Consider the following 228,396-nt stretch of genomic DNA (forward strand, 5'->3'; position numbering starts at 1 on the left):
TAGATTGGTTGTTACCATAGGCTGGGAAGGAGAAGGGCAAGTAGGGGGATAAATGGAAAAAATGATATAAATGTATTTATTACCACTGAACTGGACACTTAAAATGGTAAAGATGATAAATTATTTACATATTATTCCCCTTAATAGAGATGAAGAAAGAAAAAAAAAATTAGCCATTGGCAGAAATTCAGCATCTTGTATTGTCTGAAGTGATGAAAGAGGGCCAAGTGCAGAGACCCAAGAAGAAATGACTTTACATGCTATAGAAAGATTAAGGGGTTTGAATTCATGGGACTGAGTTCAAATCCTGGCTTGAATTCTTGCTACGAGATAGTAGGTGAGTTATCTGGCCTCTCTAAATCTGCTTCCTCCTTGTATAAAGGAGATAAGCAAAAGAACTAAAACAAGGGTGGACCATAAGTCCTCAGGGACTGTTTCCTTCCTATTTCCTCTTATAGCCATGAAAAAAGAGACACATTACTGAAGTTGAGGTCTTTGCATAGGGGTGATGGGGTCACCAAGAGGCCAATCATGGGTGCTGTATTCTTGAAGCATGAATCCAAGATGTGAGGGTGTGCAAACCTAATGTAAGGCTCCCACCTACTTGCCTTAGCCTAGGGTCCCCCAAAAGCTGAGCCAGAGAGTAAGGCTTGTGCATAGGTAGCTGGTTTGCAAATGTGATTTTGGGGAGCAGAAATGCAGGACAGGAGGAGTGAAACAGAGCAAGCTAAATAACAACACAAGGATGCATTATTTCACTGGCTGTTTGATCCCACTGGGACCTGTAAGCTGGGTTATGAAGCATCTCAAAACTGTTCATCAGGGGATAAGATGGGGATGCATTTATCCATTGACTCATTGGTCAAGAGTAGACCCCATCGCACTAACTCCCCATCACAGCTGGGTTGTGCTTGAGTGCAGAGTGGATGCCTAGGACTATTAAGCTGAAGAATAGAGATGGATAGGGCAGGAAGCAAGGGATCCAGTACAAGGGACAAGGTGAGGTCACTGTCCAGGTGCATCTGTGCAAAGCTGCTCAAAGCATGCAGGGAAACAATTCCCTACAGTTGTGGCTGAAATAAGAGGAGAAACAGAGAATATTGAAGTGGTGTACAAGAGGAGTCCAATATCTTTCATGGGGATGCCTTATCTTTCTGCCTAGAAAGAAGGTGGTAAAATAAATTTCCTGGGGTGTCTTTGGTCTTTCAAGTCTGTGATTCATGCAGATGGAACCAAAACTTGCTAAAAATCTACTGAGTAGTAAAATGTGAGTGGACACACACACACACACACACACGACCATCTCAATTGATGCAGAAAAAGAAAAACTTGAAAAAATTCAATGTCCTTTCACAATTACAGCCAATAAATTATGAGTAGAAGGACTCTACATCAACATACTGGGAGGCTAAGACAGGCAGATCACTTGAGATCAGGAGTTTGACACCAGCCTGGACAACCTGATGAAACCCTGTCTCTACTAAAAATACAAAAATTAGCCAGATGTGGTGGTGTATGCCTGTAATCCCAGCTCCTGGGGAAGCTGAGGCAGGAAAATCACTTATACCCAGGAGATGGAGGTTGTAGTGAGCTGAGATCATGCCACCACACTTCAGCCTAGGCAACACAGCAAGACTCCATCTCAAAAAAAAAGGTTGTATGTAAAAAGCCCACAGCTAACGATATACTCAATGGTGAAACACTGCAAGTTTTCTCTAAGATCAGGGACACGATCTTGGTGCCTGCTATCACTCTTCCTATTAAACGTAGTACTGGATGTTCTAACCAGAGCAATTAAGCAAGAAAAAGAAAACTCCCTTTCCCATTTAACTGAGAAAGGAAGAAGTAAAATTATCTGTTTACAGACAGCATGATCTTATATGTAAAAACACAAGAGATCTTTTATATGTAAAAACACAGATACAAAATATTAGAATTAAGAAATGAATTCAGCAAAGTTGCAAGATACAAAATTAACACTCAAAAATCCGTTGTATTTCAAAGTTTACTATAGAGCTACAGTAATCAAAACAGTGTGGTACTGGCATAAAGACAGACATATAGATCAATGGAGTACAATAGAGAGCCCAGAAATAAATGCTTGCATGTATAGTCAAATGATTATTGACAAGGATGTTAAGACAATTGGACAATTAGGTGAGAAAAGAACAGTTTTTTCAACAAATACTGCTGGGAAAACTTCATATGCTCATGTAAAAAAAAAAAAAAAGAAGAAGAAGAAGGTATATCTTTACCTTACGCTGTATATAAAAATTGCTTGAAATGCATAAGGCCCAGCACTTTGGAAGGCTGAAGCAAAAGGATCACTTGAGCCCAGAAATTCGAGATCTGCCTGGGCAACATAAAGAGAGCTCATCTGTACAAAAAATTTAAAAATTAGCAGGCTGTGGCAGCACTCACCTGTAGCCCCAGCTGCTCAGGAGTCTGAAGCAGGAGGATCACTTGAGCCCAGAGATTCAGGGATCTAATAAGCTATCATGGTGCCACTGCACACCAGCCTGGGTAGCAGAATGAGACCCTGTTTCAGAAAAAGTAAAAATATAAAAGATGTAAGGGCTAAAGCTATAAAACTCTTAGAAGAAAGTAAGGGAGGAAAGCTTTGTGACATATATTTGGCAATGATTTCTTGGATATGACACCATAAGCAAAGATAACAAAAGCAAAATGGAACTACATCAAATTATAAAACTTTTGTGGACACTATAAAGAGAGTAAAATGAGGCCGGGCGCGGTGGCTCACACCTGTAATCCCAGCACTTTGGGAGGCCAACGCGGGTGGATCCCAAGGTCAAGAGATCAAGACCATCCTGGTCAACATGGTGAAACCCTGTCTCTACTAAAAATACAAAAAATTAGCTGGGCATGGTGGTGCATGCCTGTAATCCCAGTTACTCAGAAGGCTGAGGCAGGAGAATTGCCTGAACCCAGGAGGTGGAGGTTGCGGTGAGCCGAGATCGCGCCATTGCACTCCAGCCTGGGTAACGAGAGCGAAACTCCATCTCAAAAAAAAAAAAAAAAAGAGAGAGAGAGAGAGAGTAAAATGGAAATTGACAGAATGGGACAAAACATTTTCAAATCATGTATCTGAAAATTGGTTAATATCCAGAATATTTAAAGAAATTCTATAACTCAACAAAAAACCCCAATAACACGTAATCCTAAAATTAATATGAAACCAGGAAAGACTTCAAGTACTCAAAGCAATCTTAAGCAAAAATAACAAAGCAAGAGGTATTACACTACCTAACTTCAAAATATACTACAAAGCCATAATAACCAAAAGAACATGTTACTGGCATATGTGAAAGGAAAATAAAACTTGGAGCCCCCAAAATCACGAAGTTAAAGGGAAAAGTCAAGCTGGGAACGGCTTAAGGCAAACCTGCCTTCCATTCTATCCAAAATTATCCCTCTGCTCATTGACATAAATGCATATGTGATTGCCTCCTTTGGAAAGGCTAATCAGAAACTCAAAAGAATGTAACTGTTTGTCTCTCATCTAGCTGTGACCTGGAAGCTCCCTCCCTGCTTGAGTTGTCTTGACTTTCTGGACAAAACCAATGTACATGTTACATATATTGATTGACGTCTCATATCTCCCTAAAATGCATAAAACCAAGCTGTCCCCTGACCACCTTGGCACAAGTCGTCAGGACCTCCTGATGATACAGGATATAAAAGGAAATTATTTAAGCAGATAGTGATGGCAAAGGAGTCCTTGGCAAAACTTCCCTTCTAACAAAAAGCAGCCATAGAAATAACTTCTTTTCTAACAAAGAGCAGCCTGAAAGATCGGGCTGCAAATATAGACAAGGAAGCAGGAAGCTTGCACAGGGGGAGGCCTAGAGCTACACCAATAAAAAAGGGCTACCTGGGGGCCAGGCATGTCCACCATGGGTCTCCACCTTCTTTTTTGTTAGCATATGTAGAAAGAAATAGGCAACATAGAGCAGCTCAGGCAGAGAACCCCCCTGCATAATAAAAAATTGGGGCGGAGGCTGCCAGAGACTCACACCCTATGCAGATGGCACACCTGGTCCTAACTGGTTTTTCACACCCTATGTAGATCAGACACTGCCTCCCCACTAGTTCATCTATTAAAAACCCTGCATTTCACCACCGATCAGCAACCCATTTTTCCAGGACCCCTCTCTGTAGCAGAGAGCTATTCTCTTTCACCTATTAAATTTCTGCTTTTAAAGTTACTCTTTGTGTGTCTGCATCCTTGATCTCCATGGCTGTGAGACAACAAACTTCAAGTGTCACCCCAGACAATGAGGCCACTTTATTGAGGCTGTGTCACAGGCATGCTTCCTCAATCAAGGAAGAGGTGGGCGTGTGAGATTCTATGGGCCGATTTTGAGAGAGAAAATAATTCAGTTTCTCTATAAATTAACCTTTAATGTCAAAGGCACACAAATGCAAGACCAGCATATGGGCCCCTGTGTCAGATTAACAAGGTTTTCTTGAAGCATTAACTGACTCCCTAATAAAGATTATAAACATTATAAAAGGCTTATAGAAGTTATATCTATGGTTAACATTAAAATTTTATAGTTTATAAAATTTTGAAAAACAAATTTAATTGGCTTCATGCTGTTTCTATCAGGGCTTATTATTTGGAAAATTAAGTCTCCTCTCTGAAAGAATGAAGGTTTTCACCCGTTTTTGAAATCCTTAAGTTATCACTTCAGTTAAATGAATGATGTATTTTACAATGACCTGTAATCCTATTTTGTAAAAGGGCAGTTTCCCAAACTGAACTATCATAAGTAAAGAATGTCACTTTCTAACAGGCTCAGGGCGCCAAGTTATCCCAAACTGCCCTTTTACAAAATAGGATTACAGGTCATTGTGAAATATGTCATTCATTTAACTGAAGTGATTATAAATTATAAATTAAGTCTTTTTCTGACCTAATTAATCCTTTAAGGTATAAAGTTCCTTAAAGTCCAAAAATGACTTGTTTGGGTTTTTTTTTTTTTTTTGGTATAGAAATTATACAGGAATCATTGTCAAATACGAAATGCTGTTTGGTTTTCCTTGGGCTGTATTTGTATAAATATATTATTGATATGTGTTCCAAAAGCATTAAAAACTCCTATAATTTTGATATGACTTAGTGTGTGCTATCAGCAATAATTATAATTATTATGTTAAATTATTGCATGCCACAGAGGAAACAAGTTTCTTTGTCAATTGTGTCTGACTATGGCTGCCCTAAAACTTTCTGTTACCCATGGACAACTGTTGTTTCAGTCCTCTTTAGAAGGTAGTTTTATAATCAGCTATAAAATTCTTAATGGGTGCTCCTGAATGCACGTTTCTGATAACTTTGGAGGCTGTGACATCAGAATAGAGGAAAAACTTTCAGGACTCAATGAGGGTTGAAATATTCATGAATATCAAGCAGACTGAAGTAATATTTTTGACTTTTTATTTAAAACGTTGCTGATCCTGTAAAAGTTGTGAAACTATTTCCAAGGGAAAATTCCTAGCAGTGGGAATGATTGTTCAAGGGATAGATTATGCCAAATTATTCTCAAAGGAGGCTGCACCAATTTACATTCCCTCCACCAATACATAAGGGCCTGTTTTCCTATATGGTCACCAGCTCTGACCATTAAACGTTAAACTTTTGCTTATCCCATAGATGTAGATGGTATCTTCTTACGGTTTGAATTTGCATTTCTTAAAATGCGAGCGTGATTCACCATCTTTCCAGTATTAATTGGCTGTATTTAGTTTTCTATCCTCTGACAAAGCTAACTCTTAAGAACCAGGGAAGATACAATTTTGAGTCACCAGCATATACATACAGATGATAGTTAAAGTCATAAACATGAATGAGATCCCCAAAACAGTGAGTATAATTAAGCAGCCCTGGGGCACTCCAATATCAGAAAGTCAGGGAAATGGGAGGAACCAGAAAAGAGATTATGAAGAGTCGTCAGTGAGCCAAGAAGAAAATGAAGAAAGTGTAGTGCCCCAAAAGCCACGTAAAGAAAGTTTATCAGTTGGGCACAGTGGCTCACATCTGTAATTCCAGCTTCTTGGGAGGCTGAGGCAAGAGAATCGCTTGGACCTGGGAGGCAGAGGTTACAGTGAGCCAGGATCTCACCACTGCACTCCAGTCTGAGCAACAGGCAATAGAGCAAGACTCCATTTCAAAAAGAAAAACAGAAACAAAGGAAAAAAAAAGTTCATCGAGGAGAAAACAATGACTGGCTGGTTCAAATGCTACTGATAGGACAAGCAAGAAGAGGCCAGGGAATGGCGATTGGAGAGCAAGGGGAAGGTCACTGGTGACCTGAAAAAAGTAGTTTCGGTGGAGTGGTGTCAGTGAAATGTTAAGTGGAGTGGATTCAATTGGTGGGAGAGCTTTGAAGATGCAAATCTGAGGAGGAAAGAATTGCTGAAAGATACTCCTCAGAAAGTGTGGGATCCAGCGAAAAACAGAAAGGAGGGCTGGTGGTAGCTGGGTAGATGTGGGAGCCTGGGATTCTCCTCTGGTTGCTTCTGTTTCATCCCCATCAACCTGGCACTGCCCTAATCTGAGAAAACTTTAAATCAGAAGGCACACCTTGCTCTTGAAACTGTTCAGTTGTAATGAACTTGCACAGGGGAGGTGGGTGGGAAGGGCCATGGGAGACTTCCCCTAAGGCAGGAGAGGACAGGCTCAATGCTGGGCATCAGCATCTGCGAAACAATGGAGCCATTCTGCAGAGGGAAGAATGCAGAAGCATCACTACAGTTCTATTTCCATTTCTTCCTAGAGCAAGTCTCACAGTCACGAATTTTTTTTTTTTTTTTTTTTTTTTTAAGAAACAGGGTCTCACTGTCGCCAAGGCTAAACTGCAGAGGCAGGACCACTGCTCACTGTAGCCTCAATCTCCGGAGCCCAAGCTATTCTCCAACCTCAACCTCCCGAACAGATGGGACCACAGGTACACACCCCTACATCTAGCTAATTTTCAGATTTTTCTGTAAAGACGGGGTCTCACCATGTTGCCAAGGCTGGTCTCAAAATCCTGGCCCAAAGCAATGTGACTGCCTCAGCCTCCCAAAGTGCTCAGATTACAGGCACGAGCCACTGAGAACAGCGACTTACAAATCTTCTACTCAGACCTTGCTTCTTGCAAATTTGAAGACTTTCTCTAACTACTAGTGTTAATCTATCAGAATGGCCAGTTTAAGTACTGTGCTTAACAAACTGGCCGGGCACGGTGGCTCAAGCCTATAATCCCAGCACTTTGGGAGGCTGAGGTGGGTGGATCACGAGGTCAAGAGATCAAGACCATCCTGGTCAACATGGTGAAACCCCGTCTCTACTAAAAATACAAAAATTAGCTGGGCATGGTGGCGTGTGCCTGTAGTCCCAGCTACTCGGGAGGCTGAGGCAGAATTGCTTGAACTCAGGAGGCAGAGGCTGCGGTGAGCCAAGATCGTGCCATTGCACTCCAGCCTGGGTAACAAGAGTGAAACTCCATCTCAAAAAAATAAATAAATAAGAAAAAAAAAAAAAACTGATGTCCATCTGTAATGAGTCTGTATATCTGACCACCTTAAAATGCTACAGAAGACTCATTCATCCACGAATATTAATTGTTAACATCCTGAAGTTTTCAGACATTTAATCTAGAAGGAATTAAAGCTGTCGGGCAAGGTGTGGTGGCTCACGCCTGTAATCCCAGCACTTTGGGAGGCTGAGTCTGGGGGATTGAGCCTGTGAGTTTGAGACCAGCCTGGGAAATACAGGGAGACCACCTGTCTAAAAAAAACAAAAACACCTTTTTTTTCTTCAAAAAAAAAAAAAAATTAGGTAGAAGGTAACCTTTTTTTTTCTTAAAAAAACAAAAACAAACAAACAAAAAAAACGTAAAAAAAAAAATTAGCCAAGCTGGTAAAAGGACCACTTGAGTCCAGGAGGCAGAGGCTGCAGGGAGCCAAGTTTGCACCACTGACCTCCAGCCTGGGCGACAGAGCAAGACCCTGTCTCGAACATTATTTAAAAAATTAAGCTGGCCAGGTGTGGTAGTTCACACCTGTAATCCCAACACTTTGGGAGGCTGAGGTGGGCGGATCACCTGAGGTTAGGAGTCTGAGACCAGGCTAACCAATAAGGCAAAACCCCGCCTCTACTAAAAATATAAAATTAGCTAGTCATAGTGGTGCATGCCTGTAGTCCCAGCTACTTCGGAGGCTGAGGCAGGAGAATCACCTGAACCCAGGAGGTGGAAGTTTCAGTGAGCCGAGATCACACCACTGCATTCCAGCTTGGGTGACAACAGTGAAACTCTTTCTCAAAAACAGTTACTAATAAAATAATAAAGCTGTCAGGTTTTACCGCATCTAGCCGTTATTCAACTAGCAAAGTTGGACAGGTCATGGAATGCCATTAGATGATTTGTCAAAAAAGGAAATTTGTTAAACAACTTATCTCCTTAAAAGGGTTACACAGACTGCTATGCCTCATCTAAGGTTAGATTTGTGCTTAAATTAACAAATTCTGTATGCAAGTCAGAAAAAAAAAAAACTGCTCCAATCCTGTAAGTTTCCTGTGCCTATAGCAGTTTTATGCTAAACTGATTCTGACATTTCAGGCAATTAAAAATAACTCCAATTAATGCACTCATAATTTTGGCTGATTGCTAATCTAAGTGACCACAATTGATAGACTAGCCCTGTACATCAATGAGGTAACCACAGAAAGGAGTCATGGTTTTGAGGAATGAATGCATATGGGTTTATTCTCCACAGGAGCAATGAGATGTCAACTGTGATTGTGCTCCATACAATATAGAAACTGTAGGCAGTCTAACACTGCAGAAGAAACTCCTATTAATATAAGGATAAACCAATTAATCTAACCTACCGAACTTCAGCGGCCTGTTAAGGAGTTCCACCAGTGAGGCTAGAGGGTGGCAATTTTTTTCTCTAGAGTGCTAAATAATGAATATTTTAGGGTTTCCAGCCACGTGGTCTCACTTGGAATTACTCAACTCTGCTTCTGTATGGCAAAAGCAGGCATAGATGATACAGAAACGAATGAGTGTGCCATGTTTAACGAAACTATGGGCACTAAAATTTGAATTTCATGATTTTCATGTGTAACAAAATACTGTTCTTTTGATTTTCAAAATCTATTTACATATGTAAAAATCACTCTTGGCCGGACGCGGTGGCTCACGCCTGTAATCCCAGCACTTTGGGAGGCCGAGGCTGGCGGATCACGAGGTCAAGAGATCGAGACCATCCTGGCCAACACAGTGAGACCCCCATCTCTACTAAACATACAAAAATTAGCTGGGCATGGTGGCGCGCGCCTGTAGTCCACGCTACTTGGGAGGCTGAGGCAGGAGAATCGCTGCAACCCAGGAGGCAGAGGTTACAGTGGGCCGAGATCCCGCCACTGCACTCCAGCCTGGCAACAGAGAGAGACTGTCTCAAAAATACAAACAAAAATCACTCTTGGTAAGGCACGGTGGCTCACGCCTGTAATCCCAACACTTTAGGAGGCCAAAGCCAGCGGATCACAAGGTCAGGAGTTCGAGACCAGCCTGGCCAACCTGGTGAAACTGTCTCTACTAAAAATATAAAAATTAGCCAGGCGTGGTGGCGTGCACCTGTAATCCCAGCTACTCAGGAGGCTGAGGCAGGAGAACTGCTTGAACCTGGGAGGCGGAGGTTGCAGTGAGCTGAGATCGCGCGACTGCACTCCAGCCTGGGCGACAGAGCAAGACTGCCTCAAAAATAAAAATAAATTTAAAAATGAAAAACCACTCTTAGCTCACTGTCTAAACAAAATCAGGTAATTGGCCCGTAGCCCTGTAGTACCTGACAGTCAATTTCTGGTCACTAATGATGACTACGTATCCAAATTACAGTAAAGTTACCCAAGAGAGACAAAGATTAGAGATGAGTGTCACGATCCCCGTTCTGCCTGCACTAGGAGACAAAGAGTTGCTACAGCTCTTCCGCGAATTTAACAGGCGGTGGACGTCCTTCAGCCTCCTGCTATGTCTGAAAACAACCGAGTGAAAGGCATTCGAAGACCTGAGAATGCAAGGTTTCAGGAAAGCAACCAGGGACCGCAAAACATGGGGCAGCCACTACACAGCCCCTCCGTCTTCCGGCACAGCTGCCAAACAAGGGTTTTAAAAGACCCAAGTCACATCCTTCCAAAACGTGCTGGCGCGGGCCCAGGCGACAGGGATTCCACCCCGCTAAGGCCGCAAACTGCGGGCTACGGGCGTGGAGCACAGCGCGCAGGCGGCGAGGCCGGAAGGCGCAGGCTCCACCTCCCGCCGACCCCGGCGCTCGCAAGGCGACAGTGACCTGAGCGCACTGGCAGGCTTGGACTGCGGGCGCTCACTGCCGACACGGGGCCTGCCATAGCTGGCGTCTCCGCGCCGCCTGACCGCCCACCTAGAGGGCCCGCTCCCCGGCGCCTGGCAGCGCGGACAACCTCCCTCGGGGCAGTGATGACGGTCCCTCGCGCCGGAGAGGGCTCAGTGAGGAAAGAGATAAGCTGGTGGCCACCGGGGAAGAGCACTGTACTTCCGACCAACCCCAGACACCACCGCTGACTGAAAAGTCGCGGCACCCAGCGGCGCAGACGCACGACTTCCCCGCTCTTGAGAGACCAGATCCGCGCAGTCTCGCGGGATCTTGCCGTTCTCAGCGGTGCAGTGAATGAGACCGATCGAGGGGGTTCCACCAACGCCGGGAGAGGGTCTGGTGACCTCGCAGCTCCTCCCACGTTTCCCGGGCAGCCCGCCTTGCGCATGCGCAGGTGGCGACGGCAAGGCTACGGGTCGCGCGCGCGGCCGGCGCTATGGGGTTGAGCCGCGTAAGGGCCGTTTTCTTTGACTTGGACAACACGCTTATCGACACGGCCGGGGCGAGCAGGAGAGGCATGTTGGAGGTAACGTCCTCTCCCGTGGCGCTCCTCTCGGCGGGGTCAGTGCGCCCCGCTTCGTCCTGCGCGCTCACGTCCCCTTGACCCCACTTTCACCCCGGGGCCGCTCTTGCTTGTTGAGACTCGGAGTGTCCGAGTGCGGGGTGGCTGGAGGCGTGCGGGCCCCGCGAGGCTCTTTCCCTGGCCTGGCTGCCGCTTGCCACCCAGTCTTGGACCCCGGAGCGGCTGCTCGCAGGTGCCTCGGTGCTCGGGACGCGGAAGGGCGCCGTGACGGCTGCCACGGTGGCGGAGACGCCCGTGGGCGCGGGAGGCGGCAGCAAAGCCGCGAGATCAGGTGCTGGGTCCGCCCAGGGTCCGGCTGTCGGTGTGGAGCTCGACGGAGGGTCGCGTCCCCCGCGCGGCCTTCAGGGGTGCTGGGAGGAGACTTGGTAGAGTTAGCTCCAGTGTTGACCCGAGGAGTAACGCGGCTGTCAGTGGCAAGCCTGGACTTAAGCCCTGCTGTAGAGAATTGTCCCCGCAGAACTCCCTCTGGCCTCCCCGGAGGGGCTGTGGTCCCCGTGGCTTTCCGAGGTGACCGCAAAAGCCCGTACTGCGAGAGCATGCCCTTCCCTAGGCGCGGCTCCGCGGCACCCGCTCCTCTACGCGGGTGCAGGCGGTTTCTGATTTTCCCATGCTCCAGCCCCAGTCCACCCGGCTTCCCTTTCTCTGCCTTCAGCTTTAAGGGGAAAGCAAAGGATTTATCAGATGTAGAAAAACCCGCATTCAAAAGCTAATTCGTCCAAACCTGAGCGCCCCGTCCTCTTCATGCTTCAGTTAGTTTTTGTGTCCCTGGATCTTCCACTGCCTCATCCGTTTTCTTTTTAGGTGCATTCCACTCCTGCCTCATACTCATGTTTGCCATAGGTTTTTTTTTTTTTTTTTTTTTTTTTTTAATGTAAAAAGGACGCCTCCCTTTGGGCTGTTCTTCCTGCTGTAGATGTTACCTGTCTCTCTTGACAGCCATGTTTTCCTGGAGAAATCTATACCCGTTATCTCCTTGTCTCTAGCTTCTATTTATTACTAAATCCATCGTAGTGTCACTTCATCTTCACCACTAGACTGAAAAAGATTTGCTGGATCACTAGGCAGTCCCAAATTGCCAGAATCCGTGGACGTTTTTAAGTCTGTCTTCATGACTTTACTGAGACATTCCACATTATATTACTATATAACGTTGGCCTCCACCTCAGCGATGCCACCGTTTGCCATACTGCCTCTAGTATTTCTTGCTGTGGACATTGCATATTTACCTGTATGTTATTAGCGAGCTAAGCCCTATGCGTTTCAATTAAATTATTGCTTTAGGCCAATTCTTGCTATAGGCCAACAGGTTCGGCTTTAAAATCAGACATTTGAATATGAATCCTCCCAAAGCCTAGCTCAAAGTGCCTTAACGAGTTAACCACTCGGAACCTTATATCTTCCTAAAATGTGAATTATATTAGTCCTCAATAACCCTATAATGCTTGGGAAGCCCATGGGTGCAGTGTCCACTCTGCGAATTACAGCACCTTTCACCCTCGTTCCTCAGCCTGTCCACCACTGCACATTCCCCATGCCATGTCTCAGTTACACAGCTCATTTCTCACCTAGACTGTTGTTGTGGGCTTGCCTTTAGGTTTACCACATCCAGTGTGTCCTCCACATTCTTGCCACAGCAACATTTTTAAAACAAAGATTAAATGGTATGCTTCCCTAGTCTTCACACTCTCACTTATACTAGTGCTGTATTTTGTTCAGATATTTGTTTCTTTCTTTCTTTTTTTTTTTTTTTTTTGAGACGGAGTTTCGCTGATGTTACCCAGACTGGAGTGTAATGGCGCGATCTCGGCTCACCGCAACCTCCTCCTCCTGGGTTCAGGCAATTCTCCCGCCTCAGCCTCCCGAGTAGCTGGGACTACAGGCGCGCACCACCATGCCCAGCTAATTTTTGTATTTTTAGTAGAGATGGGGTTTTACCTTGTTGACCGGGATGGTCTCGATCTCTTGACCTCGTGATCCACCCACCTCGGCCTCCCAAAGTGCTGGGATTACAGGCGTCAGATATTTGTTTCTTTTCTGTTTTTTAATTTGAGACAAAGTCTCGGTCTGTTGCCCAGGCTGGAGTGCAATGGAGCAATCTCGGCTCACTGCAACCTCCGCCTCCTGGGTTTAAGCAATTCTCCTGCCTCAGTCTCTCGAGCAGCTGAGACTACAGGCACCCGCCACTATGCCCGGCTCATTTTTGTATTTTTAGTAGAGATGGCGTTTCACTATGTTGGCCAGGCTGGTCTTGAACTCCTGACCTTGTGATCTGCCCGCCTTAGCCTCCCAAAGTGTTGGGATTACAGATGTGAGCCGCGTCACCCGGCCATGTTCAGATATTTCTTAATGCACCTGTCAAAGGATATTACAGTTAATTTTGCAACTCAGGTGGGTACAGCTAAATATTGAGCTTCTTGGGAGGGAACAGCTGTCTTATTTATCCTCGTTTGACACACGGCAAATGTTGAATAAATGCTGGATGGTTGGATACAGATTTTTACTTTGAGACTTGGTTCTGTTACTGCCTCCTTTATAATTAGTCTGTAATAATAAATGAGCAGGAAAAGAAATGAGCCTAATAAATTAGCAGAATCGAACTGTGTGCTCTTGGTTATACAAGGAATACTTCATCACGTAAGGAAACAATAGCATTCATGGATGTTGAGCTATTCAAAAGTAACATGCCAGCTTTCATAAATCATTGTAAATAATATATGAATGGAGGAAGAGGGAAAGGTCCAGCCATTTATTGCCTCGGGTTGGGGAGAAGGGGTCATATACTGACTGTATGTATCAACTTCAACTTTTTCTAATCACCTAGGGAAGTTATTTTTTTTCCTCCCTCTTTAGACTTGTTTTTCATGGTAAGTACCCAAGAGGAACTTTTCTACAGAAACTTGACAAAGCAGAAGAGATTTCTGCATTTGTGAATTTACTTCTTAATGGGTATGGCAAGGAACGTAATAAGTATTTATAGTTGTGGTAGAAAAAGTGGAGAGGGTAACAAATCAACATTTTTTTTTTTTTTTTGAGATGGAGTCTAGCTCTGTTGCCCATGCTGGAGTGCAGTGGAACGATCTCAGCTCACTGCAACCTCCATCTCCCGGGTTGAAGCAATTCTCCCGTCTCAGGCTCCTCAGTAGCTGGGATTACAGGCGCCTGCCACCACGCCCAGCCAATTTTTGTATTTTTAGTAGTGATGGCGTTTCACTGTGTTGGCCAGACTGGTCTCAAACTCCTGACCTCAGGTGATCCGCCTGCCTCGGCCTCCCAAAGTGCTGGGATTACAAACGTGAGCCACCGCACCTGGCACAAATCAACATTTTAAACAGACTGGTCAGATTTGGCCTCATCGAGTAAGTGATGTTTGAGCACAGACTTGAAATAAAAATAACAGAAGGGCTGCTTGAATTGCTAGGCTGTGTGCAGGCAGTCTTCACTTTGTGAGTGTGTTTTTAAATTATTAAGTTTTATTTGGAATTCATCCCCTTCTGTTGTGCCGGATCCCTATTGATTTCAGTAGGGATAGCACCATGTTCAAGAGGCTAAAGAAGAGACCTGGAGCCAGCAAACGAGAACGGGTTTTTGAGGGAACTTATATACTGGACGTCCGGTGGGGGTGGCTGGACAGAACTGCAGCCATTTGTAGAAGGAATGCAGTTTATGTAGCATTTTCCCTTAACACCCTAACCGCAGCAACCTCCTCCTGGCTACCTTCCTTTTATGGAAAACAAAGGGCCTCAATCTCCTCTGCAGCCTGAGTTCTGCAGGATGGGACGGGCCAGGGTTCAGATCTTCCTCATAGATAAAGAGTAACTCTCTGGATTGGTCACTCTTGGACTCATTATGTCAGAACCCAGATACATATTCCTCATAGACCACAGGGTCATTCTCAGGGTATGCATAAGTTAATGCTCTCAGGTGCACCTGCCATATATTTCACATCCAAATGATTAGTATTCAGAATACACTTTTCTTAAAGTGTTGTAAAGTATTAGATGGTTCCCAAACTAAACCCTCGAAAAGTCTTTTAAAATCAGTTAGCTAAACTAAAGTATTGATGATATTAACTTTAGTTCTGGGTCTAGGAAGGAGATAGTAGAAGAATAGAGTTTCCTTTTAGTATATGTTCAGAGAGAGCCTTAAGATAGAGTTTTGAAGTGGATGAAGTTTGAGTTTATTAATCTATTGTTAGCCCCTCTGTCAGAGCAGGACCCCTTTCTTCAGACCAGCGAGCACCTGGTGGGCTCTTTATACCAAAATCTTTTTCAGGCTTGCCTTACCAATCACACACAAAGTATCATCATGCTTCCAAGTTAGAGAGCTGTAATAGGTGAATGCTGATAACCTTTTTTCCTAAAAATGTTAATATTGTTAAAATGCTACTTATTGTCCCAGACCAATCTGTAATTAGTTGCTGTGTGACAATCTATAATTAGTTGCTGTGTGACAAAATGGGGAAGTTAATTGAAGGGATAGAATAGGAAAAGATTTTGAAACTTGGGAGTGGCATACCATGCCTTTACAAACATCTCCCTTTTAAGGTGAGCAAATCCTGCTTTTTCAGAGCCTCAAGAATGTATTTAATGAAGTGCCATTTGCAGTAACAGGAAATTGGGTCTGTATTGGAAGCTCTGTGTTTACTGGTATGACCCAGCCCCTATTTGAGCTCAAGCTCTGCGGAGCCCTAGAGGCATGTGTCCTTTCGCAGCTTTAGGGTTGCTGAAATTTTTTTTTTTGAGATGGAGTTTCGCTCTTGTTACCCAGGCTGGAGTGCAATGGCGCGATCTCGGCTCACCGCAACCTCTGCCTCCTGGGTTCAGGCAATTCTCCTACCTCAGCCTCCTGAGTAGTTGGGATTACAGGCATGCGCCACTATGCCCAGCTAATTTTTTGTATTTTTAGTAGAGACGGAGTTTCACCTTGTTGACCAGGATGGCCTTGATCTCTTGACCTCGTGATCCACCCGCCTTGGCCTCCCAAAGTGCTGGGATTACAGGCTTGAGCCACAGCGCCCGGTGGGTTGCTGAAATTTTAGAGCTCATGTCAGTCATAGTTTACGGGTCATTCAATTGATATTGCTAGCAAAGATGGTGAGATAAACATGGAGATTGGAAAAGCTTTATTTGTTAATAGAAATTTATAAAGCAAAAATTTGCGATGTTTTGCCTCTACCTAAAATTCCTAGGGCTAGTATGTTTTTCTTGGGCAGATAAGATTTTTTTTAATGATTATATTTTCTTTTCTTTTTTCTTTTTTTAAATATTTCTTTTTCTGATATGGATAAGTCTTCTGATACATTTTCCAATTAGCACAAATACGTCAAAAATTTTCCTTTCAGCCAGGCACAGTGGCTTACACCAGTAATCCCAGCACTTGGAAGACCAAGGCAGGAGCATTGCTTGAGGCCAGGAGTTAAAGACAATCCTGGACGATACAGCAAGACCCTGTCTCTAACAACAACAACAACAACAAAATTATTAGCTAGGTATGGTGGTGTGCGCTTGTAGTCCTAGCTACTCAGGGGGCTGAAGGGAGATGAGCCTAGGAGTTTGAGGCCGCAGTGAACTATCATCGTTCCTCTCCTGCACTGCATCTGAGTGACAGTGAGACCCTGTTTCCAAAAAAAAAAAAAAAAAAAAAATACTTTTTCCTTTGTTGTGATTTTTTAACTCTGAGGGAAGAAAAACATGTGCGTTTCTTTCTCAATAGGTGAGTTGAGTTTTTGGTGTGAGTAGCATACTGCTTATTCCCTAGTTCCGTTACCACAGATATACTTTAGCCCTAGCTGGGTACGTTGCAAAGATGCAGCATTGCCCGGCATGGTTGACTTTCCTCAGATGCTCCCTGAACACAGGGACTTCCAGTGCAGGCAGTTCATGAGGTGATCCCAAGACACACATTAAAGGGTCAAGTGCATACAGTTCATGAGGTGATCCCGGGACACACATTAAAGGGTCGGGGAGACAGGAAGGGGAAGGAGTTCCGTACAGGTTAGAGCAGCTTAATGAGCAGGTTACTGCTGTGAGCAGCTGGAGGAGCTGTTCACAGAACAGCTCTAGGAGACCGTACACAGAACAGGGTTCAGTTGTGCTCCCCAAGGGGCAAGGAAGCTGTGATATTTATTCGCCAATTTCTACCCAACACTGGTTGAGGGCTGCTCCCAGGGCAACAATTTTTAGCCCCATCCTGTGTGTATAGATGCCCTTGTGTGTGACCAAATAAAGCCCACAATTCGAGAGGCCCATACTCGGAGTGGGAAGCCACTGACCAGTGTGTATAGTGTGTTCTAAGGGGATTTCTTCAGCGCCTGCTACAGCATGGGTTTCAAGACTCTTCACAAACGCAAACAGGCCCCCCAGCTCCATCTCTTGGCAGCCTCCCTCACGTGCCTCCATTTGGGCTCAACTCAGCTACTTGTTTTTCCCACAAAATTTTAAACTTTTGGCCTTTATTCATGCTGTTCCTTTGTCTGGAATGATTTTCTTCTCTTCCCATACCCACTTTTTCTGCTCGTTTATTCCTTGATCTCAATGTGACTTTCTCTGCCAGTTACCCTGTGGAATGACTTCCATATTTTTCCCACAGCTTGTTTAAACTACTCTCATGGCACCCCGCCATGTCCCATCATTTGTAGTGGTTGTATATTATATTCCCCACCAGATAATGCCCCAAGGACAAGGGCCAGTCTCCAGAGCCTAAGACATAGTGCAGAGGCAAGCATGTGGCTTTGGAAGTACGCAGGTGTGTAGATGCAAGTTAGATGGGCAAGTTATGAAGTTCTACACTTCCCTGCCTCATCTCGAACAGGGAGCTGTCTTGCAGGATTGTGGAAAACATTAGAAATAATGTACTAAGTATATGGTACAATGCTTGCCACGTTAGGGCTTTTAGGAAAAGTTAGAAGACAGGCCAAATGGATTAGTATTATAAAAGCACACATAAAGAGCCTTGGGAACATGAGAGAGGGAGTACTTAACTCAAAGTACAGAACTGGAGCTAGGCACAGTGGCTCATGCCTATAATAACAGCACTTTGGGAGACCAAGGTAGGACGATCACTTGAGGTCAAGAGTTCTAGCCAGCCTAGCCAACATGGGGAAACCCACCTCTACTTAAAATACAAAAATTAGCCAGGCATGGTGGCGGGCACCTATAGTCCCAGTTATTGAGGAGGCTGAGGCAGGAGAATCACTTGAACCCAGGAGACAGAGGTTGCAGTGAGCCGAGATCGCACCACTGCACTCCAGCCTGGGTGACAGAGCGATACTCTGTATCCAAAAAAAAAAAATACAGAATTGGGCACGCACGGTGGCTCTCATGCCTGTAATCCCAGCACTTTGGAGGCCGAGGCAAGCAGATCACCTGAGGTCAGGAGTTTGAGACCACCCTGGCCAACATGATGAAACCGTGTCTCTACTAAAAATACAAAAATTAACCAGGCGTGGTGGCAGGCGCCTGTAATCCTAGCTACTCCGGAGGCTGAGGGAGGAGAATCCCTTGAGCCTGGGAGGTGGAGGTTGCAGTGAGCCAAGATGGTACCACTGCACTCCAGCCTAAGCTACAGAATGAGACTGTCTAAAAAAATAAAAGTACAGAATTGGATCCCATTCTAGATGTTAGTCCATTTAGGTCTTCAAAATGTGAAGTGGATGTAGATGAGAAAAGATTATATGAACTAAATGTTATTTTTTCTGAGAATAGTCTAACTAGTGGTTGTCAGAAATTTTAAATGTTTTACCAAAAATAAGTACAAAGGTTTTTTTGTTTTTTTGAGATGGGGTCTTGCTATGTTGCCCAGGCTGGTCCTGAACCCCCTAAGCTCAAGTGATCCTGCCACCTCAGCCTTCCGAAGTACGGGGATTACAGGCATGAGCCATCATGCCCAGCCCAATAAGCACAAGTTTTATTTTCATGTCTTTGTGGCCAGAGTGAAAGATGTTGAACTCTAAACTGCCAAACAAAGGATTGTTATTAGCTATATATGAAGAAATTGGTTTTTAAAAATAAGTGAGTTCTGCAGAGGTTGGGAGAGCTTTCACCTTTTCTCTAAAAATAAGGCCGATTCCCACCAGAAATGGTGTGGTTAATACCTGCTTTAAAGTAGAGGAGTGGGCCAGGTGCAGTGGCTCACGTCTGTAATCCCAGCACTTTGGGAGGCCGAGGCAGGTGGATCATGAGGTCAGGAGTTTGAGACCAGCCTGGCCAATATGGTGAAACCCCGTCTCTACTAAAAATCCAAAAAATTAGCTGAGCGTAGTGGTATGCACCTGTAGTCCCAGCTGCTCAGAAGGCTGAAGCAGGAGAATTGCTTGAACCCGGGAGGCAGAGGCTGCAGTGAGCCGAGATTATGCCACTGAATTCCAGCCTGGGTGATGGAGCAAGACTTCATCTCGAAAAAAAAAAAAAACAAAAAGCAGAGGAGTGGAGTTGTAATCTCTCAGCCACTTGTAGGATCACAGCTTCCTAGGGCATGACTATTAAAGGCATGCAGTGTGTTAATGGAGTTGTTTTCCATTATTTAGGTGATAAAGCTCTTACAATCAAAATACCATTATAAAGAAGAGGCTGAGATCATCTGTGATAAAGTTCAAGTTAAACTCAGCAAGGAATGTTTTCATCCTTATAATACATGCGTTACTGATCTAAGGACTTCACATTGGGAAGAAGCAATCCAGGAAACAAAAGGTGGTGCAGCCAATAGAAAATTGGCTGAAGAATGTTACTTCCTTTGGAAATCTACCCGTTTACAGCATATGACACTAGCAGAAGATGTCAAAGCCATGCTCACTGAACTTCGAAAGGAGGTCCGCCTACTTCTATTAACAAATGGGGACAAACAGACCCAGAGGGAGAAGATTGAGGCTTGTGCCTGTCAGTCCTATTTTGACGCTGTTGTTGTAGGTGGAGAGCAGAGAGAGGAGAAACCAGCACCGTCCATATTTTATTACTGCTGCAATCTTCTCGGAGTACAACCTGGGGACTGTGTGATGGTCGGTGACACATTAGAAACCGACATCCAAGGAGGCCTCAATGCAGGATTGAAAGCAACAGTCTGGATCAATAAAAATGGAGTAGTGCCACTGAAGTCCTCCCCAGTTCCGCATTACATTGTTTCTTCTGTGCTAGAGTTACCTGCTCTCCTACAAAGTATAGACTGCAAAGTCAGTATGTCCGCTTAAAGCACATAAAAGGGCATGATTATGAATGTTAGTCAATTTGCAGAGTATGAACTAAGAAAAGTTAGGGTACTCCACTTACAATAATCCAGCTCTAAGAATAATTTTACTTATGATTTAATGGCCAATATTTTGAAGGTCTTCCCAATCTTACTGCTTTTAAATTGTAACAATCAACCATTGACTGATACTTACATCTGAAAATTCAGATTGCATTAATACAAGTCAGTGGTATAGCCTAGAAAATTTGAGAAAATATATGTTCTGTAACTGGAGCTTTTTAAAATTATGTTATTAATCTTTTAGTATCTCGGCTCCATAATGCCAGGCAGGATTACTTTACACATGGATGCACAAATGTAAGGTTTGTCTTCTGGCTTAAAAATATTTTTTAAAAACAGATTTTTCTAAAATACACAGATTTATCAAAGCAACTAAATCTGGTTAATATAAAATAAGTACTAAGTCACATGCAAATCAGGGTATTTTATAGTGAAATTATTTGGCATATTTTGAAAACAAACAGTTATGAAAACATAAGCAGTATTTTTTGCCTACTTTGGATGTATACTTTCTATCATGAATCTGATTTTTCTTACGACTTTTTTTTTGGAGGGTAGGGGGACAGTTTTTCTGTGGTTTGTGACAGAACAGTTAGAAAAAGCTGTTAAAATCAACACGTGGTGCTCCTTTACCATGACGTTTTCACCTCTCAAGGAAACGTTTTCACTGTCTTTTCCCGGACACACAGTGGGGTTGAGGGAGCTAGACTCTTGCTAGAGACAATTGCAAGGCACATGGCTCTAAAAGTCATTTTTCTTCTGTGGATCCATAAGAGGAACATTTCCTCAATGTAGCCTAACCATGCAGCCCCCATCTCTTCCTTTTTTTTTTTTTTTTTTTTTATCTTGAAATGGGATCTCTGTCACCCAGGCCGGAATGCAGTGGCACCATCTCGGTTCACTGCAACCTCTCCCTCCTGAGCTCAAATGATCCTCCCACCTCCTTGTGCCTCCCAAGTAGCTGGAACTGCAGGCACATACCACCACACCTGGCTAATGTTTGTTTGTTTTTGTGTGTTTTGTTTTGTAGAAACAGTGTTTTGCCATGTTACCCAGGCTGATCTCAAATTCCTGGACCCAAGTGATCCGCCCACCTCAGCCTCCCAAAGTGCTGGCCTCCTCAACTGATAGAAAATTAGATTTTACTATGAGCCATTTCCAGAGTGCCAATATAATACTCGTGTGGCTCTTCTTAGAGTTACCATCTGCCTTAAATCTCCTCTGTTTTTCACATTCTTGGAAATACATCATTGTTTTGCATATTTCTATATCTAATTCAGGGTTTACTAGGAGCTTAATAATTAATGGCTACATAGCAAGGCATCATCTTGGAACCAGAGAATTTTCTCTAGACTATTAGGCTAGATAGTCTCATGATTACACTAACCAAACCTGGAATAAAGTGGTTGATAAAGAATAAAGGGCTTATTAAAGTGGTTAATAAATATGATTTGGGTTGGGTTTTGTTAGGTTTTTCTCCCAACTGTTTAAGAAACTACTAATGTAAAATAGTAGGCTGTGTTTTGGGATGTGTATAGCTATGTCTCCAAGACTAATACTCAGAGAATCAAATTGTAGATTTGTACCTATCTGTGAGCCTATTTCTTTAGCCAGTTTTCTGTCTGCTGCCAAGAAACAGGATTCTCTGCCTCATGCAAATGCCCTTTTGTGTTTATTTCTTGCTCTGATTTTTAAAAATGTGATTGTGTCCTTGACTGTCCCAAGATGCTGTTGCTGTAACAGTGAACATTTATGAACAGAGGATGTTTGTAGTTCCAAGTGCAGTTCCTATATGATCTTGATCATATTTTAGCTATTTAAAAATTAACTTGGAGGGTTTTGGCAGAATAGACATGTGCATGCTTGCTCTGATAGATTGGTTGGCGTGTGCTGCTGAGGGCTTGTCTTTTTAGCTGTCCCACAGGATGGATGTAGGCAGTGCCACATTCATTATGTTGTGGGTAAAGGTTCATCACTCCTACAATGGGGATAGCAAATCTCAACGAGATAGCTTCTAGGATGTTAAGTGAGCAGTTCTCCAGCAGAAACAATGCAGGAGGAAAAAACTGAACAATTAAATTTCCTTGTCTTCACAGTTTGTGTTCTACAGTATTCTGTAGAATAATATATACAGTAACATACTACATTCCATTTGCACCCTTCCTTAGGGAAGAACTTTGTGGTTATCTACCTTCTGAGTGGAATGTTACAGAAAATATTTTAAAATACTGGAATAAACCTATGATTTTATTAATAATTTTAGAAAATATTCCTTAAAATTAAAAAATGGTATAACAGTGATGTTTTGTCATCTTTATTTTGTTCGAAGTTTCCCTATAGCGGTCTTCTGACACAAAGCCAGAGGCCCTCCCTAACAGTTTACAGTGGCGGGCCTAGAGCAGACATGAGTGGACACTGCACCTGGAATACCAGCACCAGGTGGGGCTGTTTGGTTCCATGTGCACCTCTGCATACAAGGGCACAGACATCTCAGATCTGGGATTGCCCAGGACCCAGTGGATGCTCAATATTGTAGGAAAGCAGGTCTCTACCAAAGTACTTGGTTTATTGCTTTCAAATTTATTTGCAACCTTCAATAAGAAACGTTTTCTATCATAACCTCTTTAACACATAGTGGACATATTAATATGTGTATTAAATCTAGTTTTATATGTTTACGTTTTATAAAATATCCTTGTTATGTATGATGATCAGATATTTTTCATTCCATTCTTGTTTGAATTAGGGAATATATTCATTGTTGAACAAGTACTATTTGCAGTACACAAGTCAAAAAAATAAAAGGGTGAATGGTGAAAAGTCATTCTCCTCATCTCTTTCCTAGGGGCCCACAACCTACCTGCCCTAAAGGCCAGTACTGTTTGGTTTGTGTTTTATTTTTAAAAATAGAGACAAGGTCTCACTATGTTGCCCAAGCCGGTCTCAAACTCCTGAGCTCAAGCAGTCCACCTGCCTTGGCCTCCGAAAGTGCTAGGGTTACAGGTATGAGCCATGGCACCCAGCCAAGGCCACTGCTATTACCAGCTTCATGTGCATCTGCATATAGAAATGTACAGGACTATATAGAATCTGTGGAATTCAGGCAGATTTTTAATTTCTGTATTTCAGTTTAGGAAACAAAGCTCTTACTCAGATAATCAAAGAGTCACGTAGCTTGTGTTTAAGCCATTTGTGTTAAGAACATAATACCTACATAGTCTCAGCCATGTGGGAGATCTCTGTGGTTCCAGTGACTTTTGCATACCACCACCCTGGTGATTCCCTTTGCCTCTTATGTTAAATTTCCTATTTTCTGTGTTCTGTGTATTCCTTTTTTGACTTATTCCCTCTTTTTGGTGGCATGCATCCTTGAGTAGCTTCCCTGTGTAAGAGAGAAAATAGAGGTCTGAAATGTCTGAAAATGGCTTTATTCTCTTTTCCCATCATTGATAGTTTTAACAGCATGTGTTTAGATAACATTTTTGTTTGAAATTTTGAAGGCATTGGTCTGTGGTCTAGCAGACATTCGTATGTGACCACTTTCTTTCTTGTAACTCTTAGAACCTTATTTTCCTCTGGCCCATGATCATGTGCCTTGGAGTGGGTGTTTCCATCCTCTGTGCTTGGTACACTGAACCCTTTTCACCAAAATCATATTTTCTAAATCCTGAGGAATGTAATGACTTCATTGATAATTGCCTCCCTTTTTTTTTTCTGATTTCTCTTTCTGATTTCTGGTTTTTTGCTGGTTTCTCTTATCCCTGTCATTCAGATGTTAGAACTCCTTTACTGACCTTCCATTTTATCTCTTCACTCCTATTTTTCCATCTCTGTTACTCTGTTTCTTCAATTTTACCTTCCAATCCTTCTATGATATTTTTCCTCCACCATCATACCTTCTAATTTCCAAGAGCCTGATTTTTTTTTTTTTTAAGACAGGGTCTTAGTCACCCACGGAGGAGTGCAGTGACACAGTCATGGCTCACTGCAGCCTTGAATTTTTGGGTTCAAGCGATCCTCCTACCTCAGCCTCCAGAGTGGCTGAGACTACAGGTACATGCCATGATACCCAGCTAAGTTTTTGTAGAGACAGGGTTTCACCATGTTGCCCAGGCTGGTCTCGAACTCCTGGCCTCAAGCAATTCACTCACCTGGGCCTCCCAAAAGTGCTAAAATTGCAGGCATGAGCCACTGCGCCCGGCCCCAGTGCATTTTTTAATTACTTGAGGTCAGGCGTTCAAGACCAGCCTGGCCAACACAGTGAAACCCCGTCTACTAAAAATACAAAAATTAGCTGGGCATGGTGCTGTGCGCCTGCAAGTCGCAGCTATTCGGGAGGCTAGGACAGAAGAATCACTTGAACCCAGGAGGCGCAGGTTGCAGTGAGCGAAGATCGCACCACTGCACTCCAGCCTAGGTGACAGTGAGACTCCATCTAAAAAAAAAAAAGTCTTGGCCGGGCGCGGTGGCTCAAGCCTGTAATCCCAGCACTTTGGGAGGCCGAGGCGGGTGGATCACGAGGTCAAGAGATCGAGACCATCCTGGTCGACATGGTGAAACCCCGTCTCTACTAATACAAAAAAAATTAGCTGGGCACGGTGGCGTGTGCCTGTAATCCCAGCTACTCAGGAGGCTGAGGCAGGAGAATTGCCTGAACCCAGGAGGCGGAGGTTGCGGTGAGCCGAGATGGCGCCATTGCACTCCAGCCTGGGTATCAAGAGCGAAACTCCGTCTCAAAAAAAAAAAAAAAAAAAGTCTTTATTTTTACTTAAATAAAAAGAATATATAATTAGATGTAATATAACTAAAGAATATATATATAATTAGATGTCTATAATTATATATAATGTATATAATTAGATGTCTATAAATGTATAGATAATTAGATGCCACGAAGTAGGTGGCAAGGCCTTAAACATGTATGTTGTGAGGCCCAAGGACCTCCCAAGAGCTTTTTAAAAACATTTCTAAATAACATTCTGGGTTTTTTGGTTTTGTTTTGTTTTTGAGTAGAGTATCATCTCTAAAAAAAAAAATTAAGTTTTAAAAGAATCCACAGCATGTACCATTCTAAGTTCCTCTAATCTGTTTATTCGGGTCTGTTCGTTCATACTAGAGGTTTTTCTCAAGTGCCCATTAACCCTTGATTATTTATGATAAAGAGAAGAGAGTTGGAAATGCTGATTAGAAGTTCCACACAAGTGGATGGGCCTTCTCAAATCAGAGGTTCTTTTACTGTGGGGTATCTGGATGGGCTGTTAGTTGAGGAATCCCTGAGGTCAGTGTGTTAAAGTATTTTCTCTTGGTTGGTCTGCTTTCCTAGAGAAGAATATTCCAAACTGGAGAGTAGAGGCCAGATGTCAGCATTGGTAGCTGAGTGGAAAGGGTGTGTGTGCACATAGTCACATACTCTGTTTCTAGTTGTACCTGAGTCCAGCTATGCCTGATATTTCCCAGGTTAGAGAGCCCTCTGTCTTACCCTCTCCAGGGAAGCATCCCAATGTCTGCTGAGAGAGAACAGATTCGAGTGGGGACAGGGATCTAGGGGTTCATTTGTACCTTGAGCACCTTTTACCCCAGCTCCTTAATTCAGCTGTGCCTTCCCTCTCCCTCAGGACCACAGCATCTGGGGATGTCAGTGCCCAAGTCTTTGGAGGAGTCTACTGCGCATCTCATTATTTCTCACCCTTCCCCGCTGCTGGTCTGGACTCGCTTTCTTTAGTCTATTAGATCCTTTGCCACTTGTCCACATGCTTTGCAGCTTCCAAACTTGTGGTTGTACCTGTCTTCCTGGTCCGTGTGTGTGTGTGTGTGTGTGTGTGCGCGCGCATGAGCGTGCACACGTCTGCGTTTGAATTCCTTTGCTGTAGTTTTAGCTGAGTTGTAGTTTTATGCAGCATTCTAAACAGCTCACTACAGCCTCAACCACCTGGATTCAAGCAATCTTCCTACCTCAGGCTCCTGTGTAGCTGGGACCACAGGCACATGTCACCGTGTCTGGCTAATTTCTTAGGGGTACAAGCTATCAGATGTGTATTTCCATCCACCATCTTATATATGGAAGTTCTTTTTCTACTTTGTGTTCAATGTTTGTCAAGACCCACGAAACTGACCCCATGCCCAATAGTGGCTACTCACAGGTCAGAAATGCTCATTTGAGGTGGAGATTTACAGCATGCCTGCAGCTTTTTTCTTCTTTTTAGTTTATTGTTTTGAATTATCTAGTTTCCTTTTTCTCTGTGTCTTTGTATGTGACACTCTTTGACATAACCCTCATTGCGATGGGGGTCTCCTTCTTGTCCTGAGTTTGTGAATTTTCTCCAATGCTTGGACATAGATGTTTATTGAAATGCTTGCGCAGCCTGACTGGGTCTTTGGCCAGCATCAGCACCTGTATTCCCAAATCACTTCTAAGAGAGTGTAACTGTCTTAAGACAGTTACACTGTCTTATTTTTTTTGTTTTTTTGAGATGGAGTCTTGCTCTGTCGCCAGGCTGGAGTGCAGTGGCACAATCTTGGCTCACTGCAACCTCTGCCTCCTGGGTTCAAGCGATTCTTCCACCTCAGCCTCCTGAGTAGCTGGGACCACAAGCGCGTGCCACCACGCCCGACTAATTTTTTTTGTATTTTTAGTAGAGATGGGGTTTCCACCTCGGCCTCCCAAAGTGCTGGGATTACAGGCGTGAGCCACCACACCCAGCCCACTCTCTTAGATTTCTTTAAAATTAAAATCCTTCTTACTGGTATACATTAGATTTACACTTTTTTTTTCTTAGATTTATACTTTTAAAAAATTAACTTACTCCTAGTAATAGGACTAAAATTTAGTCAGATAAAACCACAAATTTTTTAAACCACTCTTTATTCATATATTACGTATTTGATAATACAGTTACTTCCACTGGATTTCTTAGACGATATCATTGCGATTCTTTCTGGGAAATCAGTCTGACCTTCAGATAAAATCTTCAGGCTGGGCGCAGTGGCTCATGCCTGTGATCTCAGCACTTTGGGAAGCCAAGGTGGGAATATTGCTTGAGCCCAGGAGTTCAAGACCAGCCTAGGCAACAAAGAGAGACACTGTGTCTACACAAAATAAAAAATTAGCCAGACATGGTGACATGTGCCTGTGGTCCCAGCTACACAGGAGCCTGAGGCAGGAAGATTGCTTGAATCCAGGTGGTTGAGGCTGTAGTGAGCTATTTCCACTGCTGCATACTGTGTTTCTGCCACTATCTGCCTGGGTGACAGAACAAGACTCTTTAAAAAAAAAAAAAAGATTTTCAATACTCAGTTTTTTTTTTTTTAGACAGAGTCTCACTCTGTTGCCCAAGCTGGAGGGCAGTGGTGCAATCTTGGCTCACTGCAACCTCCGCCTCCCTGGTTCAAGCGAGTCTCCTCCCCCAGCCTCCCAAGTAGCTGGGATTATAGGTTCCTGCCACCATGCTTGGCTAATTTTTGTATTTTTAGTAAAGATGGGGTTTCCCCATTTTGGCCAGGCTGGTCTCGAACTCCTGACCTCAAGTGATCCACCTGCCTTGGCCTCCCAAAATGCTGGGATTACAGGTGTGAGCCACCACGCCTGGCCAATACTCAAATTTTAAAAGTCACAGAAGATAGTCAGGCGTGGTGGCTCATGCCTGTAATCCCAGCACTTTGATGGGAGGAGTGCATGAACCCAGGAGTTCAAGACCAACCTGGGCAACATAGCAAGACCACATCTCTATTTTTTTTTAAATTAATGAAAATTTTTAAAAAGTCACAGAAGATAAAATGGTTTGAACCACCAGACAACTAAAGAAATAAAAATAGTTCCTGTTTAAAATCATATTTTGTAATTCTTAAAGGAATTATATTAACCATTTTATTGATTATTATATTGACCATTTTATTGAAGCTTAGAGGTTAAGCAAATCAGCCATTTTAGACTCTCTCTCTCTCTTTATTTTATTTTATTTATTTATTTATCTTTTTAAAGACGGGGTTTCACCATGTTGGTCAGGCTGGTCTCAAACTCCTGACTTCAGGTGATCCGCCCTCCTCGGCCTCCCAAAGTGCTGGGATTACAGGCGTGAGGCACCGCACCCGGCCTAGACTCTCATATATGTGCCCTCAGCCCGCTCGGCATCTCTCTGTAGATGTCTAATAGACGTTACCAAAATAACTCCTCTCCAACCAAACTCCTGGATTTCTCTCACAAATCTGCTCTTCCTGCTGTCTTCCACATCTCAGTGATGTGGCCAGTTTTTTTCAGGATATGGCTACATCTTGCACTTAGGAATATGCCTGGTCCATGGTAGGTACTCAGTGAATATCTGTTGAAAGAAGGAGTTGTTATTGGCTATTTCTATGAAAATTAATTGAAATTAAATAAATGTCTTACTTTCCCTCAACAAAGGGCAACTCATCAACTTGGTTTTTGTTAAATTTTACTTTTCCTTCGTTTCACATGCGGAATTGTCCTTTGCCCCGCGGTAAAGCAGAATGGAAATCCTGTGTTGAGGACTGCAGTGATGATGCTAGTTCACTTCCTGTAATCTGCCTGTTTCCAAGCAATAGCTAATAACCTGCACCACACTGTTGAGCTGATACGGAAATGGCAGTTGATGGAATAGTCAGAAATCTCCATTTATTTGACATATGTATTTAATGAAGAAAATCTTTCTTGAGTACATTTACAAACTCTAGCAGTTACTGTCGTTATGATGGAAAATATTCATGTTCTGTTCCTGAGTTTTTTCGTTGTTTTTTTGTTTTTTTTTTTGAGACAAGGTCTCACTTTGTCACGCTCGGGTGAAGTGATATGAAGATGGTTCACTGCAGCCTCACCTCCCAGGCTCAAGCGATCCTCCTACCTCAGCTTCTCGAGTAACTGGGACTACAGGTGAGCACCACCATTCCCGGCTAATTTTTGTATTTTTTGTAGAGACGACGTTTTGCCATGTTGACCAGGCTGGTCTCAAAGTCCTGAGCTCAAGTGATCTGCCCACCTTGCCCTCCCAAAGTGCTGGGATTACAGGTGTGAGCCACCATGCCCTGCTAGAAAATATTCTTCATACGGTTTGAAATATACCTTTATTTGGAAGGGCTTTTTTTAAAAAAAGGATGCTACAGTCTATTTATCAACTACAGTGCTGAAAGCATCTATCACACAAGGGGTGAAAATGGCAGAAGTGGCTGAAGTCAGTAGAAGAGAGACTAGAAGAGAGCAATAGAAAATCAGTTACTTATTGGGCCAGGCATGGTGGCTTATGCCTGTAATCCCAGCACTTCCGGAGGCTGAGATGGGAGGATCACTTGAGGACAGGAGTTTGAGACCAGTCTGGTCAACATAGCAAGACCTCATCTCTTTAAAAAAAAAAAAAAGAAAAAGAAAAAGAAAAAATCAATTATTTATTGTTTCACTACTCTATTGCTGAAAAAAATACACCCCAAAAGTTAGTGAATTGAAACAAAAAAATCACTTATTGTGGCAGCACCTGGGGTACTGGGTTGTCTGAACTATCTAAAATGACCTCACTCACGTGGCCAGCAGTTCATTCTGGCTGTTGACATGGGTCAACATGGATGCCTGCACAGGATGGCTGGAACAACTGGATCTCTCTCCATGTGGTCCCAGAGCCTCTCCGTGGGACTAGCTTAGGCTTCCTCTCAACATGGAGGCTGGGCTCCAATAAGGAGCATTCCAAGTAGGCAACCCCCCGTGTCTAAATACTTAGAAGCCTTAGTTTGCATCGTACTTGCTAACATCTCTTAGCAAGAGCTACTCAAATAAAATACACTATTACACTTGTGAATGAGGTAGGTACTGCTTTGGTTACATAACTGGGCAGGGAGCAGTCCTAAGAGAGACAAGAGGTGAGGTAAGATAAGAAGGGAAATGTTCCGTCAAAGTGAACAAGCAAGAGGCATTCTGGCATATCCTGAAATAGCCCTTTATTATTTATGTTTCCATTGATATTTATGATAATGAAATGAACCACTGAGCTCATTTTCATGTCTAAAAGAACAGCTGCTACATTTGATGTACTCAATCACTAGCTCTACAGTTCGGTTACTTTTTTTTTTTTTTTTTGAGATGGAGTCTCACGCTATCACCCAGGCTGGAGTGCAGTGGTGTGAACATGGGTCCATGCAGCCTGGACCTCCCTGGCTCAAGCGTCCTCCCACCTCAACCTCCCAAGTAGCTGGGACTACAGGTGTGCACCACTGCTTCTGGCTGAGTTTTGTATTTTTTTGTAGAGACAGGGTTTTGCCATGTTGTCCAGGCTGGTCTCAAATCCCTGGCTTCAAACGATCTTCCTGCCTCAGCATCCCAAAGTTTTGGGATTACAAGTGTGAGCCACTGAACCTGGCCTCGTTACTTCATTTTATACCAGTGATTTTTATTTGAGTCATGGCCAAATCGAGAAATCTAGAAAAAGTTATGGACCTTCTGCCCAGAATTAATCTATTCGCATACTCAGACATTTACATATTATTTCAGGGGTTCACCAAAAATGCCTTAGCCCCTCACAAGTCCATCCATAGATACCTCTATGAAATACAACCCTAGTTTATTCCTTGGTGTATACCACCCTTGTTATACTGTATTGCCAAATTCTTTTTTTTTATTTTTATTTTTTGAGACAGAGTCTCAATCCGTCGCCCAGACTAGAGTGCAATGGCATGATCTCGGCTCACTGCAACCTCTGCTTCCTGTGTTCAAGTGATTCTCCTGCCTCAGCCTCCTGAGTAGCTGGGACTATAGGCGCCTACCACCATGCCTAACTAGTTTCTTGTATTTTACTACAGATGGGGTTCACTATGTTGGCCAGGCTGGTCTTTAACTTCTGACCTCAGGTGATCCTCCTGCCTTGGCCTCCCAAAGTGCTGGGATTACACCACCGCGCCCGGCCAAGTTCTTAATAATTAGGGATATCTATGTCATCTTTTTGTACAGCTCCCAAGCTTGAAATCTGTGCTTGAAAGCGTAATAAATAAAATAAGTTAATAAAATACACTTTGAAAACCACACAGACAGTGCTTTACTTAGAGTGTCCAACAGATACTAGTGGAATACGATATTGATGCTGCTCCTCCAGAAACAGCTCTTGTTTCTGGCAGTCCCTAGGTAAGCCCCTCCCTCTGGGAAGGATGAGCACAGCTCAGATGCTTAGTGCATACTGAGTGCATACTGAGGCCAGCATCCATCCAGGGTGTGTGTGTGTGTGTGTGTGTGTGTGTGTGTGTGTGTATGTGTGGTGTTTGTTTGTTTTTGTTTGTTTGTTTGAGACACAATGTTGTTCTGTAACCCAGGCTAGGGTGCAGTGGTGCTATCTCTACTCACTACAACCTCTACCTCCTGGGTTCCAGCGATTCTCCTGCCTCGTCCTCCCAAGTAGAGTAGCTGGTATTATGTCACCATGCCCAGCTAATTTTTATATTTTTAATAGAGACGGTGTTTCACCACATTTTCCAGGCTGGTCTCGAACTCCTGACCTCAAGTGATCTACCTGCCTTGGCTTCCCAAAGTGCCCGGATTACAGGTGTGAGCCACTGCACCCGACTGGGTTTTTTTGACTAAAAATGTTAGTGTCCTGGGATTACAGGTGTGAGCCACTGCACCCAGCTAGGTTTTTTTTTTACTAAAAATGCTAGTGTCCACAGTGTTTTTAACAGTTTTCTAAAACCTTCACTGTGCAATGAGGAAAGCAAAGCCCGGACTGGTGAAACGACTGGCACACGTTCCCGCCATGGTGGATTGGCGCCGCCGGCCCTGCTCCCTCCTGGTCTGCTAAATGCTATGCTTGCCCCCGTCCATGGGAACTCCCCAGACAGCATTAGACACTACGGCAGGTTTTTAAAATTTGAGGGTCACATTTGGAACACCAGATAGAAAAACTAGAGAACAATATACTAGGAACAGGAGTGTCAGCAGTGTGCTGAACAGGGATGCCATGAGGCGCGGCGGTTCACGCCTGTAATCCCAGCACTTTGGGAGGCACTTTGGCAGGCGGATCACCGGACATCAGGAGTTAGAGACCAGCCTGGCCAACATTGTGAAACCCCATCTCTACCAAAAATACAAAATTATAGGTGTGGTGGCACAAAGAAATCCTGTAAATTCCCTTCCTCTTTCATTGCACTTTCTCCACTGCGATATTCTTGACGTGGGTAAGGGAGTTCAAAAGTCAGGAAACAAGTTCCTGACTGATTAATCTGACGACAACTCCAGCAAGTGTCACTAACTTTGGTGCCTGATGTCTACTAGCTTAGGTCAAAGTTTCCATTCTGAGACTGCACCTGTGATCCACCAGAGCACATGTGTCCTGAATTGCAATTCCTTGCCATTCCTGAATCAACTCTTTGTTTTGGGGGAGAAACAGTTCCAATTTTGATACCCTCATACATAAGCAAGAAGGAATATGGCACAACATAGTTGACACCTCCTGAAAGAAAGTCTCATAAGGGGGCCACTGTGCAGTGGCTTGACTGAGGATGTGAATTGAAGCTAGGGATTGAAAGAAATGAAACATTTAATTGGGACAAATAAATGAGAGAGTCTTTCCAGGGAGAGAATTAATTCAGTTCAACACAAATGTAGAGGGCCCCTCCTGAGTGCCAGGTGCTGAGTACCAAGCAGCCAGGAGTTTACCATCTCCACAGAGGGATCTGAGTAGCGGGGTGAGAAGTGAAATTTGGACAGGTAGGATGTACTGTCAAAAGTGGGCTGTGGACATAGGCCTGGAGTCAGAGAGCACTGCCCTCTGCATTTTAGGAAGGTAGAGAAGCCTGTGTGCGTGTGTCTGCCAATCTGTGTGTAACGGGATGTGCAGTGTGGAGGTCTGTGAATAGTGAAGGCAGAGGAGGGTGTGTGGAGTGTGTGTGTGAGATGGCTGTGTGTGTGTATGTAGTTGTGTGGAGAGTGTGTGTGAGATGGTTTTGTGCATGTATGTAGGTGTGTGAAGAGGTGTGTGTGAGACAGCTGTGTGCTTATATGTAGTTGTGTGGAGACTGTGAGATGGTTCTGTGTGTATAAATGCATGGAGAGGTGTGTGTGACACGGTTGTGTGCATGTATGTAGAAGTGGCTCATATGTATGTACATCAGGAGGCCTGTGTGTGGAGTGTGTGTGAGTGGCAGGTTTAGAGTACGGGTATGTGTGTGAGGAGTACAGGTGTGTGCGTGCGTGTATGTGGGTAGTGGGAGGTGTGTTTAGTAGCATTGAATGTGTGTGTGTGTGTCATGCTGTGTTTGTATAGCCCAGCCATGTGTAGTAGAGTTGTATTAATGTATAGGGGACTGTGGTTGTGTGGGACTGTGTGTGTGTGAGTAGTCTGTGTGTTGAGTGATGCAGTATATGTGTGAAGTGTGTACAGTGGGTGCTTATTAATGGGATGTGTGTGATTAATGAGTGCTGTGAGTAGAATTGTGCATGTAGTTGCAGGCATTTAGTGGAATTATGTGTGAGTGGTGGGGTGGGTCGTATGTGTGTGGGGGTGTATAGTAGTATGTTTTTAGTAACATGTATTTGTAAGAAGTGAGTAGTATGTGGGGTGTCTGTATAGTGGGATTGTGCGTAATGGGGTGTGCATGTCACATTGGGTGTGTGTAGAGGAGTTGTGTGTATGTGCTCAGTGGGTGTAAGTAGTGAAGTTGTGAATATGAGTTAAGTTGTATTTGTGTACATTGTGTGTGTGAGAGTGGTATGTGTAGCACTGTTGTGTTAGGGATGTGTGTGTGTGTGTAGTGGTTACTGAATAAGAACTATTCGAAGGACAGATTTTTTTTTTTCTGAGACAGAGTCTTGCTTTGTCACCTAGGCTGGAGTGAAGTGGCAGGATTTCGGCTCATTTCAACCTCCACTTCCCAAGTTCAAGCTATTATTTTGCCTCAGCCTTTCAAGTAGCTGGGATTACAGGCATGCGCCACCATGCCTGGCTAATTTTTTTGTATTTTTAGTAGAGATGGGGTTTCACCATGTTGACCAGGCTGGTCTCAAACTCCTGACATCGTGATCTGCCCGCCTTGGCCTCCCAAAGTGCTGGGATTACAGGCTTGAACCACCGCACGCAGCCCAGATGTTTTCTTTATTGAGTTAAAACATGCCTGGGTGAGAGAGAGACAGAGGCAGAGACAGAGTCAGACAGGGAAAGACAGAGACAGACAGGGAAAGATAGAGACAGTGACAGAGGCAGACAGAGATAGAGAGACAGTGGCAGACAGGCAGACAGAGTCAGAGACAGAGAAGCAGAGAGAGATGGAGAGAGACAGAGAGGCCTGGAATTGCCTGTGTGATGCCAGCCAGGGTTGTTTCTCCTCCAGTCAATTCCTCTAAACCCCCAGACTCCTTCTTAGAGAACCTATCCTTGGCCTCTTCTCAGACTGAACTTCAGTGAGTGGGCTGGCCCCTGCCAACTGAGCCCAACTGTGCAGGGCAGATCTTCCAGGAATTTGGCACTTGTAGGCTCTGGTTTGGGAGTGCCGCTCATGAATGTCCACAGGGGCCAGGCCAGCCTCTAGGTGAGCCACGTAGGCTGGGGGAGGGCGCAGAAGTGGTGTGGGCTGTGGCAGACCCACAAGGGGATGACCCAAAGGAAGCCTGGGCACCAGGCCAAGCCAATCAGGTCTGCAGGCAATACCGCGGGGCTCCTGGTCTGTGTGCTCAGCACATTCCTCCTCTGTTGCACAAACTCTTGAAAGGGCGAGCGAGGTAAAGCCATGATCATGAAGAACGGGAGTCTGTGGAGAGAGAAGAGTGAGTCTACAGGGCAAGCGAGAGGGAGGAACCTGTGGGTCAGGAGAGGTACGGTGGACTGGACTGTGTCCTTCCAAAACTCATGCGCTGAAGCCCCAATCCCTAATGTCACTGTATCTGGACATAGAGTCTTTAAAGAGATAATTAAAGATAAATGAGGTCCTAAGGGTGGAGCCCAATCCAATAGGAATGTTTTCTTTATAGGAAGAGGAAGAGATGCCAGGGATGGGCGTGCACAGAGAAAGGACCAAGTGGAGAAAGGATGAGAAGTCAGCTGTTGGCAAGCCAAAGCAAGAGGCTCAGGGAAACCTTGATCTTGAACTCCCAGCCTCCAGCATTGTGAGAAATACATTCTTGTTATTTAAGTCACCCAGTCTGTGTATTTTGTCCTGGCAGCCCAAACAGACTCATTCAAGAAGTAATGGTTGTGATGTCTTTGCAGGCCCTGGTTCAGTTTTACCATTCAGTCAAACATTTGAGCAGCATTGAGTGCTGTAGGGTGTCCTAGGCACTGAGCCTATAGCAGGGAAACAAAGGGGCCCAGACTTGCTCCCATGGAGCTCACAGGCTCAAAGGATGTAGCCACCTCATGGGACCTTTCAGTAGATTCCCTGTGCTATTAAAGCTTCCGTGTGTGCATGTGATTCAGGCTCCCATGATTCCTGGCCTAGACAACAGCACAGAGGCCCTGGACCACCTCTGGATGTTCTGTACAGCAGGCCCTTGCAGCCTGGTCTTTCACCTACTGGGGTGCAATATAAACCTTCTTCAGATGCCAGAACCAAATGAGGGTTCTGGGCGCTCAAGAGCTTGACCACAGGCAATGCTTTTTTTTTCTTTTTTTTAAGACAGAGTCTCTCACTGTCGCCCAAGCTGGAGTGCAGCGGCACCATCTTGGTTCACTGCAACCTCCGCCTCCCAAATTCAAGCAATTCTCATGCCTCAGCTTGCCGAGTAGCTGGGACTATGGGCATGTGCCACCACACCCAGCTAATTGTTGTAGTTTTAGAAAAGAGAGTTTCACCATGTTGGCCAGGCTGGTCTTGAACTCCTGGCCTCAAATGATTCACCCGCCTCAGCCTCCCAAAGTGCTAGAATTACAGGTGCAAGCCACTGTGCCCACTCCATACCTACTTTTAAAGGGGAATTTTATTCTCCTTTAAAATTCCAGAAAATTTTAAAAGTCAGAAAATTCCAGTGTAGAAGAAAAAGTCCCATAGCAAGAGCATTATATTTCCCTTTATTTCTCAATTACCTCTTCTACCATTTTCTCTATGAAAGATCCTTAGATTAATTTTCAAAATGAACTTTCTTCTGTCAACAGCATTTTGACTGAAGATGGTAATAAGGATGACCTCTATTTTGACTTACAGTAAAAACCCTCAACCAACCTCTGTTAGCTAGCTGACTGTTAATACCTAATATTTTCACCAAAAAAAGGCTACCCTCAAAAAGAAAATAGACTCTATTGTAAAATAAATCAAATGAAATAAAGTGACGCCATCAAATGCTGACAAGGATGCAGAGGACAGAAACTTACTTGTTGCTGGTGGGGAATACAAAACGGTGTAGCCACTTTGGGAAACCATTTGGCATTGTCTTCTTCAGTTAAACAGACAGAGACTTCCCCTATAGCCCAGAGATGCCAATGACCCCTCATACTAGCATTCACTTTTCTATTCAAAGTGAATAGAAAACTTACTTTCAGGGCCGGGCACGGTGGCTCACGCCTGTAATCCCAGCACTTTGGGAGGCCGAGGCGGGTGGATCACGAGGTCAAGAGATCGAGACCATCCTGGTCAACATGGTGAAACCCCGTCTCTACTAAAAATACAAAAAATTAGCTGGGCATGGTGGCGCGTGCCTGTAATCCCAGCTACTCGGGAGGCTGAGGCAGGAGAATTGCCTGAACCCAGGAGGCGGAGGTTGCGGTGAGCCGAGATCACGCCATTGCACTCCAGCCTGGGTAACAAGAGCAAAAAAACTCCGTCTCAAAAAAAAAAAAAAAAAAAGAAAACTTACTTTCAAATGAACAAAAACCTGTATGGAAATGTTTCTTGGAGCTCTAACAAATAGAGACAGAGTGACAAGGTCTCACTCTGTCACCCAGGCTGGAGTAAAGTGGTTGCAGCTTTGTAGCTCACTGCAGCCGTGACCTCCTGGGCTCAAGCCATCCTCCCGCTTCAACCTCCTGAGTAGAGTAGCTGGCACCTCAAGTATGTGCCACTATGCTTGGCTAATTTTTTACTTTTTATTGTAGAGATAAGGTCTTGCTGTGTTGCCCAGACTGGTCTCAAACACCTTGTCTTGAGCAATACCTGTAATCCCAGCTTCCCAAAGTGCTGGGATTACGGTATGAGCTGCCACTCCCAGTCTAGTAGTTCTGTTCATAATTACCAAAAGGAATGAGCTACTGATACACACGACAACATGGATGAATCTTAGACTCACTTTGCTAAGTGAAAGAAGCCAAACCCCAGGCTGAAGTGGTGGTTTATGCCTGTAATCCCAGCACTTTGGGAAGCCAAGGTGGGCAGATCACGAGGTCAGGAGATCGAGACCATCCTGGCCAAAATGGTGAAACCGCATCTCCACTAAAAGTACAAAAATTAGCTGGGCGTGGTGACACATGCTTGTAGTCCCAGCTACTCGGGAGGCTGAGGCAGGAGAAACGCTTGAATCCAGGAGGCGGAGGTTGCAGTGAGCCGAGATCACACCACTGCACTCCAGCCTGGCGACAGAGCAAAACTATGTCTCAAAAAAAAGGAAAAAAATGAAAGAAGCCAAACCCCAAAGTCTGCATATGGTAAAAGTCATCCATATGACCTTTTAGAAAAGGCAAAACTGCAAGGACAGAAGATACAACAATGGTCGCCAGGGACTTGGGGGAGGGGAGCAGTTAATTTCACAGGGACACACAGGACAACTGTGTCCATTTTCACACTGCTAATGAAGACATACCCAAGACTGGGAAGAAAAAGAAGTTTAATTGGATGTACAGTTCCACACAGCTGGGGAGGCCTCAGAATCATGGCAGGAGGTGAAAGGCATTTCGGTTTTTTGTTTGTTTGTTTTTGAGACGGAGTCTTGCTCTGTCACCTGGTTGGAGTACAGTTGTGCAATCTCGGCTCACTGCAACTTCCGCATCCGAGGTTCAAGTGATTATCTTGCCTCAGCCTCCTGAGTAGCTGGGATTACAGGTGCGCACCACCACACCCAGCTAATTTTTGTATTTTTGGTAGAGATGGGGTTTCACCACGTTGGCCAGGATGGTCTCAATCTCTTCACCTTGTGATCTGCCCACCTCAGCCTCCCAAAGTGCTGGGATTATAGGCATGAGCCACCTCACTCAGCCAAAAGGCACTTTATACATAGCGGCAGCAAGAGAAAATGAGGAAGATGTAAAAGCAGAAACCCCTGATAAAACCATCAGATCTCATGAGACTTATTCACGATTACGAGAACAGTATAGGGGAAACCACCCCCATGATTCAAATTATCTCCCACCGGCCCCCTCCCACAATACATGGGAATTATGGGAGTACAAATTCAACATGAGATTTCGGTGGGGACACAGCCAAACCGTACCAGTGACTTTCACAGTAATGGAACTTTACCCATGGTACTGGGTAGTGGATATATGGTGATCTACACAATTGTCAATTTTATACTTTATTTTTTCGTACTGCATGAACTTTATTGCATGCATATTAAAAAATAATCAACCAGCATATTAAAAACCTAATATGGAAAACAGACTGTGATAAATGAATCTAACCTTATTCTAAATGTATGATTATAACCTCACTGAGGGGCTGAGGGAAAAGGAGCTGACCTAAGTAATTTTGAAAGCTTGTATTTGAAAGCCTTACAGAAACTGTAAGGCTAAAAAACTGTATTAAACACTGTACTGTAGTTTATAAATTTGTTTCTCACAGGCTATGGGTTAAAAGTTCTGAAAGTAGGCCAGGTGCAGTGGCTCACGCCTGTAATCCCAGTACTTTGGGAGGCTGAGGCGGGTGGATCACCTGAAGTAGGGAGTTCGAGACCAGCCTGACCAACATGGAAAAACCCCATCTCTACTAAAAATACAAAATTAGCCAGGCATGGTGGCACATGCCTATAATCCCAGCTACTTGGGAGTCTGAGACAGCAGAATCATTTGAACCTGGGAGGTGGAGGTTATGGTGAGCCGAGAACCTGCCACTGGACTCCAGCCTGGGCAACAAGAGGGGAACTCTGCCTCAAAAAAAAAAAAAAATTCTGAAAGTAGACTGGGCACAGTGACTCACACCTGTAATCCCGGCACTTTGGGAGGCTGAGGTGGGTGGATTGCTTGAGCCCAGGAGTTGGAGACCAGCTTGGGCAACATGTGGGATCCCATCTCTACAAAAAATATAAAAATAAGCTGGGTGTGGTGGCGCATGCATGTGGTCCCAGCTACTCAGGAGGCTAAGGTGGGAGGATCGCTTGAGCCTGAGGAGGTTGAGGCTGCAGTGAGCCAAGATTGTGTGACTGCACTCCACCGTGGGTGATAGGGTAAAGCCCTGTCTCAAAAATAGGAAAAACAAATTCTGAAAGTATTACAAAGAAGTAAGGGGGGAATGCTGGTATGAAGCCTAGGGTATTGGATTTGTTTTGGAGACATCAGCATGAACTCAGGTTTAGTTTAATTGGTAGATAGGTAGGTTGGTAGATAGATGGTAGATGGCAGATAAATAGAGGATAGACAGATAAACAAGTAGGTAGGGAGTAGACATTTATAAATATGTGTGTATACATGAGTCAACAAATCTGTATATTTCCTGAGTCTGTGCACTGACAGGGCCGAGAAACAATGACACCTCCAATAGCAATGAACACACGCTCACACAGATCTTGGTTTCTAAATACAATTTACCAACAAAAAGAAGCAGGGCTTCTTGGAGACCTGGCTTGATACTAGGGCTGGGGCTGGAAAAACATGAGAGAAGCCTGGAACATGGTATGGTGCTCACAACTATGGAAGTACTCCAAAAGCAAAATACTCAGGCACGCTGAGGGGCACAGGAGCTGAGCAGAAAGAGCCACCAATAGCCAACGCTGGAACAATGGGAGCAATGAAATAACATAGCATTAGATTATAACTCAGAGTAGGAAAGAAAAACATAGGAGTCCATACTGATATAAATAAATGATTTGATCGAATCAATAAAGACGAGGTAAGAGACAGATCCTCCTGATAAATAATTCTAAATAATATGTGTAGATACTTTCCCCACAGGAGGTGGAATTTAATCCTCCTCTTCTTGACTGTGGGCTGGAATGGACTTAGTAACTTGCTCCTAAAGAACAGAGTATGGGCCGGGTGCGGTGGCTCATGCCTATAATCCCAGCACTTTGGGAGGCCAAAGCGGGTAGATCACTTGAGGCCAGAAGTTTGACTCCAGCCTGGGTAACGTGGCAAAACCCCATCTCTACAAAAAATACAAAAGTTAGCTGGGCATGATGGCGACTCCCTGTAGTCCCAGCTACCTGGGAGGCCGAGGTGGGAGGATCACCTGAGCTTGCGAAGTCAAAGCTTCGGTGAGCCGAGATTGCATCACTGCACTCCAGCCTGGGTGATAGAGGAGACTCCGTCAAAAAAAAACAAACAGATAAACAAAAAAGCAAAACAGAACAAAAAACTCAGAATATGAAGAGAAAAATTTGAAACTGCAGTGAGGAAACCTGTCAGACAACACCTGAACCAAGTGATCAAGATTAGCATCACGTGGATGTCAGGTACCCCTTACGTGTTGGGATGACAAGGGCACTTCACTTCTGTGTGTTCTTCCCAAAAGTCCCTAAAACCAGTCTAATCATGAGAAAACGTCAGACAAACGCAAAGTAAGGGACATCCTGGCCGGGCGCGGTGGCTCATACCTGTAATCCCAGCACTTTTGGAGGCCGAGGCGGGTGGATCACGAGGTCAAGAGATCGAGGCCATCCTGGCCAACGTGGTGAAACCCCGTCTCTATTGAAAATACAAAACTTAGCTGGGCATGGTGGTGCATGCCTAGTAACCCAACTACTTCAGAGGCTGAGGCAGGAGAATTGCTTGAACCCAGGAGGTAGAGGTTGCAGTGAGCCGAGATCGCGCCATTGCACTCCAGCCTGGGTAACAAGAGTGAAACTCCATCTCAAAAAAAAAGAAAGAAAAAAAAAAGGGACATCCTAAGAAATGCCTGACCAATGCTCCTCACTACTGTTAAGGTCGTGAAAAAGGAAGAGTTGAAACTGTCACAGAGCGGAGGAAACTAAGGAGACACACTGAGTAAATGCCACATGGGATCCAGGAACGCTGGTGAAATCCAGCCGAAGTCTGGAGCTTAGCTGATAGGTGTGTCATTAGTGGTTAATTCCCTGGTTCTGGTCATTGTACTGTTGTTATGTAGGATTTTAGCATTAAGGGAGAGTGGATGGGGGTACATGGAGCTCTCTGTACTATTTTGGCACCTAGCCTATGCATCTAAAAATGTTCCAAATAAAACTGATTACAAGGAAAATAACATGGAATTTACTGAAAGAATCAGATATACTCAGCTAGGCGCCATGGCCTACACCTGTAATCCCAGCACTTTGGGAGGCCAAGGTGGGCGGATCACCTGAGGTCAAGAGTTTGAGACCAGCCTGGCCAACATGGCGAAACCCCGTCTCTACTAAAAATACAAAAATTACCTGGGCCTGGTGGCACGTGCCTGTAGTCCCAGCTACTCAGGAGGCTAAGGCACAAGAATTGCTTGAATCTGGGAGGCAGAGGTTGTGCTGAGCCAAGATTGTGCCACTGTACTCCGGCCTGAGCAACCGAGTGAGACTCTGTCTCTCTTTTTTTTTTTGGTTTGAGACTCTTGTCTCAAAAAAAAAAGGAATCAGATATACTCAGAATGAGTTAAACTGGGTATATCTGAGTTATCAAAGCTTTTTAAAGACTAATGAAGCAACAATATCCACAAATGAATATGTTTTCCAAATGTTCTGAAATGAGCACTTAGCAATGACTCCTAAGGAAGCTCTAAGTACTTGAATGTGGCAAATCTTCTCTAAAGGCTGACGTTCTCTGTTGTCACCTGATTGCTGTTATTTTAATTGAACTATGGGAGATGAATGTGAACTAACAACACTATAAAACAAATGCAAGATCTTGTGGCCACTTGTTAAAACACAGCCATCTGCAGGCTACTGGCATTTCTCAACTCCCAGCATCACACTGGAATTCACAGATGCCAATTTCATGATGGGTTATTTACGAAAAATTAAGATGTCTGTATCATAGAGGAAAAGTTACACCCCCATTAATTGAAACCATTGCCAGAAACATAAAATCAACACTAGCATTCAATAAAATAAGGAACCCTTACTCTTTATCAGGCTTTCTATAATACTAGGTGTTGTAGGGGATGTAAAGATATAAAACTCATCATTCCTGACTGTGGCAGTTTACGATCTCATTGGTACTCAAACAAGTAGGACCTACCAGTGGAACCATACCTAGTGTCATAAGACTTAACAGACCAGAATGAATGGTCCAAGGCAGAACAGGACCCCTTATTCAATAGATGGGGTAAACTGAAGTTGCTCTGGGGGTCTTCTCAGAAGAGGACGGATTTGAGCACAACCCTGATGAATTAACAGATTCAAGTCGATGGAAAGGAGGCATGGTGTATTTAAAACACCAAGGCAGGAGTGCCAGGGGCTCTCCCCAGAGTCAGCAAGCCCCTGGTTTTGCTCGAGGCAGGGCTCATGGGATATTATGGGAGAAGTTGGGAAGGTAGGGGCTGAGATTTCAGTGAAGAAGGCTGGATGAGGGTTAGTGAATCTGGATTTCTCCGTCTAGTTAGTGTGGAGTCACCAAAGGCCTTGGGGAAAGGAGGAGTGATCAAAGCAGGTTTTCAGAAAGATGAAGCTCATTTTATCACAGCAGATAGAAAGACTAGAGGAGAAACATTTGGGAGGCAGCAAGACACAGCACTCCTGTTGCTCAGGCTGGAGTGCAGTGGTGCGGTCTCGGCTTACTGAAGCTTTGACTTCCCAGGCTCAGGTGATCCTCCCACCTCAGCCTCCCAAGTAGTTGGGACTACAGGTGGTCACCACCATGCCCAGCTAATTTTTGTATTTTTTTGTAGTAATGGGGGTTTTGCCACGTTACCCAGGCTGGACTCAAACTCCTGGCCTCAAGTGATTTGTCCGCCTCGACCTCCCAAAGTGCTGGAATTACAGGCATATGCCACTGTGCCCAGCCCTTGGGAGGCATTTCTGATTTTCATTTTCTTTACCTCTTACTTCACTATTTAGTTTGTAGCTAAATTCCACTACGTCCTTTTACATGCCAGCCGTATGTGCTCTGTGGGTCACTTTTCCCACTAGCTCTGGTCCCTTCCTGCCTGTTTTTCCAGCTGAGTTTCCTACAGGCATCTTAGCCTGCCATTGCCTTCTTCTGTCTTCATTATTTGATGTGTCTGTCCCCAGCCACACAGCGCTGGGTTTTCCCACTTCTCTCCGGCTGCCAAGACCTTCTGAAGCGTTTAGAGCAATGCCCCACATCTGGAAAGCAAACAGTACTGGCTCTCACGTTCAGGGAGGAGGCTCAGTTTTGCAGGCAGAGAACTGGGCAGGTGCCCCAGGACAGCAGCAGGCAAGGAACAAGATGGGCCTCCTTGGCAGCCTGCTTTAAACCACCTGAGAAAAAGGCGTTTATTACTATGAGGTTTAAAATAAAATAAGAGACAGGCCGGGCGCGGTGGCTCACACCTGTAATCCCAGCACTTTGGGAGGCCGAGGCGGGTGGATCACGAGGTCAAGAGATTGAGACCATCCTGGTCAACACGGTGAAACCCCGTCTCTACTAAAAATACAAAAAATAGCCGGGCATGGTGGCACATGCCTGTGGTCCCAGCTACTCAGGAGGCTGAGGCGGAAGAATCGCTTGAATCCAGGAGGCGGAGGTTTCAGTGAGCCGAGATTGCGCCATTGCACTCCAGTCTGGGGATAGAGCAAGACTCCGTCTCAAAAAAAATAAATAAATAAGAGACAGAGCATTCTTTTTTTTTCTCTTTTTTTGAGACAAGGTCTTGTTCTGTCACCCAGGCTGGAGTGCAGTGGCATGATCATAGCTCACTGCAGCCTCAGACTCCTGGGCTGAAGTGATTCTCCAACCTTACCCTCCCAAAGTGCTGGGATTATAGGTGTCAGCCACTGTACCTGGCCTACAATATCTTAAGATTAAAATATTAGTTTGCGAACAGGAGCTCCAAGAAAAACAATAAAATAGCATGGGATGAAAGGAAAGCAGTGGACCTGAGGAAAGAAACTGAAGACCAAAGCTAGATTATTACAAGAGGAGTCAGTAATTAAAAACTGCAACGCTTAAATTGAAAGTGGAGAGGCAAAACTAGAAGCAAGAGGATGGCCAGGAGACTGTTACACAGACTAAAGGTGGAGGTGAGTGGCTTGGAATGGCCGTGGTGGGATGCTGGAAGGATCTGGCACGGATAAGAAACGGGAAGGGTAGCATTAGTGGGAAAACTGGTAAAATCTGACTAAGGTCTTTAGTTAATAGTAATGTACTGATGTTAAATTCCTGGTTCTGATAACTACATCATTACACCATTATCAAAAACATGGCTATGTACGATGCTGATATTTACAGGAACCTGAGTGAGAAGTATATGAAACTTCTCTTTTCTACTTTTCCAAGTTTTCTGTAAAGATAATATTAATTCAAAAGAAAAAGTTGTTTTTTTTTTTTGAGACGGAGTTTCACTCTTGTTACCCAGGCTGGAGTGCAATGGCGCAATCCCAGCTCACTGCAACCACCGCCTCCTGGGTTCAGGCAATTCTCCTGCCTCAGCCTCCTGAGTAGCTGGGATTACAGGCATGCGCCACCATGCCCAGCTAATTTTTTGTATTTTTAGTAGAGATGGGGTTTCACCATGTTGACCAGGATGGTCTCGATCTCTTGACCTCGTGATCCACCCGCCATGGCCTCCCAAAGTGTTGGGATTACGGGAGTGAGCCACCATGCTCAGCCCTCTCTGACATTTTGTATATTTATGTGTTTTTGTTTTTTAAGGAAGGGGAGGGGAGGGGCATATTTATGTTTGTGTTTTTCTTTTTTTGGAAACAGTTTTGCTCTGTTCCCCACGCTGGAGTCTAGTGGCGTGATCTCAGCTCCCTGCAACCTCTGACTCCCAAATTCATGCAATTCTCGTGCCTCAGCCTCCCAAGTTGCTGGGAGTACAGGCACGCACCACCACAGCTGGCTATTTTTTTTGTATTTCAGTAGATACTGGGTTTCACCATGTTGGCCAGGCTGGTCTCAAACTCCTGACCTCAGGCAATCTGCCCATGGCAGCCTCCCAAAGTGCTGGGATTACAGGTGTGAGCCACAGCGTCTGGCTGTATTTACATTTTGTTTGTTTGTTTGTTTGCTGAGATGGAGTTTCGCTCTTGTTGCCCAGGCTGGAGTGCAATGGAGCAATCTCAGCTCACCGCAACCTCCGGGTTCAAGCAATTCTCCTGCCTCAGCCTCCGAAGTAGCTGGGTTACTAGGCATGCACCACCATGCCCAGCTAATCTTGTATTCTTAGTAGAGACGGTTTCTCCATGTTGGTCAGGCTAGTCTCAAACTCCCAACCTCAGGTGATCCACCTGCCTTGTCTTCCCAAAGTTCTGGGATTACAGGCGTGAGCCACTGTGCCCGGCTGAGGATTTACGTTTTTAAATTGTCTCCCATGTAAACTCCATAAGGGGCAGGGATTTTTTGCCCCCCTGTTGGCAGCCCCTAGGACAATGCCTGGCCCTAGTTGGTACTCAATAAATATATACAGGTTGAATATCCCGAGATGCTTGGCAGCAGAAGCATTTAGGAATATTTACATTATACAAATTGAGCATCCCTAATCTGAAAATCCAAAATTAGAAATGCTCCAATGAGGCCAGGCGCGGGTGGCTCATGCCTGTAATCCCAGCACTATGGGAGGCCAAGGTGGGAGGATTACTGGAGGCCAGAAATTCCAGACTAGCCTGGGCAACATGGCGAAACCTCCTCTCTACAAAAAAATACAAAAATTAGCCAGAGGCTGGGCCTGGTGGCTCATGCCTGCAATCCCAGCACTTTGGGAGGCTGAGGCAGGTGGATTCCTTGAGCCCAGGAGTTCGAGTCCAGCCTGGGCAACACAGTGAGGCTCTGTCTATATTAAACATACAAAAATTAGCAGACATGGTGGCAGGTGCCTGCAGTCCCAGCTACTGGGGGTTGGGGGGCTGCGGCGGGACGAGCGCCATAGCTGAGAAAGTTGAGGCTGTAGTGAGCAGTAACCACACCACTGCATCAGGGCAACAGGAGTGACAGCCCTTAAAAGAAAAGAAAAGAAAAAGAAGAAGAAAGAAGTGCTCCCATGAGCATTTCTTTTGAGCGTCATGTCACCGCTCAAAACTTTCAGACTTTGAGGCATTTCGGATTTCAGATGTTTGGATTAGGGATGCTCAACCTATATGGATTTACTATGTAGTGGAAAGGTGAGGACCTAGGTTTTAAGTCGCGGTTTCCTCAGTGCTGGGTTTGGGGTATTACCCCTGCCTGGCCGGCCTCCAGGCTTGTTTCCAGAAGATGCTACCCCGAGAGCTGCCAACCGCCAAGCCCCGCACTACGTACAGCCTCGCTAGGGACCCGCGAGGTCAGCTCCGGGGGTTACCCCAGACTCCAAACTGGCCCGAGCCGCCCTGAGAGCTGCGGACGCGGCCTTGTCACCGCCCCGCCCCGCCATCCCGGGGCCCGACCCCGCCCCGCCCCCGCCCCGCCCCGCCCCCGCCCCGCCCCCGCTCCTGTTCGCTCGCCCCGCCCCGCCCCGCCATCCCGGGGCCCGGCCCGGCCCCGCCCCGCCCCGCCCCGCCCCGCCCCGCCCCCGCTCCTGTTCGCTCGCCCCGCCCCCCACTCGCTCGCGGCGCCCGGACACCGAGCGGGGCGGCGCCTGGGGGCCGGGAGGAGCGCGGCTTAGCGGCCTCCAGACACAAAGAGCGGCCGGCGTGACCGAGTGAGCCGCGCCCTGGCTCCGCGTGGGCGGACGGCGGAGGGCCTTCCCAGGTGAGCCGGGCTCGGGCGTCCAGCGTGACCGTTCGGGCGGCGGGCGGGGTCGAGAGTCCGCGGGCCTCCCCTGCCTCGCGGCCCGTGCCTCGGTTTCCAGAGCCGACTCCGGAAGCGCGGCCCCGGCGGCTCCTCGCGGTGCGGGGCGCAGGCTCGGCGCGTCTGCCTAGGTGCCCGCTTTTCCGGTTGCCCTCGAGGGCGGGGCGGGGGTCACGCCCTAAAATACCTCACCCGCGGGGCCGAGGGCTTGAAAACCCGGTTTCCCGACGGCGGCGGCGGCGCAGGGCGCGGTGGGAACGAGGGCCGGGGTCCTGCACGGCCAGTAGGCTCGGCTGGGGACGCGCGGCCGTGGCCAGGGCCCACGCGGGGCTGAGCTCCGCCGTCTGCCCGGCGCGGGCTGTGTTCTCCTGTCCCGTCGAGGCCCGGGATTCCCTCCCGTCGTTGTGGCTGCGGCTCCCCACGGAGCGTGTCCCGCATTTGTGGCCCTTGGGACAGTTGATTGAAAGGTTGGAGAAGTCTGTTGCGAGTTTTATCCCTGGTACTCGTTTTGCAGAATCGTCCCTTTCCTCCCGCCTGTGCGTGCCGTCACACACCCCACGTGGGAGTCTGACCGCGTTGGATGTTTCACACTTAGATCATCTTGGGTATTGATGCTCCACTGTTAGGAGCTCTGTGTAGGGCTGTATGTTTGCACAGGACTCAAGTGAGGAAGGGTGGCCACGTTTCTTTCTGCCCTTTGAGATTTAGGTCAAGCCCTCGAACTAGGGAGGAAGTTCAGGAAGAGACCCACGAAGATGAAGTGATTTCCAAGGTCAGTAGTAAGAGGGGTCATGATTGATGGTAAGTTTCTTCTTAGAGGCCTTTGCTGACTTCCAGGTTTTTCACACTGGGTTTAAAATACTTTTAAAAGCAGAGGGGTTTTTTTTGTTTGTTTTTGAGACCAAGTTTCGCTTTTGTTGCCCAGGCTGGAGTGCAATGGCGCGACCTCGGCTCACTGCAATCTCCGCCTTGCAGGTTCAAGTAATTCTCCTGCCTCAGCCTTCCAAGTAGCTGGGACTACAGGCACGCACCATCCTGGCCGGCTAATTTTTGTGTTTTTTAGAAGAGATGGGGATTTCACCATGTTGGCCAGGCTGGTCTCAAACTCCTGACCTTCAGGTGATCCCCCCTCTTTGGCCTCCCAAAGTGCTGGAATTACAACCGTGAGCCACCATGCCCGGCCAAGTTTTTTTCTTTTCTTTTAAATTTTATTTTACTTCAAGTTCTGGGATACATGTGCAGAATGTTCAAGGTTGTTACATAGGTATACATTTGCCATGATGGTCTGCTGTAAAACCCATCATCTAGGTTTTAAGCCCCACATGCATTAGGTACTTGTTCTAATGCTCTCCCTTCCCTTCTCCTTCCCCAACAGGTCCCAGTGTGTGAGGTATGTGATGTTCCTCTCCCTGTGTCCATATGTTCTCATTGTTCAACTCCCACTTGTGAGTGAGAACATGAGGTGTTTGGTTTTCTGTTCCTATTTTTGTTTGCTGAGAATGATGGCTTCCAGCTTTATCCATGTCCCTGCAAAGGACATGAACTCATTCTTTTTTATGGCTACACAGTATTCCATGGTGTATATGTGCCGCATTTTCTTTATCCAGTCTTATCATTGATGGGCATTTCGATGGGTTCCAAGTCTTTGCTATTGTAAAATAGTGTTGCAGTAAACACACGTGTACATGTTTCTTTATGGTAGAATGATTTATAATCCTTTGGGTATACCCCCAGTAATGCGATTGCTGGGTCAAATGGTATTTCTGGTTCTAGATCCTTGAGGAATCGCCACACTGTCTTCCACAATGGTTGAACGAATTTACACTCCCACCAACGGTGTAAAAGCGTTCCTGTTTCTCCACATCCTCTCCAGCATCCGTTGTTTCCTGACTTTTTAATAATTGCCATTCTAACTGGCACAAGATGTTATCTCATTATGGTTTTGATTTGCATTTTTCTAATGACCAGTGGTGATGAGCTTTTTTTTTCATATTTGTTGGCTGCATAAATGTCTTTTGAGAAGCATCTGTTCATATCCTTTGCCCACTTTTTGATGGGTTTCACCACATTGGTGAGGATGATCTCGATCTCTTGACCTCGTGATCCACATGCCTCAGCCTCCTAATCTTTTTAACATTTTTGTAAGATGGCACATGTGGCATTTGAGACTTAGGGCATGTGACCAAGGCCCTGTGAACACATTCTTTCCACAGTGGACATTTACCTGTGGATCTTGTGTGTGTGTGTGTGCACGCGTGTGTGTGTGTGTGTGAGAGAGAGAGACGGAATCTTGCTCTGTCACCCAGGTTGGACTGCAGTGGCATGATCTTGCCTCACTGAAACCTCTGCTTCCTGAGTTCAAGTGTTTCTTCTGCCTCAGCCTCCTGAGTAGCTGGGATTACAGGTGGCCGCCACCACACCCAGCTAATTTTTGTGTTTTTAGTAGAGATGGAGTTTCACCATGTTGGCCAGGCTGGTCTCCAATTCTTGACCTCAAATGATCCACCTGCCTTGGCCTCCCAAAGTGATGGGATTACAGGCGTGAGCCACTGTGCCTAGCCTACCTTTGGATCTTGCCCCGAGCAGGTAGCTGCTAGATAGCTTTCCTCTTTTCTGGTAGAAGACAGCTTTGGAAGCAGGAAGCAAAAACAGGAGCAGTTTCTTGGCCTCACACCTGAACTGGAACGAGGCATGGCTTCCTGGCTGCATTTAATAGCGCCCTCCATCCTGGAAGGCATTTCCAGTGCTGTGGCCACTTGGCTGTTCCATTTTTTTTTGTTGTTGTTGTTATTCTGTAAGTAGTTGAGCGGCAGTTGCTGTAACTGGAGTCTAGGTTTGAGTTTAGCTTAGTTCTTGGCTTCAAGTGCAGATTAGGAATTCAGACTCAAGGTCAAGAGATTTGGTTACTCACAAGCAGGAGGCCAAAAGTTTGGGTCAGACTCTACCTGGAGCTATTTGGAAGGAGGCTTTCCTTCTCCCACCCTTGGGGTAACCTTGAGCCTCCTCGATTCTGATTGTTGTTGTTTGTGAATTGACAGAGAATTTTCTGGGACAGAGGAGTCTTTTGGAGCATGGCTTGTATTTTCATCGTTTTTTGACCTAGGTTCAAGCATACATCTGGCGCTGCCTGGTTGTACTCCCCTCTCTGAACCCAGATTGTCTTTCCTGGGATTTGTGAAAGATTGTAGAGCCTTCCGTCATCTTCCAAGTGAGGCGACCTGTTTCTCCCAAGACTGTTGTCTAGTAGTCTCCCTGGAGTCAAAGTCATTCGTTAGTTTCTGAAACTGCAGAGCTCTCTAGGTACCTCTGATGCAATCAAGTTTGAGAAGCTCTAGGCTATACCAGTTTTTGTGCATTGATTGTTACTTTGTATCATAAGGGGTAATCTGCACAATTTTTGTGATGTGACACACATCCTCTTATAACCTTATTTTTGGATCTACTTTGTTAATTAATGATTTGGGTTTGTTGGAGTTTCTGAGTGGTCAGAGAGGGCAGTTGTTCTTCAAAATCTCTCAGTTTTTAAGCCTCTGGTAAAGAATTTTACATTTGTAGAGTATATCAGTTAGGATATCTTAGCTACTAATGATGGAAAACTCAACTCAGTCTGGCTGAAACACAGGGAGGTCACAGAAGACCTCAGGGTGGGCTGCTCCATGGCTGAAGTGGCCCTGAGAGACCCGATTGGCTCCTCTTACGCACATAGCCTCTCACATCGTGGGGAGAGGGAGCTTGGCTTCCTTGGCTTCTGTGCCTCTGAAGAATGAGGAGTGACACCTGGTGCCCTCAGCCAGGGTAGTGGAGTCTGGGGCCATTTGAACCAGTCACCAGGAGGCCTCCCACAGGCTGTCTCCCGAGGCATGGTGGTGTCGGGGGGTGGGAAGGGCAGGCTTTCGTTGCCCGGTCCATGGGGGCTGTGTGAGCCTCACCATACAGGTAGTGTGTCACTTCTGCCCAGTCCCCGTGCGTGACTTGTACACTGGTTGTGGCTGCCAGAAATGGAACTCAGGTCTCTTGGTGGTTTTTTTTTTTTTTTATTTTGAATGAGCATTCAGTAGGTGCCGGGCACGCTTCTGTGTTTTCGGTAAATTCTTTCACGGAGTGCTCACAGCAGGCGGGCTGGGGCTTGCTGTTGTCCCCATCTCACACGCAGGGAGTGTGAGGGTCAGAGAGTTTAATAACATGCTCAAGGTCACGTGGAGATCAGGGGTGCTGGGGTCTGGACAGGCTCTGCAAATTCCACATCCCCCACTGTGCCGAGTTGCCTCCCAACACAATGGGGTTTCCAGCATCCCTTACTGCCTCCAAGGGACTAGATCATTTCTTTACCTTAACAAGAAAATGATGTGTTTAAAGTGCTAGAGAAAAGCTGTGACTTATGTGATGCTTTCTACACATGCCAATTGAGAATCAGTATGAGGATTGTTAACTCAAAGTCCATTTTTGTTTTTATTATGTTTTAGAGACAGGGTTCCAATGTGTTGCCTGGCTTGACTTGAACTCCTGGGTTCAAGCATTTCACACCTCACCCTCCCAAGTAGCTGGTACTACAGGCATGTGCATGACTCCATTTTTATTTTATTTTATTTTACTTGAGCTTTACTGCTTGATCAAATTCCATTTTTAAGCAAGGGTATTGAAGACTTAATGAATTGTACTTTGCCAGGCCGGGCTCAGTGGTCACATCTGTAATCCCAGCACTTTGGGAGGCCGAGGTGGGCGGATCACCTGAGGTCAGGAGTTCGAGAGCAGCCTGGCCAACATGATCAAACCCTGTCTCCAAAAAAATAAATAAATAAATAAAATAAAAAAAAAGAATTGTACTTTGCCTTTTGTGAGCTTTGTGTGCATGTGTGCACCCATGGAAATAACATTTCAGGGCTGGACAAAGTGGCTCACATCTGTAATCCCACCACTTTGGCAGGCCAAGGTGAGCAGAGCATTTGAGGTCAGGAATTTAAGACCAGCCTGGCACCGTAGTGAAACCCCATCTCTACCAAAAATACAAAAATTAGCTGGGCATGGCGAGGCATGCCTGTAATCCCAGCTACTCCAGAGGCGTAGGTTGCAGTGAGCTGAGATCACACCACTGCACTCCAGCCTGGGTGACAGAGCGAGACTCTGTCTCAAAAAACAAAACAAAACAAAACAAAAATCACACCTGTAATCCCAGTACTTTGGGAGGTTGTGGTGGGTGGATCACCTGAGGTTGGGAGTTCAAGACCAGCCTGATCAACATGGAGAAACTCCCTCTCTACTAAAAATACAAAATTAGCAGGGCCTGGGGCACATGCCTGTAATCCCAGCTACTCGGGAAGCTGAGGCAGGAGAATTGCTTGAACTTGGGAGGCAGAGGTTGCAGTGAGCCAAGATTGCGCCACTGCACTTCCATCCAGCCTGGGCAACAAGCGAAACGCCATCTCAGGAAAAAAGAAAAGGAAAAGAAAATATTTCAGAAAAATGAATCTGTTGCTGGGATTGGGACAATAACAAGCCTGAGCCTCTGCTGGCCCCACACAAAGAGGGGTAGTGGGCTCCCCCTGCCAGGATGAACCTCACAGGAGCTCCATTCACACAGAGGGCCTCAGGGTTCCCCTTTGGGTCACAGGTGGTGTCAGACCCTAAATGTGAGAACCAGCGTCAGTAATATAATGAAACATTCACTGTTCACTGACTTGGAGTTTTATTAGTTTCAAGGGCATAGGAATGTAGTAAACAGCTATCAGTTATTTAAAAATCAACAGGGACAGTCTGTTCAATGCAGATTTTGAGCAGGTTGTCCCAAACCCAGAGGGGGAGCTCCTTGTATCTGGAAGGTCTCTCCCTGTCCTGTACTCAGGGGACCTGAGGAGGGACATGTTGGACTGTCTGGCCACCGGGCCTTGGGGCTTCCAGCTGTGCTTGGGAGAAGGTCAAAACCAGGCATCCAGAAGCGGGCAGCATGCCAGGTCTGCAACGCAGAAGAGGGGGCAGGGCCTTGAACAGACTTGGGGACGAGTGTCTCCATGTGGACCAGTGAGTAAAACTGAGCACCCAGTGTCCTGGGATGACCACCAGGGATTCCGGAGGGAGGGCTGCATCCTGGCCAGTTAGCTCCCTGCTTTAGTTGACGGTGTCACTGCTCTCCAAGGCCCCAAATGAAGGCAAGTGACAGACTGAGATTTTCCTTGACTCCAGGCAGGGACAGAAACATGGATGCCCAATTTCGGAACCTCACAGTCTGTGTTAATGGCCTGTACTGATTTCTGATAGGTTTCCTCAGGAAACTGGGTCAAGCAGAATGTTTGCAGGGCAGGTCTGAAGTGGACACAGTCCACAGCCTACATAGTTCAACACCAGCTGGGCCTTGCTCTGTGTCAAAAGTTTTAAATGTAGTTTTTGTTGTTGTTGTTGTTGTTTGAGACAGTCTCATTGTCACCCAGGCTGGAGTGCAGTGGTGCAATCTCAGCTCACTGCAACCTCTGCCTCCCAGGTTCAAAGTAATTCTCCTGCCTCAGTCTCCTGAGTAGCTGGAATTTCAGGTGCCCACCACCACGCCTGGCTAATTTTTTGTATTTTTAGCAGAGACAACATTTCACCATCATAGCCAGACTGGTCTTGAACTCCTGACCTCGTGATCCACCTGCCTCAGCCTCCCAAAATGCTGGGATTACAGGCGTGAGCCACTGCGCCTGGCCAGTTAAACATAGTTAATAGTGTATACTGTTGCACAGCTTTAAAACTAAGCAATTCTTCATACATTTTAAATTCTTACTGAATTTTTATTATTTCCAACTGTACACATAAAATAAGACTCTTATAATTGTATATTTTTACCACTTAAAATTCTCAGGTTGGGCATGGTGACTCATGCTTGTAATCCCAGAACTTTGGGAGGCTGAGGTGGGAATTGAGCTCAGGAGTTCAAGACCAACCTGGGCAATGTACTGAAACCTCATCTCTACCAAAAAAAAAAAAAAAAAAAAAAAAAAATTGAAAAATTAGCTAGGCGTGGTGTCATGTACCTATCGTCCCAGCTACTTGAGAAGCAGGAGGATCACTTGAACACGAGAAGTAGAGGCTGCAGTGAGTAGCGATGCATCACTGTACTCCAGCCTGGGTAACAGATCAAGATCCTGTCTGAAGAAAATAAAATAGGCCGGGCGCAGTGGCTCACGCCTATAATCCCAGCACTTTGGGAGGCCGAGGCAGGTGGATCACGAGGTCAAGAGATCGAGACCATCCTGGTCAACATGGTGAAACCCTGTCTCTACTAAAAATATAAAAAATTAGCTGGGCATGGTGGCACACGCCTGTAGTCCCAGCTACTCGGGAGGCTGAGGCAGGAGAATTGCTTGAACCCAGGAGGTGGAGGTTGTGGTGAGCCAAGATCGCGCCATTGCACTCCAGCCTGGGTAACAAGAGTGATTGTCTCAAAAAAAAAAAAGAAAGTAAAATAAAATAAAAATGAATAGACTTCTCATAATTCAAACTCACATAAAGGTGACTACCCTGCTGTAGTAGTCACCATGCTAACCAGGCGATCATAGTTACGGTCACCAGTAATGAGACATCTGTGCCCCCCATGAGATGTGCCAAGGACAACACCTGACCCAGATGTTGCTGCCACCCCTGAATCTAATCATGCAGACACCAGACAGACTCTGTGGGACATTTTACAAAATGCCCTGCCTGTGTGTACTCTTCAAAAATTTCAAGGTTAATAAACAGAAACTGAGAAAATGGTCTGGTCTAGAGGGGACCAAAGAGACAGGACGACTATGTACAGGGCTTGACTCTGAATTCGAACCTGGACTGGGGTGAACAAGATAGCTGTAAAGGACATTGTTGGCACTATGGACAGAATTTGAATTTGAATGGTAGATTAGACGATGGCATTATAAAAATGTCAAATTTCCCTAGTTTGATCATTGTACTGTGACTATCTCCTTGAGCTTAGTGAATACATTTTGAAATATTTAGGAGAGATCCAAGATGGCTGATCACTAGCAGCTCAGGATTGTAGTTCCCAGAGAAAACGCACAGAACGAGAGGACGCCACACTTTGAGACGAATTTTTGTTACCCACGGACCGGAAGATTCCCAGCGGAGGAGCCCCACGGGTCGCCAGGGTGACTCTTGTGGCCGGCGTCACAGTTTTGCCGGCGCCCCAGCATGGCGGTTCTTGGTGCAGAGTAAATGGGACTGATCGGTGTTTGGAGCTCTGGGAAGGCAGAGTCGCCCATTTACCTGATTGAAGAAGGGACTCAAGAGGGAAGCCAGACTGGAGATTCCTGCGCAGAAAAGCACCACGAATCTTGATGCCGCCGTTTTAGCCGGCGCAGTGGGTTGCTCAGATTTCGGCGCTGGGAATCAACAAGTTGGACGTCCACTCAGAGACCTAATTTGAAAGTAGGCAATTGCAAAGATGACAGGTGGATGAACTCACAATGAAGGGAAGAAACCAGAGTAAAAAGGCTGAGAATGCCCAAGATCAGAATGACTCTCCTTCTACAGGTGATCACAGTTCCTCATCAACAAGAGAACAAGGCCTGATGGAGAACAAGTGCGTTCCATTAACAGATTTAGGCTTCAGAAAGTGGATAATAAGGAACTTTAGTGAGCTAAAAGAACATGTTCTAGCCCAATGTAAAGAAACTAAGAACCTTGAAACAAGGTTTGACGAAATCCTAACGAGAATAGACAATTTAGAGAGGTATATAAGTGAATTAATGGAACTGAAGAATACAATACGAGAACTCCGCGAAGTATGCACAGGTTTTAACAGTTGAATTGATCTGGCAGAAGAAAGGATATCAGAGATCGAAGACCAACTTAATGAAATGAAATGAGAAGACAAGATTAGAGAAGAAAGAGTAAAAAGGAATGAGCGAAGTCTCCAAGAAATATGGGACTATGTGAAAAGACCTAATTTATGATTGATAGGTATACCTGAATGTCATGAAGAGAATGAATCCAAGTTGGAAAATATTCTTCAGGATATTATTCAGGAAAACTTTCCTAATCTAGTAAGGCAGGACAATACTCAACTCTAGCTAATCCAGAGAACACCACAAAGATATTTTTCAAGTAGAGCAACTCCAAGACACGTTAATTGCTAGATTCACTAGGGTTGAAAAAAAGGAGAAAATTCTAAGGGCAGCTAGAGAGAAAGGTCATGTTACCCATAAAGGGAAGCCTATCAGACTCACAGCAGACCTCTCACCAGAAACCCTACAATCTACAAGAGAGTGGGGGTCAATATTCAATATCCTCAAAGAAAAGAATTTTCAACCCAGAATCTCATATCCCGCCAAACTAAGCTTTATAAGCTAAGGAAAAAGAAAATTTTTCGCGAACAAGCAAGCACTCAGAGATTTCATCACCACCAGGTCTGCTTTACAAGAGCTTCTGAAAGAAGCACTACAAACAGAAAGGAACAACCAGTATCAGTCATCCCAAAAACTCACCAAAACATAAAGAGTATCTCTATAATGAAGAATCTACATCAACTAATGGGCAAAATAGCCAGATAGCATTAAATGACAATATTGAACTCACAAATATTAATATTAATTCTAAATTTAAATGGATTAAATGCCCCAATCAAAGACACAGGTAAATTGAATAAAAAGTCAAAACCCATCGGTACGCTGTATCCAGATCTGTTTCACAAGCAACGACATACAAAGACTCAAAACAAAGGGGTGGAGGAAGATTCACCAATTAAATGGAGAGCAAAAAAAAAAGAAAAAACAAAACAAAACAGGAGTTGTAACTTTCATCTCTCACAAAATAGACTTTAATAGTAACAAAGACTAAAAGAAACGAAGAAGGACATTACATAATGGTAAAAGGATCAATGCAACAACAGGAGTTAATGATGATAAATATATATGCACCCAATACAGGAGCACCCAGATACATAAGACAAGTTCTTAATGACTTATAAAGAGACCTGGACTCCCGCACAGTAATAGCGGGAGATTTTGACAGCAAATTGTTAAATTTTGACAGATCAACGACATAGAAAATTAATAGGGACATCTATGATTTGAACTTAGACCTGGAATAAGTAAACTTAGTGATTATTTATAGAATTCTCCACCCCAGGTCCACAGAACATACATTTTTCTCAGTAACACATTACACCTATTTTGAAAGTGACCACATAATTGGAAGTAAATCACTCTTCAGCATTTGCATAGCATTTCACAGACTTAAATGAAATATTGGTTGGCTGTTTGTTATTTTCTTCCCTTATTCCTTCCTGTCTCCATTGTTAAGCACACAATTATCAGCATAAAAGAGGTTTTTAATACCTATTTTTAGATTGCATTCCAGCCCGGGCAATAGAGCAAGACTCCTGTTCTCTCTCCCCCTTTTTCTTTCTCTTTCTTTCTCTCATTAAAAAAAAAAAAAATTATCATGTCACTCATAAATAAAAAAAAAAGAAAAAATTAAATGACATGTTAAAAAATTAAAAAAACATATATTAAAGACTATTTTAAAAAGTTTCATTTTTTCTCAGTAACCAAAGAATATATTCATTGTCAAAAATTTTCTATTTTCAATATTACTATTTAATAGAAAATTTCCAACAATCTGGAGAAAATACATGAAACACATTTGACATAAAGAGAGTCTTCCCAATTTTCTTTGTTCAGTTAAGTTTTTATTGAGTGTCTATATTGTACTATGCACTATGTCTGACACTGGCAACGTATTTGAGTAAATAAAGAAGAAAAATTCAAGTCCACATGGAAAAATAAACTAAGGACATGAAAAAGTATAAGTCATCAATACACTTTTAATAAAGTTAATAATCAAAGAAAAAAAATATTTAGGGATACAGGGGCACAAAATCTGATACACAATTTCAAATGGGGAGGGAGGGGAGTGGGGGTAGATGGATATGGAGGGAAGGAAGGAGGGAGAGAAAATGACAAAATGGTCATGATAAAGGGGGAAAAGTGCAAACAGGAGGTAAAGCCAGCTGGGTAAGGGAGTATTGGAGAATTTTTTGTACTATTCTTGTAAGTGTTCTATACATTTGAAATTTTATCAGAATAACAAAAAGTCAGTCCTGTATTCACTGCTATCTAAAGACCTCTTACCAATAAAAAGCATCCTGTATTTTATCTATTCTAAGATAAACTTTTTTTTCTTCACATGATAACATTTTTGATTTGGGGGTACATTTAAAAGCTGATGGCATCTTAGCATTGGGTCACATTTTGACAGCAGTTTTTCTTCATCATTTGTCTTAGAATCAGTGGGATCTCAAATTTGATGAAATACTGTATTTTTCTCTGGCTCTGTTATGTGAAGAGGTGGGAAAAAAGAAGACTCCTAGGAACTTTGCATGTGACATTTTTTCAGACCCTCATGCTCACATCTACACTCCAAGATTCTCTCCCCAGGATTCTCTCTCCTCATCATATTCGAGACTGATTTCTGTCTGCACCTCCATCTACCATGCCAATCTGTGCTTCCTCTGTTTCCTCCCTCAAGAAACAGAAACCAGACTTTTAGCCATCGATGGCCTCAGAATGCCTAACAGGAGGAGCTCAGGGACCTGTCCAGGACGGGAGATGAGGACACTTCCTGTAAAGCAGGGCGTGCATGAGGAGGAGGTGGCCGAGATCCTTCCTTTTCTGGGTTAAGGGTGGAAGTGGTGTGGATTCTTTACTTAGTGTGTTCTGATAGCCATGTGTCACTATATACGTGTTCTTTGTGTCTTCACATCTCCTCCTGTTGCATTTTAAGGCATTTTCATAGCATTTTTATGCCTAATAAAGCATTCTCATAGCAAAAAAGCAAAAACAAAAAATGGTGGCAGGCACGAGGCCCTTGCCCAGCCATGCCATGGCACACACACTAGCTTTGCTTCTTGAAATGACTTTGGGATCCAGATGTCTGTGCCTCATTTTCTCCATCTTCAAGTGATAATAATTGTTTTCCCCGGGACAAGGCAATTTAAGGTGCCATAAAGCTCTAAAGTTCTGTCATTTAAAATCGGGGAACTTTTGAAAAAGTCATTTATACTAGACTCATTCAAATAATGGATACGCTTCTAGGCAAACAGCTCTGAGTGCAGATGGCAGTGTAGGGCAGGTGTGTAGCTGGTTTTTCTGCTTCCTGACTCCCCGCACTCCCTCCAGGTTTCTTTCTCCTACTGGTTCCAGTTTTTGGGTGATTTTTACACTGGATGCTCGCAGGGAATTCATTCCCGACCACCAGGAGCAGGTGTGCTGTATGGAAAACGCTGTGGCCTGATGCTGCAGGCTCCTGTCCGTTCCAGGGTCCCTATTCTCCACCGTGTTGAATCTTTTCAGGTCTCCTCAGACCTTGAATTCTATGTATGTCAGACTTAGAAATGGTTCTATGCAAAGTCTTTTTAGTTGACTCAGGGGAAACTTTGCATCAGCCCAGGATTGTAACATTTTATTTTAGTTTATTTTGTTTGGCATGGACTTCAAGTAGTTGCAATAGCAAAATACGGTGATTTTCCCTTCACTGGGCTCCTCAGACTGCTGTGTATTATTTACATTTAGGGTGATGGGCTCTTGGCAATTCTGAATCCTCTCTTAGGGCCTTTGAATTGTTGGTGTTGACACTGACCTTCACAGCAGGTTCATTCTTTAGAAATACAAACCCTAAATATTCAGGCCTCTGTCAGACTCTGTGCACTTTTGAATATGTGTAGAGAGCACAGAAGAGCAGCAGTGTTGTGTCTTATGCCTCTAGGCTCCTAATCACATGGCTGGAATCTGATATGAAAGTTGGAATAATCATGAGAAGTGGGGTAGATGGTTCTTAGAATTTTTCAACATAGATTTTATAGGCTGTATTATTTTATTCTTTAATTTTTTTTTTTTTTTGAGATGGAGTTTCACTTTTGTCACCCAGGCTGGAGTGCAATGATGCAATCTCGGCTCACTGCAACCTCCGCTTCCCAGGTTCAAGCAATTCTCTTGCCTCAGCCTCCCAAGTAGCTGGTACTACAGGTGCATACCACCACATCCGGCTAATTTTTGTATTTTTAGCAGAGACGAGGTTTCACCATGTTGGTCAGGCTGGTCTTGAACTCTGATCTCAGGTGATCCGCCTGCCTCAGCCTCCCAAAGTGCTGGGGTTACAGGCGTGAGCCACTCACTGAGCCTGGCCTATTCTTTTATTTCTTTATAGCCAACATGAAACTAGAAAGGTTACACCCAGGTTCTGGGGAAGAGAAGGTGCCTCAGTTTTATAACAGATGGATAGAATGGACCAGGACATGGAATACTTGGTTTAAGTATTGCTTTTTTGTTTTGGAGAGGAAGCAAGTTATTCTTTCCTTATAATTCGGTTTACAAATGTAGATTCTTATGTGACACTAGGACTTTTCAGGTTGGTTTAGAGCTGGAAGAGGCATTTTTCCACATATTTTGGGTATCAAATTCCTGCACTTATTTCATGGAAAAACTTTTAGAAAACGATTCCAAACTACCTTATATGCTTGTGTGCTGTTAGTAGGCATGGGGCAGTATGTTTGTGTTCCAACTCCGGAGTTAGAATTCACTGTGAGTTCACTTATCAGCTCTGTGACCTTGGGCAAAGTACTTAGCCTCTTCTTCACCTGTAAAATGGGTAATAGTAGTGCCTCCTTTACAAAGATGAATTCCAGAGTGCTTAGGAATGTGTCCTAAGCATGATGAACACTCAAGAAATACAAGTTTTGTATTATCAAAAGATAATTAGAAAAAGCCTAGTGAGGAGTCAGTGGTAGAGACACCTCTCCAGCTGCTCTGACAGTCCCAGGACTGCACTCCCAGGGAGAGAGTGTTAAGAAAATCTCCTGGCCCTTTTTTTCTCCTCCAACCTTTAAGGTCACTTGACTGAAACAAAAATAAATTACAACAATTGTCTCATAAAAAGAAACTACTCAGAATGGCAAAATGTGCAAACATTTCATAAAAGTGCAAACTTGGGCAACTTAAAGGAACAGACCATATTGAGCAAGACCCTGTGGTGACCCTGCAGGTTCTGCCCTCACGTCCTCTGGTGTCTGCACATGTGTCCTGCAGAGCTGAAACCTGTGTGTGCTAGGCTTCTGCTGAGTTCTTCTGGTTAATGTTTTTATAGACAGGTGTTTGAGTGTTGACACAGTACACGGCATGTTAGCTTCAGTGCTGTTGAAAATATATACCACAATGTGCTGTTTCCCTTTTGTTAGGATTTTGATTTTTTGCTGACCTAAAGCAACTTTTTTTTTTTGAGACAGGGTCTTACTCTGTTGCCCAGGCTGGAGTGCAGTGTTGTGATCTTGGCTCACTGCAACCTCCGCCTCCCAGGGTTCAAGCGATTCTTCTGCCTTGGTCTCCTGAGTAACTGGGATTATAGACGTGTGCCACCATGCCCAGCTAATTTTGTATTTTTGGTAGAGACAGGGTTTCACCATGCTGGCCAGCTGGTCGGTCTCAAACTCCTGACCTCAAGTGATCCACCCGCCTCAGCCTCCCAAAGTGCTGGGATTACAGGTGTGAGCCACCGTGTGCGGCCAAAAGCAACTTAAAGTAGCATTCAAAGTAGCTTTCCATGAAGAGTTTCCAAGTCTTTCTGTTTTCCTTCTGTTTGGACTGAAATGTCTCTACCTTCCTTCCTCCCTGCAGCCCTGTCACTGTGTACTCAGGCTGCTGCTGGGGCAGGTGTGCCCTGAGTTCTCTTACCAGAACCTCCCTGAAGGCTCCTTTGAGGAGTGCTGGAGGGTCTGGGCTGGCCTGGCTCAGACAGGCCCACTCCTTGACTGCATCGTGCCAGATGCATGGAGTCATCTTATCTTACCCCTGGTGAAATAGGGAGAGAAACCCTTTCTTAAGTTGTTTAATTTTTGTTTCTTTAATGATGAGCAGTACTGTGCCTATGAAACATGCTTATTATAATGAAAAGCAAGATTATTCCCTTACGTGATCAGCCTTCCTTTTTCTAGATATTTTGAGATGGTTCTTGTAGGAGTGAAGAAATCAGAGTTGTAGCAAGCTGTGGCATCCTCACCTGGCCAGCTGTCCGGGCTTACTCATTAATGAGTGAGACCGGGGAGCGTTTATGGTGACAACACCTAGTTAGAGAGCAGTCATCAGTTTTTTCAGAGTAGTAACATCTACTTGCCCAGGATTTGGCTGGGCATGGTGACTCATGCCTGTAATCCCAGCACTTTGGGAGGCTGAGGTGGCTGTATCGCCTGAGGCCAGGAATTCAAGACCAACCTGGTCAACCCTGTCTTTACAAAAAAATACAAAAATTAGCTGGGCGTGGTGGCACATGCCTGTAGTCCCAGCTACTTGGGAAGCTGAGGCAGGAGAATTGCTTGAGCCTGGGAAGCAGAGGTTTCAGTGAGCTGAGATCGCGCCACTGTCTCAACCCCACTAGTAGCTGGAATTACAGGCATGTGCACTCCAGCCTGGGTGACTGAGTGAGACTCCTTCTCAAAAAGAAACAAACAAACAAAATCTACTTGCCCAGGATCTCTGACATTTTGGAAAAGGAAAAAAAAAGTGTTCATGTTATTCTGTTCTTGTGCTACTATAAAGAAATACCCAAAACTAGGTAATTGATAAAGAAGAAAGGTTTAATTGGCTCAGAGTTCTGCAAGCTGTACAGGAAGCATAGCAGCTTCTGGTTCTGGGGAGGCCTCAGGGAGCTTCCAATCATGGCGGAAGGGGAAGGGGGAGCGAGGAGGCTCATACAGTGGGAGCAGGAGCATGAGAGAGCAAGCAAGGAGGTGCTACGCACATTTAAACAACCAAATCTCATGAGAGCTCACTATCCTGACGACAGCACCAGGGGGATGGTGCTCACCCATGAGAAACTGCCCGCACGATCCAGTCGCCTCCCACCAGGCGCCACCTCTGGCATTGAGGATTACAGTTGAACATGAGATGTGGGCAAGAACACAGATCCAAACCGTATCAGTGTCTATATCAATTCTCCTCTGCAATTCACAGCTTTTGTTTCATTTTGTTTTGAGACAGAGTCTCACTCTGTCACCCAGGCTGGAGTGCAGTGGCCAGATCTCAGCTCACTGCAACCTTCACCTCCTGCATTAAAGCAATTCTCCTGCCTCAGCCACCCAGGTACCTGGAACTACAGGCGCCCAGCACACCCAGCTAATTTTGGTATTTTTTTTTTTTTTAGTGGAGACAGGGTTGCCATGTTGGCCAGGCTGGCCTCCATCTCCTGAGTGATTCTCCTACCTTAGCCTCCCAAAGTGCTGGGATTATAGGCGTGAGCTACTGCACTGGGCATCATTCTCTAGCTTTGTTAAAGAATCAGATGTTATAGCAAGGCTCCTGAGAAAGCTCTGGGTGGTTCTGTGGCAGTCGTGACATTTCCACAGAGACAGGGGTAGTGGGGCTCAGTTGTGGCCCAGCTGCATTCAGGAGGGACTGCTCTTCCTGTGGCTGCTTCCCCCGCCTCCATGCTTGCTCCGCACCAGGCTGTACCTTCTGCCTCAAAGAGGGAATCTGGGTTACCAGTCCTCGGCCTCTCGGGTGTCGCTCAGAACATATCTGCACCCTCATCTCTCCTGACTCCTGCAGGGCCTCCCAGGAGGAGGTGGCCTGCCCACTTCCATTCATTGCTGTCCTGCCCGCCAGGCTCTGAGATGTGGGCCGCTTGCTGGCTGCTGTGGAAGAGCCACAGGCACACAGTGACTTCTGCACCAGCATCCCACTCCGCTGGTGCTCCAGCCCAGCACTGTGGAGCTCCCTTGGGAAGCATTATCATAGACCCTCCCAGGTAAATGTAAATTATCTCATTTGATAAAAACAGGTATAAACTTCCTAGCATGTATACACCTTTAGCAGGATAAGTTATTCAAATTTGTTATTTTTCAAGTATATGGTTATTTTCCTATTGTACCTTTCTAATACTAATTTATATAATTTATTTCTAATTTAATTTTTTTTTCTTTTTTTAAGACAGTTTCACTCTGTCTTCCAGGCTGGAGTGTAGTAGCACCATCTGGGGTCACTGCAACCTCCACCTCCCGGGTTCAAGTGATTCTCCTGTCTCAACCCCTCTAGCAGCTGGGATTACAGGTGTGTGCCATGATGCCCGGCTAATATATTTTTGGTAGAAACGGGGTTTCACCATGTTGGCCAGGCTGGTCTCGAGCTCCTAACTTCATGTGATCTGCCTGCCTGGGCCTTCCAAAGTGCTGGGATTACAGGCATGAGCCACCACACTCAACCCAATTCAGTTTCTTTCTTCAATTTCAGGGCTGCTGTTCAGATTATCTGTTTCATCTTGGGAAAGTTCTGATTGTGGTTTTTAAGAAATTGGTGGTCAAGTGGGATGGCTTACTCCTGTAATCCTAGAACTTTGGGAGGCTGAGGCAGCAGGATGACTTGAGCACAGTTTGAGACCAGTCTGGGAAACATAGCGAGATACTGTCTCTACAAAAAATTTAAAAAATAGTCCAGGCATGGTGGGGCGTGCCTGTAGTGTAGTGCCTGAGTGCCTGTAGTTACTCAGGAGGCTGATATAGGAGGATCGCTTGAGCTGAGGAGGTTGAGGCTGCTGTGAGCCGTGATCTTGCCACACTACTCTTCCAGACTGGGTGACAGAGTGAGACCCTGTCATAAAAAAAAGAAAGAAAGAGAGAGAGGGAGGGACGGAGGGAGGGAGGAAGGAAGGAAAGAAAAAAGAAAGCGGTCCATTTAATCTAAACTATTGAGTTTATGTGTGTGGAGTGTATAGTAATCTTTTATCATTTTATGTCTACAGAATCTGTAAAGATTCTCTTTTTTATTCCCAGTAAAGGCAGTTTGTCTTCTTCTTCTTTTTTTTTTTTGAGATCTGACAAATGAAAATTTATGTCTTCTTTCTCTCTTTTTCTCCCTTTGTTAGTTTTGCTAGAGGTTTATCAATTTTATCAAACTTCAGAAATCAGCTTTGAGTTTTATTGATTTTTTTTCTATTACTTTTCTGCATTCAGTTTTATTGATTTCCCATCTGTTAATTTTCATTCTTCTGCTTACTTCAGTTTATTTTGCTCTTTTTTTCCAGTTACTTGAGCTAGAAGCTGAGATTATTGATTTGAGACCTTCTTTTCTAATATCAGCATTTAATTATAATTTTCCTCTGATAACTGCTTTAGCTGCATCCCACCGATTTTTGTATGTTGCATTTTCATTTCATTCAATATAATATATTAAAATGTTTTTCTTGATACCCTCTTTGGCCAATGGATTGAGAAATGTGTTGTTTAATTTTCAAGTGTACGGAGATTTTTGGTTGTAAATCTGTTACTGAATTCTAATTTAATTTTATTATGGCCTGATAGCATATTTTATATTATTTCTGTTCTTTTAAATGTATTGATGTATGTTTTATGGCCCAGAATATAGAATACATTTTTCTTGGCTTCACGGTATCTGAGAAGTCTGATGTAATGCTTAACTTTGCTCCTAAGGGTTTTTCTTCTTCTGGCTTCTTTCAGAATTTCTCTTTGTTTTGGGTTCCTCCAGTTTGAGTATGATAGGCCTAAGTCATTGTTTTGATTTTCTGCAGTTTCAATATGATAGGCCTCATGTGGATTTTTTTGGTGTTATCCTGTGTGGTACTTCTAAGCTTCCTGAATCTGTGGTTTGGGAAAATTTTCAGGCATTATTACATTTCTTCTGCTTCTCCCTTTTTTTCTACTTCTGGTATTTCCATTGTGCACGTGTTACACCTTTGATAATTGTCTCATAGTTGTTGAAGATTCTGTTCTTCCCCCACCCCACCACCCCTTTTCTTTGTTCTCTTTGCTTTCAGTTTAGGACGTTTCTATTGAAACATTTTCAAGCTCGTTGATTTTTTCCTTTACCCTAAGCAGTCTACTGATGAGTCCATCAAAGGTATTCTTTTTAAAAAAAATTTTTTTTTGAGGCAAGGTCTCAATCTGCTGCCCAAGTTGGAGTATAGTGGTGAGATCATAGTTCACTGCAGCCTCAAACTCCTTGGATTATAAATATGCACCACCATGCCTGGCTAATATTTTTTTGTCTCAACAAAAATCTAAAAAATTTAGATTCTGTTGCCCAGGTTGGTCTTAAACTCCTGGCCTCAAGTGATTCTCTTGCCTCAACCTCCCAAAGTGGTAGGATTACAGGTGTGAGCCACTGCACCCAGCCAGCATTCTTCGTTTCTGTTACAATGGTGTTTTATTTTTTTCATTTTTGTTTTTGTTTTTTTTTAGAGATGGGTCTTGCTCTGTCACCTAGGTTGGAGTGCAGTGGTGTGATCATAGTTTACTGCAGCCTCAAACTCCTGGGCTCAAGCAAGCTTCCTGCCTTGGCATCCCAAACAAAGCACTAGGATTACAGGCGTGAGCTACCATGCCCGGCCTGTTACAGTGTTTTTGATCTCTAGCACTTTCTTCTGATTCTTTCTCAGAGATTGCGTATTTCTATGAACCTTACTCATCTTTTTGTATGTTGTCCACTTTGTCCCATTACAGCCCCTAGCACATTAATCACAGGTATCTAAAAATCTCTGTCTGATAATCTTTGTCATATCTCAGGTGGGTTCTGATGCTTGCTTTGTGTGTTCAGACTGTGTTTTTTTTTTTCTTGACTTTAATAATCTTATAATTGTTTGTTGAAAGCCAGATGTGATGTATTGATTGGCCTATAGGAACTTAACTGAATGGATCTTTAGTGTGAGGTTTTGTGTTTCTCTGCCTGGCAGGTAGGCTGTGTTTAATGTTTGCTGTAGCTGTTGATGGCAGAGGCTTCACATTCCTCCCATGTCCCGTTTTGTTTCCCAACTGTCTTTGGGTTTTTCTAGAAACTCCTTCTTAAGTGCTGTATGAGGTTTCTCCAGAGAGACCAACAGGGTATCTGTGTGTCTATGGATATACGTATGTGAGAGGGGATGTGTTAGGAGAACTAGCTCTTGTGACTGTGGAGGCTGAGAAGTCCGGTGCCTGGCCAGCTGCCAGTTGAAGGTCCCAGGATGCTAATAGCATGGCTGAGGCCAGGTCTGAAGGCCTCAGAGCCAGGGAAACCAATGGTGTAACTCTCAGTTCGAAGCCAACGCTCGGAGATTGTGAGGGGCCTGCCACTGTAAGTCCTGGAGTCCAAAGGCTGGGAGTCTGGAGTTGTCCCAGGAGCGGAGAGGAAGAGTGCATGGCAACTCAGCAGATAGATTTGCCTTTTCTCTATTTTTGTTCTCTCCAGGCCCCCAGCAGATTAGATGGTGCCTGCCCACACTGAGGGTAAATCTTCCCTGCCTAGTCCACTCATACTCCCATGCTAATCTGCCCTGGGAACACCTTCACAGACACACCCAAAAATAATGCTCTACCGGGTTTCTAGGTATTTCTTAATTCAGCCAAGTTGACACCTACAATTAACCACCGCAAGTGGAGTCTTTATCTTGCTCCTCCGTTGTAATCCGCTGCGGTTATACTAGAGCCCTGTTGATGTGATGGTAAGGTATTAGGGATGGAAAATGTCCTGTAATCCTTTGATTCAGTCTCAGTTTTTTAGGTAGTCTGCGTACCTGGACTGTGAATTTCAGAGATTTCTTTGCCTGCCTGTCTTGCTCCCCACCTCCCTGCCTCTCTTCCCTCTCCCTCCTCCTTCTCTTCCCTACTTTCTTTCTCTCTTCCTCCCCGACCCACCCACCCTATTAACTTGGAAACTGGAGGCTTTAGTTTTCAAGTTTTCCTTTCCCTAGGCCAGATAAATTTCTTTTTTTTTTTTTTAAGGCCAGATAAAGTTCTGATAAAGTAGTGTTACTTGACGGAAGGCCTTTGTTATGGAGAACAGAATGTTCCAGGCATTTTTCAAAATGGTTACTTTTCTCTGAGTGCATTTCAAAAAGGTTATTTTTTTTTCTGTCCCCCTGTCCATAGCCTGGGGGATTTATTTTTTTCTCCAGTCTTCATCCTGAGAACCTGGTGAGGCTCTTGTAGATACAACAAAACTTACGAAAGTATGTCTGTTCTCTACAAGACTGGGCCTCAGGAATTTTAAACTCTCATGCTTGTCTATAATCAGCTTCCAGCAATCATCAATTGCTATGTTTTTACCAGATTGGCTTACTTGGCTTTTGCCTCAGTAAAGATGTGATCTCTGTATTTGCCTGCTGTCTCTCCAGTTTTTAGGTAGTGGTTTGCCTTGTGACCTCATTCTCTGGTGGATTTAAGAAAAGTTTTAATTTAGGCTGGGTGTCATGGCTCACACCTGTAATCCTAGCACTTTGGGAGGTCAAGGTGGGCGGATCATGAGGTCGGGAGTTCAAGACTAGCCTGACCAACATGGTGAAACCCTGTCTCTACTAAAAATACAAAAAAATCAGCTGGGCATGGTGGCATGCGCCTGTAATCCCAGCTACTCAGGATGCTGAGGCAGGTGAATTGCTTGAGCCCGGGAGGTGGAGGTTGCAGTGAGCCAAGATCGCGCCATTGCACTCCAGCCTGCTAGACAGAGCGAGACTCCGTCTCAAAAAAAAAAAAGAGAGAGAGAGAAAAGTTTTTATTTGTTCAGCCTTTTTTTTTTTTTTTTTTTAATATTATGGGGAGGATTAAATGGCACCTTTCAATCTCTTCACGTTAGAACAGAAATGGGGTGGTAGATCACTTGAGGTTAGGAGTTTGAGACCAGCCTGGCCAACATGGTGAAACCCCATCTCTACTAAAAATACAACAATTAGCCGGGCATGGTGGCATTGACTTGTAATCTCAGCTACTTGGGAGGCTAAGGCAGGAGAATCACATGAACCTGGGAAGCGGAGGTTACAGTGAGCTGTTATTGTACTACTGCACTCCACAGAGCAAGACTCCATCTCAAAAAAAAAAAAGCCACCTTAGCCTCCCAAGTAGCTGGGACCACAGTTGTACACCACCAGCTATCATGCCAGGGTGATAATTTGATTTTTTTGTAGAGATGAGGTCTTCCTATGTTGCCCGGGTTGGTCTCCTAGGCTCAAGCAATCCTCCTGCCTTGGTCTCCCGAAGTGCTGGAATACTGGCATGAACCACCTTGCCCAGCCAGTTCTATTTTTGCTTCATGTATTTTGTTGGTCAAATGATTTGTTTCTTCTTCTTTTTTTCATTTCCTGACACTAAGGGCAAGTATACATTTAGGATTTCTGTGTCTTCTTGGTGAATGTACTTATAAAAATCATTATTTAATGTTTTGCTTTATCTCTGGCAATTTTCTTTATTCCATAGTCTCTCTCTTCATAATAATATGGCTAGCTCACATTAAAAAATATTATTTTTGGCGGGGCGTGGTGGCTCATGCCTGTAATCCCAGCACTTTGGGAGACTGAGGCAAGCAGATTATGAGGTCAGGAGTTCAAGACCAGCCTGACCAATCTAGTGAAACCCCATCTCTATTAAAAATACAAAAATTAGCCTGGCATGGTGATGTGCACCTGTAGTCCCAGCTACTAAGAAGGCTGAGGCAGGAGAATTGCTTGAATTCAGGAAGTGGAGGTTGCAGTGAGCCAAGATTGCCCTACTGCACTCCAGCCTGATGATAAAGCAAGACTTGTCAAAAAAAAAAAAAAAATTGCATGGTATATTTCCCCTATCCTTCTACTTATATTTGAAGAAAATTTCTTGTAGTAGCATATATTTGGGTCTGTTTTAAAGAACATTCAGTCTGGACGGGGAGTGGTGGCTCACACCTGTAATCCCAGCACTTTGGGAGGCCAAGGCGGGTGGATCACGAGGTCAAGAGATCAAGACCATCCTGGCCAACATGGTGAAACCCCATCTCTACTAGAAAATACAAAAATTAGCTGGACGTGGTGGTGCATGCCTATAGTCCCAGCTATTGGGGAGGCTGAAGCAGGAGAATCACTTGAACCCAGGAAGTGGAGGTTGCAGTGAGCCAAGATCACACCACTGCACTCCAGCGTAGCAATAGAGGGAGACTCCATCTCAAAAAGAAAAGAAAAGAGAAAAAAGAACATTCAGTCCAATAGTCCTTGTCTTTAATTGGTATGTTTAGACCATTTACACTTAATGTAACTGTTAATATGTTTGGACATAGATTTATCATTTTTTTGTTTTCTTTTTGTTCCTTAGGTTTTATTTCTCCCTCTTTCTGGGGTTTCTTGAATATTTCTCAGCATTCCATTTAATCGGTTTATTGAGGCTTAGACTATATATCTTCGTATAGGTATTTTAGTGGTTACTGCAGGGATTATAGTATTCATATTTAACTTTGTTTACTTAGAAATAATATTGTGCCACTTCAAGTGGAATGCTGTAGATTATGCTGTCATCTGTGTTTGTTGAAATCTATGTATGCTGTAGATCTGTGTATGTTGAAAATTGCTTCAGACAGTGTTATAAATTTTGCCTTCAGCTATCATAAAAACAGAAAAGTAGTCTATTTATATAGCTCTTTGTCATTTCTGTTGCTTTTCCTTTATCCCTGAAATTCCAGTTTTTCCTCTGGTATTACCTCCCGTCTGTCTAAAGAACTTTGTTTAGTGTTTCTTTTAGAGCAGGTCTGTTGGTGGCAAATTTTCTTAGTTTTTCTTCATCTGAGAATATCTTTCTTTCACCTTAATTTGTGGAAGATATTTTTACTATCTTTTTTTTTTTTTTTTTTTTTGCTATTATTTACTTCTCAGAGCTCTCAGATCCTGCTCCCTTCCTTGTCTTTTGTTTTAGGCTCCTTTGAGGGGTCATCTTTTTTTTTTTTTTTTGAGACGGAGTTTCGCTTTTGTTACCCAGACTGGAGTGCAATGGCGCGATCTCGGCTCACCGCAACCTCCTGGGTTCAAGCAATTCTCCTGCCTCAGCCTCCTGAGTAGCTGGCGCGCCACCATGCCCAGCTAATTTTTGTATTTTTAGTAGAGACGGGGTTTCACCTTGTTGACCAGGATGGTCTCGATCTCTTGACCTCGTGATCTACCCGCCTCGGCCTCCCAAAGTGCTGGGATTACAGGCGTGAGCCACTGCTCCCGGCCGAGCGGTCATCTTTAGAGAGAGAAGACAGTGAATACCTTGCAAGGGGACATCAAACTCCATGAGACAGATCCCCCCAAACCAGCAATGGTACAAGGGGCTGTAGATTCCTGGAGAAAAAGAGATCTTCAGCCCACTCCTTGAAGATCAGGGGGAAGTGACAGAAACCCGAGTAAGGAAGTTATCGGCTGACGCAGCACTCAGGGGTGCTGGGCTCTAGGCCTCGGCTCAGTCAGGATGCCTGTGCCCATCGCAGCACAGATATATTAGGGTCACCTGACTTCCAGGATAATGAGTGCCTACTGACCTCAGCCAGTTTGATCATTCACAAATTTTAGCTTCCTTTTGCTAGAGGAGATTAGCCACATAGGAAGTTGGAAATGGATTGAGGGGTAGTTACTCCCCTGCATTATAACCTTGCTCTCTGGTTATGATGAAAGGAAGTCTCAGACCAATTTCTGTCAATTATACACGTAGGAATTAAACAGTATTTAATAGGCCAGGTACGGTGGCTTATACCTGTAATCCCAGCACTTTGGGAGGTTAAGGTGAAGAATTGCCTGAGGCCAGGAGTTGGAGACCAACCTGGGCAACGAGGCGAGACCCTGTCTATAAAAATTTTAAAAATTAGCTGAGTGTTGTGACACATGCCTGTAGTCCCAGCTATTTGGGAGTCTCAAGTGGAAGATCACATGAGCCCAGGAGGTTGAGGCTGTGGTGAATCATGTTCACGCCACTACACTCCAGCCTGGGTGACAGAGCAAGACCCTGTCTCAAAAAATAAATAAATAAAAGTAAACCATAGGCATCAAAGCACCATGCAAGGCCGGGCATGCTATCTCACGCCTGTAATCCCAGCACTTTGGGAGGCTGATGGGGGAGGATTGCCTAAGGCCAGGAGTTTGAGACCAGCATGGGCAACACAGTAAGATCCCATCTTTGCATACACGAAATGAGAAAAAATTAGTCAGGTGTGGTGGTGTGTGCCTGTTGTCATAGCTACTTGGGAGGCTGCGTTAGGAGGATGGCTTGAGTCCAGGAGTTTGAGACTGCAGTTAGCGATGATCGGGCCACTGCACTTCAGCCTGGTGACAGACTTAAGATTCTGTCTCAAAACCAAACAAAACACCTTGCAAGAGAGAGAATGGATTGGTGGCAACCAAGCTGACAGAAGATGAAAAAGGCCTTCCTAAGCCGGGCGTGGTGGCTCACGCCTATAATCCAAGCACTTTGGAGGCCAAGGTGGGTGGATCACCTGAGGTCGGGAGTTCGAGACCAGCCTGACCAACATGGTGCAACCCTGTCTTTAAGAAAAAAAAAAAAAAAAAAAAAAAGGCCTTCCTTTGCTCCACCAGCTGAGCACATTGCCTCAACCCACCTGGTGCTGGACAGAGCTCCTGACTTGGCTTCATTCACAGGAAAGAGGCACTCTGGGTGAGCAGATACCTTACCTTGCATAACCTTATTTTTAGGCTCTGTGCAGGTCATCACGTGGTGATTGCTTAGGTTGAGCAAGATTGTACACGTCTCTTGAGACTGAAGATCACAGGTAATTGCTGAAAAGTAAAAGTGTTACAAAACATGTGAAACCCTGGAGAATATCACAAGATCTTGGAAGCAAAGCAACCTGGCTGGGAAAAGCAGAAGGTGCACGCCTGTGTCTCGCTTCTGCAGCTCGAAGTTGGGAAATGAACAGTTGACTCTGCAAGTGTCTGTTGCTGTGGATATGAAATGTGTGGGACAGGCTGTCTCTGCTTTTTACTGCTCTGTGTTTACAGCTCTCAGAATTCACCTATTCTCAGATACTCCCTGCCTCTGCCTGCCTACTTGCTGTTGGCCTAAACAATCTGAAGGGAACCAGGACCTCCTCTCTGTTGGTGCTGGGGAGTAAGAAGTTTAAAATGTAAGAGCAAAGAACAACCTGACGGCATGTTGAGGACAATGGAATATATTTGAATGAGTCTTTGTACTCAAAAAGTTGGTCAAGAAGGAAAAAGGCATCATTGCAAATTACCTTGGTCAGCTTCTTTGGGAAGACATGACCATTTAAAAATATCATTGTAAGTTCCAAGGAGATAAAATAAATTATTATTAAATGAAGGCTTGGGTTGGGCGTGATGGCTCACACCAGTACTTTGGGAGGCCATGGTGGGTGGATCACATAAGGTCAGGAGTTCGAGACCAGCCTGACCAACATAGCAAAACCCCATCTCTACTAAAAATACAAAAAATTAGCCAGGTGTGGTTGTGGGCATCTGTAATCCCAGCTACTTGGGAGTCTGAGGCAGGAGAATCGCTTGGACCTGGCAGACGCAGGTTGCAGTGAGCTGAGATTGCGCCATTGCACTCCAACCTGGGTGACAGAGCGAGATTCCATCTCAAAATAATAAATGAATAGGAAAATAAATAAACAAAGGCTTAATTATTGCCTATTCTACTCAGCATATTTATGGTTTTGTTTTGTTTTGTTTTTCTTTTTGTTTTTGTTTTTTGAGATGGAGTCTTGCTCTTTCACCCAGGCTAGAGTGCACTGGCACGATCTCGGCTCACTGCAACTTCTGCCTCCTGGGTTCCAGCGATTCTCGTGCTTCAGCCTCCTGAGTAGCTGTGATTACAGGTGCATACCACCATGTCCGGCTTGTGTGTGTGTATGTGTGTATTTTTAGTAGAGACAGAGTTTTACCATGTTGGCCAGCCTGGTCTCAAACTCTTGGCCTCAAGTGATCCACTTGCCTCTGCCTCCCAAAGAGTTGGGATTACAGACATGAGCCACCGCACCTGGCCAGCATATTTATCTTTGAACAAAGTGGATAATGTTGTTTAGATCATCTACCTCTAGTTCTATCAATTGCCAAGAAGTTAGAGTTTAAATTTCCAAATATGCTTGCGGAATTGTCTCTCTCTTATTCTGTTTAGTTTCACTTTATTTTGAGGCTTTATTGTTAGATGCTTATACATTTATGATATATCTTTGTGCTGAGTTATCACTATGAGAGGTCCTTCTGTCTTTGTTAATTAATATCGTACCCCCTTTTTTTTTAGTTTGAGATGGAGTTTCACTCTGTTGCCCAGGCTGGAGTGCAGTGGCATGATCTCGGCTCACTGCAGCCTCTGCCTCCTGGGTTCAAGCAATTCACCTGCCTAAGCTTCCCAAGTAGCTGGGATTACAAGCATGCACCACCACTCCCGGCTAATTTTTGTATTTTTAGTAGAAACAGGGTTTTGCCATGTTGGCCAGGCTGGTCTCATTCTTGATCTCAAGTGATCCAACCTCCTCAGCCTCCCGAAGTGCAGGGATTATAGGTGTGAGTCACCGCATCTGGCCAGTACTGTACCTGTTGAAGTCTATTAATATGACCTCTCCAGCATTCTTGTTACAGCCACTTACTTTTCAAAAATAATGGCTTTAACTGAGATATAATTCAAATACCATATAATTCACCTGTTTAAAGTGTTCAGTTCAGTATACAATAAAATACATGCACAGAGTTGTGCAACACAGTTTCATCACACCCAAAAGAAACCCTGTACCAGTTAGCAGTCACTCCCCATTTCCTTCCAGGTGGGGGTAGCAGCTGTGGAGGTGAGAAACTTCCCCGGTGTCTGTAGCTCCCTTCCAGAATCCTCCTGTTTCTGATTGCTCTCAGGTATCTGCCCTCAGTAGTTGTGTTCTGTATTCTATCCAGAGTTTATCATTTTTATATGGGGAAAGGTCAGTTTGGTAGGATTATTGGCCCTTATGTATGTATGTATGTATGAGACAGAGTCTTGCCATCACTCAGGCTGGAGTGTAATCTCAGCTCCCTGCAGCCTCGATCTCCTGGGCCCAAGTGATCCTCCCACATCAGCCTCCTGAGTAGCTGGGATCATGGACACCATGATACCTGGCTAATTTTGTTTATTTAATTACTAATTAATTTATTTAGAGATAGAGTCTCACTCTGTCACCTCGGCTGGAGTACAGTGAGTGGCATGATCATGGCTCACTGCAAACTTGACCTCCCAGACTCAAGTGGTCCTCCCACCTCAGTCTTTCTAGTAGCTGGGAATAGAGTTATATACAACCATGCCCAGCTAATTTTTATATTTTTCTGTAGAGACAGAGTTTCATTATGTTGCCCAGGCTGTTATCCAACTCCTAGGCTCAATTGATCCTCCCACCTTGGCTTCACAAAATCTTCGGATTATAAGCATGAACCACTTTTTTTTTCGAGACAGGGTCTTGCTCTATCATCCAGGCTGCAGTGCAGTGGCACAATCATGGCTCATTGCAGCCTTGACCTACTGGGCTCAAGCAGTCCTCCCACCTCAGCCTCCTGAATATCTGGGACCACAAGCATCTGTCACCTCGCTTAGCTAATTTTTTGATTTTTTGTAGAAATGAAGTCTTGCTGTGTTTCCCCAGAGTGGTCTTGAACTTCTGGGCTCAAGCGATCCTCCTGTCTTGGCCTCCCAAAGTGTTGGGATTATAGGCATGACCCACCATGTCTGGCCTGTTTTTTTTTTTTTAATTGGAAATAGAGATGGAGGCCTCACTGTGTTCCCCAGGCTGGTCTCAAACTCCTGGACTCAAGCGATCCTCCTACCTTGGCCTCACAAAGTGCTGGGATTATAGGCATGAGCCACCACATCTTGCCTGATGTGTCTTTCTTCTTCTGAATGATAGTTACATGAGTGTGTTTTTTGTAAATATTCCTTGAGCCATATGCTCATGATTTGTATACATTTACCTTTGAATATATCTTCTTCAGTACAAATTTTACTTAGAATAAATGTGTTCAAATTCTCATGTACCTACCTGGAATGTATCCATGGTATATTGTGTATAGATACAGCCTCTATGGAGAGCAATTTGGCTATATCCGTCAAAATTGTGTGTAGGAGGATGAGGATGTAGGAGCATCTGCAGGTGTCTGTGGCCTGGGCTGCTTTGTTGTAGGGCCTGTCTGTACATTCTGGAAGAAGTGGCTAAGGGGCACATCCGACAGTGTCACAGGGTTAGGTGGACACAAGTTGATGTCCAGGCCCCACCGATGTAGACATCTGATAGACTGTCTGCATTTTGGGTCAGGACCATGAGAAAGGTTATTCCCTAGGAACAGGAGTGAACTGGAAGCAAATTGGCCTTCTCAGAAACCAAACCCCGTTTGTATTCATCTCAGCCTGTGATCTCGACTCAGGCTGTTACTGGGGTGCTGATGCCCATTTCTCTGTAGATGAAAAAAAAAAATCACCCAGGGCACATATTTTTTTCTAGTTTTAAGTATATTGACACACAATCAAGATATTCAGGCCCATGGAGCTATGATAATATGAATGAAAGACCTGAGTGGCTCATACTACCGAAGTGGGCTCCCCGGGGTCCCTGATGCGGCAGTTACCAGACACAGGTTTTTGGTTGTTTTTGTTTTTGTTTTTTTTGGGACAGTTTTGCTTTGTCACCCAAGCTGGACTGCAGGGTTGCGACCACAGCTTACTGCAGCCTTGACCTCCTGGGCCCAAGCAATCCTCCTGCCTCAGCCTCCTGAATAGCTGGGACTATGGACCCCTGTCACCACACCTGGCTAATTTTTTTTTTTTTTTTTGGGTGAAGAACGCGGGTCTCATTATGTTGCTCAGACTGGTCTTGAACTCCTGGTCTCAAGCGATCCACCCAACCCCCAACCTCCCAAAGTGCTGAGATTACAGGCATGAGCCACCGTGCCTGGCTAGACCCATAGGTTTTGTATAAATTGTGATCCTTAATCTCCAGTATGCAGAGTGTCATTCTGTTGTCTGAGTTGCACCGTGGTCTCCTCCATGACCTCACACCCTTTCAGGTGGCAGAAAGTTCATTTTTATCCATTCAGAGGTCACCCGGGGCTATGTCTCTACCTGGCAGGGGTTTCGTGTTCTGTCCACTCTGGCACTCACTGGGCTTCTGTCAGTCTTTGGGCCTTGGTTCCCACAGGTCCTCCGCACACAGACCTTTCTGCCAACCCCGTGCTCCGCAGAGCACAGCACTCCCCCTGTGTGGCTCCTTGTTTAGTTTCTGCTCCTTGCTGCCTGGACACACCTTGCTGGCCTTCCTCAGCTGGGCTCCTGCCCCTTCATGAATATTGCCTGAAAGAATTCACTCTCATTTCCCCAAAACCTGCCTGCAGAGGGCTCATCCTTCTGTTCCAACCCGTGCCCTGCCTGCCAGGCCCAGCTGTAGCTGCCTGGAGGGCTTTTATGTTTATTATTTGCAGCTGTTGGTTGTTGTCCAAGGACTGAGTATCTGAACCTCAGACACCAAGAGCTCCCAGTTTGTGTTCTGCTCTGTCTCCTTCCTGGAGGCAGCAAGTGTAGAACATCCTCCTGCTGCCTGAGTAGGGCAGAGTGAACAGGGAGCAAGAAACAGGGTCACCTCCTTGGGCTGCCGTCTCAGAACCTCTTCCCATCATGTGTGCTGAACTGAGATGCTTTTTCCTTCCTCTTTGTCTTCCCTGGCGAGAGAGAAATGTGAAGGACACTCTTTTTTGACCCAGGTTCACATAATTGTGTGCATGTCTGCATTTTTATTTAAAGAAATGAAATTCTATTTGGGCTTTACTTGTGACACGTGTTCATGCTAACCTAGCTATATTTATTTTAACCGAATATGCATCTGTGTTACATGTTGGAGGATAATATCTTTGCCATGGGAATAATAATTATTTTTCTTAAAATTGTTTTTAATGTTAAAGGAAATCAAGAAGTGCCTTTCCCAATGTAGCCCACAAGCCGTTAGTTAGAGACCAGATGCACAGAGAAGTGGAGACACGGAGGCCAGTACTGTGTGTGTGTCCTCAGCACTGGGACCAGTGAGTGGCTCTGTTTAAAATGCCAGTTCCTCAACCTTTGTTTTGTTTTTGTTTTTGTTTTTTGAGAGAGGGTCTCATTCTGTCACCCAGGCTGGAGTCTCAGCTCACTGCAGCCCATACAGACCTTCTGGGCTCAAGCGATTCATCCTCCTCATCCCCATGAGTGACTGGAGCCACAGGCATGTGCCACCACACCTGGCTAATGTTTTTTGTATTTTTGGTAGAGACGGGGTTTCACTATGTCGTTGAGGCTGGTCTCAAACTCCTGAGCTCAAGCAATCTGCCCGTGTTCACGTCCCAAAGTGCTATGATTACAGGCATGAGCCACCGAGCTTCCCAACCTTTGCCTTAGATCACACATTTCTTTTTAAACAGTGTGTCTGAGCCCAGTTACGATTCCAGTAAGCTGCACATGGTGGAGGGTACCTGTAGTCCCACCAACCTGGGAGGCTGAGGTGGGAGGATCACTTGAGCCCAGGAGTGTGAGGCTGCATTGAGCTGTGATTATACCTGTAATTAGTAGCCTGGGCCACATAGCAAGATCCCCATCTCCAAAAAAAAAAAAAAAAAGAACAAAACCCAACAAGGGTGAGAAATACTTCCAGACATACTGGGGTCTGGAGTGGAGGGCCACTGTGACCAAGCCCCTGCACCAGTGCCCTGGTGTGTGGAAGTGAAAGGTGAGCTGAGACCCTCACTCCATGAGCACCTCACCTGCACTGGCGCTTTCCCTGGGTATTTCAGCTCAGCCTTTCTTTGACTCTAGCCAGACTCTGATTCTCCAGGAAGGCCTGAGTAACCTGGTGTGTTTACTAACCTTTGAGATAGGCTCGGCTCTTTTCAAACTTGTCCTCCAAGCTATAAGAGCCACCTGGAGCTAGTCTGAATTGCTTTCTATGTCTCCTTTCTATTTCCATCCCTGCTCAGCACCTCTGTTTCTCTCTCCTGGATGTAGCCTGGGGTGTATGTCTTTCCAGGCCCTCTCAGCCTCGCAAGGGGGTATCTCTAGACCTGGCTGCGTTGACTTCAAATTTGAGGGCCTGACCAGATAGATGCTGGAGGCTTGTGGCCACTCTGTGATTCAGACAGAAGGACAGGCAAGCATGCATCTATCTGTATAGTGCCAGCGTGGCTTGGAATAAAAGCTCTGGAATCCACTTCACTGCTTAATAGGATAAACATGCAATTGGCCTTACAAATCCAGAGGATCATGTTACTTTTTTTTTTTTTGGTAGATTTATTTTATGTTTCCTTTTACAACTCTTCTAGAAAAGTGATTTAACCAATTTATATGGTTAGTTTATTGGGGGTCTTTTTGAGGTGAGGGAAGGTCTGGCTATGTTGCTCAGGCTAGTCTTGAACTCCTGGGCTCAAGTAATCCTCCCACCTTAGCTTCCGAGGTAGCTGGTATTACAGGCACACACCACCATGCCCAGCTCATTTAGTCGATTTTTAACTTGAGTTGGAAGAAAGAAAATGATAAAAGGCTTGAGGGAAATAGCTTCTGTAAAAGAAAATGAAATTTTGGTGCCTACCCAATCCCTACCCCGCCAACTAGTTATGCCAAAGGGAGAGTTAAGCCTGTGAACTGAGGCTTGCAGCTGCTGTTCTTTTTCCCAAGAGAGCTGTAACTTCACAATCCCAAGTCACAGTGTTAGATGTAAGCCAGGTCCCCAGGATGGCAAAAGGCCATATACCTCATATACCTCCTGATGGCTTCCCTCACAAACTGCTCACAAGGACATTCCTTGCTAACCCCTAAACCTTTCAGGATACGTATCTCCTATAAAACCAGCACATGCCAATTGTAACCTTGGGCCTGCAAGCCAAGTTTAACTCCTAAAACTGAGTTCTGTTAAATCTCACACTGACAATGTTGATGACAAGCTTACTTTCCTAGGTGCAGAACACACACAAGACAGGATCAGTCCCCCTTCCCGCTTGACTCTCCATTACTTCCTCTTTTCAAACATTTACCTTATCTGATGTAAAACACAGAGGTACTGAGCAGTAATTAGAGCCTCATAAGAATGTAACCATTGGCCGGACGAGGTGGCTTATGCCTGTAATCCCAGCACTTGGAGAAGCTAAGGCAGGTGGATCACCTGAGGTCGGGAGTTGAAGACCAGCCTGATGAACATGGAGAAACCCTGTCTCTACTAAAAATACAAAATTAGCCAGGCGTGGTGGCACATGCCTGTAATCCTAGCTACTTGGGAGGCTGAGGCAGGAGAATTGTTTGAACCTGAGAGTTGGAGGTTGCAGTGAGCCGAAATCGCGCCATTGTACCAGCCTGAGCAATAAGAGCAAAACTTAAAAAAAAAAAAAAGAATGTTTGAGTTTCACACATATTGGAAAAATAAAAAATAAATTAATTAAAAAAAAGGAATGTAATTTGCCTTCCTGCCCCCACCCCACCCTTGTTTTCCTCTCACCTGCCCTCATCCCGCACGTACCATACTGAGTTCCCAGCACCCTCTTTTGGAAAAGCACAGTTTACAGATGCTTCTGTGCCTTGTAAGTTTTTCCTGGGTATGTCCTCAGACTTGGCTCGGTAAACTTGTGCTGATCAAGACACTTGCCTCAGTTTCATTTTTGTTGAAAACTTCCTATCTTCTTTTCTCCACGTCTGTTGGGGCAGGTTTATTTGTTTATTTTTTTCATTTGAGACGGAGTCTCATTGCCCAGGCTGGAATGCAGTGATGCAGTCACGGGTCATCACAGCCTTAACCTTTCATGCTCAAGTGGTCCTCCCACCTTAGCCTCTCAAGTAGGTGGGGCTACAGGCACACACCACCACACCTGACTAATTTTTCAGTTTTCTAGACAGGGTCTCACTGTGTTGCTCAGGCTGATCTCGAACTCCTGGCCTCAATTGCTTCTCCTACTGCAGCCTCCCAAAGTCCTGGGATTACATGCATGAGCCACTGTATCCACTCCCTTTTTCCTTTAAGTTAACATGATGTGAACCAAAGTGTTTGGAAAAGAGAGACTAATACCGTTTGATACATAGACGCCAAGTATTTCGTGTGTTCTTTCCACTGTCCGACCAGTGTTGAATTCACTTCTGATCCACTTTATTTCATTCTTTTGGCTCTAAAAGTTTTCCTCTTTTAGAAGCATACTTGCAGGCATGTGTATGGCAAGCTTAGCTAGAACCTTGTCAATATTATAGCTAGAGTTCTGAAATTTTCCTGACTTTAGACTTTCCCTGTGTGAAAACATTTTTTAAAAACATGTCAGGGACATTGTTGAGTTGGTTAGAAAGAGCAGCCCAATCCGGGCTGAATGGGCATGTCTGGGGCTCTGAGGTCCCAGTGGGCTGTCCCTGTTGACAGTGCTCAGCCAAGCACATTGTGCTGCATGACCTCAGGCCACGAAATTGATCTGCTTCCACTCCTGCATGATGAACTGCCAGCCTTTGTTTTGTATGTAAAAGAAAAACTCCCATTGCCTTTTTCCTACCACAGAGCAGGAGAGGGAGAGAGGAAGAGAGACTCAGCAGACATTGATGGAGGGTCCATTAAGAGCCAGGCCCATGCTGAGCAATGGCCAGAGAGACAGTGTCTGGGGCAAACCTGGATTCTGGATGAGGCTGGGGGTGGGAGCTGTGACCGTGGGTGCCTGGGGTCAGCCCTGGGTGAGGCTGGGTATGGGAGCTGTGGCCGTGGGTGCCAGGGTCAGCCCTGGGTGAGGCTGGGTATGGGAGCTGTGGCCGTGGGTGCCAGGGTCAGCCCTGGGTGAGGCTGGGTATGGGAGCTGTGGCTGTGGGTACTTGGGGTCAACCTTGAGTGAGGCTTGGTGTGGGAGGTGTAGCCGTTTAATTTGTGTATTTTTAGTAGAGATGGGGTTTCACCATATTGGCCAGGCTGGTCTCGAACTCCTGACCTCATGATCGTCCCGCCTTGGCCTCCAAAGTACTGGGATTACAGGCATGAGCCACTACGCCCGCCTGACTTACACTGTTGAGCATCTTTCTGTGCACTTGTTGTCCATTAATGAATCTGCTTTTGTGAAATGCACGTTAAACTTTTGATGCTGACAAGTTGCTGTTCATAGAGGCTCCCCCAATTTACTTCCCATCAGCATATATGAGGCCTGCTTTCCCAGGGCTTTATCAGCATCAGCAGTGTGCTGGTCTGCCGTGGGCTGAGTTGTGTTCCTCAGAATTCAGATGTTGAAGCCCTAACCTCCAGTATCTCAGAATGTGATTGTATTTGGAGACAGGTTTTTTAAAGAGGTAATCAAGTGAAAATGGAAACATGGTTTCTCTACTCAACAGAACACTTCTAACACCAAAAGTGATCTTTCCACACCAAGCAGTTCTCCAGTTATCTTCAGACACCACTGGATGTCCTAGAATTTAACCCAATTCTATACTACCTCGAGTTAGTGCAGATCGCACAGGTCCCATTTGGCTTCCCCCACTTCAGAAGCCAATCACAAGTCCCAGGTTGTGACCTGTGCATCTGAATGACTGACTTTAATGCAGGTGTCCCCAAGACTACCTTTGTGGATTGATCATCTACTAGGGTAGCTCGCAAAGCTCAGGAAAGCATTTACATACACGTTTATTATGAAGCTGTGACCAAGGATGTGGATGAACAGCAAATGAAGAGGTGGATGGGGCTCAGCTGCAGCTCCGCCCTCCCTGGAGGTTCCCACTCCTAATCCCAGGGTTGGTTCCTCTGATAACCAGCCCCTTTCCTCCTAGAGTCTCTTCAGTAGCATAAATGCTGGTGTAGTTGAAAGGGGCTTATTATGAATAACAGAAGATGCTCCTTTCACTCTTATTACTCAGGAAATCCAAGAGTTTCGGGAGCTCTATTTCAGGAACCTAGGACCAAGACTAAACAGACACTTGTCACTACACCGCAGTATCACATGAGGCCATAAGGGTGGGCCTGGCTCAGTACAACTGGTGTCCTTACGAGAAGAGATGAGGACACAGTCACATGCAGGGGAGAGATATCTGGAAGCCGCGGAGAGGCCGAAGAAGAAGCTACACCTGCTTTTTGATGAGACGCCTCATCTGGGAGTTCTAGGCTCCGGAACAGAGGGAAGTACATTCTGTTTCAGCCACCCGGCCTCGGTGCCTTGTCATAGCAGCGCAGCCGACCAAGGCGCAGTCAGACAAGCAAAAAGTCCTCTCTCTCAGTGGGCTTTGTATCTCTCCCGATGAGCACAGTGGAGCCTCTCTCCACATGTTCAAGAGCCATTTGTAGTTCCGTCTTGGTAATCTAGATTCTTTGCTTTTGGAGGGTGAGGGCAGGGTAAGTTGTTTGAGTACTGATTTTAGGAGCTCTTTATTAAGGGAATTGACCTTTGGTCTGTGATTTACATTGAAATTATCTTCTTGTTTGCTATTTATTTTCTGATTTTATTCTTTCTTATTTAGAAATTTTGACATTTATGATCTCCGTTTAACATTAATGCTGATCAGTTGTGTCTAAACTCCAAAAGGAGCAGAATATAATGAGGCGTGTCCGACTTTCTTTCCTGTCGTGACTGGGAATTCAGTTTTTAAGTTTTTTCTGGGGTCCCCTTGGTTCACTCGGCGGGGTGCTTAAGATTTTATTCTTAGTTTTTAAAGGACAATTAGAGATCTCAGGACTCCAAAACTTCTTATGCAAAAGGGAAGGTTAAGCCCAGAGGCTGAGTCATGCGAGGCATTTCTTCCAAATGAACAACTGTTATTAAGGAAAGGTCAAGGGCCTCAGGCATCTGTAAAGGGCTGCCCCCATGGATTTTTCATTGGTCAATTCTTTGCTGGTCTCTGTTGATAAAAAGAGTCAAACTCTGAAAAATATTTGAAGAGATTTATTCTGGGCCAAATATGAGTGACCAAGCCCTGTGATGCAGCCTTCAGAACATGTTGCCAAGGTGGTCAGGTGAAAGATTGGTTTTATAAATTTTAGGGCGACATAAAACATCAATCAATGTATATAAAATGTACATTGGTTCGTCCAGAAAGGTGGGACAATGCAAAGGGGTAAGGTCGGGGCTTCTAGGTCATAGGTAGATTCAAAGATTTTCTGATTGGCAGTTGGTTGAAGGAATTAAGTTATTGTCTAAAGACAGAGAATCAATGGAAGGGAATGTCTGGGTTAAGATAAGGGGTTGTGAGGCCAGGTGCAGCGGCTCACTCCTGTAATCCCAACACTTTGGGAGGCCAAGGTGGCAGATCACCTGAGGCCAGGAGTTTGAGACCAGCTTGGCCAACATGGTGAAACCCTGTCTCTACTAAGAATACAAAAAAATTAGCCAGGCAGGATGGTGCATACCTGTAGTCCCAGCTGCTCAGTATGCTGAGGCAGGAGAACTGCTTGAACCTGGGAGGCAGAGGTTGCTGTGAGCCGAGGTTGCACCAGTGCGCTCCAGTCTGGGCAACAGAGTGATACTCTGTCTCAAAAATCAAAGAAAGAAAGAAGGAGTTGTGGAGACCACGGTTCCCATTACACTTAGGGAGCCTGAAGGTAAATGTGTCTTATCAGAGCTGATTCTCTCCTGGGTCAGGAAGAAGGCTTGGAAAAGGAAGGAAATTCTCTTCAGAATGTACATTTTCCCCACAAGAGACAGCTTTGCAGGACTACTTCAAGATACGGCAAAGAAATGTAATTTTTAGTAAAATACTTCCAAGGCTTGCTATCTGTCTTGTGATGCTGTGCTAGAGTCAAGCTGGTATCTCGTATCTTATTGCTACAAGAGTCTGCTTTGTCAGTCTTGAGATCTGTTTTCTGGTCAGTTGTGCCTGAATTCCAAAAGGGGGGAGGGTATAATGGGGCAGTCCAACCCCTCGTCCCATCATGGCCTGAATTAGTTTTTCAGGCTAACTTTGGAATGCCCTTGGCTGAAAGGAGGGGAGCATTCAGATGATTGGGGGGCTTAGAATTTTATTTTTGGTTTACACCTCCCATATGTGAGGACATGACAATTTAGGTCTATAATCTAAGTCTGGCTCCTGAAACTCTACACTGATAATGTTGATTACAAGCTTATTTTCTCAGGTCCAGAACAAAGACAAGACTCCCTTCTGTACCTAACCAGAGATGTCTGCGGAACTGACTCCTCCTTTAGTCCCTTCTCCTCTTCAGACATTCACCTTACCTTATGTAAAATGTAGATTTGCTAGGCACCAGCTCAAGGCCCATGGGAATAGAAACATTTGCCATGCCGCCTACCTGTCCCTCTTCCTACATGCCTTCCCCACTTTAAAGGAATGTGTAAACACTAAACCTCCAGAAAACCTCTTCAGAAAAACAGCCACAGATGTAGCTGTCGCTCCAGGTTTCCAGATACTCCACAAAGCTGCTTAATCAGCCCTGAAGGTTGAGACTTCTGCCTCAGTCCCTCATCTTAGTAGCTGGTCTCTGTTGATAAAAAAAGCAGCTTGTCGTTACTTACTGAGATAAAGAGCTCTGTTCCTCCTCAGCTCAGTTAAATCTTCATCTGCTATTTTAACAAATGCAGCTTGAAGACAGATTTGTTTATTTAAAAATTCATCCTGTCAAGGGAAATTGCCCAGCAATGATTAGACCAAGTAAAAGTTGTTTTGGGGTGCTCAAGAACAAGAAGTCTGTTTTAGCAAATGTCTTTTCCGTGCACCCAGCTTGGTTCCTGCCAGAGGAAAAACCTTTTTGTGGCTGCTTATTTCATGCCAATGCCATGAGCTTTTGGATAGAAGTGGAGAGAGTTGAGTTTAGGAATCATAATGTGAAAAATACAGACTCCAGTGTTGTGGGATTCAGAACAGCCAGACTTCTCACAAGGACCCCTGCATCTGAAACAAAGACTTGGCCCCTGGGACTGAACGTGACTTCTGATGTTTCCAAATATTCCACTTCCCATTTTCCTAAGCACCTCAAATACTATATGCCAGAGTGGCCCTTCAGCATAGTCAGGTCCTGTGTGAATCTGTTTTTTAATCTGTCTGAATCCTGCTCATTCCTTGAAAGCAATTCATTACTTTTACTATAAGTTGAGAAATAGGAGATGCAGAGTAGAACTAATGAAAGATCCCTTCCTGTGCCTCCATTGTCTTTGGTGTAGAGATAGATGGTTCTGTGGGCGCATCAGCCCCATGCACCTCCTTTATCCTGTTATGTGGATCCTGGTGAGGCCAGAGCCCGTAGTTGCCTAGGGCCACTTAGCATCACTGTTTTCCCATCCAGATTCTACACATCAAATTGTGGGCTGCGAACAGAGGTGAGAATACGTGTGAGTGAGGCCAGATGAGTGTGGGTTTGTCACCGCTGCTGGACAAGGTTTCTCTTATACCTTCCACTCTAGCACTTGCCTGTCGTGGCTGTCTGGAACCAAATTATGGTTCTAGGCTGAGCAAGAGCAACAGCGTCGTGAAGGCCCAGCATGGAATGCAGCCCCACACCCAGTGTCAGCATGGAATGCAAGCCCCGCGCCCAGTTGTCACACCCTGCTGGCCAACGTGGGTTTATTTGTACAGAATCCACATTTAAAATGAGTTTAACTATTTTCTCTTCAATATAGAATTTAAAAACTGGAAGGGATCTTGGGATTCACCTGATTTCATGCCCTGATTTTACATAAGTGGAAACTGAGGCCTAGCAGGTGTTGATGGAGATAGCCGGAGGTGCTTACTGCCGCATCCCGTCCCCCTTTTGACCAGACATGCCGCTTCATGTTCCTAACTGGTGTCGTGTGGTATTCCATCAGTCACACCTGACTTCAGGCTTGTGAGCTGAGAACATTTCTTTTATATGTTTTGTATTCCACCAGATTATCTAAGCTTTACATAGAGCAGACATTGAGTAATTGCCTATTCCTTCAAAAAGCTGTCAATGAAACCTATAGGAAGATGTGATTTTATTTTTAACCTATTAGATTGTAAAAAATATCTGAAAGTTTGATAATGTGTTGTGTTACCAAGAAGTGGAGACACGGCCTCATCTGTTGCTAGTGGGACTGTCCATTGGTGTAACTTCTGTGGAAGACATTGTAGCAATATCTGTCCATATGGAAAAGGTGCACACTCCTGACCTAGGGGCTCCACGTCTAGGAATTTATCCCTCAGAGGTTACTTATGACAGCATTGTTTATATTAGCAAAAGATTGTGTGTTAGGCTGTTCTTGCATTGCTCTAAAGAAATGTCTGAGACTGGGTAATTTATAAAGAAAAGAGGTTTAATTGGCTCTCGGGTTTGCAGGCTGTATAAGCATGGTACAGGCATCTGCTCTGCTTCTGATGAGGCCTCAGGAAGCTTCCAATCATTGTGGAAGGTGAAGCGGGTGCAGGTACTGAGAACAGGAGCGAGAGAGGCAGGGAGATGCTACACATTTTTAAACAACCAGATGGCTCATGAACTCAGAACAAGAGCTCAGTCATGAGGACAGCATCAAGCCATTCATGCAGGATTTGCCCCAGGACCTAAACACCTCCCATCAGGCCTCACCTCCAACACGGGATCACATTTCAACATGAGATTTGGAGGGGACGAACATCCAAACCATAGCAGATTGGAAGCAACCTAAATGTCTATTGATAGGAGACTGGTTATACTGTCATACACTCATAGCTGGGGTCATATGTGTGCCCACGGGGCATGGTGTGGCAGGATCAGGGCTGATCTAGGCTGGGATCTCACAGATGTGGCGGCAAAGGGACCAGATGACTCAACTGTGAGAGCAGGAGAACAATCATTAGACTGATTCCAGACGATGGATTTCTTGTGTTGACAGAGCCCTGCATGGCAGCCCAGCCATGGGGAAGATGACAGGCTTCCGAGTCAAGCTGACTTGGGCTTCATGTCAGCTACAGTATGCCCTTTGTGACTTTAGGCCTATGACCGAACTTCTCTGTTACTCAGCTTCTTTTTCTGCACATGGTAACACTTCCATGGCATTATTGATATGATGTATGTTGTGTCTAAGGCACAGAACAGGTGGTCAGTAAAAAATAATTTTTCTGAGCCAATAGTGGTAGCTTACCCCTATAATCCCAGAGCTTTTGAAGGCCAAGGCAGGAGGATGGCTTGAGGCCAGGAGTTTAAGAGCAGCTTGGGGCAACAGAGTAAGACTCTGTCTCTACAAAAATATAAAAACATAGCTGGGCATGGTGGTGCGTGCCTGTGGTCCTAGCTACTTGGGAAGTTGAGGGAGGAGGATCACCTGAGGCCAGGAATTCGAGGCTTTAGTGAGCTATGATTGTGCCTCCTGCCTTAGCCTCCAAAGTTGCTGGGACTACAATGGCATGCCACCATGCCTAGCTAATTCTATTTATTTATTTATTTATTTTTATGGCAGCCTTGCTTTGTTGGCTAGACTGGTCTCAAACTCCTGGCCTCAAGTGAATCTCCCCACTCGGCCTCCCAAAGCTCTGAGATTATAGGTGTGAACCACTGTGCCCAACTGAGATTCTGTTTTCTGATGTCTGCATCTGAGGTCTCCAGTTCCCAAACATTATAACAAAAGACTAACAAGGACTATGGGAGTAATGAGCCAAGAGCTGTGGATGAAACCTATGTATATATATATATATGTATATCTCATAATGTCACAATAGTATGCAAAACCTCTCCTTCTAGATAGCTCTGTTCCTCCCCCTTTACGCTGTTATTATCACAAATTACATCCTTACACATTTTGTACCCATCAACATAGATATATAGTTACTGTATTGTGCAAATTGTGTATTATTGGTCCTTTATACCAAATGAAGAAGAATGAAGTTAAATACAGAAACTTGATTAACATTGACTTTTCTGGTTATCATTACTGGTACTTTTTCTTTCTTCACGTAGATTTTAGTCTAGCATCCTTTTGTGTTAGCCTGAAGGACTGTTTTTAGTGTTTCTTGTTGGTTAGGACTGCTACTGAAGAACTCTGCCAGTTTTTATTTATTTGAAAATGTCTCAATTTTCCCTTCACTTGAAAAAAAAAATAGACTTTATTTTTTAGAGCTGGTTTAGGTTCACGGCAATATTGAGCAGGGTGGAAGAGAGGTCCTACATGCCCTCCGCTTCTGCCATGCACAGCCCCCTTCGCCGTCAGTGTCCCGCCCCAGCCTGGTCCTTTCATTACACTTGATGGACCCACGTCGACGCATCATCCCCCTCCAGAGACCAGGGTTGATATTAGGGTTCATTCTTGGTGTTGTACATTCTGTGGGTTTTAACAAATTTAAAATGACATGCCTCCACTATTACAGTATACAGAGTAGTTCCGCTAACCTAAAATTCCTCTGTGCTCCCCCTGTTCATTCCTCCCTTCCCTCCACCTCTGGCAACCACTGATCTTTTTACCATCTCCACGGTTTTAGCATTTACAAAGTCATATAGTTGGAATCGTATAGTCTGTAGCCTTTCAAATTGCTTTCTGTCACTTAGCAATATGCATTTAAGTTTCCTCCATGTATTTTCATGCCTTCAGAGCTTATTTTTTCTTTCCTCTTTTTATGTCAGATGAGTAATGCGCCAACATCATAACAAGGTTTCAGGCTAGCACATCTCACACATGCATGTCAACACCCAGCTATCCCACTTATGAACTACAAGAGTATCACTCATTTCTTCTTAGTGCTGAATAATAGCCCATTATCTGATGTACCACACTTTATCTGTTCAGCTACTGAAAGACATCTTAGTTGCACCCAAGTTTTGGCAGTTCTGAATAAAGCTGCTATAAACATCCAGGTATGGTTTTTGTGTGGACATAAAATATCAACTTATTTAAGTAAATACCAAGAAGTACAATTGTTGGATTGCATTGTAAGAATATGTTTGGTTTTGTAAGAAACTGCCAAACTCTTCCAAAGAGGCTGTCTCATTTACATTCCCAGCAGCAGTGAATATGAGTTTCGGTTGCTCCTGATTCTTGTATTTGTTGGTATCGGTGTTTTGTATTTTTGCCATGCTAATGGGTGTGTCCTTGTTTTGTTCGTGTTTCCCTGGAGGCATATAATGTTGAGCATCTTCATATGCATATTTGCCATTTGTATATGTTCTTAGGTGAGGTGTTCATAGCTTCTGCCCATTGTTTAATTGAGGTTTTTTTCTTATTGTGGAGTTGTTTTTTGTGTGTGTGTGTTTTTGTTGTTGTTTCTTGAGACCGTGTCTTGCTCTGTTGCCCAGGCTGGAGTGCATTGGCGCGATCTCGGCTCACTGCAACCTCCGCCTCCTGGGTTTAAGCGATTCTCCTGCCTCAGCCTCCTGAGTAGCTGGGATTATAGGCACATGCAACCACAACCAGCTAATTTTTGTATTTTTAGTAGAGACGGGGTTTCACCATGTTGGCCAGGCTGAGGTTGATCCTGACTTCAAGTGATCTGCCTGCCCAGGCCTTCCACAGTGCTGGAATTACAGGCATGAGCACCTGGCCCAAAGAACTCTTAAAACTCAACAAGGCTAGGCGTGGTGGCTCTGAAGGCATATAATAAAGGAATAAAATAAGCTCTGAAGGCATGAAAATACATGGAGGAACCTTAAATGCATGTTGCTAAGTGACAGAAAGCAATCCACCAAGGTGGGCAGATCACCTGAGGTGAGGCGTTCAAGACCAGCCTGGCCAACATGGTGAAACCCCGTCTCTAATAAAAACACAAAAAATGAGCCAGGCATGGTGGCACGCACCTATTATCCCAGCTACTCTGGAGGCTGAGGCAGGATAATCGCTTGAATCCAGGAGGTGGAGGTGTGGTGAGCAGAGATCACGCCATTGCGCTCCAGCCTGGGCGACAGAGCAAGACTCCATCTCAAAAAGAAAGAAAGAAAGAAAAAAAATCAATGGACTGTAAATGCAAAGGTTTGTTTCTGGACTCTCAATGCTATTCCATTTGTCTGTGTATCTGTCTTTATGCCAGTACCATACTGCACTGTATCTTTGTAGTAAGTTTTGTAATTGAGTGGGAATATCCAACTATTTTCTTCTTTTCCAGGATTGTTTTGGTGATTCTTGGCCCCTTGAATTTCCATATGAATTTTAAGGTCAACTTGTTAATTTCTCTAAAAAAGCCAGCTGAGCTTTTGGTAGAGATTGCATCGACTCTGTGGGGTGAGGGAGTGCAGCCGCCTTAACAACGTTGAGATACAGGATGTTGTATTCGTTCCTAGGGCTGCTGTACCAAACTAACACAAATTGGGTTAGGGTTAAACAACAGAAATCTATCCTGTGACAGTCGGGAGGCCAGAAGTCTAAACACAAGGTGTTGGCAGGGCCACTTGCTCTCTCTAGATTCCAGGGAAGAATTCCTGCCCTGGCTTGTTCAGCTTCTGGGGGCTGCAGGCATTCCTTGGCTTATGGTTGCATCACTCCAGCCTTTTTGCCTCTGGTCACATTGCCTTCTCCTCTTCTCTCTCAAAATGCTTTCTGCCTTTTTTTTTTTTTTAAATAAAAATGATTTTTATTTAGTTTTTTGAAAATATAAATAACAAAATTGGCAAAAATCCAAAACAGAACCAAAAAAATGATGTTTATATGAGTGATCATCTCCAAGCACAACAGCATTTATTAATGAATATAAAAAATAAGTTTTATTATTTTTATTTGCTTTTCCCCCAGATTTGACTACATGGATAGTTTTAGAAGCTTGAGTTCCTAAGGGAATTCCATAGCTACACTGGCTCCTACAATGTGACGTAGTGAGATTAAAGTCCCACTCCCATCAGGGAAATATCCTTGGTGATTCTGAACTAGACCCTTAGAAACGTTAACAGGTGCTTTCATTAGGATGGAAAAAATACGGCCATCGTCCATTAAAACACAATCCAATTTGGGTACTCTTAAGGTTTTCTAAGTTCTCCACATGAAAATAAAACTAGGCCACCATCTTTTCTGGCAACTCAGCCTATAGCCATTGCCATCTCCTAACTAGCAGCCTCCCAAGCTGCACACAAACTGGGATTAACAAAACTGAAGATAACATGTTTTTGACCTTTCTTCCCAGAAGTCAAAGGGCTCTTCAGGTAGAAAAGGTCAGGAGGTTTTGCATCAAGCTTGCCTTCACACTCACTATTAGTGGAAGGGTTGTGCAATCTACCCATCACACACCTGTATTGAGTGTTCGAGTGTACTTACCTATCACCACACAAGGAAGTTAGAGTAAATTAACAAGTCACTCTGGACCAAGCCCCTCAAAACAGAGGCAAATCTGGTGAACCAAGGTCATTCACTGCCTGTGGTAATAACCTCAGTTCACCTAAGTCCCTTCCCGAAGAAACACATTAATCTCCTGATTCAAGAGGCACCTCTGAATCAGCACAGAGCACAGAAGAAAAACATAACTTCAGGGTAGGGAAACGCCAGATGGAATTGAGAAGTTGCAGTTTAATCTACAGCAAAAGATGGCATCATCACTAATATTTAGAGCTGGAAAGAGCGTTGGCTGGACCACACTCCTGGAGCATCTTTACTAATGCAGCTTAACAGCAGTTGCCCAGATGTCGTTGCTGGGGAGCGGGGGAAGGGCCCATCCTTGGGGAATGAAGTTGCCTTTGGGATGATCGGATGGCACCAGGTACTGATCCCAATCATGCCTGATCTGGATGAGCGCTGGCAGGGAGTGCTCAGCTTGGAGGTAATACTGTCGGAAAGGCTCCAAGAGATGAGCAAGTGGGAACTCGTCTGGATCCCCAAACAACTTGGACTCAATTTCACGTTTCTGAAGTAAAATTTTCTTTTTCTTTTCTTTCTTTTCTAATTCTCTTTTCCTCTCTTCCTCGGGTTCTCCTTCCAGCATAACACTGAGGGCTCTGTCTTCAGCATCACACAGTTCAGAGCGCTTTTTAATGAGTTTTCTCAGTCGCTGAAGATGATGCTCAAAAGTCTCATCTGCTGAGATGGAGGACAGACCCCTTTCCTTGCTGCAGCCTCTTTCCTCAGTTTCCTCAACTTCTCCAAAGCCCGAAGAATGTCCACCATTCTTTTAGTATCTGCTTGTTTTTTCCTCACTTCAGATAGTGCGCCATCAGCGGCTGCTTTGAGTTCCTGTTCCCGCTTCTTCTCCACCTCCTGCACACACTGGACCCTCCAGCGGTCAATCTCCTGCTCGCGTTCCACCGCTCGCGTGGCCTCTGCCTCCCGCTCGGCCTCGCGTTCCCGGGCCCTCTCGCGAAGCGGCAGCCGGCGGCGCCGGACCCTCTCCAGAGTCCTCCGCGCCTCGCCCACACAGGCAGCCTGGGTCAATGGCTGTAGCTGGTCGGCCAGTTCCGCGCGCAGTGGCGCGGCCTGGGCATGCAGCAGGGCCCAGGCGGCGCCGTTGGCTTCGGCCTCACGCAAGGCCTGGCTGAGGCCGCGCAGAAGCCGAACCAGGCGCAGAGCCCCGCGCAATCGCGCGCGCACTCCGCCAAGGCTGGGCCCGGCATGCGTGCGCTGGGGAACCGGACAGCCCGCCCGCCGCGGGGTCCCGCTCTTTCTGCCGTTTATGAGCCTATATGTAATTGCATCAGGTCCCACCTGGATAATCTTGGATAAACTCCTCCTCCCAAGTTCCTTAATCTACTTAACGTTTTTTGCTGTTAATATATAAAATAATATTCACAGGTTGCAGACATTAGGAAGTGAATATATCTTTGAGGAACTACCACAGATGTGTCTCCATTTATTTGGTTACTTTTAAACTTTTTTTTTTTTTGAGACATAGTCTTGTTCTGTTGCCCAGGGTCCAGGCTGGAGTGCAGTGGTGCAACCTTGGCTCACTGCAACCTCAACCTCTCAGGCTGAAGAGATCCTCCAAGTTCAACCTCCCAAGTAGCTGGGACTGCAGGTGCATGTTACCATGCCCAGCTGATTTTGTTCATTTTTTGTAAAGATGAGGTCTCACCATGTTGCCCAGGCTGGTCTCAGACCCCTAAGCTAAAGCAGTCTGCCTGCCTTGGCCTCCCAAAGTGCTAGGATTACAGATGTGAGCCACCACACCTGGTTTAAGTTTCTTTCAACTATGTTTGTTTCCAGAGAATAGGTTTTATGTTTTTAAATTAAATGTATACCTATTTTATTCTTTTTGATGCTCTAGTAGGATTGTTCATTGCATGTATATAGAAATATAATTTTTTTTTTTTTTTTTTGAGACATCTCTCTGTCACCCAGGCTGGAGTGCAGTGGCATGATCTTGGCTCGCTGCAACCTCTGCCTCCTGGGTTCAAGTGCTTCTCATGCCTCAGCCTCTGAGTAGCTGGGATTACAGGCATGCACCATCACACCTGACTAATTTTTTTGGATTAGTAGAGATGAGATTTCACCATGTTGGCCAGGCTGGTCTTGAACTCATGGCCTCAAGTGATCCACCCACCTCAGCCTCCCAGAGTGCTGTGATTATAGGCATGAACCACGCCTGTCTTACAGTTGATTTTTTTATATCAGCTTTTTTCTTTTTTTTTCAGACAGAGCTCAGTCACCCAGGCTGGACTGCATGGACAATCTTGATCACTACAGCCTCTGTCTTCTGGGTTCAAGTGATTCTTCTGTCTCACCCTCCCGAGTAGCTGAGATTACAGGTGCCCACCACCAAACCACGCCTGGCTAATTTTTGTTTTTTTTTTTTCAGTAGAGATGGGGTTTCATCATGTTGGCCAGGCTGGTTTCAAACTCCTGACCTCAAGTGATCCGCCCGCCTTGGCCTCCCAAAGTGCTGGGACCACAGGAGTGAGCTACCACACCCCTTTGCTCATTTTTGAACTGTGTTTTTGTTGTTGAGTTGTAGAGATTTTTATTCTGGATATTCTTTATCAGGTATTATCTATTGCATGGATTCTCTCTCTGTCTCTCTTCTTAAAAGACAAGGCCTTGCTATGTTGCTTGGGCTGGACTTGAAACACCTGGGCTCAAGCAGTCCTCCTGCCTCAGCCTCCCAAGTAGCTGGGACTACAGGCACGTACCACTGTGTCCACCTGTGTTTGTATCTCTTAATAGTGTCTTTAAAAAGTGTTTTTTTGGCCAGGCGCCGTGGCTCAGGCCTGTAATCCCAACACTTTGGGAGGCCAAGGCAGGTGGATCTCTTGAGGTCAGGAGTTAGAGACCAGCCTGACCAATATGGTGAAACCCTGTCTCTCCTAAAAAAATACAAAATTAGCCAGGTTTCATGGTGCATGCCTGTAGTCTCAGCGACTTGGGAAGCTGAGGCAGGAGAATCACTTGAACCTGGTAGGCGGAGGTTGCGGTGAGCTGAGATTGCACCATTGCACTCCAGCCTGGGCAACAAGAGTGAAACTGTCTCAAAAAAAAAAAAAAAACACACACAAAACTTTTTGTGGCTGGGCATGGTGGCTCATGCCTGTAATCCCAGCACTTTGAGAGGCCAAGGCAAGAGGATTGCTTGAGCCCAGGAGTTCAAGACCAACCTAGGCAATATAATGAGACGTCCATGTTTACAAAAAAAATAAAATAAAAAAGTAGCCAGAGAGGTGGTGTACACCTGTGGTCCCAGCTACTCAGAAACCTGAGGTGGAAGGATCGGTTGAGCCCTGGAGGGTGAAGATAGAGTGAAACATGATTGTGCCACTACACACCAGCCTGGGCCATAGAGCAAGATTCTGTCTCAAAAAACAAAAGTATTTTTAATTATTGCAGATATATAATAGTTGTACGTATTTATGAGGTACATGTGATGTTTTGATATAGGCATATGATGTATAATAATCAAATTAGGGTAATTGGGGTATCTATTCTCTTGATAGTGTCTTTTCATGCACAGAATTTTTAATTTTGATGAAGTCTAATTTATCTGATTTTATTTTTCCTGTTATTACTTGTGCTTTTGGTGCCATCCAGAAATCCTTGCCAAATCCAGTGTCCTGAATCTTTTCGCCTATGTTTTCTTTTAAGAGTTTTATAGTTTTAGTCTTTACCTTTTTGTCTAACCCATTTTGAGTTAGGTTTCATATATAATGTAAGGTAAGAGTCCAGCCTAATTCTTTCCATTACCGTACTGTTTTGATTACTCTGTGGCCTTGTAGTGAGTTTCAAAATGGTGAAGTTTGAGTGCTCCAACTTGGTTCTTCTTTTTCAAGATTGTTTGGCTGTTAGAGGTCACTCAAGATTTTATATGAATTCTAGGATGGGCTTTTTCATTTCTCCAAAATGTGACTTTGGGATTTTGATGGGAATTACGTTGAATTTGTACATTGCCTTGGATAGTTTTGTCATCGTAACAATATTGAGTCTTTCAGTCCTTGAATATGAGATGTCTTTTCATTCATTTATATCTTTTTTTCATTTCTATTTGCAGTGTTTTATAGTTTTCACTGTACAAATTTTTTGCATCCTTGTTTACATTTATTCTGAAGTATTTTATTTCTTTTGATGCTATTATAGATGGTATTGTTTTCCTAATTTCCTTTTCAGATTGTTCATTGCTGGTATATAGAATTGCAACTAAATTTTTTTTTTTTTTTTTTTTTTTTGAGACACGGTCTCACTCTGTTGCTCAGGCTGGAGTTCAGGGGGTCTTGACTGCAAGTTGTCTAGGTTCTTGGCATTTTGAACAAAGAATTGAACAAAACATGCAGCAAAGCAAAGCAAGAATGAAACAACAAAAGAACGAAAGCAAGGATTTATTGAAAACAAAAGTACACTCCACAGTGTGGTGGGAGCAGGCTGAGCAACGCCTCAAGGGCCTGCATACAGAATCTTCTCCTGTCCAGAAACCTCCAGCTAGAGGTTTCACATTGGCCACTTCATGCCCACCTCATGTAAATCAAGTGGTGGCCCCCAGTTCATTGCTTTTGGGAACCAATCAGAGGCTGAAGTGGAGTTACAAATGTACACTCTTGTGCAACATCTGATTGGTTGCTTTTTGTAGCCAATCAGAGGCTAAGGTAAAGTTACAAACATTGCAAAGGAGGATTCCACCTGCAATCAGTCTGATTGGTTGCAGACAGCCAATTTCCCATCTGCCACGCAGAAAAGGTGGGAGGTTTGCAAAGGGAGTAGCCTGAGTAGCCTCTGGTCGTTTTGTTATTTAGGCTTGGAAAGTTAGGGTTTTCCTTTCAATTTAGTTGAGCATGAAACAGCCATAGGATCCCTGCCTCCAGATCCTATTATCCTGCCTCACTCCTACCTCAGTCTTCTGAGTAGCTGGGACTGTAGGCACAGAGCACCACACTAAGTTTTCTATTTTTTGTAGAAACAGGGTTTCGCCATGTTGCACTGGCTAGTCTGGACCTCCAGAGCTCAGGCTGTCTCCCTGCCTTAGCCTCCCAAAGTGTTGGGATTATAGGCATGAGCCACCACACTGGCCACAACTGACTTTTAAGTGTTGAATTCACTTATTCCTAACAGATGGGTGGTGTTTGTGTGTGTGAGTGTGTGTATGTGTAATCTTTAGGATTTTCTACACAGATTATATATCATCTACAAACAGATCATTTTACTTTTTTTCTTTCCTATTAATAAGCCATATTTTTTTTTTCTTGAAGACAGAGTCTACCTCTGTCGCCCAGTCTGGAGTGCAGTGGCGCAGTCTTGGCTCACTGCAACCTTTGCCTCCTGGGTTCAAGCAATTTTCCTGCCTCAGCCTCCCAGGTAGCTGGGATTACAGGCGCCCGACACTACACCCGGCTAATTTTTGTATATTTAGTACAGAGAGGGTTTTACCATGTTGGCCAGGCTGGTCTCAAACTCCTGACCTCAAGTGATCTGCCTGCCTTGACCTCCTAAAATGCTGGGATTAAAGATGTGAGCCACCACACCCGGCCCCTTTTTTTTTTTTTTTTAAGTGAAAGTAAGTTTATTAGAGAAGTGAACAAATAAATAAATGGCTACTTCACAGAGCAGCTCCGAGGGCTGCTTTCACAATTCTCTATTTGCCTTTAGGATTTGACTATATGGCTATAATGAGTCTCAGTGTAGATCTCTTTAAGAATATTCTTTTTGGACTCATTACCTTTTGGATCTGAATATGCGTGTCTTTCATCGGATTTGAGAAGTTTTTGGCCATTTTTTCTGTGAATGTTTTCTCTGCCCCATTCTTCTTGGTCTCCTCTGATTGTACACTTGATCTTTAGACTCTGTTCACTTTTCTTCGTCTTTTTCTTCATTCTTCAAATTGTGTAATCTTTGTTGTGTGTAGTGACTGAAGTTTCTGTTCTTCACAGTCAGCCAGTGACCTGTCAAAACTCCCCCTTCCCGAAAGGTATTCTCATCCCTTTATATCTTCTGGTAGATACTTTTGAGGGAAGCTTCTGTAGCCCAGGAAAGCTGAAAGCAAGGCAAGGTCTGCTTTAGTCCCTAAAGGAACCACTAGACCAGCCAAAACCCTGAACCCCATGCTTTGGAGGACAGGGTTCCCACTGCCCACCATAGCACCAGCCAGATACCCCGGGAGTGCAGTCTTCTGTCCTCCAGCTCCAGGAAAGCAGGAGCAGTGTCTGAGAAACATGAATGGTAGGTAGCAGGCCTATAATGATCTGAAATGATTCCAGAGTTTTGAAATAGTTGATTGCAGTTGCTCAGTAGTTTCTGTGGGAGCATCTGACCCCTAGAGCTTCCTGCTCCACTGTTGTGCACGATGTCACCCCTCCCAGCGTTTTTGATCATACACAGATGATTCTTGTTTTATTACAGCTATTACCGTGGTGGGTGCAAATTTGCTTATCTAGTTCTTTCATTTCTTCTATTTCTGTTATTGGCTATTTCCAGCAAAAAAGAGGAACTATTGCTTTCTTGCAGATTTATGCTAGAAGTTGATATTGATGCTGAGAATAAAGTTTCCTATTTTTGTAATGATATATATAGAGAGAGCTCATTTTATATACATACAAGTGTATGTGGATAATCTCGTGTCTATAACTAATTGTACGGATATTTTGTAATTATGATTAGACACAAATTTTGCATCTATAGTCCCAGCATGAATATAAGTATGTATGGATAAAAAGTCTTTACATGTATTGACATACAGTAGGAACTTGCAAGATTATCTGTATATGATTATTTATCTTGGAAGCTATAAATGCCCACCTAGCGTGAAGATGGTTAGAGACATGTGTACAGTCCCAGACACATTTGCCTGTGTAATAGGAGGCATGCTAACATTTATTCAGTACTTGCCATCGACCAGGCACTGGTCTCAGTATCTAACATGCTTAGCATTAGCGCTTTTTTTATTCTTTTTGAGATGGCGTCTCACACTGTCACCCCGGCTAGAGCGCAGTGGCGCGATCTCAGTTCATTGCAACCTCTGCCTCCCGGGTTCAAGTAACTCTCCTGTCTCAGCCTCCCAAGTAGCTGGGATTACAGGCACCCACCACCATGCCAGGCTAATTTTTGTATTTTTAGCAGAGACGGGGTTTCACTGTGTTGGCCAGGCTGGTCTCAGACTCCTGACCTCATGATCTACCTGCCTTGGCCTCCCAAAGTGCTGGGATTACAGGCATGAGCCACTGCACCCGACCAGTAGTAGCTCTTTTAATGCTCATAATGTCCTAATCAGGTTGTTCAGATCAGGAAACTGAGGCTCAGGGAGGTGAAGTAACTGGTCCAAGGCCACAGAGCTAGAAAGTGGCAGAGCCCACGTTAAAACCGGAGACTTTGACAGCAGAGTCTGCCATTGATAGGTACCAACATGTCTTTTTAAGGAGACCACAGAAAAATAGGTGTTCTAGAACAGTTTTAACATTTGGTATCTTTGTAGCTTTTAGTCTAAAAATCTACTTTCTAGGGAAAATATGTATTGTACTAGTTAACACTTAAATGAGGTATAAGCTTATTTTTATATTTTTGGGACTGGAACAATAAAAAACTTCTTAAACCTTACTTGATAAAAAAGGGATAGCTTTTCAGACCTGATTGTTGAGATATTTGGGGCCTGCAAAATAAATAAATAGCAAAAATTGTGAAAAATAAGCAAAAGCCATGAAAACAGTTAAAACAGAAGTGATTCCTAATCTCTCAGAACTACTAGAGTGTGAAAGTTGATTCCTACTGGCAAGGTCATTTGAAGTAGTGCTGAGGTCTGCTCTGCTGGAAGCTAGACACTGGCTTCATTGTTTTATTGGGATTATAACATCTTTCCAGATAAAAAAAAGAGTGCCCTCCAACGGCTGCCTCAGCCCTGTTCTTTCTAGGTGAGTGGGATTTACAGAGAGCCTTATTGGGAATAGCTTCCTGTTACGGACACTCTGGTTCCCTAGGTGATCGGCACACCTAGGCTGCCTTCGAATGGTCATGAATCCCTTCTCTGCCTTCAATGCCCAGTGGATTCTGGGGTGGCATAGATTAAATTCCCTCGTCACTGTGCATAAATTAACGAAATTAAATGCAAACCACCACCTTGCTCCTCGAGCCTCCAGAGGGCTGCACTGTCCTGCAGAGCAATGACACCATCATCTATCTCTGGGGCAGTGTCCAGTTTGTTTGGGGACAGGCTTTTCCCCTCTGGATGAAAACAGAATTTTCTTTCATTTAGTGGCAAAGTTGATGTTTGTATTTTAAATTAAGCTTTATAGCATTAGGATTATTGAAAGCCTACTCATTCCAATTTCCAAAAATGAAACTAAGAGAAACTGTGTTTCTTTTGATCTGTAATATTGCCCCTAATTTTGTAGTCAACTGCTGAATGCCTGCCACGTTTTCTGGTGATATTGATGAGCAAACATTTTATGTACATGTGGAATACCGAGAAGTATTAAATAATTCAATTTGAATGAAGAAGAAACTGAAGAGGCCTCTGAACTGCCCAGGTAAAGAGTATGTATTATTTATAGTGAGCTGCTTGTTGTGAGTCTGCACTGAGGCACCTGTGCAGGCCTAGGAGCCCCTGAGAGCCCCAAGGAACCTGTGGGGGTGTGTAGCCGCAGTGCCGGACGAGTATCTTGGTCCTAAGAGTTCAGGGAAATCTCCCCATTTCTTTCCTCCTCCCCGTGGGTCTGTGGAAGGGTGATAGAGAAGGGGTGTCCTTGCCTCCACCCTCAGGTAGAGGCTTTGGGGAGTCTAAACAGAGGGCTGTGGGTGGGCAGTTCACGTGCCGTGGGCTCCCTGGGGAGAATTAAGGCAACTGTCTTTCTGCCCTCAGTGTTTTGTCATTTGCATTGGTTGCATTTCCAAGTAGGGAGAGAAAGGGAGGCCAATTTGCAGTGAGGAATCTCTGGAAATAGGGTTTGAGCAGCATGAGGCTCGGATTCTGGGTACCCGTACGTACATGGGATGGTAGTTCTGGTGTCCTTGGTGGCAGTGTTGCGGTGCATAATGAGTAAGCAGCAGTCTTTGTATGGAGCACGTGGTGTTTTCAGTTATCGCGCCCTCAGCAGCAGGTGTTTTAGTCCACTCTGTCAAACATGAGGCTGCGAATGGCAGGAGCTGGGACTTGTCCAGAGCTGAGCTGCCTGCCTTGGCCACACAGGGTCCCTGCAGCCTCACAGTGCTCCCCAGGTTGCTGGTTCTCTGTGGCTGTGGAGTCAGCATTGCCAGCCTCTATTTATCTCGGATTGCCTTTCCTTGGGTCAGGGAGATCCTGCTGCTGTGAACTCTGGCATCTGACCTTGGCCTCTCTCCATTGATCATGGCAGCAGGAGCATGGCTGTTCCCTGACTCCTTACCCCTGCCATCCTAGCTGATGCCCTGAGTGTGCACACAGCTATGCTGCAGGGAAGTCAGACACTGGATGCTGGGCCTCAGCACTCCTGCCAGTGAGGTGACCCCAGCTTTGCCCATGTTAGTGTACGTTTTGGTAACATTTATCAAGTGCCCGCCAGTCACTGAAGGGCAGCACTTGTGTAATTTGATCAAACACTGTAGGTCAGTTGGCAGGGTCCGTAGCAGCTGACAGCCCAGAAGCCCCGGCTAGCAAGCATCTTCTGCTGCCACCCTTGGTCAGAGCCTGAAGCCCAGCTCTGTGCTCCCCAGCTCTGTGCTGCTCAGCTCTGTGCTCTCCGGCCCTGTGCTCCCTGGCCCTGTGCTCCCCAGCCCTGTGCTCCCTGGTCCTGCGTTCCCCGTCTGTGCTCCCCAGCTCTGTGCTGCTCAGCTCTGTGCTCTCCGGCCCTGTGCTCCCTGGCCCTGTGCTCCCCGGCCCTGTGCTCCCTGGTCCTGTGTTCCCCGTCTGTGCTCCCCAGCCCTGTGCTCCCCGGCCCTGTGTTCCCTGCCTGTGCTCCCCAGTTATGTGCTCCCCAGCCTTGTGCTCCCCAGCCCTGTGCTCCCCAGGTCTATACTCCCCGGCCCTGTGCTCCCCAGTTCTGTGCTTCCTGGCCCTGTGCTCCCCAGTTCTGTGCTTCCTGGCCCTGTGCTCCCCAGTTCTGTGCTTCCCGGCCCTGTGCTCCCCAGCCCTGTGCTTCCCAGTTCTATCCTCCCCAGCCTTGTGCTCCCCAGTTCTATGCTCCCTGGCCTTGTGCTCCCCAGTTCTGTACTCCTCAGCCCTGTGCTCCCCAGTTCTGTGCTCCCCAGCCCTTCCCCGCACTGTGACCCTGGGCCAGGCCATGTCCATGCCTGGGAGCAGAATCCATGCCAATCCATGGTTGGCCAGCCACACATGGCATCCTGGGACCATGTCTGTCCTGGCTGTGCCCTTGAGGGCTGCCCACCATCTATACCATGTCCAGGTCGTCAAAGGATTTCTTACTCAGTGGAAGCTGGGGTGAGCTGAGAGAACTCTGGAAAGCAAATGTGGGTTTGATTAATGTTATGGGGGAAGAAATAAAATATGCCATGTAGTATTTTTACAGGCCTAGCAGACTCCACCCTTCTAGGGTGGTCCACTGTCTAGGAACAAGGCCTTTGCACTGGGCCATGGAGCCCACCCCTCTGAGACGTGGCAGAGCCCACCCCTCTCAGCCGCTGCTTTCAGGGGAAGAAGCTGGACGGAAATAGAACCCCCCACACCTGGTGACCACAGGAATCCCCTCTCAGGACGGTGCCCGAGGTACAGAGGCCATGGCCACCCTCCCTGCCCTTCACTTGGCGACACATGTTCATTTTCCAGTGGCACTGCAGGGTTGGGATGGGCTGGGGTGTCCTCCAGCATTTCACACCGGGGCATCTGTCACCCAGATAAGCCGACCTCTAACCCTAGGGGAGCCCCCAGCCCGGCCAGGGCAACATGTTTGTTTCTTAGACGCCACTGTGGTGAGTAGAGGCTGGATCCCTGAGAAAGGGGGAGAGAGACCAAGCAGCAAGAATGCGAGTGTAGATGTCCGTTTCAACTCCTGTCCGGAGCCCCATTAATAGTGGCCTGTGATGCCACTGTGGGTCTGAAGGAGACAGTGTTCTGAGGTAGCTGCGCCCCCTGCAGTGGGACGGCGAAGGTACGGAGCTCGTTTCCAGGTTCTGCCTCCCCGAAACCACCCTCCACCTGCAGCAGCCCAGGACTGTCCCTCCAGGGGGCCTCCCTGTAATGCATCCCCGTCACCCACAGAGGGTGGCACTGCTTGACGGCCACACCACTGTGCACGTGGGGTGCTGCATCTGTGAAGTTCAGTGTTTATTCCGGTATTCTGTACTGTGTTTTAATGTTGTGTATGGGAAGGACTGGCTCCATAATGAACCTCACACCTCCCTAGGAGCACTGCCGTGTTGCATATGTGGAGCCAGCAGGTGTACGGCTCATTGACCCATTGGTTTTACATCAGTTTTTGTTTTGTCAAATAACATACTCACATGGCTCAAAAATCAAAACATTTGGGCCAGATGTGGTGGCTCACACCTGTAATCCCAGCCCTTTGGGAGGCCAAGGTGAGGATCACTTGAGCCCAGGAATTTGAGACCAGCCTGGGCAATATAGGGAGACCTCATCGCTACAAAAAAGTTTAAAAGTAGCTGGGTGGGGTGCTGCACACCTGTAGTCCCAGCTACTTGGGGGCTGAGGTGGGAGGATTGCTTGAGCCCAGGAGCTTGAACGCCACTGCACCCCAGCCAACAAGACGGAAACCCTGTTTCAAAAAAAAAAAAGTTTACAAAAGTGTGTGTTGACATCAGCAGTCACCTCTGTTGCCTTCACCTTCCCGTCTCGTTCCTTAGAGGGAGCCACGTTTCAGTCTTAGATATTTCTCCTAATGTTTGTGTCCGTACCCTAATTGTACTATTTTATAGCATACAGAGTATGAGCAAGGTCATTAAACCTCATTCTGCTGTTATTTCTTATATTCTCCAGGCTCCTCAGTGGCCACTGTGTGTTTTCACTATTGTCACTGTGTAACATTGTCCACTGCAGAACCCACAGGTTGGCCACAATTACACTTCTACTCTTTTGCCAGGTGTGGCTTTATAGAGGCTGATGTTGTCTGGGCTTTTACTGGCTCACCTTTTTTTTTTTTTTTGAGACAGTCTCACTCTATCACCCAGGCTAGAGTGCAGTGGCGCGATCTTAGCTCACTGCAACATCCGCACCCCCAGGCTCAAATGATTCTCTCACCACAGCCCCCTGAGTAGCCGGGATTACAGGCATCTGTCACCATGCCCAGCTAATTTTTGTATTTTTAGTAGATACAGGGTTTCACCATGTTGGCCAGGATGGTCTTGAACTCCTGACCTCAAGTGATCAGTGAGGCTGGACCTCCCAGAGTGCTGGGATTACAGGCATGAGCCACTGCCCTGGCTTACATTTAACTCACTCTTATTTTTCCCAAATGCTCCATCAGCCCTGTCAAAAGCCTACCCTATTTTTCCCAAATGCTCAGCAGGCAGTACATAGCAGTCTGTTTAGGGTGGGTCACCCCATATCCCTGGCCCGGCTGAGCTTCTACACCAAAGCCTCCCTGCTTGGATGGAGCCCAGATCCTGAGACTGTGTCTTCATCTTTCTTGGTTCACCCCTCATTATGCTGAGCTGTGTGTTCAGCATGGGTTATATAGCTTCCTGGGCAGGCAGAAAGTCCTCTATCCTGAACACATGGAAGGCCCTGGGTTGGCTGTGAACTTTCAGCCTTGCTGCTGTGGGCACAGTGCTGTTCTGACCCCTGCTGCTGTGATGTGGGGCTGCTGTTTCTCTCTGGACATGTGTAGTTGGGGCTCAGTCATTAGTTTGCTCTGAAGTTTGCGAGGATGTTCTTGGTGCAGGTGCTTTTCATTTGTTGCCCCAAGTGGGAGGACTTTTCCATTTCTGCTTGGAAAAGTCTTGTATTTTTCCAGTCATTTCCCCTTTCCCTTCCCTTGGCTCCCTTTTCTGGGCTTTTCGAGGATGTGTAGAGCTTTGGGATTGATTATTTTGCAGGAGAGGGAGGCAAGGAGAAAATCCAAATAAAAGTGCTATAGGAGAACAGAATCAGACAGTTTCAGAAAGCAGCCCACCATATTTTGAACATTTTTCTTTCTTTCTTTTTTAAAAAAATATATTTTACTTAAAAAAATTTAGTGGTGGTAAAAAACACATAACATGAAATTTACCCTCTTAACCATTGTTAAGTGTACAGTTCTGTAATGTTAACTATATTCACTTAGTTGTGTAATAGATCTCTAGAACTTCTCCCCCACCCGTCTATGAAGGTATAATTGACAAATAAAAATGGCATATATTTATGGTATAAGAAGTGATGTTTTTAATATGTATGCATTATAAAATTGTTAAATTTAGCTAATTAACGTATCTGTCCCATCACATACTTAATACTTTTTGTGGTGACATTTAAGATCTCTCGTAGCAATTTTCTCATATACAATACGTTATTAGTAACTATAGTCACCATGTTGTACAGTAGATTGCCAGAACTTATTCACATCTTACCCAAACCTTTGCACCCTTAACCAGCATCTCCACATCCCCCAACACCACCCCCTGGTCACTCCCGCTCCACTCTCAGATTCTCTGCGTCAGCTGCTCTGGTGTCCACATCTCAGTGAGGTCTGCAGCGTTTGTCTCTCTGTGCCAGCCTTATTTCACTTAGCATTAATGTCCTCCAGGCGCATCCATGTTGCTGCAAATTACAAGATTTTCCTCCTTTTTGAGGTGTGATAATATTCCATTGTACACAGGAGTACAGTGAGCCTTTTGTATCTGTGAGTTCCACATCTGTGGATTTAACTAACCATGGATCAGAAATGTAGTTAGGCCTGTGATGGTTGTCTCTGTACTGAACATGTAGAGGCTTTTTGTTTTCTTGTCATTATTCCCTAAACAATATGGTATAACAACTACTTACACAGCATTTACCTTGTGTTAGGTATTATCCGTAATCTAGAGGTGATTTAAAGTATACAGGAGGCTATGCATAGGTTATAGGCTAATACTACACCATTTTATAGAGGGAGCTGAGCATCTGTGATTTTGGTGTCCATAAGGGGTCCTGGAACCACTCGTATGGATAGAAGGATGACTATATATAATCATGCATGACATAACAATGTTTCAGTCAGTGATGGACTGCATATACCATGATGGTGCCGTAAGATTATAATGCTGTAGTTCTGTACCTTTTCTATGTTTGGATACGTTTGGATTACCATTGTGTTGCAACTGCCACCAGTATTCAGTACATGAACCTGCTTGTAGCTTAGGAGCAATAGGCTAGACCATGTAGCCTAGGTTTGTAGTAGGCTGTGCCATCTTGGTTTGTGCAAGCACACTCTGTGATGTTTGCACAACAATGAAATCACCTAACACGTTCTCAGAACTTATCACCATGGTTAAGTGATACATGACTGTGTCTTTGAGATGCTGTTTTGAATTCTTATCGTCACAGGTGAGCGGTGACTGTCTGAGGCTGTTGGCGCAGGGGTAAGAAGAATTTACCAAGCAAAGCAGAGAAAAAGTAGAAAATTACATTGTAGGTAGGTAAGGAAAGGCAGAGAGAAAGTAGAAAAATGTGTTGCAAGGGTGCAACAGACAGAGCAGGAAGAGAGAAGCTGACTGCAAACAGACAGAGCTTTGCTGGGGATTTTATAGAATCGTGTTTATGCTGCATGCTGAAGAAGGCTTTGTGCAGTACTGATAAGGCCAAGGCTGCAGTGAGCTAATGTGCAGGTGTCTGGTGAGAAGCTGGGCACAGGCGGACTGTGTGTCCTGGAGCTTGCCTGCTTCTCTTTTGGCTTTCCCTTCTCCTGCCAGCCTGGCTCCTTTTCCCTCATTAGGGCCCCACAGTGCCTTCCTGTACAGAAGTTTTCAAGTTTGATGAAGTTCCCTTTGTGTATCTTTGCTTTTGTTGCCTGTGCTCTTAGTGACATATCTAAAAAATCACTGCCAAATCCAGCATCAAGAAGCTTTTTCTCTGTGTATAAAACTATAAAAAAAAAACTAGTTAAAACTGTAAAATGTTTTATAGTTTCAGGTCTTACATTTAGGTCTTTGATCCATTTTTGGTAAATTACACAAAATTTAATTTTTTTTTAATTTAAAAAATTTTATTAACTTCTTTAAATTTTAAATTTAATTTTATAAAATTTTTTTAAAAAGACTGGGTTTCACCATGTTGGTCAGGCTGGTCTTGAACTCCTGACTTCAGGTGACCCGCCCGCCTTGGCCTCCAAAGTGCTTGGATTACAGGCATGAGCCACTATGCCCAGCAATATTTAATTTTTATATCTGAAAGAAGGGAAGGGTTAAACTGAATTATTTTGCTTGTGGATATCTATAGCGTTCCCTGCAGCATTTATTGCAGAGACTGTCTTTTTCCTGTTTGTGCTCATAACACCCCCATTTGAAGATCGTTTGACCATATACATGGGGGTTGATTTCTGGTGTCTGTATTCTGTCCCATGGGCCCATGTCTGTCTGTGCTGGGACCACACTGATTTGACTACTGTATGGGATTGATTTTTAATTTCCCTTTTTTTCTCTCTCGTTTTTTATCTTTATTGTTTAGATATCCTTTATAGGAGTTTTCCTTGTCTTCTGATCCTGCCGTTGACGTTTGTTTTGCCACCGTAACGTGTCAGTGTCCAGGAAACCTCCCTTGGCCTCGGATCGTTCTTTTTGCCCAGCAGTCTGTTTCGTTTCCTGGCTGAAATGGCTTTCCTCTCACCCTCTATGGGTAGTGCAGTTTTTCTGTGTGCGTGTATGTGTCTTGGGCTCAGCCCCATCATTACTCTCCTCTCCTACATCTGTCTGGCATCACCCGCTCCAGACTCCAGGGAGTGGAGTGTGTGTGAACATCAGAATTCTGAGCCCCACCTTCAGGCTGCTCCGCTGCTTCTGAGACCCTCCACAGTTCCTCGAGGTTCATGGTTTGTCTGCTGTCTTGTTGCCTGGGCTGTGTTCTGGGGCTCTTGGATCCCTGGGCAGCCACTTGAAGCAGCCAGCCTGTCTGCAGCAGGGTTCCTGTGTGGCTGAGTCAGGCCGCTTTCCAGGTGAATGCAGTCTTCTGTGAAGCCTTGGGGTTTTTCTAAGCCTTCCTGGCCAGGGTTTCCAGCTCCCTCATTTGCTAAGGTTGGTCATGGGGTATTTGAGAGGCTACACAAAGACACTTTGTCCCCCTTCCTGGGATGAGGGGAGGACAGGTTCTATTGGGTGTACGTAAATAGAGACAGTAGTTCCTTGTTTCCATTATTTTGAAAATGTGGCTGGATATTGTCTTGGATGGGGAATTGTCACAGAAAAGTCTTTGACTGACTTGTAGACCTGCTGTGTCTGACTCACCTCTTGCCTGCACCTGACTCAGCAGTAGGGGTGAAGCACCTGCTCTCTCTCTGGGCAGAGTCCGAGATGCAGGAGCGAAGGAGAGGAGAGCAGCAGCTCTGAACGCCCAGTAATTCAGCCATGGGCTTGAGAAGGCTCGGTGCAGCCTTGAGAAGTGTCAGGGGCTGCCTGTGCTGCCCTGCTCACATGGGGACAGTGGGGCAGAGCTGCAGGTCTCCTTAGGGACTGGCTGGTCAGATGGGTGGGCTCGCCCTACTGCCTGTGCCATGAGCCCTCGAAGGCAGGGCCAGAGGGGGCCGCTCTTTACCAAACTCCAGCCCTGCTGGCCAGCTTTCCTGTGAATGGGAACTGTCTTATGGGAACTGAAGCTCCTTCCCTCTTCTTGAAATCCCAGCCCAGCCTCGAAAGCATAAATCTGTGGCTCTGGGAAAAAGGGAAGTGGCATGGCTGGGGCCTCCTGAGATCCCCAAGTATGGAGGGGCACAGCGGGCCAAGCTGCTGTGGGTGGCAATGCAGGAGCTCATTCTCCAGCCTTGCTGCCCCTGCAGTCCCAGCCATGGTGGGATCTTTCCTTCTTTGTGCCTCTCCTGGCTCCACAGAGGGTTTGCAGTGTTGTGGGCCAGGCCTGGCCACACGCAAAGCTGTCCTTCTAGGGGCAACCAGGGCTCTGGAGGTTCCAGTTTGAGACTTTCCCTCTCTTGTTTAGAAAGGGAAATATGCCTATGAGAAAGAACTTTGAGTCCCCATTTAGTGCCTTCCCTGGTGTAGTAAAAATAGCTGTAGTGTAGGGAAAGCTGAGAGCCAAGGCCAAGCACCCCCAGCTGGCTGAGGTGCAGGACCTGCCCACAGCCAGGAGATGAAGAGGTCCCTTTTTTACCCTCTGATGTTGGAAAAACAGCCTAGCCGTGTGTTTCCTCCAAGCCCAGCTGCCCGGGGAGCACTCCTGGACCTTCCCAGAGCCACAGCTTATGGGGCATGATCCGGAGGAAACAGTGGTTGGTTCACGCTTTTGAGGGCTCATGAAGAGGAAGGAGCAGGGGTGTTCAGTGCAGGAGGTTTTGTCTTCTCCCCTGCCCTCGAGATTACATATGCCCATGCAAGCAGGAGGTGATGTAAGAGAAAACCCTGTCTCTCTGTGACAATACTAATAGTTCATGATGTTACAGCCCTACACACAGGAGCACATTGTCATTTTTTAAAATGAGGAAGGCAGGGAAAGATCTCTCAGTGCAAGTTTAAAAACAAGTTGGAAAATAATGTGTTCAGTGTTATACTTGTTATACTTATGTGGAAATACATGTGTGTCTGTGTTATGTACGTGTGTGTGCCTCGCCACCCATCTATTCCAGAGACTTAGAAATGATCTCAAAGCCTGTGCCCCAAGCAGTGATTTCTTCTGGGAAGCTGGGAGGGTAGAGGGACAGGCTTATTTTGTTTGCTTATTTTGTATACTCTAAATGGTTGAATTGGTTACAACTAAAGATAAAACAGAAAAAAGTGGATGAATTTTTCAAAACAGATTTTTTCATGATTATTGGAGACACGGGAAAGGGCTGGAAATCGGGCACTGGTGATATCCTGCTCACCTTTGCCTGGGATACTTCCCCCAGCCACTCTGCCCTCTCTGTCCCATTCCCTGCCTTTTACATTCTGAATTTCGCCACTTGTCTTTCTCTCTCTCCTTCCTTCCCTCCTTCCCTCCTTCCCTCCTTCCCTCCTTCCCTCCTTCCTTCCCTCCTTCCTTCCCTCCCTCCCTCTTTTCTCTCTTTTCTCTTCTTGTCTGGCCCTGTTGCTGAGGCTGGAGTGCAGTGGCGCTATCACAGCTCATTGCAGCCTCAACCTCCTGGCCTCTAGGTGATCCTCCCACCTAAGCCTTCCGAGTAGCTGGGACTACAGGTGTGCACCACCACGCCTATTTCTATTTTTTGTTGAGAGAGGGTCTCACCACCACTTTGCCCAGGCTTAGTTTGCTTTCTGATTTATTGTTTATGGTTTTCTGTCCATTTTCATTCTAAATGCTTTTTGTAGTTACCATCTCAAAACAGTCTGAAAGAGGGGACAGATGTTCACAGGTCACTCCTCTTCACTCTGTCTGAACTTCTGTGTACTCCTGTCTAAGAAAGGATGAGTAATTTGATTAGCAAATAGGGCAGGCCCATGCAGATGCTGAGTAGATTATTATTTTCACCTGCATGCAATCTGCGACATGAACCAGTTTGTTCATTCTCAGTGTGGATACTGCCTGTTTTTACAGCTTATCAACAGGTGTTTAATTAAAAGTTCAGTTGTGTTCACCTTCTGCAATCACAGTGAAATGTCATGGTGAAGATTCTACTTAATGTTAATTTTTTTTTTTTTTTTTTTTTTTAAGACAGGATCCTGCTCTGTCACCCAGGCTAGAGTGCAGTGGTGTGATCACAGCTCACTGTAGCCTTGAATCCAGGGCTCAAGTGATCCTCCCACCTCAGCTTCCTGAGAAGCTGGGACTACAGGCTCACACCACTGTACCTGGCTAATGTTAATTTTTATATCATTGATTATATTATTTTCCCGAGTAAAATGAGGAGCCTACAGATTTTCCACTGGGGAGTTGATCTGAACAGATTTCAACTCCTCATACCTTCTCCTGACTCTGACCTCCCTACCCCGTGTGGATGATGGCAAGTAAACGCCACCCGCCACATTAAAGCGACATCTATATAGAACTGGCATTTACTGTGCTATGCCTTGCTGGAAAGAGATGTTGCTTCCTTGTTTCATGTTTACAGATTGATTATGAATGAGCTTGATTGACTTTTCATGTTGTCGCTTCCTTATATTTTCTCTTTTTTAGAATTGTTCCTTAGTTCTTGTGCTTACCTCATAGGCTGAACCAGATGAAATTGCCATTTTTGTGGGTCAGAACGATGGCCTAATATTGGTGGTTTTATGTGGTTTATCTGAATATCTTTAGGGCATTAATGTTTTTTATGTTTTAGTAACATTTTCTAGTTACACAAGTGTTCTACTTGTTCTAAAATTTTTTTTTTTTTTTTGAGACGGAGTTCCGCTCTTGTTACCCAGGCTGGAGTGCAATGGCGCGATCTCGGCTCACCGCAACCTCCGCCTCCTGGGTTCAGGCAATTCTCCTGCCTCAGCCTCCTGAGTAGCTGGGATTACAGGCACGCGCCACCATGCCCAGCTAATTTTTTGTATTAGTAGAGACGGGGTTTCACCATGTTGACCGGGATGGTCTCGATCTCTTGACTTCGTGATCCACCCGCCTCGGCCTCCCAAAGTGCTGGGATTACAGGCTTGAGCCACCGTGCCCGGCCTTGTTCTAAAATTTTTGAGATAATATAAACATATGTAAAATAGGAAATACAAATGTGTAATACCATGAAAGCATCTCTTACCATTTCGGTGTATTTGTTTCTTTTTTTCCCCTTTTTAAAAATATGTTTTCCCCCAGAAAGTTGCAGAAGCTTCTTGGTAGAAGTGTTATAAGGCATAAATGAATTATTATCTGTAAACTGACCAGTAGGTATATTAGTTATTATTATTATTAGTATAAACAGTTTTTATTCTGCTACTGCCTATGCTATTAAATATTTTTCAGAAATGTGATTTTTGGCTGGGTGCAATGGCTTACACCTTGTAATCCTGGCACTTTGGGAGGCCAAGGCAGGAGATCATTTGAGTCCAGGAGTTTGAGACCAGACTGGGCAACATAGTGAGACCCCCATCTCAGTAAAAAAATTTTAAATAAATTAGCTGGGCACAGTGGTGTGCATCCATAGTCCCAGCTACTTGAGAGGCTGAGGCGAGGGTATCTATCCCTTAAGCCCAGGAGTTCAAGGTTACAGTGAGCTATGGTTGTGCCACTGCACTCCAGGCTGGGTGACAGAGTGAGACCCTGTCTCTAAAGAAACAAAAATAAATAAATGTGATTTTCAAGACTATTTAATATTCTGTCATATAAATACACAATAACTTGACAAACTATTCTCTTGTTGGATATTTTAGGTTATTTTGTTCCTTTCTTTATATAAATAGTATTCTGATGAACTCATATCTTTGTCTATAGCTCTATTTTCTTAAATATAAGGAATTTCATGTAAGTGAGATAACAAGGCCAGTTAATATTTTTAGTATTCTTGATATGCAGACGAAGTATTCCCCAGAAATGTTTGCTAGTTCCTTCCTCCAGCAGTGGGTAAGATCCCCTGCTTATGACAGGCATCCAGCGTTTTTAGTCTTGATAATTTGACAGTTACAAATAGCATATTTTGGTTTTAATTTCAGCATTTTTGGATGGTTATTAATTATATATTTATTTTGTGATTTATTAATATCCTCTGTATTTTTATTGGAGTTTCCTTTTTTCTTATTGTAAGCACTTTTATTTAGTACAATTTAGTAAAACTTTTACTCATCATTTGTAAAAAAATAATAATAAACCTTATAAGAAAAAAACTAAATTTGTATATGTATATAGAAAAATTAATCTGGGCCAGGTGTGGTGGCTCACACCTGTAATCCCAGCACTTTAGGAGGCCAAGGCAGGCAGATCACTTGAGGTCAGGAGTTCCAAGACCAGCCTGACCAAAACATGGTGAAACCTCATCTCTACTAAAAATACAAAAATTAGCCGGGTGTGATGGCATACACCTGTAATCTCAGCTACTTGTGAGGCTGTGGCAGGAGAATCACTTGAACCCAGGAGGCGGAGGTTGCAGTGGGCTGAGATCTCGCCAGCCTAGGCAATAGAGAAAGACGCTGCCCCCCCCTCAAAAAAAAATTGACTGTATGCTGGCCAAAATATTAATAATAGTGTTTTTAGATGGTAGTGGAATTTTTGATGGTTTTAGTTTTCTTTATACTACGTATCTCTATTTTCTAATTATTCTATAATAGTTTCTTTTTTTTTTCTTTTTTTTTGAGATAGGGTTTCACTCTGCTGCCCAGGAAAACAGTGGCATTATCATGGCCCACTGCACCCTTGAACTCCTGGGTTCAAGCAGTTTTCCTGCCTTTGTCTCCCAAAGTGTTAGGATTACAGGCGTGAGTCACCATACCTGACCTAATGGATTTTTCTAATACAACAAAGAAATTCTGGTTCTTGTGACTGATGACTGAGGGCCTGTTTATCCTCATTCCCTATTAACCTGCTCTGGCCTCTCCTGCAAAGGTAGAGCTAAATCCTCCCACTGCTTGGCCCTGTGAGGCTCCCTGGTGCCTTCCCCACATGCCTGCTCCTGCCCCCACCTAGACCACATAGCTCAGCACTCACCTTTAGTGTGGGAACGGGAGGGGAGGCAGGACAGTGTCCTGATGTTTTCTTTTTCCCTTGCACACTGCCAGTCTGCTATGGGATGGATGAAGAAGAGAATCACTATGTCTCACAGCTCAGGGAGGTCTACAGCAGCTGCGACACTACAGGGACCGGCTTTCTGGACCGTGAGGAACTGACCCAGCTCTGCCTTAAGCTTCACCTGGAGCAGCAGGTGCCTGTTCTCCTGCAGACACTTCTCGGAAACAATCACTTCGGCAGGGTGAGTGTTGGACTTGTCGTGAAGAAAAGCACAGGGGTCTATAATTGGCTCTTAAGGGCATTTGATAAATATCAGCTGAATAAGGATACAAGTGTCAAAGGAAAGTTATTAGAAAATGGAACAGTGTCCTAGTTTTTCCCTCTATGGAAATTCTGCATTGTAGAAAGTGGTTTCTTAAGATTACTTGTTTTTAATGTAACTTCCAGAGGTTTTGTTTTTCCAGAAAGATATTTTAGTGGTTTGTCACAGGGGCAGGATGGGGAGGGAGTTTCGTATGGGCCAGTGGTATGTGGTTCACAAAAACCACATGGGCTGGACCTGTGAGCAGCTCACGCTGGTAATCAGAGAAAGCATCACAGTCCCTTGAAGGCAGATTGTCTGATACAGTTTCACAGTTTGAAATCCATCTAGGAGCTGGACAAAACAATTGCAAGCTACAGTTGCAAGAACAAAGGATAGCCATGTCCAGATAGCCATGTCCAGTTTCATCTAGGCCAGATAGAAAATGTGAAATTGGAGGGTTCTTTTCAGTCAGAAGGTCAAGATAATCTAGAATGGGGATCTAGGTCCTAGACTACAACCTGCTTTCATGATCAAAACACTAAAAAGCACCTCCCCATTTCTGCTGCTTTTTATTTTTAAGTTCTGGGGTACATGTAGGGATCGTGCAGGATTGTTACATGGGTATACATAGGCCATGGTGGTTTTCTGCATCCATCCCCCGCTCATCTACGTTAGGTATTTCTCCTAATGTTATCCCTCCCCAATCCCCCCGCCCCCTGCTGTCTCTCCACTAGCCCCCCCACCCCACCTCCCGACAGGCCCCCATGTGTGATGTTCTCCTCCCTGTGTCTATATTTTCTCATTGTTCAACACCCACTTATGAGTGAGAACATGCAGCGTTTGATTTTATGTTCTTGTGTTAGTTTGCTGAGAATGGTGGTTTCCAGCTTCATGTCCCTGTAAAGGACATGAACTCATCCTTTTTTATGGCTGCATAATATTCCTTTGTGTATATGTGCCACATTTTCTTTATCCAGTCTATCATTGATGGGCATTTGGGTTGGTTCCAAGTCTTTGCTATTGTAAACATGCTGCAGTGAACATATATGTGCATGTGTCTTTATAGTAGAATAATTTATAATCCTTTAGGTATATACCCAGTAATGGGATTGCTGGGTTAAATGGTATTTCTATTTCTAGATCCTTGAGGAATCGCCATGATGTCTTCCACAATAGTCGAACTTATTTACCCTCCCACCAATAGTGTAAAAGTGTTCCTATTTCTCCACATCCTCTCCAGTATCTTTTGTCTCCAGATATTTTAATGATTGCCATTCTAACTGGTGTGAGATGGTATCTCATTGTGGTTTTGATTTGCATTTCTCTAATGACCAGTGATGAGCTTTTTTTTCACATGCTTGTTGGCTGCATAAATTCGTCTTTTGAAAAGTGTCTGTTCATATCCTTCACCCACTTTTTCATGGGGTTGTTTTTTTCTCATAAATTTGTTTAAGTTCTTTGTAGATTCTGGATGTTAGCCTTTTGTCAGATGGGTAGGTTGTAAAAATTTTTTTCTCATTCTGTGTTCCTACTTCTTAAAATGTTCCCGGATGTTAGTGCTAAAAGCAGTGCCTTATCTTGCTGGTCATCTTAACTTTGAAGGAAGAACTTCTTTTTCACAAGACTCAGTATTTTCTTTTTATTTGTTTTTTGAGACAGGGTGTCACTTTGTCATCCAGGCTGGAGTGTAGTGGAGTGATCTTGGCCCACTGCAACCTCTACCTCCCAGGCTCAAGCGATCCTCCCGCCTCAGCCCCACAAGTAGCTGGGATTACAGGCCTGCGCCACCACACCTGCCTAATTTTTGTATTTTTTATAGAGACGGGGTTTTGCCATGTTACCCAAGCTGTTCTCAAACTCCTAAGCTCAAGCAATCCACCTGCCTTGGCCTCCCAGAGTGCTGTGAATACAAGTGTGAGCCACTGCACCCACCAGTATTTTTATTTTGAATAAGGGGAAAAAAACCCAGCCAGTAAATTTTCCTGAATTGGCCCTTGGGCCAAAACAAATGAAGAAAAGAACAACTCACTGCTGGCCTAGTAGAGTCCAGGTGAATCAGACCTCTTGTTAGTTCCTCAAAGAAGCCTCCCCTGCCCCGTCAGCAGAGCACTGTGCCTCCCTCGTAAGGAACTCTTCTCAGGCAAACTCATGCCCTTTCTCTGACTTTGTTTTCTATTCCTGCCTTTTAAAATGGGCTTAAGAAGGCAAATGTATTATTGATAGATAATGATCTAGCCTCTGTTGATATCACCTGGAATTGTGTTTGGGACCTAGATGAACAAAAGTCACATTTGTGAAAAATTGAGTCTGTATCTTGCTGAATTGATTTTTTTTTTTTTTTTAAAGATGGGGTTTCTCCGTGATGGCCAGACTGGTCTTGAACTCCTGACCTCAGGTGATCCACCCACCTCGGCCTCCCAAAGTGCTAGGATTACAGGCGTGAGCCACCGCGTCCGGCCGATATTTTTAAAAAATTGAGAATTTAGAAATTAAACTTTGGAAAATTCCAAAACAAAAGAGTAACTTTTAGGTCCACGTTCAGATTGCAGGCTCTGGTGATTGATAAGCCATGTCATTCCCAAGGTTTTCTTCACTTTACACTTTGTATTTACAGGAATGATACAAGACAGAAGCATTCAATTGTGACAGCATAACCATGATTAGTATTAGAACATTAACAAGGAGAAAAAATCCGCTTGGGTTACATGAGCTTTCTGACTTGAAACCTGTCCACGCATCCTGAAAAGCGGCTCATTGGAGACAGAATTTCCTTCCAGGGGGCCTGAGGCTTCTCATATGTGTATGGGGAGGGTGTGAGAAGAAAGATGGGTACCACAAGCGGTTGCAGGAGCCAGGCCCTTTCTGACTCAGCTCCCCCAGGAACAGCCATGAATGTCTAGCCATCATCCTTCTGTCTGTCCCAGCTCCATTCTCTCCTATAGCCATGATTTTCTGTTCCCAGAAAGCAAGTCAGATGTTAGATAAACTAAGAAGTAACTTTGTTTGCACTAGTGCCCTTGACTCTACTCTGAGATTATCCTTTCTCTTCTCTCTGTAACATTTCGAGAGCACCCTGCCGCCGCTGCAGGTGCCCAGTGTTCACCTCTCTCTCACTTGATCCTGTCTCCTCTGAGATGGTTGGTCATGGTGGATGATTTTTCTGTTCTGTCTCTGCTTGCTTCCCTGCTTCGTCCCACAGACAGGGCAGAGCTCCCACAGCCCCTATAGGTGGAACATCATACAGAGATTTAGGGGAAGCAGGTATCAAGCCAGAAATATCCATATAGGTGTCCCTGTTTTTCTACAACAAACCAAATGGTAGAGATTTCAGTGAGTCTTCAAGAAAACCAAGATAAACCCTTTATCCAGGAGAATGAATTGGCTTTTTGATTCAAATACTACATATCTAGGCCAGGCATGGTGGCTCACTCCTGTAATCCCAGGACTTTGAGAGATGGAGGTAGGCAGATCACCTGAGATCAGGAGTTCGAGAGCAGCCTGGTCAACATAGTGAAATCCTGTGTCTACTAAAAATACAAAACAGGCACCTATGACTGCTACTCAGGAGGCTACTCAGCTACTCAGGGGATTGAGGTGGGAGAATTGCTTGAATACAGGCGATGGAGGTTGCAGTGAGCTGAGATTCACACTACTGCGCTCCAGCCTGGGCAACAGAATGACCCTCCATCTCAAAAAAAACCCATAAAAGCGGTTCTGAGGTCAGGAGTTCGAGACAAGACTGACCAACATGGTGAAACCTCGTCTCTACTAAAAATACATAAATTAGCCAGATGTAGTGCCATGCACCTGTAATCCCAGCCACTTGGGAGGCTGAGGCAGGAGAATTGCTTGAACCTGGGAGGCAGAGGTTTCAGTGAGCCAAGAATGCACCATTGCACTCCAGCCTGGGCAACAGAGCGAGACTCCATCTCAAACAAAACAAAACAAAACAAAAAACCCAGAAAAAACGAATACTACATATCTAGTCCTTGTTGTAACTAACATATGTGATATTATATAAATGTTAGTTATTGATACAGAAATCTCATTATAAAAATGAAACAGTCCAGGTGTGGTGGCTCACATGCGTAATCCCAGCACTTTCGGAGGCCAACCTGAGAGGATTGCTTAAGCCTAATTCAAGATTAGCCTGGGCAACAGAGTGAGACCTTGTCTCTACAAAAAAATTTTAAAGGTAGCTGGGTGTGGAGGCACATACCTATAATTCTAGCTACTTGTGAGGCTGAGGTGGGAGGATTGCTTGAGCCCAGGAGTTTGTGGCTATAGTAAGCTATGATTGTGCCACTGTACTCCAGCCTGAGCAATAGAGTGAGACCCTGTCTCTAATATATATACACAAAAAAACACATATACATATGTGTGTGTTATATATATGTTATATTGTCTTATATATATATATTCAGAAGAAAATGGATGGTCACATCTGTATTGAACAGGTACAGCCTTTTTTCTTCCATTTACATTGTATTGGCTATTATAAGTAATCTAGAGCTAATTTAAAATATACAGGAGGTTATGTGTAGGTTATATGCAAATACTACATTTTATACAAGGGACTTGAGCATCTCTGGATTTTGGTATCTGCCAGGGGTCCTGGAACCAATCCCCTGGGCATACGGTGGGACAGTTGTAATTTGAAGTTGAAAGTACCTCTAGATCACACACACCAGCCCCTTTACTTTGTGATGAGTGAGTCTGAGATCATGCAGAGTTGGGATGGTGTATCCTATTGGTGAAATACCTGAATATGTGGGGCTGCCATTCACCTTTTGTGAGCTTTAGAGAAAGACACAGGAAAACAGACAAGCATGGTCAAGGTGGTATCAGACTAAAATGGCACCAAACTGGGCCATCAGATCCCACTGCTCTTTGATGGATGGCAGAAAGTCAGCTGGTAATTATTATCAAAGAAACAAAAGGATCTGTGATTAAAACGAGTAAAATTCTAATTTTATTATTCATCTAGTATTTGACAACTATCTTTTGGAAACTTACTGTGTGCTGGGCAACACCAGATGCTAGGGATGCAAGGAGGAAAGACTCACAGTTTCTATCTTTATGTGAAAAGACATGCATTCAAGGTATACATTCTAGCGTTGATTCAGACAGGAAAAGTTTGGAAACAGCTTTTTCCAATATGGAATTGGTTAAATAATCCTGGTAGCTCCATTTGTTGAAATCTTTTGCAGCCCTAAAAAAAAGGAAGAAGTAGTTCAGATGTTCTAATAGTGGCAAGTGAGCTAACTCAGGCCGAGCTTTCAAGGAGGACTACTAGAAAAACTGAACAAAATAATAAAAATATTTTGAAAACAATAAAGAACAAATAAATCAGTGAGAAATTGCCAGTCAAAAAAAATCTGTGATAGGCTAGGCGTGGTGGCTCAGGTCTGAATCCCAATACTTTGTGAGGCTGAGGCAGGACAGTCGCTGGAGTTCAGGAGTTCAAGAGTTCAAGACCAGTCTGGGCAACATAGCAAGACCTTGTCTCTACTAGAAATAAAAAACAATTAGCTGAGGGTGGTGATGCACACCTGCAGACCCAGCTACTCAGGAGGCCAAGGTGGAGGAGGACCACTTGAGCCTGGGAGACAAAGGCTGTAGTGAGCTATAATCACACCATTGCTCTCTAGCCTGGGTGATAAAGTGAGATCTTGTGTCAAAAACAAAATTGTAGTAAATTAAGTATGTAGAGAGATAAGCTTAGCACATAAAAGCCCATTTTCTCTGAGATGTGATTTTAAGTAAGCAACTGAGACCTTGGGGTCCTCAAAGGGCCCCAGAAACATATGTCAAAATCGAGATTCAAGGTAGGTAGAAACCCAGGGTTGTCAAACCAACCCCAAATTTAAAGAACAATTCTGAAGGATAAGACCTGTAGGGTAAAGATGAATTGCAGTCAGTCATTATACTGCTTTGTGGTCCGGTCTTACATCCCTCAGTATACTACACAACCTCAAACCCTGCACTTAGATTATTGGCACTGCCTGGATAGGCATCTAGCCAAAGCAAACAAATGTCTTCTCCTGATAAAAGGGCCATCATTCCAAATCTAATATTATTCCTAAATAATAGCCAAATACAATGACCAGCATATGATAAAGATAACTGGGCAAACAAACAAAATAGGACGAGCAAGAACCAGCAGAAACAACTGGCAATGGAAGCAGACCCACAAAGATGTGAGATATTAGAATTGTTGGACATAAAATATAAAATAACTATGGTTACTATATTAGAGATTTTTTTAAAGCTTAAAAAATATCTACAAGAGAGAACTCTAAAAAGTGATGTAACATATCTGAACAATGAACCAAATAAAATGTAGAACTGATAAGTATGATCACCAAAATTTAAAACTAAATAGAAACATTTAGCAGCAGATTAGACACAGCTGAAGAGAGCATTCATTAACTGGAGTCATCTAGAATGCAGCATGAAGATATAAAAAGAGGTGGTACAGATGGAGCCAGAAAGTCTAGCCAGCATCCCTTTAACAGGAGTCCCGGGCGGAAAGAAGTGAATGAGGAAGGGACATTATGTGAAGAGATAATAGCTATAACATTTTCAGATGAAACATACTTCTTGGGATTCCAAAAGCCTATGAAATTCCAAGCAGGATAAAGAGACATCTATACCCGGCATATTACGTGAAACTGAAGGAAAACAAAGACAGGGAGAATATCTTAAAAATAGCTAGACGTGGGTCCACAGGATCTCTTTGCATTTTTCTTACAACTACATATGGATCTTTAATGATCTCAAAGTGAAAAGTTTAATAATTTTAAAAAAGAAGTGAGAGAAGAGACATATCCTAAAAGTGAGCCATAGTTAAGTTGACCACTGCTTTCTCTAATGCAATAGTAGAAGCCAGAAGACAATGGAAAGATATCTCCAATGTGCTAGAAGAAAATAACTGCCAACCTGATTTTCATACAGAGCAAAAATATCCTTCAAGAATAAAGGTGAAAGAATGTCTCTGTGAGAAGGAGAGTTCTGCTTAGCAGTGAAAGGATATAGAGGCAAAGACACCCAATAAATATTTATTGAGTCTCTACTATATGCCAACAGTGAGCTCACATTTTAACTGGGGGACAGAAAATAAGCAAATACATGTATAATCTAATGTGAGATAGTAATACATATGTGTCCCAGGCAGAGGTGTCTGCAAAGAAACAGCCACCTTTTGCACTCAATGGCAGCAACAGAGACGTGCTCATGTAAATTCTTGGCCAGATTTTGGAAGCATGCTTGGACCTATGTCCCAAACCTTCTTCCACCACACTTACTTGGTGATATTTTGACCCACCTAATAGCCCTTCTATTGATTTCTTTCTGTGTGACTTTCATTGAAGCATACCTAGAGAAGAGCATGTATCCAAGTGTATAGCTCAGTGAATATTCCAAACCGAGTGCACTTGCGTAACTGTCACACCCTTATCCCTCATCCTGTCTCTTTTTGATTCCTCTACTACCAATGGGTTAACTACTGTCCTGACACCAACACCATAGATTTGTTTTGTCCGTTTCTGAATTTTATATAAATTATGATTTTATCTTGAGATGGAGTCTTGCTCTGTCGCCCAGACTGGAGTATGATGGCGTGATCTCGGCTCACTGCACCTTTGCCTCCCAGGTTCAAACAATTCTCTGCCTCAGCCTCCTGGGTAGCTGGGATTATAGGTGCTTGCCACCATGCCAGGCGAATTTTGTATTTTTAGTAGAGACGGGGTTTCACCATCTTGGTCAGGCTGGTCTTGAACTCCTGAGCTTGTGATCCACCCTCCTCAGCCTCCCAAAGTGCAGAGATTACAGGCGTGAGCCACCATGACCAGTCTATAAATTATGGATTTTTTTTTTTTTGAGAAGGAGTTTCACTCGTGTTGCCCAGGCTGGAGTGCAATGGCACTATCTCGGTTCACTGCAGTCTCCGCATCCCAGGTTCAAGCGATTCTCCTGCTTCAGCCTTCTGAGCAGCTGGGATTATAGGCATACACCACCATGCCCAGCTAATTTTTGTATTTTTAGGAGAGACGGGGTTTCATCATGTTGGCCAGGCTGGTCTTGAACTCTCAGTCTCAGGTGATCTGCCCACCTCAGCCTCCCAAAGTGCTGGGATTATAGGCGTGAGCCACTGTGCCAGGCCAAATTATGAATTTTATATACAGCACATACTCAGTACATACTCTCTGACTTTTTTTTCTTTGATACGAGGTCTCACTTTGTCACCCAGGCTGGAGTGCAGTGGCACGATCTTGGCTTATTGTTAGCCTTGACCTCCTAGGCTCAAGCAGTCCTCCTGCCTCATCCCCAAGTAGCTGGGTCTACAGGAGCATGCCCACCATGCCCGGCTAATTATTATATTTTTTTGTAGAGATGAGGTTTGCTCAGACTGGTCTCCAACTCCTGAGCTCAAGCAGTCAGCCTGCCTTGGCCTCCCAAAGTTCTGGAATTACAGGCATGAGCCATCGCACCTGGTCATTCTCTGGCTTATTTAATCCATAGTATATCTCTGAGATACATTCATGTTACTGTGTCTATCAATGGTTTGTTCTTTTTCATTGTCATGTATTTCATTGTATGAGTATACGTGTATCAGTTTGTTTATCCATTCTGTTTAAATGGACAGCAGAGTCATTTGCAGTATTCTAAAAGGATCATTTATAAGTTATAAATGATTTCTCTGGTTAAAACAAATAAATGTAAAATAAAGACATGTTAGACAAAAAATTTGGGACTGGCATATTCAAGAAAAACAAAGTTCTAAAGAATGTGTTTTAAATAGTTGGAAAATTATTCCAGATGGAAAGTCAGAAATGCAGGAAGAAATGAAAAACAGAATAAATATTTGGATAATTCTAAATGAAGATTATATAAAACCAAAAATAGTATTTTGTGAGGCTTTAAACCTATAGAAATAAAATACATGATAACAAAGGCATCGAAATCAGGAGTGCAGTAACTGGAGCTAATGCATTTCAAGGGCTATGTATTATAATAGAAGGAGGTAAAAGTTTTGATTAATAGTCAACTTTGGTAAACTAAGAATGGATGTTGTAATTTCAGGGTAATCGATAAGAAAATGGAAATAGACTGCATAACTTCTTTTTTTTTTTTTGAGACAGAGTCTTGCTCTTTCACCCAGGCTGGAGTGCAATGGTGCTATCTCGGCTCACTGCAACCTCTGCCTCCTGGGTTCAGGTGATTCTTCTGCTTCAGCCTCCCAAGTAGCTGAGATTACAGGTATGCACCAGTGTGCCCAGCTAATTTTTGTATTTTTAGTAGCGATGGGATTTCACCATATTGGCCAGGCTGGTCTTGAACTCCTGACCTCAAGTGATCCACCTACTTTGGCCTTCCAAAGTGCTAGGATTACAGGCATGAGCCACTGTGCCCAGCCATGACATCTGAATTAATAAGAGAAAAGTGAAATCCTAAAATAGTGAATCCAAAGGCGGCGGAGGGCAGGGGAGAGAAAAAGCAAGCAAGTCAAAAATGGTCAATTTAAATCCTGTAAATCAGTAATCACATTAATGTAATTAGACTACATAGTTAAGTTAAAGACAAAAGTTGTCAGATTGGAAAAAATCCAGCTATTACTGTTTATAGGAGACACATCTAAAACATAAGGATATAAACAATTGGAATTAAAAGTTTAATAAAAAGACAATATCATGTAAGTACTGACCAAAAGAAAGCTGGAGTAGTTTCTTGATATAAGAGAAACTGGACTTTAAGATGAAAAGCTTTACTGAATTAAAGAGTGTGAGCATTTTTGCCGGGCGTGGTGGCTCAGACCTGTAATCCTAGCACTTTGGGAGGCTGAGGTGGTCGGATCACCTGAGGTCAAGAGTTCAAGACCAGCCTGACCAACATGGAGAAACCCTGTCTCTGCTAAAAATACAAAATTAGCTAAGCCTGGTGGTGCATGCCTGTAATCCCAGCTACTCAGGAGGCTGAGGCAGGAGAATCGCTTGAACCTGGGAGGTGGAGGTTGCAGTGAGCTGAGATCGTGCCATTGCACTCCAGCCTGGGCAACAAGAGCGAAACTCCGTCTCAAAAAAAAAAAAAGAGTGTGAGCATTTTATAATAATAAAAGGTTCAGTTCACCAAGGGATATCAATGTGCATGTTCTATGGTCCAGCAATCCCCTCCTCAGGCAGCTATTATAGCAAAACTTCTGAGGACACAGAGAAGCCAAATGAAACTAAGCTTTAGGCATGCATGCAAATGAGGTCTAGAAAAGTGAGGAAGATGTCACCATAAAAGTCAGGAGATGTGTGGGGAAGAGTTCGTGGTGGAGGGGCCTTCTGCAATGCTGGTGGCGTTGGGGATGCCGTGGGCGTTCACCTTATGTATAATGTTTCATGGCCATGAGATCCCTCTTTCCTGTGCTTTGTTTTCTAATTATGTTGTTTGATTTGCAAAATTGTTTAGTGTTTATTTGGAGGTGGGATTATCATCCACTTTTACTTTCTTATCATGCTCTTCTATTTTTAAAAATCTAAAGTAAATATTTGAAAACATGAATGTTCTCATTTTAAAAGGCAATAATAATACATTTCTATCTGAAAGAAATCCCAAAAGATTCGCTCATGAAATGTGTGATCTGTTGAAAGTGACGTTGTCCTCTCTCACCTTCAATTCACCCAGGTTAACTTTGAGGAATTTAAGGAAGGTTTTGTGACTGTGTTGTCATTAAATGCTGGTGTTCGCCCCTCAGATGAAGACAGTAGTTCTTTGGAATCAGGTAAGAGGATTTCCTCCTGTTCACTGTAGTTTCTTTTCGTTGTTTGTTTACTTTTGAAGTGTAAAGAATCCAGCAATTCTGAAAACTCTACCTTACTTTCTGTCACCTCTAAGCTATATGGACTTGGAAAAAATACTTGGTGTTTTTTCTTCCTTTGTTTATTTGTGAAGTGGTGTCATATAATAACGCACGCTGTGCCTGCCATGAATGATGACACTGCACTGTTCTAATGTGACTGATCAGAATCCTGTTATAGGGACAGGGCTGCTGGGACACAGGCTGTGTCCCTAAATGGAAGTGGCATCCTTGGGGAAAGGCACCTGGCCTTGGTTCCAGCCTCAAGTGCCGGGATGGTAACAGGTGGGTGAGGTTGGAGGGAGGGCTACCCAGGCATGGAGTGGTGAGGTGGTGGCAGCCTGCTTCTTGGTTGCAGATGGCCCCATGTCAGGAGGGTATGAAATGGGGGTGGCTCTTTCCCTCTTGCAGGAGTGTCTTGTTGGTGGTATTGATTAGCATGTTACAGAGGGAGCACTCCCTCATGTCTCACAGCAGGGTGTCCTGGTCAGGAGGAGTGCAGTAGATAAGTCATGGGGCTGGGGGCAGAGGATGGTAAAGCACAAGGGACCAGGCTCACATAGCGGTCTTCTGAGTGAGCACATGGCATTGAACTTTGTGTACATTTACAGAGAGTCCATTTAACCCTCATAGAAATCCTGTGGCATTACTTAAAATACCTGTTATTTCGATGAGGAAACAGGCCCCAGGTGAAGATTCATTCACCATTCCACAGTTAATAAGCAGTGGCCAGGATTTGAGTCCTGGTTTTCCAGCTTGAAGACCAGGGCCCTTGTGCGGGCATTGTTGCTGGACCCTGCTCTTTCTGCTATGTGCTGGTGGTCGCCCCTTCCCGCTTCCTCTTGCTGGTTGCAGAGTTGCTGGTAAGGAGCCTTGGAGTGGGAAGAGAAGCCCTGGGTTCATAGCCCCCGCACCGGCCATGTGCATACCTGGGTGAAGTATGAGTTGCTCCAATTCACTCTTTCCTTCTTTAAGATGTGAAAGGGCTCCCTACTCCTTACTATCCCTAAGGCACAGGACCTTGGAGGATGATCAAAGATACCAAAGCATCTTGAAGAGGTGACAACCTGGTCCCCTTATCTTGTGTTTTCCCATCTGTGGTGGAACACGGAAGGTGGCTGCATCTAAGCTTAAAACTGTCTCAACCTGTGGGTCATGTTGACAGTACTTACAAAGAAACACCAAGCTGTTTTTTAGAACTTGTGCTTTTTGTCACCTGTTTCAATTTTGTTTTGCTCTTTCTTTCTTTTCCAATTAGAATTTAAAAGCTTTCCTCAACTAAATGGTCCTATTCTCTATTAATACTTTGGTATTAGTTCGTTCTCACATTGCTGTAAGGAACTACCTGAGACTGGGTAGTTTATGAAAAAAAGAGGTTTAATTGACTCACAATTATACAGGCTGTAAGCATGGCTGGAGAGGCCTCAGGAACAATCATGGTGGAAGGCAAAGGGGAAGCAGGCATGTCTTCATGTAGCAGAGCAGGAGGAATACAGTGAAGAGAGAGGTGCTACATACCTTTAAACCACCAGGTCTCATGAGAACTCACGTCTACCCCATGATCAAATCACTGGCCACCAGGCCCTTCCTCCAACATTGGGAATTACAATTAAACATGAGATTTGGGTGGGGACACACAGCCAAACCATATCATTCCACCCTGGCCCCTCCCAAATCTCATGCATGTCCTTATCACATTTCAAAATATAATCATGCCTTCTCAAAAGTCTCCCAGTCTTAACTCATTCTAGCATTAACTCAAAAGTCCAAATCCAAAGTCTCCTCTGAGACAAGGCAAGTTCCTTCTGCCTATAAGCCTGTAAAATAAAAAATGAGATAGATACTTCCAAGATACAATGGGGATACAGGCATTGGGTAAATGCTCCTTTTCCAAAGGGAGAAATTGGCCAAAACAAAGGGGCTACAGGCCTCATGCAAGTCCAAAACCCAGCAGGGCAGTCATTACATCTTAAAGGTCTAAAATAATCTCCTTTGACACCACGTCTCACATCCAGGCCACACTGATGCAAAGGGTGGGTTCCCAACCTGTGTCTCTGCAGGGTATAGGCCCTGTGGTTGCTTTCATGGGCTAGTGTTGAGTGCCTGTGGCTTTTCCAGGTGCACAGTGTAAGCTGTCAGTGGATCTACCATTCTAGAGTCTGGAGGATGGTGACCCTCTTCTCACAGCTCCACTAGGCAGTGCCCAGTGGGGACTCTTTGTGGGCTCCAACCCCACATTTTCCCTCGGTACTGCCCTGATAGAGGTTCTCCATGAGGGCTCCACCCATGCAACAGACTTCTGCCTGGACATCAGGTGTCTCCACACATCCTCTGAAATCTAGGTGGTAGCTCCCAAGCCTCAACTCTTGCCCTCCATCTATCTGCAGGCTTAACGCCACATGGAAACAACCAAAGCTTGTGGCTTGCACCCTCTGGAATAGCAGCCTGAGATGTTTTTGGCCCCTTTTAGCCATGGCTGAAGCTGTAACACTTGGGACATAGGGAGCAGTGTCCCAAGGCGGAGCCCTATGCCCAGCCCATAAAAAAATTCTTCCCTCCTCAGCCTCAGAGCTTATGATGGGAGGGGCTGTCATGAAGCTCTCTGAAATGCCTGCCAGGCATTTCTCCCATTGTCTTAGATATTAACGTTTGGCTCCTCTTTACTTTTACAAATTTCTTCAGCTGACTTGAGTTCCTTCCTCCCCTGAATATTGATTTTTTTTTCTACCACATGGTCAGGCTGTAAATTTTCCAAACGTTCACACTTTGCTTCCCTTTTAAATACAAGTTTCAGCTTCACATCATCTCTTTGCTCATGAATAAAGCATATGATGTTAGAAGCAGCCAGGGCATATCTTGAATGCCTTGCTGCTGAGAAATTTCTTCCACTAGATACTCTAAATCATTTCTCTCAAGTTCAAAATTTCACATATCTCTAGGGCAGGGGCAAAATGCCACCAGTCTTTTTGCTAAAGCATAGCAAGAGTTACCTCTTTGCAGTTCCCATATGTTCCTCGTCTTCACCTGAGACCACCACAGTCTGGAGTTCATTGTCCATATCACCATTAGCATTTGGTCACATCAAGTTAACAAGTCTCTAGAAGGTTACAGACTTTCCCACATCTGTCTTCTTCAGAGCCCTCCAAACTGTTCCAACCTCTGCCAGTTACCCAATTCCAAAGCTGCTTCCACATTTTCATGTGTCTTTATAGCAGTACTCCACTCCTGGTGCCACTTTTCTGTATTAGTCTGTTCTTGCGGTGCTATAAGGAACAACCTGAGACTGGGTAATTTATTTTTAAAAAAGAGGTTTAATTGACTCACAGTTGCTCAGACTGTACAGGAGGCATGACTGGGGATGCCTCAGGAAACTCACAATCATGGCAGAAGACGAAGGGCCAGGAGGCATGTCTTACGTGACTGGAGAAGGAGGAAGAGAGCATGAGGAGGTGCTACATGCTTTTAAACAACTGGATCTCGTGAGAACTCACTGTCTTGAGAACAGCAATTGAGAAATCCACCCCCATGATCCCATCACCTCCCACCAGGCCCCTCCTCCAACATTGAAGATTACAATTTGACATGAGATTTGGGTGGGGACACAAACCATATTAACTTCCCATAAGCTCTGACCCTTCTTGTGAGAGTGTGCTGGGCCACTCCTTGATGGTGCCAGTTGTCTTGGAGTGATTGTTAATAAGGCCCGTGATGACTCTGTCCCAGTGGGATGAGAGATAATCTGGTCACCTTGCATTATTGTCAGCTGTCTGGAAGTCACCTTACATTTAGCACGTTCACTCAGGACACAGAGTCAGGTGATCGTCAGCTATATGTTCTTGGATTATTGGAGGTTTTATTGTTCCTTTGCATGGATAGCTAGGTTTTTTGTTAGTGTTTAATTACATAAAAGCGAAATATGCTTGAAAAAGTTTTAATAGCCTGTAGAGTTTAGGGGAAAGTCCTCCTGTCCCCACATTCACTTTCTCAGTCTCCCTTTCAAGGTCATAGGATTGTCATTGTTCACTGTTGCTCGTGTCTTTCCAGATGCTTCTGTGTGCAAAGCAGTGCCTGTCTGGGAGGCACGCTCGGTGCTAAGTGTGCATCTTCTCAGAGGGCACCTGCTGGCCTGCATGGGCCAGGAACTGCTCTAAAGGACCCCCACCAAATTTCCTGTTTTCTTCCCAGCTGCCTCCTGTGCCATCCCACCAAAGTATGTGAGTGGTTCTAAGTGGTACGGCCGTCGAAGCCAGCCCGAGCTGTGTGATGCTGCCACAGAAGCCAGACACGTGCCCGAGCAGCAAACCCAGACCAGCCTGAAAAGTCAGCTCCGGCGCTTAGCGTCTCTGGAGAGTGTGGAGGTGGGTCAGGCCCCTCTCCCACCCCAGCTGCCCAGTGTTGGGAATAACGAATGCTTCCCTTCATCCCTGTTCATAGCACATGATCACGAGATATGGGGAGGGCAGCGGCACTCCCAGGCACCCTGAATCACCAGAAGCTTGGTCACTTTGGGGAATGCCATTTCATTTAAATTGGGTCTGGTTGTCTTTAGGACAGTCCTGGCCACGGGATTCTCTCCTTCTGAATTGGTGCGATAGAGAATTTGTGCATAAATCCTTTGTTTCTCTTTTTCCCTGATACCACCACCAGCAATGTTTATGGCTTCATAGGAATGAAGGGTCAGTAAAAGGGAAGATGCCTTTTTGAAACAGCCTAGAGGTCAGGAGTGTGGGTGTGTCAAACCCCAGTCCCACCTGTCTTAAACACTTAGATATACTGAGGCCCAGCACTTAGAACTGACCTGTATGAGCCAATGCATCCTGGGGCCTTGGGAGTTGCCACTCTATCCCCAGGTTCCCTGGGTCATTTGCTGTAGGTGCCTAGGATACGAGGATCACCCAGAAAGAGGGGGTTGGGCCCAGGAGATGGCTGCCAGAGTCTCGTGGGGCTTCATTGAAAGAAATATGTCCATGGGGCAGGTCCACAGCTTGTGAGTTAATCATGGACTAGGTCAAACCATTTTAAAGGATTCCAGAAGGTTCCTGGTTCCTGTTCTCTGTGCTGTTAGCTTCTGCCAGGTGGGGCTTGATCAGGAGCACATCTTTCTTAGACAGGTCAGGGGCCCCAGGTGAATTTGTTTACCATTTGTTTTCAACGTTTGTGGAGGCAAAAAGGAAAAACAACCAAAATATATTTAAATCTTAGAGTCTCTTTTCTCGGGGGCATGTGACACCTAGGCAATGCCTATAAATCCAGAACATTCCTTTTTTGTTCTTTTTTGTTGTTGTTTTGAGACAGAATCTCTCTCTGTTGGGCAGGCTGGTCTCAATCTCCTGACCTCATGATCTGCCTGCCTCATCCCCCAAAGTGCTGAGATTACAGGCGTGAGCCACCGCACCCAACTCCTTTTTTCTTCTTTTTTAAAAAATTTGGACCTCAGGGATGGAGTGATAATGAATCTACTCCTTGTGGTGCATCTTTGCTGGTGCCATTCTGCTTCTTAAATCATCTTTGATTCACAAAACCTGAACACAGGGAAAGCTGCCTTTAGGGTTGTCAGTGGAATTGAACGCATTAGAAAATGGGGTTGAGTATTTATCACCAGCTCGCAGATTCTCCCCCATCAGAGCCAGTGCCAGCGTTGAAGCATATGGAATCTTGGTCACCAGCGTCCATTCCACAGTCAGTTGTGGGGATACACAACACCTAGACAAAAGCAAACTTTTGATTCTGGTTGGCTGATGTAGTCACTGCAGCACGAGGTTTTTACTAAGTCACGTGTTTCTTGATGGCGCCCGCTCCTGTCTTGGGTGCAGGTTTGCAAAGGCTGCTGGGATGTGAGGCGATTACTAAGTGCTGTGCTATCCCAGAGCCCTTGAAGGGACACAGAAACCTGCTCTCACCTTGCAACTGTTTGCTAAACTGATGTGGATGGCGAAGGAGGGGTGCAGAGAGGCGGTCATGTTGCAAGTCTTGTATGGAGAGTGTGTCCCGAGACTGAATGATTGGCTGCAGGGCTTTCTTCTCTCAAGTCCTGGCTCTGAAGCTATCACTATATGGAGGGGGGCGAGCTTCTCTGCTGCCAGGACAAGAGGGTTTGATTGTATTTTCAGTGTCAACTGCTGATAACTGGGTTTATGTTGAGAAGCCCCAAGTGTGTGGAACCAAGATGTGTCCCCTCTCTCCCCAGCCCAGCCCCTCGCTGCTGCTTGGCAGGGCCCACCCCACACAGGGCTCACCTGGGGCTTCCAGCTGGCATGCAGGGTGGCCCCAAGGCAGGAGTGGGCTTTTCTTCTGAGGAGTTGATTCCATCCTCAGCCGTCCCCCACTTCGCCAAACATCCTGCTCTGTTTTTCCCTAGTGCTCTGTCCCCAGCAGCACCCGCTGGAACTCACAGCCTTCTCTCTGCATCTTTCTGCAGAGTCTCAAGTCAGATGAAGAGGCCGAGAGTGCTAAAGAAGCTCAGAATGAATTATTTGAAGCACAAGGTAAAGCCACAGGCTCGCGTTCGGTGCTTTCTGCCTTTTCCCAGAGATTTGAAAGCTGAAGAGCCAGGTCACTGGGCATTGCATAGCCACAAGTGTAATTTCCTGGGCAATACGTGGGTTGGGTGGTGTCCCGCTGGATTCCTCCTTCTCCAGAAGTGATCAGAATGTCATCATCATAGCAGTGAGGCTGTCACTCGGTCTTCATCCTCCCAAGGTAAGACCCCAGGGCAGAGGCCTGTGGCCGAGGGAGCATGTGTTTCATCACACTTCATAATCTGCAAATACCGATGTGATCTCAGCTGGCAGGTGTGCCCTGTGGTTTCAGGCAGGAGGACCTTGCTTGGCCCCGTCACCTCAAGCTGCCCTTGCACCTCCTTCCTGGCATGCTGAGCTGGATGCAGCCTCTCCCCTGCTGTGCAGGGGCAGCCTCAGCACCCACCAGGGTCTCATCTGTTCTGCAGATGGAGAATAAGATCTGGTCCTGGAGCTCAGAGCCTTGGCGAGCAGCTGGTACACATAAGCAAATCACAGCACACAGCCTCACAGCGCTGTGCAGTGCCCAAGGAGGGCTTACCGTCTGTGCTGTTGTGGTGCCCTCGGCAAGATCTTGGTCCTGTGAAGCTACATACAGGGGCATGATCAAGACTTCAGCTCCCTCACCACCTTTCTGGAGTGATATGCATTACATGTGTCGTTGGGGCAGAAAGCTAGGCAGAAAACTTCCCGGGGGATTCCCCTGGGGAGAGGAGCAAAGGCTTTGGAGGAGAAGGACTTCTTTTTCATTTTAATTATCTTGTCTTTGCCTGTAATACTTCCTTGACATTAAAAAGCAAACAGAAACATTAATTATGAACCCTAGAGTGTTTTGGGTAGAAAAGACCAATACCTACGCAAACAATGCAAAACAGAAGACTCCGTAAAAGTAACTTCTGACTTAAATGATGCCTGCGAGAGTGAAGAAAGGAGCCCCACAGGGAGGTGAGCATGAGAGGATCAGCATGGTAGCCAGACGCCGGGCTCTGAGGAACCACCAGGTGTGACGCCGGGGGCCTGGCTAACCCTTGCAGCAGGCTTGGCATAATCCGAGCATCCCTCCTCAAAGCAGCTTGGGGCTCAGGGGCGAGATCTTGCTAAGCTTGGGAACAAGAGCTGAGGTTCACACCAGGCCCTTATGAACACAGCACAAGTTTTTACGTCGCTGCTGCAGTGCTCAAAAAAGGATTGGAGAAGGTGAGAGACTTAGGATAGACTCCATCACAGACAGGGCCTCTGTTGGGACACTTGAAGTCTGGGTCTGAAATCACATGAAGCGTCACTGATGTGTCTGGGCGGAGGAGTTCAGCTGAGGACAGCCTCAGAGGAGTTGCAGCACGCCTTGGCGTGCCGGGCTTCCTTACAGCATAGGGGCTCGGGGTAGTCAACTGTCTCAGGACACATGGCCCCAAAAACAGGGCTGAGATTTCCTCATTGAGTTCAGGTCAGCCTGAAAGACACAAAGCATCCCTTCTGCCACGTTCTGTTGATCAAAGCTGTCAAAAGGCTACCAGATTCAAGGAGAAAGGACACAGAACTGAAGGGAAGAGTGTCAAGTTTGAAGCCACTTTTCCAAACTTCCTCACATGGACAGGCTGAAAGGAGGAGGGAAGGCAAAGAGGGGAGAAGTTAGAACGGGGGGTGTCGTGTGCTTCAGGAAACAGGAAGGCCGGAGGCATTAATGAATGTGTAGGGAGCAAACTGCTGGGTCCTTAGCAGCCAGGCGTGTAAGGTGCAGTTATAGGAGAGTGCAGGAGGCTGCCATGGCCTTTAAGAAGGCAGTGATGAGAGGAGTTAATGCTTTGGAGTGCAGAGCTGCAGGTAACTGGGGAGGAGAGGCTGGAGCCAGACTGAATGCTGAGAGCGCTCTTCAGACCAGCAACCCTTGGCTCCCCCTGTTGCAGAAGGACCAGGGTGGCAGCGTTGGATGTCCCCTTGCAGGAGGCAGGAGGCCTGAGGCTGCCCCAGGAAGGCTTCAGGCTGCAGGCTGCACTGGATCGCACTGGTGAGGCATGGGTAGGGTCAGTGGCTCCCAGTCAGTGCTGTGGGGGTACCCAGGAACCCCAACCACAGACGGGGTGCCCTACCATTCCCTTGTCCTGGGCTGGGCTGCAGGCCAGGCAGGCCTCTGACCATGCAGGGCAGGGAATAGCACTGGTCTGTGTTCCTTGGTCCTGTGAGCAGTTTCACTGTCTTGCCAGGCTTTTCCGTGTGAGTCAATGGATGCCCTCATGAGACCTCCCCACACAGGCGATCACATGGGCTGGCTGCAGAAACATGGTTTGGATAGAGGGTACTGCCCTGGGATTTCTGCCGAAGTAAATAGTTAGCACCCCCTGGACCACAGTCTTTGAATGTCAGGGCCATTTTTTGTTCAACATTTGTCTCAGTAAATGTCAGGGGGCCTGAGCTTCTGGCTGTGGTGCTGGACAAAGCAGTCAGACTCCTGTGTGCTGAGAAAAGTCAGCGAAGCCGCTGTGTTTTACATCCTTGAACTTGGTGTCTAGATCTAGGGCAGTGAAGGGAAGGGCTCACAGGCGGAGGCTGTTTTTTACCTTTTCAGTGCTCTCTGCCTGGAGACCAGGTTGGGGTTCTTCCCAGCAGTTTATGGAAACCTTTGCACAGGGTCAGAGCTGACAGACAGTAGTGCACACACACTCATGTCAAGCTTAGAGGACTTGCCCGACCCCTTCTGCCAGCCTGGGAAATAACTCCCAGTATCAGGATTGCTTTCACATTTTTCCTTGGAGATTTCAGGTATCTTAGCCTGGAAGGGACCTTGGAAGTGGCCTTTCCTTGCCTGTCCCTTTCCTCTTGTTTTCCTCAACCCAACTAACAGTGTCATTTGTGAGCGCATAGTCTGGCTTCCTTTGGGGGATGGTGGCTTTCACGTTACCAGCAGGGTAATCAGTAATTCATGCCCACATGGCTCATCTACCTGAAGGATCCAGACCGCTGAAGCAGAACTGGGTGGAAGCAGCCATCTCCCTCCTCTGGGCTGGGCGGTGTGAACAAGGCATGGAGGAACATGTCTGGCTGGACACGTAGCTCACCATAGGAACACATCTGGGGGGACATATAGCTCACCATAGACACTTTCTCCTGGACACCCAGTGTCTGTCTGTGTTCTCAAGCTGTTTCCACACCTTCAGACACATCAGGAAGACAAGCGGCTGAAGACAAAGGTTAGCAAAAGTGGCCATCCACCACTCGAGCCCACTGATGAGTCCTAAAGACACCAGTGCCTCCTGAGTGAAACGCACAGAGGACACAGTGACACCTGCAAAGCATTTATGGCAAAAAAAAAAAAAAAAGAGTTGAGCCTACAGCCAAATTAGGCTTTGATGCTAACTCAGGTTTTCAGGAAATGTTAAGGATGGAGGAGCCCATTAGACCAGACCACAAGGAAGCAAGCAGATAGATCCAGATGTGGAACATTCCACAAAACAGTGGGTCTCATTTCTTTAAAAAGGCATGAGCTGTGGCGAGTTGGAAGAGGTGCTTGTGGCTGAAAGATGTGAGAGGAATAACAGCCAAGGACAGCCTGAGGAGTTTGGATGCTGGTTCAAACAAATCAACTGTAACAAGATATTTTTGAGACACTTGGGAAAATCCTGTTGATTTTCTTTTTTTTTGAGACGGAGTTTCGCTCTTGTTACCCAGGCTGGAGTGCAATGGCGCGATCTCGACTCACCGCAACCTCCGCCTCCTGGGTTCAGGCAATTCTCCTGCCTCAGCCTCCTGAGTAGCTGGGATTACAGTCATGCACCACCGTGCCCAGCTAATTTTTTGTATTTTTAGTAGAGACGGGGTTTCACCATGTTGACCAGGATGGTCTCGATCTCCTGACCTCGTGATCCACCCGCCTCGGCCTCCCAAAGTGCTGGGATTACAGGCGTGAGCCATCGCGCCCGGCTCTGTTGATTTTCTTAGGTGTGCTAGTGACATTATGGTGATGTAAGAATATATGTATTTTTTTCTAGAGATATGGATTAAATATGTAGGGGGAGAAGTAACATGAGATCTGTGATTGCAAATACCTCAGATGGGCCCCGACTCATGTTTCGACTCAACGATTTTTCAACTTCGTGATGGTGTGAGGTCGATGTGCGTTCAGTAAAAGCCATCCTTTAGCACCCATGCGACCATTCTGATCTTCACTTTCAGTACAGTGCTCAGTAAATTACATGAGACATTGAACACTTTAGTATAAATAGGCTATGTGTTAGAGGATTTTGCCCCACTGTCAGCTAATGTGTTCAGCTTACTATGGGGTTGTTGGGCTGTAGCTCCATCATAAGTTGGGGACCATCTGTACTTCTAAACACTTTAGCAAAGCAGGTAGAGAAGAAGCCATTGTGGTAGGGTGCCGTCATAGTGGAACCTGAGAGCAGGTGATCTGGGCTTCACTTTACTCTTGGCTCTGTGTAAGTTAGAAAAGTTTCTAAAAATTAAGCTATTAAAAGACTGGTTTTTTAATTGTAAACACAAATAATAGAGCCCTCTGCCTCTTTTAAGTGCTTGCATGGCTGACCTTAGAAGTTTCTCTTGAGAAAGAATTTTCCCCATTAGAGGCAGATATTTTCCCCCAACATTTATTTTGAAAATTTGTTAACAGAGTGAAATGCAAAGAACTGTAGCATGAACACCCATGTACCAACCACCTAATTCCACGTTTGGTGCTTTGCAGCTCCAATGTGTCTGTCCGTCCATCCCTGTATCTGTCCATCCATCCATCCCTCTGTCCATTGGTCCGTCTGATTTCAGAGTCACTGACCAGCATTGCTGTGCTTCCCCCAAATGCTTCAGCCTAGAGCACAAAACTTAACTGTTGTGGGTTTTTCTCCCAGCCTTATTGAGGTGTGATTGACAGATAATAATTGTATGTATTTAAGTTGTACAGCGTGATGATCTGAGACATGGACATTGTGAAATGATGACCACAATCCAGCCAGTTAGCACGTCCATCTCACCTAGTTATGTGTGTGTGCTGAGACACTTGAGATAGACTCTCTTAGCAAACTTCAAGGAGCAATTCGACCTTACTAGCTGTTAGTCACCATGCTATACATTAGGGCTTCAGAACTTGCTCATCTTGCAACTGAAAGTGACCCCCCCTCACCAGCATCTCACCCACCACCCAGCCCTGTCACCATCCTTCTACGCCCTGCTCCTGTGAGTTCCCCTTTTGTTAGATCCCACACATGAGAGAGATCGCCTGGTGTTTGTTTTTCTGTGTCTGCTAATTTTACGTACTGTAATGTCCTCCATATTCATCCACGGTGTCGCAAAGGGCAGAATGTCCTTCTTTCTAAGGCTGAATCGTGCTCCATTGTGTATGTGTCAGGACCTAACTCTCACTTCCCCCTTACTTCAGGACAGCTGCAGACCTGGGATTCCGAGGACTTTGGGAGCCCCCAGAAGTCCTGCAGCCCCTCCTTTGACACCCCAGAAGGCCAGATCCGGGGCATGTGGGAAGAGCTGGGGGTGGGCAGCAGCGGGCACCTGAACGAACAGGAGCTGGCTGTGGTCTGCCAGAGCGTCGGGCTCCGGGGACTCAAGAAAGAGGTGAGGGGCACAGCAGGCCACCCAGCCATGTTTTCCTGGCCCTGGTCATGGTTTAGTATTGGGTCTGGAAACCCCTCTACCCTTCAGCCACTCATTTAGGTGCATCACTTTCTAATCTAAAATTTTTTGGTGGCAACTGGCATTTCTGTCAAAATCTAAAAACTCCAGACACCTTTGAAAGTCCATCTCCGATGGAGTTGCCCAGCCTTACCGACTCCCTGCCATGCTCAGGTGTGCCAGGTACTTCTTGTTCCTTCACTCACATCCTTCCTCCTACTGGATGCCTTTCCTCCTTCTCTGTGTGGCCGGGTTCCACGGCACAGCTGAGAGGAGGCCCATGAGCCTGCCCGCACTCCCCAGTGGCTGTGTTCCCTCCTCCTGGGTGGGAGTCCGGCCCACCTTGCTGGAGTTCTTCTCAGCCCTGTGTCCTTGCTGGGCCTCACTCTGCAGGGGCTGGCCTTGCTCAGCATCCCACAGGCTCCCGCCCTGGCAGATACTGAATAAGCATTTGTAGAACTGGAAAGTTCAGGTGACGCCCACTTACAGTGGGATGGAAACCAACAAGGCCTGTGGGTTTCACAAGATAGAGGGAGGGGGCACCTTGGGAAAACACAGATTGTGTGGTCTACACAGTTTTAAGTCTGAATAAGACAAAAACGGCCCTTCTTGGGTACTTGGAACCAAAAGGAGGTGGAAGGGAGGGAGGCCCCAGTGAGGGCGGCTGGTCGGAGCTCTTGTGGGTGGGCCTGAGGTATGATGGCTTTTGTTTAGGAACTTGAAGACCTGTTTAACAAACTAGATCAAGACGGAGATGGCAGAGTGAGTCTTGAGGAATTCCAGCTTGGCCTCTTCAGTCATGAGCCCGCGCTACTTCTGGAATCTTGCACTCAGGTTAAACCGAGCAGGCCTTGGTCTCATTACCAGGTAAAATGCAACAGTTATATCCTAAACCCAGCAATCACTACTATCACTCTCTGGTAACTAAAACTGCTGACGCCCTCCCTGCCTGTGTCACCACACAGTGAGCTGTCCAGGAACTGAACAGGGCCGTGCACACACACATGCATGTGGGAAGCCATGAGACATAGATTCTGGAACCACGTAGATTTGGGGTGGGTCCAGTGTTGCTTTTTCCTGGCTCTGTGTCACTAGGGGAGTTACCTTCTCCAAGGCTGAGGCTCCCTGGCCGTGTGTCACTAGGGGAGTTACCTTCTCCGAGCCTCAGGCTCACGCGTGATGGGGGTGGTTAGGGTGCCCACCTCCTGGGGTTACAGGAGGCAATGCTCAGGTGGGAACATGGCTGCTCAGGTGCTCACCTCCTGGGGTTACAGGAGGCAATGCTCAGGTGCGGAACATGGCTGCTCAGGTGCCCACCTCCTGGGGTTACAGGAGGCAATGCTCAGATGAGGAACGTGCTGCTCAGGTGCTCACCTCCCGGGGCTACAGAAGGCAGTGCTCAGGTGAGAAAGATGGCAGCTCCACAGCCGTGTTGTGTGATATGCCCCAGCAAGAAAACTCCCTCCCATCCTCCCCATCGTGGACTGGTGAGGGCAGTGTTTTTCTGTTAGTCCATTCTCACACTGGTAAAGGAATACTTAAGACTGGGCAATTCATAAAGAAAAGAGGTTTAATTAGCTCACCCTTCTGCAGGCTGTGCAGGAAGCATGGGGCCAGTGTCTGCTCAGCTGCTTCTGGGGAGGCCTCAGGAAGCTTACAATTGTGGCAGAAGGTGAAGGGTGCAGACAGGTCACGTGGCCAGAGCAGGAGCAAGAGAGCAAGGGGAGAGGTGCCACATACTTTCAAACAACCAGGTCTCACGAGAACTCACTATCACGAGGACAGTACCAAGAGGGATGGTGGTAAAATATCCACCACCAATATCCTGTCACCTCCCACCAGGCCCCACCTTCAACATCGGGGATTACATTTTAATAGGAGATTTGAGTGAGAACACAGCTCTAAGCCATATCAGTTGCTGAAGGATCCATCGAATCTGTCTAGGATTAGTCCTGAAAGTGTTCCTTAACCCATGCTCTATCTCTTGCACAAATACCGGGTCTCTCTGCAGTTTGAGGAGACCAGGGCATGGCCGCTTGGGGGTTGGATGCCGCTTTGCTGCTACAGTTGGTCCGAATTTGGTGAGTGGTGTTGTAGGACAAGTAGCACTGTTCTGTACCAGCGGTAGGTACACCTGAGAATCTAGGTTTCTGACTCTAAAATCAATGAGGGCTGGCTGTGGTGGCTCACACCCGTAATCCCAGCACTTTGGGAGGCGGAGGCAGGTGGATCATTTGAAGTTAGGAGTTTGAGACCAGCTTGGCTAGCATGGCAAAACCCTGTCTCTAGTAAAAATACAAAAATTAGCCGGGTGTGGCGGCGCACATCTGTAATCCCAGCTACTCAGGAGGCTAAGGCAAGAGAATCGCTAGAACCTAGGAGGTGGAGGGTGCAGTGAACCAAGATCGTGCCACTGCACTCCAGCATGGACAACAGAGTGAGACTCCATCTCAAATAAATTAGGTTAAAAAGAAAACCTAGATAATTTAGTAACCTGGGGAAAAAAATCAATGAGGACTGGGCACAGTGGCTCATGCCTATAGTCCCAGCAGTCTGGGAGACCAAGGCAGGCAGATCACTTGAGCCCAGGAGTTTGAGAGAAGGTGAGGCAACATAGACCCCATCTTTACAAAAGATTTAAAAATGATCTGGGTGTGATGGCACATGCCTGTGGTCCCAGCTACTTGGGAGGCTGAGCAGGAGGATTGCTTGAGCCCGGGAGGTCAAGGCTGCAGTGAGGCTAACATCAGTGAGAACGACAAAGAAGAAACTCAGGAGCCAGCACTGCAGAAAGGGGTCGGGTAGCCGTGTAAGGCCAGAAGACCAACATGAGGTCCCACAGGTCATGCTCAGTGTGGGTTGGGGAAATGCCTCCTGAGCTGGCTTGCCTTCATTGTCGAACCCCAAGTCTGCTTGGCCATGAGCCGCTCATGCTGCATTCTGAGGGGCTAGGGGCGTGTGTGCCTTGCCTGGACCAGCACACTTCTGCTTTTCACAGCTGAGACTTTCCTGGTGCCAGCATGGACTCTCTGGGCCCCTGCCTCTGTGCGGCCAGGCGCCCACCTCTGTGAATTTAAGGGTGGAACGTTAAAACCACTTTGTCGTCCCTCTCCAAGTGATGATGGGCGTGCTGACTGGGGCTGGCCTGTTGGGCCACGTGGGGGCAAGGCCTCAGAGTCCTGGGTGTCGGGGGCCTTGGTTGCACATCCCAGCTTTGTCACCTGTAGAGTCATGTGACCTTGGACAGGTCATGTGATGGGGCTGCACCTCTGACCCTCTGGGAGCTGAGGATGATCTCGTGAGCTGTTCCCGTGAGGTCTCTGAGCACAAGCTGGTGAGGGCTGAGAGCACATCAACAGTGCACAGGTGTGAGGCTTTGGATGCTGGGCACTATGGGGGTCTTCCTGACATGCAGGTCCCAGAGGAGACCGGCTGCCACACCACCACGACCTCATCCCTCGTCTCCCTGTGCTCCAGCCTGCGCCTCTTCTCCAGCATTGATGATGGCTCCGGCTTCGCTTTTCCTGAGCAGGTCCTGGCTGTGTGGACCCAGGAAGGGATTCAGAATGGCGGGAAGATCTTGCAGGTTTGGAACTGGGTGATGCCTGAGCTGGGCAGGGGACCTGGGGAACCATCTGCTACAGAGGATGATGGATGGAGCACCCCAAGCCAGGGACCCAGCAGGGGTGTGTGCTCTGTGCAGAGAATCCCATGCAGGGAAGTCCAGGTAGAGACATTTCTTTTTTAATTTTTGCTACTAAAATATAGGACATTTTAATTTAAAAGGATAAGAAATAAAATACAAAGATAGTGTGAAAAAAAAATCCATTTGAAGGTAGACTTTAGTGGCTTAGACATTCCCCCTGAGTGTTGGGCCAAGGAGGTTAGATGAATGGAAGGACACTCCCTGGTTGTGATGACACTGTCTGTTGGGCACCACTGTCGCAGCAATTACTGATGAGCTCAGAGTGAGCACGAACTCTCCCAGAGCCCCTGCCTGGCAGATTGAGCTGTTCTACTCTATAGCACCAACTCACCCCAGACCCTTCCCGCCGTGGGCCGGGTGTCAGGAGGCGCACCCCTTCCTCCGTGTTCTGCTGCGGCTGCCTGGGAGGGAAGATGTGGTCCTTGCACTGGCCACAGCTCCTCATGGGCTTAGGCTTCCCAGAGGGACTCAGGCTAGCCCTGAGGATTTGGAAGGAGCTCTGCCTTGGGCACAATTTGGCGATAACTGCCGGGGCAGAGTTGTGCAGTGGCCCAGCGTGGGTGAGAGAAGACAGCCTCACGGGGCGCGGGCGAGGGAAGACAGCCTCATGAGGTGCGGTGAACTAGACTTATATTTTCATTTCCAAATTTCACTTTCCATTGTTAAAAAGAATGTCAACTGTACAAAAACCTATTAAATAAGAAAGCAAGCTTACCTGCCTGCCTCCCCCTATTCCCTGTAGTGGGTGTCTTGCAGAGCTTTACCCTGGCACATGAAAGATTCATATATTTATACATTCTGGCTAAAAAAAAAGTTTTTTTGCAAAATTAGTATTATACCATGTATCTTGCTAATTTGTGCGACCCTTTGCTTTTCCTATTACAAATCTGAGCGTTTATAGGGCGTTGATGTTCTCGTGCTGCTGTGCCAGCATTTCTGTGAGGCTGGACTCCTGAAGTCACACCCTGTAACTCTCAGAGGCTTTGTCATATTCCTTCAGAAAATCTCCTGTTAGCACAGACAATACAGGAAGGAGCCCAGACAGCCCTGGAAACTCTCCACCCGACTCCACGGACCAAGTCCCTCATGGGCCTAACCTCAGCCGTTACCGAGTCCCCACAGAGGGCAAAGCCAGACCTCCACAGCTGGCCTTGCGGTTGTCCTGAAAGCCAGAGGCAGAGGCAGGATCACCAAAATTCGCTCGTAGGAAGGGCAGAGAGCATCAACCTCGTGGTTCCGAGAGGCCCTGCACCCGACTCCACGGCTCTGGGGGGGTCCTGGCTGCTGCTGCGCTCTGGCTCTGATGAGTGCGTCTTGCCTCTGCCCTTTCAGAACTTACTTGCTTTCCCATTTGTGCTAGAGCTGCTGGTGCTGCTCTGCGAAGACACCGTGGGTGGCTTCTCCCTCGCTCTATCACAGATCGTTGCCAAAATCTGCCTTGCAACACAGTCAACATTTCCAACCTCAGGCTGCTGTGGCGGTTCTGTCCCTCCGTGCTGTCCAGTGGCATGGCAGGGAGCGTTCGCTTGTGTAGGGACAGCTTTCCAGCTGGCTCCCCAGCCTCTCCCAAGATGCCAATGCTCTTCAGGAGCTGCTAGGGAGTGGGCAGCATGGAAAGTCAGCCTCCGCTTTACAGGAGACTCTGGGCCAGGCACATCCTGGCACCTGCTTCAGCCATTCTGCCATGGTGCCTGCTACTGGCCTGAGTAGGGCGTTTGTAGCCGCAGGTGGGAAGCAGGAGCCAGGAATACTCAGGCAGAAAAAGCAAATGCGATAGAACATTAGCTGTCGCTCCCCTGAGCCGAGGGGCTTAGTTAGGATGTGGGTGGTTCTGTTTTTGTTGTTTCAGTAAAATGCTGGCTGTTTTGAATTTATGAGGCGTATTCATCACAGTTCTGAGGGGAGGAATGCCCAGCTCTGGAAAGCTTTTTGGCTCTAAGCCTGAGGACTGCTGTGGGAACCCTCTCCATCTCTGCATGCTCTTCTTGGTGGCATGAGCTGTGGGTCAGGCCTCATTGCGGGGGCCCCCAAGGCTCACATTCTTAAAACAGATGAGTTCAGAGGGAAAAGGGCCTTGTGCCTCAGCCTCCACATCAGTCCCCATGAAGTGCCTGCAGGGACTTGCCCCTGCCTGTGTCTGACACTTTGTCCAGGGAGAGGAGCTCTGTCTAGCCTGGGCCTACACACCCCCGAGGCAGAGGCAGGAGGACCAGGGCATTGACAGCCCATCAGAGTTGCCTGGGATGGAGGAGGAACCTCAAGACACAGAGACCTTGTCACACAGGAGGGACAGATGTTGCCTGGGACAGCTGTCCTGGTCTAGGCCCTGGGCCAGGGAGGGAGCAGGAAAGTGTATCCTTGGAGAAGTCCCTCAGCCTCTCCTGCTTACCAGGCTTGCTGCTTCCAGAGCCTGGACTTCAGCGTGGATGAGAAGGTGAACCTTTTGGAGCTGACCTGGGCCCTTGACAACGAGCTCATGACAGTGGACAATGCCATCCAGCAGGCAGCCCTGGCCTGCTACCGCCAGGAGCTGAGCTACCAACAGTAAGAGGCCGCAGGGTACTGGGGAGCATGGTAGTGTGTGGCTGGTCAGGCGGGCCTGGAGGGGGATCTGAGACACACAGGACACCAGTCGGCCCTCATCCATGCCATATAGCCAGTCCTGGGTCAGGCTCTGCATACTGCCTGTCCCGTGCTCTCTGGTCCCACGCTTACTGAGGGACAAGAACAGAGCTGAGCCAGACCATGGACCAGGCAAGTGGCGGCCACTCATCTGTGTGTCTGGACTGGGTGGGGCCTGTGGACCTGGGGTGTCTGCATCCACACAATTTAAGGCTCACTGACTTTCCTCCCCCTTGGTGAGGTGCTTGGGATCTATATGTTGGGGGCCTCTGCTGAGCCCTCTTTATCGAGGTTTCTAAGGGACTGACCTGAGCCCTGTCTCATCCTGCTGGTGCAGGTACTTGCCAGCACCAGGTGGGGCCCTGCAGCTGCCTCCAGCGCCAGGGGGCTCCCAGGCTGGGCTGTCGGCAGGAGGAAGAAGAGGAGCTTTTCAAATATCACAAAGTGCCCCGTGACATTGGGCAGAGAACCCATTCCCTTTAATCAGGTCTGTTTGGTTTGGCTGACCATTGAGTCTGTCTGCTAAGCAGATTTGCAAAAAGATTGTTTTTGTGGTTTTGTCAATGTTCTGAAGCTGCAGAAAAGATTGGCAGAAAACAAAATCTCGATCCTGAAGACTGCATCTGTCCAGGTGCTGACAGTGAAGCCTCTGGCCTCAGGCAGCTCTGCAGATAGAACCAGAGAAAAGCTTCCCCAGGTCCCTCCCTTGGCCTTGGGACAGGGAGGGAGAAAAGCCCCTCTGTGGGAAAATAGTCACCAGAATAGCAGCTGCCACCAGTGATTTACACAGAACCTCAGTCAGGTCTGGGTGGCCAGAGCCAAGATGTGCTCATGAGGGTGCTGAGATACCCATGCAGGGCTAACATGTGGCCGGCCTCCTGCCTGCCACCTGCTGGTTACTGGATTAGGTACTTGTGATCTGGATTAGGTACATGTGATCCAAGCCCAGCTGTTGATGAGGGCTCACAGACCAACTCCTACACACCCTGGGGCTGCTTAAGGGATGTGGTATGCTGTGGAGCTCCAGACTCAGTTGTCCTGGGTTAGAAACCTTCTAGAAACCTTCCTTGCCAAGTCATGTGGTCCCTTTCGGTGTACACATCTGTAAAATGGGCATAGCAATTGTAGAAACTGCCTTAGGAGCCAGCTGGTGGAGCAGCGCCTGCTGTACAGTTAGTGTGCTGGTTTCTATCATTGACGAAGATACAGGGTCCAGAGCTGCCTGGCATGGTGGGTCAGGTCCCGTTTGACCCTGTCTCCTTCCTGTGACAGGGGGCAGGTGGAGCAGCTGGTGAGGGAGCGCGACAAGGCGAGGCAGGACCTGGAGATGGCCGAGAAGAGGAACCTGGAGTTTGTGAAAGAGATGGATGACTGCCACTCCGCCCTGGAACAGCTCACGGAGAAGAAAATCAAGTGAGTTCTGGGCCCAGGTAGTGGATTCTTATCTGGCCTCCACAGCCCCTTTGAGGGCAGGGCTGTGAGTGTGGCTGAGTAGAGACCCCCCCTATTTCACCTGAGCCAGGGGGAGTCCAGGGGACACAACCTTGAGAAGGTGGACTCCTGCTCTTCCTGGCCTTGGTGCAGTGCCTGCTCCTGGCTGGGTGCCCGAGGGCCAAGGAGGTGCTGCCTCCTGCCCTCGCTTCGCTGGGGTCTTTCTCACACAGGCCAAGCCCTTCTGCCCCCAGCTGTGTACCTGTGATGCAGGAGTCAGGTGGCTGTGTGGCGAGGGCTGGCTGTGGCTTCCTTTTGGCCCAGCAGGTAGAAGGAGCCCAGAGAAGGAACCCAACCCCAGGTATCATGGCTGTAGTGACCCCAGTGTGGAGACAGTTGTGTGGAACAGTGGCTGGACAGACCAGAGAAAAGGATTTCTGGCTTGTTTTTGTTTTTTGAGATGGAGTCTGGCTGAAACCCTGGCTGTAATGCAATGGTGCTATCTTGGCTCACTGCAACCTCGCGGTTTCAAGCAATTCTCCCGCCTCAGCTTCCCGAGTAGCTGGGATTACAGGTGTCCGCCACCATGCCCGGCTAATTTTTGTATTTTTAGTAGAGACGCAGTTTCACCCTGTTGACCAGACTGGTCTTGAACTCCTGACCCCAAGTGATCCACCTGCCTTGGCCTCCCAAAGTGCTGGGATTACAGGCGTGAGCCACTGCACCTGGCCTTAGATTTGTGATTTGTTTTTATTTATTTATTTATTTATTTATTTTATTGCATTTTAGGTTTTGGGGTACATATGAAGAACATGCAAGATTGTTGCATAGGTGCATACGTGGCAGTGTGATTTGCTGCCTTCCTCCCCTTCACCTATATGTGGCATTTCTCCCCATGCTATCTCTCCCCAACTCCCCACCTCCCGCTGTCCCTCCCCTATTTCCCCCCCAACAGACCCCAGTGTATAGTGCTCCTCTCCCTGTGTCCATGTGTTCTCATTGTTCAACACCCGCCTATGAGTGAGAACATGTGGTGTTTGATTTTGTGTTCTTGTGTCAGTTTGCTGAGAATGATGGTTTCTAGGTTGATCCATGTCCCTACAAAGGACGCGAACTCACCTTTTTTGATGGCTGCATAATATTCTATGGTGTATATGTGCCACATTTTCCCTGTCCAGTCTATCATCGATGGGCATTTGGGTTGGTTCCAGGTCTTTGCTATTGTAAACTGTGCTGCAATGAACATTCGTGTGCATGTGTCCTTATAGTAGAACGATTTATACTCCTTTGGATATATGCCCAGTAATGGGATTGCTGGGTCAAATGGAATTTCTATTTCTAGGTCCTTGAGGAATCGCCACACTGTCTTCCACTGTGATTTGTTTTTAAGGACACAACCACCATACTGGTTCATGAACAGAATATCTGAGGAAATCATGCTCAAGAGGGTATCCCAGGCTCAGGCAGGGAGAGGGACTTCTCCATTTCACTGTGGGGCACATCTCTGCCAGGGCTCAACTGCTGTCCAACTGAAGCTTGCACATGCCTGGGGGGTCCTCCAGGGGTAGCTCAGGACAGGCTGGCTCCAAGTCACAGCTCTTGGGCAGGGGCAGCAAGACATGGCTGGCCTCCCTGCCATTCTTCCTTATCAGTGGGTCTACTGGGGGCTTGGGAGGCCTGCCTGAGGCTGCAGTCCTGGCCCTGTGGTCCCCACGGCCTTTGGTTATTGGTCTGCAGGTCAGCCCACCCTCTGTAGTGCACAACACAGACAGCACTCGCTGCCATGGCCCTGGTGGTGGTGGCTCAGCTGAGTGTGGATCACAGAGAAGAGCTTTGTGCAGTGGAGTTTCATGGTGTGTCCCCTCTGTGGACTGCACCCTCCAGGGATGTGGGTGGTTTGCCTGGGGTGCCGCAGGGTCCCCAGGGTGGGTCTGCAGATGGGAGCCCAACCCTTGGCCACATCGCCTGTTGGCATTGTGCCAGCTGCACCGTGGGCTGAAGCCTGAGGCCACTCCTCCTTCACCAAAGAAGCCCTGGGCATCTTTGTCGTACACTTGGGGGACCAGGGGTTGAGGGGCTACTGATGGGTCCATGGCCTCCGGGGAAGCGATTTTGGCTGGGGAGATGGCTGTGGTGTGTGGAGCTCCTCTGTGTACCAGGGGTCACTTCACTTAACAGCTACTGGGACCAAATAGGCCATTTATCCCCATTGTTCAGCCAAAGAAACTGAGTCCTGGAGCAGCTCAGTAACAGTCCCGCGGCAGTGAGTGTGGGTGTATGAAGCTGACACCCAGGCCTCCCTGTACACAGTTTCTTGGACAGCCGAAGGCCACTGGCCAGCTTTTTTGGGGAGCAAAGGCCTCAGGTGGGAGAAGCACAAGGGCAGAGCCTGGCCACTCTCCTTCAGGCCTCCCAGAGCCAGGCACGGTCCGGGGTCAGCTCTAAGACCAGTGGCCCCCCATCTCCATAATCCACGTCCTTGGGGTTTCCATGGATCTGTGCTGGGCAGAAGCGAATCCCCGCTGCCCCTCTTGCAGCCGCCACCTCCATGTGGTTCAGTCTACAGGGGGCGCTGGGACAGGGCAGGGCCTCACCCCTTCCTCTGTCCGCCTGCACCTCCCAAGTCCCTTTTCCTTCCAGGGCTGGCTGGGGATGGCCGGACACAGCAGGTCCGGATCCACATGCACCTCTGTGTGGTGTGGGGAATGTGTGTGAATGCTTGGGGCCTGTGGGGGTGCAAGGTCATGTGGGATGCAATGAGGGTGATGTGAGGGTATGTGGGGTGCAGCGGTGGTGGAGTGTGTGTGTATGGGGTCCAGGGGGGGTGCTGTGAGCATGCATGGGACACAGTGGGTGCTGTATGTGTGCATGGGGCCCATGGGGTGCAGTGGGGGTGCTGTGAGCCTGCATGGGACACAATGGGTGCTGTGTGTGTACATGGCACCTATGGGGTGCTGTGAGTGTGCATGGGGCCCATCGGGTGCCATGTGGGTGCTATGAGCGTGTGTGGGGCCCTTGTGGTGCCATGTGAATGCTTTGAACATGCTTGGGGCCTGTGGGGTGCAGTGGGGGTGCTTGTGAGTATGCTGGGGCTAGAGAGGTGCAGTGGAGGGTGCTGTGTACATGCATGGTACCTGTGGGGTACAGTGGGGGTGCTGTGTGCCTGGAGCCCATGGGGTGCAGTGGGGGTGCTGTGTGCATGCACGGGGCCTGTGCAGCCTGTGGCCCTGTGAAATGCACATTCTTGGTGCCACTGGCTCCTGTGGCTGTGGTGGTGGGACACCCCTATAGGACAGTGGTCATTTTCAGGGAAACTAAAAGTTAAGTCTCCTTTTACCAAACATGAGGAGGTGTCTGCCAAGGTGAGAAGCCAGGTGCAGGGACGGGTGCAGGCAGTGGTTGGGGCCCTTGCCCTCTACATGGGGGAGCTGGGCCAGGCTGCAGGGCCCAAATCCCCTGCCCTGAGCACAGAAGGCATTTCGTTAGGAAGCCGTGCCCCTGCTCTCATGGGCAGGGAGGGTCTCTGTGGTCTCCATCAGCTGAGCTATCCTGGGCCAGCCTTGGAGCATCATCCTTCCCACCTGGCTGGGGAATTCCTAGAGGAGGGAGCAGGAGATGCCCCCTGGTTCCCAGGAGAGATGGCCTTGGCTTTGTTGCCTAACATGTTCTCATAGCTCACTGCCTTTGGGGGCGACATGAAGCCAGCTTGGGTCTCCACAGAGGAGACGATCGCTAATTTTAAGGAGCTGAAACTATGTCAGGGAGACCCTCAGGGAGCTCCATGAACTCATTTCCTCTTCCTGGACGCCCCCTCCCTTCTCCTGATGGATCTGTTGTAAGCTCGGTTCGTCTGCCTCTCACTTTCATCCTGAGTGTTGGGATCCACCTGTCCCTGTTGGTGCCACTGGGGTCTTGGTGCTGCCTCTCAGGACCTGGGGGTTTCCAGGGCTGCTAGACAAGGGCACTCCTTGTGAGACACTTGTGTTCAAAGCTGGAAGTAAGTTGACTTTCATGCTCAATTTGAGTAACTGAGAACTGATTTGCTTCCATCCACACATGTAGGGTTTGATTCTCTCCCAACCATCTGGAGAGACTTTTGTGAATGTCTTTCCTGGGGTTAGAGGATTAGAAACTCTAAGGCAGCACCTCTGTCCTTGAACCTGGTGGAGGGATGCATTAGAGGTGCTAAGCTGCAGCCTCAACCCACGCGGCCCTGAGAGCTTGGGTTTTGTCCCATGAGCAATGGAAGTTACAAGTAGGTTTCTGTAAGTAGCTTCTATGATTGTATTAGGTTTTCCTTATTATAAACATAATGAATGATAGTGTTTATTACACACATTTTAGAAAATACAATTTTAAAATGTTACAGAATATCCAGAAGACCGGAGAGACCACTGGGTGAAACAGGAGGATTTTATTAAGGTGGCCACTGGCTCAGCGGATTAGCATCCCAAGTCTGAGCCCTGAAGAAAGAAAATGGGGTACTTTTGTACATCCAGGATGACGTTGCAGCTAACAGATTTACAGAAGCCAGAACAGAACAAAGAACAGTTAATTAATCTGTCACGTGTCTGGTGATAAATGTTACATTTGAAAAATAGCACTTTGAGAAACGCATTGTACATTCTTTGGGAGTTATCTTGCCCTGTGACCTTGCAGCTGGTTAGCAAAAAAAACAGGAGTCTTGACATGCCTGGGAACTTTGCTGAGGAGTGGGGAGAATAGATAAGGTAGGTTTTACAGGGAGTTAGTTACTTTTAAGCAGAGCTGGGGGGTTAGATTTTATGTTAAACAGCACACAACACAGCAAAATTTATTATATAGCAACACAAATTATAAGGTTTTGATTTTACTATTATTGCTATTATTTAATTCCCTTCTTTAAAAGGCAAAATAAAACCAGAAATCTGACTTTGCTGGGGGTATCACTCTTTACATTTTCTATATGTCTTACACCTCTTTTTTCTATCCACACAATTCTTAGGAAATGATACCATGTTGTATATGCTTTTGTGACGGCCCCAGAGCATCTCATCACTTGGCTCTTTGTGTGCTGCCGTAATTTGTTTAACCACTTCCCTATTTTTGTATATTTCAAAAGTTTTTAAAGAGTAGGCTGATAGGAAATATGTACCTTTAACACAACCCCAAAAGATTTGTGGATTATTAAATTGTCAGATTACTGTACTTCCTTCATCCTCTTCTCTTTTGAGTGTTGTTTCTTTTTTTTTTTTTTTGAGACACTGTTTCACTCTGGTTGCCTAGGCTGGAGTGCAGTGGCGCGATCTCAGCTCACCTCACCTCTGCCTTCTGGGTTCAAGCAATTCTCCTGCCTCAGCCTCCTAAGTAGTTGGGATTACAGGCACCTGCCACCATGCCCAGCTAATTTTGTATTTTTAGTAGAGACAGGGCTTCTCCATGTTGGTCAGGTTGGTCTCGAACTCCCAACCTCAGGTGATCCACCCACCTCGACCTCCCAAAGTGCTAGGATTACGGGTGGGAGGCACCACGCCTGGCCAAGTGTTGTTTTGTTAAAGTTTTGAGCCAAGATTAAAAGCCTGGGCTCTGGGACCCAGGCGTCTTGGACTTGGTTATAGTGTCACCAGGCTTCTGCAGAAGTTGGAGCCTCGCTGGTCTTCAGTCTGAGTAGACATGGTTTGAGAATTCCTGTGAAGCTGCTGTTTCAGAGATGAAACTGAGCGTTGAACACTTTTTTCCTGCTGATGGAAGTGGTTATTGCAAAAGATGAATGTGGCATCTGAGAAAAAATGCCTCCCACCTCTTCCTTGGATTACTTTGGGAATTCACTGTCCATGGGTTTCATGCTGTCTCCTTCCTGGAGAGAGGGGCAACTTCTGTGTGCGTTTGGTATTAAAAGTATTCATTAAAGGGCTGCTGCCTGCCATGCACACCAGGTGGAGGGGCCACCTTGGGACTCACCACAGGGAGCTGTTTTCCTCGCTGTGAAGGTGCAGCTGTTATTTGCCATGTGACCCACCACATCCTCTTGTCTGGGGTTACCTCTACCAGCCTGTGAGGGAGGAGCACCCACCCTTAGGTTTGCCTCCCAGCATGGGCAGCTCAGCCAAGGCAGGGCGGCCTGGCATATGCTCAGGACAGGGCGTTTCTGAGAGGGAGGTGGCTGGGAAGGGGAGACGTGGGCCTGGGTGGCCCCGGCGTGACATGTCTGATGTGTGATGTGTGACACGTTACAGGCACCTGGAGCAGGGGTACCGGGAAAGGCTGAGCCTCCTGCGGTCTGAGGTGGAGGCGGAGCAAGAGCTGTTCTGGGAGCAGGCCCACAAGCAGAGGGCTGTGCTGGAGCGGGACATGGGGCGCCTGCAGGCCGAGGAGGCTGGCCTCCGTGAGAAGCTGACCCTAGCCCTGAAGGTAGGGGCATCCCCAGGGCACCCAGGAAGTTGAGGGGAGCCTGAGCATCTCCCACACCCACGTCCTCCTTGTTGAGGATCCAGATCCACACCTGCCAGTGGCCTCAAGCTTATGTTTCAGGATGAGCTGAGGCAGCACCTGCCACAGTGAGGAGGTGTCCCGCTCGCCGCAGAGCAGAAGGGGTCCTGGCTTGTGAGCAGGACATTGCCCCTCCCTCCCCCCACTTCCACTCTCTGCTCTGGGCCAGGTGGGCCTGAGGTTAGGGAGGGCCAGCACCCACAGCCGGCACTGCCGCAGCCCCAGAAACCAGGAACACCCACAGGGGCAGCAAAAAGACCAGAACCTAAAGCCCAGCCTGCCCAAGGCCGGGTTTGTGGCCCGGAGCTTTTGGGGTTTGTTAGAGTTTGTCGGGCTTTGGTGAATGTCTCACACCTGCTCCCCGACATTGGCTCCAGTGAGGCATTGCAGCGGGACAGAGGTGCTGGCCCTTGCTGTGCTGGTCCCTGCTCTGCTCCCGCCTTCATCCTCCTCTCCTAACTCCCCACACCTGCCCCACCTCTTGGGAGGAGGGGCTGGGCAGTCCCTGACCCCCCAACAGCCTTGCTCTCCGCCCTTCTCACCATGGTCCCCACCATCTGCAGATACTGCCTCCTCCCCCGGCAGCCGTCTGAGCTGTCCTGATGCAGTGTCAGATCCCTCGTTTAGGAATGGCTCTGGAAGGATGCCCTTTTTGTAATACTGTTGCAATGCTTTTGCATTCCCTGCCCTTTCTTGTGTGACTCTTGGCCTTTCTGAGCACAGGGTAAGGGAGGGGACAAGAGACATGAAGATGCACCTCGCCTGTGAGGGGGTTTCTTCCCTGATGCCCAGTGCCATGGGGAGCAAGCCTCTCATCTCCATCCTGCACACATCCCCTCCATCCCGCAGGAGCCTGATGAGCCACTGGCCTGTGTCTCCTAGGAAAACAGTCGCCTGCAGAAGGAGATTGTGGAAGTGGTGGAAAAGCTTTCAGATTCGGAGAGGATATCCCTGAAGCTGCAGAAGGACCTGGAGTTTGTCCTGAAGGACAAGGCTAGTCCCTTTGCTGACAGTGCACCTCCAGAGGGAGGACCTGCTGGGCACAGAGTGGGGGTGACAGGGAAGAGACTGGCAGGTGACAGAGTTTGGTATTCTCCTAAAATCTTGAATGAAGAGAAAGTCAGTGCGAGGCTTTCCCTCTTCTTCCTCTGCATGACAGTATGGGGCGCCTTCTGCCCTCATAGTACCAGTGGTCACTAGTGACAGCTTCAGTGGTGGGGAGCGTGGAGGGAGGGCAGGCCCCTGCCTGTCACCTTGGGAGGAGGACGGGGAGAGGGGCTGCCCAGGGCCAGGGTCTGGGCTCCAGGGATGAGTGCGGCCACCTTAGATAAATCTGGAAAATCCTTCTGCCCTGTGACCTTCTAGACCAGGGAGTAGGGAAGAGAAGGGATGGCGACTGTATCTGGAAATGCAGCGCCTGGTGTAGGGGGAAGCTGGGCAGGTTCTTGGAGCACAGGAGCTGGAGGAGTGGGTCCCCCTGACCCGAGGCCCACTTATCACTTCTGCGTGTCTGACTTTCAGCTGGAGCCGCAGAGTGCAGAGCTCCTGGCCCAAGAGGAGCGGTTCACAGCAGTCCTGAAGGAATACGAACTCAAGTGCCGGGTATGCACCCTGTTCCTTCTGCCTTGTAGTCCGGCGTCTAGGCTCTGGGTCTCCATATCTAGGTAGTCCACAGGCACGAAGGGGTGTCTGCTCCAGGCAGAGCCTCTGCTTGTGGCCGTGCTTGACCATGGCCTTGCCACATTCCTAGACTTAGGGTTTCCTGGCTCTCGTTGCCACCTGTCCTGAAGGCCACTCCTGTGTGTCCAGGCACCGTGCAGGGTGTTGTCATCTTCCGTTGGTCATGTTTAGCTTTCCTGGGCCAAGCCTGCAATGCGTGTCCGTCTATCAGTTGGAGACACAGGAGTGCAGGGTGCAGTGGATGTGGTGAATGAAACTTAAATCCCGGAGGACTCCTGTACACCGTTAACATTCTCAAGGACCCCAAAGAGCTTTTGTTGATGTCGGTTATGTGGATTAAATTTAATATTTACCATGGTAAAAATTAAAGTGGAAATCCTTTTAATTTATTTATTTATTTAAGAAAAATATTGTAATAGGCCAGGCATGATGGCTTACACCTGTAATCCCAGCACTTTGGGTGGCTGAGGCGGGTGGATCATGAGGTCAGGAGTTCGAGACCAGCCAAGTCCACATAGTGAAACCCTGCCTCTACTAAAAATACAAAAATTAGCCAGGCATGGTGGTACGTACCTGTAGTCTCAGCTACTCGAGAGGCTGAGACAGGAGAATGGCTTGAACCCAGGAGGTGGAGGTTGTGGTGAGCCAAGGTCATGCCACTGTACTCCAGCCTGGGAACAGAGCAGGACTCTGTCTCAAAAAATAATAATAATAATAATAATATTGTAATAACAGGTTAACATAAATAGCCTATTTTGGGGAACATAGTTGTTTTCCAGAGGAAAGAAAACTAGCGAGGCGTGTGCCGTGGTGTTGCATTCTCACCAGCCTCCTCACTGGCCATCCCAGCAGAGGATGGGGTACTCATACCTGCTGCTGCGTCGGTCACTCACGATATCACATGACGCAGAGCATCTGATCTGCCACATGCCCCAAAAGATAATGAGCACAAGGAAGCCACCTCACACCTTGGCGTGCCACACATCCCCCTGCCCTGCTGGGCCACGTGTGGGCTGCCGAGAGGCCTGGATGCCCACCTTCACAGCCTGTGTTTCTGGTTCTGTAGGATACAGAATGACCGACTGTTCAGGTTCACAGCCTGGGGTTGGGTCCAACCCTCCTTGGCACATTTTAAGTGCTAGGTTCTGGGGTATTCTGAAGCTTCCCGTCCTTCCCCTCCCTGCTTACCTGAGCACACAGAGACCATGGAATGTTTCAAAGCTCAAGTGTTTCCCTAGATCTGCAAGAGTGGTCTGCGAGGAAAGCCAGTTCCAGCACCTTGAAGGCCACTTTGCAGTTGAGCTGATGGCTGGCCCAGCCAGCTCCCCATGGGTCTCACCCCACCCTGCTCTGGCCCGCAGGACCAATCCTCTTGAAGAAAATTCCGCATAGAAAAAAACAAACTGGAGTTGAGTTTGGTTGATTATTAACAATACAGAAAAGTTATTTTCTCTATAAAGTCATTCACCACGTGGTTCCTTCATAGGCAGCTCCTGGTTAGGTTTTAATTTACCAAAAGTTAATTTATGCAAAACTCATACAGAAACATTTTTTTTCCACTATCAAAAACCCCAGTCCTTGACCCACCTGCCCCTCTTACTTCCTGGCATACAGAGGGTTAGGTCCAAACAAGTTATAACAGTAGACACTGGACCCAGCCGAGCGCTCAAAATCAGGAACGGCTGGGCATGTTGTGACTGTTTTTCTAACAGAACCTTGTATACCATTGAAAACAACATGGAAGTGGATGACTTTAGACATGGAATTCTCTCCAGGCAGCATTGCCAGGTGAACAGAGATAAGTCACATGCATCCACAAGTAACAGCCATTTAAGACCCTGTATAATCCTCCCACCCAGCAAAAATGAGAAAAATAATCTAAAGCTATCAGTAGAGCTTGTTTACTGTTCACTCATTCATTTCTCCTGCAAGTTAGCTTTGATAATAATTTTAATAAAAATTTTCAAGTTGGGCGACCGTAGTTTATAACTGTGTGAATGTGTGATGATCTGAAACTGACTTAATTTCACCCGCTGGATAATCTTTAGTTACCTTGGGTGGTGATGCCACAGCCCAACTGGTTTTAGTTACAGCTCGTTCTTTCCGTGTGTGAGTCGCCTTAGGACACGTTACCTCGTGTGGAAAATCCATGATTGTTTCTGGGGATACTGTGATGGTCATTGTTAAGTGACCAATCAGTGTGAAGTAACTTCACATGATTTGAAAGTTGAGCAGGTATTATGGGGAGAATAGCTGTCAATGAAGCTGGTAATTAATTCTTGGGCTTCCCTATAGCCAGAGAACCAGATAAAGCATTATTGTTCGATTTTAAGGATCTATTCTCAATTCACTCTGAATGATTTCCCTCCCATGTAAAGTGACACTGACTTAGTCCCTGCCGCACATTTCTTTGCAATCCCAGAGGATTGAGGTGAGCCCAAGCTTGCGTTCTCAGGGCTGTGCTTCTGAACCCTTCTTGTCGTGGTTTGCCTCCATCTGGGCACCCTCCTGTCGTTCCCTGCACATCTCATTCTTTTGCGAATCCTGTGTGTGGTGAGGGGTGCCGCCTTCCTTCTGACTTGACTGCTGTGTGTGGGGTTGGTGGGGCCTGCCGTGTGGGTGGGGTCCAGACAGTGCACTGCCGAGACTACAGCTGCATGTGGACTGCTGAATTCCTCCTCTTGTAGCTGCTGGAGCAGGCTCAGAACCTAGAGACAACCTTCCATTAATAGGTTCCTCTAGTGCCCTGGATTTTTCAAATTTAAATTCCTTCTTTCTTTAATATGATTCCGTTACTGAAAGACATGCTATTTTCATCTGGGGTTCTTTCAATTTTATTTTTTGAAACAGCAGAGATAGTTTTTGTTTAAGTCCTAACCTATTTATTATTTCCCCTTTCCTTTTCTTGGATATTTGTTGTCTGTTTCAAACTAACATCTAGAGCATTTAAGAAACTTTTTATATGAAAACAATTTCAAGCTTTCATAGTTGCAAAGTAGTGCACAGAACACCTGTCTGTGTACCCTTTACCCATGTGCACCTGTTCACACTTCACCCCATTGGCTCTGTCTTCATGTACCTGTTCACTGGTGTGTGTTGATGTAGATGTGAATGTGTAGACATTGTTATTTCTGAACCATAGTTTCAAGTAATTAAAAGGAAACATCAGCAAACCACAACATGAGACCATTTCTATGAAAAATGGGCAGGAAGAACACTGTTCTTCAAAATTATCAAGGTCATAAAAGACAAAGAAAGGCTGTGGGAATGTCTCAGAGTCAGGGACATTAAAGGAACAGGACAACTACAGGCAACACCTGGCCCTGGACCTGAGCCTGCCCTGGAGGGCAGAGATTCCCCACAGAATACTGGAGAATCCACTGAGAAAAGGAGAGAACACTGTGATCTTCATGAAGTCCAGGTTTTATTTACTATACCTTCTAAAGCCTGGTTCATAATAGATTTTTCCAAAAATAACATTTGATTTAATAAAAATTAAGACCCACTGATCAAAAGACACAAATGGGAGTAAATGTTTGTGAATTATGTGTTTCTCTGATAAAAGACTTGGATCCAGAATATATAAAAACTCTCCAAATATGAAATTACATAACCTAATAAGAAAAAGATGGGTAAGTACCCATAAAGTTGCTAGACATCATGATTTTTAGATAGCACATCTGTCTAGAGAGATGTGGGTTAGATAAGCACATCCTGACCCTTCACGGCCCAGCGCTTGTGTGCATGTCCTAAGAAACGCTTCCTCCGGTTCCGCTGGCAGTGCTGTGCAGCTTCCTGCTCCCTCAGGTGATCATGCAGTGTTCAAGGATTTTGTAGGTTGCTTATTAAGCCTTTGGTGGGCTTCAGATTGACACAGACTTTAAACCACAGAAATCTGCAGAAGCCACAAACAAGAGCTTTTATTTCCTGGAGAGTAAGTTCCCCAACACCCAACTGAAGAAGAAGATTTTCTCCATGGCTGAGGCACGCTTGTTAGCTTCACGAACTGCCATCGAAGCAACATGTTACCTGCTGGCTGAGTTGCTTTCCGCAACCTGGCATCCACCCAGGGCCTGGTTGTTTCTTTAATGTCCTTTACTCTGACTCATTTCCTTTCTTTGTCTTTATGACATTGGTGTTTTTGAGGAATGCTGTCCTCCTCGCTTTTTCATAGCAACAGTCTTGTTTTGTGTGTTTCTGATGTTTTCTGTTCACAGCACTGAGGCTGCGTGTCCTCAGCTGGTACAGCATGTGGGCGATGTATCCGGCTCATTGATGTTGCTTCTGATCTCCCGGCCAAGGTGTCACTGGTTTCACTGCTCTGTAATCACCATTTTTTCTCCCTTGCAACTATTAATAATACACAGTCAGTGGAGAAACACTTTGAGACCATGCAAATATCCTGCCTTCATCAGAATTTTCCCTGGATTTGGCATCACTGGATTTAGCATCTTGCCCAATTCCGTCTTTATTATGACGGTTGGAAAATGATTTTCCTGCTTAGCAGCCCCTCCACACCTGTCCATGCTGTTGGCATTCTATTCAGGCTGGAGAGGTCCTGTTTGTTCAGATCTAGTCATACATGTACCTATCACTGGTATGGACTCATGAATTCCCATTTCCCCCCAATGGTTTTTAATTATTTTGGTGCCCAAACTGTGCAAGATTTAGCAAGGGAGAGTCCTCGGCTGCCTGCTGTGCTGTGGCTCTGCCTTGCTTTGTTGAATGTTTCCACACTTGCTGGCATAATGAGATGCCCCAGGCTCATCTCGCACTTTGCCTGCACCTGCCCTGGAATCTGCCATTTGTTCAAGGAGTCCTGGTTCCTTTCCTGAGGGAATGGTTTTAGAGACAGGATCTAGGTGCCTGGCATGGTCCTTGCTCCTGCGTCTTGGCTGAGGACATCATTCTGGCCAGTCTGAATTCCAGAAGGATCACCCTGAGCCCTGCCCACTGTGTGTCACCTCATCTCTGCAAGCTCACTACTGGGGTTTCTTTGTATTTTGTAACAAGGATATTGGTGTCTTTTAAAACATTTTTTTCTTTCAACTGTTATTTTAGATTTGGGGGTACATGTGCACGTCTGTTACCTGGGTATGTTGCATGATGTGCCGTGTGGGCTGGGGCCTCCCTTCTCCATCTGGGCCTCTCCGGGTGGCCTCTGCAGGGCTACTTTGGGATTCCTCACAGCGTGCTGCTGGCAGCTGCTCCAGAGCAAATGTTCCAGCAGAAGAGGGTGGATGTCATGTTCCTGAAGGTCCCATGGCATCACTTCTGCTGCCCCCTAGGTCAGAGCAGTCACAAGTGCCACTCAAGTTGCAGGGCTGGTCGCCCAGGCACCAGCCACGTGTGAATGGGGCAGCATGCACAGCCCGGTTTGTGTCTACTTCCTGAAGGTCCACAGGACCCTGGGAAGTGTCTAAGAAAGTGGGCTAGAAACTCTGCCTTTCCTATCCCTTTAAAGAGCAAGTGATTGAGCATACGGTTAGGACGTAGTTCATTAAAGTGGGAGCAGAATTCAGCTGGCCACAAATGCGGATGCCTCCTCTGAAGCTTCCACCCCCACCCTACTACAGGTGTCCTGGCCTTCCTGTCAGCCACGCGGCCTCTACCTGCTCCAGTATCTGCTTACCATCATCATCCTTTCTTTCTGACATGTTCTCTGCTTTGCGGCATATGATCTGAAGCACATGGTTTCTTCTTTGGTAGTTAAAGCTGCAGAACCCTTTGCAAATTCAGCAGCAGCTGAGGAAGGAATCCTTACCCAGGCCTGACACGCACACTGCAACACCACTTAGGTTCCAACAAAGACCTGTAGCTTCTGATGGTGACAGTACTCTGCATTCTTTTTTTTTTTTCTTGAGATGGGAGTTTCACTCTTGTTGCCCATGCTGGAGTGCAATGGCGTGATCTTGGCTCACTACAATCTCTGCCTCCTGGGTCCAAGTGATTCTCCTGCCTCAGCCTCCCAAGTAGCTGAGATTACAGGTGTGTGCCACCACACCCAGCTGATTCTTGTATTTTTAGTAGAGACAGGGTTTCACCATGTTGGCTAGGCTGGCCTCAAACTCCTGACCTCAGGTGATCAGCCCATCTCAGCCTCTCAGAATGCTGGGATTATGGGATTACAGGCATGAACCACCGTGCCCAGCCGTACTCTGCATTTTCTACATTTCTCCTTAGTAGCCGCCCCACTTTTTTCTTTGAGCACCTCCCATATCTCCAGTGATAGAAAGTGATGTAGGGGCTAGGCATGGTGGCTCACGCCTGTAATTCCAGCACTTTGGGAGACTGAGGCGGGCAGATCACTTGAGGCCAGGAGTTTGAGACCAGCCTGGCCAACATGGTAAAACCTCATCTCTATGAAAAATACAAAAATAAATAAATAAGTTAGCCAGGTGTAGTGATGCACACCTGTAACCCCAGCTACTTGGGAGGCTGAGGCAAGAGAATCACTTGAACCTGGGAGGAGGAGGCTGCAGTGAGCTGAGATTGCACCACTGCACTCCACCCTGGGCAACAGAGCAAGACTGTCTCTAAATAAATAAACACAGTAAAAATAAAAAAATTTTAAAGTGATGTAGGGCATGAGAAAGTCAAGAAAGGACCCTTGTTGTTTGCTTAGCTCACAATGTAGTTAGGGACTTTAAATCCAGATGGTTTCCTCCTGGGAGCTGGGAAGCAGCAGGCTCCCACCTCACAGTGCACCTCACCTGTAGGGGACCCTCCTGGAGGCCAGCTCAACTGTCTCACTTGGCTGAATGGCTGCAGCTGCTAGAGGAGGTGTCTGGCTCTTTCCCCACAGGACCTGCAGGACCGCAATGATGAACTGCAAGCTGAGCTGGAAGGCCTGCGGACGCGGCTGCCTGAGAGCCGGCACAGCCCCTCATGGGGCCCAGGTGGGCGTGGACGGCAGCTCTCTGGACTCAGCCCAGCAGGTAGGAGCCTGTCCCTGGGAGGGAGCTGACCCAAGGCCTGCTATTGACACCAAGGCCCAGAGCCAGGAGAGGAGGGTGGAGATGGTGAAGTTGATGATGGTGCTGTGACCTGAAGAGAGGTGGTCTGCTCTGCAGGGACTTTGAAAGGAGGATACAGTGATGCCATAGGGCAACCCTGTAATACGGAAGGTCACCTGAAGAGGGAGGAGGAAGGGAGGCTGAGGGTGGGCAGCCCCAGGTCTGGCCCAGGCTGTTCCCACATCTGAGAGCTGGTCTCAGTGGCACAGTACTTGCTGAGACTCAGAAGAACCAAGTCCTGGCGAATGCGCTGGGGCCTCCCAGTACTCAGGCCTGTTCGGACAGAAGCCGGTGAATTTGCCCTTGCTGCATCAGGGTGATGTGGTAGCTGGCACCCTGCAAGTCTGAAAGAGGCAGGGAGGCACCAGGCACCCAGGGAGTGGTCCTGCCTGGCCAAGTGCCCCTGCGCTCCCAGCTGATGGGGTTGGGACAAGCTCCGAGCACCCAGAGGCCCCAGAACCCATATTGAAGTGTCTCTGGCTCCTCTGGAGAGAGAATGGGGATCCAGGTGCTGCAGCCACCCTTGAGGTCTGCAGTGCTCCTTTTGGAGGATGGGGTGGTCTCCACGCCCAACAGCAGCATACGATGCACATGGCTCTGTGTCCATTGCTGTGACAGGCCCATGGGAACCCAGCAGCCCCACTGTCGCCCCTCACTCCCCCGTCATGCCAACCTCAGCCTCTCAGAGATTTTGCTGCCATCTGTAACCCTGGGAGAACCTCAGAGTTCTCCTGTTGCCCTGAAACTGTTTACTCAATAGAACAGAAAAAAAATGTGTACCCAAAAGAGCCAATATGAGAACCTCCTAGGGGAGCCTAGTGGGGCTTTGGTGCATGTGGGGCCAACCTCCTGGGACCCCAAAGGCAGCCCCTCCCCTGCTGGTTCCTGGATTGGAGTCAGGCTCCCAAGCCACAGCCCCGACGGCTCACAGGCTCTCGGGAAGCTGCAGGAAGGAACAAGACCCTGTCGGCCACACATCTGGGAAACACACATGTCCCTGCACCCAGGGTGGTGCCTGTGGGTCTGTAGCCCCATTGAAGTCCCACCTGGACATCGCTGGCCATCACACTTCCCTGCCTGTCAGCCTCAGAGCCCTAATTCCAGCAAGGGTTAGTGGGTCAGACTTGCCTCGGAATCCAGCATCGTTTGTGTAATGCGATGATGAATAACGTAGGACCACCAAGAAAAGGCGGAAGCTGCAATGCATAGAATGGATAGATCACCTTCGTGCACATAGCTGTGGTCATCTGCACATCATCTAAAGCTCTGCACTGCTGGGGATCTGCTGTGCCGCAGGCCACCCTGTCCTCCCGTTTCCTCTGTGTCCCTGGCATCTTCAGGGAACAGGATTTAGGGTGCGGTAAATGTACTATGGCACAAAACTTTTAGGGAATAAAGGGGCCCCTGAGAAGCTTGTGGGGAGCCACCTCATCTCATCTCTGAGTGTTCTGGTAAATAATGGAGTGCTGACTTTCAGAATGCAGCAGCATCCTCACAGCCAGCTCTGCCTGCCCCTCACAGATGCCACCCAGATATCAGATTGGGGGGTTTGGAAGGGGCCCCCGTGGCACCCTCAGTGCGACAAACGGAAGTATCCTCTTGTTTGCATGCGTTTCGTTCCTGGGTAATTCTGCTCCAGTGAGTATAGAAACAGAGCTGATGGTGGAGCAAGTGAAAGAGCATTACCAAGACCTCAGGACCCAGCTGGAGACCAAGGTGAGGAGAGCATGGGGCTGTGGGGCCCCGGGGGAGCAGCTGCCGTATGTCAGGCAGCTTTACTCGACCACACTGACATTTCCACGGGTGTCTGCCCTGGAATCCTCTGTCTCATTGTGAGCCCTTTTGGTGAGGAAAGTTTGTAGGGAAATGCAAATAAAACTGACATGCTGCCCAAACCCTCTTTGGAAGGACGTAGGACATAGGCTGACTGATGGGGAGAGAATGGTGTGATGATCTGGGGTGTCACAAGGGAACACCTGAGGCAGTGCCGTGGCCAGCTTTCCTTGCCAGTCTGCAGGTGGGAATCAGTTACTGGCTGTGCTCCAAGCCTGAGCGACCTGGCATTTGCCCTCTGGTTAGCTCAGTGGCTTTGTGGCCAGGATCACTCTGGATAAAGCTGTCAGGATGAACTTAGCCCTGTTCTGTTCTTAGACTGTGGTGGTTTTTGAGGAACAGCGTCCACACTACTCCTCCATCTGAGTAGCGGCTAGATGGAGCTGCCTCTGTCCTGTGGCCATGCCCTGAAGGTCCCCAAAGAATTAACCAGAAGCTCTATTAAGCCCTGCCCACCCATGGTTGGATGGTATTCCTTCCACCGAGGGACCCCAGGCCATTCAGAGCCACCCCAAAGTCCTGTAAAGGTTCTATCCTCTGCATCCCTTCAGTGCTTGGCCAGATGCCCCAGTGAGCCCCGAGCTTCCTGTCCCCGCCTGCTACCCTGCCTCAGGGGGAATAGGTGACTCACGCCACACTGGGCCCTGGGGAGCACCAGTGGCGTTCATATCACTGTCCCATTCCACACGCCCTGACACCTTGGCGGGCCAGGACTCCGGTTTTTGCACATTGTACAAAGCTTTGTGTTTCTGTGTTGTGTCAGCAGCTAGGTCATTTTTCACAGCCTCCTGGTCCATGCTGCTTATGTTTCTCATTTTAGGTAAATTACTATGAAAGGGAAATTGCGGCACTGAAAAGGAACTTTGAGAAGGAGAGGAAGGACATGGAGCAGGCTTGCAGGCACGAGGTCAGCGTGCTGGAGGGTCAGAAGGCCGACCTGGAGGAGCTCAACGAGAAGTCTCAGGAGGTCATCCAGGGCCTGCAGGAGCAGCTGCAGGACGCAGCCCGTAGCCCCAAGCTTGAGTGGATGGGGCTGGCACCCTGCTGCACACAGGCACTGTGTGACCTGGCCCTGCGGCATCAGAGCCACCTGCGGCAGATCAGGTGTGGCCGGCTTCTTTCTGGATTTCAAGTCTGGGGTTTCTTGCCAAGAACCAAAATTTGAAATTAGACTTAGGAAACAACTCAGAATTGCCATGCCTCCTGACTGGGTGATTATCCTCTGGGCAGATGGGCGAGTCCCAAAAGAATAGGTCCTAGCATGAGGATTCCACCTCTAAATTTAAAGTACGCATTGGAGCATGGTCCGTGAAGCTGTTGGCTGTGTAGAAACAGCCTAGTGCTCTGTACCCTCTGCCTCTGCCGTGCCTGGCAACAGCATCGCCTCCCTCGCTCAGAACTGCCCACTTCTCCAGGGCCAGCCAGGGTATCATGCGCGGAGACAGGGAAAGGCCAGAAACCCTGAACAATGGGAAAGATTGCCAGGGGCGTTGGGGAGATTCCCAAAAAGGCTCTAGTGCAAGCAAGAGATAAGGCTTACAGAAAGCCCATGCTGGTGTTTCGTGTGTTCTGGTGTGAGCTACATGCGAAGTGACCATGTATGTTCTTGTTGGGGGCATCTGAGGTGGGAGAGGAAGTGCCTGGTCATTGCAGACAGGCTGCTCCTCAGCCGGCACCCCCTGTCCTATGGAGAGCATTGGCCCCAGCTTAGAAGAGGATGGGCTCTCCTGCCTTTCTGGCCAGGTGCAGTGGCTCATGTGTGTAATCCTAGCACTTTGGGAGGCCGAGGTGGGTGGACTGCTTGAGTTCAGAAGTTCAAGACCAGCCTGGCCAACATGGCAAAACCCTGTCTCTACTAAAAATACAAAAAATTAGCTGGGCGTGGTAGCAGGCGCCTGTAATCCCAGCTACTCGGGAGGCTGAGGCAGGAGAATTGCTTGAATCCTAGAGGTGGAGGTTGCAGTGAGCCAAGATTATGCCATTGCACTCCAGCCTGGGTCACAGAGTGAGACTCTGTCTCAAAAAAAAGTCATCTGGCCAAGTGCGGTGGCTCACGCCTATAATCCCAGCACTTTGGGAGGCCGAGGCGGGCGGATCATGAGGTCAAAAGATTGAGACCATCCTGGCCAACGTGGTGAAACCCCGTCTCTACTAAAAATACAAAAAAAAATAGCTGGGTGTGGTGGCACGCGCCTGTAATACCAGCTACTCGGGAGGCCGAGACAGGAGAATTACTTGAACCCAGGAGGCGGAGGCTGCAGTGAGCCAAGGTCATGCCACTGCACTCCAGCGTGGCGCCTGGTGACGGAGTGAGACTCTGTCTCAAAAAAAGTAAATAAATAAAACACGTCATCTTTCCATCCTGTGCCTCCCCGGGCTTTCAGCTGTTTCCCCTTTAAACCAAGAGCATGCATGGTAAGGTACTGGATCAGAGTCCCTGCAGACCCCACTGGGGACAGAGGGGCAGGCACAGGCAGCGCCCCTTCTCTCAGCATCCAGGCCATTGTGCACCTGATCCCCACCCGGAGCTGTCGGCTGGGAGGTCTCTGGCAGCTTGCTTCTGGGGAGCTGCTGTCCCTGCTCTGCCCGGCTCCCGATCTGCCAACTCGTGGAGGTGGAGCCCCCTCTGACCACTTCCTTGCTCCCCCTGCCCTGGCCAGGCATGGACCATATTCCTCCCTTCGGGGGTTGTGCTGTTGCCCGCCCTCACCTCACTTCCGCTGGACTCTCCCGTGAACCACCAGAGGTCCCAAGGCCCACAGCTTTAGGGATTTAGGGGGCAGTTTTGGCTCTGGGTGTCCAGCGTGATCCAGCAGCACCCACTGCAGTGTGGGCCACGTCCTGTGTCTGCCCTGTGCAGTTGGGTGCCTGCTAAGGACTTAGAACATAGCCTGCACTGCCAAGGGGCTGCTCCTAGGTCCTGCTCGGTGGCAGACATCTTCCATATGAGCAGTCCACAGGGAATGGGCTTGCACTTGGGCTTCCATGTGCAGAACCTCGCCCTGTGGTGCGGATCCTCTCTGGACTCCAAGGAGGGCCCCGGGTATGGAATGAAGCTGGGGCTGAGGGAGGCGAGGAGGGATAAAGAAAGCCAGCCAAGAAAGGAGGTCACGGCCATTGCAGCAGCCAGGCAGACTTTTCTAACCCGAGAGGGGCTGGGGTTGGCAGGGCTATGGAGTGTGACAGTTCTATTTTCTGCAGGAGAGAGGCCGAGGCAGAGATGAGTGGAGAGCCATCGGGGCTGGGAGCCCTGCCTGCCTGCGAGGACCTGACCCTGGGGCTGGAGGAACCACCGCAGGGATTCCTGTCACGCGGGAGCCGGAGGCCGGAGCAGCTGGAGCTGAAGAGGCCCCAGTGGGCGGAGTGGGGACCACCAAAGCCGCAGTCCCGTGTAAGCAGAGAGCACGCCCAGATGTGTGCATCGTTGGCCCTCGAGGAGGACGGGTGGGAGCTCGCCCGCGTGAAGCGAGTGGACAGGCTCCCCCGAGAAGCAGAGATGCTGCGGGCCCTGCCGAAAGATGGGCTGGTGGCAGAAAGTGGCCGGGAGGGCACACATGGACCTCTGCCATTGTGTCCAGGCTGCGGGGAGCGGCTACTGGCCTGGCCGGCCGCAGGCAATGGCGGAGAGTCCGGCGAGGCGGCAGGACCTGGGCCTGGCCGCAGGCAAGTCCAGGACAAAGACGCTGTGCAGAGTCCGGCCCCCGCCCCCGCTCCGGCATCCCACAGGCCCTCAGAGAAGTCTCGCGTGCAGCCCCTTGAAGTGGATGGGGGGACTGACTCAGAGGAGCCCGAGACTTTCTGCACCGGCACAGCGGGCCTGGAGCAGCCTGGAGCCCAGGAGCTGCCTCTGCTGGGAACGGAGGGAAATGCCTTGCCTGCCCAGCCAGGGATGTGGGAGCCACCCCTGAACTTGGCTACCTTGCGCAGGGGACAGGCTGAGAGCCCACAGGCCGTTCAGGAAGAGCCTGCGCAGAGCTGGAGCAGGGTGCGCCCAGTGGGGAGCCAGGGGCAGGCCTCGGAGGGGCAGGCCAGGGCTGAGGGCGCCCTGGAGCCTAGGTGCCACCAGCACAGCGTTGAGGTCACCAGAAGGTCTTCGCCGTCCCCCTTCCAGCTCTCAGACCCACGGGGCGCCGGACAGGAGCACCTTGCTGTCCTGGGAGAGAAGGAAGCCGAAATAGTGCTGGAGAGAGAGAAGGATGACATGGAAACCAAACTTCTACACCTGGAGGACGTCGTCCGGGCTCTGGAGAAACACGTAGATTTGAGAGAGAACGACAGGTTTGGTTTCTACTCATTCTTAAAACACAGAATTAACCCACTGACCACTGTTGTTAATGTCTGCCTGGCCCTTCCTGCCAACAAGCTCTCACCCCTGATGGGGTTGGCTGTGTAGCCCTCCAGCCTAGGTAGGGGTCGTTAGCCCAGCCCTGTCCCGGAATCCCACGGTCACCAGGTGCTCTGTGAGTGGGCAGAGGGAGGCAGGATGGCCTTGGCCTTTCAGGGCAGCCCAGCCGGCCCTGTGTCCCCGCCTTTTGGTCTTAGAAAGTTCTTGCTGCTTTTTTTTCTTTTCTTTTTTTAAAGAGTCTTGCACTGTTGCCCCTGCTGGAGTACAGTGGTGCAATCTCAGCTCACTGCAACCTCTGCCTCCCCAGTTCAAGAGATTCTTGCACCTCAGCCTCTCAAGTAGCTGGGATTACAGGCGCCTGTCACCACGGCTGGCTAACTTTTGTACTTTTAGTAGAGATGAGGGTTCACCATGTTAGCCAGGCTGGTCTTGATCTCCTGACCTCATGATACGCCTGCCTCACCTCCCAAAGTGCTCGGATTACAGGTGTGAGCCACTGTGCCCAGCGCTTGCTTCCAAAACTTTTTCATTGTTGTTCCCAGCAGAAGCTGTATACCCATTAAACAGTAACTTGCTAGTATTTTGTTGAGGATTTCAGCATCAGTTTTTGCATCATGAGGGACTGGTCTGCAGTTTCCTTTGTTGATCTGCAGTGTCCTTGTTTGGCTTTGGTATCAAGTAATGCTGACCTCCTAGAATGAGTTTGGAAGTGTTCCCTCCTCTTCAGTTCTTGGGGAAGAGAAGAGGTGGTGGAAGTTTTTATTTAAGTGTTTGGTAGAATTCACCTGTGAAGCCATCAGCTCCTGGGCTTTGCTATGAGGTTTTTGGGTTTTTGTTTTTTTTTCTTTTCTTTTTTTTCTTTTGCCTTTGACCCAGGCTGGAGCGCAGTGGCACTATCTCGGCTCACTGCAACCTCTGCCTCCAAGTTTCAAGCGATTCTCCTGTCTCAGCCTTCCAAGTAGCTGGATTACAGGCGTGCACTACCACACCTGGCTAATTTTCGTATTTTTTGTAGAGACGGGGTTTTGCCATGTTGGCCAGGCTGGTCTCGAACTCCTGACCTCAGGTGATTTGCCTGCCTCTGCCTCCCAAAGTGCTGGGATTATAGGAGTGAACCACCGTGCTTGGCTGTTAATGAGGTTTTTAAATTCCTGATTCAATCTCCTGAGTCAGGTCTGTTCAGATCTTCTGATTCTCCTGAGTCAGTTTTGGAAGATTGTGTTTAGGTATTTGGACACTGACATTTTTGAAGAATCAAGACCATCTTGGAGACTGTCCGCAGTCTCTGTGCCTGCCTTTCCTCGTGATGGGGTCCAGGTGAGGCTTCTCAGGTGGGCCACGTGGTGCTGCCTCCCTCTCAGCCCATTTCCTCTGGAGGCTCAGTGTTTCCTGTTGGATCTCTTGCCTTCCCTAGGGGATTTCTTCTAACCTTTAGTGACCTCTAGAAGTTCCTTTATGGCCAGGTATGGTGGCTCACACCTGCAATCCCAGAACTTCGGGAGGCTGACGCAGGCGGATCACTTGGGTTCCAGAGTTGGAGACCAGCCTGGCCAACATGGTGAAATCCCATCTCTATTTTTAAAAATACAAAAATTAGGCAGGCATGGTGGCATGTGCCTGTAGTACCAGTTACTTGGGAGGCTGAGGCAGGAGAATCGCTTGAACCCGGGAGGCGGAGGTTGCAGTGAGCCCAGATAGTGCCACTGCACTCCAGTCTAAAAAAAAAAAATCCATTAGTGAACTGTATTTAGAGTAAATTTCCTGTTTTTGCTTATCTGAAAGATGTCTTAAATCTTTCTTCATTTTTGTAAGGCAGTATTCCTGGGAACACAAATCTAGAGGGCTGCCCATCGGCCCTTGAAATGTCTCGTTTCTGTGTCTGGGACTCGGTTGCTGATGCTGCATGGTCAGCCTTCAGTCTGACTGCCCATACTTTATGTGTGTTTCCATGGACTCGGTGGCTTAAGACGGCACAAATGTGCACTCTTATGGTTTTGGAGGTTGGAAGAGTGAAGGGTCTCCTTGGGCCAGGAGTGAGGTGCTGTCAGGGCTGCGGGGCCATCCGGAGGCCCCGAGGGGAGCTCCCTGCCCTGCCTTCTCCAGCGGCCTTGACTTGCGGCATCCTTCCATCCCGGAAGCCAGCCCTGGGTGGCCGAGTCCTCCTCACATCACCTCACTGCAACACTGACTCTTCTGCCTCTGCTTTCCACTTCTAAGGACACTTGTGATTACGCTGGGTTCCTCTGGAGAATCCAGAATAATCTGCGGTCAGAGAATGAGCAGCCTTCATTCCCCCTGCTGTGTAATGTCACATAGTCTCTGTTAGGGGCCAGTATTGTGCCATCCACAGTAGGTATCTGACTTTTGTGCTCTGGCTGCTTCTGAGACCTCTGTCTTTTGTGGTTTTTCTTTGGTGTGCATTTCTTTCTTTTTAACTTTTTATTTTTATTTATTTATTTATTTATTTTTGAGACAGAGTCTTGCTCTGTTTTCCAGGCTGGAGTGCAGTGGCTCGATCTCAGCTCACTGCAACCTCCGCCTCCTGAGTTCAAGCAGTTCTTCTCCCTCAGCCTCCCAAGTAGCTGGGATTACACGTGCCTGCCACCATGCCCAGCTGGGGTGTGTGTGTGTGTGTGTGTGTGTGTGTGTGTGTGTGTGTGTGTGTGTTTAGTAGACATGGGATTTCCCCACGTTGGCCAGGCTGGTCTTGAACTCCCGGCCTTAAGTGATCCACCTGTTTCAGCCTCCCAAAGTGCTGGGATTACAGGCCTGAGACACCTTGCCTAGCCACTTTTTATTTATTTTATTTTATTTATTTATTTATTTGTAGAGATGGAGTCTCACTATTTTGCCCAGGCTGGTCTCAAACTCCTGGCCTCAAGTGATCCTCCTGCCTCAGCCTCCCAAAGCAGATCTTCTTTGAGATTACAGGTGTGAGTCACCATGCCTGGCCTCTTTTTAACTTTTTATTAAAGTGTGATATACATAAGAAAATGCATTTATATGTACAATTAGGAGAATTGTCAACAAATTGAGCACATCTTTGTTACCACCACCCAGAACAAGAGATAGAATTGACTGAAGTCCCCAGGGGTAACCACTTCTCACAGCGTAGATTCATTTTGCTTTTCCTTGTGCTTTAGGGAAAGGAATCATGCAATGTGTGCTCTTCTTGTCCGGCTTTCTTGGCTCAGCCTGTTTGTGCAGTTCACCCGTGTTGTTGCTGTGGTTCATGCATTTGCATTGCTGTGTGATATTCTGTTGTGTGAACATATCACAGTTTATTCTTGCTCCTGTTGATGGGTATTTGGGTAGTTCCTAGGTTTGGCTCTTAACAAAAGGAGCTGCACTGAACATTGCTGCCTGTGTCTTTTGGAGCATTATGTTGGACTGTACCTAGAAATGGGATTGTTGTGTTGTGGGCATAGGTGTAGTTTTCTTTTTGTTTATCCTACTTAGAAAACATTGTTCCAGCCAGGCACGGTGGCTCACACCTGTAATCCCAGCACTTTGGGAGCCCAGGAGTTCAAGATTAGTCTAGACAACATAAGGAGACTGTTTTTACAAAACTTAAGAAAAATTAGTCATGGTGCATGCACCTGTGGTCCCAGCTATTTGGGAGGCTGAGATGGAAGGATCACCTGAGCCTGGGAGGTTGAGGCTGCAGTGAGCTGAGATCATACCACTGTGCTCCAGCCTGGGTGGCAGAACAAAAAAAAAAGAAAATAAGAAAGATTTTCCCTGTTGTATGTATGGATTGCATTAGTGTCTTATGAAAACCTCTCAGCCATTACTATTAAAATATTGCCTCTCCTCCCACTGTTTTCTTCAATTAGATGCATGATATTAGATCTTTTTGCTTTCTCAACCTCTCTTTTATATTTTCCATCTTCTCTCTGTATCACATTTGGGGTATTTTTTTCCATACTTCTGTGTTCCAGGTCACTATCTCTTTCATTCAGCTCTGTGTAATCTGCTTTTTAACCCGTTCTATGAGTTTTTATTTTGACATTGACTTTTTGTTCATTTCTAAAAATTCTGTTTGGTCCTGTCTGATCATTGTCAATAGTTTCTTGTTTGTTCATTGTTTCTTTCTGTCTTGTATTTATGCAAACATTTCATAACACTTAGTTTGTATCTAACGGTTCAATACCTGCAGTTTCTAGGGGATTGAATTCTGGCTTCTGGCTTCCACTGTCCTTTATGCATGGCTTTGCTCCATGTATGTTCTGGTGATCTTTGATTGTGAGCTCATATTTGCTTGATGTTAACCTCTGAGAACGTACGGAACCTTATGTAGGATGCTGTTGCTTTTGCAGAGAAGTGGGAGGCTACTAAGCTGGGACCATCTGAACCTCCTTCAAGGGCCCTGGCTGGTGCAGGTGTCCACAGTGCAGCTTCTCCATTCTGCTGATAGCAGTGCTGACATAGGCATTGGTTGCAGGGTCCCCCCCAGCTTTGTATTGCATAATGCTCACAACTTTGGTTTCAGCTTCCCGGATTTTGTTTTGTTTGGAGACTCTTGGAGGTTTCCTTTTCTTTCCGTGAGGGCAGTCACGGAGCTTAAAATCAGCTTTGTGCAGGATCTAGTTGTTGGGCAGTTGTGCGGCGGATCGCGGGAGCAACCCTCAGCTTATCGGCCTTGCATCAACTTGTTCCCATTCTGGAGTCAGAGCGATAGTTTCAAAACACAGAACTCTCCTGTTTCACTCTCCTGCTTGAAACCCTTTGCTGCACTTAATTCCGATGGCTTCTATTTTTCTCTTTAGTTCTTCATGAGATAAAATGAAGGCATATGAAGAAGATGCTTATGTTTACTATTATAAGCGTAATACATAAAGTAGACTGGACACGGTGGCTCATATCTGTGATCCCAGCACTTTGGGAGGTCTTGGTGAGAGGATCACCAGGAGTTCAAGACCAGCCTGGGCAACATGTCCACACCCCATCTTAACCACAACAAAAATTAGCCTGGCATGGTGGCGCATAACTATTGTAGTCCCAGCTTTTGTGCCCAGGAGTTCAGGGCTGTAGTGAGCCATGATTGTGCCACTGCACTCCAGCCTGGGTTATAGAACGAGACTCCATCTCAAAGAAAAAATAATACGTAAAGTGAATATGGTGAGATCATGTGGCTTTCAGTATTTTCAGAAAATACTGAAGCTAGTGCCATGTAGAGGCATATTGTGGAAATACACATTAGTCTTACCAGTCAGTATTAAGAATCCATCCTCTGGGTAGCAAGTGTGGGTTTTAAGCTGCCTCACTAGTGATTTTTTTTTTTTGAGACAGAGTCTCACTGTGTCGCCAGGCTGGAGTGCAGTGGCGCAATCTCAGCTCACTGCAACATCCTCCTCCCGATTCAACCGATTCTCCTGCCTCAGCTTCCCAAGTAGCTGGAATTACAGGCACATGCCACCACACCCAGCTATTGCATTTTTAGTAGAGACAGGGTTTCACCATGTTAGCCAGAATGGTCTCCATCTCCTGAGCTCGTGATTTGACCGCCTCAACCTTACAAAGTGCTGGGATTACAGGCGTGCGCCACTGCGTCCGGCCAGTGACTTTTTTTTTTTTTTTTTATAAAGACAGGGTCTCACTGTGTTGCTCAGGAGGGTCTGAAACTCCTAGGCGCAAGCAGTCCTCCTGCCTCGGCCTCTCCAGTAGCTGGGATTACAGATGGATGCTGCCACACCTGGCTCCCATTAGTGATCTTCATTGATAAATTGCTCATCTGTCAAATCAGTGGCATTACCCAAGCAGAGACTCTCTGAGTTGTAAGAGAACAAAGATGGCCCCAGGCAGATTTGGTTCACATGGTGGCTGTTTATCCCTGCCTTTTCCCACTTTGGGATTCACCTAGCAAAGGTTTCTCTCCATGCATTGATGTGGGCATCTTCTTAAATTTCTCCTAGGGCTGGTGTCAGAGTGGAGAATAATGGGTGGGACACTTGTCTAAGAGGGAAATCTGTCCCATGTATCTTGGCCTTCTGATTCCTGTGTTTCTTAGCCCACGCTGAGTACACTGCCGGGGGATGAGTACCCTGCAGTACCTGAGGACTCACGCTCAGCACTGGCACCCAGGACACACACGTGTTTGGCGAGAGGCCACAGATGCAGGAGCAGATCAGCTGTAAACTCAGTGTAAGCAAAACCCAAGGTGCTGAGTGCATTTGTGACTTGATGGTGTGGCAGTTTAGAAGCTAAGATAGCTTCGTTTTCTGTGGCTTGGCTCTTGGAGATGCAAGATGTTAACACCTGGTGCAGGAGGAGGGAAAGAAGGGGCTTCCAGCGCCACCTCCAGGTAGGGGCAGATGGGGGTGCACAGTTCTCAGGACTCCCAGCTGCAGAGCCAGGCTCTGTGACCACATGTGGCTCCCCAAATGCACACCAGTCTTTTCTAAATTTTTATGCAGACTCGAGTTTCATAGACTTACCGAAGAAAACACTTTGTTGAAAAACAACCTGGGAAGGGTTCGGCAAGAGCTTGAAGCTGCAGAAAGCACTCACGATGCACAGAGGTAAGGGCCACGCCCCACCCAGACCTTCTGGCGGTGTGTTTTGCCCTCTGCGGAGTGACCTTAGGCAGTCTCCATAAAGACAGTGGAAAGTGTTCTCAGATTAGCCCCGCATTTCAGAAAACCCTAAGCCGTGAGCCTTGTTAACTTCCGAAAGATCGGCAGATATGGGAGGCTCTGGGATCCTTCCTCACGTGGGCGGTGCCTGAACGCCTTGGTGCGGGAAGTGGGACAAAGCACCCTCTGCATAGTCAGGACTGAGAGTGGAGCCCCAGCACAGGTGCTGTTCACCCCACAGAGATGCCCTATGTTGCACTTAGGGGAGGCCATAGCAGTGTCCGTAGGGGTCAGAGGTGCTCCTAGGGTCCTCTCCTGATAACAGTTTCAGCTCTGTCTTCCTCAGAGGGTTATTGCTGGTTTATCAGTTTCAGTGAACGAGAGCTGGGGGAGGGGATAGGCACGAAGAGGGCCAGGAACCTGAGCATTGAGGCAAGAGAGGTCTTCGGGGGGAGCACCAGTGAGAGTCATGTGGGACAAGACAGGGGTGTGCCCACCAGTGAGACTTAGAGAACAGGGCAGGCGGGCGCCCACCAGTGAGAGTCAGGAGACTGAGCAGAGGGTACCCATCAGTGAGAGTCTGGGGGGACTGAGCAGTGGGGGTACCCATCAGTGAGAGTTGAGGGATGGGGCAGGAGTGTCCCCTCAGTGCAAGCCAGGGTAGGGCTGGGACTGAGGAAGGGAGAGTTTGTGTTGTGGGGAGGGTGGCTTTCTGCTGTCACTACCGTAGCCATATCCAAGGACACTTGTTTGGCCTTTTTTTCCCAAGTGTGCATCTCCAGGTGAGCTTAGCTCTCATAGACAGTGGTTCTGAAATGATGGAATTGCTGTGATGATTAAAGTAGCGAGTCCCAAGCAGTACCCAGGGATTGTCCTTCCATGACAGCAATTTTGAAATCTTTGAGATTTCCTTCAGAAACCACTTTTTTCTCTGGATTTCCTGCATCTGTCAGGACCCCGCTGATAGCAGGCCTCTGGCGATGCCGGGCTGTTTCTATTTACTCTGAGTGAAGTGTTACATGTTTTACAAAAGAAATATTCATGTATTTGATTGAGGAATGTCATGCAGGGTGTGCGTTCTTACAATGCTGGCATGTGTCAGCTCTCTAGTAATCCGACAGTTTCACATTCCTAAAGGCTTCGTGGTTTGGGATTAGGACGGGATTGTCATCATCATTAGCAGCAGGGACCGAGAGGGGCTGGAGAATGCCAGGGGCAGGTGTGAGCGTCTGCGCTGTGGCTGCAAACCCGCCTGCTGCTCTTACCCTGGGTGCTGACCAGTGAAGAAAGCACTGGTTGGTCACAAGTGGTATCACTGTTAATTTTGCTTCTTCGACAGGAAAGAAATTGAGGTTTTAAAGAAAGACAATGAAAAGGCCTGCTCTGAGATGGAGGCACTCAGCAGACAGGTGACGTATCAATGCCTGGCACAGAGCTCATGCCACCCTTCCTTTTTTTATATTATTTTGAAATTCTTTTAAACTTACAAAAGGAAATAGAGAATGTTCTTCTAAAAGAGTTGAGAGTGAGTTGCTGACCAGCTCCCAGGCCCCATCAAAGTCAGGAAATGAATGTGGCTGTGACCGCAGTCAGGTCTGCTGGTGGTCCCAAGGATGTTGAGAATTGTGTGGCACACAGTAGTCGGAACCACAGGCATCCCCTGCAGGGTCGCTTTGGTGTTGGTCTAGAAGCTGCTCACAGCTTCTCACAAATGCTGGCAGGCAGGCGGTGCCGTGGCTTCCACACTGGGAGTTCCTCTGCGTGGTGAGTGCCTGAGAGTCTGCATTGTCCTGAGGCCCGGCTGCTTGTGGAGATGACCCGTCTGGAGCTTTCCTGGGCCCGGAGTAGCTGCCCACCCAACACTTTCCAGCCTCTCTGTGGCACCTTTGTAAATAGACTGTAGCTATTCATTTGTTCTCTTTCTCCCCATTTTTTTTTTTTTTGGAACAAAATCTGCCTCTGTCAACCAGGCTGGAGTGCAGTGGTGGGATCAGGGCTCACTGCAGCCTCAATCTCCCAGGCTCAAGCAATCCTCCCACCTCAGCCCCACAAGTAGTTGGGACCACAGGTGCACTGAGGCATGCTCAGCTCATCTTTTGTATTTTTAGTAGAGAGAGGGTCTCACTATGTTGCCAAGGTTGCTCTCGAACTCCTGGCCTCAAGCAATCCTCCAGCTTCAGCTTCCCAAAGTGCTGGGATTATAGGCATCAAACACTATGCCTGGCCATCCCCCAGATTTTGGGGGTTTTTTTTGAAACATATTTTTATTCTTTCACCCAGGCTGGAGTGCAGTGATGCGATCTCGGCTCACTGAAACCTCCACCTCCCGAGTTCAAGCAATTCTTCTGCCTCAGCCTCCCTTGTAGCTGGGATTACAGGCATGTACCACCACACTGGCTAATTTTTGCATTATTAGTTAGAGACGAGGTTTCACCTTTTTGGTCAATCTGGTCTTGACCGCAAGTTGTCTCCCTGCCTCAGCCTCCCAAAGTGCTGGGAGTATGGGTGTGAGCCACTGTGCCCTGCTTACCCCAAAAATTTTGTTATGAAAAACTTTAAACAAAGGAAAGTTGAAACAATATAGAGTTATTAGCCACATACCACAACATTAATGCAGCTATTATTGACATTGCCTGTGTGCTTTAGTTCTGTTCATATCTGTATATTTCACAGGTACGTGTGTGTGTTTGTGTGTGTGTGTGTGTGTGTGTGTGTGTGTGTATGTGTATGTATGCTGAACCATTTGAAGGTAAGTTACAGACTGGGCGCGGTGCCTCATGCCTGTAATATCTGCATTTTGGGAGGCCAGGGTGGGCGGATCACTTGAGCCCAGGAGTTGAAGACCAGCCTGGGCTACATGACGAAACCCCATCTCTACAAAAGAAAGAGACATTAGCTGAGTGCCTGTAGTGCCAGCTACTCGGGAGGCTGAGATGGGAAGAAGGCTTGAGCTTGGGAGGTTGAGGCTACAGTGAGCGACGATCACACCCCTGTACTCCAGCCTGAGTGACAGAGTGAGAACTTTGTCTCTAATGATAATAATAATAAAATAAGTTTCAGATGTCATGATACTCCACTCCTAAATATTTTAACAGGCATCTCTTAAAAGGAAGTGCATATCTCCTGTCTCACTACACTGAAGGAATGCTGTCACACTTAAGAAACTTAGCAGTCGGGCCGGCGTGGTGGCTCACGCCTGTAATCCCAGCACTTTGGGAGGCCAAGGCAGGTAGATCACGAGGTCAAGAGTTTGAGACCAGCCTGACCAACATGGTGAAACCTCATCTCTACTAAAAATAGAAAGCTTAGCTGGGTGTGGTGGTGGGTGCCTGTAGTCCTAGCTACTCGGGAAGCTGAGGCAGAGAATTGCTTGAACCTGGGAGGCAGAGGTTGCAGTGAGCTGAGATCGTGTCATTGCACTCCAGCCTGGCAACAGAGCAAGACTCAGTCTACAAAAAAAAGCAACTTAGCAGTAGCTACCTCATATCCAGTATTCATACCATATTCTCATTTCTCCAGCTGTTGAAAAGTGTCCTGCACAGTAAGTTTTCTGGCAATAGGACACAGCTGGGGGTGCTACATTGTGTGTAACTATCACTCTGTTCAGTTGTGTTTAGCTATCAGGTCAACTTGCTGGCATAAACCAGCCACTTGATTGCACTCATGCACCTGTGGGTCAGACATTCAGACAGGCATAGCCTGGATAGCCGTCCCTGCTCTGTAACACTGGGGCCTCAGCTGGGAAGGCTGGACAGCTGGGGTGACCTAATGGCCAGGGCTGGAGTGGTCTGGGGACCCCTTCTGCTCATGTCTGTCTTGGGCCTCTCCTCATGGGGCTGGGCCTGGAGGGAGTGTCGTGAGGGGGTGTCAGGGAGCGAGTGTTCCAGGGCAGCTGGTGGGAGGTGTGTGGCTCCCAAGCCCTCCTCGGAAGTCACTCCACATTATTCCCATTGAGTCCCTGGAGCTGTGGGGAGGCTTCTCTGATGGGCAGGTGTCCACGTCACGTTGCAGAAGAGGATGTGGGATGGAAGAGAAGAGGCTGCTGGAGTCTTCTTTGGACGTGTCCCCTGCAGGGTCCCTTCGGTGCTTTGATCTGGAACACTTGTTTGCTTTAACACGTGCCCAGGATACACCTGTTGACATCTCTTGTTGGCTTCTGAGTGAAAGCCAGATGAGTGCAAGTTTGAAATTAAAGAGGTGGCCAATGTGAACGCCACCAGGGGCAGGTGACATATCTGCCTCCTGATGCAGCTCCCCGTGCAGTGTCTGCCCAGGAACGCATCACCTGAGTCACAAGGAAGCACCAGACAAACCCCAAATGGGAGAGGGTGGAATTGTATTTGTCAGAAAATGTCAAAGTCATGACAGAGGCTGAGGAGACGTTCCACATTTGAGGAGGCTAAAACAACAGGACAGGGCCCGGCCCAGCTGATTCTGTGCCAGGAAGGATGCTGCCAGGCCCGTTTACAAAGCTCAGTGTGGGGACATCGAGCTACTGTCCTGAAGCAGTAGCTGCACGGCAGTCATGTGAGAGCTGCTGTCCCTGGGAGGCAGGTGGCTGTGGAGGAAGGAAGACATCGTGTGCACACCTGTGTGTGTTGGGGGCAAAGCAGATGGGAGGGGTGCTGTCGGCTAGGAGCTGGGATTGAAGGCAGGTGGGTTTCCTTGGTCATGTTCTAGTCTTGCAACTGTTCTGTAAGTCTGAAATTATTTCCAAATGAAGAGAGGTGTGTGTGTGTGTGTCTGTGTGTGTCTGTGTGTGTCTGTGTGTGTGTGTTTGTTTTGAGACAGAGTCTTGCTCTGTTGCCCCAGCTGGAGTGCAGTGGCATGATCTCAGCTCACTGCATCCTCTGCCTCCCGAGTTCAAGCAATTCTCCTGTCTTAGCTTCTGAGTAGCTGGGATTACAGGCATGCAACACCACGCCCAGCTGATTTTTGTATTTATAGTAGAGACGGGATTTGGCCGCACTGGCCAGGCTGGTTTCAAACTCCTGACCTCAGGTGATCCTTCCACCTCGGCCTCCCAAAGCTCTGGGATTATAGGCATGAGCCACAGCACCCAGTCACCAAATGAAGAGTTTAAATGTTAAAGATGAATAAAAGAAAATCTATTGTGTTTATCTCAAAAACCGAAGGAAGATTCCATTTCTACTCATGAAATCAAGGCTGTCTTTAGAGGACAAGGTGAATATGTGTCAATATTAAAACAATTCTGATTTTCACAATAAAGTGTAATAAAACGAGCTCTATACCAGACATAACTGCCACACGCATATGTCACAGGGGAAGCTTCTCTTAACCTCAGGCCCGAGGTTCTAGGGAAGGGATGAGGTAAGGTTAATTTGCAAGGAATCGTCATGAGAAAAATGGACTTGCTAATCTTGAGTAAATCCAAATGGAAACAACATCTCAGTTTCCTTACGTGCCTGAAAAACCTATAAAAGCAAAGGCAGTGGTTGTTGGCATCACTCTGGGAAGGTGGCATGTGTGTGGCTGATTGTGCTGAGAGTGGGTCAGAGGACGTCGCTCCAAACCCCCGAGAGCGGCAGTGGGTGAAGGCAAGTGAGCAGAAATGTGATTGCATGAACATGTCCTGACCGGTGACTGTGGACAGCAGAGCCTCCACGCTGCAGACCACGTGGTTGCTTTCCCACCGCTGTTTCCCTGCACGGCGCTCTCACAGGTTCACCCGGTGAACATTTGCTGAAATCCACTATCTGTGGGGGGTGCTATTGAGAGAAAGCAAAATATACAATTTGATAAATCCATGTGCCCTGCCGAGAGCTACACTTGTGTGTTCAATGACGGAGATCAGAGGAGACTTGGAAGAGATTAATATACCTCAAGTTTAAATAGGTTGCTTTTCTCATTAAAATTGCTGTCTATTTTTAAATATATTAAAATAATCGTGGAGGAAATGAGAAAAATATGAAGGGTCTTCTGAACAGTGTTTTGGACGCTAATGGCATATTCTCCCCTCTGGTGGCCTAGATGTGTGTGTTTCTCCTAGGGGCTGGAGCAGGGCTTCCTGTCCTCGGCAGTGGTGATGTTTGGGTCCAGATCATCTGCATCGTAGCGTGTCAAGTGCCCCCATGCAGTTGGTGCCAGCAGCTTCCCGTGTCTCCAGCTGTGATCACCAAAAACACCCGGAGACATGGCCAGACATTTCCTCAGGAGCAAAGCTGTACCTGGTTGAGAGCAATTACAATGATATGAATTGAGCTGCTGGCTTAAAAGTATTTTAGGGGGCAAGGCAGGGCTGGGCTCAGTGGCTCACCCCTGTAATCCTGGCACTTTGGAAGGCTGAGGTGGGATGTTCCCTTGAGGCTAGGAGTTCAAGACCAGTCTGGGCAACACAAAGAGACCCTGTCTCTACTAAAAAACCAAAACAACAACAAAAAAAAACCATGTGGGTGTGGTGGCTCATGCCTGTGGTCCCTCCCTGGGAGGCTGAGGCAGGAGGATCGCTTGAGCCCAGCAAGTGAAGGCTGCAGTGAACCATGAACGTGCCATTGCACTGCAGCCTTGGCAACAGAGCAAGAGCCTCTCTTGAAAAACAAAACAAAAAACAACTTAATCAAAAGATAGCCAATGATGGGCAAATATATATGTATAATAAAAATTTAAAACTTTTTTTCATATGTATTTAAAAACTTTTTTCCCCTAGAATCAGAACTACAAGGATCAATTATCCCAGCTCAATGACAGGGTTCTTCAACTGGGACAGGAGGCTTCTACCCACCAGACCCAAAACGAGGAGCATCGTGTGACCATTCAGCTGTTAACACAGAGCCTGGAGGAGGTGGCATGCAGCTGGCAGCAGCAGGTGGGCGGCCCCAGCCGCAGGTGGCTCCACCCAGGCTCCACGGGAGGCTGGGAGCTGCAGGGTGGGGAGGCGGCTGCACACAGGTCAGGACACACGCTGAGGACCGTGAAGGGAGGTGCCACCCAGCAGCAGAGTGAGGGACTTCCCAAGCATGCGCTGGAGAAATAAGTGGACTGAGCTGTGTTGGCAAATCCCAGTATATAAAGAAAATAGCAGAGGCCAGGTGCGGTGGCTCACACCTGTAATCCCAGCACTTTAGGAGGCCGAGGCGGGCGGATCACAAGGTCAGGAATTCGAGACCAGCCTGACCAACATGCTGAAACCCCATCACTACTAAAAATACAAAAAATTAGCTGGGCGTGGTAGCAGGCACCTGTAATCACAGCTACGTGGGAGGCTGAGGCAGGAGAATCGCTTGAACCAGGAGGCAGACGTCGCAGTGAGCCAATATCTTACCATTGCACTCCAGCCTGGGCAACAGAGCAAGACTCTGTCTCAAAAACAAACAAAAAAATAGAATAGCTTTGCATGCTGCTGACAGAGGAATGAATTGGTACAAAGTTCCCAGAGGGCAGTTTGGCAAAATATACACTTAGAGGTTGAAGAAAGTCCGCACACTTTGACTTCGTGGTTCCGACGGGGATGTTTCTGAGAGCCTTGTGCAAAGATTCAGCTGCAGCATTTTCCTTGCTGTGCTGTTTATAATAGCAAAGCAGAACAGAAATCAGCTGAGTCACCAGCAGAAGCTGAGGGAGTCTGGATCACAGCACAGCCATTGAAAACCATGTTTTCAAATCATAATTAATGCCCTGGGAAATGCCCCTGCTGTGGTGAGGAGGAGACGCTTCCTGCAGTGCGTGGTGCACCCGACACTGTCTCACCAGGGAGATGCGTGTGTGCAGAGGAGGGGCCCGGGAGTGACTGCGGGATGCCGGCCTGGCCTTGGCTGGTGGGTTCATGGGGATTTAAATTTTGTAATTTTTATTCTTTTCTGAAGTTTCTGCACAAATTATGTACCAGACTGCTAAGATACTTCTTGACTTTTGCGATTGATTTTTTAAAAATAGAGTGACCAAATCCAAAAACTTGAAGTTGAACTTGAACGCCTGAATCAGGAATGTCAGAGCATGCGACTGTCACAGGCAGAGCTGACACAGACCCTTGAGGAAAGTCAAAGCCAGGTGGGTATGAGTGATGGCTGGAGGCACTGGGTCCAGTCCCACCCGGGAGCAGCCTCACTGCAGTGCCGATGCCAGGCTTCCTCCAGCCCAGAGAGGTTGTTAAGCTGGCCTGGACACAGCTGGTCAGGTGCTTACCGGGCCCAGGACCAAAGCTGCTCCCAGTGCAGGGTTGGTTTGACTGTGAGCAAGCTCCGTGGAGAGGGGTGACGCAGTTTACTCACTAGGGAAGGAATGTGGTCACCATGCCTTTGGGTGAGCCCTCCACAGAATGGAGAAGCCAGAGGCAAGCCCAGGGACTCTGTCATCAGAACCAAGGCAGCCGGCCCCAACCCTTCGGGCGGGGTGACACGTACACTCATGGGCATGCGTGACACTGGCCTCTGCCCCTGCCTCCAGGTGCCACACCTGCTGGCTCCACAGGTGAGAGGCGGGGAAGGTGCAGGCACAGGAGGCTGGGCTGTGGTGGCAGGGGCTCGTGGTCTGGGACAGACGGGCATGCTCAGGGGGAGCTGAGCAGGGGCCTCAGGGAGGGGAGCCGGCTCTTTCAGGGGACACTTGTGGAGGGGATGGCTCAAGTGGGAGGGGAAGAGCAGATGTGTGATGGCCAAAGGTGCCTGGAGAGCGAGTGCCCAGTGTGGACACAGGTGCGGGGCACACTTGGAAGCTTAGGAGCTATGGAGAGGAAAGGGGGCTGTGGGAAAGGGTCTCTCCCCGCTTGCCTGTGACGCTTGGCTGAGTCCCCCAGTGCTGGCCCTGGCGCCCTGTGCAGAGGCACCCCCTAGACATCCTGAGGCACAGAGGGGTCAGCTGGGCACGGACCCCAGGGCATTCTGAGGTGCTTCTGGGGCTCCTGTAGGCTCTTGGCCTTGTAGCTACAGGCGGTCAGTTTCCTAGAGGCACTGCTGTGTATTTGGGACACGCTTCTCTGCTTTTGAGTCTGAAAGGAACTCTGGAAAATTGCCTGGGCCATTCAAAGTTCGAGTCCTTTGAAGCTGAAGAGTAAGTCTCACCTGAAAAGGCAAGAGAGCTCCACACCCCTGGGGCCATGCCCGCCACCAGCTCTGTCAGTCGGAAAGCACCTTACTGAGTCTGTCCTGGCCTTGTGGGTTGCACCCCTTTTCCTCTTGATTAGAGGAAGACACCCTCCACCAAAGCACATGGCTGCCAGTATCAGGAAGGTGGAGGCTTACAGGGTAGCTCAGGAAACTGGAAAAGGCAGATGGGGCTCCCTGAGAGTGGCCACGAGAGGCTAGGCCTGAAGCTGATGTGGTCACCGTTTCCCTGTGGGAGGGAAGCCAAGGCAGTCACTGTCATGCCTGTGTGTGGCTCAGAGGAGGAAGGCCCCAGAGGCCAGAGCAGACAGGAAGGATGGCGCCTCACAGGGGAGCTCAGAGAGCGGAGGGACGGGGACTCACAGGGCCCCCTCCATGGGAAGGTGGGAAGGGTGGCTGCACTCAGGGTGGGAGATGATGCCCCATCTAAGGCTCTGCCTCACCCCAGCACCCAGAACACAAATGTCCTTGTTTCTGGTGCTCCCCTGGGGACGTCTTTCCCTGTCCCTGTGACTGTCAGGCAAGGTCTGTAGATGTGGCCCATCTCGCGTTGCCAAGGAAGGAGATGAAGAGCACTGGACATCTCTCTGTTCATAGATGACCATAGGCAGAGACCCCCCCGCCTTGGGCTGGACCCTGGCCTCGTTATGGAGGGGCTTAGTTGGCTCTGTTGGGGGTGGTGCAGTCTGAGGACCCATGAGCATCAGAGCCCAGGGAGTTGGGGCACAGGGCCAGAACCTTCTTGGGTGAGTACAAGTGCTCGATGCCTGGGAGTCCAGCGGGCCTGGGGATGGCAGCCAGAGTGTCTGCAATGAGCCTTTGGAAGAAGGCTGCGTTTGGTGGAGATGTTCCTTTCTATCACAACCATAAGCTGCCCTCCAGGGCCTGGAAAATGTGGGATGCATCTCTCTGGGGTGACCCCTGCCTTAAAGAAAGGTGGGCTTTACCTGGCCCCCTGAGATGGCCCCCAGCTCAGCTGAGTCAGTGCAGGGACTGCTGAAGGGAAGCTGGGCCTGGCAGTGTGGACACAGAGCAGGGCCTTCCCTCTCTCTCCACCATGTGGTGACCCCGGATGGAACGTGACTCCCACTCCTGTCTGTGGGGTCTCAGGTGAGTAAGGTGGTGTGGCCATTATAGGGTGCCGAGGAAATCCCAGTGAAGCCTTCAGTCGGCTGGATGTAAATTGTATTTGGATCTTGCCTCGAGCTGCTTAATGAAGGGGCTGGCATAGTGGTGCACAGTTCACTGTAATGACTTCGCCCAACTCCAGCGGACGATGCTGTCTGGGAAACCAGGTGCTGCCATGAATTCCAGCCCCGGCCCCACCTTCCCTTTAGTGGTCTCTGCTGTCTGAGTAGAGTCTGTGGCCGGTGTAGCCATGTGTCAGAGTGTGAGCTCTCCGCTGAAAGGAGAACTGGCGTGGGTCACTGTTTGAAAAGAATCAGGCCCCAGCAAGGTTTGCTGAAAGCTAACACTGGACGAAGCAGCGGGTCTGTGGGTCTTACAGGAAGTCAGTGTCGCTGTTTTCAGGATGGTGGACACGTTTTCTGCACTCTAGCACTGTGTGGAAGTGCTGGCTGACAGCAGCCTGGCTGTCCAAATTCCAAAGAATGGGCTCTTCTAAATTCCCAGGTGCTGCCACATACTCAGGAGCACATGCCTTCCTTCCCCGTGGGGGTGGGGGTGTCCTTGGATGGAGAGGGCACCCTACCCACTGCCACGTCTCAGCAGCCTCACTAGAGCTGTGTCTTCTCCCGTGCAGGTGCAGGGAGCTCACCTGAGGCTGAGGCAGGCCCAGGCCCAGCACTCACAGGAGGTCCGGCAGCTGCAGGAGCAGATGGGTCAGCTGGTGCCCCGGGACCATGTGGCTGAGCTGCAGCACCTGCTCCGACTCCAGGGAGAGCGGGCCGGGAGACGCCTGGACGCGCAGCGGGTGAGTGGGGATGCAGCGAGAGCTAGCTGATGAGGAGGAGGGTGAGGCGGGCCCACTGGTTCTCAAGTTACCCAGAAGCTGCCCAAGTGTAAATACCCGAGTCACGTATGTAGCATGTCAGATGGTGAGGAAGGCTGTAAAGAGAGGGTCAGTGCAGTTTTAAACAGGGCAGCCAGACAAGGCCTCACAGGTGGCCCCTGAGGTCATGAGACCTAAAGGAGGTGGTGAAGGAGTGGGCAGAGTGCAGCAGGGAAGCAGCAGGTGCAGAGGCCCCGGGGTAGGGGATACTTGGCGTGTTCCAGGGGAGCAGGGACCAGAGGCCGAGGGCAGAGAGCAGAGGGTGACAGACTGGGCCTGGCAGCTGCCACGGGCCATGCAGGTGGTGGGAGACGGGAGACAGTGGCTCGGAGCATGGACTGTGGAGGCTGGGATCCTGCCTACTCGCTCCCAGCTGAGTGACCTTGGGCAAGCGAACCTCTCTGTGCCTCAGTTTTCTCATCTGTTAAGTCCTGCTACCTGTGGTGTTCCCTAAAAGGCTTATTGGGAGGCATCAGTGAGTTGTCACTTTTAAAGCACTTGAAGGGTCCTGGCATAGCCGTGCCCTATGCAAGAGTTTAATTCAAAAGGCTGAGAGAATAACTGACTCCTGAAATTCCCAACATCGTTCCTGACTCATCAGGGACAGACTTCAGGGGGGATCAGGAGCCAGAGGGCAGAAGAAGGAATTGGCACACGACCTGAAAAGTGGTAACATCTGATGTTTGTAAAGTGTAAATTCTAATGAAGAACAACCTTGCAACATTACACAAAGCGGTCAAGCTAAAGTTAAGTGACGCTACATTATTGACAAAACAAAGTTAATGAGAATCCCCCAGGAAAAGACACTGACGTGGCGAGGGAAGCGCACTTTGGAGTTATTTGTGGTTAAAATCCTAGGACCAGTTCTCTGAGGACAAATGGGTCTGCTGATTCCCGCTGGACTACAAAGAGAAAGGAAAGCTGTGTGGTTTGGCCAGAACATTTTTAAACTATTGTTCTGTACGGATGAAAGGTTACCCACAGACACTGTCAGATGTGTACATTTGCACTGATTTCCATTTTATTTATTTATTTTTGAGACAGAGTCTCACTCTGTCACCCAGGTTGGAGTGCAGTAGTGCAGTCTCGGCTCACTGCAACCTCCACCTCCTGGGTTCAAGCGATTCTCCTGCCTCAGCCTCCTGAGTAGCTGGGATTACAGGTACCCACCACCACGCCTGGCTAATTTTTTGTATTTTAGTAGAGATGGATTTCACTGTGTTGCCTCAGCTGGTCTCAGACGCCTGAGCTCAGGCAGTTTGCCTGCGTTGGCCTCCCAGGGTGCTAGGATTACAGGTGTGAGCCACTGCGCTGGCCTCTTTTTTTTGTTTTTTTGAGATGGAGTCTCACTCTGTTGCCAGGCTGGAGTACAGTGGCACAATCTCAGATTACTTCAGCCTTCGCCTTCTGGGTTCAAGTGATTCTCCTGCCTCAGCCTCCTGAGTAGCTGGTACTACAGGCGCCTGCCACCATGCCCGGCTAATTTTTGTATTTTTAGTAGACATGAGGTTTCATCATGTTGGCCAGGATTATCTCGATCTCCTGACCTCGTGATCCGCCCACCTTGGCCTCCCAAAGTGCCAGAATTACAGGTGTGAGCCACCCTACCTGGCTGCCTGTAACCTTCTTTTATGGCAGGAAGAACATGAGAAACAGCTGAAAGCCGCAGAAGAGCGAGCAGAAGAGGCGGAGATGATTCTGAAAAATATGGAAATGCTGCTCCAGGAGAAAGTGGAAGAGCTGAAGGAGCAGGTGAGTGATGGGCACTGCTGCTTCCGTGTCCACGTCCTCTTCTGAACGTTCTCCACTTCTGTGGGTGTGCACACAGCTCATATAGGGAGAGGCTGTCTTGTCACAGAATTCCAGGGAACTAAATGCAATACCCTGCACTGCAGGTGCACATTGCCTTTATTTTCTTTTGGGAATGGTTTTAAGATCTGGCCTTTGGGTGTTCACATATACTGAGAAAGGACCTCATCCTTCATCCGCACGCGTCCTTGACCACCTCTGGTAAAGCCTTCCTAGGTAGACCTGAGATGAGCAGGGCTGAGCCTGCATCCCGGACCGGACCCTCTGGAGACAGAGGCAGATGCTCCCATAGAGCATAAATGACCTTGCGCCACAGTAGTGCTCTGAAAAGGAGAGAATAGGGCGCGGTGGAACATGAGGTCAGGAGTTCGAGACCAGCCTGGCCAACATGGTGAAACCCGGTCTTACTAAAAATACAAAAAGTAGCTGGGTGTGGTGGCGGGCACCTGTAATCGCAGCTCCTTGGGAGGCTGAGGCAGGAGAATCACTTGAAACTGGAAGGCGGAGGTTGCAGTGAGCTGAGACTGCGCCACTGTACTCCAGCCTGGGCAAAAGAGCGAAACTCCGTCTCAAAAAAAAAAGAGAGAGAGAGGGAGAATAGAGGTGGAGGGATCTGGTGGAGTGGTCAAGGCCACTTTGAAGAGCCAGTTTTGGGCAGATGCCCACTGACCAGCACAGGAAGGTCCAGCTGTGTCCTCAGCAGAGGCCAGGTGGCATTTGGAAGCCTTACTGGGTGGGAGATGCACACATCTCCTTGTGTGCTGGGGGACCCCGAGAAGGGCGCATTCCAGGCAGGGGACAGCCGTGGAGGAGGCCACCATGGCTGGTGTGAACTGGTAGGGCTCAGGTAGGCAGTGCCCATCATGCATGTCCTGGAAGCCAAGATGAGGGGTTTGGGTTTTATCATAATGGCAGTTAGAAGGCATTGGGAGATTTTAAGTAAAAGCATGACAAGATTTTTTTTTTTTTTGAGACAGAGTCTCACTCTGTCGCCCAGGCTAGAGTGCGGTGGCGCGATCTTGGCTCACTGCAATCTCCACCTCCCAGGTTCAAGCAATTATCCTGCCTCAGCCTCCCGAGTAGCTGGGATTACAAGCATGCGCCCCCATGCCTGTCTAATTTTTGTATTTTTAGTAGAGACAGGGTTTCACCATGTTGACCAGGCTGGTCTTGAACCCCTGACCTTGTGATCCGCCCACCTCAGCCTCCCAAAGTGCTGGGATTACATGCATGAGCCACCGTGCTTGGCTAGGATCTATCTTTTAAAAGAAACCACAATGGGGGAAAAAGTCACTTGGGCTACTATAAGGAGCAAAGACCGAAAATGAGGCGCCACAGCTCATGTGGTCTGTAGACGTTCACAGTCTAACTCAGCAGGTGGGAACTGACGTGCAGCGGTGCTGCGCCCCGAGGGCTGATGGTGCAGGGTGTGGGTGGGCCCCGCAGGTGCGGGGTGCACACGCAGAAGAAGCCTGGCCATGGACCACATTCAGTGCTAGGAGACATTAGGAAAAATGTGCAAACCTGGAGAAGTATTTTTGCTCCATCGTGATCCAGTATGGATTGGTCTACATGATGGATCCGAGCTCAGCCCAAACTAGACGAGGCATTTGTGGAAGTGCCCAGTCCCTCTCTGGGGCCACCCGTCCCTGCCCAGCTCTATCCCTTGCTGGCGCCTCCAGTCCCTCTCACCCTTTGTCCCTCGCACACATCCACAGTACTCAGTCGCCTGTCTCGCCAGCAACACCCGACTTCTGGTTAAATCCTGTGGCTCCTGCGTACCTGCCCTGGCCCAGGGCCTCAGTGCTGCCTGTCCTGCACCTGTCCCCTCCCCTGCTTGCTGGCACTGTTCTCTGCAGTGGACTCACCTCCTCCCCACTGTGGGGTACCCATCCCTCCCGCCCCTGCAGGGGATCCATCCCTTCCCTCCTCTCTGACCCTCTAGCTCCCTCATCTCTCAGCTGTGTTTGCTGCTTGTTTCACTGGAAGATCAGAAGCACCCAAAGAGAACCTGCAGGGCCCTCCACACTAATGGCTTCCCTGTGTCCTGCACCCGCCTCCGTAGCTGCCCTGCTGTCCTGGAGCCTCATTGCCACCAGTGCACAAACCTCAGGAGCTCGCAGCCCTTCCCCGGCCCTGTCAGTTTTTTGCTTCTCTTCACAGAAATGCCCTAGAAGGAGCTGCCTGCACCATCTCACCTGCTCTCTCTGCCAGTGGCTCCAGTCCAAAAGCTTAGGTTCAGGGCTCGCTCCATGACCCCATGCCCACATCTAATTCATAGCTACATCTTCAGAGTGGACACAGACCCTGACTACTTCTCACTAACCCTTCTCCGGCATGCTAACTGCCTTCCTCGTCTCCTCCCTTAATCTTCTCTCTGCACAGGAGCAATGCAATTCTTTAAAGACACACTGAATCCTGTCCCTCCTCTGCTCTGAACTATCCAGTCTTCCCATATCTCTCAGAGTAAAAGGCATGGTGTTCGAAGTGGGCTTCAAGGATCCAGCCCCCTGCCTCAAAGCTCTGATGCCTCTGCCTCCCCCTCAGCCGTGCCCTGCAGCTGCAGTAGCCTCCCGGCAGCTCCACAGTTGCCCTGAGCAGGTGCTCACCACAGGACCCTTGCACTTGCTCTTTTCGCTGCCTGGAATGTTCACGCCCAGAAGCCTTAGCGCTCACTCCCTTGCTTGCAGCTCTGTGTTGAGATGTCCTCACCGAGCGGCTCTTTTTCACCCTAACCAAAATGGGACAACACTGCCCTCACCAGCACTGCCCCCACCAGCATTGCCCCTGATGTTTTCTTTGAGCCTGCCCATATTTGTTCTCCATCTCCCTCCTGCTATTAAAGTCTGTGTTCCCTGGGAGCAGGGGTGTACTGGGGACGCTCAGTAACTGCTTGTCGAGTGAGTGGATGCAGTGTGGATTTAAGGAAGCTCGACTCCGGGGGTCACCGTGCCCTCATAACTCGAATGAGGTCACAACAGGGGTGGGTGACTAGAGCGGCCTCATGTGCCTATCACTGAACCCATGCGGCCTGGCTGCCGCGTGCGTGGTGACCAGCTCACGGCCCTGCTGACATCACAGCCAGTAGAGTGCACACAGACAAACTGGTTTCACACTTCTGACCGTCCCAGGGCCTTTTGAGGACTGTCCACTTTGGCCTGAAGTCCTTATTTCATGGCACAAACCTGCCTCAAGTTTTCTCCACCACATAGCCCAGCAGATTCTCAATTTCCTCTCATGCCAGGTTAACAAAACATCATTATAATGCAGTATTTATCCTAGCACTTTGGGAGGCCGAGACGGGTAGATCACGAGGTCAGGAGTTCGAGACCAGCCTGGCCAAGATGGTGAAACCCCATCTCTACTAAAAATACAAAAATTAGCTGGGTGCGGTGGCAGGCACCTGTAATCCCAGCTACTCGGGAGGCTCAGGCAGGAGAATCACTTGAACCTTGGAGGTGGAGGTTGCAGTGAGCTGAGATCACGCCACTGGACTCCAGCCTGGCTAACAGAGCATGACTCCATCTCAAAAAATAATAATAATAATCCAGTATTTGTGTCAGATTTCTAAGAGCCGAAAACTATGGTTTGAATAAATGTGAAAGAATAAAAGAGAGCAGGCTGATTTGTAGCGTTTCTCCACTGGGCTCACGCAAAGCATGGCTTCCTCTTCCTAGTTTGAAAAGAACACGAAGTCCGACCTGCTGCTGAAGGAGCTGTACGTGGAGAATGCCCACCTGGTGAGAGCACTTCAGGCCACCGAGGAGAAGCAGCGAGGTGCTGAGAAGCAAAGCCGCATCTTGGAAGAAAAAGTTCGCGCTCTCAACAAACTCGTCAGTAGGATTGCCCCTGCAGCCCTCTCTGTGTAAAGATGGATTGTTTCCTAGGATTCATTAGTAAGCACATCTTTTAGATTAAGCCACCGTGATGCCCTAGTTTTCCATGGCTCATGAGTCATGAGTCCTGGTACATCTGAGGACAGATTATTTGTTCACCCACCAGACATTTAATGAATGGTCTGCCCTGGGCAAGACAGAGGTGGGGGAATGTGCACGTTGCAAAAGCCTGCATTTTTATTAGCAGTCCTGAGTAATTTCCCTTGGCAAAATTCCCAGTTTTGCCACTCACTGGAGCCAGATTCTCGGAGCTGTCAGCAAGCAGCAACTAAGTGAGCAGTTGAGGACAGCACTTTCCATGTGGTACTTCTGACCCTGGCTGTCGGATTGAAATGTAAAATCAGGGCTCTGCACAGTTTTGCCATTTTACCGTTTCGCTCTGACCTTAGGTTATTAGAACTCTTGGTGGGGGGGTGCGTACACACATTCCAGAAAGGCTTCACTCGCTAGGAACGTCAACCCTGCAAGGAAGGAGGGGAAGCCTCTTCTCCAGGGACCCTTGTCTTAGGTCTGTGGACTCAGGGATGATGGTGTTTATTGCAAATGCACAATCTTTTTCCCATTGAAATGTCATCACACTGGAAATTGCACTATATGTTAAAAAAAAAAAAGTATAGTTTTATATTTGAAATGTATATAAATTATGGCCATATGGCTGGCTGGAATGTACTACTGTAATATAAAAAGTCACTGTATTTGCAATGAATTCTTTTCTTTTCTATTAAAATTGACTTTTTTGGGAGGGGGGCAGTCTTGCTCTGTCGCCCAGGCTGTAGTGTACCTGTGTGTGATCTCGGCTCACCGCAACCTCCGCCTCCTGGGTTCAAGCAATTCTCCTGCCTCAGCCTCCCAAGTAGCTGGGATTACAGGCACGCGCCACCACGCCCAGCTAATTTTGTATTTTTAGTAGAGATAGGGTTTCTCCATGTTTGTCAGGCTGGTCTTCAACTCCCAACCTCAGGTGATCCACCTGCCTTGGCCTCCCAAAGTGCCAGAATAAAATTGACTTCTAAGTTTTCTTTTTAACTTTTTAAACTATAAAATATGTCAAACATATAGGAAAATAGTATATAAGAAACACCATGTGCCCATCAACAGACGTAGTAAGAATAACATCCTGCCACAGCGCCATGGAGTGGGGGCGCATGTTCTGTTCTCAGCCTCCTCCCTCTTCCTGGGACAGCCGCCATCCCAGAGCTGCCACGCCTTCTCCCCTCTGCTGGAGAAAAATGTCACAGCACCATGCAAAGACAACAAAGCCGGAACAGATGGAAAGGGCTCTTAGGAAGATTCGGCAACATGAAGTTGACGGTTCTTCAAAGTTTACTGATAAATGTAATTAGTCCCAACAAATATACAGATGTTCCATGCCCCAGTCAACCCAGAATTGGACAAGACATTCTAAAGTTTTTACATACAACGAAATAAGCAAATGAAACAGGAAAACTCTGACAAAGAGCAATGCATGGGGACTAGTTCGACCAGTTATTAAAATATGTCCCTGTATCAGTTTATGTTGACACAGGTATATGCATTTATCAAAACTCATTGAGAAGTACACTTCTTCATTCACTTTGGGCTTCTGTCTGAGACTGGAATAAGCAGGAGACCTGAACAACATTATCAGCATACTGACATCTAGAGCCTACCACACGACACCAGCAGAAGCATATGCAGCCAAATACTTACCAAGACATACCATATTCTGGGCCAGCAAATCTCAAAAAATTACAAAGATTCAAGTCATACGATGTTTATACTGTGACCACAATGGAAATAAACTAGAAATCAATCCCCCAATATTTGGAAACTGAACAACACACTACTGAGTAACCCATGAGGCAAAGAAGAAATGAGAAGTGGGAAATTAATTAGGAATTATTCTGGATTGAATGGAAATGAAAACACAATATATCAAAATTTGTGAGGCAGAGCGAAAGCATTACTTAGGGGAAATTTCACAGAACCAAACACCCAGATTAAAATAGAAGAAAGATCTTGAATCAATGACTTTAGCTTCTACCTTAAATAAGTAGACAAAAGCAAATTAAACCCAAAGTCAAAAGCAAAGGAAATGATGATGATCATAGCAGAAACCAAGGCACAGAACAGATTGTGGCGTGCTGCAGGTTAGGTTTGGTTGGCACGACCACGCTCAGTTACAGAGTCCCTATACCTGCGTTGTGCTCCTGCAGCAGCATGGCGCAGCTGTACAGGTCCTGTGGCCCACAAAGCCTAATATACACAGAAAACATTTGTTGACTCCTGAAATGGAAACTTCCGTCAGTAAACCAAAGGCAAGTTCTTTCAGAAGATTAAAAAACTTCTAGTTCAATCAGAATAAAAGAAAACTAACAAATGAGGGGTGATATCACTACAGGTGATATCACTATAGTCTACAGATACACAAGCATAGTAAGGCAATATTATGAATAACATTTTTATTTTTTTTAGACACTGTTGCCCAGGTGGGAATGCAGTGGCATGATCATAACTCCCTGCAGCCTCCAACTCCCACTTCAGCCTCCCGAGTAGCTGAGATTACAGGTGCACAGCGCCACCCCTGGCAATTTTTTTTTCCAACGTCTTGCTATGATGTTGCCCAGGCTGGTCTCAAACTCCTGAGCTCAAGCAATTCTCCTGCGTTGGCCTCCCAAAGTGCTGGGATTACAGGCGTGAGCCACCATGCCTAGCCCATGAACAAGTTTATATAAATAAATTTGGTAACTTAGATAAAATGGAGAATACATAAATTGCCAAAGCTCATTCGAGAAAAAAATGGACAACCAGAATTGCCATGTATTTATTTAAAAAGCCAAAACTGTGGTTAACCTTCCCACAAAGAAACGTTAGGCCCAGATGGCTTAAATACACATTCTGTAAACACTAAGAAATAAATAATACCAAGTATCTAAAACTTATGATAGATACGTTGGTTTCATTCATGGCTTCTGGTTCCTAACTCCCATGGCCTTTGTTACAGTCTTGTTGTAATGCTGGGGCAGTTCTGTCTCAGAAGACAGTCTCTCTTTCTGCCCTTATGCCCTCCTTTCACCTGCTCCTTTTTCTCCTCAAGGCAAGAATCTTCCCACCTTTCTGTCTTGGAGCTGGCCGTAAAGAAATTCTCTATGATCAGAAGGGGCACTGCCCCATACTCTGAAAGAAGGAATGCAGCAGAGGCCAAGAACCTGAGCAGATGGGCGTTGGATGGTGCCACTCAAACTATGAGCATTAGATCATACCCTTTTTGTCCAATCATACCTCTTCTCGGTTGTTGATCATGTCTATCCAATGAGATTTCCATAAAAGGCCCAAAAAGACAGGGTTTGGAGAGCTTCCAGATTGCTCAACACATGGGGAGTTTCCTGGGAGGTGGTGAGCATCGAAGCTCCATGTCCCTTCCCCATCCCTTACCCTATGCGTCTCTTCCATTTGGGTCCTTTCATCTGCATATTTTACCATATCCTTTATAACAAACCATTAAGCTTAAGTGCTTCTGAGTTCTGTGAGCTGCTCTAGCAAATGAATTGAACCCAAAGAGGGGGTCATGGGAAGTCCAACATGAAGCTAGCTGGTCAGAATTTCAGAGGCCAGACTTGACTGGTGTCTGAAGGGAGGGAAGTCTTGGACTGAGCCCTGAGCCTGTGAGATCTGACTCTATCTCCAGGTAGTGTCCGAACTGAAGTAGAAGACAAACCTGGTGCCCACTGCAGAACTGACTGCTTGCTTGGTATGTGGGAAGAACCCCCACACATTTGGTCACAGAAGTCTTCTGTTATTTGTTGTTGAGTGACAGTTTTTTTCTATGTAGTAAAATCTTCCAAACAACCAAAGAGGAGAGATTATTTTTCCAAGAACCACAGACCAATATTCCTCATGCACACTGATGCAAAAATTCTACAAAAGGTTTTCAGGCCAAGCATGGCTCATGCCTGTAATCCCAGCACTTTGGGAAGCCAAGGTGAGTGGATCACAGGGTCAGGAGTTCAAGACCAGCTTGGCCAAGATGGTGAAACCCCATCTCTACTAAAAATACAAAAATTAGCTGGGCATGGTGGCAGGCACCTGTAATCTCAGCTACTTGGGAAGCTGAGGCAGAGAATTGCTTGAACCCCAGAGGTGGAGGTTGCAGTGAGCTGAGATCATGCCACTGCACTCCAACCTGGGTGACAGAGTAAGGCTCTGTCTCAAAAAAAAACAAAAGTTTTCAAATAAAAAATTCTACAAAAAGGATAATACATCATGACCAGGTGTAGTTTATGCCATGAATGTAGGGTAGGTTTAACATTGAAAACTCAATTGATCAAGGTAGGTTTAACATTGAAAACTCAATTGATCAATCAGCCACCATAATTCACCAGAATATCAAACTAAAAGATGAAACCATCTCCACAGATGCAGAAAAAGGATATGACAAACTCCAGCATCCATTTCTGATTTTTAAAAAAATTATCAGTAAACTAGTGTATTATTCTGTTCTCATGTTGCTAATAAAGACGTACCAGAGACTGGGTAATTTATAAAGGAAAGAGGTTTGATTGACTCAGTTCCACATGGCTGGGGAGGCCTCGCAATCATGGCAGAAGGCAAATGGATAGGGAGCAAAGTTATGTCTTACATGGTAGCAGGCAGGAGAACGTGTCCAGGGGAACTCCCATTTATAAAACCATCAAATCTTTTTTTTTTTTTTTTAAAGCCTACAGCACCCAGTATTCCCAGGCGGTCTCACATCGAAGTACTAACCAGGCCTGACCCTGCTTAGCTTCCAAGATCAGACGAGATCGGGCGCGTTCAGGGTGGTATGGCCGCAGACAAACATCAAATCTTGTGACTTCTTGACATAAGAAAAGTATGGGGGAAACCACCCCCATGATTCAGTTATCTCACCTGGCCCTGCCCTTGACATGAGGGGATTATTACAGTTCAAGGTGAGATTTGGGTAGGGACACAGCCAAACCGTATCACAAGGAATAGAAGGGAACTTCCTCACCCCATTAAGTGGCATCTACAAAAATCTTAAGAGCTAACATCATAATGGTGAAAGACTGACTGTTTTCCTTCTTAGATCAGGAACAAGATAGGGATATCTTCTCTGACCACAGACATTCAGTATTCTACTGGAAGTTCTAACCAATGCAATCAGGCAAGAAAAAGAAATAGGCATTCAGATTAGAAAGGAAGGAGTAAAACTCTTTATTCACAGAACACATGACTGTTGATGTAATTTACGAAAAACCTCTAAGGACTCACAGTTTAACAAGGCTGAAGGACACAAGTTCAACATCAATTGTATTTCTGTTTACTAGCAACAAGCGGTTAGAATTTGAAATTTTAAACTACTTAGCATCAAAACTATGAAATACTGACATGATAGACTTGTACAATGAAAACTACAAAAGATTACAAAGAGAAATGGAAGACAGAAACATTAATACGTGGGAAGACAGACCTTGTTTATAGGCCAGAAGACTCAATATTACTAAGATGTCAACTCTCCCAACCTTTTTATATAAATTCAATGCAATCTCAATCAAAGTGCTAGCACGGTTTTTTGTTGTTGCTGTTGTTGTAGAAATTGACAAGTTGATCCTAATTTCTTTTTTTGAGACAATGTCTCACTTTATCACCCAAGCTGGAGTACAATGGTGTGATCTTAGCTCACTGCAGCCTTGATCTCTTGGGCTCAAAGGGATCCACTTCAGCCTGCCATGTAACTGGGGCTACAGGCATGAACCACCACACCCAGCTAATTTTTGCATTTTTTATAGAGATGGACTTTTGCCATGTGGCCTAGGCTGGTCTGGAACTCCTGAGCTCAAGCGATCCGCCCACCTAGGCCTCCCAGAGTGCTAGGATTACAGGGGTAAGCCACCATGCCCTGCTTGTTGCCAATTTCATATAAAAAGCAAAGGACTTAGCATAGCCAAAACAAATCTCAAAAAGATATGTGGTGCATTGGGCCAGCACCAAGACTCACGCCTGTAATTCCAGTACATTGGGAGGACAAGGCGAGTGGATTACTTGAGCTCAGAAGTTCAGCACAGCCTGGCCAACAAGGTAAAATCCCATGTCTATGAAAAATACAAATAACAACAACAAAAATATAATGCATTAATACTATTTCAAGAATTATTAGAAAAATTACACTACATACTAATATAGTATTGGCATTCAGGAAAGAAAAACAGTTCAATGGAACAAAACAGAGTCCTGAAATAAACCCACACATAAACTGAAAACTACTTTTTGACAAAAATGCAAAGGTGGTAGAGCAAAGGGCAGTCCTTTCAACAAATGGTAGTGAAACAGCTGGATATCTATATGCCCAAGAAAAAGTGAAGGGGGATCAACACCTTGCACCATATACAAAAATTCATTCAAAATGGATCATAGGCTAGGTGTGATGGCCCATGCCTGTAATCCTAACACTTTGGGAGGCCAAGGTGGGTAACTTAAGGTCAGGAGTTTGAAACCAGCCTGGCCAACAGGGTGAAACCCTGTCTCTACTAAAAATACAAAAATTAGCTGGGTGTGGCAGCATGCAACTGTAAACCCAGCTACTCGGGAGGCTGAGGCGGGAGAATCACTTGAACAGGAGGGTGGAGGTTGCAGTGAGCTGAGATCATGCCACTGAACTCCAGCCTGGGTTACAGAGCAAGACTCCATCTCAAACAAACAAATAAACAAAAACGGGTCACAGATCAAAAGTATAAAGCTTAAAATTATAACACTTCTAGAAGAAAAAAAGAAAAAAAATTGTGACCTTAGGATGGGAAAAGATTTCTTCGATGCAACATCCAAAGCATAAAAGAACAAAGAATTTCATTAAAATTTAGAGTGTCAGCTATTTAAAATATACTGTTAAAAGCCAATCAACTCTTTATGTGACTTTTTAGTCAATGTGAGTCTCAGGGAAAACTGTACAAAGTTCCTTCTATAGCCCCAATTTCATTGTCCCTTTCCAAAGCGGTGATAACTGGCCACAAGCCAGACCAGCCACCATGTTGGAAATGTTCAAAATCCATGTGTCCATCCTTCCCAAATAGCCAGATGATAAATTAGTACGTCATTAAACATCACATATACTGAAAATTTCCACATACCATCTTCACTTGCTCATGTGATTTGAAAATGTGTATCTCAGAAATTCGACTCTCTAGCTTGTACAATACACATGACCAGGAAACAAGACACATGGGATCTACCTTCTTCCTGTGCAGCCAAGTGACTCTCATTATTTAAAAAAGATTCAAATGTAATCATGTTTACTTTCATTTAAAAAATCCACTGTAGGAATGCTGTGATTAGAGATAAAGCTTATTAGAAAAAGGAGTAGGGGCCAGGTGCAGCGGCTCACACCTGTGATCTCAACACTTTGAGAGGTCAAGGTGGGAAGATTGCTTGAGGCCAGAATTCTGGGCTCAATCTGGGCTCACTGCAACCTTCGCCTCTCAGATTAAAGCAATTCTCTGACCTCAGGCCCCCGAGGAGGACTGCTTGAGACCAGCCTGGACAACATAGTGAGACACCGTCTCTACAAAAAAAAAAAAAAAAAAAGGAGAAGGAAGAATAGTGTACATTTTTTAAAAAGTCCTTAATAGTTAGCAAGTTATACTTCTTAGCCAAGTATTCTTTGTTATCTTAAACAATGTCTATAGCTCTTAAAATCACAGAGGGAGGTGACGGGAGGGTAGAGAGAGGAAGTACAGAGGAGTCCATGAGTTGGGTGAAGCCTGGGGGTGCCTCAGTGCATGGTCACGACAGGATGTGCTCCAGGACTCCTTGTCTGATCAGCTGCTCACACTTCCACCGAGGTAAAAAGTGCTGAGGGAACAAAAAGGGATGGAGAAAGAGTAAAATAAATGGGAAATAATCTGAAATTATTTCTTGTATCATTAAAAAGCAGCACTGATTAGTTTTCAAACTCCAACAAGTAGTTAAAAGTTAAACTTAACTACATTTGCTGTTTTAATCCACTGAAATTGATGCCATTTAGACCTGTACAGAGTTCTATGAATTCAGTTTGCTTAGCGCATTCCAACTAAAGACTTCTGAATTCTATGGCCAGGTGTAGTGGGTCACATCTGTAATCCCAGCACTTTGGGAGGCCGAAGCGGGTGGATCACCTGAGGTCAGTTCAGGACCAGCCTGGCCAACATGGTGAAACCCTGTCTCTACTAAAAATGCAAAAATTAGCTGGGCATGGTGGCAGGCGCCTGTAATCCCAGCTAATGGGGAGGCTGAGGCAGATTAATCGCTTGAACTCAGGAGCTGGAGGTTGCAATGAGCTGAAATCGCGCCATTGCACTCCAGCCTGGGGCACAAGAGCAAGACTCTGTCAAAAATAATAATAAAGACTTTTGAATTCTAGTAGGTATTGTTCTTAGTGTTTACACTTTTTAAATTTATGCACAGAGAAATCCAGATAGGTGCGATCTGGATTACCACTGGTCCCACAGCCTGTCAGGAAGACCCATGAAAGCCCCATTTCTCCATAAAACCTGTTCTAAGATTTCAGACTGAACATTCTTTTTTTTTTTTTTAAATAGAGATAGGGTCTTGCCGTGTTACCCAGGCTAGTCTTGAACTCCTGGGCTCAAGCAATCCTCCCACCTCCACCGCCTAAAGTGCAGGGATTACAGGCGTGAGCCACCGGGCCCGGCCTGAACATCCTTCTAATAACAAGTGACCACTTTCCTCCTGTATTTCTCATGTATGAAAAATATTCATGACCCACAGCGTGGGTGCTATTCACACGGTGTGGGGGAATATGCCAGAACCCAGGTATTGCTTGTTCCATGTCTTCCTAAGAGGACATCGCTCTTGCTCTGAGGGAATCAGGGGCAGGTGGAAAGATGTCTCCTTCCCTCTCAAACACAGGGACTCACACAAAACACTGACTGCCTTGGAGGAAGGAGGTTCAGGAAGCAAGGCAGGAAGGTTTCCTAATTCGTAAGTGATCAAAGAAATCTCAAAGGAAGCTCTCAAGGAAGCAAAATGTAACCTCAGTGGCAACGTGCACCTGAAGGACCTGCCTCACAAATTCAAAGGCCTTACAAGAGACCCATGACCAAATTCTTCTAAAACAGTCTTGAAGACACATGAGCCAAGGAAAATGTAAAAACAAAAACAAAAAACAAAAAACACAACAAAAACAAAATAACTGAGTTTTTCATTTAATATCCATACTAATGCATGAAGAGTACTGATTTCTGGATAAAAAGAAACAGTGCTTGCCATAGTGAGAAATAGAAAGGAATGCATGTTAAGAAAATGTTTCCGGCCGGGCGCGGTGGCTCAAGCCTGTAATCCCAGCACTTTGGGAGGCCGAGGCGGGTGGATCACAAGGTCGAGAGATCGAGACCATCCTGGTCAACATTGTGAAACCCCGTCTCTATTAATACAAAAAAATTAGCTGGGCACGGTGGCGCGTGCCTGTAATCCCAGATACTCAGGAGGCTGAGGCAGGAGAATTGCCTGAACCCAGGAGGCGGAGGTTGCGGTGAGCCGAGATCGCGCCATTGCACTCCAGCCTGGGTAACAAGAGCGAGACTCCGTCTCAAAAAAAAAAAAAAAAAAAAAAAAAAAGAAAATGTTTCCCTACTAATGCTGAGAGCATGTGAATGATCTACACCACAGAGTCTACAGAAAGTTAATTCAGATGTGGTTAAACATCAGAAGCCCCTGATACCAACCATCAACTGAGGCTGATATTAAGTTTTTCATTGAAGGTAGGGTCACAGCTGAGAGACAAAGTTAAAAATTTCAACCACAGGACAGCATTTGTGATGAAGGGACATTTCACATATCTTGCTTTATAGGATGGCTTTTTTCCTTTTTCATTTTTTTTCTGAGACGGAGTCTTGCTCTGTCGCCCAAGCTGGAGTGCAGTGGCACAATCTGGGCTCACTGCAACCTCCGCCTCCCAGATTGAAGCAATTCTCTGGCCTCAGCCTACTGTGTAGCTGGGATTACAGGCATCCGCCACCATGTCCCACTAATTTTTGTATTTTTAGTAGAGATGAGGGTTTCACCATGTTGGCCAGGCTGGTCTTGAACTCCTGACCTCGTGATCCACCTACCTTGGCCTCCCAAAGTGCTGGGATTACAGGTGTGAGCCACCATACCTGGCCTAGGATGGCTTTTTTCTTGTTCTTGTGAACCAGAGCTTCCTCCTGGGCACTCCAGAAATATAACTGCTCATCAGAGCATTAATTCATTATCTGCTTTCAATTCATTAGTGTCCTAAGAGAACACCTGGGACAGAAATTGTTGCCTGAACCCTCAAAATCTTTTTTTTTTGAGACACAGTTTCACTCTTGTTGCCCAGGCTGGAGTGCAATGGCGTGATCTCGGCTCATGGTAACCTCCGCTCCCCAGGTTCAAGTGATTCTCCTGCCTCAGCCTCCCGAGTAGCTGGGATTACAGGCATGCACCACCATGCCTGGGTAATTTTGTATTTTTAGTAGAGATGGGGTTTCTCCATGTTGATCAGTGTGGTCTTGAACACCCGGCCTCAGGTGATCCGCCTGCCTCAGCCTCCCAAAATGCTGGGATTACAGGCATAAGCCACCACAACCGGCCCAAAATCTTTTTAAAAAATATTAAACCGCCAGGTACAGTGGCTCATGCCTGTAATCCCAGCACTTTGGGAGGCTGAGGCAGGTGGATCACGAGGTCAAGAGATTGAGACCATCCTGGCCATGGTGAAACCACATCTATACTAAAAATACAAAAATTAGCTGGGCATGGTGGCACACGCCTGTGTTCCTAGCTACTCAGGAGGCTGAGGTGGAAGAATCGCTTGAACCCAGGAGGCAGAGGCTGCAGTATGCTGAGATTGTGCCACTGAACTCCAGCCTGGCGACAGAGCAAGACTCCATCTGAAAAAAAAAAAAAAAAAATTAAACCTTTGTTTTAGAAGTTCTATTAGTAAAATAATTTTAGTAAACTATTAGTAAAATCCTTTTTTTTTTTTTTTTTTTTTAAAAGGAGTCTTGCTCTGTCACGTAGGCTGGACTGCAATGGCGCGATCTCGGCTCACTGCAACTTCTGCCTCCTGGGTTCAAGCAATTCTCCTGTCTCAGCCTCCTGAGTAGCTGGGACTACAGGTGCCCACCACCACGCCCAGCTAATTTTTGTATTTTCAGTAGAGACGGGGTTTCACCATATTGGTCAGGCTGGTCTTGAACTCCTGACATCAGGTGGTCCACTCACCTCGGCCTCCCAAAGTGCTGGGATTACAGGCATGAGCCACCACGTCTAGCCAGTAAAATAGTTTTTTTTCACTATCTCCAGTAATGGCTATAAGCAACAGTAAAACAGTTTTAAAGCTCTAAGGGTATTAGTAAAATAACAGATCAACTATACCCTGTTAGGAAAATAAGCTCAAGAACCACGTGACTTGAAGCATTCTTTTGCTCCTTGGCATGAACAAAGTGAACACCAATTACTTAGGGTGATCAGATCCTAAATGGCTGACCCCAAGATGGCAGGCAAGAAAAGAGAACAGTCTGTATTAGGTTATTTTTCCTCCTATATGACTTCAGAAAATTGAGATAGTATAAAAAATTTAGTGGCTGGGCATAATGGCTTATACCTGTAATCCCAGCACTTTGGGAGGCTGAGGTGGATGGATCGCCTGAGCTCAGAAGTTCAAGACCAGCCTGGGCAACATGGCAAAACTCCATCTCTACAAAAAATACAAAAATTAGCCGTGTGTGGTGGCGTGCGCCTATGGTCCCAGCTACTTGAGAGGCTGAGGTGGGAGGATCACTTCAGCCCAGGAGGCAGAGGTTGCAGTGAGTGCAGACTGTGCCACTGCACTCCAGCCTGGGGAACACAGCAAGCCCCTGCCTCAAAAAAAAAAAATTAAAATTAAAAATTAAAAATAATAGTAATAATAAATTTAGCTAATGTGAATTCATCTAATGTGAATTTGAAGATTTCTAAGGAAATAATAAACATATTAAGATTACTCTGGGCATGGTGGCTCCCACCTGTAATCCGAGCACTTTAGCATGCCAAGGCGGGCAGACTGCTTGAGCCCAGGAGTTTGAGACTAACCTGGTCAACATAGCAAGGCCCCATCTCTATTTTCTTAAAAAAAAATGTGTGTGTGTGTGTATGCGTGCACGCGTATGTGCATGTGTGTGTAGAGAGAGAAAGAGGGAGAGACTCCTTATAAGGACAAATTTAGCTTAAGTTACAACATATTTTAATCTTCCTCTATTAAATTATGTTTATATACAAAATACTTGAAAATTCTTGATCTGTATCACTATTTGCTTGCTAAAGAACAAGGATTTATGACCGGGCGCGGTGGCTCATGCCTGTAATCCCAGTACTTTGGGAGGCTGAGGTCGGCGGATCACCTGAGGTCAGGAGTTCGAGACCAGCCTGACCAACATGGAGAAACCCTGTCTCTACTAAAAATATAAAATGAGCTGAATATGGTGGCACAGATCTGTAATCCCAGCTACTCGGGAGACTGAGGCAGGAGAATCGCTTGAACCCAGGAGGCAGAGGTTGCAGTGAGCTGAGACCACGCCACTGCACTCCAGCCTGGGCAACAAGAGCAAAACTCCGTCTCAAAAACAACAACAACAAGGATTTATAAGGCTAAGTGTAAAACAACTGCTTAGCAACTTTTAAAATAAATTATGAAAGAGGAGCTAAATCCTACAGTTTAACAGCCTCTGGATAATAATCTACCACTTACCCAGAGTAAGGCTGATGATAGTAATTCCCCTAGAAAACACCTAGTTTTAAATATAAGCAATATCCTACTAAATTAATTAATCTTTTCTTATTATATACAACATTTGCTTCCAGTCTTAATATTCAGAAAAAGTACAGAACTGGGTTTTATACTAAGGATAACGTCTAAGATATAAACGATCATCACAAATCGATATTTATTTTGCTATTCCAATCTTTCCACTATTCAAGACTCTTAAGGTTTAAAGTAAAATATCTAAAGACAAGAAATACCTGGCTATTTTTTTTTAATAGAACTGAAGTGCCATCATCAACTTCAAATTCTCCATAGTCTTTTAGACATCGGACCTGAAAGGAAAAACTTTAGATGTTTTATCTAAGTTAGTTTTTAATATTTAGTGACCAAAAAATAAATCGGCATTATACAAATACACAGACAGTAAGGACTTTGTTTCGTCTCTGTGTACTTAGGCCTAGTACTACTACTGTGGTATTCCAATAGTTCAAGTGTCCGGTTTTGACAGGGAGGGAGAAGAATCGCAAAATCGTTGGTAGTATATAAATGTCAGTGCTGACAGCAAGGCGATGCAGGGAGCTGGGGAAGGAGGCAACATCGCTGGATCCACAAGGAATGTTTTAGATCTGCTCCAACCTGCTTCTTACAGATCCCTCCCATAAAATATCCGTATCTGAGAACAGGACACAGGTAAGTGTGCAGTATTTGTTTTTGGAAGAAATTCTTCCAATCCCTTTCAACATTCAGATGATTTCCCAGGAATACTTAGAAGTACACATTGGAAGAGTAGATGCCACCTCACATGACAGGATTCAGGAGCAGTAGCCTTCTGATATCCACCTCTGTAACTGCAAAGGCAGCCATTCAAAGGTGTTCCCAGGTGCAGGTTATAGACCTCCTACAAAGCTAAGTGCTGCCACAGGAAATAAGGGGGCATTTTTCCTCTTCTAGGAGAATTCAGACTGAAGTTCATTATCGTACTAGCAATGAACTGCTATTCCCTACAGGAGAGTCAACGCCAAAGTCCTGGTTTACTTTAGGAACCTCTACCTCCTGGGCTCGAGCCATCCTCCCACCTCAGCCTCCAGAGTAGCTGGGTCTACAGGTATGCGCAACCACACCCAGCTAATTTTTGTATTTTCTATAGAGATGGGATTTCATCATGTTGCTCAGGCTGGTCTTGAACGCCTGAGCTCAAGCGATGCCTCTGCCTCCCAAAGTGCTGGGAATACAGGCATGAGCCACCACACCTGGCTTCATTTGCTTCTCTAAATAGAGTTTTATCTTAGGAAATATCAAACACATTGAAAAGTAAAAAGACTACTACTATGATACTCCATGTCCCCATCAACTGGCATCAACACATGGCCAACTTTGTTCCCCTCACCCACTTGTGGGTTATTCTGAAGCAAATCTTAGACATCATTTAACCTGATCTGTAAATATTCTACTATCTACTTCTATAAAACCAGATTATTTTACAAATCCCAATACTGGCTGTGCATGGTGACTCATGCCTATAATCCCAAGATTTTGGGAGGCTGAGGCAGGTGGATCACCTAGGTCAGAAATTCAAGACCAGCCAGGTCAATATGGTGAAACCCCATCTCTACTAAAAATACAAAAATTAGCTGGGTGTGGTGGTACATGCCTATAATCCCAGCTACTCAGGAGGCTGAGGCAGGAGAATCACTTTAACCTGGGAGGCAGAGGTTGCAGTGAGCGAGATCACACCACTGCACTCCAGCCTTGGTGACAGAGTGAGACTCCATCTCAAAGAAAAAAATAAATAAAAATTATTAAGATGAGATAGTACTGGCATGTTTGTTTTTTGTTTTTTTGAGACGGAGTCTCACTCTGTCACCCAGGCTAGAGTGTAGTGGTGGGATCTTGGCTCACTGGAACCTCCGCCTCCCAGGTTCAAGCAATTCTCCTGCTTCAGCTTCCCTAGCAGCTGGGATTACAGGAGTGTGCCACCACAGCAGGGTTTCACCATGTTGCCCAGGCTAGTCTCGAACTCCTGACCTCAAATGATCCACCTGCAGCCTCCCAAAGTGCTGAGATTACAGGCATGAGCCACTGCACTCAGCTTTAATTAATGATTTTTAGTATCATGAAATATCTAGTTTTTAAATTTCCCCACTTGCCTCATGAATTTTAAGGTTTCCACGTTGAAATCAGAATCCAACAAAGTCACACCTTTCGTTTTTTAATGTCTTGTAAGTCTTTTTAATCTATCGGTTGCACCGCCTCTTTCTTTCCTTCCTCTTGGCATTTTATTTGTTGAATAAATTGGGTGAGCAGTTTGTCACTGCAGCCTTGAACTCCTGGTCTCAAGCAATCCTCCTGCCTTGGCCTCCCAAAGTATTGGGATTACAGGCGTGAGTCACTGCACAGGGTCAGTACAACTTTCCACAGTCAAGATTTTATTGTGGCTTTCTTTGGGTCATTTAACACGTTCCTTTGTCCCTGAATTTCCTATAAAATGTAAGTTAGATCTAGATCAGATAAAGTGATCATGTGGCAAACGGTGTTAGGTACTTTCCGTTACAAGACCCCATAAAATACAAAGTGCCTGGCTGTCTCTTTTTGGACACTGGGATTAATCACTGGGCCCACGTGTCATCCATACTCATCCATATCCATCCACTATAAAGATATCCATTAACTATCCACTTAGAGGTTTTAGTAGACAAAGGGTTACAAGCATTAATCTAATTCTTATATTCCTGCTACATTTGTTAGCTGGAATTCTTCCATAAAAAGAAATTTCCTTTGTAAACTATTGGGCTACCTTAGGATAGAGTTTGTACAGTAAAGGCAATGAATGCTTTGATTCCATTCTCTAATTTGCCACCTTTCAAATGAGTTGTTTCCCTCACATTCTCCAAGGAGAGCCCAAAAATGTTTTATTTTTTTAAATTTTTGTTGGCCAAACACGGTGGCTCATGCCTGTATTCTCAGCACTTTGAGAGGCAGAGGCAAAAGGATCACCTGAGCTCAGGTGTTCAAGACCAGCCTGGGCAACATGGTGAAATTCTATCTCTACAAGAAATACAAAAATTAGTTGGGTGTAGCTGTGAGCACCTGTAGACCCAGCTACTGTGGAGGCTGAGGTGGGAGGATGGCTTGAACCTGGGAGGTAGAGGTTTCTAAAGTAAACCAGGACTCCCTGCACAACAATAGTGGATTCCAGGTCCTAAACAAAAATTGGCAGAGAATGTACAACTGTACTCAAGCCTGTGCAACAGAGCCAGACTCTGCCTCAAAATAAAAATAAAAAATTGTTGTTGTTGTTGTTTGGTGTAATTATGCATTCACATTTCTTTTTTTTTTTTTGAGACGGAGTTTCGCTCTTGTTACCTGGGCTAGAGTGCAATGGCGTGATCTCGGCTCACCGCAACCTCTGCCTCCTGAGTTCAGGCAATTCTCTTGCCTCAGCCTCCCGAGTAGCTGGGATTACAGGCACGCGCCACCATGCCCAGCTAATTTTTTGTATTTTTAGTAGAGACAGCGTTTCACCATGTTGACCAGGATGGTCTCGATCTCTTGACCTCGTGATCCACCCGCCTCAGCCTCCCAAAGTGCTGGGATTACAGGCGTGAGCCACCGCGCCCGGCCGCATTCACATTTCTAACATAATTGATGTGATCCAATTCACTGCAGCTACTGGTCATATTGATGCTCAAATTGTTCATTTTTGGCTAGCAAGAAGTCCTTCAAATTGGCCCCCACATCCTTCCAGCAGTTCCTGCTTAACCTTGACACCTTCCCTCCTTTCTGGGAAGACAAGATGTTCCATGTTCAGCTTGTACATTTTTTATTCAGAACCTGGAATCAGCTATTTTTAAGCAAGGAATCCTGGTTTACATTACAGGGAGGTGGCGTTTAGGTACAGAATCTGGACACCGATGCCTAACTGGCTTGCTCATTGTTTCTAGGCCTTTTTGGTGGGCAGAGCTAATCCGTACTTTCAGTTTTTTTAAGAAGGGATGCTTCATTAGTCAATGCTCATACTTCAAACTCAAATTTACGAATACAGGATTTTCCCTTAAGTTTTTCAGCTTTGAATCTCTTTTCTCTTATTCTGAAAACTGTTGGTAATGTCAATTACCCTTTTGCTCTATTCTTCAATATGAAAACTGTTTCAAAATAATAGTAACAAAATTATTACTATTAATATGATTAGTAAAAACAGGTTAAGAACTCTTTGCAATTCTTTTGTCCTCAGGACATATGTACCAGAAATATACAATTTATTTGTTTTAAAGTAATGTAAGTAAGTCCTGGATGCAGGTAAGATGGTGGAATCTGTCTCCCTACCTCCACAACAACTGCACGGGCAGACTGTCTGACATCAGTATTTTGGAACCCTGGAATCTACTGAAGGCTCAAGGTCGGAGCTTTGACAAATATTCATTGCAATTTACTGTCCATTTGCCTCTTAGCATCGGAGCAGCTAACCATCCCCTGCTCCCAGCCTTGTGGCAGGCCACAATGCATGTGTTGCTGGAGCAGCTTCTACATAGGTTGCTGGAGCAGGGTGTGCAAAAAGCACCCTGCTCCTCACTGCTGATTGCTGTTTGTGATCACAGAGGTGCAGATGAAGAGGCAGGCAGACATTTTTGTCACATCTTCTTTTTTTTTTTTTTTGAGACGGAGTTTCGCTCTTGTCACCCAGGCTGGAGTGCAATGGCGCAATCTCGGCTCACCGCAACCTCCGCCTCCTGGGTTCAGGCAATTCTCCTGCCTCAGCCTCCTGAGTAGCTGGGATTACAGGCACGCGCCACCGTGCCCAGCTAATTTTTTGTATTTTTAGTAGAGACGGGGTTTCACCATGTTGACCAGGATGGTCTCGATCTCTTGACCTCGTGATCCACCCTCCTCGGCCTCCCAAAGTGCTGGGATTACAGGCGTGAGCCACCGCGCCCGGCCCTTGTCACACCTTCTTAAAAGCTGCAAGCCCCTCCTCCATTCCACTGAAATGAATTCCAGGGGATTTAAAGGGCTAGTACCCTTTTCCTACCCCCATTCATTTTTCTCTTTTCCCCCTTTCAGGAGCCAAACGTTGAAGACTAGGTCACTGAAAAGCAACTATGTATACATGATAAGCTAGAAAGTGACACAGGAAAGGCAAAGGCTCAATAAAAATTTGAGAAAACCTTAAGATTATACCTCAGGTTGATTCTTAGCACAGAGATAGCTTACAACAATCAAAAAACCAAAAACAGTAACAAAACCAGCAAACTCTGGGGACAGGGGGAGAATCTGATTTACGGAGTTAAAACATTATTAGATTAAAATGTCTGGTTTTCAACAAAAACAGTAAAATTGCAAGGCATGTACAAAGAAACATGAAAGTATGGTCCATTCAAAGGTAAAAAACAATAAGAAATAGTCCCTGAAAAAGACTTGATGGCAGATCTATTACACAAAGACTACAACAAGAGTTTTAAAGATGCACAAAGAACTACAGGAAGATGGGGAGAAGATTAAGGAAACAATGTATGAACAAAATGGAAATAAGAGAGAAAAGAAAACCTAAAAAGACCAAAAAGATATTCTGGAGCTGAAAACTACAAAAACTGAAATGAAAAATTCACTTGAGGGATTCAAAGACGGATTGGGGCAGGTGGAAGAATAAGTAAGTGAACTTGAAGACAGGACAACAGAAATGACTTAAGTCTGAAGAACAAAAATAAAAGACGGAAGAAAAGGACACAGCCTGAAAGACCTGAGGGGCACCATCAAGCAAACCAAGGAGAAGAGAAAGACAAGGGCAAAGAGAATCTTTGAAGAAATAATAACTGAAAACTCCTTAAATTTAATAAAAGACATAAATATAAACATCAAAGAAGCTTAACAAACTACAAGATGAACTCTCACAGACTCACAATGAGACACGTTATAATCAAACTTTGAAAAGACAAAGAAAGAATCTTGAAAGCAGCAAGAGAGGGAGGGAGGGCTGGGCAGAGTGGCTCACACCTACAATCTCACCATTTTGGGAGGCCAAGGTGGGAGGATCACCTGAAGCCAAGAGGTTGAGACCAGCTTAGGAAACATAGGGAGACCTCATCTCTACCAAAAAAAAAAAAAAATTATTTATTTATTTATTTATCATTTTTTTAAGGACGGGGTTTCACCACGTTGGTCAGGCTGGTCTTGAACTCCCAACCTCAGGTGATCTGCCCGCCTTGGCCTCCAAAGTGCTTGGATTACAGGCGTGAGCCACCACGCCAGGCCCCTTTTTTGTTTTTTTTGAGACATAGTCTCACTCTGTCACTCAGGCTGGAATGCAGTGGTGTGATCTCGGCTCACTGCAACTACCACCTCCTGGGTTCAAGCAATTCTCCTGCCTCAGCCTCCTGAGTAGCTAGGATTACAGGGATGTGCCACCACGCCGGGCTAATTTTTGTATTTTTAGTAGAGATGGGGTTTCACCATGTTGGACAGGCTGGTCTTGAACTCCTGACCTCGTGATCCACTTGCCTCGGCCTCCCAAAGTGTTGGAATTACAGGCATGAGCCACTGTGCCCGGCCCCAAAAAGTTTTAAAATTAGCCAGGCTTGGAAGTATAAGCCTCTAGTCCTAACCACTTAGGAGGCTGAGGTGGATTGCTTCAGCCCAGGAGTTTGAGATGACAGTGAGCTATGATTGTGAGGTTCATCCTAGTTGACACAGTGAGACCCCGTCTCTAAAAAATCTGAAAAGAAAGCAGCAAAAGATAAGTAACTCATCACATACTGGGATCCTCAATAAGATTTTCAGCAGATTTTTATTACAAACTTTGAAGGCCAGAAGGCAGTGGGCCAACATATTCAAGGTACTAAAAGAACAAAATTGCCAACCAAGAATCCTATATATGGTAACTATCACAAGACAGTAACTTGAAGCCCTGTGAATAAATAAAGATCTCAATAAAGGTAAATGCTATGGTCTGAATGTGTCTCCAAAAATCAATGTGCTAGAAACTTAATCCCCAATTCAACCCTGTTGGGAGGTAAGGACTTTGGTCAGGTGGCTAGGGCATAAGTGGATTTATGCCATTATAAATGGATTTATTTCTGCCCTCATAAATGGATTTATGCCATTATAAAACGACTTGATGGAAGGAGTTTGGTTCTTTTTGTCCTTCAGCCTTCTGCCATGCCAGGACATGGGTTTCATCCCTCCAGAGGGTGCAGCATTCAAGGCACTACATTGGAAGCAGAGTGTTGCCCACAGAAGACAAGTAAATCTGCTGACACTTTGATCTTGGACTTCCAGGCATCCAGAATTTGTTGAGATAGGCTGGCTGGCACAGTGGCTCAAGTCTATAATCCCAACACTGAGAGGTCAAGGCAGGAGGGCTATTTTAGGCTAGAAGTTCAAGACTACCCTGAGCAACACAGCAAGGTCGGGTTTCTACAAAAAATGTAAAAATTAGCCAGGCATGGTAGTATATGCCTGTAGTCAGTGCTACTTAGGAAGCTGAGGCAGGAGAATTGATTGAGCCCAGGAGTTCAAAGCTGTAGTGAACTACGATTGTACCACCTCACCCCAGCCTGGGTGACAGACAAAGTAAGACCTTGTCTCTTTTCAAAAAAGAAATTTCTGTTCATTAGAAATTACCTAGTCTCAGATATTTTCTTTTAGCAGCACAAATGGACTAAGACAGTGAATACATGGAAAATTCTAAAACCTAGCAGTATTGTAACATTTTATAACTCTATTTTTTATTGTTGTGGGTTTTTTTTTTTTTTTTTTTGGTGAGGGGAGACATATTTTGTTGCAGTGGTGCAATCCCAGTTCACTGTAATCTCTGCCTCCTGGTTCAAGTGATTCACCTACCTCAGCCTCCTGAGTAGCTGGAACTACAAGCTCTTGCCACCATGCCCAGCTAGTTTTTTGTATTTGTAGTAGAAATGGGGCTTTGCCATGCTGCCCAGTTCTCAAATTTCTGAGCTCAGGCAATCCACCCACCTGGGCCTCCCAAAGTGCTAGGATTACAGGCATGAGAACCACCTCCCCCAGCCCCTATTTTTTGTTTTTTTTATTTTCTTTTTTTCCCCCTATTTTTTGTTTTTAACATGATTTCAGTGACTAACACATTTAAAAAACACTGATTAGTCTAAAAGCTAGTATTAATGTAACTTTGCAACCCTACATTTTGTTTTCTACACAATTTAAGAAACTGATACTTAGTTTACGTTTTGGGGTCCACAACATGTAAAGATGTAACTTTGTGACATCAACAATAGAAAGAAATAGGGTAGGTCTTGGAAGGATCAGAATTTTTGTATGTTATTGAAGTCAACCTGCTGTAAGTTGAAATTAAAGTGTTACACTTATTTATTTTTATTTTTAGTCTTTTTGTTTTTTCCTTTTTTGTGGAGAATAGGGTCTCGCTATATTGTCCAGGCAGGTCTCGAACTCCTGGGCTCAAGTTATCCTCCCACCTCTGCCTCCCTAAGAGCTGGAATTATAGGTGTGAGCCACAGTGCCCAGCTAAAGTGTTATAATTTTAGATATTAAATGGGCTGGGTGCAGTGGCTCATGCCTGTAATCCTAGCACTTTGGGAGGCTGAGGTGGGCAGATCACAAGGTCAGGAGTTCAAAACCAGCCACTCTCAATATGCCACTCTCAATAATGGCTAGAACAAGACAGAGGCTAGGTAATAGAGGACTTAATACAAAAAAAACTACTAAATATAACAGACACATACAGGACACTCTACCCAACAAGAGCAGCATACACATTTATCTCAAGTACACATGGGACATTTTCCAGGATAGACCACAATGAGCCAGAAATTAAGTCTCAGTAGATTTAAAAAGATAGATATCATACGAAGTATCTTCTCCTACCACAGGGGATGAAATTAAAAATCAATAACAGAAGGAAGACTGAAAAACTCACACATCTGTAGAAATTAAACAATACATTCTTAGGCCAGGTGTGGTGGCTCATGCCTATCATTCCAGCACTGAGGGAGACCAGGGTAGGAGGATTATTTGAGCTCAGGAGTTTGGGACTAGCCTGGACAACATAGCAAGACTCTGTCTCTTTAAAAGAAAAAAAACCATTAGCCAGGCATAGTGGCATGCACCTGTGGTCCCAGCTACTCAGAAGGGTGAGGCAGGAGACAGAGATTGCAATGAACCTGTTTGTATCACTGCACTCCAGCCTGTGTGACAGAGCAAGACCCTGTCTCAAAACAAACAAGCAACACATTCTTAACCAATGATGAAAGAGGAAATCATAAGGAAAATTAGAAAATACTTAGAGGTGAAAAAACAAAAACATAACACATCAAAATGCAAATATATGAGATGCAAAAGCAGTACTAAGTGAGAAATTTATAGCTATAAACACCTACATTAAAAAATAACAGATTTCATAGGCCGGGCGCGGTGGCTCAAGCCTGTAATCCCAGCACTTTGGGAGGCCGAAGCGGGTGGATCACGAGGTCAAGAGATCGAGACCATCCTGGTCAACATGGTGAAACCCATCTCTACTAAAAATACAAAAATTAGCTGGGCATGGTGGCACGTGCCTGTAGTCCCAGCTACTCGGGAGGCCGAGGCGGGACAATTGCCTGAACCCAGGAGGGGGAGGTTGCGGTGAGCCGAGATTGCGCCATTGCACTCTAGCCTGGGTAACAAGAGCGAAACTCCGTCTCAAAAAAAAAAAAAAGAAATAAAAAGGATTCTAAGAGTCCTATGAACAAAACCTAGATGACATGGACAAATTCCCAGAAACACAAACCTATCAAGACTGAATAATGAAGAAATAGTAAATCAAAACAGACCTATAGCCAGTAAGGAGACTAAATTACTAATAAAAAATCTCTCAATAAAGAAAAGCCTGGCTGGGCAAAGTGGCTCATGCCTGTAATCCCAGCACTTTGGGAGGCTGAGGTGGGTGGATCACGAGGTCAGGAGTTCAAGACCAGCCGTCCAACAACATGGTGAAACTCCATCTCTACTAAAAATACAAAATTAGCTGGGCATGGTGGTGCACGCCTGTAATCCCAGCTATTCGGGAGGCTGAGGCAGAAGAATTGCTTGAACCAGGACCCAGGAAGTGGAGGTTGCAGTGAGCCAAGGTGGCGCCACTGCACTCCAGCCTGGGCTACAGAGCAAGACTCCGTCTCAAAAAAAAAAAAAAAAAAAGCCCTAGACCTGATGGTTTCACTGGGTAATTTTATCAAACATTTCAAGAACGCCAATCCTTCCCACATTTTTCTAAAAAATATAAAAGGAGGGAACACCTCCCTAACTCATTTTTTTTTTTTTTGTACAGAGTCTTACTCTGTTGCCCAGCTGGAGTGCAGTGGAATGGGGAACAGTCTCGGCTCACTGCAACCTCCACCTCCCAGGCTCAAGCGATTCTCCTGCCTCAGCCTCCTGAGTAGCTGGGATTACAGGAACTTGCCATCATGCCCAGCTAATTTTTGTATTTTTATTAGAGAGGATTTCACCATGTTGGCCAGGCCGATCTCAAACTCCTAACCTCAGGTGATCCGCCCGCCTCAGCCTTCCAAAGTGCTGGGATTACAGGCATGAGCCACCACGCCCGGCTTTTTAAAATTTCTCCCTAACTCATTTTATGAGGCCAGTATTACCCTAATACCAAAGCCAGAAATGATACTACAAAAAAAACTACAGACCAATGTCCCTTATAAACACTGATGCAAAAATTCTCCACACAAGCTGGGCGTGCTGGCTCATGCCTATAATCCCAGCATTTTGGGAAGCCGAGGCAGGCGGATCACCTGAGGTCAAGAGTTCAAGACCAGCCTGACCAACATGGAGAAATCCCCTCTCTACTAAAAATATAAAATTAGCCAGATGTGGTGGCACACACCTGTAATCCCAGCTACTCAAGAGGCTGAGGCAGGAGAATCAATTGAACCTGGGAGGTGGAGGTTGTGGTGAGCTGAAATCACACCACTGCACTCCAGCATGGGCAATAGGAGTGAAACACCATGAACAAAACAACCCCAAAATTAAACGCAGAGCCTCAAAGAGACTGATATATCCATGTTCATAGCAGCATTAATCATAAAATGATAGCTAAAATGAAGAAGTATCCCAGTGTCCATTGATGGATAAATGGATAAACAAAGGAATATTACTCCACCTTAAAAAGAAAGGAAATTCTGACACACGCTACCACAAATACCACAGAAATGAACTCTGAAGATATTATGCTACGTGAAATAAGCTAGTCACAAAAATACAAATACTTGTCATTTGCAGGTTCTCGGAAATTATTTTTTAATGAAAACAAAACAAAAAGAAAAATACTATATGATTCTACTCACATGAGGTAGTTATAGTCAAAATAATAAGAGAGATGGTAGAACGGTGGTTGCTGGGGGATGGGAGGTGGGGGTATTGAGAAGTTATTGTTTAATGGGTACAGAGTTTCGCTTTTACAAGATGAAAAAAGTCTGGACATGGATGGTGGTGATGGTTGCAAAACAATATGTAATATTGAACAATATTTAATACCACTGAAATGTACACTTAAAAATAGCTAAGATGGCAAATTTTATATGTATTTTTTGTATTTAAAAAATAGACATTTGTTCATTTTACTCTGAAAACTTAGGGATTGATTTTCCATTTTGATTTAACTTTTAGTAATAGCTAAAACATTTATATGGTTCCATAGTCAAAAGTATTAAAACAGGTATATACAGAAAATTATAGCTATTCTATTGTATTCTGTCATCCCCCTACAGGTAGCTTGTTTGATTTGGTCTATAATTCTTTTCTATTTTAATAGAAGCTAACACATATGCATATACTCCCCTCTTCTTAAAAGGTAGCACAATCTACACATTAAAGAAAAATGCATTTTAAAAAGATATACGTACTTCAATATAAAGGCTTTTTGGTGGTTTCATATCCTGTGTAATGTCCAAACCTTCATCTCCTCCCAGTGACCTCATATAAGTAGCAAGAGATTTCTTATAATTATTAAACCATTCCATCTGCAAACAGAGATGATCATTTGACAAAATTCTAAGAAAACTTACACAAACTGTATACTCATCCATTTGTAAACAATACACTTCCCAACAGAAATCACTATTGTGACCATTCATTCATTTACACTAAAATATTATTGATCACCTCCAATAATACAGGTATTGGTATGGGTACTTAGGATGAATCATTCAGTAAAGTGAACAAAATTCTCTGCTCTCAGAGAGCTTACATTTCAGCATACTTTATAATAAACCTTAGGAACATTTGACCAGAAACAGAACCACGAAAAAGACACCATTTCACAATTATACCTTCAAACTCTGCATTGATGCTATTTTTGAAAACTACAAAACATTGTTAAGAAAACCCAAATGTCCATCAACTGATAAATAAATGTGTGCCCATATGATGGAATATTATTCAACCATAAGTAGCAAGAAAGTTCTGATACGTGCTGCCATTACCAGAGGGAAGACAAAAGGCCACATACTGCATGATTCTACTCATATGGAAAACCTGTAATAGGAAAATCTATAGAGATAGAAGGTAGATGCGGGATTTCCAGGAGCTGGGAGGAGGGAAGAAAATGTAGAGTAACTATAAAGGGCACAGGGCTTCTTTGTAGGGTAATGAAAATGTTCTCAAATAAGATGGTGATATTGGATGCACAACTCTGAATATACTAAAAACCACTGCATTGTACACTTTAAGATGGTAAACTTCACAGTGTATGAATCATATCTCAGTAAATCTGCTATTTAAAAAAAAAACTGAGGCGGGTGGATCACGAGGTCAAGAGATCGAGACCATCCTGGTCAACATGGTGAAACCCCGTCTCTACTAAAAATACAAAAATTAGCTGGGCATGGTGGTGCGTGCCTGTAATCCCAGCTACTCAGGAGGCTGAGGCAGGAGAATTGCCTGAACCCAGGAGGTGGAGGTTGCAGTGAGCCGAGATCGCGCCATTGCACTCCAGCCTGGGTGACAAGAGCGAAACTCTGTCTCAAAAAAATAAATTAATTAATTAATTAAAATTAAAATTGAAAAAAAACTGTTGAAAGAAATGAAAGACTTGAATATATACCACATCCATAGATTGAATGATTCAATATTGTAAAAATGTCAACAATCTATAGGTTCAATTCAATCTCAATCAAAATCTTAACTTTTTAAAAAATGGAACTTGACAAACTGAGTCTAAAATTTATATGGAAGTGGGCAGGTGCAATGGCTCATGCCTGTAGTCCCAGCACTTTGGGAGGCCAAGGCGGGCAGATTACCTTAAGTGGGGAGTTCAACACCAGCCTGACCAATATGGAGAAACCTCATCTCTACTAAAAATACAAAAAATTAGCTAGGCGTGGTGGTGCATGCCTATAATCCCAGCTACTCGGGAGGCTGAGGCAGGAGAATCGCTTGAACCCAGGAGGTGGAGGTTGTGGTGAGCCGAGATCTCCCCATTGAACTCCAGCCTGGGCAACAAGAGCAAACCTTCTTTGTCTCAAAAAAAAGAAAAGAAAAGAAAAAAAAAGACAGGGTTTCACTATGTTGGCCAGGCTGGTCTTGAACTCCTGACCTGGTCATCTGCCTGCCTCGGCCTCCCAAAGTGCTGGGATTACAGGCGTGAGCCACCAAGCCCGGCTTTTTTTTTTTTTTGGTAGACACAGGGTTTCACCCTGCTGCTCAGGCTGGTCTTGAACTTGTGAGCTCAGGCAATCCATCTGCCTCAGGCTCCCAAAGTGAGGGGATTCCAGGCATGAACCACTGTACCCAGCTCCGTAAGATTTTTTAAAATAAGGAGATGATTAGTCTGCACAAAAGTCAAGAGAGTAGTGATCACTGGGAGGAGGGACACAAGGCTTCCAGAGCAATATTCTTTCTTGAACAGGGTGATGGATACATGGGAATTCCTCAGTGACACATCACTGGGCTGTACATCTTCATTTTCTGCACCTTTCTGGATATGTTTGCATGTGTCTGTTTTTACGTTACATTTTACAATGCAAATGGTTAAACTAAGTGATTTTAAAAGATTTAAAAGGTATATATGCCGAGGTGCTAAAAACTGCATTGTCTTTTACGATACAAAGGATAAAAAATGACATTTGTACTGGTAAGTATGAAGAAAAGTTTTCTGACAGAGATGTTGCCAAGTGAGTCAAAACATGGGTTTTTCCACTGTGGTCTTTTCTATGGTGTCTCCACTGAGAACAGTAGAGTGTAACAGACCCCAAAGAGAAGATGAAGTAGAAAAAAATCAGAAGCTGTTTTGACAATGAGGGTATTACCCTCATTCAATCTCATTCACAGATAAAAGGGCAATGTAGAATAAGCACGTTTCTTCCACAAAAGAACATACTGATATGGTCACAAATTTTTATTTTATTTTTCCTTATGGAAAAATATTAATGAGGAAAAAAAATACCTATTTTCACTATCTCTTATACGTTAGTGGCCTGAAGATTTTAAATAGAAAGTTGGGAGGTCAAATAACAAAAGATGTTACTATCTTTTTTGAGATAGTTTCCCTCTTGTTGCCCAGGCTGGAGTGCAATGGTGCGATCTGGGCTCACCACAACCTCTGCCTCCCGAGTTCAAGCAATTCTCCTGCCTCAGCTTCCTAAGTAGCTGGGATTACAGGCATGTGCCACCATGTCCAGCTAATTTTGTATTTTTAGAAGAGACGGGGTTTCCCCATGTTGGTCCGCTGGTCTTGAACTCCCGACCTTAGGTGATCCGCCCACCTCAACCTCCAAAGTGCTGAAATTACAGGTGTGAGCCACTATGCCTGGCCAAGATGTTACTATTTTAAAAACGTGAAAGATGTTACTATTTTGAAATCAGATGCTAAGATGATTTTTACTTACTATCCATGTACTTTCATATTTTTCAATGGTGTTTTCTCTGGACATTAACACATAATCATCTGTTTCATGTTAGTAACCTTATTTTAGCTCTGCTTTTACTTGTATTGTTACCGTAAGTCAACAATATTGAGATCATCATCCCCACTAATATTTATAAAGTGCTTACTATACTATATACCAGGAATTTGCTAAAATTTTAATATGCATTATTTATTCTTTGTCATTGCCCCATGATGTAACTACTATTAACATTTTTCTTTTATTTGTGAAGGACTGAAGCTTTGAGAGACTGGATAATTTACCAAAGGGCTCAGAGTTAACAGGGCAGGGATCTGAACTCAGGTGGCAGACTCAGGCCCATGGCATCACCCACTGAAGCACTATCCTTGGACAACACAGACATCCATGATGACACTCAGACCTCATGGGCTCTTGTAAGTTGTCAGGGATACCTGGAAATATTCTTTGTTACTGGTACAAAATGGTTGATGCAGTTGGCACCATGCAATTGCCTCAAGCAGGGATGTCTGTGTTCTAATACAGAGTATATCTGTATTAACCTCTTGTCATCCTTAAGTTTTTCTAAAACACCACTACTGAAAGAAAGAGAACATGTATATTCCATTTTTTTCTTTTCATTTTTTTTTTTGAGACAGGGTCTCACTCCCTCGCTCAAACTAAAGTGCAGTGGCGTGATCTCGGCTCACCACATCCTCCACCTCCCAGGTCAAGTGATTTGCCTCAGCCTTCCTGAGTAGCTGGGATTACAGGCACAAGCCACCACATCCAGCTAGTTTTTGTATTTTTAGTAGAGACAGGGTTTCACAATGTTGGCCAGGCTGGTATATTCCTTTTTATAGATGAGGACACTGGCGTAGAAGGAAGTCATTTGCCAGTTTTGCAGTAATTCACAAACTCTTCCAAGAAACTATCTCAGGTTTCACTATTCTCAAACAACTTAATCTGTAGATCCATTAATATTCTTTATTTGCTGTTAACATGGCTGTATTTTATAAAAATAGTAACTGACTTTGGGAACTCAGTAATCACAGAAAAGTGCCATCCTTAGAGAAACAATGTCCAATATGAAATCTAATTGATGTGCTTGAATAAATGTAGCTTGTAATCATTTACAAAATTATAAGAAACATTAATCTTCAGGCGCGGTGGCTCACACCTGTAATCCCAATGCTGGCAGGCCGAGGCGGGCGGATCACGAGATCAGGAGTTCGAGACCAGCCTGGACAACATAGTGAAACCCTGTCTCTACTAAAATATAAAAATTAGCTGGGCATGGTGGCACATGCCTGTAATCCCAGCTACTCAGCAGGCTGAAGCAGGAGAATTGCTTGAACCCTGGAGGCGGCGGTTGCAGTGAGCTGAGATCGCACCACTGCACTCCAGCCTGGGCGACAGAGCGAGACTCCATCTCAAAAATAATAATAATCTAAAATATTGTATGAAAAAAATCATTAGAGAAACAACATAGTGTTCTGTTCATCTCACCATAATACACGGGAAGTACTCCAAAGTTCAACTGATGTAAGTAGATTTGAACACAAAGAGCACAAAAATAAAGGGAAGTACTAACATGTTACCAATTTCGTAGTTACCGGTAAATCTGAGGTACAGATTATTCATTTATGCAGAAAATGGACAGAATGAAAACAAAGCTATGACAACAAATAGATCACTTTCAAACATGTGCAGAATCTAATGGCAAACACATTGAATATTTGCTTTCTTTTTTTAAATTTTACTTTAAGTTCTGGGATACATGTGTTGAACATGCAGGTTTGTTACATAGGTATACACGTGCAATGGTGGTTTGCTGTACTGAATATTTGCTTTCTTAAGCTCTGTGCTATGCAACTCTAACATAATAACTGTTAACATTTATTGGGTGCCATCCTATGCTGTGCTCCACATGGATCACCTGAAGTAACCCTGTGATAGGCCTTGTAATAACACTGTTGTAGAATAAAGAATGTGGTGCACCTCTCTCCCTCATTCCTGGGAGTAGCTTCTAAATTCCTGGACTTTCTCAAGTAATAGAAGTGTCTTGTTATTCATGATGTGCCCTGAGAGTATGTGCTACTGAGGTGACTTGTGGTGAAGCCCTAGATAGTCTGTGATAACAAGATGACTCAGAGTTGGGGCTGGCCATTCCAGAAAGACAAACCATGTGATTAAAGTATTGGCCCTTTGGGCTTCCTGATGTCAGTCTGACCTCCAGGAAAGGAAAGAGGGATGGAGACTGACCTCAATCACAGGGCCAAAGATTTAATCAATCATGTCTATGTAATGAAGCCCCAGTAAACACTCTGGAGAGCTTCCTTGGTTAACGATACTCTGTGTGTTATTATTACATGCAAATATGCCCAGATTATGCTGCATCCTGATCACACAGGGTGAGGATACTAGGAGCTTAAATCTGGGACCCTCTCAGACCTCATTCTGTGAGTCTCTTCCTTTGGCTGGTTTTGATTTGTATCTTTTTTGGTATAATAAAACTGTAATTTTAAGTACAGTGATTTTCTGAGTTCTATGAGCCATTCTAGTGAATTACTGAACTTAAGGTTAACAGTGGGATCCCCAAACTTATGGGTGGCGACTCAAGTGAGAGCAGCCTTACGGAAGATTGTGTGCTTAACCCATAATGTCTGGGCAGATAGTGTCAGATGTCACTACAACCTGTAATAGATACATACTATGATCTTCATCTTGTAATGAGGAAATTTAGCCACAGAAACAGGTCAAATAACTTGCCCAAGATTAGACAGCAGAGAGCCAGGATTTGAACCTAAGTCCACCTGACTCCAATCGTATGTCCTTAAATAATGGGCTAGCTCTTTGCCTCAGTGACTAGGCAAATAGGAATCTGTAGCATTTATTAGGAAAAGTATATATACATATATAAACATTTTATGGACTATCCCCAAATAATAATGCCAGTTTTTCAACGCCACCGATGGATCACTAATGTAACATCATGGGACTCCATTTTTTTAATAATAGTTTTCCACATATCATTTAGAATTACTCCTCATCACATAGTTCCCCTCACATTATATGCTAAATACCAGCCAAAAATTGGGGAAAAACACATTAAAAACAAAAAGAGGAATACCAATAAACACTATTATACAACAATGCCAGAACGTTAGCATTATTGCAATTTATAAAACTGAACAATGTTAACTCACTTCTTCAGCAGACATGTGAAATCGTAATGCATTTGGCAAGACGCTACCATATTCCCATCTGAGTGCTCTGATCCGAAGCAAGCGGTCATACCTAGGACATAAAGAAGGCATTGGGCGGCATAAGAATAAGAGGGGGATCATGTATAGACTTATTTGGACCTTGATGCAAACATACCAGCTCTAAAAAGACATCTTAGGGACAACTAGAGGAACATATGCAGTCTGAAAAGTCAGCCTGAATGTACTGTCCACTCCTCCATGTGTGACAGCAGCACAGTAGTCCTGGGAAAAAGGTCTCAAAGGTCCTTATTTCCTTTTTTTTTTTTTTTGAGACAGTTTTGCTCTTCTCACCCAGGCTGGAGTGCAGTGGAGTGATCTCGGCTCATTACCTCCGCCTCCTGGTTTCAAGCAATTCTCCTGTCTTAACCTCCCAAGTAGCTGGGATTAGGTACCCACCACCATGCCCGACTAATTTTTGCATTTTTAGTAGAGACAGGGTTTCACTATGTTGGCCAGGCTGGTCTCGAACTCCTGATCTCAGGTGATCCATCTACCTCAGCCTCCCAAAGTGCTGGGATAAGCCACTGTGCCTGGTCAAAGGTATAAGCACTGTGCCTGGCCAAAGGTCCTCATTTCTTCTTTTTTTTTTTTTGAGATGGAGTTTTGCTCTTGTCACCCAGGCCAGAGTGCAATGGCACAATCTCGGCTCACTGCAACCTGCACTTCCCAGGTTCAAGCGATTCTCCTGCCTCAGCCTCCCAAGTAGCCAGGATTACAGGTGCCTGCTACCATGCCCGGCCAATTTTTGTATTTTTTTTAGTAGAGACGGGATTTCACCATGTTGGCCAGGCTGATCTAGAATTCCTGACCTCATAATCTACCTGCCTCAGCCTCCCAAAGTGCTGAGATTACAGGTGTGAGCCACCATGCCCAACCAAAAGTCCTTATTTCTAAGACAAAGAAAAATAGTAAGAACACAACCATATTCAGTAGTGACACACCATGAGGCACTTAAATAGTGTGGCACTGGCCGGGCGTGGTGGCTCACACCTGTAATCCCAGGACTTTGGGAGTCCGAGGCAGGTGGATCACAAGGTCAGAAGTTCAAGAACAGCCTGGTCGAGATGATGAAACCCCGTCTCTACTAAAAATACAAAAATTAACTGGGCACAGTGGCAGTGGCCTGTAATCCCAGCTACTCAAGAGGCTGAGGCAGGAGAATTTCTTAAACCCCAGTGGGAGAAGTTGCGGTGGGCCGAGATCGCGCCACTACACTCCAACCTGGGTAATACAGTGAGACTGTCTAAAAAAAAAAAATAGCGTGGCACCAACAAGCAAAACACGATGAAGAAAATATGGCAAAATGGCAAAATAATAAAAATTGTTAAAACCATATGATAGTTCCCCTGGGGTTCATTATAGTATTATTCTCCCTACTTTTAAAAGTGTCAGCCAGGCGCAGTGGCTCACGTCTGTAATCTCAGCACTTTGGGAGGCCGAGGCGGGTGAATCACAAGGTCAAGAGATCGAGACCATCCTGGCCAACATGGTGAAACCCCGTCTCTACTAAAAATACAAAAATTAGCTGGGCATGGTGGTATGCGCCTGTAGTCCCAGCTACTCGGGAGGCTGAGGCAGGACAATTGTTTGAACCTAGGAGGCGGAGGCTGCAGTGAGCTGAGATCGCGCCACTGCACTCCAGCCTGGCACCTGGCGACAGAGCAAAACTCTGTCTCCAAAAAAAAAAATTAAAAAACAGAGGAAAAATTTAGAATGCTTATAAAGACAGAGAAATCTAAGATTTAATGTTACCCATTTGAGATAGTCAACTGGGAAAGCACACAGAAAACCCTGCCACCCCAAGCAAAAACTGAGAAGCTTACAGGTATGCTACAGTACAGCGTCGATTTCTTAACAGAGAACAGTGTCGAAATTTGATAGTTGGTATCAAATCACTTCGTCCACCTGACTTTGCTTCATTCCTGATAGGAATATTTAAAAAGAAAAAAAAATGTACTTTTCAGGATAAGTAAAATTTTCAAAGCCAACTAATAACAGACTTACATGCTTGTTTGTAATCCATTTGTGATTAGCAGTTAACCTAGGCAAATAACTATTTGTACATCAGAGCTTTTATTATTAAAAAGCCAAAAGCTGGGCCGGGCGTGGTGGCTCACGCCTGTAATCCCAGCACTTTGGGAGGCCGAGGTGGGTGGATCATGAGGTCAAGAGATCGACAGCATCCTGGTCAACATGGTGAAACCCCATCTCTACTAAAAATACAAAAAATCAGCTGGGCACGGTGGCATGTGCCTGTAATCCCAGCTACTCAGGAGGCTGAGGCAGGAGAATTGCCTGAACCCAGGAGGCGGAGGTTGCGGTGAGCCGAGATCGTGCCATTGCATTCCAGCCTGGGTAACAAGAGCGAAACTCCGACTCAAAAAAAAAAAAAAAAAAAGCCAAAAGCTAAACAACTTGCCCAAGATCATACTATTAAATATGTTTTGTTTAGGCATTTAGTACTTTGCATTTTTGCACAGATTAAAAGACATTGTGTTTATTCACTTTTTGGGATTCCATTATCATGCTGAGATAAGAGACAAACCTAACATGATGGACATGAGATTATGGTCTTATGTCATGTTGTTATTCTACATAGTACCTCCCTTCCAGTGGAGCTTCCAAATCCTCATTATAATAAAGTAAGGTAAAATAGAGTCAAAATGGCCTTTCATTCAACTAACAAATATCTCTTGCTCTCCAAATATGTGTATGTACTATACTTCAGTATTTTTCACACTGCAAATTTTGGTTTTACCTATAAAAAATACATGTAACTTTTGAATGAATAAAAATCTACTTTGGAGTTTTTAACCACCAGATGAATACAAAAAGAATTCATTCATGTAGTGCCTGCCTCTATACCAGGCACTGTGCTAGGCCCTGATAACACAGGCAAAATGCATGTCCCATCCTGTCATGTCTTCTAGGGCTGTTCTATACACTTCTGCCACCCTATGAAAGTCAGATTTGTTCTATACATTGTTTACACCATGCTCTGGATTATAAGAAAATAGCATAAACAAAAAATACTCAACCTAATAGCAGAGTACTTCATCAAGCACGTAAGGACTTCCTAAAAAATTTCACATTTTATGGCCGGGTGCCGCGACTCACATCCGTAATCCCAGCACTTTGGGAGGCAGAGGCGGGAGGATCACGAGGTCAAGAGTTTGAGACCAGCCTGACCAACGTGATGAAACTCTGTCTCTACTAAAAAAAAAAAAAAAAAAAAATTCACATTTATATATAAGTAATTTTAAAATAATAGATTTCTTTTCACAAATAATTTTTTTTTTTTGAGATGAAGTTTTGCTTTGTTCCCCAGGCTGGAGTGCAGTGGTATGATCTTGGCTCACTGCAACCTCCGCCTCCTAGGTTCAAGTGATAATCCTGTCTCAGCCTCCTCAGTAGCTTGAATTACAGGTGCCTGCCACCATGTATGGCTAATTTTTATATTTTTAGTAGAGACAGGGTTTCACCATGTTGGCCAGGCTGGTCTCGAACTCCTGACCTCAGGTGATCCGCCCGCCTCAGCCTCCGAAAGTGCTGGGATTACAGGTATGAGCCACCGTCCCCAGCCTCACAAATAATTTTAACTAGAAACATAACAATCAAGAAACTAGGAAGGTGGAGGACAATTTTGGATCATGAATTTATGAATGGCATAAACAAAGGGAATACAAGAAAATCATTCCCTTACTGAACCAAGGCCTATAGGCTCACCTCTAAAACATCTATAACTTGCTCACTTTCTACAAAGTCTGGGTCGCCCCTCTAGTAATCTGGTGACCAGCTTCCCCCTCCTCTCAGCCCCTCCACACAGCAACCAGGATGATTTTTTAAGACACAAACATGCTACCACCTGCTCACACTTAAAAATCATCTGATATCACCCTTGGCCACTTCCCAAATTCCAGCCACATAAGTCTTCTTTAAGTGTCAGTTTCCGAGGCCCAGCACAGTGGCTCACGCCTATAATCCCAGCACTTTGGAGGCCAAGGCGGGCGGTTCACCTGAGGTCAGGAGTTCAAGACCAGCCTGACCAACATGGTGAAACCCCGTCTTTAAAAAAAATAAAAAAATAAAAAAATAGGCCGGGCGCGGTGGCTCATGCTTGTAATCCCAGCACTTTGGGAGGCCGAGGCGGGTGGATCACGAGGTCAAGAGATCGAGACCATCCTGGTCAACATGGTGAAACCCCGTCTCTACTAAAAATATAAAAAATTAGCTGGACACGGTGGCGCGTGCCTGTAATCCCAGCTACTCAGGAGGCTGAGGCAGGAGAATTGCCTGAACCCAGGAGGCGGAGGTTGCGGTGAGCCGAGATCGTGCCATTGCACTCCAGCCTGGGTAACAAGAGCGAAACTCTGTCTCCAAAAAAAAATATATATATATAAATAAATAAATAAATAAATAAATAAAATAAATAAAAATTAAAATTAAAATTAAAAAAAAAGACACAAACATGCCACTACCTGCTCACACTTACAACTCATCTGATATCACCCTTGGCCACTTCCCAAATTCCAGCCACAAAAGTCTTCTTTAAGTGTCAGTTTCCCAGGCCCGGCACGGTGGCTCACGCCTGTAATCCCAACACTTTGGGAGGCTGAGGCAGGCAGATCACAAGGTCAGGAGTTCAAGACCAGCCTGGCCAATATGGTGAAATCCCGTCTCTACTAAAAATAAAAAAATTAGGGGCCGAGCGCGGTGGCTCACGCCTATAATCCCAGCACTTTGGGAGGCCAAGACGGGTGGATCACGAGGTCAAGAGATCGAGACCATCCTGGTGAGCATGGTGAAATCCCGTCTCTACTAAAAAATACAAAAATTAGCTGGGCATGGCGGCGCACGCCTGTAGCCCCAGCTACTAGGGAGGCTGAGGCAGGAGAATTGCTTGAACCCAGGAGGCGGAGGTTGCGGTGAGCCGAGATCGCGCCACTGCACTCCAGCCTGGGTAACGAGCGAAACTCCGTCTCAAAAAAATAAATAAATAAAATAAAATAAAATAAAAATAAAAATACAAAAATTAGCTGGGTGTGGTAGCAGGGGCACTTGAACCTGGGAGGCAGAAGTTGCAGTGAGCAGAGATCGTACTACTGCACTGCAGCCTGGGCAATAGAGCAAGACTCCATCTCAAAAAAAAAAAGAGAAAGTGTCAGTTTCCCAAGTACCCCATTCTCTTCCATGACTCAGGGCCTTTTGCATATGCTGTTTCCTCCACCTAGAATGCTCTCTGCCCACAATTACTGCCTCGCTAAGACCTGCCTCTCCCACAGGCCTCAGTTGAAATGTCTCCTCCTTGGAGAGAAGGCCCCTGATTCATCAATTTAAGTTAGACCTTCTATTTATTTTTCTTTCTCCTTACACTCTTCTGATTTCCTTTACAGCATGAATCCCAATTTGGCATATTTATATTTCATATGTCTTCTGCACTAGATGGTAAGGGCCAGGGACAGGCATCTTGACTGTTGTTTACCACAGAAATACCCAAGCCACTTACTGATACTTATTTGTTTAGTATATATTTGTTGAGTAAATCAATGAATGACTTAGGGACTTGAGCTCGGGACTTTACATTTGCCTTATATTTACTGCAAATCTGTTGAGGTTCCAGTTCCTAAGTCCACCTGTAAAGACTTTTCTGTAGGCCGGCGCGGTGGCTCACGCCTGTAATCCCAGCACTTTGGGAGGCCGAGGCAGGCGGATCACGAGGTCAAGAGATCGAGATCATCCTGGCCAACATGGTGAAACCCCGTCTCTACTAAAAATACAAAAATTAGCTGGGCATGGTGGCATGCGCCTGTAGTCCCAGCTACTCGGGAGGCTGAGGCAGGAGAACTGCTTGAACCCAGGAGGTGGAGGTTGCAGTGAACCGAGGTCTCGCCATTGCATTCCAGCCCGGCTCCCGGCGACAGAGTGAGACTCTGTCTCAAAAAAAAAACAAAAAAAGACTTTTCTGTATCGCTCCATAAACACAGGAGGTGGAAAATGCTCCTATCATTTTATGTCCCCCACAGATCTTACCAGCATAGCACTGATTTCTAAAACCAAGTAACTGATAAAAACACTGTAGCTAACAAGGCCAAAGAGGAAATCTCATGTCACAGACAGACTTCTAAGTTGAGATCTTCATACTTCAACTTTGATCCAGTACTTGACTACCTTTGGTGTCAGAGGAACAAATGAAGTTTGCCATAGAGTCCAAATTCTCCACTGTGCCAGCTACCATGCTAAGTTCTGAAGAGTCAATAAATCTAGTCACCTCTCTGGACCTACTACACTGAAGCCTTCTGTAGCCCCAGTTCTTTTTTTTTTTTTTTTTTTTTTTAGACAGAGTTTCACTCTTGTTGCCCAGGTTAGAGTGCATTGGTGTGATCTCAGCTCACCACAACCTCCACCTCCCAGGTTCCAGCAATTCTCCTGCCTCAGCCTCCCAAGTGGCTGGGATTACAGGCATGCACCACCATGCCCGGCTAATTTTGTATTTTTAGTAGAGACAAGGTGTCTCCATGTTGGCCAGGCTGGTCTCAAACTCCCGACATCAGGTGAACCACCCACCTCAGCCTCCCAAGGTGCTGGGATTACAGTCATAAGCCACCGCGCCCAGCCACGGTAGCCCTACTTCTCAGTGAACTCCACTCAAACTATTAGAAATCACTGCTGCTCCTATTGATATACATTTATAAACTGCCTATTCTGCCTTTAATAAACTCACTAAGGCATCTATTGATAAAAATATAAACAATGGGAACCATGTATTTCACTTTTTAGGTTTTTGCTTTTATTATTTTTCGAGAAAGAGATCTCAGTCACCTAGGCTAGGACGCACTAGCATAATCACAGTTCATGGCAGCCTCGAACCCCTGCACTCAAGCAAGCCTCCCACTTTAGCCTGCTGAATAGCTGGGACTGCAGATGTGTGCCACCCCACACAGATAATTTTTTTTTTTTTTTTTTAATAGAGACAGGTCCTGCTATATGTCCAGGCTGGTCTAAAACTCCTGGTTTCAAGTAATCTTTTTGCCTTGGCCTCCCAAAGCATTGAGATTTATAGCCATGAGCCACCATGTCTGGCCTATTTTTACTTTTTATTTTAGGGTATGTCATTTATTTCAGGTCAACTCTAATTCCTTTCAACTCCTATTGGCCACACAACAAATCCCTTCAGACTTTTGCTAATTTGTACAGCTAGAGCAGATAATTTTTAAAAATCACATCCAAAAACTAATGCAAGGTTATCTGATTTCAACATCTTAATCATTAAATTGTTTTAGAATGTCAATCTTAAGAAACTTACACATCAGACTGGTTTTGTTCATACAAAGCTTTCATCTCCTCCAGCACTTGTCTGAGTCCATCCTCCTAGAACATATAAACTGATATTGAAATCCACTGATTTTCCCACCAATTCTGTGACAATATTCTATCAATACTGAACTGTATCTTTTATTCATAAACCTTAGCAAAAAGCAATAGTCCTTTTGCACCCCACTGGCATGGTTATAACAAGCGTTTGGTGAGATGCTGAGAAACTGGAGCCCTTGTACATTGCTGGTGGGAATATAAAAGGGTATAGCCTTGTGAGAAAAAACTTGGCAGTTCCTCAAAAGCTACACACAGAATTACCATATGACCCACCATTTCCATTTTTAGCTATATATATATATATATATACAATCAAGAAAACAGAAAACACGTTATATAAAAACATGTACACGTTTTTTGCAGCATTATTCATAATAGTCAAAATGTAGAAACAACCCAAATGTCCATCAACTGATAGATGAATAAACTAACTTAGACCAATGGGATATAATTCAACCATAGAAAGGGATGAAGCACTGACACATGCTGTAACATGGATGAACCTTGAAAACATCATGCTAAGTGAAAGATACTAGTCACAAAAGGACAACTATGGTATGATTCCAGTTATCTGAAATATTTAGTATAATAAAAAGGATGAACTACTGACAACACACAACAATGAAGATAATCTGAAATGCGTTATACTGAGCAAGAGAAGCCTGACACAAGAATATGCATGAAATGATTCCATCTGGCCCTTTACAGGAAAAGTTTGCTAAAAAGAATAATATCGGCCGGGCGCGGTGGCTCAAGCCTGTAATCCCAGCACTTTGGGAGGCCGAG

At 46.2% G+C, this 228,396-nt stretch overlaps 2 protein-coding genes, 1 non-coding gene and 2 pseudogenes across 7 annotated transcripts; 2 read left to right on the forward strand and 3 right to left on the reverse strand.

Moving 5' to 3' along the window:
• Window positions 1-10,826: 10,826 nt before the first annotated feature.
• On the forward strand, window positions 10,827-23,065 carry NANP (N-acetylneuraminic acid phosphatase). Its single transcript, XM_012468631.2, has 2 exons — window positions 10,827-10,948; window positions 19,530-23,065. The coding sequence occupies exons 1-2, from the start codon at window positions 10,859-10,861 to the stop codon at window positions 20,184-20,186; spliced, it is 747 nt and encodes a 248-aa protein (XP_012324054.1). The 5' UTR covers window positions 10,827-10,858; the 3' UTR covers window positions 20,187-23,065.
• Window positions 10,881-190,091, forward strand: NINL (ninein like). Of its 5 annotated transcripts, none has more exons than XM_064373519.1 (24): window positions 10,881-10,948; window positions 113,695-113,885; window positions 124,620-124,716; window positions 128,977-129,149; window positions 131,210-131,276; window positions 136,687-136,877; window positions 137,649-137,801; window positions 140,350-140,520; window positions 143,033-143,184; window positions 144,535-144,675; window positions 150,909-151,083; window positions 152,044-152,154; window positions 152,683-152,763; window positions 159,647-159,779; window positions 161,497-161,573; window positions 162,511-162,794; window positions 164,892-165,968; window positions 172,452-172,556; window positions 173,950-174,019; window positions 179,278-179,436; window positions 180,504-180,617; window positions 183,432-183,602; window positions 185,319-185,432; window positions 189,167-190,091. In XM_064373519.1, exons 2-24 carry the CDS (start codon window positions 113,706-113,708, stop codon window positions 189,356-189,358), a joined length of 4,188 nt encoding a protein of 1,395 aa, XP_064229589.1. In that variant the 5' UTR covers window positions 10,881-10,948; window positions 113,695-113,705; the 3' UTR covers window positions 189,359-190,091. The 5 variants fall into 5 exon arrangements, with proteins under 5 accessions (XP_064229589.1, XP_064229621.1, XP_064229685.1 ...); XM_064373551.1 differs by lacking the exon at window positions 10,881-10,948 and adding an exon at window positions 47,003-47,088; XM_064373615.1 differs by lacking the exon at window positions 10,881-10,948 and adding an exon at window positions 106,481-106,494.
• On the reverse strand, window positions 89,322-89,425 carry LOC135276521 (small nucleolar RNA U13). The gene has a single exon (XR_010344068.1). It is a non-coding gene; the product is annotated as a small nucleolar RNA U13 (small nucleolar RNA).
• Window positions 92,188-101,358, reverse strand: LOC105728315 (programmed cell death protein 7-like; annotated as a pseudogene).
• Window positions 190,092-194,079: 3,988 nt separating the features above from the next.
• Window positions 194,080-194,198, reverse strand: LOC135276241 (5S ribosomal RNA; annotated as a pseudogene).
• Between the last annotated feature and the right edge of the window lie 34,198 nt (window positions 194,199-228,396).

The sequence above is a fragment of the Aotus nancymaae genome, unplaced genomic scaffold (genome assembly GCF_030222135.1).
Source record: "Aotus nancymaae isolate 86718 unplaced genomic scaffold, 86718_ANA_hifiasm-v0.15.2.pri h1tg000001l, whole genome shotgun sequence".
Lineage (NCBI taxonomy): Eukaryota > Metazoa > Chordata > Mammalia > Primates > Aotidae > Aotus > Aotus nancymaae.

Excerpts from the sequence above, each read along its gene's own strand:
- NANP (XM_012468631.2), top strand. The coding sequence starts at position 10,859 with ATGGGGTTGAGCCGCGTAAGGGCCGTTTTCTTTGACTTGGACAACACG. Across the intron at positions 10,949-19,529 it reads GCAGGAGAGGCATGTTGGAG|GTGATAAAGCTCTTACAATC; the intron begins GTAACGTCCTCT and ends TCCATTATTTAG.
- NINL (XM_064373519.1), top strand. The coding sequence starts at position 113,706 with ATGGATGAAGAAGAGAATCACTATGTCTCACAGCTCAGGGAGGTCTAC. Across the intron at positions 113,886-124,619 it reads GAAACAATCACTTCGGCAGG|GTTAACTTTGAGGAATTTAA; the intron begins GTGAGTGTTGGA and ends CAATTCACCCAG. Across the intron at positions 185,433-189,166 it reads TGGAAGAGCTGAAGGAGCAG|TTTGAAAAGAACACGAAGTC; the intron begins GTGAGTGATGGG and ends TCCTCTTCCTAG.